Source organism: Anomalospiza imberbis, chromosome 5 (assembly GCF_031753505.1).
Source record: "Anomalospiza imberbis isolate Cuckoo-Finch-1a 21T00152 chromosome 5, ASM3175350v1, whole genome shotgun sequence".
In the NCBI taxonomy this organism is placed as follows: Eukaryota; Metazoa; Chordata; class Aves; order Passeriformes; family Viduidae; genus Anomalospiza; species Anomalospiza imberbis.
The window spans coordinates 55,307,886-55,584,900 of NC_089685.1; the positions used below are offsets into that span (position 1 = coordinate 55,307,886).

The window sequence follows — 277,015 nt, forward strand, 5'->3', positions numbered from 1 at the left end:
AAAACACCTCTGAGGCTCAAACTTTGCTTACTTCTTAAGTGCTAAGATTAACCTTTTGTGAAATCTTCATGTTAAACCTACCTGCAGTTTGGCAGAAGTTTAGGGAGGAGAGAATGAAATGGTCTGGAAAGATGATCATGATGTAAGATAATGTTCTCAAACAAAACAGCCTCATTCTTTTATTTCTATTTATCTATCCTGTCTTCCAGAGAGCAATTTTTGGCTATCAAATCATATTTATTTAGATCTTTCTTTTGTGTGACCAAGACATTATCAGCCAGTTCCTGGCTTTTAGCTGCTAGATTCTGCAACCTTAGTATTTTTTAACATTGATTTGTGTATAAATCCATACACTTTGTTTTAGGAGCAAATTGAAAAAAACAGCTTTCCCAGCATATGGAACCATATGTACCCTCACAGGGGCCAGCAAAATGGCTGAGCTATTTAGACTATCTAGCAGAGACCTCCACTTGAGTTAAGAGTGTGCAGCCAGAGCACTGAAAAGTTGTTTTCTCTGGCAGGGTGGTCTGCAGTCCATGTCTGTCAGTGGCTATAGTGAGTGGTCAACAGCTCATCTGCAAGAGACGTGTTAAACATCAAATTAAATGTATGTTAAAGGTGGAATATCCTCTTTGAAGAAGAGAGGGTGTGCTGTGGGTTTGCTGTGAACCTCTGGGCTGCAAGGTTTGGGAACTGCTGGTTTTTGTGGTCAACTGATTGAAGAAGGTGGGTCACTTTCTTTGCTAGGGATTTCTTCTGATCAATTCTCCAAGAGCTCTTCTGGAGAACAAGAGCTTTGATTTGATTCCAGTTGCTGTGGAAGAGTGGATCCACAGACATCCCTCCTGTCTCAGCTCCTGTCCATCACTCTCTTTCTGATGAAGGTAGTCACCTCCCTCTACCTGCACTGTCTAGGTGCTGTCACCAAGAGAGAGGTGCCAACCTGTGCGTGCTGCTGGTTTATCTTATGCCACAGTGACCCCCAGAAACAAAGAATTACAGAAAATCCTTGCTTGGTCCTTGGTTCTGCTTTAAATTGGTGGTGGGCTGTTAGAGCTTGTAACTCCAGAGGTCTGATCCAGCCTAAATTTTACTATTTCTTTGTTGTCTAAATATTGCTCATGTACCAAGTTCTGCAGGATTGTCTGTATTTCCTTAGAGACGAGCAGCGGAAATTAATGTAGCTCTTCCTAATCAAAGACAATAGAAGGGATTTTTGGGCAGTGCTAACCAGGGCATTGCTGGTAGTTATTTATTAAAAAAAAATACCAGAACAACAAAACCAAAAAAAAAAAACAAAAAACCAAACAAAACCCACAGGCAAACAAAAAACCACACAACCTTAACTTAGAGTAGTTTTCTCACTCCCCTCTTCTGTCCTTCTCCAAAGTCTGCTGGTTGTCCATACGGCCCAGCTTCCAGCTCTGGCCTCCTGAGCTCAGCAGCCTCTGTTCACTGCAGCCTGCAGACCAAACACGAGTGCTTGTGTCCCAGAATGCTTTCAGCACTGATCACTACTAGTAAATGGTGTTATAAACACCCTCTGGGGGTTTGCTGTGCGATGATGCCTGATGTGAGCACAGAGATCTCCTCTCCACACGTGGGTAACTGAGGTCCTGGTGTACAGAAACAGCTGAGTGTGAACTGCTGGGTTTGGGCACATCTCTTTTGGATTGTGGACAGATTTCCAAGGCAGCAGCACATCCACTCCTGGGATACAGCTCAGTGCTTCCTTTCAGTGTTTGAAAGCCTTGCTCTGGAGTTTCAGAACTTCTAAATAAGGCAGGCAGAGCCTTTCTTAATATTAGTGAAACACTGTGGTTTTCCCTAAATTCATCCTCCAAATGGCTGGGCTAATTTTGCTGGAACTCTCTGAAAAATATTTAGCCTTAGGCGAGCATATTACAGGGAATATTTCTGCCTGAACACTGAATGTATGACAGTTGCAAGCAACTGAAATCAGGGTCTTGTGAAAGGGAGTAGGAGGCAGATTCAACTGTTTCATCTGTGCCAGGTGTCTGCCTATACTAACATTTCTGGTTGGATGCATAAGTAATATGTGCAAGTCCATAATATATCCTTTCATTTTAGGAACCAGATTTATTCTGGTAAAACTCAACTAAGTCTATGGAATTACAAGATCATAAACCTAGTATAACATTGGAAAATCAGGCTCTATGGATGTGCTCTGTGTGTGGTATGAATCTATTTGCAATGTATATATAAATAAGATTTGTGGTGAAATGAGAAAAACAAGCTGCTTGTATATCAATAGGAATGAGCCCTATGTTATGCTTAATATTTTCCAGAGACAAATGTGGTGACAGACTTATCAGAAACACTGGCTGAAATGAAGCTGTTGGTCCAAACATCCTCATCATCCTTTATCCTAAAGCCAAAGCAAAAATTAGATGTCCCAGTGGGTGTGAGCCATGGTAACATTACTTTATATCATTATTATTATTATTATATTCAGATGTTGGTTGTGTTTACAATTACACTGCTGGCATATGGACTCTATTAGAACTGCCAAATCTGATCATCTAGCCCCAAATCTGATCATATTACTGAGAACACAATCTGGGATTTTACAGGGGCCAGAGACAAATTGGCTCCTTCTTCCTCGCCAACTCATCTTGCCATGTCTATTTCAGAGTGAGGCACATCTATTTTATTGAGCCTCTGCCACTTGCTCTGAATCCTTCTGGGTGGCTCTGGGGCAGAGACCAAGCAAAGTCAGTGGCTTTGCACTCTGGAGGGAAAAACACATGGGCATTCTTACGGATTTGGCAGGTAAGTGAGCTCAGGTTCACTGTCCACGAAAGATGAACAAGGGCTTGCTTTCCCATTTTGGCATTCCCTTTTTTGGTTTTTTTAACAAAAGGAGATGTGGAGCTGAGGAGAAGAAATGCCAATGTAGGTAATTTCTCTGTGGTCAGGCTGATTATTTTTCTGTCTCAGAAACAACAAGCCAACAGCACTTGCATGGTGTACTTTTCATCCAAAGAGTAAAGCAGCTGAACTGTGACCAAAAAAATCCTTCAGGCAGGTCTAGCTGCCAGCACTTCAGTGAGTTTCCACTACACAGACTCTGCTCCCTGGGTTTGATGGCCCACGGAGTGAAAATGGAGAAATGAAAAGGTTAGCTTGCCCTCTGGAGAGAAAGAAATGCTCTTTGGAAAGCAAGGTAGATGCTCTGATTATATGCAAATAAGGAAGAGTCAAGGAAGCAGGAACCCCAAGGAAATTGGGTGCTAAAGGATTATTCTGATGAAACACTGTAGGGTAAATAGTGGAGCAAAACTACTCAATCCTGACTCCAACAGAAGGCCTATTTTCTACTGAAGGAATGACTCCCTGCAACTGAATATTAAAGACTCTCAAAAGTCAGCAGAAACCTTCCAGTCCTGCTTATTAAATCTCAGGACAGGAGCTCACGGGGCTTTGTGACATCAGCCATTCTCCTGTCCCACAAAATAGAGATTCCAAAACCTCCCCATTTACCTGACAGGGTACTGCAAGGGCATTGGAGTCAGTCAGCCCAGCCCTAATTTAGGGAAGGGGATTTCTGATATCCCACCTGACTGCCAAAAACTTGGTCACTGAAGTGGTCTGTGGCAGCATCTCTTTTCTTTAGGCTGGCAAGGGCTGTTGCAAATGGAGGTCCTCTAAAGGAGAAGGTTCATTTTGATGAAGATGAAACTTATTGTCATGGTTTTCCTTGGAGAAAACTTCTTGCAGACAACCTGGGATTTCAAGGAAATTGAAATTGCTTTTTTATTAGCAAAATTATTCATTACACCCTACCCTGCATTGCACAGTGCTTCTGGTATGAGGAGACTTGGAGAGGGCTGCAGACTCAGCAGGCAACACTCTCAGGAGCAGGTAGCCAAAAGCAGCTTCTCCTCACAGCAGACAGATGCCATGGGAGGAAGGAATCTGCTGAATCCTGAAATTTGTGGGAGACAGATGTCAGGAGCCTGTTTCTTGCAGAGATGAGATCTACCTTGGGTGGGTGCAAAGGGTTTCTGACACACAGTTTGCAGGGTATCCCAGATTCCTGAACACCACAGCTGGTTGTCCCTGCCATTTGTAGAGGCCAGGTACCCAGTGGAGATGATGCAGTGCTGCCAGTTCTCTCACAGCAGCAAAACCCTGGATCCAAGGAGCCTTTTCTATTCTGAGCTCAGGAAAAACTGTGAACTTGCTTTGAAAGTGGTGGGATTTTCCTGATCTATTCAGCTCAACAGCTGTGAGAGCATGAAGGCTGGGCAGGTGGACAGAGGAGGGTGACCCACAGCTGCTGCCCCTCAAGGTGATTTCTGGCTGCTCAATAAAGCTGTCAACCTTCAGGTGGGTGAGTCCTCACAGTTGCTCTTCCTGCCATCCGGGTCTCAACACTGGAAGCTGCAGGGTTTCTCTTTGAGCTGGTAAGATTCTTCTAATTTTCTTTGGATTTTTCTAAGCCTGCGCTCAACTCTTTCTAATGGATTTAATAATTGATTTGTATTGATTTCCTGCATGGTGTTTCAACATAATGTGAGAGACAATCCAAATGGGCTGAGTCAAAACCACTGCTGTGTGTGCAAGGGGAAGGTGTAGATAGAGCTGTCAGCACAGCTCGTGCAGAGGAGCCACTTTCTCCTTTGCCCTAAGCAATAGGTATTCAGGTTTTGCATAACTAAGAATGCAGCACTATCTTCTCCTTAATTCTTGCTTGTTGTTACTTAGCTGTTTTCTTTTTATTTGCATGAATAAGCAGCCCTGAAGAGGAAATGTAGCTGTTTTGTGTTTTCATTTTTTTTTTTTTACCTGTGGACAAATGCAGGAAAGCCCTGCTTAGATGTTATTTTAAGCAACTAATTTTTGCTGCCTGACCTATATGACTTAGTTAAGGTCACAGGAACGCATGTCTTTTTTCCCCAGATTGCATGATGTGCTTCATGCTTTGGGTATGCTAATAATTTTGACTTCTGGGACAGAAGGTAGAGATAAAAAGGCACCTTAATTCTACTAGTCCTTGCTAAAGCTTCTCAGAAGAATTCTCTAAGCTTCCTCTGTAAACTGCATCATCCTTTGGTTTCGTCTTGAAAAGTAAGGGCATCAACTACCCCGTGAAGGACAGCAGCACAGGTTGTTTTCCAGCAGAAGGGTGAATATAACAGAGCTGTCAGTCCTGCTCTTTCTGAGTTTATACAGTACCATTAAGCTGCTATCATCTCTCCCATGACGTTGCTTCCAGTTATTTTGTATATTGGGAGTACTCTATGCTGGAGGGCAAGGCTGCTGTCATTCAGGGGGACACGAACAGACTGGCGAAATTGGATGACAGAGGCATGAAATTTAAGAAGGCAAAGTCCTGCAGCTGTGAAATAATAAACTCATGCAACAGTGCAAGCTGGGGACTGGTTGGCTGGCAATCAGCTTAAACTAAAAGCACTTGGAGGTCTTGATGGACATGAAACTGAACATGAGTGAAAAATGTGCCATTTCAGCAAGGAGAGACAACCACCCTAGACACGAGGTGCAACAATGCCAGCACAGCTGACAGGTCAGGGCAGGGCAGGGATTGTTCCCTGTTAAGAACTTGTGAGACCACACCTGGTGTAATGCATCTGGTTCTGGCTCCTAAAAAGTATTGATAAAAGCATTGATAAACTGGAGTAATGCTAGTGAGTGGCCACTAACATGGTCAGTAGGCAGGAGTTCCAATGTTCAAGGAAGGCTGAGAGAGATGGGTTTGTTCAGCTTTAAGAAGTGAAGAATGAGGTGGGACCTTATGGTTACCTTGAGCTACATAATGGGGATTGCAGAGACACCAGAGCTGTTGAGAGGTACCTGGAGAGAAAGGACAAAAGGCACCAGGCAAAACTTGTACCAGGGGAAATTCCTATTGTACCTGAGGAAAAAGTTTTTCACCTGGAAAGAGATGCAGAGGTGCCCAGAGAGGCTGGAGGCCCTGAATATTATCAAAAATTGACTCTGCAAGACCCTGAGAAAATGTTGAAGGTAGTCCTGCTTTTAATGGAATGGTTGGACTGTTTTGCCTATTATTCTATGTTGCCCTTTTTTTTTTAGTGCCCCTGTATTCTTCTTCTAGTATATGAGATTTCTCTATCAGACTGCTTAGTTGTTCAAGTTACAGCTGTTCATGGTCTCTCTTACAAAAGAAATGTGTGCCCTACAACTTTTGCAACCTAGATATAGACCTAAGCCTGTGAACACCTGGGTATGTCTTGGTGCTGTGCATTGTGTCTCACCCTGCCCTCACTGAATGCAAGTGCTGTGTTCAGAGAGGTTGGCTCTATCACTCTTAATATTTATATTTAATTAATGTCATTAGGGATTTCTTACAGATTAAAAAGTGAATTCTTCACAGAAATGAGTGATTTCAAACGTGACCTCTTGCTTTATATTGAATGGCTGCTTCTTAGATACACATTTCATAGGAGGTGTGCTAATTTTGCCTTGTAACCATAATTACCATTTGATTCCCAAAATGGATTTTGGGGGAAAAAATACCCTTGTGCAGTTCCAGTTCCCTCACTAGTGGTTCCCACTCCTTTACTTGTCTCCCAGTCCCTGGAACAGTAGGCAGGACTGTGGTACATGTCTACTGAGAAGATCAGAAGCAGCTGGAAAGGGGTGGGGCTGTGGAACTTCTCTGGCCGGTTCCCTGTGAGCCCCTGTGCCCCACCATGTGCCCCTGCCCCACTGCAGAGCCCTCTCATCACCTCACCCACCCCAAACATCAGATTATTCGCTTGTCTGGTGCTGGTACAAGCAAAAAGGCAAAGCCCTGTGGTGAGGGTTGGTGTAGATGGCTGGAGGAGAGGTGGGAGCACCTTCAAACTACTAGGAAAGGAGAAGCCGATGGATGCTTTCCCAGCTGGACATCAGCAGGTAGGTTACTGTTTCACAGCTCTCCTCGGTATTTGCAAAGGCAATTAAAAAGAGCACCACAAGAGCCTGCTGAGCTGAGCAGAGGGAGGAGAGCGCAGGCTCTGTGAGATGGTTGTGACCAGGAGCTGTCACAGGTGCTGGCATCGGTCCCGAGTGATGTCAGTGGAAGAGCTTCAAGGAACAACAGGCTGCTTATCTCATTTGCAGCCCATCCTTGCTGAGCTGTGAGAAAGGTCACACTCCTCACTGCTGCATTAGGCTTCCTTCAGACCCTGCCCAGTGGCTGCCAGTGGATATGGAAGGAAAAAAAAAACATGAAACCTAAAGCCAGCCTTGGAAAGAAGGGGAATGCAGGCACAGCATGTTACTGCACTGAGAATACAATGTTTGCCAAATACATCCTGTTCCTTTTCCACTAGCAGATAAACCACAGGGCAAATAAGCCTTTGCTGTTGCTGTCAGCTGATGAGGTTGTTCCTTTGGTTTCCTCTGAGAAGTCTGGGGCCGGAGTTCCTGGAGTCCCTTCTTGCTTGTATTACCTCGTGTTGCCAGGGCTGTTACAATGGCTGTAAGTTTCCTTCATTTGCATTTCCCCTTAAAAACAATAAGGCTAGCAACAAGGAAATGAAGGAGAGAGGGAAAAAGGTTTCAGCTTGTTCACTTCTGCTTCCTTAGTAATGGTGGGAAATGTTTTTGGGAGGAAGTCAAGCAACTTGGGGTTCTTGAGGGCGAAGCTTCATGAGGTCCTTCAGACTGATGGTATGCTCTGTTACTCTTTTGCAGAGCAAGGACATTTGAACACAAACGTCCTTTTCCCTGTGGAACAAAACTCGCCGCCGCAGGTTCCTGATGTCAGTTTGCAGGGTGCCCTTGGGACTGTCAGGACAGCAATAGTTTGAGGTGGTGGCAGCTTGGGTCTGGGACACATCCTTCACCGTTCGGATTTTTTGGAGGCGGCTGCCCACTCAGGGCCATAGGCTCCTGTTTTCACACTAACAACTCTATATTATCTCACTCCACTGCTTGGTGTATCTTGGATATGCCTCTTCTAATAAATGGGAAAAAAAAGAAATTAATTTTCTCTCAGAATCTAGATGATATATTGACCACTGCCTCCTTCAGCAAAGCCGCTCTTATGTGCAGATACTGAGATTTTTATTTCTCTGTAGTCTGATATAATACATTTTTACTTCACAATAATGCAGCACAGCAGTTGAATTTTCATTTCCAGTGTAAATAGTTCCTGCCTTATATTGCCAGATTACGTGACACTCTGTCACATCTCTAAAGCTCACCTCCTCTTTTGAGTATTTTGATGTTCCCTAATAAAGCCTGAGGAAGATCTCAATCTAATGGAAATTCATTCAGGGCAAAAGTGTTTTAGACATGTATTTGTTTCTTTGGGCTGCATTAGAGCACCAAGGGTAGAGTAAAGCTGGGAGCAGGATAGAGCCCCCACATCCTCAAGTCTCCGAAATGTTTGCAACCAAACTGCAGTACTGATCTGTATATTTTAACTGGGTCACTGAGTGAGAGCCGTTTGAATGCTTCATGCTCTGCATCTTCCAAGTAATTGCAGCTTAAGGATTCATTTTAATGTTAATTTTCCCACTCAGACGTTTGAAGCTGAGCTTGAAGTTATGCAAAAAAAGAGGCATATCTCGATCTGTTTTGAATCTGAAATTAACTGAGTGTCAATATAAAACCAACTCCACATTACAACTTTACACATTAAAACTCTTTACGTTGTCCTTTTGAGGTGGCAAATGACAAAGTTTTCACTTTTAAAAATTATTCTGTCTTATAAAAAGAAATAGATAAGTTCTTTTAAGAACCATAGGACAAGGCGTTCCCTCACACAGTCGTGTCTCAAGATCTGGTTGTTTCAAAGCAAAGACTGAATGTTTACACTGCTTCATCTGACCCACATCCCATCCAGCTTGACTGTTCTTTTTTTCTTTTGTAATTCTTTTTGCATCTTTTTCCAAAACATGGCTGAGTCCTGTCGCCCCCAGACATTAGAACTGACAGAACCTTTAGGAAAAGCAAAACCAAGAGAAGCTTTGTGATGATTGATTGAGATTTAAAGCTGAAGGATGGGGCTTCTGGCTACTTCTCCAGACTGCACCCCAAGCCAAAAGGAGCATGATTATCTGGCTCAGTGCATCCTCCCTGTGTTTTGGCTGTGTAAAAGGGGAATTACAGCCACGAGGAACTTCAGCAAACCAAACCTCTTCACTTCCTTCTCACAGCAACCAGCACAGATGTATCAGGGCCTCTGGTTCCCCTCCCTGCGCATCCCCGAGGGCAATGCAGCTCCAGATTGCACTTCCTTGTAGGGTCTGGCAAAGCTCTTCCACTTGGATGGGGGTGGTGATTACTCTGCTGGCTTCGCTGTAAGGCTGAGCTGATCATGTGTTAAACTCTTGAAGGGAGAACAGCCACTTCCCCAAAAGAAGAGACGCAAATTCCATTACAAAGGGGTTTGTTATGTAAGGAAGAGCTTTTGCCAGCTGGCCACTGGGAAGAGGCAGCTTCAGATGCACTTGGCATGCTGGTGGAATGGCTCTTGAGGCAGTGGGACAGCCTTAGTGTGCACAACTATCAGGAGTGAGTTTCAGTGGTCACTGATGGCAAAAAGGGGCTGGAGGCACAAGTGGGATTCTTGGGATGGACAGAATGAGGAGAAGCTCTGAAGATAAGGAAAAACAGCTGAATTAGATTAGGGCTTCAAAGCAAATGGCAGTCTTTGAATGACCAGAAAAAGAAAAGCAGCTTCAGAAGCAAGACAAAATGATAGCTGGACAGCAAAGAAGGCCAGTAAGTGAATGATACAGATTTTATTGCAGAAATATGCAGCAAAAGAATGTAATTATAGTCATGATTTATTAAAATGAGCTGGGAAGCGTCCCAGTTTAAAGAAGCTTTTTATAGAGGAGGCAGCCCACATATTGCTTATCCAATTAACAAGAGAGATTTGTGGACATAGGATGTGGGAACTGGCAGCCACAGGGTGAATGGAAGTGTCTGTAAATCACATTTTGACAAACGAGGGAGAAGGACTGGCTCATCACAAGCACTCTGCTGTCTCTGTCTCTTTTTTTTACCAATCCAGAACTGAAGTGTTTGTCCCTTCAAACAGCTGTCCTGCCTTTGCTTCTTTTGATGCTGTGAAGTTCATTAATATTCATCAGAGCTGGGGAGAGAGAGAGAGAGATAGAGGCAGGCTAATTTTCAGCAGAAGCAGCTGAATGACACGCTGGCAACAAGGCCAGATCCTTTGCCTTTTGGGGTCTCCCAACCTGGACACTTACTGTGCCACTACAGTGTTGCTGGCAGGAGGAGGTCTGCCAAGGATTCAGATGTGATGCCCACACTAATCCTACCAGCTCCCAGTGAGAGCACAGGAAAATCTAAGCAAGCTTGCTAGGTGATGGGCGAAGCTTGAAAGGATGTGCTGTTGTGTCTAGCCTGTTGGCCAAAGAAAGCCTTCACGATTCTTTAGAGAACTTGTCAACTAGTTAGTTAGGTTGATCTTTTTTTTTTTAATCAATTACTATAGTTATTTTGTTTTTAAGTAGAAATTAAGTTTTTAAACCTGTGAACTACTTCTCCGAAGTTCTGGTCTGAGCAGGCCAATTCATCTTTATCTTGCTCTATGAAGTGGCTTCCTAGCCATCAAAGAAGACAAAGCATCTGCACTTGTTTCAGGATTTGCCAATGTTGTTTACATGTTATGTGCACAGCTCTGTATTGGGATGAGAGTGTAAAAGGAGCTCAGAGCCTGTTTCAAAAGCATTACTGTCACTCAGGGCAGTGGCAGTTGTTACAGATCTGCAGAGATTCGTCTCCCTGGGAAGAGGAGCCGTGGGAAGTGTTGGGCAGAGACGCCTTGCGAGACAACTCTATCACAGCAGCAGAGACCAAACCAGCTCTGAAGCTGAGGCTGCACCATTCAGTGCCTTCACTAAGCAGCCATGGTGAGTTCAGGGGCAGCAGATGTGTTTAGCAATGTCAACCCAAGCCCACAAGGCTCCTCAGGATGTCTTTACTTGAAGTGGTTCCCTTCAGATTTGGGGCTTGGGACCCTGCCTAGACTCTGCTGGTGTCTATGGGTGCTACAGGTGGACATCTTCTTATTATTCCCTGGGCAATGACAAATAACTTGGCTTTTGCCAGTCTGGCTGATTTGTGCTGGTTGTGGCAGATCAGAAGTGATTCCAGACTTACCACATCTGTTCCTTCATGGGTTTACCACTGCTCCCTGCTGAGGAGAGTAAAATCTCACAGCTGAGCTTGAGAGCAAGATAAACAATTTTTTATTTCTTTACTACAAGTAACTTTTTTTTTTCAGGAGGCCCTCTATACCAACCAAATTAAGACATTTCTTCCATACAGTCATTGGCAGTCCAAAAACTGATTTGCTCTTGGAGTTTCTAGTGAAATTGCTCTGCCCTCAGGCTGTAGCTAAGTGAGCTCAGGTAGCTGCTATGGGTACTCCAAAGTCTGAAGTTTTACATTAGCAACATGTACATTAACAATATCTTAAAGGACTGGAACTATTCATGGAACAACAATATTCTTTTCCACTTGAAAATCTTTTTCAGATGGAGATTTCTATAATTCTGTGTCCATAAATACAGAGAAAGACAGAAAGGAAGCCTCAGATGGTTAGGTTCTGTCTGTAACTGATATTTAGGAATCTCATTTTGTGAAGGACATGCAAAGCTGCTGCTTTTTTTTTTTTTTTTTTTTTTTTTTTTTTTTTTTTGTCAGATCCATTTGCCACCAATCCAGATTTGCTATGGGTTTGGGATGTAAATGTGAAACTGGCCCAGCATCATTGAGATTTGCCTGGTTTCATGTCTGAGTTGGACGTGCCATTGGCAGACGGGCACTTGCAGCTGATCCGAACCCATTCAGAAGCTCAGCAGATGCTTCTCTGGGCCTCTTCTGGCTTTCTAAAATGGAAATTAAGCATAAAATCAGGTGCTTTCTGTGCTGTCCTGAATTATAGATTTAATTCTTCTTGTTAAAACACATCTGACACATCTTCTAGTTTATCATTTTCAAACGTGACAGAGTGTAAAACACCAAGTCCTACCTGACAAATGGTGTTTGGACTCCAGGAACTGCTCTTTTTTTCTGAGGCTCTGGTCCAGTTCCCTTGAACTCAATAGCAATTGAATTCAACTGAAGGAGACTCAATTCAATCAGCAGGGAGTGAGGGCTCTGTGTGCTGCAACACTGCAAATAAAACTGAAATTAGTCATGGACTTTGCAGAAACCCCGCACCCTGTGTTATGCAGGAGTTCCAATAAGAAGATCTTAAAAGTTGCTTTTAACGTAATACTTGAGGGAAAAGGAACCTACATTTTTGAGATTAACTATCAGAGGATGTTTTTGTAAAAAGTTTTTGGAGGAGGCAGACCCCTCCTTTAATTATCTGGTCTGAAAATATCAGCAGGGTTTTTTTGTCTTGTTTTGTTTCCTTTTAAAAAGAAACAAAGAAAAGGCACCTCGAAAATGTCAAAACCACTGCCACCCTGCCTGCAGGTGTGCAAAAATTAAGGGAAAATGGGCTGCCATATCCCAGATATTCCACAGGGCATTTGGACATAATAATGTAGTGATAGGTTTTGCATTTATCACAGTGATAGGTTTTGCATTTATCAAGACTGATCACCTTAATACTGAGCTAAAATGCTAAGTGGAGAAAAAACTGTTGTTGCCCCAACTGGCCTGAATCTGGCAGGATTCTTTGTTGTTTGTGGTTTATATAACTGAAATTGTTTTCCAGCTTCTACAACTATGGATTCTCTGCAAGCTGAGCTCAGACAAGGAAGGTCGATAGCAGGAAAGGAAAACCTGCTGCAAACCCATCTGAAGGCAAAAGGTTGGGACCTCTGGCTCACAGTAACTTACAGGAAAGCCACCATCGTTTTGTTTGCAGTGATTTAAGGTGAGCATCCTAGCCCTGTGTGGGATTTCTTGCCTTTGAAATGAATTTTGTTAATTATTACATCCTAATTTATTTTCTACTGTGGAATAAACCTTGCTGTGGGCAGCAGAGCATAGGAAGCACAAGATGGTGCTTTTCAGTGGCAAGGCTTCAACTCTGGCATCACTTTTTGCAGTGTTAAACCACAGAATCCACAAGGGAGGTGCCATAATAGCAAAATGCTGTTAAAAGTGATAATGTATTTTATAAGGGCTTCAAGCACTTCTCATAATGTTTGCCAATTTGTCAAGTCATCATTCTCCATTTGTGATACCCAGTGATAACTAAAGAAATTTTTAATCCATTTTTATCAACATTAGTGAGTTCATCACGAATATGTTGAAAAAACAAAATGCAAGCATTAAAATCAGTGTGAAGAAAATATATTCTTATTCTAGCATGGGCTCGAACCTGCACAACTGCAAATTAAAATGTTCAGGTCTTCACTTTAGAAACAAAGGGAAATGATCTGCCTTTGGACACTACTGTCTGCACATATGTTGGTATTTTCTTTCTATGGTTAGTGATCATGAGCATATTTTGTCTGGCATGAGACAATTTCACATAATCAGGTGCATAAATGAAAAGTCAGGGGTTCCAATTAGATGTTCGCTCATACCAAACAGGCTGCCTCAAACCAGTATGAGCACATGACTTCAGAGCCACAAATGGCAGGCTCTGTGCTGTCCCTGGAGAGGAGCAAACTAGAAGTTAAAACCTTTTTTCATGGCCTGGATGCAGACAGACTTCTACATGCATCCTCTCCCCACATACTGAGCAGGACCCACTTCAGCAGAGCAACAGAAGTTCCTTTAAGGAGCAGGCGGAGAAAGATAGGTGGGAATGAAGGAGACCTCTGTGCTGTGCCTTAGAACTTCTGGGTACTCTATTGGTTTGAACAACAGTGATGTTAAGTGGAATTTTTTGCCTTGCACATTAGCACCGGGGACCTAAAAGAGACCCCGGCCTTCTGCTGGCACATTTGTTGGATCAGGTTGTGTGCTCACAGCTTCCTCTTGCCGAGCTGCACTATTACAGCTGGACACTAGAGAGCTCCTTGTACCAAAAACAGCTCAGCAATGCGAGGGGAGGCTCCCTGAGAGGCGCCTTCCAAGCAGTCCCATCCTTTCTAGAGGAATTTTACTCGGGTTTTACAATTGTGTTAAAAATTAATATTCTCAAGGGAAAACTGTCTTTGCCAGAGCGATGGCTGCAGCTGTAACTCCACACCTCCTACCCCCACCAAGACAGATTTTGCAGTTGTAACTTGGAAACTAATTACACAGATAGCAAAAAGTAAATCAAATGCTGCCAGCTTGGAAATTATAATTAAGTTTTCCTTGCAATAACAAACACACTCAATATGTGATTTATTATGACTATTGCTGTATTAATGATAGTAATAGTCTATGTCATGCACCTATGCAGAGTGCATGTTTTCATTTAAATTGCCAGATTACAGCCCCAGATGCAGGATGAATTCTAAGTAGCTCTCTGCAGTCAGTCTGCTGATAACCTTAAGCCTTACAACACACAAGCTATTGCCAAACACTACTCTATTAGCAAGCAATAAAACAGGATGAAGACTGGGTCTACTTTTTTTCATTAGCTGTGTGTGACCTGTCCCCCACAGTTGCCTTTACCCTATCAATCTCTTATTAAAAACCAAAGCAAAATCCCCTATGCTGTCACTGTGAGGGCATGTGCATTCCTGCTTTGCAGACTCTGACACAAGCACAGGCTGCTGCAAGATGCTAGAGAGAAGTAACAGTCCTATTCTATTCCCATAGGGATTTTGCTCAGGGGTTGATTTGCTGTTAATCTTGTCCTGAGGTCAGCAGCAGGAGGGCACAGGATTTTAGTGGGAACGGTTCAGGATTTTCCCTCCCAAGCAAGACCTGTCTCACTTCCATCTCAAAATCCTGGAACACAAAGTCTGGAAAAGTCTGTATGAAAACTACAGAAAGGCTGGGGAAAGCCTTGTTCCAACCTCTGCTGTGCACTGTGGTTGTGCTTGGCCAGGGCAGAGAAATAGCTGGCACAGCTGGGACCTGTGACAACAGTCCTGTTGAGAGGTTGGTGTCTGTGCTGCTGCTGGCAGCTGGGAGACCAGGCTGGCACAGCTGGCAGGCTGGTGCCCGAAGTTGAAGGCTTGCTGTTGCGGTTGCTTAGTGACACTTTCAGCTAGAGGGACCAATTCATTATGAGTGATAATGTTCCAGATCCGATTAGGTTACTTGCAGGCAGCCTGACAGGGCAAAAATACTTATTGCTGCCTTTGCCTGGATGTTGAGGAGGACATTCTGCAGGAATGAGTCAGATCTGATTGGATTTCTGTAGAAAGCCAAGGAATCAGTTTTGAGTTCTGAGGAAGCTTCTCTTCCAGGACAACTTGACCATGCTAGTGACAGTGAACTGAATTGTGTCGTGATCATCTTGTCACTTGGTTTCCAAAACCAGCATGTGACAATGACTGCTGAAAGATGAAATCTAGTGTTTGCTTCTTTCTTCTTTTTAACCCACGGTCCTCTGAAAATGTATAGATGACTGCAAAAAAAAAAAAAAAAAAAAAAAAAGGAGAATGTTCAGAGTAGGGCAGCTCCCAAGAAGGTCAGTGTGGGAGGTGAGAGGCTGCCTTTTGATTCCTCTGAAATGCTCTCTGAGGAGCTGGGCTGTGTGAGCCTTGGCCATGCCGTTCCACACCCACACCCTGGCTCCCGTACCTGCCGGGCAAGTCCCTAGCACGGCACTTACCAGCTGTCTTCCCAAACGACCTTGAGCTACCTGGAGGATTCTCTCCTACGTTTTTGTGAACCGGAGGGCTCGTAATGATAGAAAATGTAACAAAATCCAGCAGCAACTCGCTGAACTGGAGCTGACAAAATGAAAGGGTGTGGTGAAGTCAGAGCCAGCAGTCTCTTGCAAAACCCCGGTTCAGAAAATTCTGTTATATTGTTTCCATCCCTGGGAGCTCACATTACACCCCAGCTAAACCTAGCACTGCCCTGTCATTCTTCAGGCAGTTTTATGGCATGACAGGAGTCTGGAAAATTAGAAGCCAGTTAAACAAATTTAAAAATTTAATGGAATCCTCTGTCTGCATCTTGAAAGAGAAAAAAGGAAATTCCTTGGGATATCTTTTACTCATAGGGAGGATCATATTGGCCTTCAAAAGGCAGCAACACCAAGGTGGCCACTGGAGTGAGAGAAAATCTTGCAAAATTTTATGAAGGAAATGAAAATGTGATTCCTGTAAAGTCACCCCTTTTCTCATCATCTCATACCATGTGATATTCAGAAAAAGTGAAAACACTAGCAGCAGCTGTGAACTACTTTTCCCCTCTAATTTTATTTTGCTTCAACTGTCCAGAGAGCAAACCTTTTGGGAGGTATCCAAGACCTCAACATCTAAGGAACCCTTTCTAAAATCTAAATATAATAACTCTGCCAACTTAGCTGACACATGTGGTTATTTCAGTGACAAAGAACTCTGGGACCATCTAATCCCTCTCTCAAAAAAACCCAAAACAAAACAAGCAAACAAACAGAAAGCCACCCCAGTATAGCTTTATTTATCTCCCCAAAATATTTTGATATGTGGTCTTTGGGAAAATGGCTCATTTAAAATTATTCTTATAAACTGTTAGTGAATGGATGGTGATGATCCATAGGCTATTGCTTTCATCAAGATGTCACCCACTGTCATGTCTGACTAATAAGAGTTTATAGACCAGCCATGAGTATAAGTGGTCTCAGTGACACAAATTCAAACTCAGCAGCTCAGCTTACTGCAGCTTAGCATGGATTAATTTCCCATGGCAGATGCCAGCACATGCCAAAAAAAGACTAACCCCCATCTTTATGATTTTTCTCTTCTTCACAATTGTCAGTCTATGTAAGTACAGAGATAACAAGAAATAGGCCCAAATTACAAAGCATGGATCTCTGCAGCACTTCTTTGAAGTTGGGTTGTGCCTGAGTTTTCCTTCAGGCTCCTCTCCAATCCTTTCCCTTATAAAAGTATTCATTTTCTTGTGGTTTTACCCTTTTTACCAATAGGTCTGTTTAAGCAGCAGTGATACAAATTAAATTGGCTCTCAGGTAATTAATTTCTTTCTCTCTGTGTTTTCCCAGGGAAGGACTAAAAGTACAGAGGTGTAGTGTGGTTTGGCAGAATGGTTTGTTTGCTATTATTATCTTTTTTGTTTACACTTGTTTGTTTATAATGGTTTGTTTGCTATTATCTTTTTTGTTTATACTTTTTTGTTTATAATGGTTTGTTTGCTATTATTATCTCTTTTTTGTTTATAAACTTTCTCTGCCCTGAGAAGGTGATATTGACGAGAGTCACAAAAATCCTTAGGTCTGGCAGGGAATCGCTCATTATTCCTGAAGCAGCTTCCAGAGAAGCCCTGTCTCAGTGTACATGACCTCTAATCTACAAAAGAAAAGGTTGCCCTGTGCCTGAGGAACAGAGCTGTGGCATGAACTTGGCAGTAGTTAAGACATGCTGAGCATCTCTGAAAGCCTCTGGACAGCACACAGGAAAAACTAAGAAGGATCTAGGATGTGTTAGGGAGGTCAGATGGGCCCCTGAGTTTGATGTGATGTCCCAAGGATGGAAGGAAGGGGCAGATGTAATGTGCTAGGAGTGGTCTACTAGAGGTGACAGAAAATCCTGCAGAGAGGTGTTGCCACGCAGGTTCAGTAACACTGAGTTTGCTAGATGTGCTCCCAAACTGAGACTTGTTTTGGTTTCTGTGCCTTCCAGGCTCCAAATGCTGTCCAGAAAGCTCCTATTGAGGGATCCTAGGACGGTTTCAGCTGAACTGCAGATGGCTTTGGGCTGAAGCCATGGGAATTTTTGTAAGCTCTAAACTAGGCAAAGCTCAGTACCTTGTTTTTTAAAATGTTTAGCAATAGAAATGCAAAGGTTAGAAGTTCTGGCTTAGAAGAAAACTGGAGTGGAATCAGGCAGAAGAAATTATCTGAAACATTGAAGGGAGTGTGAGTGGGCAGAAGAAAGCAAGTGAGACTCATCTCCTCGGAGAGACTGAAAGGAGGGAGTTCTTCAGTCCCCATCAGCAGGAGGAGCTGGAAACCCTGAGCTCATAAGTGTACACTTGTCTTAGGGAAAACTGGGGAAAGTCACACACGTCTCGCTAGAGCATTTCAGGAGAGCCAAGAGTTTGCATTCACTTGGGTAAAAGGTGTGTAAGTATTGTTAGAGCATATGGCTCATAATTCTTTCCATTGCCATATTTCTAGCCCCAGAACTGTGCAGTAACTATGTAACAAATCTCAATGTGAGCCGATGGAAGAGGGAAAGGTGATTTTAGCCAAAACAAAACAGGATTTGTACGTGCTCTCACACCCTCATCCTGTTCCATCCCGCTCTTTGTCCTGTTCCATCCATGGATTACGATTTATTTTTCTCTCCTTGTCTGGGTGTTTGATGGCTCTGAGCCTGCTTTTTTTCTGCCTCTCATCACTTCTTTAGGGCTTTGGTCTGTAGTCTGTCCTCTTTTTCACTCTGTTTGCAGTTTAGGGAGGTCCTGATAAACTGCACATAGATGTGCTGGCATCTTGATCCCCCAGGTGTCATCTGCACCTTCCATTCTCACAGCACTTCTACTGATCCTTCTGTTGCTTCCACATCTAAATAATCACTTCCATTCAGAATGGGCTTAATATTTTTATTAAAAATTCCTTGAATATTACAATATATTTTACCTGTCTGCAGCAGACTCACAAGAGTGCAGATGAGTGCTGAACAGCAGGGATTGCTGGGGAGTGATTCTTTTATCCTACTACCAATTTCAGGGTCACTTAGATGCATGGTCTGTGGAAACAGTGGAGAAGGAAAAGGGAACACAGGAAAGCTACTTCAATCATTCCCAGCTGCCTCCTTCTCCATCCTGCTTCCTCCTGATGCTGCCCCCCCTCAACCAGGTTTTCAAATTGTTTCCTCTGAGAAGCTGTAGGGGGTTTTACTGCTTTGATTTTTAACTGATTTATTGGTTGGCTGATAATTTCTCAAATGCCTTGGGGAAACCGCAAGGACAGAACCAGTCAAAAGTTAACTGGTGGGATAGCTCCCCAGCCAGCAGAGCTGGCTTAGGTTGCTGTGACTGTGCTTGAGCACCTACCTTTGCTTTAACACAGCCAGAGCTGTTCCCTACACCTCAGTGTAAGAGAACCAGCGAGCAGAAGCAGAACCCAGAGTGAATGCTTGGATGCATTGTTTTATCTGGAGTGTTTGTTCAACATAAACACTAGAAAGTTAAGCTTATTTGAAGTTAATTTTTTGCAAAATAAAATTGTAGCTGCTTGCGAAAATAAAATCCAAAGAAGTCACCTGAAAAAAGATAATGTCATATTTCTTTTGCAGTAGCTTTAATGGAAACTTTCTCCTTCCTCAAATTATAATGACTCCACGTGGCTTATTCTACAATATAGATTTTAATATTTGTGATAAAATTTATTCCAGCTGCTGCTAATAATAGAGATATGAATAATAATATTACAGAGCAGTCTTGACTGGACTTGGTGCAGATTTATTAATTTGTATTTTTTTCCATTCTAAACCCAAATACTAAAAAATGTATGAAAAGAAAGAAAGGTAATTGCAACCACTGGCTTCTACTTCACCATGATGAAATTGAGCTTGCCTGGTAATCAGAGAATAAATGTAGAGATTTCCTGATTTTATCCAACAGTCTGATTTTATCAGACCTTTTGCAGTGAATGCAATTCAATTGAATGTAGGGATGCCAGAAGATCTTTTGTATAAATCAGTTACTTTTAGGAGAGAACTGCTGCTGCATTCCAGCCCAGAGATTTACAGAAAACAAAACCAACTGAGTCTGAATAGGGAACAGACTCAGGGGCTTTAACCTCTGTTTTTATTTTGACATATGAACTTTTAAGAGACAATTGCACTGGGGAACCTACAGTCAACTCTGAAGACTGAGTGTAGGGTCAAATTAACTGTTTCAGTACAGTCCAAAATGCCTTCTTTAAAACCAGGTTTATCTTCCAAATCCAGTGTCTCCCTACAGGAGCAATATGAATCCCAACCACTAAATATTGATCAGAGTTTCCTACCCTGCACTTGACCTCAGCGACTCAGCATCCAACAGTACAACCACAGGACAATACACATGTGTCCTTGCACAGCCTCGTGGGAAGCATATGGTGTCTGAGTTACTAATGTCCATTTCTTGGGAAAGCTATCCTTTTAAAACAGCTTCTGTCTAGCAGGATTTTCTTTAAACAGCCTCACACACATTCTGCTTGTACTTGGAAACAATGTTCCAGGAGGAGTGAAAATGTCATCCACCGCTATGCAATGTAAGTGAAAAAAAATGTTGGGTCATATAAGAATCCCTCATTTGCTTATCCAGAGGGTGGCCTATCTTGGGTTTTCCTTTTTAATTTTTGTGGTTCTGAGTCATTAACTGATTTCCATGAAGTGCATAAAAATTCTTGTAATACTGTCTTGTAGTTAATCAGCAATAAATAGATGACTGTTACAAGTGATAACTCTTATGACTCAAACCCTCTTGCCTGTACTTTTCCCTTACTCTGCTGCAATAAAAAAGATCTGTCAGGCAAGGGCAAGGCTGAGGACTTTCTTTGGCTTTGGGAAACTTCTTCAATGCTTCCAGCAGAGGAAGAGTGCAGATCCATTCTCAGTAAGGAAAGAAAAATGCTTTTGCACCTCCATTCCCTGTTTCATGGAATTCTGAACACCCAAATCATGCACACAGAAATGGAAAGTACTGATCTCCTCAGCTGATGGGGGAAGCTGCTGGAGTGGGGAATCTCATCTGCCTATGCCATAGTCTGCCTCCTCTCAGTAGATGAAGAACCCCATTATTCTCATTATTGGGGCTTGTCCCACCTCTGTATTGTCCCTGATGTTTAAACTGATATTACATAACCCAAGTCACTCTACTATTTGCTGGTAGAGTGTCAAATCATGGATGCTCCCTCTGCTGTGGGTGTTCAAAGATTCTGAACAATCCTGCCCGTAGACTAAGGCTTAACTCGTGTCTCTTCAAAGGCAGAAAATGCATTCGTTGTATGAGCTGAAAAAGAGATTCCCTCTAATCCAGTAACAACTATGGCAAGCTTTTTTTGAGCTTGAAATCTCTCATTTTGCGTGAGCATATGAAACAGGTGACAAATGGATGTGAAAATGGGTCACAGAGGATTCTCTGTTACTTGCCATCTGCTTCGGGGTGGGGGGGGGAAATGAGAGTTTATGAGGATCCACCAAGCAGTGCTCACCATGTGATATCTTCTTGTTGATATCCCTTGATAAATACTGAGGGGTTGGAATTTTCAGGGCTAATATTTAGCACAGTCTGTGACTGCCATAGTGAGAAGGTTTACTAGGGGGTTGTGGGCTGAACTTGAAATACTATATCCCCTTTGAAAAGGATAGGTCATCCTGAGGATATTGCATTTCTTTGTCTCCTAAGGATGACAGGACCAAGGTACTAAGGTTTCCTCTCTTGCTTGCTCTGGCTCTTGGCCACAGCAGAAAGTGAAAGTAAAAACATTGGAACTTTCGCTGGGCTTTAGGAAGAATTCACCAAAGAGAAACTTTCTGTTGCCTGAATAGACTTAGAAGCAATTTGGTAACAAGGATCGTAATTAGTATTTTCCCAGCAAATCTCAGTGCAGCTTTTCACTGTTGCAGTGCTCCCAGTAACTCCAAAATGCAAATCCTACTTGACTAAACAGAATTATGCCTGCATTGAACTCCTTGGAGGGGTTCAGGTCCACATGGATTGCTCTCTGTCTCTCCACAGCTTTTCGAGCACAGGCAGCACACTGGATTTAAGATGCCAAACTTGGTTTGTTTTTAACAATATTAACACAATCTGTATCTGCTGAAGATTCTACGCATGGCAGATCCAGAGTTTCATCCTGGGGCAACTGAAATGAATTGCAGTAACTGACTACAAGCAGAAATCAATTGGACCAGTTACCAAATGACTTCATTTAAATGTAAAATTATTTGCTCAGACAGCAAGAAACTATTTACATGTGCTACTTTTGAAATTTACCTCTAGCTATGACCATATGGTAATTTAACTTTTAAATTGTATTTACTGCATTCCTATACTTTAATCAGTCAATGCAAAGCTTAACTCTTCAGAACTCTGTGTTTAAGCTTGAAACTCAAAACATTTGCAGTTTCTCTCTGCCTTTGAGCAGTTGCAATTGTCAGATAATAGCAGATCAATCAGTGCTCAGCCTTTGAAGTGTATCGCTCAAATGTGTCTCCTGCCTTGCATTGGTTGCCCTATGTTGTACTCCAAGTGGAGGCAAAACTTTCCTGCTTTGGGAGTAACGAGCTCTGCTCAATTACCAGAGCAAGGATTTTTTTGAGCATCACACATAATTAGTTTCAAGGTCTCTAGTTTTAACAGCCATTTGTTAATCTTTTTTATATAGCTGGCACAAAACTTGTGATTCAAATACAAGAAAGCAGGAAAATAGCTGGAGTACTTCAACTACACACAATTCCAGAACACAGCTCAGCTCTTCTGAGAAGCAATTTGGCTTCAGATTTCAGAAGCAATGACATGGCTACTTTAGGTAGAGAAAGAACCAAGGCTTGCAGAAGAAGGAAATACTTATTTTAGATAACATATTTTTGGAAGTGACAAAGCAACTTCGTGGCAAATAATCCCATCTCTGTATTCTCTTTTTTCTCTCTCGGTCTCTTTTGTCTCCCTCTGTGTCTATGACTGCATGCATCTGTACAGATCTGACATCCAGAACACAGCAGCGTTCAGTATTTCTTCTTCTGCTCTCTGAATTCTTTTTGCTGTTACTTTCTTTATAAGTGGACAGGACTTCTAGGAAGACAACATCTTGAATTCAATCTGTGATGGTGACTGCTGCATGAAGAGGTAATGTTTCCCTTTGTGGAGAAAGTAGAATATGATGTGTTAGTATTTCAGTGGGTCTTGGTGTGAAGAACAGGAGGTCTTCCTCACTGGCTGGCTGGAGCATTGCTTTGTCTCTTTCAGATGTTTGCTTGAAGGAAGAAAGGAAAGAACTGGTCTGTCTTGGAAAAGTAAGAATAGATTTTCTTGTCATACAAGGATTTGGCAAATCACCGTTAACTATATGTTATGCATAACATTTCAATAAGCACATAAGAAACAGTTTAAAAATAAATTGGGGTTTTCTCCATTGCAAAGTCTAGGTCTCTGTGCCAGATAAAAGCCAATGGTCTGTGTAGGTGCCCTCCTAAAGAGTGTTAGGGGAAGGAGTCCTGAGTGGGTCAGGACTGCCATCTCTCTCTTTGCAGTGTTAATGAAGCATGTTGGGTTATGGAAGAGAGCAGGATATTGTAGCTCTGCATGAGAAGCAACGTTATTTATTCCATAGAGTGTGCCTGTTGTACTATGTGGTGTTAGATGGCTGTGTATGATACTGTCAGAATATATTGTCAGGAAATTCCTTGATAGGAAAATTATTTTCTATCACCTCTTCATCATTTACTGGTTAGAACTCTGGATTTTTTGTGAGCTTTTTGTAAAGAACTAATTAAGCTGCAGGAGTGGACAGCAGGACTTGTGACACCGCAGGGACACGTCCCACAGCCCTGGATAACAAATGGAGAGACCTGTCCCTGCCCCTGTGCCAAGCTGCCTGATGTCCGCCCTGGGCCCTGTTCTGTGGCAGGAGCAGGCTGACAGTGGGCTCCCCCCAACCTGTGATGATGGAGGACAGAAGGCTGCAAGACATTGATGAGAAAGGCTGTGAGGACTCTGATCCCTGGAGGCGGGGACCAGAGGTATGGGGGTCTTGTTGGGAGGGTCAACATGCTAAGGCCCAGCTGGGCTAGAGGATTGCAGATTAATTTCAAATATGACCTGCAGTCTACTCTAAGGCAATTTCAGCCTTTAAAGTTTACACATTGTTTTTGCTTTCATCAACATTACAGTCCATTCCTCTCTACCCCCCCTCCCCACTATTTTAATTTATGTCAACAAAAAGTCCTGATGCCACCTCTTAGGCACGTGTGCAATAGTGAGGTTGTTTCCAGAGCTGCTGGGTCCTTGTTGGCTTTGATACTTGCGTGCCTCTGGATTCCAGGCTGTTTATCTTCCTGTGCCCATGCATTGACTTTGGAGTGGAACTTTACATGCCTAGGCTTTGAAACTTTGGTGAAAATGAAGACCAACACACTATTACAAGTGGTCTCCCACTGCTGATGAAAGCTCCATGCAGCCAACTGCCTAAATCTCATCAGCTGCTTAAACTGAGAGTTTGAATTAATGGCTCTGAATGTGGTGGAGTTTCCTTCTGTCCCGGATATAAACACACTGTCCTAGGCAGAGTTAACTGTTATTTTTAGCTATAACAAAAGTGCATTTGAAAAGCCTGTTCTTTTGCACTTGGAAAATACCAGATGACTCCCAGTGCCAAATTCGCTGGGGGGAAAAAGCATTCCTGAAGCAAGCTTGCCCTGGACAGGCTGCATGAACTTTCCAAGGCTTCCGCTCCCCTCTTTTTCCCACACATTCACAGGCACGCTCACACGCACACACAGGGAGCAGGCTGCTGCTGAGCCCTGCTCAGTGTATTTTTTCCTCAAGAACAAATTCAAAGTGTGTCCAGTTTGTTCATTCACCTAATTGAATTAAAGTTTCTTTGCTAAGCAGTGTTATTGCTTTGTTGGGTTATAAGCAGGTTTCCTTGAAAGGGTAAAACCCCATTATGAGAGTCTTTGTTTTTTTGTTTTTTGAAAAATTTATGACTATGTAGTTTTCATAAATGGGTGAATAGATGATCTGACCATGGCCTTTCCTTAAGTTATTGAGGCTTATCACTAACACAAGAAAGATTATCCGTGGGAGGGTATGGACGCATTGCAGCTCTCAAATGATTTTGGAATAAAGACAGGAAATGGACCAGAGTAGAGAAAACAAGTTCTGTGGCACCAAAAAGCCTTTTCCTCCAGCAGGACACAGCGGGGGACTGTTTGGCACAGCCGACGCTGCAGCGTAGAGGATGTGGCCCAGCACTGGTGCCGTGGAGCAGCGTGCGGTGCAGCAGCATCGATACCGGATAGCATGCACGCTGTGGATGCTGTGGAGCAGCCTGGGTGCCGTGGAGCCGGGATGCTGCCGCTGGCCAGGTGAGCACGGTCCACAGGGGAGCTGCGGAGGGGGCCGCCCGCGGGGGTCGGAGGAGGCGCTGGCCCCAGGCGGCAGGACAGCCCTGCACCCGTCTCCTGAGAGAGCAGGGACAGCGGCGACCCGACCGCCGCAGCGGGACTCCGCTCGCCGCCCCGCAGCGCTCCCCGCCCGCGGGCGGCACGGCTTCGCGTGGCTGCCGCCGTGCCGGGTCCCCTCCGCGCTGTGCGGCGGGGCCACGGCGGGCAGAGCCCACCGCGCCGACGGGCTGAGGAGGTGGCGGCGGGGTGACAGCGCGGCAAGGAGCATGCGTGCGGGCGGGGGCGCGGGGGGAGAGGAGGAGGAGGAAGAGGAGGAGAAGGGATGGCGCGGGGAGGCGGCCGCTGTTTATTTGCAGCCGGGCGGGCTGCGCCTCGGCAGAGCGCGAGTGGCCGGCGGCGGTCCCGCTGCCCGCCCCGCACCATGCGGGCGCCGCTGCCTCCCCGCGCCGCGGCGGCGGCGGAGCCGGGGCCGCCAGCGCGGCGCCCCGCGCCATGGTGACGGGCTCGGCGCGGGGCTCCCGCAGCCGGGACCGAGCCGCGCCGGCCCCCTGCCCGTCGGCGGGCGGGCGGCGCGGCGGGGCGGCGGCGGCGGCGGTGCTGGCGGGGCTGTGCGCCCTCTGCTACGGCAACTCCCTGCGGGGCGAGTTCGTGCACGACGACGTCTGGGCCATCGTGAACAACCCCGACGTGCGGGCGGCCGCCCCCGTGTCCGCCGCCTTCGCCAACGACTTCTGGGGCAAGCGCATGGCCGAGAACACCAGCCACAAGTCCTACCGGCCCCTCTGCGTCCTCACCTTCAAGTGAGTGTCGGCGGGGCGGGCGGGGGCTCCCCCTCCGCACGGATCCTCTCCCGGCTCCGTGTCCGGGCGGACCGGAGCGGACGGCCCCGGGTGGGGGTCAGGGGGAGTCCCCCGGTCCCGCGCCCTCGGCTTCGTGATTCAGCATTTCTGCCCGGAGTTTGCGGGACGGGGGGCGGGCGGGGGCTCAGCCGCCGGCGCGGTCCCGCGGCCCGGCCCGGGCAAGTTTGCTGGAGAAGGGGAGCGATGAGATGACGCTCCGGAGGAGTCCGCCGCTCTCCCGGCAAGTGCCTCTCTTTCCCGGCCGTTTGGGAGCAGGTGGCGCCTCTTCCCCGGGCTGCGGGAGGGATGAAAGGGAAAACGGAGCGTTTCAGAAAGCGCTTTTGGCTGGGGAAGGTGCTCACGTGAATTCCTCGTGAGTTCTTCCCGTGCTTTATCTCGGGTACCTTTCCTCCGCAATTGAGTGACCATGCCAGAAACTTACCGCGTTGTGTTTTGAAACAGACCCGTAGTTACCTCTCCCTTTGTTCGTAGCGCTAAGTGGAGGGGTCAGTCCCGCGGGTACCGCGCCGTTTCGTGCATCCCTCCTGCCAGCCTCCCTTGTCAGTCACGGAGTTGCAGCCTCCCTGCTTCAGATGTTCCTTCCCTGTGTACCGGGCAAAGTTGTTGAGGAGGAGTTTCCGTTTTACAGGAATAAAGGGAAGTTGAGCAGCAGTAAAGTGACAGCTACCTTTGCTAATCCTAGAAAGAAAACCTTCGCTGGCCTCTCTCCCCCAGGAGAAGAATTTGTGGCACACCAGCTCAGTTTCAATCCATACAGTTTGTCATTTTCTCCATTAGTTTGTTCTCTGTTTAATTAATTCTGATGGAACATTAACGATGATGAATACTTATCTCATTTTAGCATTTAGAAATGATACATGTGTTTTCAGAGAGCTGTGCTGAAGAGCTGGTGGTGTGGCTGAAAGATGTCTAGTGCTCGGTGATCGGTGATCGGTAGATGCTCATTGCAAACTACTGCAGGTGTTGGGAATAAAGGGTATGGGCATTGGCAAGTCTGCCAGGGGATGTGTTACCGGTTCCTGGTTCACTCTGTTGATTGAGTAACTCATTAGCACACAGGATATATAAATAGAATTTCATGAATATGTGGAAATTGAGTGTTTCTGTGAAGTAGGAGCAGTTTTGGGAAATGGAACGTCCCTTTGGCATTCCCACAGAGCACTTGCTGCTCTTTGGTTGTAAAGGTGGACTTGGAGCCAAGAGGCATCAGTATTGGCTGTCTGGGCACAGGCTGGCGTGCTCCTCATAAAGGAAAGCTGAGTAGCACAGACCCTTGTAAACTGGATTTTTAGAACAGGTTTGGTACCTTCTCCTTGAAGGGCATTTCATCACATTTCTGTAGAGAGCGAGGTGGGAGTAGGTAGTTGCAGGCAGTGCTGGCTTTGCGCACACAGAGTGCCTTCTCCATCGTGTGTCCAACTAAATTCTTGTAGTTTGGGGATCCATGTAATTAATCCATTCCTCCAGCAATACACCTAGGGGTAATGGGAGGGAAGAGTGAACATGCGTGTATCACCACCGACCTCATTGCATGCAATATTAGCACTGGAGTGCTGGACTTGGCCCCCTAGATCAGGTTGCAGGATTGAGATTGTGATGCTAATGACCAAAAGGAACTTAAACTTTAATAACAAAATGAAAACAAAATGTTCTAGTTCCCATTTGTATGTATTTGAACTGGTTTTGCCTTTGCTATTTAAAGGGGTGTGTGTCAAAAAAGGATGAAGTGCTGTCTCTGCCTAGTTTTTCCTGGAAGGGAAGTGACACTAATTTTGTGAACAAGATTTAATCCTCTATGCTTATAATAACCATATAGCCAAGACATTGGGTCAAAGGCAGAGTCATTTGTTCACCACTTGGCATTGCATTTGGAATAGGGAAGGAATCATTTATCTTCCCTGGCTGCAGAGGGAGATTATATCCACTGCATCCAAATTATCCTTCCAGCCTTCCAGTTTCCACGTTCTTCCCATTTCATTTCTACCAGTAGGATGTCAGAGGAAGATGTTGAGAACTGGGTGGAGTGAATCCTCAGTGAAATCCAGTGCTTCCAAGGAAGCCTTGGGCAGCTTTTGCCAAGCAGTGCTGAACCTGTGGCTGAGCTGTGCTCTGCCTGCCTGAGGCATCTGCCCCTGCCTTGCTCCAGCAGGAGGTTGCTGCTTGCTCTCTGTCTTCCTGCAGAAGAAAAAATGGATTTACGCTGATTCTTGTAAAAAGCTCAGCAGAAACTGATAGGTTACAGAATGGAAATTGATGTTGCTAATAGTTTTGTTAGAATTTACTCCACCCACTTAAGATACTTGAGAAAATTGTGTGATGTGTGCAGGAAGGAGGGAAGAGAGTACCAAAGTATTCTGGTATCTTTATTGTTTGTAGATTTGCTTGTTTTATTTATCTTGTGCTAATTTGGTCAAATCCAAGGCATTTCAATAGCAGCATGAATCTTTGTATCAGCCTAGTGGCTCTACTTCTCTTGCATGAAACTTTCATCTGTAAAGGCTTTTTTTCGCATCTTGCTGTATTAAGATTAAAGAATCTGGGAGATCTCCAAACTGCCTGTACAGAACAGATGTGAAGGGTGGGCTGAAATTTACATCTACAGATTCATAATCTACTGAAACTTTGTCTCAGTCTCTTCTGCCTTTTGTGGCTGTGAAAGTAAGAGGCAGGACTCAAAATGCCCTGTGGACTTCTCATTAGGCTGAACGTATCCTACATATAAGCTACGTATTCCTGAAATGATCTCAATTAAAAAAATTTATCACCCATCTGTCAGAAAAATCTGAAGCAGACATTGCTGAAATTGTGTAACAGTAGTTCAGTGTCCCTGATGAATTGGAAATCATAAGTGACAGTCCTCATTCCCATAGACTAATGCTCTGGAGCCAAACAGTGAAAAGAGCTCAAGTATTTGACATTATTCACACTGGATCTGACAGTATGAATGATCAGAGGAAGAAAACAGTGGCCCACTGGAACCATTAAGCAAAATTTAAAATAGTCACAGAATTGCTGCACTGTTTTCTGTGGATTATCATCAGAAGGGGAAAAAAAGCCTTCATATGGACTGTTGAATTAAATAATGTTTGCTTTGTGTCTTTGACCTTCTCTTACCTTTTCTCTTGACTTCTGTAAAATAAAGGAATGTTGAATGAGTTGGTTCAGAAGCATTCCTATTACACATGGATAGCTGTTAGGTGACAGGTCTAGCACAACTCCTCATCTGCACAGGAGTTGAGATGGTAGGCAGTGGTTTTTCTTAGTCCTTCAGAAAAACTTACTTCATGCTCTCTTCTCCAGTTGCTGTCACTTAGAGGTATTTACCTGCAGGTGTTTTCTTCTCTAAGAAGTGATTCAATATACTTATTTCTAAAGGAGGCAACTTTTTGGACTCAGAAGATACAATTTTTTGGTGTCTTCCCTATAAAATCTTAAGATGAAAGGTAGGAAAAAAGAGAACTGCCAGTTCTGTAATTCAGTCAGGATTTTATATTTAAACTGAGTGCTTTCTGTCTTACACCTTGCCTCCACTAACAGAAGTTCACTGAATCATTTATTCCCTCAGTAGCACTTCAGTTACTCCTTGTTTCCAGTGGTTTTGCAGAAATGTTTCTGAGCTGCTGAAGCAGAAGGTGCAATCCTCAATGCTGTCTCCCTTCCTCTTTCTCTTTCTGTCAAATCCCCATTTAGATAGATTCTCCAACCCAGAAACAAAGAGGTGATGGAAGATTAGGTGTAGTCAGCAGCACAGTGAAGGTACACAGTGATAGAAAATGGTGAGAATGAAGCCTTTCAAATCCCCTGTATGCCAAGATTTAAAGACATTTAATCAGATATGAGCCTCCTGGTTTGCAAGTGACTGAGAAATGAAGGCCCTGTGTGCTCAGCCTCATTGGTGGTGCCAAGGCAAGTGCTGGTGAGGGATGTCTCAAGGAACAGAAGAAAAAGGTGGTGACAAGTCTAGGGCACATGGCTGTGACAAAGACTTGGGAGGATGGCATGGCAGGGAAGCACAGCAGATACCTGGTCTTCCTCAAAGGAGGAGGGAGTGACTGTTCTCTGGGAATGTGCTTGGCTCTATGAGAAGGGTGTCAGAGTGTCCACTCCAGCTGCTGCTGGTGGCCTAGGAGAAGAGGAGCTGGAGGGGGAGTAAGCTGCAAAAGGGAATTTGAAAAGACAAGCAAAGACACAATTTGTGCAGAGAGCCATCCTACTGGTACTCTAGCTGGACAAAAAAATGGGGAAAAAGATAAATTGAAAAGTCTGGGCTGTGCTCAGGTGCTGACTGCAGAATGGTTAACCTTCCAGGTGTGCCCACCAAGGCTGCTAGTCAGTGATGGCTTGGGTATGTACCTGCCTGGGAAATAAATAGGGCCCTTCAACAGCAGCTCAGTATTCTGGGTTGGCATTGAGAGCCTCATGTGAGGCTCCAGTGGCTTTGGATCAAAGTCTTAAGTGAATATGAGCTTGGGTTTGATGTAAATACATAGCCAAAGAGAGAAGTGATTCTATAACTCATTGTCAGCCTTCTGATCTATTGGGTTGTTTACAGCTGATCCTTCTGTTTTTTCAGCTGTATCAGTGGCATAAGTTTCAAGGACAGGGAGCTTAAGAGAACCAAAACAACCTGGGGAAGGAAAAAAGACCTTACATTTTCTTTGTTATTGATTTAATGTTATATTACAGCTTGACAGTGCAGGGTAATATAGTGGAGCTATAATGTGTCAGGTTAAATACACAGTGCACAAGTATTTTCTTCACTCTGAACATCACAATGTTTAAGATTGTGTCAGAATTTCTCTTGTACAGCTTAGCCTACTATTTCTATTTATGCTGTGGCAGTCACTCTCCACACTGCTACTGTGATATCTGCCATGAAATGGATGTAGTTCTGGTGGAGCCACACTGGATGAGGTGGACTTGGTGAAGAAAAGCAGATGCTTTTTTAAGACTGCTTTTGTTATAGCTGAAATATACAGACATGTCTATAAGCACATAATCTTTTCTTTTGACCCAGAGCAGAATGCCTTGCTGTGATTTTAGGTGTCTTCCAAAGCTTGGTGCCTCAAAGCTTAGGTTTTTTCCCCCAGTTTCAGGTGCACAAGAAGTTTCCCTCACAAATGTAATTTCTGTAGCAGGTGTCTGATGTTTATGGTCGTAAGTTTGGGCTGTGTTTCTCTGGGGTTGGTTGCACTCCCTGGAAGGAGGACAGGACTCCTGTGGAGGGTGAGGGGAAGCTCCCTGCCCAGGGATGGGGGGTACAGACCTGCCTGGGGTCCATGCTGTCATGCTGCTTGCAGCCAAGCCCAGAGGTGAAGTTTTGTCCAGTAGGAAAAGTGTGTACAAAGTATGTAGGAGTCTACCTTCGCATTTTCTAAACCCTGAGTAAAATCTGCCTGTCTCTTGAATTTAAAGCCCTTTATGAGAGAAAGAGTTCTCTAATTGTCCTGAACAACTTGGCTAAGGTGAATGCAGTCACACTTATCTTTGCTGCTTGCTTCGGTGATGTCTTGTCTCTATTTAACACCTACCAATTCCTGGAGATTTTCTCTCATCAGGCATTCTGTTCTTCCTGCATCAGTGTCACCATTAATTTTCTTTGGCCATCTTTTACCTAAAATTCTCAGCTTTCGACCAGCCTTCTTACCGACAGGAGCATCCCTGTCAATACACTTTAGAGTCCATGAAAATAAAGTACTCTGGCTGCTGCTGGTTAGCTAAAGGCATTTCTCTGCATTTTCTTGCTCTTTTTCTGACTGCTTTCCTGGGCTTTCTCTTTTTTTGTCTCACATGCTTAAAGAAAGGGAAAAGAGAAAAAGCTGTTCTCTTTTCACTCACTATACCTTTTTTCCCCCTTTTTTTCTTGCTTCTTTGTAAGTTAGAATGGCATTTCCTTCACGGCCTTCAGCTTATTTCAATCTTACTTCATGTTTGGTGGAGAACTGTTACATCCAGTTTGAAATACTGTCTTTAGGACTAATAACTTTATACGAGATTTTGGTTACTATTGCTTTCTTTTCTTGAGTGACTGTCCTAGCTTGGTTTTTGATCACAGCTCATCTCTTTCTCTCTCCCCGCACTGATGGATGGCTGCTGAAGAGTTTCATGAGATGTTAATTTCCTCAGTTCTTGCTGAGGTGCTACATAAGAATATTTTTTAAGACAAACTGCATTTTGTTCACTATTTAGATAAAATGGCACCTGATTTGTAATTTTGTTGCTTGCCATCATCTGGATTTTCTTCTTCTCTAGTTTTCCAAGGCCACTACTGGAGGCAAACCTAAAGCCGTGTGAATGGTGCCCTTGTTATTCTTAACACAGGAATGATCATCAAACCACACTTGCTGTGGTTTTACCAGAAAATTCTGCCCTGGCACATTTGCCACCTTCAAGGTGCTGCTTTCTCCCAGTCTAATTGTGATTTGTTTTTTCTTTCCCTACCCCTGCTGGAAAGCAATAACCCGCTCTGAATGCCTGCACTTAACTAGTGCTCTTGTAAGTGATGACTTCTGTGCTCGGAGGCAATTGCTACAGCTTGGGAATTGATGCCGCCTCTGTCTTGTCGCCCATCGCAGTTATAGCAAGTCAAGGGCCAAACCATTTAAGCCCTATTGTCCATTTAATTCTTAGGTGTTGTACTGTACTGTGAAGATTAGCAGCACAAATCAGCACGAAGTGCTCTTACACTTTGTGGTGGAAACTGGCCATTGCAGGAGCACCACTGCAAAGGGACTTGTTTTCTGTTTACTGCTACAGGTTTTTCATTAATCTTTGAGCTGTTTCCACATACAGCCTTTACCAATATCGCCACTGATGCAGCTGCACCTCTTTTGGAGTGCAAATGCTCATTTTCCTGGCACGAAGTACATGCATCTGTGGAGTTTATAAGGAGATTCCACCATGCACTGAAAGGGGGTATTACTTTGCATAAAGTTTGCCATATTTAACACACAATTTGAACACGAAAAGATCTTCACAGGAAACTTAATCTATCCTTATGTATTAAATTAATTTATATAAATCTGCATGTGAGCCTTCCTTATAAAAACTGTGGGGGTTTTATGAGGTAGGGGATGCTCTGAGACTTTCCATTAAGTGTTACTTGCTATAACAAATTACCATTATTATCCTGTGTATTTCTATTTTATAACATGTTGTGTTTCATTCTTAGTCCTTTGAAAAGAATAAAACAGGTTAAACTAAACAAGAGCTGCCCAGGGATAATAACAAAGTCTATAAAAAGAGAAACTCTCCAGTTATGGTTTACAATATTATTAAATCATAAGAGGCCTTAAAAAAATTGAATGAGTCTTCATGCGTAAAAGTGGATGAAAAGCATTATATTTGAGCTGGGGTAGGGGTGCTGGTGATTATAAACCCTAACTGGGTATATATGGAATTTGTCTGTGAGCCTGAGCTCTTGCAGCATAGACCCCTCTGATTTTGAGTCTGTGAGGATGAAGCTACAGAGTCCCACTCCATTTCCAGGCCCTCTCTGTGGGGAATTGCTTACCCAGAATTGATGTGTCCCTGATAACTTCTCTGGAGGATGTCTGAGGGTACTGATGGAGGTTACTTTTAAGAGATAGAATAATTTGCTTTCTTCTGGAGGGCTGTTGTACAGCCTCTACTCGGTGAACCTTCAACAGTAGGTTGCTGCCTGTGGAAGTCTCTCTTTCGGAGACAGAAGTGGTGTAATTTCTTTCCCAAGAGTGGATGGTGGAAGAATGGTAGAAAAACTGCTGCATGTGGCAAAGCAAGCTATACTATTCCACTGTTCCTTGAAAACATCCATCAGCCTTAACAAAATCAATCTTATTTTGGTGTACCTTCTGCATGGGTGTGCATTTTGGGCAGTGTTCTGCCTTGGGTGTGACGTGCTGAGCCACACCTGGGCACAAATACAGTGTTGTCTTGAATACGTGTTTCAGTGCAGCCTGTCTGCCCTGGTGGGACATGTGATCAACGCTGAGATTTCTGTAATCAGTTTTTTGTTTTGGTGGTGGCTGAGAGACTGCTGGTCAGCCCTATTAGACCTGTCAGTGTCACCTAGTATTGAGAGACTGCACTTTGGTGTATGTGCTCTTCTCCTCCTTTCCCTGGGTCCTCTGAGGGCCTTTGCATTTGAACTACCATTTGCCATTTTGAAGGAGCTTTAGCAGAATCTTTGCTTCCAGGGACTCTTCCAGCAGAGATGTTAAAGCTGTAAAAACTCTTCTCCAAGTGTTTTGTGGGTGGCTCCTCTGAGGATCAACCTCCATGTCTGAGATGGTTGTATCTCCTCTTTCAAGGGTCTCTATTCCTAGCAGTGTTATCACTTGCTGTGTTCAGCCCCAAATCTTTAGGATGCTGTTTGCAAACGCGTCTCTGTTTTGAGGAGCAGCCTGTTCATACAGCCCAAAGCATCTCCTCTCCTCACTGTGTGCTCTACCAAGGCCATAAGATGTATCTTACAAGTTGTGCTTTAGCTCAGGCAGAAGTTATGATCTTCATGCAAAAATGGCTACATGATACAATTTTCCCCATTTGTGGGGCAGGGTAAGTACGGAAATACAAGGGCAACACCACCCTCACCTCACTTCAGTGTAGTGCAGTTTTTGCTTGCCAGAACTTCTGTTTATGAACATTATGTTGGAGAAAGACCACTTCTTCCTTAATTTTGAGATTCATATCTCTGTTTTACTTCCTTTGTTTGCTGAACGGTCTACTGTGTATAATTGCTGCATGCTGCTGCCAGTAAACAAGACTGACTCTCTCTGTTAGGGTATTAAAGATTAAGAGGAGAGAAGTAATTTTTTATTTACCCATCCTCTTCTTGGCTCCCTTGGCCAGAAGTTCCTGCACAGTTCCCCTGCAGTGGAGCAAATTTGGCATTGCATAGTAGGCTGCCTTTTTTCCCCCATGGCTGTGTGAGCTGGGCAGCTTTGCAGAGTTCTTCTGACTTGGATTAGAGCTGTTTGAAGACCCAGATTTGCTCACCCGTTTGGCATACAATAAATTTAACCACTGCTAACGTTTCAACATCATTCTACTGGGATTGTTTCAGGATGAAAGAATGTTTCCTTCATTGCCATGTGGCCTAATTTCTTATGACAAAGAGCTTTAGCAGCAAAAAGCACTGGTGTGAATATAGCACCTGCACACGCTCACGTTTAGTGCTCATGGACCACCAAAGATGGTATTTAAAACATACTTGCAGTCTGATTTTGCTGTTTAGTGGAAGAATTACCTCAATAGCATGGTATTATGTTTGTATTTTGTTTTGCTGTTTTTCATTTATATAAAGAACACACGGGGAACAGCCAAGCTGTGAGGCTGGTGCTTTTACAGAGCTGTTCTCAATAATTTACATCGGGTAACTCACAGCTTACAGGCCTCATTGACTTGATGTTCACCCCCAGAAGGGGTGTGAAGGACTCACTCCATCTTTGGGATAGGGGACCTGATGGGGGTAGGAGGATCCATTGCCTATAAAGTTCTGCCTCTCCTGCCAGCAGACCTGTTTTGCAGGATGGGAAGTGATCAGGCGTGATCCATGGAGACTGATGGTAGATTTTTCAAAAGTATTGTCAGATGTCATGGGTTTAGTGCTTGGTTCTCACAACTTGGCCAACTAAATGAGAATTTCTCCCCTTTCGGTGCATGAGTTCATATCACCTGATATCCTGAGCACTTGTCCTCACCTGCCTGCATCTGCTTTCTTCAGAAATCAGGTTCCCAGATGGCACTTCGGCATTTGAGGTGGAGCAGTGGACTCTGCTCCAGCTGATTTACAGCCAGAAATGATTCATTTGTTACAGGAATGTCTCCTGCAGAGAGTCCCTGTCATTGTGCACATCTGCAGGTGTCTTGGAGTGAACTGTGGCTCCATTAGGGGCAGGGTGGCCCCGTGCTGAAAACAGGATGCTGGCCTGGGGGTTCCCTCTGCTGCAGTGTATTTGCAGCTGAAGCTCTGCCTGGGTGTCTGTTACTGCCATTTGTTGTGGTTTGTCATTCAGTGCTGGTAGAAATAAGGGAAAGTGATGGATGTTGCTGCCCTGAAGTGGCTTGCAGGAGGAATGGGATAAAAAAAGAAAAACCTCCAAACTCTTTGTGTATTCTTGAATTACACAGACTGATGCCTTGTCAAAATGTAACTGCATCAACCCATACTTCAAAGGGAAAGGTCAAGTCATTCCAAAATCTCACTTTTTCACAAACTCTCTGGGTTTCATCTGTTGCCTCCACAAACACTCCAGTAGGAGCACAGCAGGAATGCACAAGTAAGACTCTTGGTCTGGTAAAATTGGATTGGCCTGGAAAATTCAACCCAGGACAGCTAGCACTTCATTGCTTATGAATAAGAAATGTAGAGAGTTATTTATTAAAAAAAAAAAAAAAGTCTGGCTCTCACAGACCTCTTCACACCTCCTCTGTCTCTCAAAAACACCTAAGGTGTTCTATTATAGTAGCAACAGCTCAGTGGCCTTGCTGTTGCATCATGCTTGTTATGGTAGACCTGGAATCTCTTAGTAACAGCAGGAAAGATTATTAATCCTATAGCATATTTACAACTGCATGTAAAATATTTAGATTGCGTCTTCTTTTTACTGGTTATCTTGTAGTTTGTTTAAAAAAAAATCCTTCAACATTAGTTAGATGTTTTTCCAGATTCCTTGTTCGTATATGGAGTCTTGCCTAGATAGGCACCAGGTGTATGTGTGTATATTTGTGCAGATACATATATAAATTTGTCCAAATGTACAGATGCTGTTAATACTTAAGAGAATTATCTTCAACTGTAGGTGAGACAAGGCTTGTCAGCAGCTGTTAAGCAAGCTGGCTGTAAAAAACTGTGACCAGAAGAATGTGTTAATACATGCTGTCAAACAAATGTCATAACAACTTGTTACGCTTTATTTTTTTTTTGTGATTGACACAAATAATGAAACCCTAATTGTCTCACTGAGTCTAGGGTGATGTTAGCTGACTTAGCTTTGCCATCAATGTCCTTGTAAAAATGATGCAAACTATTAGACAAGCTTCTTTATGACAGTAAAGCATTTAAATAAAGGCTTAACCTTCAGTGTGTGACACTGTTTTGAAAGTTAAATGGGAATAAATACCTCTGTTATGCTAAGCAGATGCTCCAGCACCTTACCAAGTCCTTGTCTTGGCTGTTCCTGGGCAAAAGAATCTATTCTAGAGCAGAAAATAACTATCCATATTGTAAAGCTGCCACATGGCCAACAGAACCACAGAAGGTGCCAACAGGGAAATAGGACAAGGGCTGTGATGTTGGCCAGGGTGATTTGCTGCTCAGGAAGCACAGGCGTGGTCTCACTGCAGTAAACTCTGTTGGGAGGGCACAGGACTCTCTGTCAAAAAGGTTGCCAAACACAACCACGTAATATAAAAATTGGGGAAATGGTTTCTCTTTAATCAAATAAGCCAGAAGTTTAGAGCGATATGCAGTAATTCGTTTAATAGCACTAACATTAGATGACTGCAAATGGGATAAAAGGCATAATTTAGAGTATTTGAACGATGTCTTCCTATTAGAAGATCTCTCAAATCTAGCAATGGTTTTGTTTTGTTTCCTTACAGGTTAAACATATTGCTGGCTGGCATGAACCCCTTCTATTTCCATGCAGTGAATGTAATTTTACACTGTCTGGTGACTCTTGTGCTGATGTACACTTGTGACAAAGCTGTGTTCAAGGACTGTCGACTTGCTTTTGTCACGGCGCTCTTCTTTGCTGTGCATCCCATTCACACCGAGGCTGTAAGTATATGCCACCAAACCTAAAAATAAATCAATTCTTCAAAATTTTAATATTTTTTTAGGGAAACCTCTGAGTCATACAGAATGTTGTACTTGTGATTTTTTTTTTTTTTTTTTGCTATGGGGGGAGTAAAAGTGAGAACGTGCTCTATTTAAAATAATTTGTCAGAGTCATTAAGAAAAAAGTGTATTCATACCACCAGTCTTTGTGCTCTGGAACTGAATTCTAAATGATGGTCTTAATCAGCCATGCTGGGAATAAATGGACAGTCAGGAGTTTTCTGAAACCAAAGACCTCAGTGAGGCTGTGCTCTCCTGCTGGGATATTGTTGCATGCCTTCAGTCATCTCCTATAGCCATCAATTTTAGGGAGGAAAAGTGAAGGTACCATTACTGTGTATTCAGGAGGAGCTCTCTCAGAGGTGATGTGACCCATGGATTAATTTATATTTACTTCAATTAAAAGCTAGGAGAATAGTCTTCAGAAAAAAAACTGTTCACAAACACCAGCATAAGTTTACAGAACAACAGCTCATATTGGAAATCTTTCTGGTCATTATAAGAAAACATTTAAAGACATAATCATTCCAAAACTTCAGTCTGTTAGCACTAGGAGACACCTCTATAGCTAAAAGGAGTCTTGCTGTCTTGAAGAGGGAAAGGTAATGTCCAGCTCTCCACACTGTAAAAAAGAAATGCTCTCATTAGCCGAGATACCACTGACATCACACTGCTCACATTCCAAGCCTTTGAAAATGGGGCAGGGAAACAGCTCCTGTGGCTGAGAACTTTTGAGGAGAGATTACCTTAATAACAAAAAGCCACAAGCTTTGGAGTTACTCCCTGTGCTGTGTTGTGTGAACTAATCAGCTGGGCTCCTTTTGATAATACAGCTTTATATTTTAAGGGAGGTTTTAGATGAGGCACTCTTGGAATTTATTTTTTGTCTGGATCAGAACTTTAAAAGGTTAAAATAAATGCCAGAGCTCTGAATATAACTTAATTATGTAATCTCAAAAGAGACAAAATTTCAAAGGGCCCTTTATTTGCTTTATGGGTGATTTTTAGATCCTTATGAAATAGGATATTGAAATAACTGTAAAAAGGAGTGTTTATCTGTTCTTCAGTATTCCCTTTTTTACAAAAAGATTTTGTTCATTAATCTGTAGGAAAAAAAGTCTTGCAAACTCAGGTTGTTCAGGAGGAATAAATTCTTTAAGTTCTATTCTATCCCTTTTTGGTGATAAAGTTCATTCAAATGTTACTTATATAGTAAGTAATTTTCTTTAACAAATTTCAGTATTGGGAGTTGGATGCATTTCTCATCTAAGCCTTATTATGCAAAATTAAAACAAATCCTTAAAATTGGCATTTTCTATATAACTTAATTAATATTTTATTAAGTAAGGAATGACTTTACTGTTGGCTTCTTCATTTGTTCTGCCAAGCTAGAAATGCAGCAGACAAAACTGAGCATGCCGTACACTGTCCAAGTAACATTTTGGTATGCTGAGGGAGGATAACACTGAAAGATCAAAAGCTTAAAATAGTAGCAGTGAGCATGGATTGTTGAGGCAGTCACTGAGTGTTTTTACATTTTTAGATGTGTTTTTACACCTGTGTGTCTCCTTTCCTTTCAGGTAACAGGTATAGTAGGCAGAGCAGATGTCCTTGCCTGTCTACTCTTTCTGTTGGCTTTTCTCTCCTATAATAGGTACGTGGTAACATCAAGAGATTCTTTAGTCTGAGGGAGGGGACCAGAGGCAGCTGTCAGTGTTTGATGGTTGTTGGCAGAAGTGCTTCCCACAGCTCTGCTGTATGGAAGTGTCCTGGCCCCTGCTTGCAGCCATGGTGATGCTTATGAGAACAAAAAAAAACCAAAACATTAAACCAGGAGTCAACATTGACAATCCCTCTTCCACTGGCATTACAGCTGACCACACAGCAGAAGAGGGCTTATAAAAATTGTAAAGAAATGTTTTCAATGGAAGGCAAATTGTCTGTATGTAGAGTGAAGAGCAGACAGACACATGCTTGCCTTCAGATGCATGCTGTGACTGTGGGACTCTGGAATGCCTGGTCTGAGAGAGTTAAGGAGTGTGTCTAGACCATTAGTCAGTCATCCTTTTCAGGTGAAAACTTGGCACTGCTTGCTGCTCTGTGTTCTAAAACTGCAACTGAACAAGTACAGATACAGAAATAGCTTACTTGGATGGGGTTTCTGCACCTTTTGCATTATTTACAGTTTGAAATAACATTGTTTGCATTCAGAAATAGCACCATGTCATCACAGCCACGGGGAAAAACTGCTGATACCCCTCCGGGGCTGTCTGCTACAAACCCACAATGCTGTTTTCGTCAGAAGGTTTCAAAGGTGTGAAACATAGTGACCCCACAGGAATCTGCCTGTTTGATTTCAGTTCTTTCCTGCCTTCTCCCCTGTGATAGGGGCTTGCTGCCCAGTCTGTTAATGATTAGGACACATCTCTGACTCAGGGGGAGTGTGGGAGGGATGGAGGAATTTTTGCTTGCCTAGTGCTTTTGGTCCCAGAAGGAGAATTAAGCATGTGTGTTCCACATGACAGAAAGCAGGTGTTTTCCTGCCTTCTCTGCACTTACTCTGCCTTCCTCTGTTTCAAATCTACTTTATTTTTCTGCTTGTCTTTGTTTCACCTCTTGTGCACCAAGATTTCGAGCAGCTCCGCAAATTTGCGTGTTCCCTTCCTGTCCCATGGCTAAGTCTTTTCTCATTTTAGATTGTTCATGTCTTGACATGTTCGTGTCGGCCATCTTAAGGCATTAAGGAAAAGTGTCTCAGTGTTTGTGTGTCTGTAGTAAACATGAAAATAACAGAGAAGTTAAGATACTTTATGTCAATTCTGTTTTTCAGGAGTGTGGATCAGCTTTATGTTGGGGAACATTTCCCTCCCACTGCCTCCCCATTCTTTTTGCTGCTTAGTTTATTCCTTGGGACGTGTGCAATGCTGGTGAAAGAAACTGGAGTCACTGTGTTTGGTGTGTGTTTGATTTATGACTTCTTTTCCCTCTCCTACAATGGACTCAAATTGTAAGTAACTTGTTATGCTCATGGTTTTCAGATGTTTTCACCTGTTAGTCTAAAATATGTATTATTGTGGTATACAGCACTGGGGGAAATGGACTTGCCCTGCTGAATTAGATGGATGGCGCACATCTGACAAATTTGGAGGGCACCCACAATTGCATTCTTTGTTTTGTGGTGGTGGATTGTTTAGGTTTTGTTTTTTTTTTTTTTTTAATTTTTTTCTTACTCTCTTGCTACCTGATTACTTTTGTTGGGTAACTCGACCAGATGTGATGAACTGATCCCTAAAATGTTGAATTCACCCTGGCAAGACTAACCAGCTCTGTAAACTGTCACACCCTACATGAGCTTGTGTGTATCTGTGTTATAAAAAGGACACTGGATTTGTGTTTCTGCAGTGAATTAAATGAACAGAGCTGGCACAAGGCAAGAGCAGCAACTGTGGGGAGGAGAAGGGGGGACTCTCAGGAGCATCCTGGCTTCCCTCCCTTTGTGGCCCTTGCCCTAATGGAGACACACCACGTTTCAGACCTGCCCTCTGGCAGCATTAGCAATCGGCAGGGGATTCCTCCTCTTTTCACTGGATAAGTAGCTCTTAATGGTGTGACTGGTGGGCAAGTAGCCAGGGAGATTTCTGGGGGCTGACAGCCAACTTGCTTGTTAACACTTGCATTTACACCCTGACAGGCGTGTTTCAGGAGCTGCCTGGCTAAAGGGAACACAACTGTTAATTAACTGGAGGAAAATCTGTACCTTCTTCCTCCCTCCTTTCCTCAGTCTCCCCCTTCCCATAGGCCCACATTCCAGGGGGCCTCTTCAAGATATTTTTTTTTGTTTCAGTGGCGGCCAGTTGCCCAGATGTGGCACTATTTAGCTTGTAGGAATGAAGCTCTTTAGTCCAGATGTGCTGTATTTTTGTATCTTCTTTGGTTGCATTTATTGTGCGTTTATCTCTTTATGATGCTCAAGATTTTATGGCTGCATTTGACTTGAAGGGGCAGCAGAAAACAAACAGCCTTCTATGTGCTGCTGAAAACTTATCTGCTCCTTCTTCCAACCTGTCCAGATTGGTTTTCTGTTTAAAAGTGATGGAACGTCATTTGTTTTCTGCAGCAAAAAATTAGGAGTGACACCACAGTGCTTCCCATCTTAACAGAGGTCCAGAGAACAGCTTGGTAGAGGAATGCTCATCTTCTGTTGCTGTCAAGTCTCTAGGTTTAGTTAGGAACTAATAAATACTATTCTCTCAGCACACAAAGGCTTTTTTTGTGGATTAAATCAATGTTGTCTGTTGTAGTTTGATACCCTGTTGTGCCGATTTCATAGCATTCAACCTTTTGATAAGTAAAAGTGCAAAGAACACAAGTCCTGACACCCTTTTCTGTCCCCTTTCCCTCCTTTTGCTCCCCTTTCTCAGGAGAAACGGGGGCATTCACCAGAGGCCCGCCCGGCCGCCCGTGTCCTCTCCGTGCGGCGCGCCGCAGGTGCCGCTGTCCAGCCGGGAGAACGGGAAGCAGCGCTTTGGCCACCGCGGCGCCTGGAGCTCCTGCCACCCGCCAGCGCCCGAGGAGCAGCCCAGCGGGGGCCTGCCCGTGCCCAGCAGGGCCATCTGGGCCATTCGCAGGTACTGCTGCCCACTCCTGCTCCATCCTGAAATTGCCACAGTTTTCCTTGTGCTGCTGGAGAGGGAAGACAGGAGAAGGTGGAAGGAGGGAGAAAGGAGGAGAATATCTGAGGACACGTTAGTGGTTTTGTTCTCTTTGATCCTTGTATTTGTCTCTGTTTTCTCTGATGGATAGTGTCATAGAATTGTTCAGGTTGGAAAAGACCTCTAAGATTATAAAATCCAACCATTAGCTCAGTGCTGCTAAGCCTGCTACTAAACCACGTCCCACATCTACACATATTTTAAATACCTTCAGTGATGGTGACACCACTGCTTCCCTGGGCAGTCTGTTGTTGACAACCTTTTCAGGGTTGTCAGGAAAATGTTCCCAATATCCAATTTAAAACTTCCCTGGCACATCTTGAGGCCATTTCCTCTTGACCCCTTGGTTGCTACTAGGGAGAGACTGATGCCCATAGCAGGGGCCGGGAGGTTATCAATATAAAAAACATCTGTCTCATTCCATCATCTTGTTCCTTGTTTTTTTACTCCTGTTTCTTCCTTTCTTCCTACTGCTCCTTTCTCCCCTCCTTTGCTTTGTACTTTTTCCAGACACCCTCCCTCTGCCCCTGCTTTTGGGAACATCCCTTTCTTACACAAAGGGAAAGCCTCTCGCTTCCCAGCCTCTTCAGGAGAGGCTGCAGAAGCTGTGTTGGAGAGCCCGTGCACGTGGGATGGCTTCAGAGTGAGCTCCTCCACGCTGCCAATTGGCATTTGCTTTTTGGCAGCTGCCTCTTCAACTGTTGTGAAGGATTTCTGCTCATGGCAAATCAAGCCCTGCATGTACATAGCTGCTTTCTGTTTGAAAAGGGGCTCTCATGCTGGTGTAAGCTGCTCAGCTGCTCTCTTCTCAAGTGACTGACTGTGTACAACACACTTGCAATGACTTGCTGTGTAAGAGTTAGCTGTGGGATGCCCAAAGTGGAGCTGGCTTGGTCCCAGTGGCTGAGAGGGAAGCATGACTGTGAGAGTTGTGCTGTTGACATATTATATGATATGAAGCAGGAAGAACTCAAGACAATTTCTCTATTAAAATATATTCTGTAGTAAAAAAAAAAGTAAATCCTTGCTGTAAAAGAAAAAAGAAAGAAAAGATAAAGCTGCTGTTGAATCTGTAAGATTAATTATGCAATTTTTCCTTGTAATTCACATTTGTCTGACTTGTGTAGGTCTTCTTGCATGGCAAAAGGATGGAGGGAAAAAGCTTTAAATATTTCAGAAGCTCCAAAATTGGTGGACAGATTTGGCACAGTGAGATAGCTTCAGGTATCTTATTTAGTCTACCAGATTACTAATTGTAAGGTTTTAAATAGAATGTAGTAGTGGTGCACTGATCTGTACTTTTTAGTACTTGTAATGTGATCAAATAGGTTTCTATTTAATAATAATTTATTATACCTCTTCTTACTAGAGCTAACTGAAAAATGCAGGAAGGGGTAATGGAGGAATTAAGGGAATTGGTCTAATTAGCAGTAACTGGCGCTAGTTATGTAAATTCTTGGTGCAGAGATATTTTTGTTCATTGTTGTCACTTGCTCTTATCTTCAGCTATCCAGTGAATATGTGGGTTGCAGTCCCAGTTGCCTTTAGGAGTAAGGAATGAGTTAGTCTGGAGGAAGTTGTAGGTTTTATCGCCACAATTTATTGCAATTTTGGGGAATGCTGGCATATGCTACTGAGATGAGGTAACTAGAATCTCTTGTGGGTTTTATCCATCTCCCTGAGTTTTAAAACCTGAACGAGGCTTCTGAGTGTATGTGCCTTTCCATATGATATAAATGGGGAAGGACAGACAGGAACTTTCATGTCAGGCTTGTACTTGTGTTTGGGGTAATGCCTCAGTGCTTTCACGCTGGTGTGGTATGTGTCCTGTTGAGAATCACTATGAATGGCAATCGTCACTTATTCTTTTTCATGGTTTGTTGAAGCCACTGAAAACTGGAATCTAATTTTTTACCTTTTTTCTTTTTTTAAATGGTTTTGGTTATGCCATGTCCTATGTGCCTCACACTCTGTGTTGCTAAATGTGGTCCAGCCCATGAACACCTCCAAGCCACCTAATCACTCTGAAGGTTTTGAGCTGTATAAATAGCTGGGGACTGCAGTATAAGCTTCTTGAAAAACAAGACTCCACAATAGGTTGCATACTTTTGAAACTGAAATTTCTGTTTCTTTTTGGTGTCCTAGAAGCTCATTTTTATTGTGTCTGCTGGTGGTGCGACTCCTTCCTTGGAGTGGACCATAGACTGGAATCAATGCTGCTATTTTCCATGTATATGAACGGTTGCATGAGGTTTTTTTGTGTGTTATTTTTGTTTGTGTATTTTATTTTGATTTTTTTGTCAGGTTGCAGAAGAAGCAGCAGGTGTACCTGGAGCTGTGCCCAACAGCATCACTTTAACTCTGTGTTGTGTGTGCAAAAGAGAGTGTGGGAGCTCTCTACTCATTAGCATTGTGGGAACCAGGCCCAAAACCTCATTGATCCAAAATCCAATGAAATCCTAAAGGCTGTAGCAGGGATAAATGTGATCTGATGACTAAACTGGTGCCACTGTTTCCTCTTACAGTGGCAAGAGAAGGAAGGTGGAAATGCTCTGCAGAATGTGGTGCATTCCAGGGATGTCTGCACTGGCCCTAAGTTTGATAGACTGTGAGGAAAAATATGTTGAGGTCATAACATTTCTTCCCTGAGTCCCTGTGCAGTGTGCGTGGTCAGGGTTGAGCTGAAACAGATGCTGTCCTTCAGCATGAAGGAAGAGCACAGAGAGAGGTGGAGGGAAGATGCTGGCACACACAGTGTGGGACTATGTAGCAATTGCTTGGATTTTCCTCTCCTATTTCCAATCTTTGTGTAGAAATGATTTTTAATTTTTTTTCCTTTTTGACTAATATAATAGTGTAGCACATTTCTGCTTAAACATGGAATTACTGTTCAAAAAGCAGAAGTCAACTGAATTTCTGTTCCTTCCCCATGCCACACAGTGCAATGCTACGTCCTAGATTTGTAACTGATACAGACAGAACAGTGTGACCACTTTCCCAGATGTGGGCTTTCATGTGTGCAAACGTCACCTTTTCTTGAATTGTTAGAGGGTGTTTGATAAGAAAGTGTGGATATGAAACTGCCTGGGTTATAGAAGTGTGAGGAAAACACTTTCTGTTAGATGGGGTACAACTTCCTTAAATTTTGGTAAGTTGTTCCTAGTTGCACTTACACACCCTGGAGGTCAGTGGTGGTCACTTTCATATGCAAAGCACAGCAGCAAAAAGCAATGTGTGTCTCTGAGAAAAGCAGCAGGGAGGTAACTATTATTTATGTTGTATGTTTGACTTAATTAAGGCAGGAAACCTGGATACTTGTCTCTGGCCTGAAAGTTCCTTACCGTGCAACAGCAAAATAGCAAGGAAATGTTAAAGGGCTTTGCAAACACCAGTGCAAAAGCTGGTGGAGAAATTCCAGGGCAGTTTGCGATTGTCTGTGGTGAAAAAGGTCTGGATATGGGAATAAATCACACAGACTCCATTTCCTTCAGGGTGGAAATTATTCACATAACTCCTTTTTATACAGCTTTACAGACCTTGTGTGTGACTCCATTTGCTTAGTAGTTTTCTTGCCAATTACTTATTGGTTAGTAACAAGTTGTCACCCTGTATTAATTGGTCACTCAAACCCTCCGTGTGTATGTGCAGAAAAAGTTGTTTGTGAGAGAGAGTTTTCCTTTTTCTATGTACCGGTGTAACAAGAGTTTATACAGGTGCAAGTTGTTTTTCACCCAGGAATAGATTGTTATGCTAACGAACTGCTCACACCGGGATTGCTTTCACAGGGGAACTTGCAAAATGTTAGCCTGACAAGGCCAGCCATTGATTTTAGGAGAGCAGGCTTACTTTTATGAAGCCTTTCTTTATGATTTTTCTACCTTACTGCAACATCTGGGAGTCTAGCAGTCAAAATGCTTTTCTTCTTTAGGAAAGCAAAATGAGTAATCTGGAACATTAAGCAACAGAGCCAGCCTAGTCTTTTTCCTTCCTCTCTCGCTGGTGATGTCCTCAGGGTTGCAAGATTTTACAAATAAGGGATAAAGCTCCAAGTCTGTGATGCTCTGAGTAAAGGTTGGTATGAATTACCTCTGTGTGAAAGCAGAGAAGAGGAAGTGCTGCACTGTCACTGGCTATAGGCTGATTTCTTTATTTTCCTTAATTGATATTTAAAATGGAATTGAGAATAGGACAACACAAGTTTGCTCCAAAAGGCAGGTAGGGTCCTGAGTCCCAAGGCCTGAGGAGGCACAGTGTGCTGAAAGATGGTAGATTAGGTAAGTGTCATTGCTATCCTGGGATCCGTGGGATGCTGCTTCTGTGGTGTTGCAAGTTTTTTTTAATTCTAACAAGTTTGCTAAGGCTCTGCCATTCTTGCTATTTAGTAAGCTGAAGTTATGAATGAAGTTTGACTGCCTCTGGGGAGGTGGATTGCAGAGGTGGATTTGGCCTGTGGTTTATTCTTCTCTGGACTAAGTTCTTAAGATGGTTTTTCCATTGTCAGTCTGAGCAATAGCTCTCTCTACTGCTGTGTCTGTACAGTCTGTGTAGGAAATGTTGAGTGAATCTTTCTGAAGGCCATGAATTCCCCTGCAGTCAGTGACAATATTTATTGTCATGCACAGATGATACCTGAGGCCACCAGAAGGCTCTGCTAATCTAGAAACATGTGAGATGTGGCTGCCCCCATGCTTACAGCCTTGGATGCAGCCAAGGATTTACATTCTCTGGCCTGCAACTGGATTCCAGAGAACCCTGGTGTAATCTTGGGAAAATAATTACATCTCTCTGTTCCCATGGCATGTGCTGGAAGATGAGGCACAGTAATGAATGCTGCTTTTCTACTTCCATTTGTGTGATATGCTGGTTGTCTTCCATCCCCCTCACAAATGAGAAACAAAGCCAAGGATTCTCTCTTAGGCATGCTTGTGCCATTATGTGTCTTAATTTTTGAAATCTTCGAGTGCTGTTTCAGTACAAGTAACTGACTTACTGCTGGCAGGGGGAGGTTTAGTTAAGAACATCACTGCTTTGATATGGTGATGACTAAGGTTGCACGCATGCAGAAAAAGACTTGTTTAGACCTCATTGTGCTGCAAAAATATGCACTAGCCAGATAAGAAAGATCTGCTTTAATTTTGGCCTCCTTGTGTGTTTTTAGTGTGACAGTCTTTAATTACACTGTCACATAGCTTTTTCTTTTTTGCACAATCCCTGCTCGATTCATTGCCCAGCATGGATGGTGCTCACATAATGAGTAACTATTCGATATTTTGTTTCTTCCTGGTCCAGAGCATTGCCCCATGCCCTATTTACTTCATGTTATTCAAGTTCTGCTCTGAGACAGATTTACACTTCTCAGTAATTCGTCTGTGTACAGACTCCCAAGTGCTGGTATTTCCTTGCAGTTTGTTACTTAGGTCTGTAATCTTCTAAAGTACTTTTGGCATAGTTTCTGGATGTGTAACTTCCTTACTATTCAGAACAAGTAAAGTGAATAGCCAGAAATTTTGTAGTGGGGAACCACATGGATGTTAAGAGTTGGATTCACCTTTGTATTTACGTCATGGACATCTGCTGGTGGAGCAAGCAGACTGTCTGGTGGCAGCAGTAGACTGTGCTCTATAGGAGTCAGTCTTGAGAGATGGGGGGACCTGTTCCTTTAGCTATTTGCAGACAGAGGCGGCATAATGGTATGATATTCCATTCCAGACTTGGAGAGGAGTGAACCCAGCCCAGCATGTGCAGCTTCTTTTGGCAGCCCTTTTCTTCCTCTCTCCCTGGTTAGTTGCCCTGCCTCGTCTGCTGCAGCCTGCTCATCTCTTCTCATTTGCTTTTCTTTAGTCATTTAATTGCTTCCAGTCTTTGCTTCTCAGGCTTTGCCTTTTGGATCTTGCTGCTTTCCTCAAGAGCTACTGTGTTAGTCTCACTCCCAAGGTCCCTCCTGTGCTCCTGTCCCCTAAGTCCTTGCCAAGCCAATTCAAGGGCCCGGGTCTGTGTCCTTGTGCTGCCTGTTGCATCCTCCACGTGCTCCCCACTCCTCCCATCTCTCCGGTTCAATCTTCTGCCATGGTAGCTCTGCCCAGCATGGGGGCAAGGTCCCTCTGGATTCTTTCAGCTTTCAGCACTCACTGTCTTTGCTTATCTCCACTTCCCCTCTGCATGGGTTTCTGCTCTATGAGCTGCAAACCCCAGTTTCTTTTTGACCTCGTCTCTCCAGCTTTGGGGGTCCAGCTCTCCTCTGCCCTATAGCTAACTTGGGAGTTTTCCCTGTGCTGCCTTCGAGGAGGAGGGAGCATGGAGAGCCAGGCAGAAGCCAGGAGCCGGCTCTGCTCTGCTCTGGTGCTTGGGGTGGCATGGAGCCACAGTTGATCTCACTCTTGGCTTCCCTGTGGCTGGAAAAGTAGGCACTTGTGCATGCAGTTATTTGAATAGAAGAGGGTTGGTTTTAAATTCGACAGCCTTTGTTGGATCCTGTTTCAGCCACTGTTCTGGATAGCACTTTTTTTGCAGTACAGAAAAACACCTCTTTCCCTCTTTTTAAGTACTTCCTAGAAGGAAGAGGAAAGTAAATAATTTCTCCTGGACTATTTATATGTGACAGTACCAAGAGGCCCTGTTTATTTCAGTAAGCAGCAAATAAATGGAAGTAGTTTGCCTTCATGTACATTGAATGTCAGAAAAAAGAGACGAGACTGAGTCTGATGTTACTATTGTTAGCCGATGATGACTTAACATGTTCTAGCTTGTTTGGTTTTTTTTTTTTTTTTCTTTTCTAGAGAAGACTATTTAGTCTTCTAAAGATTCTTTAGACTTTGATTTAGTTCATGAAAATCCATTTTTGTGGAAACTGTGCCTTGGACAAAGAATGGTGGTACGCAAAACAGAATCAGGAGGAAAAGTTAATGACTGGTTTTGGGTTTCTTTTTTCCCCATCTTCTGAAAGATGCTGATCACCCATTCATTCGTGTGCAGAGGGAGAAGGTTTTTCTCTCTCATTAATGGGAATTGCGTTTAAGCCCTGCAGTTGCAGTCACTTCATTGTATGTCAGCCTCTTCTGTTCCCTGTGTTGCTAATTGGAAATCCCCAATTTGTAGGTGCAGCCTGTGTGTCCCAGAGCTGACTCACAGGAGTCTCTGTTCATTCCCTTTGCTTCACAGGACTGCCTTTCTATTCACAGCTCATGGCAGTCTCATTAAACCAGTGTTTGAAGTAGCAGTGTGTCCGTGTCCATTGGCTTTCTCTGAAAGCCCTGTCAACCACTGTCAAAGAATTAACAGCGCTGAGAAACAGGAACAAACCCTAATGGCTTGCAAGGTCATTTTCCTTGCAGTAAATCTGGGTTAGTTTGGCACAAAACAGTATTTCAGTCACCCAGGGGAAAAAAAAAAAACCAACCACAACACCTGAAGATGGATGATACCGAGATTATTGCAGGTATTTCCCTGGATAGCAAACCTAATTGAGCAATTTCTCTCTTACACATTGACTTCTAGGCATGTTTTTTGTTATCTTTTTGGAAACTTTTAGGCTGTTCTCAGAAGTAAAGGACTCAGCTGTAACTACCTACCTCATTAATGACTGATGCTTTCCAAGCTGGTCCCTGTTTCCTCTGTGAACCTGGTAATCACAGCATGTATTAAGGGAGGGACAGCAGACTCTCAGAACCAAGTTGCTTGGCTTTAAGTGTTCACGGGCTGATACAAGCAATCATTTGCTCAAAACCACAAGGACGCCAATCTCATCAAGTGCGACTTCAGGTGGATGATTTTGGTTGTGTGATAAGGGTTACTTTGATTTTTTTTTTAATATGAAGTAGCTGTTGAGATTTAATATTTGGTTTAAAAAGTATAAAAAAAAATCTTCTGGCATGTGTAAAGCTTCTCCCATCCTCCCTGTATGCTTTCCAAGATGAACAGATTCTTCCCTGACTAGAAACTTAATCTTCAACTTAATCTAGAGTATTAAATCCTCTTTCACATTTCTAATGCAGTTATCCCAATATTCTTTTCCATCGAGTGCATTAAAAACCTTAATCTTCTACTTGGCTTGGAAATGCTGGAACACACTTTTCTCTCTTGATCTTTGAAATGCAGATTTTCTGTTTCTATTCTTTTAAGCAATTTCCAGAATGTGAATATCCAGGAAACTGCAGTGGAGAAGGGACTCTTGTAAAATGCATTCCACGTTCCAAACATCCATGTTAAAATTCAGATATTGGCCAAAGTAAGCCGTGAAAGGTGAGGTTTGTGCTTGGGCTGTTGGAATGCTGCTGTCGAGTGTGTGCTTTCCAGGTCTGATGGGTCTCACAGCATCTGGAGACACCCTGCTTTGCCTTATGAGTTCTCATTGCCTGCCACAGCTGATAATGGAGTGGTTTAAATTATAATCTTCTACTGGGATATGCTGTGGTGGTTGTTTTGAATTCTTTTTTTTTTTTCACCTCCTTTCAAAAAGTTAGGTTCTGTTTTCTTAAGAACGTATTATTCTTTTGCCATGTGGGTAATGCAGTTGTTCCCTTTGTTTAAAGTTTTGGTTGGCAGCATGTTTGCTGTAGATCCTCTGCTGGGGGCTGAAGTCTGCTCAAATCTCTCCTTTTGTGACCTGTGAAATCCCTTGGTTTTGCAAATCAGCTCTGGTGTAAGGAGATACTAAACATAAAGTTCTTACTTTGAAACTAACTATGGTTGCACTTTGGTTGTGCTAGTATAAAAAGTATGGAATAATGTACTGTTCCATTTAATCTGTGTAAGATGCCAGTAAACCCTCTGGGTGTTCTTCCTAAGAGGAAAATTAACAGGAAAATATTGACAAGAAACTTTTCCACTGATTGTTCACAGTAAAATTCAGGGAAAGAGTAATTATCAGTTAGAGGTGGAAGGGAGATGGAACATTACTTTTATATCCTTCTCATAAAACACAGCTTTATCCCCTCATACACCACTGTTACACATACAGTTCTTTCAAGACCATGCTAGGAATTTCTGCAGAGACCAAACTGGTGTAAAATGATGGCCTTGGGTTCTCTTGGGAATATTTTGGTATTAGCTGATTTAATTGCATTTACCATAATCTCTGCCTAATCTCATGACAGCACCTTCTATCACTGCAGCTGTAAATTATCTGTAAAAGTTGGAAGCAGAGATATATTTTTTTGTTTTGTTTTCTGGTAGCAAACTCAATTAATGTGTTGTTTTTCTCCCTCTTGTCTCCTGTTTTCTCCACTGTTAATTATATCAAACATTCATTTCAGCAGATGAGTTGCTTACAATACAAATGTTTTTGGTAAAAGCATCAGGAATTTTCATTTTAGAAAGCTGTCATCTGGTCTGTGGTCTAAATGGCTGCTAATGCTGGTCTTTCCAATCAGTCTGTTATGATCAGCATTCCTTTGCTGATCTTGGCTGGCATACTGTGGATTCACTGTCATGATCCTGCCTGTGGTCCTGAATGGTATCTCCATTGTGGAATTACTCACTATGGAAAATTGAATTCCTTCATTCATTGTCCATACAAGCTTTTGGAGATGATGGACAGCTTTCCACCCAGAAGGCATTTGTTTATGCATTTTGTCTAGTGCTATGCATTAATATAAATAGAGGAATTTTTGCACGATATTTCTTCAAGGGAAAAAAATAACCCAAAAAATAATTCCTTTTACTTTAAGTTAGGATTTGTCTGTTGAACTCCTATTAGTATATTTAACATAATAGAAGAACACACCATATCAAACCAGGGATCCATCTAGCTCAGTGTTCTGACTGTGGTCATTACTGGATGCTTACAGAGAAGACAAGAATGGGAATGGGGCCAGGACAGGGTCATCTTTCCTTACTGTGGCTGCTGAACATGTGCCAGGCATTGATTTAGAGTCCATGGATCTGGATGCTGTGTCTAGAGTACTGTGTTTAAGACTCTTCATGGACCTGTCCTCTGTAGAGTTGCCTAATTTCCTTTTTAGAACTCTTCTCTCCTCTGACTTTGAGGGCCTCTTTTCGCTGTGAGTTCTGTGATTTTAATTACACGCCATATAAAGGAATCTTTTTCTTTGCTTGAAACCTGATAATTTCATTGGGAGCCCTTTGACTTTGTGTGATAAGAAGTAGAAAGTAATTTTGCTGGTTCCCTTGCTCAGGCCCATCATAATTTTGTAGTATCTCTGTGTGTACTCCCTTCCCAGGGTGGAGAGCCCTGTTCTCTTGACTCTCTCCTCAATCAGACACCATTCCATGTGTCTGATGAGCCTTATTACCCTTTCCTGTACCTCTTTGATTTCTATTAGATCCTCTGGGAAATGGGCAGAGGAAGGGAAGGTCTCAGAATATCATGCAGTACTCCAGATGCTGGGACTTGGATTTTTATTCATTGTATTATTACTTCTGTTTTTCATAAGCTGCTTTTTTTTTTTTGGTGCTGATTTATGGCATCACTTCTTTCTTTATTGTTTATTATTTTGTTTTGATTGGAGTCTGTTTAGGTAATATGTACAGTAAAAATCAGAATGGAAAAATCTGAGTATATTTTATTACTGTGTTTTCTATTGTGTGTACTGGCTTTGGCTGTATCTGCCTGGCCTGTTCCCCATTACAAAGGAAAGGCTGGAGTGAGATGCTGAACTAAGCTGAGATGAGCCAGGCTGATTTTGGGGCCAGAGATTACACCATCAAAATTTGCAGTTGCTGTATCTGGGTCTCAGTTACCTAGATGTGGGTTTACAATATATCCTTCTTTGGGATATAACTCCTCTTTGGGGATCAGTTAATATCTCAAAGAAACCTTGGGCAAGGCTTGTGGGCTGAGCAGAAGGGCAGAATCCCCTCGAGTCTGTGCTCTATCACTCAGGGAGAAGCATTACCTCTCAAAACCAAAGGGCAGAAAGTTTGAGCATTTGCTCAAATTCACAAACATAAAATCTGACATAAAGCAGAGACTTAATCCAGGATTTCCCAAATCTTAAGCAGATCTACCTCAACAAAAGTCTTCCTCCCAGTAAATTGACAATTTCTTTCTTAAAATTTGCTGAAAGTATAGAGCCCCCCTATCATCCTCTTCTTTCCTGGAAGCTGAAAGCTTCAGCATTTGTTGCTTTTGAGTACTAAGATCTAGACAGTGTAAGCCATGAGAGCTGCTGACCCATGGCTTTCATGTCACTATTTGTTGCATTATTTACTTTGATCTGATGTAGCCTCTTGACTCCATCAAAAGCACCTTTCAATGTGAATTAATTAAAAGAACTGCATTTTCTTCTTTCAATTGCCTTTAAAAGAGAAATGCTCCTAGGTGGCATTAAGGTAGGAGAGAAGTGTTTTTTTTTGTCTTCACAAGCTGTGCTTTTGTCATGAACCAAAGGCTTTCTCTGCCTTCCCTTACACTTTGGGAATCTGGTGTTTTTATGGATTGAAGGTGCTTTTTCCTGGGAGTTTGGAAATGCCAGAACCAAATGAGACTCCCTCAGTGGCCAAAATTGTCCCTCACCAGCCCAAATGAACAGCTTTCTTATAGGGAAGATGACTTTAATATTGAAGCAGAACACTCAGTTAATTATAAGGTGTGAATAAGGAATATGTTTCACAGTGCCTTGGCAATTTTCTGAGTTCACTGATCCGTAAACAAGATTATTCCCTAATAGTCCTTCATCTCTGCCATTATTGCACAAGGATATTCAACTTGAAATTAAATTAAAAATTATCATCATTAAAGTTAGTTGAGCCATGGCTAATCTTTTGAGAATGTTTCCAGGATTAACTATTTTAGATTTGCTCAGTTACTTGGGGAAGAGAAAATTTTTTTGTCATTCTTCCTGTGCCATTTTTATAAAGACCACACTGTAGCAACCCTCTGCTGAGAAATACGTGAATTAGACCAGTTTTTCTTTCTATATTTCTTTTCAAATTCCTTGACACTTCAGGCAGCTGATGTTTTAGGGAGGAAGTGCTTCTTCAAGGTACATGGTGGTTTTTTTGCAGTTCTTTCAGCTTTTGCTAACCCAAGAGCAAGGGACTGAATTTGATTCCTGACTGCCAGCTGTCCAGCCCAGCTCTGTCTGTGGCCCTCAGCCTGTTTGTATGGGAAGGAAATGACACGGGCTATTGGTGCAGAAATGTCTCACAGTTTGTGATTCCTTGAAGTAATTTTTACCATTACTTGAGCATCATTGTAGATTTTTAAGGTCAAGAGGGACCATTTATGATCATCTAATCTGAAACAGAGCATGGTGCGAGAGACAGAGCTCCATGTAAGAATTACTGCAGGAAGCCTGTGCTTCTCTGTGAGCTGTGTCACACATCTGTCAACAGCCCTGACTTTAAAGACTCGATGTGAGGGAGTATTTGAAATAATCCTTAGGTGAATGATTGCAGCTGTTCTCACTGTTAAAAAAGTCCCTATTTCTGGTTTGATCCATCTAATTTCAGATGCCAAGTACTGCATCTCATTATGTTTTTTTCCAGTAGATCAAACAGGGCTCTCCTTGCTGAAAGTTTTGCAGTCTGTGATTGTTTTTTATTGTTCTTCCAGATAGAAGGCTGGGCTTCCTCTGGGTACATCTACTCAGCAGTTGCTGTTGTGATGCAGTTTATGTATTTGGGTTGGAACAAGTCTCACATTAGATAGTTAGGTCCTGCTAATAATATGTCTGCACTGGCATGGAGATCAGAGTGGGTAAAGCAAGCTTTCTAAGCATTTGCCAATCTTTGTTTTGTTTGTTTTTAATTTTTTTTTCCTTTGGATGTCATGCTAAACTGTTGGAAAGCAGTAAAGCACAGTTATGTTTTGCAGTGCAAAACTGACATATTGTAAAAGCTTTGCTGAGAAAAACCAACTAGATCAGAGTAAAATGAGCGTATCTTTGATACTCAATCCCTGTGGAGCAAGAACAAGCTCTTCCCGTGTGCTTGTTGTGTTTTTAGCACAAAAGTGTTTCAATCTTAATTGGAAAATTAGTCATATGAGGAGGTGCACTTATCTTGCATCTGCACACACAGATGACATTTGGATGGTGTGCTGCTCCTGATCTTGGCGCTGCCACGCATCAGCAAACGCAAGTGCTCCAAGTTTGGAACTGACATTTTGTCTGGAAGGGCTGTGAGCCAACACATGGTCTTTGAAAGGCTGCACTGAGCCCCTGCTCACAGTGGTATAGCTGGAGAAAAGGGAGTAGAGAAAATTTGGAATGATTGTCCCTTTTAACACAAGATTGTCCCTCACAATGTGGTTCCTAGCAGGTTTTATGTTGAATTTACTTTTAGAAACCAGAAAATAGATAGATTTGATTTATATATTTCATATCCAACATGTTTTATAAACAGGAAACATAATTTCAGAGGGGAAAAATGCCTTCTGCTGAGTTGCTGGCAGCCCTACCTAGAGTGTGTAGGAACCTGTCAAGAAAACAGGGCTGTCAGGTGTTGACCTACACAGATGATGCTTCATTTGTGAGATTCAGTTAGATTGAAGTGCAAAGTAATATGAATAACTTGGCTTCAGGTTCAGTGTTTAAGAATGCATAAGACCAGAATATTTGCATTGTGCCTTTATACCCACTGAGACTGTGACCCAGCTGTCAGACTACTCTGTGGTTACGATTATATTTTACATAACAACTTTTCATATTCTCATATTTGATTTTTTTTAAAGCATCTGTCATTACCTCTCCAGAAACCCCTTACAAATTAGAGGTGCACCTTGCATAACTGAAGAGCAATTACTGTTCCATTACTAAGTAATGAAGTGCACACTTGTACGAAAAGAAAGATGACTCAAGATTTGATAAAGTTCAGTAAGATTCTTAAGATAATTTCTGGAAGTGTTTTCTGCCATCAAAGCTTATATTTTAGTAGGTGGCAGATCTTATATCTAGTATCTTACTTAAAAAAATATTAAGGAAGAAAAAACATATGTGAGAGCTTGAAAAAGGAAGCTGTTTTCATATCAAACTCAAGGCAGATGTTTGGACAAAAGATGCCTCCCTGCCATGGGAGGACACGAGAGTTTGTGATTCTGATACTGACTTAGTGTGGTGAGTCAGTGTGTTCTTGTCCCCCTGGTAATCCTGTCAGGACATGAAGGAAGCTTCAGGGAAGGCAGGAGTCCTGGGAGCACAGTATGGTGTGGTCGTCCCCCAGTTTATGTTTGAAGACAACTTTGGCTTTCATAGAATCATTAAGGTTGAAAAGGACCCTCAAGGTCATGGAGTCCAGCCATTAATCCAGCACCACCATGTTCACCACTAAACTACAGCCCCAAAGTGTTTCTGAACACTTCCTGGGCAGCCTGTTCCAATGTCTGACCACACTTTCAGTGAAGAACTTTTTCCTAATACTCAATTTAAACCTTCTCTGGCACAACTTGAGGGCATTTCCTGTTGTTGTATCACTTGTTGCCTGGGAGAAGAGGCTGACCCCCAGCTCAATACAACCTGCTTTCAGCACTGCAGGGCTTCTTGTGACCCAAGAGCAGGACCCAGCACTTGGACTTGTTGCATCTCACACAGTTGGCCTCAGCCCATTGATCCAGCCTGTCCTGATCCTTCCTCTGTTGTGGTTCAACACTCCCACCTAGCTTGGTGTTGTCTGTAAACTGATGGAGGGAGCACTCAGTCCCCTTGTCCAGATCATTGATAAAGGTATTAAACAGAGCTGGCCCCAGTGCTGAGCCCTGGGAACACCACCAGTGACCAGTCCCCAGCTGGATGTAACTCCATTCACCACCACTCTCTGGGCCTGGCCATCAGCCAGATTTTTACCCACAAACACTGCACCTGTCCAGACCATAGGCTGCCAGTATCTCCAGAGAAATGCTCTGGGGAGACAGTGTCAAAGGATTTAGCAAAGCCTTTTCAGCTGGATAATGTTGCAAGGCTCTTGAGGGAGTCCAGATGGTGCCCCCAGGGCCAGCTTTTGAGATGTGGGATTCCCTGTGCAATCACTTGCAGGGTAATGCTCTCTTCCAGTTATGAATTTTCTTCTCTTGGGCACCCCAAACGCTGAGGTACTTAAGCAGGAAATTATTTTGAACGTTTAGGTCCTTACATTTAATGCTTTTTTGAGTAGAGCTTAGTGTGATGATCACAATCTGCTAATCCCTCTAGCACAGTCCCCCAGTAAGTGGGACACATAATCATGATGATTACTGGGTCAGTGCAGCAGAACAGCTGGTGTAGATTGCTGGCGTTCTGTTTGTGTTCAGCACAGATGAGGTTTCCACATCTCCAGTATCCTCATGATAAGGCTTGCAAGCTTAGGGAATGGGATGGTTGGCAGTGCAGATCTCACCAGCTCGCTGAACCTCCCTCTGGAGATTCTTCTTGCTTTCTTAAACTAGGCTTGGTGAATTTTAGATCATTGGTTTGTAAGGCCTTTCCCAGTCGGTTAATGCTAATTTTCTTGGACCGCTTCTCTGATGGGACTTGCTGTGGCTTTAGCAAGAAGGGAGATGCACTCTCTGATTCAGTAAAAGAAAAAAAGCCCCAAAGCTATGGAAACCAATACAGTCCAGAAAATAATCTGCAAACGATCGCTTTTGTCAAATGAACATCAGGTGGTAAGGGACTATTTGGCTTATCAGACATGGAACTTCTTATCATGCACAGCCAGTTATGTAATTCCTTTAACAGACTAGCTCAGTGCTGTGTGTGTGTCCAGTTGGATTGTCTCCAAGGCTCCCCTTGGAAGGCTGTTTGTCTGACAAGCTTGCCTGAAAAGCTTTCCTTTCCTTGCCTAAAGTTCTCAATAGCCAATTTTTGCCCACTTAATCCTTATGTTTGTGCATCTCTTATATCCTCCTTACTTTTCCTGCCTGCATGTTAATGTGTAGGCACACAGAACTAGAGAGACTGTCGAGGTACAAACCTGGGGTTAAAATCTGAGAATCCAGGAGTGACTCTTTATTTTGTAAGTGTTTCTGGAGAGGGGACACAGGATTGCCGTTTCTTGTTACTAAATAACATACTAACCTTCTCACTGGCTTTGTCTAGGCAGGTTTTGTGGAGTGATGATGGCTGATACTCTCCAGAGAACTTGGTTTTGCTTTTGCCAAAGAGAAGTGTATGTTTGGAGTGCATATTTTCATTTTTATTTATGTCCTTTGGTCAAGTGCCATGAGAATCTCAGCAGTTTCAGAAAGTTAAGCTTTTCATTCAGACTTGCAACCATTTTGAGAAAGCACAGAACAAAAAACATCAACTGCAAATATGAGGGATGAAAAAAATGCCATCAGGATCCCCACCAGATATGTTTCAGGTAATTTTATGGGCGAGTGAAGCACTAGAGAGAGCCTCCTCCTGCTTCATCTTGGTAACTGGCATGCAGGAAAAGTGAAGTTGAACTATTTTGTATAGTGGCTTGTGCTTATGCCTTGTTGTACACTAGTGTACAACACTAAAGAGATGAGAACTGAAACTTAAAACTGGACTAAAACGTAAACATCAACGCTTTCCCCACATGTTAGTGAAGGAACTTGCTGCTTCTTGTTTTTTTCTGGACTCCCAGAGGCTTTAGTTCTCATTGTGTCAGGCCTTTTGGAGACCCCAGTTACCTTTCCATGAGTGTGTTGGATAGGTTTCCGTTGCTATGCCAATGGCGTGCTGCTTGCCTGTTATGTCTGAAAAATTGTTAAAAAGATTTAGCCTGTAAGTCAATAACATAATCATGGTTTAGGAAAAGGATCATTGTCTTTCCCTGCCTGGTAGTGTACTTCTGGGTCCCACAGGGTTGTCTACCCAGGGGGAGACATCTGCCTGTTCTTCTGTCTTTGCCATGGGTTTCTATCCACAAAGTCCCATAGAAAGATTGCCTGTTACTGGACAAGAGTGATTTGATCCTTTTTGGGTGGACAGTCTGAAAGGGATGCAAAATCTCCAGGGGAAGCAAGGTGTGCTTCTTTCATCTCTGTCCCCCTTGGAAGATGTGTAGACACAGTCATGCTCAGGCTTGGTCCAGCCCCAGGGCTGACTGACTTTTCTTCAGCCATGGGGTGAAGCTCATGGGGTCTTTCCATGGCTGCAGCTGGCCTCCATGGACACATGAGACAATGCAGCAGCTGCTGTTGGATGGGCTGGAGTTCAGGCTGCTGCAGGGTGAGGGAAGTCTTCTGTGGGCTGGGTTATTCTGTCCCTCAGCTGCTGAGCATCAGCTTCAGGCTCTCCAGCTCTGACTAAGAGGCACCCATCACTCAGCAATGGTACCAGCTCCTTTCAAGCTAAAGGAAAAAAAACCAGAGAGGAAATAACTTGGAGCTGCATATATTAGTGGTCTGAAGTGTTTCTGGATCGGAGGAGACAAAATAAACTTTCTGCATGAGTTTGGATGTGTGGTGCTCAGCTCCCTCACCGTGCTCTGACAGCGGAGTGATATGAAGGCATTTGGCACCTTCCAGTATTGGCATCAGGAAGAGACTTGGTCGTCTTAACACCTCCCAGCAGTTGGGTAAGTAATTTCCTGAGAGCAGAGGAAGGAATGTTGTCCTTCCCTCTCCCTGGCAGGCTTTGGGAGGTGAATTCCTTTGTTTTAGAAACAAATTTGATCAGAAAACATTCTTTTCTGTAACAAAAATAGAATTGTGGTACAGTCTCTCAACCTGATGTGAAGACTGAACACTTCTGTTGCAAGGAGGAGCCTTTGGTGTCAGGCAGTAGATGACTTCATGCATGGATGCCACACTATCTGCTCTGAGTAACAGCCATGGTGTCAGATATGTACTGAGGTCCAAAGAGATGAAAATGCACAAGTGTGAGGGGTTACAGATTTCTTCTTTACTCTTCTGGTGTTGTCGTTCGGTAAAATGTATTATATGGAGCTATTTATGTTAAACAGAACCCAAGCAGCTCTGCTCCCCAGTTTCACCTGCTTTATTGCTCCTTCCTGCCCACATGCTGTGCTTGCTCTGGGTGGCTGAAGTGGATAGAACCTTTGCTTAGGATGTGTGCCAGCCTCCTAGATAATCACAGTGTTCCCCGACCTGCTGCCTTCGGGAAAGCATTTGTGTTCTGCTGAACTCACAGCTTTGCGGATTGTCTTTTCTGCCTGCAGCAGTATTGAGCCGTCACCAAGAACCTGCTTTTTGGGGTTTTCTTTAAGGGAAATAAGAATTACAAATGCAGCAAGTTATGTGAATGAGCCCCTTTATTTTCCTTTCTATCCCTGCCATGGTGGTAAGGATGTATTAAGGGCTTTCCTAACCTTAGTTCACTTTGATGGAATGGTGCTGGTGAATTATGAAGTAATGAGTGTGTAAAATTCGGTAGAAATGAAATTGTCCCTTTAGTTCTACTTTTCTTTTGTAGACAAATTTGTTAAGCAAGTGGATGTGTATTTATGGATTAGGTACCATCTTCCCAGAAGACACAAAGAAATTAATACACACAGACCATGTTGCAAATTGCATTTAAATAGCTATTGCCTTATTTTGCCACACTTGAGTGGGAAATCATGCTGCACAGAGGAATAATGGCTGTGTGATAAATCTCAAAAAAAGTGCAGAAGAGACGTCCTTGTAATGAGAGATGATATTTAGCAACTGCTTTGTTTGGCATGGTGTGGATGCTGTATTTGGATGCAGCAATTTTGTAGGTGTGGTGAGAAAGCAGAGGAGGGCCAGGAGAAAGGAAACTGACTCTTGAATCACTATTTTCAATCTCAGCCAACTTAATGTTGCGTAATAGGAGCACAGTCTAGCAAAAGCACTGCCAAGAGATAAACTGCTGGGGTTTACTCTTCTTCCTGCACTTCTCTGGCCTCCCAGCATCCCCTCTGCTGTTCTCTGCAGCACAACTTTCTATCTGAGGCAGTTGGTATGTTGTCAAATATTTTTGTCTCCTTTTTTTTGGTGGTGAAGTTTTCCTTGCTGTGAAATAAAAGATCCTGCCTTACTCCCTTCTTCTTGCTCTGTGAGTTTTAATTAATGTTTTTGCAAAGCGTGTTAAGATCCTTGAATAGCAGTGTGGTTTTGGCACTGCTTCAGTCTCCTGGAGAAAAGTGTATGCCTTGGAGTCTAGGAAAAAAAAAAAATCTAACAGGTTTTTAGGTTTAGAAAAAGACAGGTAAAAAGCCCAAACTTGGTGGTATAAAAACACCTGCTTTTCTTTAACTCACATAATCTTAAACTTTAGTCTGATAAAAGCATATGTTTGTTTTTTTTTAGTAAGTGGAGTTGGGTGTCTTTCTTCCCGAAGGTGGGAGTCATCCCTATTGAAATCTTAGGAACAATGTTCATTTTGCACTAGTTTATTTCTAGAATGCTGTTTCTTTACACAGCCTTCCATTCTCTATTCTCATGATAGAAATTAAAAGGAAACTTTGAAATGTGTCAGCTGTTCTCTTAAACGATAGAGCACATCCCTTTTTTAAGCAGTTGAAGGAATGGAAACCACAAAACCTTCTGGATTGAAATTGCTTTCAGTCCAGAGTAGGGTAAATAAAGATGTTGAGTGTGTCCTATATAAACTATGCCAGATCAGGCTGACTGGGAAAGCCCTTTTTCCCAGTCTCCGTTAGGAATGCTTTGAAGCAGGTCTCTGTTTCAGGTTGTTACCGCAGTGCTGAGATGTAAACTGGCAGCAGGACAAAACTGGTGAAGAGGTCACCCACTTCTCAGTGTTGACCCAAATGTAAGAAAGGTGTTCGCAGTGTTTGGGGATTTTTTTGGCATGGTTGACTTGCTTACAAAATACTCTTAGGGATTCCAGTGTTAGGAATGTTAGGAGTCACATCTGTGGTTCCTCTAAAGCGGTTAGCTTCATCATGGGAACAGTTCTGCATTTTCCACATGCTTGCTTTTAAAAGTGTCCATGAAGCAGCTTGAGGACATCTGGGAGGATGGATAAACTGGTGCTTCTGGAAATTGAAGGTGAGCCATTTGCGATGAAAAGCTGCTTGTTACAAAATGTTTACTTGCTAGTGAAGGTGTGTTGTAGCAAGCACAAACACTAGCTCCTTCTTTAGAGAGTGCAAGGAATTTTGTGTCCTGTATCCTCCCATTTAATTTCCAGTGATGGTGATGTTGCCATTTTTTTGTGCCAGGCACTGCTATGGATTGTTTGATTTAATCCACTCTGCCATTCTGGAGGTGAAATCCTTGAAATTTCTGATGGGAAGTGTGACCATGGTCTATATGTTCCTGGAGAACCCTTGGATAGGTAGTGTGGTAGACTGTGTGCTGGACAGTTTGCCTACATACACAGAGACAGAGGTGACAGTTACCAAAATTTGTGTCTGAGGAAAAGCCCAGCAGTGCAGCTCATGCTGAACTTGGCAGTGATTGAGGGGGGGGATGCTCCTTAGGGGTTCAGCAGCTGTGGGGCAGCCATGTGCTCCCCCTCAGACCTGAGGTGTGTGGTCCCCAGTAGCCTGCCCGAGTTCTGCATCTCGGGAACTGTTTGGTCCCTGGGTTTTGGCTGAAGCAGATGGCTGAGGTGGGATTGACACAGACAAGCTGCAGGCCATAAAGCAAGTATCTCCACCTTGTTTTTCCAGAGCTGCCTCTGCCAAAGTTCTGTAAGACAGGCTGGCACTTAGGATTCTGGATAAGCTCTCTTCTGGCCTTCTCATTATTGATTTTAAACATGTGTTGCCATATCAACGTTATTTGTAGTCATCTTATTTTTTTCCCTGCTAAAAAGCAGTCTGTCCATGTGCTGGTATTGTGAGATGATAGAAGCTTTTTCCTTTTATGAATCTGTCTCTTTGACTGACCCACAGAGCAGCAAAGGGAAAGCTAACCTTGTGCTTTTTGAGGCTCAGCAAGATATTTTTCCATCAAAGCTGGCATCAGTTGCTGTGAACTCAAAGGCAGGTGTGCCAAAAAGGTGAAAGTATCTTGGACTCTTGTGCACAAGAAATACCAGATCCAAAAGGTATTTTCTCCATTAGTTGCTCTAATTATTTTTGTGAAGCCTGAGCTGCATCTGGACAGTGTGAGTTTGGAGGAACTGAGTCCACAGGAGATGAACTCTCTGTTGCTGACTGGGAGAAAGAGGGTCCCCAGAAGATGACTCAGAGGGGAGGATGGCTCTGCATCCTCCCCATGCACTGATTGAAAAGGGTGCATGGGGTGCCCATTTCCATTGACTAAAGTCAGCCTTTCTGAATACCCCCTCTGCTGCCACTGTTCTTGCTGGGGTTTCAAACAGCTTTCACCAGGATTTTAGGTGAAAGCTAAAACAAAGCTTGGGGTGCTTTGTTTTGTGAGAGTAGATCGGTCTGTCAGATTCCCACTGAGCGCTGTCTGAGGCAGAGCAGAGAGGGCAGGAGAGGGAGCATCCCCTCCTGGGTGGGGTTGATGATCCTGAGCAGTGATGTGCTCACACGAGTGCTGTAAATCATGACTGCTGGGTTGGTCAGTGCCAGGAATGCTGGCAGGACACGGATGGATAGCACCCGGTGGGATTGTCTCATTCTTCATCAAGTGCTGGCTCTCTACCAAGAGTTGTTCTGAAAAATAATCATAAAGAAGGGGAAAGAAGTTATGGTTCCTGCTGTGAAGTCAGCAAGAGCTAGCTGTTGACAGAAGTGAGAGTGGAATGGGGTCTGTAGGGTTTTGACTTCCTGTACTGTAACTTGCTGGATGCTGATATTATTTTTATCAGATCTGGCCTTGCAGAGTCAGGAAGACAGATCAGCAAGAGAGAAGGAGAAATTGAAATAAATGAGGTGTCTGGCAGGTTTGATTTTTAAAGTGAGCTTGTGTGCAACTGGGAGGTGGTTGGTGGAGGTGAGGGGTGTGATATGGCACAGCACAGTCCCTGTCCTGCAGATGTTACTGAGGGGCAGACACGGGATCCTGATCACGTTTGCATCAGGTCCAACCCCACAGTTGGCCATCAGCCTCACTCTCTGCGCAGGGACAGGCACAGGTACAGAGGACAAGAAACCAAAGCAGAGGGTAGCCTGCTGACCCTGGAGGAGGGAGGGAACATGAACGAGCTCCTGCTGACTGCCAGCAGGGTGAGTAATTTATTAGATTCATCCCAATGAAAAAAAACCAACCTGGACATCCTAGAAGTCTTTGCTTAAATGATGCTGGTTTTTAGCCCTAACCATCTGCAACATGCCACCACCATCCCTGCCCCATAATGGAAAAGGAATACAAATAATTTCTTAGTGAAAAACATGTTTTGTTTCTATTTTGGACATTGTCTAAATAAGCAATGTGGAAAAATAGCTAGATTCAGTAACAGTCACACTTCTCCCAGGGGTGGAATAGAAAAAGGAAGGTGTTAAGATGTTCCTTCTTGTTCCCACCAGCCTGGGTTGCTGAAGGCTGGTCAATGCAATTCCATGTATTTTTCTTGTGGAGCTTACAGAAGTGCAGTGTGAGGCTGGCAAAAGTATTTGCAAATCTGGCTTGAAATAACCAAAATGTTTCAACTGAAGCAAACACTTCTTTCCTCTCCAGACATTTTAGGTATGTTACTGCTACCCTGCAAAACTATCAGTATGGCACATGTGATACACAAGCACGCTATATACAAGCTGTGTGTATATATGCTATACACAAGCATGCTAAGCTTGTGTAATAAAACAGGAAAACCAAGTGAAGGAGGCAAAGAATCAGCTCCTGTTCTCTTTGGAAATTTCTGGGAATTGCTGGTATTTCCCTCAGCAGCAAAAGTTACCTTTTGAGCTGGGGCAGAGTGGGGTCAGTTCGGCACTTTCCTGTGGGAATACAAATTTATACCTGAGCACTTGCCTGCTGTGGTCACGGAGCTGTGTTGCTCTCTGGTCCCCTCTTTATTTTGCTCATTTGTGTAAGGTATTCCTTAATCCATATTTTCAAATGGATGCAGTAATCTCCTTTCTCCCTCTGTATTCTTCTTCGTTCCTCCCCCTTTCCATCTCTACCTTAAATACTTGAGAATAAATTGGTAACTCTGCTTCATGGGGTACCTACAGCACTCATGGCTGACCCTCAGAAGTTTTCCTTTTTTTTTCCCCTTTCAATATGCTTGTAAGGAATCCAAATAATTTAAACCAGCTGGAAGATCCCTGAACTGCTACAGTTCTATAATGTTCTATAATCATTTCCCTCCCAGCCTATAAAACTGGCTCTCTGTAGTTTACTGCCAAGCCCTTTCATTGCAGAGTGAAATAATAAAGGTCTCTGAGGACTGTGTGCTTCTCAACTCTCTGAGAGATCGATGGGATCAATTTGCCTCTGTGTGTTTCGATGTCTCTGTCCTAATTCTGGAGGCAGCTGCTCTGCTGTGCTGTCAGGTGGCTGTTTGCATAGGGAGGGGCTCCGGGATCTGCTCAGGGCTCTAAAACAAGATCATTAGAGTTTAAAAACCTCCAATAACCAAAAAAAGGGAGCAGGGCTTTATTGCTCTGTAAGAGGTACTGCTGAGTTGGGCAGAGCTGTTCTTTGTCCCTGAGGTGAGCAGCCCATGGGCTAATGCAGCACGTATGGTTTGGGCAAGAGTTTAAACTCAAGCAGACGATTTATAGTGATTTTTGTAATGTGAGTTTTATTAAATTGCCTGAAGCACAATATGTTCACCAAGGCTTTGCCTTGTTTCACTCCATCCATCTTGTAAAACCCGTTTCTTTCTGGCCCTTGTGAGAAGTGCCCTTTTGTGTTCTCCATCGTAGCCCTGAGCTATCAATTGGAGGAAAGGAAACAGAAGCAGGCAAAATCGCTCTGCTCAAGCAGAGTGCACTTGGGTGAGCTGGTGCTTTCTGGAGTAAGCTTTGACAGGCAGCAGCCACTTAGGTAAACTCCACTCCACTCCACTCCACTCCACTCCACTCCACTCCTCCTCTGTTCCTCAGAAAACACTGCAGCAACCTCCTGCCCTGAGACATGTTTTGTAAAAGTGCCCTTTTGCCTGAGCATAAATAATACATATATGTGTAACCTGAAAGCTTTTTCAATGACTTACAAACAACAGTATTGACACTTCCCAAATTTTAATTATGTTTTAAAAACCTTACCTTTGTTTTTACTCCCCAGTTCAGCTTCCCATGATTTGCTTTTGTCTGGCTTGTAGGTATATTGGATCCTTTACTTGTTTAATTGCATTTTAACCACAGGAGTGTATGTGATTGGCACTAGGAATAAGTCTTTATTTCTCTAGGAATGTTTGTGGAATAGCAACTCTGATGGCTGTGTTATGGATGTTATATTTAATCAATAACTCAAAAACAGAAATAACAGCAGCTCTCTGTCTTTCTTGGTTGGCAATTTTATCCATGCTGGCTGGTACTTTTCACTTAGTTATTCAGAAAGGGCTATTTTTTGTGTTTAATGATAGGATCAAACACATGCAGTGCAAATATTAAAGGAGAACAAGAAGAGAAAAATAATCTCTTAGTTTCATGTAAATTCCTGTTTCCTGTGAGTAAATCAAACAAGAGTCTCTGGAGTGGTTTTGTTGCAGCATTGGAAGGTAACAAGCCTTGAACAGAGTTCCAATGTGTTTTCCCTCTAGCCAGGTGGATGATGTGCTTCTGCCAAGGGGGTGCCTGGAGCAGAGGCTCTCAGCCAGGTGGGAAGGTGTTCTTACTCACTGTCAGCTCCAGCCCATCCTGCAAAAGGTTGAGGGTGTGTTACAGGCTCTGACCAAATCCCCAAGGCAGAAGCTGCTTGGATTTTTGGCTGAGTGCTATATTCCATAAACTTTCGTGAGAAACTGTGCAGCATCTTTCAGGCTTGCCAGGCTTTTAAATATCAGAATTTAAGCCCACTTCTGTGGAAATGGAGACTACAAAATCATGTTGTTTTCTTGCTACTGCTTATTTTTTGGAACTTGCCAATGCAGTTCAAAGTGAATATATCTTAGTGACTTAAAGAAGACTGGAACGTTTGTGGTTTTATTTTACTGGCAATAGATGAGACTGAATCGTGGTCAAAATAGGATAAAATGTAATTATTTTTTATAATTCTGCCAAGTTTCAGAATTATTTTTTATGGATGTGCTTTTTGGCTTTTACCATTTATTATCTGTTTAGACAAGATATAAAGAATAGCTTTGCAGAGGAAATCCATTTAAAGTAAGCCACTAATCTTTACCGGCTATTGCAGATTTTAATTTTTATTTTTCACAGATGAGCCCTATCATAACTGAACCACAAATGTATGTGATGAAAGAACCAGTCCATTTTTAATTTGGAGAATTTAAGGATTTGTAGATGTTTGTATGGAAAAGCAACAGAGATAAAAGTCCTTGGAAGTACAGTGTTTGGTATTTCATGCCAACAGTAATAGCACAGGCACCATTTACTTACAGGGCTGCTGACAAAAAGAAGTAATTGGCTGCCAATGTTTGAATTGTTTTCTTTCAGATTCTCTCTGCGTTGCAGAATAACTTTGGCATTGAGTTGCATTTGATTGCAAACATCAAAAAGTTTCTCTGAAGGGATATCAGCTCTGAAGAATGTTATTTGGATTCTTCACTATATTGCTAACAGACTCGTGTCATTCGTGTTTAAAAAGAACAAGCTATTTTGGAGGATGTTAAAAATACCAGACTTTTTCCTAAGAGAAAAGAGTGAGGAAGGTTGGAGTTTTTTACCATTTATTTTGTATTTAGAGATGGCTTTGGTATATTTACAGATTGCTTTATTTAATCTGACAGAAGCAAAGGGACAGTGTAGAGAAAATGTCAGATTAGGAGTTTTCTGAAAAGGAAATACCTTCCTCCTGAAGTATTTAGTACTGACATGCAGTAAGCTATGTTTAAAGTAGCTGAAGGATGGGAAAAGTTTTTGGAAAAGGGACCAATCTCCCCATACACATTTGTTTTGCTGTCCTGAGGGTCCACAGTCCTCTTCCCCCATCAAAGCAGTCTGATGATTGCTTCTCTTTTCATCCTGATATCTCAAAGTCAGGGATTCAAATTGTGAATACTTGATTTTTCCCCCCTCCTCAATTAAGTGCAAAATATGGATTTAAATTGCATTTTATATGTAGTTTCAGGTTACAAGTAAATTATGTAGGAATTAAAAAAAATCCAAACAAGTAGGTTTTGAAGTAAAGCAATGCTCTTCAGGTTCCATTTCCCAGTGGTTCGGGTGATCTTCTCCCTGCATTTCTTTGCAAATTGTGCCCATATTCCCTTCTGAAACCAGACTTTCACTTGCCCCTTCTACTTGATTTACCAGAAGTGCTCACAGCTAAAACATGATGCGCCTTTCCAAGCATTTCCAAAAGGTTTCTTTTGGGTATGACCTGGCCCTAAATGATGACTTATAAAATGTAATTCAGTTGAGCAAAGATATTTAAGAAAAAAACCCAACAACCCACAACTGAGCATTTGCCTTGATTGAGAGCAGCTTTGCCTGTAAAAGTTTTCTTTCTTCCCCTCCTTCCTCAAGTCAAACTCTGTACCAGTAAAATGTTTTAAATTCCTTAAAAAGTTGTTTCAGGTTTGGGATTGGGACCAGCTGACTTTTTACCTACCCCTTGCTTCTCATCAGTGCCTATCCCATTTTTAGGGATGATGCATGGAGTAGAAAGGAGATCACCAAAACCAGTGACAGTCTCACAGACATTGATTTCTGTGCCCTTTCTCTGCCTTTTTTTTTTTTGTGTTTGTTTGTTAGTTGTTTTTCTTTTTAAAGTTTGCTTTTTGGCATCCTTGTCAAAGACAACGACAAAAAGTTAACTCCTTAGTTCCCTAACTGGACATATTTAATGTTAAAGCTACCATGGTTCCTGCTGTAAATTAACAACTAGCTGGACCAGTGTGTGTTTAGTGACATGAAACCCTTTACAGAGAGCACCAAAGCAAGGCAGCAGGCTTCCTCATCTTTTATGGCTTGTTTGTAAATTTTTACTGGGACACTTGATTCCCAGGGGCACCTCAATAATTTACACTCAGGATAACTGAGCTTTGTGGTTGAGAAGAGGATAACCTCCTCCTTTCTTCCCATAAAAGCTGTCAGTTGAGATAGTTTTTTGTGATTAGGGAGTGTTTTAGATACTGTGCAGACCTTGTGCTCCCTGCCTGTGCCAGCAGCCCCTTTCCCAAGCCTGGGCATGCAGAGTGAGTGTGGTGCATGGATGTGGTGCTGTAGTTTGGGGGTGGCTGTATTCCAGTGCTGCCAGACTTTCCCTGTGCAGCCACAAAGGCAGCAGTCAGTCTCTTGGAGTCCTCTGTGGTTTTGGGTTCATCTGCTCCTGCTAGGCTGGTTCAGGGAAAGCACAGCTGCTTTTGCAAGTGGAGCTGCTCTGGGGAAAGCAGGGGTTTTCCTGCTTCCTGTGCTTCAGTGCAGCTCCTGAGTGCTCACTGGGGACACCAGTGAATGGAGCTCCAGTGGTAGCAGATTTTTTGGATACTGCCACTGGATCTCTGACAGCAGCAAAGGTCTGAATATTGCCATATATATTTTCCTGACTCATCTTTTTTCATCTTCATTTCCTCTTTGTGCCTGCCTTCCTTTCTTGTCCTTTTTTCTCCTCTCTTCCTTATAACACGTATTCACATAGCCTCTTCTTCAGACACGTGTTTTCAGCCCTCTGCAGTCCAAGCAAATGGTCTCCAGGCCAGATACAGGCATTGCAGGAGAGTCTCCTACCTCAGTGGCTCTGCAGGAGCAATGCCAGGAGAGTCTGATGCTGCTCCTTCTAGAAGGCGTTTGGTAGGGCTGGAGAGCCTGGGGAATTGCTACATGTCTCTAGTGAGCATTGCAAATAGAGATATTTTCCCATGGCTTGTCACATGCCCAGAAACAGTCAGTTGTGACTGAAATCAAAACCAGCAGCATCTCTGCAGTCCCTCTACTGAACAACAAATCCTTGCTCCAAACTGGAACCACTGAGTTTTCCCAATAAAGCGGTTTCAGAACTTTGTCAACATGGGCAAATCTCTCCAGTTGTTTTTTTTTTTTTTTTTTCGGAAAAGACAAACTGTTTTACCTCATACTTTCAAGGAAGAAAACAGTTTCAGCTTAACATAAACCACTGGAAGAGAAAACTTTCAGCCTGAATACATAAAGCTTGTCAGAAGCACAAGCAGCTGTAAATAGGGATTTGTAGCTCAATGTGAGGAGCACCAAAGCTGCTATCAGTGCTGCTTATAGTGCAGTTACTTGAAATATGTCTATAGGAGCCCTTCACTGGGCTAGGACAGGGAAAAATGAACCTATGCCTTAGGTGTGTGTAATGCAGAGGAAATAAAATGGCTGAAAATAAAAGCTTGAAATTGCAGGCTTGGTGCTTTGGTTTCCTGAGATCTGGCAGATCTGGTGGCCATACTTTGATGAGGTTTTATTTTTCCTGCTAGCCCTCCTCCACTGTGTCTCCTCCTTACATGGGTGGAATGTCTGGTATGAGGAGAAACCCTTTTTCATGTTCTCGGTCACATCTTTGATCTGTTAAGTGCATTTTGCTACTTTCCTTTTTTCTCTTTCTATTCCTGATCCCTTACTGTGCCTCTCTCTCTTCCTCTCCTTGTTCCTCCCAGTTTTCTTCCTCTACTTTCATCCCACACAGAATGATGTACTGCCTAAGAGAATAAGGAAAAGCCATGAGTAGGATCAACTTCTCTGCTGTGTATGCCCTGGCCTTGCTTTCCCCAAAAAACCAATAAACAGCGAGAATTCAAAATACGGTCACAATTGAAAATGTACACAAAGAATACATGATTTTATCAGTGAAAATGAGTTAAAACACTTGTGACTTTGATAAAACCCCTCCATAGCTCCCAAAAGAGCCTGTAAAACTGCTCCTGTTTATGCGTGTTTATGCATCTAGGTCTGCGTGGGTAGTGGTAGCTGGCGTTTAAGGCTCTCCAGGGAGATAAGGAGCAAGGATGCCACACACATGCTGTGGGCAAGGTCAAGACTACTCATGAAGAAGGAAGCAGGAGGGCTTTTCTTCTCCCTTGCAAAACCTGCAGCCATGACTGGTATTTTATTTCCCTGAATTGACAAGTACTTTAAGCAAGTTAAATATCCAGATGTGGTAGAATGTATTGTTTTTTTTTTTTTTTTCATTGAGTTCTTTTAACTCCGTGATGGATTTTTTATTCTTGTTTTCTCCCTTGGATATTGCATACACACACTTTCTCTTCAAGGGCTGTCCTCAAGGAGGACTGTAGGCTGAGCTAGGTGGAAAAGATACTTCTCCAATGCAGCTATCTGGACAGATGATAAGGAAGTCCTGTTTAAGTAGGAAAGGTAAGGTGGTCTCTATAGACAAGAATGTGGCTCCTGTAAAACTTGCTCATTCTCAGCAGGGGAGTCTGTCAAACAGATTTAGGATTAGGTGTGCATCTATCAATGACCTAAAGCTTTGACGTGCACTTAAAATAGCCCCTTCTAAGGGCTACTTAAAAATGTTCTTGATTAGAGGTGTCTTACTGTTATCAATAGTTAGGAATAAGAAAACAGCCTTGCTTTTTTATTCATACTTCCAATATCTTCCTGTAGTATTAGGGGTTTGAAAGTGCTAGTTCAAAACTCTGGCGGTTGCTGGGAGCTGGATCTGTTTCCTAAGAAGAATATAAATAAGAGCAATGATCCTCTTAGAGTGAAGTGACCTGGCCAAAACAATCTCTTGATATACCAACACTTGTTCTGCTGCATACTTACATTGGTCTTTTAGACATTACTGATGGAGAGTCCATCACAGATCTTAATTGTTTATTTGCTTCCTTTGAGAAAGCCTTCAAAGAGAGCACAGAGCAAGTTTATGTTTTATGCCAAAGCTGAGTCAGCTGCAGTGTGGGATAAACCTGTTTCCAATAGTGGTCTGCAATAGCTCACAGAGCCACGGCAATGAACAGCAGCTGAGGAGCTGCCTCACACTGTTGTGTAAGCTTGAGGTGCCTCCAATGGCACAGGCAAATTAAAAAAGCTGCCTGCTTCTTAGAGAAGTTTGTTTTGATTAACCCAGAGTCCATCTGGTACCAGCAAAGTGTATGTTCCTATAAACCGCACCATATTGAATTTTACTGGGCCACCTACCCTGCTGTCTTCAATTATAAAACCTTGGAGTGCCCTGATGATGTAACTGATTCCAGGATGAGCTGTGCTTTTCAGGAAGCTGGGGCTGCCAAATATCTGTCTTGGCCTCTGCTCGAACCGTACGAGAGAAGTCCCTGCATTATTAATCTTTTCTTGGATTTATTGTTTGTTGTGATTCTGGTTGCTTTGGGAAGTATTCCTGAAAGGCTTTTAAAAGAGAGCAAGCAGGCAATTACATGCTGGGTTGTTTTGTAGGAAAGCTGGCACAAAGTGGAACCTCTGCCCAAATGGGCTTTTTTTGCACCTTTTTAGGGAACCTGATGATCTGGGTTTTCTCCTCTAATTTTGTAATTTTTTTTAGGAAGATCTGGAAGACCCACACCTTGAAATGTTCACATACTTGGGAGGTAGCATATTGCTGTGTGGTGCTGCCATCAGCATGCTTTCCCTATGTCCCACACCCGCTCTCATGTGGGAGTGAATGCATGTGTGTGTTTTGGCATGGTTTTGGCACACAATTGTGCTGGTTGGGGTGGAGCAGGTGATAGGGTGTGGTTCTCATGAACAGAGGGATGTTTGGCAGCCTGAAGAGGTTGGCAAATGAGTGGAAATGTGACCTGTAAATGACTTTAACAATACAGCTGTTAAAAAGGGGTATAAAGCAGTTTAACTGTTAGAATAGTAATTTCTTTGCTTCTTCTAGCTAAAGACAAAATGAAGAGCTTTGGCTGGTCTTAAGGTTGCCTGAGTGTGAAGTTCAATGTAACCTTAGATATGTTTGCAATCGGAGATTTTACGTGGAAAAAGCTGCTGCGATTTTACATGTAGAAAGCTACTGCATTTTCCATGCTGTGTGTCACTGACTTTTAGCAAACTTCCTCATCCAGGTCCCGTTTACAGTTCATTTGGTTTTAATATACAAACTGTGTGGTATTCTTCCACCTGCACCAGATGTGAGATGTTTTACTAACTACCTTCCCTGACACAAGTGGTAGCCCAGTAGGGTGCTCTGGAAAGCCACGTGGTTCTTCTAAAGCTTTGAGGCATTGAGTGTGACCTGTCCATTTATGCCACTCCCACGGGTCAATCTGGTGGGTGGAGAGGAGGCTTGCTGAACATTGCACCATGTTACCTTTTGTGGTTTCCAGATAGCCTTCAGGACAGCAGCTTTCTCAAAATGGAAAAGTTTCACTTTTTAATTGAATTGTTTACCTGACCACAGGTGGCTTCTCTGGAGGAGAGCATTACACGGCCTGGAGATGATGGCCACATCACAAGTTTTGGGTCACTGGGGCAAGGTGATGGCTGCTTCTCAAGCATAAAGTTGGCAGACTTCTTGACACTGATAAAAGTGCTCCTCTGTCTGTAGCTGAAGCCTTGGAGAAAGAGCTGAACTCTTCTAGTTGATCTTTTCCCAGAATAATTCTACCTAAAGCAAATGTTTGTAATGGAAAATTCCTGCTTAACTATTGCAGAGAGTTAAAAGTGAGTGAAAACAGGCTCTTGAAAAGAGTCAGTGTGATGAATAGAGGACTTTCCTCTCTCTACACATAAAAATGTAAACAAAGTGCAACCAAACACTTCCTGCTGCAAATCACAAGGGGGTTGAGTTTCATAAAGGGTTCCAGTAGGGGAGAAAAGCCTGGGGTTTGGTCCAAATGCTGTTAAAGTCAGTGAGAGGCTTTCCCTTTGGTTCCAGTGGGCTTTGGAGCCGGGCCATGGTGAGCACTTGAAGGCCAACTTGACCTTTCATGGGGAGACAAAGCTGAAAACTTAGTTTCATCTCCCTTGTACTTGCTGCAGCCTGATTAAAATCAGTGGGAACTCCAGAAACTTTGCACTTTGAGGCGTTCAGCCCGTGTAGACTAGTCTGACATTTAAGTCAGGTTTGGTGCATAAATGTCAACGTTTCACAGTAAGTAGACTCCAAAGACTGAAAGTTGTCTGGCTTGCTTTATGCTGTGTGGTTTAGTTCCTTAGTTTTAGGCATGGCACTTAGGGGAAGTTTTCTGAAGTGCAGTTCTTTTGTACAGAGCATCCAGATGTACTTCTTTCATCTTGGTAAATGCTGCCTCTGTTTCTTGCTGGCTTTGCCCTGGTGCTTTTTTTCTGCAGTGTAATCTTTTCTTCATCTCGCCATGGTGACCAGGCTTGCAAACTTCTTACTATAGAAAATTTGAACAAAACCTCAGGTATTAAAGACTCTTGGCTGCATTAGGGAGTGCTTCAATCTTGTTTTTTCAAAGACTTGAAGGGTGGAAGGAATCAGGTGATAGACTGTCTTAAAGAATTTGGAGAGGAAATAAGATGTGTTTTATGAGCTCCATGTTTACAGGAAAAACATATGAGGATTTCATGCTTGGAAAGGTAGCTTGCTTGAAGGTGTTGCAATTCAAACTGCAGTTTTTGTAAATCATTTAAATAGAGTATCCTGATACTGACTGTGTGTTATAGAGAAGAACCTGCAAAGGTTTTCCTTCAGAATTTATTTTGTTGACTTGATTTATAATTTCTTAGAGTAATTTGTCATCTTTTTCAATAGTTTTTTACCTACTATATGCTTAAAATATTCCTGTTGTCTCTTCTGTATTTCTTTTTGTCATTGCTTTATTACAGTGATGGAGCATCTGTAGGGTTCAATAGAAACAGATTTATCATGAAATTAATGCCATGGATATGGCACTATTTGTTATATTAAGAAAGTTCCTTAGACTTTGGCAAGTGCTTCTACTTTATATTAAAATAAATACGTAGTTTTGGCTCCAAATACAGTTTCATTTTACCCATTGAGAAACAGGAATGTTATGAACATTCCTACAACAGTATGCCACATGTGTGTTTGTCTCTGTGCAGTTAATTATCATAGCACTTCGTCAGCAGACTTGTGATGAAACTTAAGTGTGCAGAATATGCTCCCAAAAAATGCTTAGAATCAGTTCTGCTAGATAGTTATTCTCCTCTCTAGACACTGAGCAGAGAGCTGAGAACAAGGAGTTTTTGCATTTTAATAATGGTCTAAAATTGAATCGCTCTGTTTGGGTGACCTTTAAAAAATATGTCTCCTTGTAGTCTTCTGGGAGTCTGAAGACAGCAATCTCACTGAGACACACCTGGGATTTTTCTGAGGATTAAGAGGTTAATTGGAGACTTAAAAACAAACAAAAAATAAACCAACAAACACACCAAAAACAGATTTTGGTGACAAAAATGCAATGTATTATAGTGTGTATTACTTGAACTAACCTCAATATTTTACTTATGCGGAAAGACCTTTGAAGAGTAGGAGTGATGTCATTATTACTGCATGTAGGGTGGTTAAATCAATGTACACATTTTTCTCCATTTGAAAAATGAGTTAGTGTTCCAACGTACTTCAACAAACATTTGTTTCCTTGTATTTCAGCTACCTGACTGCAAATAACAACCAGAATTTCTTGTACACTGCAAGGCCTTTTTTGAAGAGAGCTGCTTTGGTGATAAGCTACGTAAGTATGAATGGACTTGACCATGTATTTTTGTGTATTTGATGAGAATAACAATGCATAGTAGTATCCCAAAAGACTCAGCAAGCTCAGGTGATAGATCTTAATACAAAGTTAGGCTTGGGAATTAGTGTAGAAAACTTCAACTGTGCAGAAACAAGAATATTACAGTGTTTCCACTTCAAACCTTTTGATTGATAGTGGTTGCCCTTGCAACCATGTAATCATCCTCAGGTATTTCCTGCCCTAAATACATGGGACTCTGTGGCACTGGGCTGCCTTGTCAATGACATGCTGTTAATGCCAGTGCAGGTAAGAGTCGTAAGAAAAACTGCTGCTTGATGTGCTCCACACAGGACTCAACATGTTGCAGAGGAGAAAACAAGCACTTCCATGGGAATATTCTGGGTGTGCAGCTCCCTGTGCTGCTCCAGGAGCCAGATCCCCTTGCTTGTCCTTTGACAGAAAGGTGAAGAAGTGGCAGCTTGCAGAATTCCTTCCAGGAATTAGGATTGCGCAGCATGAGAAGCACCGATGGAGCTTGTCCTTGCACCTACGCCAGCATGGATAAATGATAAGGACTTCGAAGACATCACCCATGATTTTCCCCTCTGCATTTAGGTAGAGGTCAATAACAAAATCCTGCAGTCTACACTGCAGTAGAGTGACAGATTTGTCCTTGAGAATGCTGCCCTTGTGGTGGGTATTGAGATGTGTCAGTAATGCAGACACGGAAGAGGGACACACAAAGTCACAGTGTGCTCTGTGCTGAGGGTTGGCAGGTTTGTCACCCTGTGTAATGTGGCAAACTTGAATTTTACCTAAACTGCTGAGCTGACTCCCTTTGCACAGCACGGAGAGCTATCCCAGCAAAACTTTTGCTGGAGGCCTTAGCTGTTCTTAGTAGTGCATTGCTAACTGAGGTGTTCTTCTTTGAAGGTGATCCTCGTGTTGTATTTCCGCCTCTGGATAATGGGAGGTTCCATGCCAATGTTTTCAGAGCAGGACAATCCAGCCTCATTCTCACCGTATTTACTGACAAGGTATGATGACAGCAGTCAAGCAAAAGTTTTCAAAAGTGTGGTCTTGATGTTACATTTTCCTACACCAAAATGGCTTGCAGATGACAATGAAAAAAATTGTTGCGTTGCCTTAACTTAATTCTTGGTATTGTTCTGTCTGGAATAGAAAGCAACCAGAACTGTTTGAATCCCAAAGCACATTGCAGGTGCTATAGGGTTGTATTACAGGTGCTTTCTTACTGAAAAAGGTGTGCTTACTTTTATGCAAAGCCCAAAGAATATAGTTTAGTTGCCTGAGCACAGGACTGGAAAGCCCCGTAACTAAGGCATAGTCCTAAATCTTAAAACTGGCTGCTCCTGAGATGTAGCATGGAAGCATGCAGAGTTTTGGCTTCAGCTGAAGTTTGTATAAAAAGGGAGTGACCATGCTTCTTGGTGTAATATCAGTGACTGAGCAGTGAATGTGGATGGGCCACAAGTCTTTGCTCTGTTTAGCTGCTGCAAGACACTTTGGAGCCTTCTGGAGGAATTTCCTGATGTCTCAAAAGAAAATGGGAGCAGTCTTCCTATGTGTCAGTACCGGCCTTGCTGGCTCCTCATTCCACCAGTGAAATTGCAGCTGAGACAGGTTAAGATCAAGCAATCTTTATTCAACATCTGCTGCAGAATTAGACTGGATCTCATTTGGAGAACCTTTATGATAACGCGGCAACAGCTCCTATTACCATCAAGGCTAAAAGTGCTTCCAGGAAGCACATTGTCTTGTTTGGAAAGCTCTGACGTGTTTGTTTCTAGTGAAGTTATTAATACCAGGCTCAGTGCAGCACAGCAGAAGGATTTGCTGCTGTCCCTTTTTGATATGTTTATGCTGAGATGGGGGTCACCAGGTCACAAATGATCCTGGCCTAATTTCAGTTACCTCTTCTGTGCTGCATGTGTTCTTTTGCGTGTTTGTCTCTTTGCCTCTTGTAATGACAGAGGAGCGTTTTCTAAACCCAAAAGCCAAGACATTCTCAGGGTATGAAACAGTGACTATTTTTACCACCGGCACTGCGGATTTTATTAACAGCCTTAGGAAAAACAAGTCAGAGTGCTGCTGGCTGAGGTCCTCCCTTGGCCCCAGCAGCAGACCCGGCTTCACCTGCAGTTCAGCAGCAACACCTACCTACTTCAAAGCTAATTAAGGAAATCCATTCCAATAAAAAGCAGTATTACTGTTCTGAAGGGATTCTAAAACCCTTTAATTATCCCTGTTCTTCCATTTCTACTGAGCTTGATCTTAATCCTCATTTTAGCCAATTTACCCAGAAGGCTTTATCCTCCATTAAGGAAACCCATGCCTTCAAACAGGTCTCAGTGTCAGTCCTGCAGGTACACTGAGACCCAGGGACCATCTCTGGACTGACAGCCCACGATGCACCCTCTGACCCTTGTATTAGCAACAAACCTTTTCCTTCTTCCTCTGTCAGACTCAAACTATAACTCTCATCTAAGGCTGTATCTTGCTGTGGCCAAAGCTGAAACTCTTGCTGCCCAACTGGCATTGTGCCAGTCATCCCAAGTGCAGGACCGGGATGTCAGGTGGAGCTGGCAAGGTTCAAGTGGCATAAGGTGTGGTTTCCAGGAAGGACGAGGAAAATGGTTTTGCCCTTCTACTCTGCTCTTGTGAGGCCCCTCCTGGCACACTGCATCCAACTCTGGGGTACTTAGCACAGGAAATACATGGACCTGTTGGAATGAGTCCAGAGAAGGGCTGCAGTTTGTGTTGATGGTCCAACTTCAGAGAAGCTCCTAAGCAGGGTGTATTCCTCAGCTGTGGACAGCTACAGTACTAGCAGCATGTGAAGAGCTGGTGTGGGAAGCTTTTAACGAGGTTTTGAAGGCAGGCGTTAGGATACAGCAGTGAAGCCAAGATGTTAACTGCAAGTTGGGTTGAGTTGGGAAGAAGGCAGTGGAAGAGCTAAGTTTGGTGTCCAGACCAGAAACTAAAAGAAAGATCAATTTTGGGTAGTGCTCTCCAAGTGATTAGTAACATTGTTACTGTAGTTGAAGCAAGGATTAGTCTCAGGCAGTGGGCAAGTTGTTTTGTAACTCTGAAGGTTATTTAGGTCACAAATGGGAGTTTTCTGTTTTCAGAGAGCTGTCTTTATTTGAGCTGGAAATGTGGTTTCTGTGCATGTCTCACCAGGGTAAATGTTATGCTTTTCAACAGAGTTAAAAATTATTCTAAGACCTGGCCAGCTCTGTGGGACTAGAAGGAAGGCTGATAACAGTGGAATAAAAAAGAAAAACAGAGTTTGGAAATGCGTGGCAGCCTTTGTGAAATTCATGAAGTTAGATGTGGAGCTGGGGTCTGGGCTGACACAGGATGAACCCAACGGAGCACTGTAACTTCGGCAGGGTTTATTGGGGCCACCATTCGGGGTCGGTGTCAGTTAGGGGGTTGAAAAAGCAGTGACTTGTGAGGTCAGAATCTGTGATCCCTTAGAGCTGGTACAGCATACAGCACAGGACTGGGGGTGTGAGGGGTCTGTGCATCCATGACTGTGGGGAGGAGAGGGGCATGTAGAACTTTGGGTGTATCAAAGGGATCTAAGAGGTGGCAGGTTCCAAACAAGCCAAGGAAGTGACACGCAACAGGTAGCTGAGCTGGGAGCTTCTTCCTGCAGGACGCCAGGAGTGTCCTGCAGGAAGAGTGTTTATGCAGGCTCAAAGAGAGATTTGCCAAGTTGAAATAAGAAATCAAGATATGCAGAGACCACATCCAACTCAGAAACTCCAACTCATCCAACTCCCCAGCTAGGAACTGGGGGAAAATTATCATCTTATATGCTTTACTTGGCATGGATTTCTGGTCTCTGCTGGATGGACCTTTGATGTAGCTCAGTTTGGCCCTAGAAAATGCTGATGTGTTCTATGTAACTTGTCTCCAATCTTGGACAACACAAATGTATAAATTAAAGTAGACAGATAATGATTTATTTAACAATTGAAGGGCATAATATGCTGAAATAATGACAGTTTTTCAGTCTTTAAAAAGACTGGAAAGTTCAGCATGCTCACGAAATTGCTATTGTTAAAATTACAAGCGATATTCCCAAATACCTCAAAGCTTAGTGGCATAAACGAGAGCCACATTTCCATGGCCTTCAATGTGTTGCTTGGCAAAGGTGGTCTGAGAAGATGAAATGTGTCTATCATTGCCTTTCTGAGTGGAGCCAGAAGTGAAGGTGTTGGGAATCCTGCTATTCCTAAGCCCTGCCATGAAAGCCTTTCCATCCAGGCTGTTGTGCACTGCAGGATGTACTGTCTCCAGTGGCCTTACCTTAAAGACCTCAGTCTTTGATCTCAAAATCTGCTATGAGTAGGCAATATTTGAGATAGAAAAACCAATCCCAAACCTCTGTTTGAACATTCTTGCTTGTATCAGATAGAATTTGAGGGAGAATGCAGCTAGAAAGGTTTTGAGGGCTACCCAGCTTTATATAAACAATGTACCAAAAGTGCAGCTCCAGAGTTAGGAGGGTGTTGAGTGGAGGACTGACATGCTTGAGAGGTTTTGCACAATGTTTTTTTCTTCTACCCTTCTTCAGGGAAAAGAAATAGGAGGCCTCTGGATAAACAGATTTTATTACCAGTACTGTGGCAAGACAAGGGAAAAATTCACTGTGCAGCACATCTCAAGCTGTGTGAAACAGATTATATCTTACCTGTAATTTCTAATTAGAAGTCTGTTTTTTAAAAAACTATGTCTTTGGGAGTCAAGTTATATTAATTTCTGTTGGCATTTGCCTTGTGATCTCTGGTGGCTGATCACCCGGGGCATGAAGCAGGTTATTTGTGGTGCTTCCTTAAATAGTTAATGCATTTCTACTTGGACTGCCTTGAGATAACATTGTCCTGTGGTTGAACTGCTCTCTCTGTAAGCTGGCTTTCTGTATTGCTTTGCTGTTTCAATCAGGTAAATGAGAATTCAGTGCTGCAGAAAGCTGAAGAAGTGCTTATACATAAAAACTGGCACATAATCCTTTTCACAGAGATTTATTACTGTTTTCTGAGCAATGCATTTAATCATCCCAGTTGTAACTTCAAAGGGAGTGAACTACCAAGAGGGAAACCATGGACCTGTGCTGGGAAAATGGGTCCCTGTGCCAGCCAGTTCTGCCAAGGAAATAGAAGTCAAGTCTAGCAACTACTTTGACATGGTGTTTTCCTGGACCTTAGGCTAGAAAATAGCGTTAAAATAGACCCCTGTGACATATCAGCTCTTAATCAGCCAGGCTTGCACATTCTGCCTGGGTGGTGAGGTTCTGCCTGGTTTGTCAGTGCTTTCTGTTGTGTGCTCAAAGGTGTTTAAGTTCAGCCCTGCATGTAATATCTGCAGGCATCCAGCAGTCAGGGATCACTTCTAACAAAAGGGAGAACAGCAATGTTGGTAAAAATTGCTCTTGTGCCTATCCTGGGGCCACACAGCCCATACATTAAGTGTAAACTGTTGTTTTTATTCCACTGGGTGTTGGGGGAAGGCCTGGCTGGAAGATGGTGCTCCAAAGGAAAGGCCACCCTGCAGAGAAGGTGGTGCTCCCAGAGCCACAGGAAGGATTTCAGCATCTCTCTCATCCAAGTATTCTTGGTGTGATAAGCAGACCCTGGTAGTGCTGCTCTGGGATTTGGTAGGCATTTCAAAGGGCTGTGGTGCTCGCTGCAAGTGCTGGTTACACAACAAGCCTTCCCTGCCAGAGTCTGCATCTGGAGTAGAGAGGCTGCAGCCAAAGCAGAGGCCACTGAGTCCTACAGGACATGTATTTTGCTTTCCAAAATACTTCCACACAGAAGGGGTAGAAAGTGGCCAGTCTCTGAGACAAAGCAGCGTGCCCAGTACATCCCTTTGGCTCCCACCAGCGTTGGGTGGGTAATGCTCTGGGATACAATGAGCCATTTTCAGGGACATTGTCCCAGCGGGTTTATGAGGTCTGGTTTTTAATTTCTTGAGGATCTCAGTGGCTGTCCACAGAACCCTCCATCTGCTGCTGCCTCAGTGATCCTCTTCTTAAGCAGTTGCCCACTGCTGGGCACTGCTGGTGAATTTGGGCTGCACTACTCTGGAACGTGCTGCTGTCAGTGAGGAGCTGAGGGTCAGATGTGATCACAAGGGATGTCCTCACCCACAGCACACGGGGGTTTGCAGAGGGAAAACACTGCGAGGTCAATCCCAGGTTTTCCAGCACTGAGATTCTGACAGGAGGCTTGGGTTTCACTGGGAACTCACAGGCTCTTTCAAAGTCTTCTCCTAGAGAATTCAGTATTTTTCAGATTCTTAGCCACAGAGTTGTAACAACTGAGAGAGAGCCATTAACCAGAGTAAAGCTCTTCAGGCTTTGTAGCCATAGAAGACAACATGTCTGCTTTTCCCCATGTCCCTGGTGCACACAAGCCCACCTTCCAGAGGAGTTACCTTGCTATTCATCAAGCTACAGCTCTCTGTTTTTCCCTATCTGTCTTTCCTACTCCTGTCCTCTACTGATTGGCAGCTCTTTTACTAAATGCAAAAGGTTTGATGAAAGGGAATACACAGATACTTTTCTAGTTACAAGTATTTTCTGTCTAATACTCGCATTTGGACGTTAAATGGAATTTGTCTGTCTGCTGCTTGTGTAGTTTACTCCACTATCTCTGAACGAGCTGGATAGACAGAGTGGGAATTTTTTTCTTCTAAGGCTCTGAAACGAAAATGTTTAGGCTGAGAATATACAGAGCAGAAAAATAAACTTGTGTGGGAAGGTATGACTGGACTGGGAGTTCCCTAGGGGGAGCGTAAATATTACAGTTTGAAGACAATATCCGAAATACCACCACCTGGTTATAATTGCAGCCACATGTGTCCTAGGAGGGCATTATTGTGAACTGACATGTCAAACACACTTGGGTTTAGGGCTTTGTAAGAGGATGAAGAGAGCCTTGAGCCGAAATCAGTTCAGCTGTTAATACAAATGAGAAGCTCTTTTCCCTAATAAAAAAGCTCTTCTTACCGTTATAGTGAACTGAAACCTCCCTGAGTGCCTGGCAGTGTGCAGGTAGTGTCAGAAGAGCATAACGACACGTTCTGTGACTTCTGAAAGGGCAAAATGGTATTCCTGCTTCTGTTTAAGATCCCCACTTTTTTTCCCCCCAAAAAGAAAGATCCTCCCCTTCTTTTTTCCCCAAGTACTAGTTAAGTGCACTTACTACCTGCCTTCTAGACAGGTCCATTTTTCCCCAGCCAGGAGAATGGTTTGCCTTTGCTTTGCTAAAATCCCCAGTGCTGGGAGATGTTTCACTTGCAGGTGGGTACCCTGGTGGGTCTTTGTGGGGAGGGCTGTCTGCCAGGAATGGGATGGGTTTGCCAAGAGCTGGGTGGCTGGTAAGTTGCAGCACAGTATGCTGAAAAACCAGAAAAATTAGGGTCACTGGCCCCCACTTTTCCATGCAGCTTTGGTGGGATAGAGCTTTGTGGTAAGAGCTTTGTGATCACTCTTATAGCACAGTTTTAGAAAGAAATCTATAATCTCAGTCCCTGGGTACTGTGGGGAGAAAGCTTAAACTGCTCTGAAATCAGAAAAGACTGGAAACGCCTCATAAATTTCCATAAATCTTGTAATTTTTTTTAACCTAGTCTCTCATTCCTTGTGCTCTGATTGCCTGGGTTTGGCAGAGCTGAGATGAGGGCTTTTCCAAGCTCGTTGATCTCTATTACAGCAATGGGTAACACACAATTCCTCAAGTATTTTCCTGTCATATTGTTATGGCTTTGAGCGGTACCCTTTGCATTCATTTTTGCAGCAGAAACAATCAGTTCAGATAGTTGTTTTCTGCAACAAGTTCTAGATATGAGTCATCCTCTATTTATCTCAAAGCATGCAACAGAACATTGAAACTAAAAAAAATTAAAACTAAACAAAGTGGATTGCCATGACAACGCTGGCTACCTACAGGAGGAACTGTGTTTTTCTGAGCATGCCAGAGATGATCAGAATTGAAAAGAACACTTGATACCCACTGAAACGTGGATTTCCATGTTCAATTTGCAAATAAAAAATTTGCTGTGATGCAAATGCTGTTACCTGGCCTGGGGGAAAACTGTTTGCTAGTTAAGAGGCAGAATCTTTCAGTCACCTCACCAGTAATACTGTGATTTTCATAGGATTAACTGAGAGAGTGGGAGATGCTACAGGCAGGAATTTTTCTCCCTTGGAATTCCAGCAGACACCAGAAGCAATATCAAGAAGATCATTAATTTAAAATGTAATTCACTCAGTCAACTCATTATAAGAAAATACTCTTGTTGCCATTTGCAGGTAGGCTACTGAAATGTAATTAGCTCCTGGAGTGATTTCAGACTCTTCAAGTCTGTTTAAAATTTGCAAGTTAGTTCCTTGAGGTGCCAGCTTTGGTAAGAGGTTTCTTCCAAACTTTCTCCTGTGTTCAGCTTTTTCCTTGGGCTTGTGATACGACAGCCACATAGATGTGAAGGAATATCATATGCTTTTGAGAGCCATAAATAAAAAGCAGCACTGGATTGTCAGTAACTATTATTAGCATCTTGTTATTTTTCTGTTCCTAGTACACAGAATAGCGATAGTTTATAAGTACTTTATTTTATGCAGCCATCCATCATGTTTAAGGACAGGTTACCAATGTTGAAGGCATATCCAAACTTTTGCTTGACTCAGAGCCTGTTGAAAGCTTTGTTGCTGCTTACAAATGCCTCCAAAAGTCAGGCAGTGCCTCCATGGCTCTCGGGTACAGTGACTGCTAATGTCACATGCACGTTCAGAGAGGGAGCTCGGGCTCAGCTGGGAGATGTGGCCAAGGGTTCTCCAGGAGGGTGTCTGCAGAGGCCAACCAACTGTACACAGGTGGTGATGGTTGTCACAGGCTTTAAAATGTTTCACTGCTGTTGGAAGAGAGTATTTAAAGATTAATTATTGCCATAGTGGAATGGAGCAATTGTTTTCCTTTGGGAGCTGCCTCTGGCAGCAAGCTGTGCACGTGGCTCCCAAGGAAGATTGAAACCTCACAAGCACTTAGAAATAGACACTTGTTTACAAACCTGTCCTGATCAGTCAGTGGCTTGCAGTTGTCTTCCCACCTTCAACAGCAGCTTGTCCTACCTTTCCAGCAGAAATGCATTAACTCACACGGATCTGGCTACTCGGAATACCTCTGAAATTGGGTGGACTCAATTTGTTATGGCAGCAAACTGTTTATTTATTCTGTGCTAGGTAAGGATCTATCAGCTCCTGCCTTATCAGTGAAGATGCAGAAAAGCAACTAGTGTGTCCTTAACTGCAGTGCTGCAGTTTGCAAAGATCCCAAATGTCATCTTGCTCCTTCCTACCCAGCAGCCCAGTCTGAGTAAGCAGGGGAGAGTTTTCTGGTGTGTGTTGTGGTTTACATACAAACTTCTATGGATATTGTGATGCTTATTGAAAATATTAATATGCCAGGGGATAAAAGGACACTCCCTCCAAAAACTGGACTCTCCTTAAAGCATCAAGTGCAAAACCAACTCAGTGCTTCTGGAAATCCTGTCAAATATACATACTTGTAGTAACAATATCATATGCCATGACATTATTCAGATTAATCTAAATAAACATTCTTTTGTTTCAACAACAAAGCCAGAAATGGATCTCAGTTTGGCTGCGAAGTAAGTAGCTGTAAATAAATACTGGCAGCCTTCTCTGAGCTGATGTGTTGAGGGTGATGGAGAAGTCTGTTTTATTGTGGCTGAGCAGAGGTGGGTCAGGCCACGCATAATGTCACAAGTGAGTGCCTCAGTGTGATTAAGTCTCACAAGATTTTGTGTTGCTGTGTTTCTCTGTAATGTGTGCCAGAAGAGTTGGTGACTAGAAAACAGATTTGTTTCTTTAGAAAGAATGAACAATCAAAATTTTAAGAATTGTTTGAGCAAAATTAGGTTGTATTTTTGAGGGGTGCTCTCTTAAATAGGGACTGGCTTTTTAATCGCTGCCTCTGTTAAGAGAAGATGGATTGTCTTTCTTTCCCTTTTCTTTAGTACCTCAGGGTGGGGAAGGTGAGGGAAGTGCAGGGGATGGAAGAGAAGTGTATCAAATGGCTGAAAACCTTAAAAACGTTGGAATATTCCGCTTCTCAGAACTGGGAGTTTGGAAAGATGTGTGGGAAAATAAGGATGTGCCTCTGTGACTGTTTACAATGAAACATTCCAGCTCAGTAAGCCTCCTTGCTTTTGGGTCACTGTGCTGCTGGAGATGTTTGTTTTTTGGATGAGAAGAGAAACTGATATCCCCACTTTGTAGTTATTTAAATATGTTTTCACAGGAATTTAGGGCCCAACACCCATCTGGGAACTTCCTGCCCAGAGTCGCACTTAGCTTCAGTGTCTTATCATTCTGCCACAAATCTAATGTTGTCAGTGCTGTTTTAAGGGGGTGCATTTTGACCACAGAGGGCCATGTTTGTAAGTGGCAAGTGAGACAATCCTCTGTCTACATGCCTTGACATTTCTGCTGTCCTTTGTTACCATTTTAATAAACCTGCAAGGTACCATGGCAACTGGGTGTGATAACAGCTGCCAAAGCAGCTCAGATGGAAGAAATCCTATGCAGGATAGAATGCATTTATTTTTCCTTTTTTGAGTATTTGCCATTTTCGGTGCTGTGTACAATGTGGACTGTTCCATTTGCAAGCAAAGGATGGGTTTGTCTCTTTGAAGGCTGTCACAATTTTACTTGGTTGACTTCATGATTACTGGAATAGTCAATCTGCAGTCTCTTAAAACTATTTCAACTTTAGATGCACTTTTTGGCAAGTCGATGCCAAGAAGCAAAAGCCTGGGGCAGAGAGAGATGTTAGTTTGATTTGTTTTTTTTCTTGTTTTCTTTAACCCAGTAGCACACATACTGTTCTTTTTCAGTCCTTTGAAAGCCCTGCATACTTTCTCAGAGGACAGCACGCTCCCCATTTCCATTCCCTATTAATTTCCTCTCTGTTGAGAATAACAATTATTGAGGATTACAACAATTTGAAATCCGTACTTCCCCATCACTTCTGAGGCACATCTCATGCAATCTGGCCCCAGCCCTAAGAAACTGCAATGTGTTCAGCTAAGAATTACTCTGCCACTCCTTTCTTCTGTATTTTCTCCCTGTTCCTTGATTTGCAAAGAGAAAAGAGAGAAGGGTCTGACTTTAATTTCTCCATGTTGTGCAGGTAGAAGAAATCCTAAATTGTAAGTTAAACCCAGCTAAAGGGATATTTTGTATTGCAGCAGTGATGCAGTGAAGCGTGTAAAAGTTCAATATATATGTATGTACCTGTGTACTTATTAATTTATTGTTTAAACTGGCAGAAAGTCACTTCAAAAATCTAACATTCAAATGGGACTTGAAGTTTTGTTAGTTTTCCAAAGGCTGGTGCAGAGAAACCATGTAAATATTACTGGTTTTGTGTTATTTCTTCAAATGACCTTTAAAGTGCCCCTCATCTATGGTAGCATCTCTATTGACAGAGTGGTGTGGTGCTGCCTGTTGGTGCAGTGTTGTTGATTAGTTGTTTTTTTGTTGCTTCTTCCTCCCGTGTGGTATGTGGTAAATGCCAAAGGAAGATGTTTCCTGTGCTGGCAGTCATTCCATGTATTGCATTACTTGTTTTCATTTGCAGGTTTTTAACTTATTCCTACCTTCTGGCCTTCAATGCGTGGCTGCTGCTGGCACCGATCACGCTGTGCTACGACTGGCAGGTCGGCAGCATCCCTTTGGTCGAGTCCATCTGGGATGTGAGGAACTTAGCCACGGTGTTCCTGGTGCTGGTGATGACATTACTCAGCCTACACTGCATTTCTGCATTCAAGGTAACATCAAGAGCCGTGCAACACAACATAGAAAGAAAATAAATTAAAAAAAAAAAAAATCTTTTGTTTCGTAGTCTTCAGATGAAACGGTTGGTAAGCGCATATTTTCCTCTGGAATGCATTGGAGTGAGGTGGAAAATCATTCCAGTAATAACTAATGCAGGCAAGCTCAACTGATGAAAATGTCTCTCTAGTTGAATGTCTCAGTCTTTAATTGGTCTGATTTGAGGGCAGAACTTGGACTGGACTCCCGCATTCAATTATTGTTAATGATCCAAACCCCACTGAAGTTGTTAAGCATCTCTGCCTCTCCCATAGTCATTAAGCTTTTTGTCACTTACTTCAAACAGGACTGGGAACTGTCATCTGCTGAGCCTTTTGAAAACAAAATCGATTCCTCTATTTGCACTTTTGCTATGCTTCTAAAACCTAAACATTGGATACATCTTGATGAGGGGATTTTTTTTCAGCAGAGTAATGGAATGTGGGAAATCGGAAATGACCTGGAAATTGTTCTTTAGTGTAAATGATACAGTTGGTAAGCCATACTTCCCAATTCAGCATTTCAGAGGTACCATTAATCATATTGCAGAAATGAAAGTGAGGTTGTATAAGCCTTGTCAGAAGTCAGATATTCACTTCCATGGAAGGGGTTTTTTTTGTGGATCATAGGGAGTTACAAGCTGTTTGTCTTTCAGTTGAGTTGTGGAAGGAGAGGTGTCAGTAGTCACTTTGGAAATAGTACAGAAGTTTCTCTTCCTTAAATGTATGTATGACTGAAAAGCATAGTTGAAGGGTGTCAGGTTTTTAATACCTTTGTTATGCTAAAATGTGCAGGTCATGTACATTTTCAGTCTACCCTGGCAGTCTTCCCTGTGCTCCTGATAAGAGACAGAAAATGAACCAAAACAGTTTGAGACTGCAGGGTTACTAATTTAGATGATACATTCACGGATGCTGTATAGGAAATATGGGAAAACACCCTATTAGGTATTCACCAGTTCTACCTGCAGGTTGTACATCATCTCATATTCATCCTGCCTTCATTACTCACTGCTAGAGATGTTCAGAACTGTTTGTATTAGACATAATCCTGTTCTCAGGAAAGTTAATGATAAAATTCTCATTAGCCCAGTACTGAAGACTTCTGAAAAATCTTATTCCATATTCATTGAAGTCTTGTTTGCTTTTTATTTCTTCTCCTGCTGTCAGAACTATATGTAGGATTAATATTGTTGGTTTTCTTTAAAAAGATTTTATCATATTTTTATTACTTTTTTAAAAAAACAATTCAGTTTGGATTTATGAATACCACCATTTGATTTGAAACTTCAAGTTGTAATTTTTTTGTGAGAAATTCAGTTTTGCTCTTGACCACTGTTAATGTTAAATAAGATGCATTTTGCTCTTTGGGCACTTACTTACTAGATGCTTTGAAATTCATCATAAATATTCCTTTGTGTTTATCCTTGAAAACATCAAACACTGAATGAATTGGATCTGTAGTGATCTGCTTTTGTACCCAATCCAGTACAACTAGAAACATCTTGACAAAGTGCTCTCATGAGCACTTGCAACTTCCAACAAACCTACTGTGAGCATGGGACTGGTGATGGTTCCCGTGGATCAACTTGGACATGTTTCCCTCAGCCCTTGGTATAGAATGACAGAAGGGTTTGGGTGGAAGGGGCCTTAAAGACCATCCAGTTCCAACCTCCCTGCCATGGCCAGGGACACCTTGCACTAGACCAGGTGGCTCAGAACCCCATCCAATCTGGCCTTGAACACTTTAAGGGATGGCGCAAATGTATGTATATAGTTAGAAGTATAATTGGAAATATTTTGCTTTTCAAGAAATTCTACATTTCTGAAGCTATTTTCTGTTTTAACAACTCCCACAATCTCTGAATTGTGATACTGCCATTCAGTGGTATGAAGATGGTTGTATTGGGCTGAGTGGTATGAATTATCGAGGAAAGCAAACAGGAAGCAGCACTTTTCCTGGAAATAAATGATGCCAGATGACTTCAAATTATCCCTTTTTATAACAGGAAGAGGGAAGTTCAGGGCACAAGAATTGCAGGCACAATTCATTGTATTAGGGTCTTAGGAAAGCATCTTCCCAAATGCAGCAGCAGTGGCCTTTTATTGGCCATTACTTCCCCCAGGAAGGACCATCCTTCACTCAAGGCCCAGACAAGCTATTACTCAGTGTTTTACTGCTTAGAGGCAGCACGAGATATATCAGTTGATTTCTCACATTTTGTAAAGTGTAAAATGTTCTGCTTTCTTTTTGAAGCAAACAGAACAGTCTTAGCAGCCATTTTTCTCTCCTTTTTCATTGCAAGGTCTAACCTGGAAGAGGTAGCTTGCAATTTCCTGAGGAATGATTGTAGAGTGAACAGACATGCAGTCTGTGTGCCTCTCTCTTTAGAGTGTAGGTGTGCAAGGGTAAGAGAGAACAAAACCTCATACTCATTCTCAGTGGCACCATTGCGTTCCTTTCCACAGCATGAAGAATGGAAAAGCTAGAAATTGTTTTGGCAGCAGTGAAGATATTGGCCCAGTGAACACTGAACTGATTTTCAGTGGCAAGAGGTGATGTGTGTGCATCCACAACACAAACTCACAGGAGACTCACAGAATGTTTTGTGTGGACTGTAATTGCAGAATGCATGGATTGGATTTCTGCCTTTGTTGTCGTTGAATTTTAAACAGGGATAATTTGTTGACGTTTGTGATTAGGGTAATAACTCTGTTGGGCATGTATGTGTGGTGCTGATAAAAGACATCTAAGACATGAAACTTTCTTGTTTCATTTTGTGAATGTTGTTATACCTCAAAAAGGGAAGAAACAGTGGAAGATTTCTACCCATGGGTGCTTTCCTTGGAATTGTCTGTTACTAGATGGGGATTTAGTGATGAAAACTGCAGAAACAAGAGAAGGCAGCTCTCCAGTTTATTTGGAGAGAGAAGCCTCCCTTCTCATCCCGCTTGTACATCTTCACTGTTGTCCGCCTCTTTACTTAATGAGGAGGTCACTTAAAAAAATGGCTTTGTTAACTGTGTATAGTGTCCATTCTCTGGGTTGTTTCTCCTGTGTAGTGTGAATCCCTCTCCCTGACCAGCTGGAGAGCTCCCTGTGAACAGCTCCCCAAGTAGTACTTGTTCTGCTCAACTCTTTGCAGTGCACGTCCTCACACAGGCTTCAAGCGGTGTGCCGGGGACGTGACAAAGGCTGGGGGTTCTATGGAAAATGCCTGCATCCTGGAGGAATTTTAATAGTTGGGAAAAGAGGATGACATTTATTTATTGTTCATTGTCAAAGATAGCCTTGGCCATGAGGAATGGATGTGGTGTGACTTCTGGATGGATTACAAAGGTACGAGGAAATGGATGAGGCATTCTCTCAGTGGATGTCAAGCATGCCAGTCACAAGGTCAGAAGAATAATCTGGTGCTTCAGAAGGCCACTGGGGTACCCAAGGGCCCATGGCACTGCCTTTCTTTGCTGGAAGATACAGGGAGCACCTGGTGAATTGGAGGGAGGACAGTTCTTGGCATTATCATCAGGATGACAGTTATTTCTTTGACATGTCATAATAATTCAGTGAGCATGAAAGGAAGACCCTTCAGATGTTGGAAGCGCCACTCTGCATGGCATTTTTAGGTCGCTGCCTAATTATCAGCTTGCCCTGTAGTTTTAGCTGTGAGTGTATGTGTACAGAGCACATGATGGATAGGATTCCATTTTCTCTGTGGTACCTGACATATGGAGGGCTGGTAGTGGGAAAACTCATGTGTGTAATGGGCTAATTCAGCGGGGTGACCTGGAAAACTAACTTGAAGCAGTGGCTTTTGCACCTAGGCAATCTGGGGGAGTGTATTGCACCTCATACTGACGGCCCTCACGCATTTGTACTCGTGACCAGCATTGTAAAGGTATCTTCTGGTGGTTCACTGCACCTTCTGCTCATTCAGCTGGAGCACATAATGATGTGCAGCTGTTTGCTCATGTCCGAGGAGGGAATGCTACTAACATTTCACATCAATTAAAAAAAGAATACATCTAGTGTGCTGTATAACTTTTTTAAAGAACGTGCTTGGCTGTTCTGTGTGAGATGGCTACATATGGTACAGGGAATTGTGATGGTTTTCACATTATATTCATGGCATGTGACTGACATATGTATTATCCTGATCTTTCATATGCTACAGTTGGTTTTCTTTTTAATTTCAGATCTAATTTTAAAGGTGATGCTGCCTCTTTGAATTTCCCTGCATGGTGCTTCTTAACCAAGACAGGGCATTTTATACCATATTGTGATTACTTTATTTCGTGCTGTAATTGGCATCATATTGCCCTTTATCTGGTGGATTATATGTATGGATAGCATCTGAGCATATTCTTCAGTGACTTTCAGACTAAATTTCTTGGCTGACAATGTTCAGTACCATCCAGGAGAGGAATGCATTTGCATCTTCTCTTTGTGTGCATGTTTCTGTTGTTTTTGCTAGCACTCATTATGTGTATTTTGTCATGCTATTTACTTTACCCTGCACTCATGAGACCTTTGCCTCGTTTCCCAGGTTTGGCATTTCATTAATAAATCACAGCTTATGGACCTTCCTGGGGAACAATTGCCTTTTATAATATTCTACAGCAGTACCAGCATAGTTAGAAAGTATGCCTAGCAAAATTTATATGCCACAACACTTCCAGAACAATACCTGCTTCAAAGGCACAGCAAGGTGAATAAGGCTATTTATTGATGGAGTCTATCTGACGAGCTGGAAACCACAGTCATTTCCATAAAAGGTCCATTTAAAATAAATCCTGCTTTCATTTTCCTGAGGGCCACTTGAATTCCTTCCACATAGAGAGAAGGTCAGGACTGATGTTCTTAATCCTTTGCAGCGAGTTTTTTCTGTGCTGCTTCTGTTGTGAATATTTGCTGCAGGGAGAGAGCAATAAGCCAGAAAGACTCTGTTCAGTGAAATCTGGAGGAAGAGGGGAGCCCCTTGCAGGCACCCTGGGCTCGCCGGCCGCATTTCTGCTCTGTCGAGTGCTGCAACTGCATCAGCTGCGTGCGGTCCCTGGTGGGACTGGGAGGAGCAGGGAAGCCTTCCCAGGGAGCTCGCTGTGCCAGCTGACAGACTCAAGCTAAAGGGAAAAGCTGCCTTAGTCTTTGACTGCTGCTTTGGATTAAAAAAGCAACCACAATAAATGTCAAAATACCTTGTGCATCGGATTTTCTTTTGCTCGGTAGATGTTTGAAAATAACAGGTTTGGAGTGTGGTACTCTGAGTATATATAACCACAGCTTGAAGTAGTTCTCATTTGGCTCACTATGAATATATTCAGCATCTCACCAAATGGGCTCTTACTGCCTGCATCGTGGTGTAGGTAATTATCACGGGGGCAGGTAGGTCTGCCATTTTCAGCATATTGAGGCTGAATTACTCCTTTTATTCTGCCATTTTCTTCTTCTGATTTGAGTTAGTATCTCAAGGCCTACTCAGGGATGAAAGGTTTTGAAATGGCACAGTAGTAGGGGTGAGCAGGAGAGTGCAGGTGAAATGAGGAGCAAGAAATTTACAGCTGGGAGAGGTAATGATTGTTCATCGTGGCTACTTGGCCTTAGTTAAACATTGGGGTGCTAAGCTATTGTGTGGGGTTTTTTGTGTTAGGCTCTTCTTGTTCCATGTTACCTTCTCAAGAGCAAATTCACCATGAACCGAGTTGCTTTTCCAAAGATTGTGCTTTTATGTACTGCAAATTTGTGCATTGAATTTTATCTGTTTTGGTTTTTTTGTTTTCCCCCCCTAGTCAGGCAGCCTGAAATCACAGAATGAAAGGGAAGAGGGAAAAGCAACCACAAGGTGAAAAGGATTATTCTAATTCCTGGAGCAATTTGTTGATTTTCCTATTTCCTTTTGGAATGTTCCACTTCTCTTTCAAAGATTTGTGTGCTTCTTCATCCTGCTCAAATTGGCTTGTCAAGTGGAATTAGAGGTTGTAGAGATTAAGGACTGGGAAAATGAACTTGTATTTTAAGGGAATTTCAGAAACCTGGGTGAGAAAGACCATAAACACACAGCTGAATGGATGGGTAGCTGACTTCTACAGGGAAAAAGAAAACAGCAGATATCAAAATTTTACTCTAAGATGCTAATATAAAATATGAAATATTATGGGATATATTTCTGTGGCCTGTTATGGGAGTGGGAAAGGACTGCTTTCTGCTTTAATTCCATAACTGAAAGTCAGATTTCCAGAGGTGTTGGGCACCTGCAATTCTCATGCAGGTTAAGTTTTTAGGCATTTTCAGCATTTCTGAAAACCATGCTTTTTTACCTGGTACAGACCAGGACTTCCTTCCTTCTGGAAACAGAGAGGGAATGATCTTGTTAGGGTGGTCTGAGACATGTGCTGAGGACTTCTCTTCAGATAATCCTGGGTGAGGAAGCCAGTGCTCTTTTCTAGGGTTTTGGTTTCAGATTCTGACTGTATGTTTCAGTTTCTGGTTATATTTGCCTGTGCATTAGTTCCTGAAGAGGTGCTGCTGCTGGTGAACTGGAAAGTAGTTTCTGTTGCTGCCAAATACTTGAAATAGTATTAGTGTGTCAGGTAGTTAATAAACAGTCAGCAGTGATTATCAAAATAGCATTAGAAATCCATGGCTATTTCTATCAAAACTAGATGATCACTAAGAAAAATTTAGTTATTTTAGGAAATGAGTGAGTTACTAACCCTGGCATTCAAGTAGCTGGTGCTACTGAAGATGCTGATTTTTAATTTTTTTTTAATGAGATGAGAAAATAAAACTCCTTATAAAGTGTAGTGATTGTAGAATTTGTGGCTCTTTTTGTAGGAGCAAGCTGATTAAGACAGGTGTCTGAGCCAGTTTTGAAGGTGGTAAGTTACCTTTTGCTTACCAAATGCTTGAGTTTTTCGGACCATCTGTTGACACCTGACTGTTGGCATCATTCACTTGGAAGCAGTGGCACAAGCAGCAGAGTGAAATAACCACAGCTCCACAGTGCCCTCCTGTTTGGTCACAATAGATAAAGATGTGTGTGTCCCTTCCAGATTTCTGCTGGTGACCTGAAGGAGAGCATGCTGATGGTGCATGGAGCATGGTACAGCTCTGCCATGGCACATACGTGTGCACCAGGTGGGACTTGGAAACACCCAGAGCTCCTGTGAGCTTTAGAACCAGAGAGAATTTTTTTTTTCCTTTGAAGGAATCAATCCCTAGGGTTAATTCCTGATTAGCTTAATGCTTTCTTTTTATCACCTTATGCATGACTGGAGAGTGAAATTGACATGCTTCTACACCACCCCTTTTATCTTTTATGCTGTGTGTGTGGAAAGTGCAAGAGTGGGTGTTTGCAGATGCTGACCTCTTGCCAGGTGAGGTGCTGCCAGTGGTTTGATGGAGGCTGGTGAGGAGTCACATTGCTGAGCCTCTTGTAGCTTCATGAGAGAGTGGTACAGCAGGAATATATGAAGCAGGGTTGTGTGCAAATGGTTGTTAGGAATAAACTGAAGGGTTTAAGCAAGGGTTTGTACAAACTGATGGTAGGAATAAACTGAAGGGTTTAATCAAGGGTTTGTACAAATGGACGTTAGGAATAAACTGAAGAAATGTCATCCTCTGTCTGTGGTCTGCAGAGAGTCATGCAGCTTCTCTGAGTCTCTGTGTCTCTTTTGATGGATAATGCACTTACCTCCTAGACCTGGAAGCATTTGAAAATGTGTAGTAGCAATCATTGCTTTTATGCAGCCATGCACTACCAACTTTCCTGGATGCAGCTTTTCTGCACATGCGGTCAGGTGTTCCAAGCAGAACATCTCACTGCCTGCAATGGGCCATCCAGAGCTCCCTGTCACAGGGATTGAAGCCTTTGGTAGGATGGAGGTCTTTATGGAGCTGTTGGATCTAAAGGGTGGAGAGGTGACACTTGTCTCATTCTCAAAAAATACTGTTAGAGGAAGGAATTAAACCCATTTGATTGCCCTTCCATCAAACAGGCAAGCACGTATAAACACCTTCAGAAACATTCTGAGGTAGAGCAGAATGGAATTTACTTGGATTTGTTTGCCCAGCTGCTGTCTTCCCTGAGGTGCAGCTTAGTCCATCCAGGAGAAATGCTGGCCTCACAGCTCTGCTTTCCAGAGCCTCAGCCCTTGGAGGTGCCAGGTGATGTGAACATCAGTCCTGTCAGCACAGTGCAGACTTCATGGATCTGGCACCTCAGACCATGCTTCCTCCAGGGGAAAAGTAAGGAATTGGTGGTGGGCTTATGCAAGCCCATAGTTATGGCAGTTATGTTGAAGTGATCTGTGCACCTCCTGCACTCACACTTAGAGGGCTCTGCCTTGTAGAAGACTTGTGCTTTAGTGGTAGGCAGCAAATACTTATTTATGGCTCAGGAATATGTGTTACATGTAAAATGGAAAGACCTCTTCAGTTGTAAATTCTAGAGTTTCTTCTTTTTCCCCCAAATTGCTAAGGAAGCAGTTTTTGAGATTTATTGCTGTACTGATCATGTTTGACCTTGGAGTGATTCTTTGATATTCTGTTTGAGACAGTGGGACACTTTTTTTGCATTGCCCTTTAGTACTTTGGTAAGTATGTGAAAAGAAAGTTACAAAGCTCTTTTTTAAAATCAGTTTTTGGTTTGGTTTTTGTTTTATTGGTGGGTTTTTTTTTTGTTACAGTATAATGAAGGCCTAATTGTAATGAGTTAGATGTGAATTTCAAAACTCCTCCCTCCCACCAAGCTATTTACTATAAAAATGCTATTTTGATTTGAAATTGGTTTGTCTTTGACAAGATAAATCATTCTAAAGTTAATTCAAACGTGTTTGTTGTTGATGCCCTCCCCACCCAACCAGAGACTACAGTGACAGAAAGACAAGCTTTGTATTTCCAAAAGAAAGCACTGTCTTTAAGAGGAAAAGAATTGTCTCTCTGAATGCAGTGATCTATAATTTCTAGTCCTAGCTATTTTATTTTAAGAAGAAAGGAAGACAAACAAAATTGCCTATTACTCTTTAAAAGCTTTTACTACTGCTCTGGGCACCTGGAAAATTCTGATTCTGACACCTTTACCTCAGCTATCTCAAGTGGATCATATGACCCAAGTAGCTAAACCAAATAAATGGTCCTAATATTTCTTTTATTTCTTTGCCAGGAAAATGGAACAGCTTTTGTATAGGTTGGATTTATTTTATTTAGAAAAACACATGGAGGGAATTTCCTATGGCTTGTGTTGCATGGGAGATGCTGTTGCCCTCTGTTCCTGCAGCCCCATGAGTGGCTTTCAGGTATGACCACATGTAGCACAAAACCTGCTGAAGCCTGGCCTTCGAGGACCAGCTCTTCCCAAAAGCCTCTGCCTTAATGGAATGCTTAAAAAAGGGCACTGCCAGCTATTTTTTGTTTCAGAAATAAGGAGCACCATGGAGGGTTCTGCTGCTCTGTGAGGCTGGTTTGTGTGTGCTGGGTTCCAGTCTCTGAGCCCTGCCCAAGGGACTGAGCTGGCAGCCCTCAGTGGCATTAGCATGGAGTTGTGACTTTTTCTGGGGAGAAAAAGGGCATGCAGAACCATTTGATCCTTTAGCTGAGCAAATTCACACATTTTCCTCTTTGCTATTTGATGTACAAGTTTTATTTGTCTTTCTCTAGCATTCAGTTTCCTTTGCTTATCTGCAATGCTGCAGCCTTGAATAACACCATGTCCTTCCTAGAGATGTTTAACTAGAGTTTTTTTTCCCAATTATTGATTTAATGATCAACAGCTGGAGAAATATTTGATAGCTGGTTTGTTTGAAAGCAGGTGTGTATTTTGGGGACAGAGAACATTGTATTTGCTACCAGTACACTCCCTTAGGCCCAACATACCTTGTTGTGCCTCCTGGACCTTAGGGTCGAACCCCTGGGGTAGAGTGGTAGCAGAAGATGGGCACCATAATCAGGTCAGACAAAGTGGGAAGGGAGAGTCAAATGGCAGGAGAAAAATGGAGTACATTTCCAGATCTGGGTGGGAAGGGAAGTTGAAGTTGAGCTAGAACTGGTAGTTTTGATTCAGAGTTGAGAAGAAATTTTTAATCCTTTTTTTTTTTTTCCTATTCAATTTTCTGTTGTAATTACCAGGCACCTCTGCTCATCATCTTTATGGATTGATGTCTCCTTCAGCTCTGAGAATAATGTGCTTTAGATGCTGTTGTGACTGCATGTAGGCACTAGTAACTGAATCCAAGATACTGAAAAAGTGGATAATAGGAGTACTATAGATAACTGTGGTGCTATTTAAAACACATATTGATAAAGAAGTTTGGAGACGTGAGTTCTACTCCTCTCTCTGCCTCATGATTCCTCTTTGAGCCAGGAGAAATCCTTGCACTTTCTTGTGATCCTGTGGTTCAGCTCCTCTAAAGTGACATCAGAGCCTCCTGACTTGCACCCTTGCTTTTGGTACCCACAGAAAAGACCTGTTGTCTTTCCCATAGAATGGGATGAATATATTTCAGTAGTAGGACTCCAGAATTTCAGCCACAGTCTAGACCAGTGGTAACTGCTGTTGCAGTCTGTGCAAAAGCAAGGCAGTTTGTACTGCTTGGCCCCTCATCATTGATTGGGCTCCATTTCTCTACTCAAAAATTTGTTCAACATTTCTAAATGTAGCTCCCTCTGGCAAAGAGAAGTCAATTTGTTCTCCAAAACCGAGAACTTGCCCACAACAATTAGAAAGTGCTGCAACCATTAAGTGATTCTTGTTGCATCTGTTTCTGAGTATGACAAAGCTTCTCGGGATGTCTGCAGTGAGAAGCAGTATCTGAGCCAGGAGAGCACAGGTGTCTGCCTGGGTGATTGAACAGGCCTAAAGCTACACTTCTATCCTGGTGTCATTCTTTGAGAAGCAAGAGCTGCTTTACCCTCTTGGGGTGGAGCTAAACCTGAAACTCAGCTTGCTCAGGAGACTTGGGTCTCTCCATGGCAGGATGAGTGGCCACTGCATCCCCGGCACTTGTGTTGGCCCCACGAATCACAGTTGGTTTGAATTGCATGTGGTAATTCCATTCCTCCTCAAAGAGTCAGCTAACATTAAAGTGAGTACAAGTGGAGGGCATTAACTGAGCTCAAGTGAAAAACATTAATTTTAGCATACAGCACGTCTCAGATTTCTGACTCTATATGAGTGTGGAGACCTTGTGTGCGAAAGTATCATTTCAAGTGCAGATATTTTCCTTGAAAGAGATAAAATGACTGCATTAATGTGTCACTTGGGGCTAGTTTTCTTTACACAAAATGTGACTGATTGAACAGCTTTCTCTCTGTTATAAACATTTAGGATTGAACGCAGCAGTCTGTGTGTATGTGATATGCATTTGTGTATTTACATACAGTCACACTGTCACAGACATGCTAATGTATACATTCACACTGCTCTATACTTACATATTACCAATATGGGTTATATCTTAGGTGATAGCTGTGCCATGCATATGGTAGAGCTGACCTTGGAAAAGATACCAAGGGTAATAATACACACAGTGGGTAGTGTTTGTACACTTTCTGGGCATATTAGATGCAGCAGGAGTGCATAAATATCAAAGATTAGTGTCTTGTAAAAATTTCTTTTAAATGCAAAAACATGCCGAATGTTAATCTAAGGTGCTTTTTTTATGACCCTCAAAAAAGTTAGAGGTGAATAAAGTTGGATTTTTTTAGTTGATATTGTTTAATTTTGTATTATTGCAGAAACTGGAACACAAAGAAGTTTTGGTTGGCTTGTTGTTCCTGGTTTTCCCATTCATCCCAGCCAGCAACCTCTTCTTCAGGGTGGGATTTGTGGTTGCAGAGCGAGTCCTTTACATGCCGAGGTAACTATTACAATTGAAGTTTTTTTTGCTAATGAGACCACCATCTCATTTTCTGAAAGCAGGCATGATTTCTTCTTCCCTTTTAAGTACTTCAAACATTATATTGTGAGTTAGTGTGTTCTCTGCCTGGGAGTTTTGGCATTACAGCATGAGAGATTTTATAGTCAGCTGAGAGCAGATTGCTTGGCAGGAGCAAAGCTACTCAGAATCCTTGCTTTTCTTTTTAAACACAGGTTTTTCTGTGTGCTTGACACAGCTTAATACAGAGATGAGGTATTGTTTCTTGAGGATTGTCCTCCAAGACCCTTTTTTTTGGTAGCATTATCAAATTAAATTCCTCAATGATTTTATCTTAAAGACAGCAGCTGGAAAGTTAGTCTGTCATGTTTTTATTGGGTTCTTGTTCAGCTTTTCCACTCCATTAGGTGGTCAGTAAATAAAAAGAAGACTTTTGGTGTCTCAAAAGGCTCCTGGATTCAGTTGTGGGATATGCACACGGGCTCCTGCCGGTGAGCTATTGATTGCATACACATCTAAGAGTGGAGATTTGCAGTTGTTGCACAGGAGGAGGAAAATCCAGCCACTTCTCCATCCCCAGCCAGTGCTCTCAAATTCCCCTCAGCTTCCAGCCTCTAACAATTGTCACTTCAGCTGTCTGGGTGCTTCCAATTGCATTTATGCAGGGACAGCTTTGAGGTGTTACTTGTGACATTTCCACAGTGTCCACACCAGAGGCTGCAGTGGCAGTCAGAGGCCATTCATCCAGGATGCACCAGACCATTGCCCATTTGACAGAAACACAGGGTGGTTGAGGCTGGAAAGGACCCTGGGAGGTTGTCTGGTCCTAATCCCCTGGGCAAGCAGAGCCAGTTGCCTGAGACCAGGTACAAACAGCTTTTGAATATGTCCAGAGAGGGAGATTCCACAACATCTCTGGGAAACCTGTGCCAGTACAGTTTGTTCCACGCATGAGCATAAGTGAATGCTGTGTCTTGGATGCTGCAAGTTAGAAATCCCAATTCTTCCCTTGGTGCAGGGGGCCAGCCTCTGTTACATCTCATGGGAACTTCCTTCCATTGCAGAGCTGATGACAAAAGAGAAGTCCTCAGTTTCACCCTGGGTTACTTTGTGGCAACTGAAACAGAAGCTTTATTCCACAAAACATTTAAATTCTATTCCTCAGGAATTGTGCATCCAAACTCTATTCCTCAGGAATTGTGCATCCAAACATCCTAAGAAAAATGCTTACAGATAGTCTTTTGAAAATCTGTATATATTCTGATTGTCATCGGTGTAGGCACTGTCACAAAAAGGCTGCTCATCGGTGTAAACCTCAGGCTGTGGAGGAGCTATTGCATGTGTTATGAGGCCCTTATGCAGTTGGGCTGTATCCCTGTGCCTCTGTACACAGATATGCTTTTTAGGTCAAATTCTGCTGACTTTGTTCACATCACTAGCCCTGCCTTTGTTAGCTGAGGGTACACCTGAAAGTGGAGGGAGTGAAAGTTGTCTCTCAGAGTTATTTTGCAAATGATACCCTCAACTAATGGATCCTGCATCATTTCAAATTAACTTGGAAATCAGATTGCTTTAAATTCATGTAACAGAAAATGAGGAAACACATGAAAGAGCAAAGCTATTAAGGAAACAGTCAGCTGAACGCAGGGCTGTGTTGAGTGGTTGCATTTCTGAATCTCAAAAGAACAACTGCGGAAAATACTTCAGCTGTCAGCAGTTCCTCGTCCTCCTCCAGATGAGACTGCTGATATAATGAGAGGAGGGGCAATGAAGAAGAAAAAGGGGTATGTTTGCGCTGGGAAAATTAATCAGCGTTAACATGTGTGCATATAGTTTGTATAATGCTTTTCATCTCCCTGAGGGCTTTGCAAATATATGACCTACAAAGTAGGTGATTGATAGTTGGTACTTTTTTTTTTTTTTTTTTTCCTTTCCAATTAGAGAGACTGAGGTAGAAGGATTAAATGGTTACTCTGGAGTAAGTCTGTCAGAGTCCCTGGATCTCATATTTGGCTCAGATCACTCCTATCCTGCTTTGCAACATTTGGTTTTTGCTCTTAGCCCAGGCTGGCAGGTACCTGGCATGAAAAGGGAAGGCAAACCCTGGCAGTGCATGGTAAAGGTGGGGACTTCCTTGCCAGATGATCTGGAGAGAGCTGAGCATCTCTTGCATCCTCCAGGTCCAAAATTGCAGGGGTGGTGAGGGGGACTGCTGCTAACATTCATGACTATGGCAACACAAAAACAATGTGATTTTGTTTTGTTTTGCTTTTTCTCTTGGGAGAATGGCAGCTTAGTAAGGATGGCTTTAGGAAGTGCTCATGTTCTTTATTTAGAACAGCCTGTAGCAGTTTTCTCAAGTTGCATATTGAAAAGGGATTTTCCTGTCCTTTGCCCTTTGGTCTCTAAAACTCAGTTAGCAGTCAGAGGTTGCCATGCAGTTTTATTTAGACAAAAGTCCTCAAAGAGATTCAGTGGATTTGGTGATCTATGTTTTTGGGCTTTTGCTGGAAGGCACTTTTCTCTCTCTGTTTCAAGCAATAGCATTTTATTGATACTTATGGCACTTGCATATTTACAGATGGGACAGTGGTGTGTGTGTGTGTGTCACAGCCTGAAGTCCTAATTCAGTCGTGCTCAGTAGGTACCTGGGGAAAATGTCAAGCATTTTCTTTTCAATAAAAGTTAAGTAAGGACCCAAGGATTTATGTAAAAGATATTATAAATAGAAAGAAGAAAGAAATAAGTCTTTTGCTCAATGTCTAATTATATGGCTGGGCCTTGCTTTTTGGGGATTGATGGGTATTTGGAACAATTCCTCTTCTGTCTGCAGCCCTGCCTCAGGGGAGAAGCATACAAACTATGTCAAAATGGTTTTCTTTAGTTGTGTTCAGCTAAACAGAAATATTTGGAGAAAATATTTCTTGTATTTATTTTTCATTTGAAGGTTACAAGCACTTACTTGTTTAAATTAGGATATTCTAATAATAATATTACTTTAGCTTGAAAAATTTCATTGGAAAACAATTTGTTGTCTTTTAACTTTTAATTTTGCTTGTTTGTTTGTTTTTTCTTGTGTGTAAGATGGGAAAACTTGTTTTCAGAAGGGCAAAGGGTGTGAAATATCTAGGGAGTGATGAACAGGATACACCTCTCTAGGCCAGTTTTCCAAAGTGGCATCACTTAAAAAGCTGAATCAGTGAAAGACTTAAATGACCTTTTTTTCCTCTTCAAAATGTCAATGTGAATGCTGCTCAGAACCCCACAGACAGTATAATTGTTTGGAAATGCAGAACAACTGAGTGCAGGCAGTTGTTCTGAGTCTTGAGCAATTCGTAGTCCTGAAGAAGCAGCAGCTCTTCATCTGCGTAACCCTTTAGTGTGCAGAAACAGGAGCAGCAATGCAAACTCTTGGGCTATCCAGGAGCTACCTGCTCTACTGACATTCCCACAGAGCTGGGCTTGCCTTCACCTCATGGGATCAGACCTCTCCTACCAGAGCAATTTCTGTGCTTTCCTCATCTTTCACTGCTACCCTGATACCTCTGGCTCCTGGCTGAGCTGTTGTTTTGTAGCTGGACAACTTCAGCTGTTTTCACAGCCCCATATGAACCAACAAATCAACCAAAACATCACTCTGTGGGTTATTTCCAATTTGCTGAAAGCAATAGGCAATCCAGTGGTACCTGCCCCATTTTTATGGCCACTCGTTCGTGCTGGATATTGCAGTGAGTGGGTTGCAGGGTGCACAGTTATTCTTTCCCAGCATGGCCAATTACATGTTGCTGTCAGGTTTTTTTGCCAGCTCCTCGCTATACCAGGACTTGATGTTGCAACCCTAATTGACAATACTAGGAGAGGAGTCACTGCTGTATACAGGATGGCATATGCTTCACCATCTATCTTAAAATATGCAAGAAAGCCAGCATCCAGGAAAAAGCACACTTGTATTTTTCAAGAATTTAACACATCATGGTAAAGTTTTCCTCATGCCGTAGCAAAGCAGGGACTGTATGAATTTTTGCCTTTGCATAGAGCATGTTTTTAATCCTTTGTGCTAATGCATTTTTTCCAGTTAGTGTAATCCCAAACATTACTAACTTATGCAATTAGAGGGGGGAAAAAGGAACGTGGTACGTGGTGGAATCATCTGTAACTTTTATGAACCTGATAATGTCTGAGCAGAAGTGCCCAGTGCTTACAAGGCAGCCACTTGGAGATGGGACTTACTGGTGCTTCTCTCCTGGGAGCATGTTATGTACTCCACATTATCTTCATTTTCCTAAGGACCAGTTGTGCAATGGGGTTTCAGTTTCCTGTGCCACTCCTTTCCTTTTTGTCATTTGAATCTACAGGTTCACCAGGAACTGAATTTCTGTTTGTCTTTCCAAATTCTTTCAGTATTACATCAGATCCTGTAAAGGATCTTCTGATTTACAGAAGAAGCTTCTCTTTTCATTGAGAGTCAAACACTGACCCAGCAAAGCCAGCAGTGAAAGTCTCATTGGCTCTGTGGAGCCAGTTTATCTTCTCCCTGATCTCAATTCAGTGACACAATTAAGCATTTTGCCAGTTTTCAAGTTAAGTCCACAAGTCATTTGGGATTTGTATATGGAATCCAAATTACACCTGTTCCATTTACTTGAAGCAGACATGATTTCATTGCCTGCTCTGTTGCTGCCATTCTTGCAGGGGCCACGGGGCAGCCAAAGTTCAAAAGAAGTGAACTGGATTATATTCCCTGTAATTCAGATGCAGACCTGAGGACACTGGGAGTGAAATGGGAGACCATTATGTGATGGCAGTAGGCCAGAGTGCAGCCCCAGCTGAGTCCCTCTTTTCTGTGAGGGGTGCCTGTCCCTGCTGCGGGGTGTCAGTTTGAGCAGCACTCTGTAAAAATGGCTCGTGGCTGGAGGCGAGGTGGTTGGGACTTCAGCTGAGGCAAGTGACCCCAGTGCTGCTTCCCCATCTGTGAAATAGGGATAACTCCACTCTACCCTTCAAAAGGGGGCAGAGAGAGTTCTCATTAATAAATGAGAAATAACTCCTTGGAGGAAGGCTAAATGCTGTGAGCAGCTACCTTGCAGATGCATGTCCGAACTTCAGCTCCTACCTTTGGAGGCTTGCCCTGTCCCTGTCAAATACTTCAAGGAGAAATCGAAGCAGCCAACCTCTGTTAATGCAGGCAAGACATGCTGAGATGCCAGTGCTATATATTTTGGTAAAAGGCAGTAAAGATGTCGGAATAAAAACTGAAATGATTCTGCAAAGCTGAAAAAGATGAGCTCATGGCATGTTTGGTCTAGGCTGCTGTATTGAGTTATTTTAACTAAATTTAAAACATGCTTTTGAGAAATGTGTTGTGTTTTGGGCATGTACAGGAAAAAGCTATATTTTTGTGGAGTTATGGGCATTAATGGCTATAGTGGAAAGATTTCTGGTTTTGTAGTGATAGATTAACGTAAAGGGAAAACCTTCAAATGCATTTATTCTGCTCTTGAAAATAATAGAGATAGCTAAAGACATCGGTTTTAAAAATAATTAGTTAATGTCAACTTGTGAAAATAATCTACTTAGCCATGTTGATTAAAAGTGGAATTCTTATTTACAAGGTAATACATTGGCTTTGAGATGATGCCTTGTGAAATTTAATAGACAGTATTCTTAAATGGAGTTTTTGGAGACTTGTGATGGAACTGTATGGGAAATTATTTCCTATTATGGTATTTCAGATGTTGTGACAGTATTTAAATTAAACTGCATACAGACCCATCTCCACTGAAGTATATAAGATCTAGGGAAATTTCTGTGGAATCCTCATGGAATTATATCAGATTTTTAATTTATAAAATGTTTTCTTTCCATAATTCATATAGTAATTAGAAACCTGGAAAGATTCTGTATTACCTGAAAATATTTCAGGTAGAAATCTGTTGGATGTGAAATCTTGGACTCAAACACTCTAATGAAGGGGGTTTGTTTATCATGTGACTTTTTGGAAGGAAGGGGAACTGTGTCCGAATGTTGAATAGCTATTCAAGGGTTAGTGAAATCATTAATTCCTAGTCCATATTTTTTCTCTAATAAGGAAAAATTCTGCATTTTCTCTAATTACATCACATTCTGCCTAGAGGATCACATTGCTAGTGGAGGTAAATAATTTTGATTACTTAGCTGATCATGTCTAAGTATCTTTAACACAGGCCTACATAGTTTTTAATTTAGAGCCAGTGACAAAGTCATAGCACTAACTCATAAGGTACCTTTCCAAGTTAGATATATTCTTCCAGTGTTTATAGTTTGCTATGTCTTTGTATTATGACCTGCAGACTTTATTCCAGGAAAACCCTTCTTAATTCCAGTGAAAATTTGGTGTTTTATTCAGCAGGCTCAGTATAAGTTAAGTATGTTGCTGCTTCTTGGTTGCCACACTGATACTTCCAAACTGTAGAGATTTTTTTTTTCCAGTGGGATTTTTTTTTTTTTTTTGTTTGTTAAATATTATATCTTGATGGTCTTCCTGAAGTCTTTCAAAACCTCTAGTGACCAAGAAAATGTATATCAATTCCATGTCAGCCTTGCTGAGAGACAGTCTTACTGAGGCAGTTTAAACAACGCTTTTCCCATTTTTTCCCAAAACACAGTACCAGTGAATGCTGCTGGCTTACTCTGTGGCACAGGGACACACCCCACATCCTCCTTGTCTTTGGACATTTAGTCCAAAACATGACTGTTACACAGATTTTTCCCTTCTAGTACCATCTGGTTGAGCAAGTTTTGGTACTTTGGTACTCACATCATCCTGTGAAAAACACCTTGTTGTAGTTCACCCAAAACTTTTTGCCAAGGTGTGCTGACTGTAGTGAAACTTTAGACAAAAATATTAGAAACAAAAGACTTCTCCAACCCAAGATGAAGTTTACAGTCAGAGGAGATGGACAACAAAAAGGTTGGAGAGAGCAGCCCAGAACTGCCCCTTTAGTTTCTGGATCTTTTGGGTGACCCAGAAAATGGGGCTTTTTTTGATCTAAGATAGAGCTTGAAGGTCTTTTCCAACCTTAATGTTCCTATGATTTTATGACCCAAGCATGACCTAGCATGCACATACAAGTGCACTCTATTTCCAGATGGAAACATTCTTTTTCAAAGGCTGGATTTCATTCTGGTCCAAACAGCTCCAACCTTGAAAAACTTGACATTTTTCATAAAGCAGCATCTTTGCTACTCTGCCAGCATAGCTCATCACTGGAGCTGTGTGCCTGAGAGTGCTTTTTGGGGCAGAAAGAACCACCGTGGCTATGCTTATTTTTGCCAGTGCTCCTTTCCACGTGTGACTGCTGCAGTGAGGCAGGAGCAGCCCCTGGGGCATGCCAAGCGTGCTTTTTGCAATCAATTACTCTCCATTAGGGAAGTGTGAGCAGAGCCGATGAGTTTAGCAGGGATGAACTGTCTTTTCCCCTGCAGCAACAGCCCTGCCTGCAAGCTGCATTTCAGCTGGCTTGGCCTCTTCCTCTCAGTGCCTTTTCTCTGCTCAGGCTGCAGAGCCGGAGTAGCTAGGACTAGGAGCATGTAAAGTGTGTTGTGCCAGGTAATATATGTGTGGTGCTGAGGCTCAAAAGCTTGTGGGGAGCTATAAAAGTGACAGAATCTGAATGTTTGTGTTCAGCATTTGGACCTGGCAGCAGACACAGTCTTTCTGAAGGGCTGTGCTCGCTGCTTTCTGAAGGGCAGCAGCGGAGCATCATACATTTAGTCATGAACACAAGGGTTAAACTTGCCTCAGAGCAGCTTGGAAGAGAGGGTTGATTTTTATGGAGGGTAAGGGAGTCATCTTAAATAAGTGCTGGAAATCAAGGAGGAGATTTGCAGCCCAGAAAGAGCCTCCTGGGTGAAATGTAGAAGCCAAGTGCATTTTCTGGTCTCAGTATACTTTTGATATAATCCCTTTTGTTGCATTAGCAGCCCCTGAATACGGCAGTGGTTCTCCCATGCTTCCACAGACTGCTTATAGGCAACTCTTTCCCAAACTGATATGTATGCATGGATGCATCTGGATTCTTATCTAGGCTGAGCTATGAAATCTGGAGTAACTGCTTTGATGAAATCGGTAGATTTACTCCAAGTTTACATTCGTGTAGTTGAGATTAAATCAGTTTTTAAAAAAACCCAAACAGCTAGTTCACAAGATCTGGCATCCACAAAATTACCATTAAAAAGTGTGAGGAAAGCATCTTTTCTGCATGGTTTCTCCCACCCTTTTAAAATTCCTTTTTTACAGCCCTACCTGGGTGAGTTAGAAGAGGCTGGAACTGCAGCTGCTGGTGTCCAGGCTGGTTCTCTCAGAACTTAGGTTCTCAGCCTGCTCTGACCATGCACTGTGCAAAGCCACAACTTGGAAAATGCAGTAGAAAGCATGACTATAACATGCCTTGCTCTTCAGGAGTTTTCCACAGCAGCAGGTCTCCAAGCAATTTCTGAAGGAGGTAAAATGGTTTCTGATGCAGGCAGATTCCTATAGCAGAGCATCCTGATAATCCAGGGCATGTGGCTTTGATTAAATGCCATCACCACAAGAGCCAAATGCAGTGAAACTGTTCCTGACTTTTACTAAAATGGGAGAAACCTGATCCACAGAGAGCAGAGCTGTGTGCAAGCATCATCAGTAACAGCCTAACCGTAATGGCCAAAGGAAAGGTTGAATTTGCAATCTAATTACCCAAAATGTGTTTGCAAATATTAAATATATGCTGTTTTGGCTCTAGCTTTAATAGGGCAATACATATAGAGCACAGTGGGAAATAAGATCTATATGCCACCGCATTCCCATCTGCTTGTGCCTCCTATCACTTTGCTTCCTTACAGGTGGAACAATATTAACAAACCACAGAAATGATAGACAAAAATGTGTCATTACCCAGCTCTCTGTGTGCAGTCTGCCAGAATCACATGGCAGTGGCACAGAGGGTTTCCCTGCCAGGCTGCCTGGCCCTCGGCTATGATTCAGGGCATGCCTAAAGTGCCACTTTAATACTGCAGGAGTCTGAAACCATGAGGAATCATGAAACCATTGGCTTGTTGGTCCATTTGCCCAGCTTTTCTGCTGTGTCATGGAATTCCTGAAGTTACAGGTTCCCCTGTAATGCATTCTCATTGTGAGCCCACATGAAATCTACTACCATGTGGACTTGATGGGCTGTTTCTCAGAACCCCAGGGACCAAGGTGGCATGGACTTCTCACTGCTGTAGTAGGCTGTTGCTTATCCTACAAAAGCCAAAAAAAAAAAAAAAAAAAAAAAAAAAAAAAGAAATAAAGCCTAGCAGTTTTACAATAATCCAGTGGAAAAGTGGAAAATGGTCTTAGAAAAGTGGTTTGGGGATTTTGCTTGTTTCCCATTGTTTTGGTTTTGCTACAAAGTATTTCAGAAAAGTGCTCGTGTAGCAATGCTGAGAGAAAAGCCCTTCAGGAGAAATGGTTCCCTCCCTAGGAAATGCTAGAGTTAACTAAGAAACCAAATAACCCCCAAACCTGAAACCCTGCAGCCTCAATGCATATGCAGTTACTACTGAGATGTCTGGAATGTAGTACTTAAGGGTAAGTTTTTCAAGTGGCCAACAAGTCTTTGATGAAAGGTCATTTTGAGACATGTTCTTTTTTTTTTTTTTCCTTTGTGTGTGAGTAAAACCTGATTTCCTGTGGAGCCAGTGTTAAGATTTGATATGGAGTCAACTCCTCCATCACTCTGAGAAGAAAAGTAAATCTATTTGAAATGTTCTCTGTGTTTGTAGGCAGTGGTGGCAGGGTCACAGCAGAATTAACCACATAGGAGGCATTGCCTGGCAAGTTACCTTCATCATCACCTGCACAGGCTCTTTCCACCAGGGTACAACTGCTTGGGCTGCTGCTGACTTGATGAAAAGAGCAGCTTCAAAGAGCTCCTCTGAAGCCTGGTGAGGTCGGGATCAAGGGAAGAGGGATGAACATGCATCTGGGGATGAATCTGTGGTGGGGAGAAGGGGGCTCTCCAGGTCTAGTGACCATCAGGGCAGGTTGCTAGTGCAGCAGCTCCATCTTTGAGAGTTTGGTGCTTCACTGGTTCAAAATGTCATGGTCACTGTGATAAAGTTAATTTCTCTACTGGGACTGTTGAGTCTAGTGTGAAACAAGTGAAGTAAGGTATGACAGATTATGTGGTTTTGGAGCTGGGAAACAATAGTAATATAATTATGTTTTTTTGCTTTTATATGTTGGTGTGGATGCTCTGTTCTGTTTAGATCAGATCACGGGATCTGGAGGAGGTGTAGTGTGATGCTGGCTGTGCCTCAGACTCAGTACTGCTGCTAAGGCAGAAATTCCCAACAGCTGGGACAGGATTTGACATAAATACCAAGACACTGACGTTTGCATTTTTTGTTTTCTGGATGCATTCACGATTCTGTAGGAAGGGTCTGTTCTGAATATGCGAAGGTATAGGGAAATTACTTTGAAAATGGCCTTGTGCTAAAGCAATTAAATAATATTTATTTCAGATAATTAATTCCAAGGGAAGGATAAAATTGAGGAAAGGCAAAATAACAGTGAAAACAGTCTGCAGACTTTGGAGGCATTTCTTGTTGGAAAGGGAGGGATTATTACTGAGATTAACTTTTCAGAGGTTCTAAAGTAGGGTTCAATAACTGCAAAGTCTGGATTGTTTGTTATCAGTATCTCTATAGTTCTAAATGTTTGCATGCAGTTAATGTAGGTGCAATAAATATATATCTGCAAAACATTTAATGAAAAAACAGCACAACAAGAAATGTGTTACAGCAAAGTGCAAGCATAATTGAGAGACATAAATATATAAGTAAACATAAATATAACACGTAACCACTTCTGAAGAATAGGAGAACTCAAAAACAGCAGTGAAGGAGTTCTGAATGCTCAGCAGATCTGATGCTGTCTCTGGGTTTTCCCCATATGTCTATGCTTCTTTCAATGTTCTATAGGGCACCTGTACTGTGCCAGAGACAATGCAGCGGTGCTAATCAGTACGTGCAACAAAGGCAGGGTTATTCCTCAGTGACAGGAAGAATTCTCGTCCTTCTCCATCCTTGGGAAGCCTAAGCCATAGCGATGTTTCCAGCTCTCCAGTAGGGCAGAGAAACCATGCCAAGAAGCACACACAGATCTCCTCAAGTATGGAGCATTTTCCTTTTTCCAGTTTCTACATTGATGTTTACCATATTGTGTGCCTGCCTGCAAGGTCACCTCTGACAGGGGAATTTTGTTCTTAGATTTTCTTACTTCGTAGCATTCTCGCTGGGAAGTTGCTCAAACATCTCTGTACAGACCAGGAAAGCCTGTAAATCTCTGTCCAGAGTGTGGGCAGGTGCAATGATCACTCTGCCTCCAGCCTGCCTGCTTTTGAATGTGGATTCAGCTGGTGTTCAAGGTGTGCCAGTGTTTGGGAAAGGCTATGCTTTTGTCCCTGTTTATTGATCATCCCTAATTCAAGAGCCTTCTGCTCCCTTATTTCATCAAGGAGAGCTGCCTGGACTAAAATAGGTCTTAAGTCTAACACTAAATCAGGTGCTAAGTAGCCTGAAGAGTTCTAGCTAAGCTAATGAAATTTGTTGAGCAATAGAAATTTAAATTCCTTGTAAAAAATTACAAGTAGAATTAGCGATTACCAAGTACAGCAACCAAACACATTGAATTTCCAGCTCAGATGGACATCATTGGAAGAATTAACATAACCCTTGAATTAAGGTAAATAATTAATGAATTGATGTAAATTTATTCAGGAGTAAGACTTCAGTTCAAATTTGGCTTGTGAAAATGCCACAGGTTATTCATGGAGGGCCATGGAAGTGCTGGGGGCTGGAGATGACTGTGTGCCAGTTCATGGGAGGGCAGCAAGGAAGATCTGCCAGCACATCTCACCTCTTCTGGGCTGGCCTTTATGTACAAGTGCAAGACCCAGACAGGCACTTCTGCCTTTTGGTGGTCTCTGTCACCTACTCCTGTGGCAACATTGACTACAGCATTCGCTCTCCTGCCTCAGCTTCACGATTTGTAAACTGGAATTAATAGCAGCCACCACTGGGATTGTTTGGAGACTTCCCCCTGTTAAAATGTCTGTCATTTCCACACTGCTCCAGTAGTGCTCAGTATTACTGTTATTACGTGGTGCTTTCCTAGCTTGCTGCTCAGAAAAGCAGCTGCCTTCTGTGGCTGGTGTAAGCTACCATTATGCTGGGTTATATTATGTATTCGACTGTACTTTTGGCATCTGGGTCTATCATTTAGGTTAATTTGGAAATTGTGTAGTGACTTGAGGAAAACTGCTGTTGAATTGAAGTTTGTTAGCCCAGAAAATATCATTAGTCCAAAAATCCCCTGTAATTGTATAATAAATGCAATAGTGGATGGTCTTGCATATAAACCAGACACTTGAAATATAACTTTAGGTACATTTTGCCTTTCCTTTTTTTCCCACAGCATGGGGTACTGCATCCTTTTTGTCCATGGTCTAAAAAAGCTGTCTACATGGCTAAATAAATGGAGAATTACTGTTCCGACCCTCTTTGCTTTGCTGCTGCTGCTCTTCTCTTGGAAGACTGTGAAACAGAATGAAATCTGGCTGTCACGAGAATCCCTTTTCAGGTAGGAGTGACCACAGGAGTGTACTTGCATTTTTTATATTGTTTAAAGTAGGTTTGTTACATGGAACAAACTTTTCCTTAGAAAAAGTTGTGCTCTTGATGCGTTGATCTAATTAACATTTTTATTATCATAAAATAACACTTTCTGATAATAAAATAACACTGTCTGATAACTGTGCAAAAACTGGTGTCAGCAGTTTATATGCTGATGGACAAACTTTGGTTCTGACAATCACATTTTTAAGACGTGCTGTTTTTAAATAACTTTGATTCTGTAAATTTAATGATAGCATTATGATTTCATTTCTAAAGACATAGCAAAAGTTTTTTGCAACACTCCAGAATGCCATAGTAACGCTACTGAATATATTGAAATTTCTTCAGCAATGTTCTAATGACAAAAATAAAATGCCACAAAGTGCCAAACTTAATGTACCATATTTCATTTTATTTGATTACTCTTTGCCAAACAGCTCTGTTAACAACCTCATTTATGTATTTTCTTGCATTGAAACAGACTGTTTCATTTTGTGTTTTGTTAGAAAATGTATTGCATTTGCCTCCAGCTGCTTTCAGCAGTTGTCTAATTGTGAAGTAATTGCAGAAACGCAGGTGATCCGCACACGGGTTGAGCTTTATTTCCTAACTTATTGGCCAGAGCAAAGTTTAATTTATGCAGCACTAAAAGTATGAAATTTGTTTTTTATGTGTACCCTTTGGTCTTCAGCAAACACTACTGAAGTCGTTGGAGCTCTCTTAGTGGGGCTGTTTTTTAAAAAATCTGGAACTGGGATTTCTTCCCTCTGCATGATTCACAGAATATTCTGAGTTGGAAGGGACCCACAAGGACCATCGAGTCCAGCTCTTAAGTGAATGGCCCATAGAGGGATGGGATCAAACCCACAACCTTGGCACTATTAACAGCACGCTCTGACCCACTGAGCCAATCTCAGCTCCCTCAAACACTGTTTGCTGTTCAAGCAATGGTGACTGGCCTGGACTCACACAGCAATCCCCGTGGGACACACCTCCAGTCCAAACCTGGCCACTTGGAGGAAAGTAGGAGGGTTTCCAAGTTGGACCACTCTCTTACTGAAGGGGAGGTGGGAATGTGACAATTTCATATGCAGATTTTCAGGCATCATATGGTGTTGTGCACAGCTGTGGTCACCCATGTTTAAGAACGATGAAGTCAGACTGTAGCAAGTGACAGGAGGGTGTTTCCTTCTTCTAAGGAGCATTCTAGGGACAACACGGAGTGCTACAGGGTCTGTGGCAGAAGAGAGGGATACGGTAATGTCTGCTTAGTTGGATACACATGGAGTTCTGTCCTTCCAGCCTCCATTCAAAGCAGGGTGACTATTTACTGCCAGTTCCAGTTCCGAGGTCGTGCCATTGCTGCAGTGCAGCTCTGAGCTGGAGCTAACACACCTTTACCTCTAGGGAAGGACTTGGGGTAGCCCAGGGCAGTACTCAGGGCTCAGTGCCTTAGCTTGAGCTGTTTCCCTCTTCAGCTTAGGAGTTTTGGGGACAGTACCAGGAGAGAGGTCTGTCCCAGGCATTTGAAGGGATAGCAGAACTTTTAAATTCCTGCTGGGTCACCTCATATTGTGGCCTGCCCCTGAGAGCAATCAGCAGCAGCTGCTGAAAAAAAGCACTGTAAGAACAGGGCCAGCAACAATAATGCTTCTCTCCAGTTCTTTCCCAGCTTGCAGTAATCTGCAGTTTAACGACTTCCTGAGTCAGGAGTTACTTGCTATTTTTGCTTTTAACAGCCACTGATGGACTTTTCTTCCATAATGTCTTTGACTGCTTTTTCAAATCTATTTATAGTTTTGGCTTCTACAGCATCCTGTGCGCTGGGCTCCGTTGTTAAATTACAGAGCGTGCACACTAAGTTATCCCTCTGTGTGCTGGGAGCCTTCTGCCTGATTATCTGGTTTGGTGTTCCCTAGTTCTGGTGTGCTGAATGAGTTGTGAGTAGCTACAGCTTGTCACTTAGGATATAGGCACTTCCATGCCTTGAACCCCCATGCCTTCACCTGTCTCCTTTTCATGCTGAAGTCAGCTGGTCTTATACTCCTCTCACATGGAAGCTGTTGTGCATTTCTGATTCCTCTTGTCCGTCTTCTCTGGATACCTTCATACTCCAAACCATCCTTTTGAGAAAGAGGTCAGAATCACCTTTCAAGAGGTATGTGCAGCACAGTAACATAGGGCTGCTTTCTGGCTTTTGTTCTCTTCTCCTACTAATTCCCAATTTTCTGCTTGCCTTTTATGACCTCTCCTAAGCAGTGATTGATAATTTCACAGCATTCTCAATGCAAATTCCATGACACCTACTGTGACTGGAAGTACCAGGTTTTTAGACATGAATCTGTGTGCAGATTTATGCTGAATTAGAGTGTGTGTGTATGCACTCTCTGATGCTTGTGTCTGTACCAACACTGCGTTTCTTGTGCCATCTTTTTTACCAGTCTTCAATACTTGTGAGATCCTTCTGCAACAAAGTGTAGTTAATTCTTCCAGTATGATTCACTGGTGTCATCAGCAAACTTGTCCCCTCCCTGTTTGCTCCTCTTTCAAGATCCTTTGTGAACACCTGAAATAGCTCAGGTGCCATTGCAGGTCTCCTGGAAACCCTGCTTGTACTCTTCTCCAGCTGTAAAAACTGTTCACATATTCATGCTCTTTGCTTGCATTTTTTCAGCTAGGTATTGATTCATGAGAGGATCTTCTTCTCTTACTCCATGGTGCCTTGAAGAAATTGGAAGTCTTTAGTGAGGGATTTTATATTAAAAAAACCCTTTTGAGCATTTAAGTGCTCAACATTGGTGTATGTGATTTTGATTGACTGGGCTATATTTGGGTGTTTATAAAGGCTTTCCATAGTTTCAATAGCATGTATGTACCTGTTGAGTCTATAAAACACCAACAGAGCTTCCCAACTAACTTCTTTCTGCAGTATGCAAGGCTAATCATTTGTTGGACTGTAGTTATCCAGAAATGTGCTAGAATTACAATTTATTATGGTTTTTCCCAAATTGCCTGAAGTGAAAATTACACTTTCTGGTCTGTTTCCCCCTCAAGATCCTTTCCCTGGAGCCAAATGAAGTCACGTTCATCAACTTCCATTCCTGTAGTGCCAGTCTCATTTAAATTATAGGTTACCTACCGCAGCTAATTGCTGCCTGTTTGATTTCCTTTGGATGCATTCTCCCAGGCCCAACGGATTCATAACTGTTCTGGGTGTTGATTTGTTTTAAAGCCTCTTTTACTGCCACTTCAGTCAGAGACAGTGCTTGGGTCTTGCCCTGTGAGGAAAGAGGAAAGGCTCCTGTGTGGCAACTCCTTTGGTTTCCCTGTAGCGAGCACTGGTGCAGAGGATCCATTTAGCTTTTCTGCTGTGGTATTCTCTTCTTAAAGCACTACTTTTAGACCACCATCATCTATTTGCCTTAGGGGATCTTTGGCAGGTTTCCTCTATCTGATGTATTCCATTATTAGCTTTGATAGCTTTAGCAAGTTTCTCTTTAAATCTCTTTTGGTCTGCCTAATTATGGTTTATGTTTAACTGGCTGACGTTTATGCTATTTTCCTTTTTCCTTCTGTAGCTGTTCCTTTTTAAATAATGGTTTTCATTTCTCATAGCTGTCTTCACTGTGCTGTTTACCTTTATTGGCCTTTTTGTTGTCCTTTTAAGATCTTCTTTGATAGGTGTTACACATCTCTCACAAGTCTGTAATGTGGTAGGACCCTCCTTGTTGATGGGAAGGAAATGCAAAAGAAGAATAGTATAGCAAGAAGATAATGTCATTCCAGGAGTGAGAGATCTCCCCTGTAGGGAAGAAGGAGGCTGATGAGGAGAGGAGGGAGAAGTGGATGGAAGTATGTGAAACAACAATAAATTTTAATGGACAGAACTGGAGGAGGATACGGAGCAAATCTATAGATGTGGGAAAGGAGACATAATCAACCTACTTGGTATTCTCTGTGTGTTGAATTTTTTTTAGGAAGTGTGTGCTGGGAGAATCTTTATTCACGATCCTGGTTCCTCATTCTTCCTTCTCCAGTTGCTGCTTTAATTAATTACTACATCTTCCCTCCTCTTAGTAGTTTTTTTCTTTCACCTCTACTTGTTTTTCCTCTGTTTGCTTGTTTCTGCAGGATTGATCTGTCTTGATTCCCTTGGCTTTAACAGGCCTGTTCTGTTAAATACACTTACTCTATGCTTGTCCAGGAGATGTTTGTATACTGAGTGTGTTCCTAGCTTTGTGCTTGTATCCCATTCCATCCCTTTCTTAAAACTTACACCATTTTTACATTGTGTGACACTGTTGCCATCTCTGGGCCATTGTGGCCACTCAGTCTTCAGCCCAGGCAACAAGTTTTCTGGGTGCAGAAATCCTGCTGGGTGCTGGCTGAAAGCAGCAGTGTGGGGGAGGATGCTGCTGTCTGAGGAAATGATGCATCTCCACATAGCTGCACAAGCATGTGTGCAAGGACTAAATGAGAAGCAAATAAACCACAAGTATAAGACATGGCCAAATATATAGCGAGGTATTTGAGGCATATTATTCCAACACATCTCTAGAAGCCCCAGGTAATTTGTCTTACTGTGTTGGCAGGTGGTCAGGGAGGACTTACCTGTTAATTATTTAAGGAACTACCCTCTAGAATGAATGCACAGGCCAGAAGGTCAGACTCCAGCTGTGGTCAGCGTTAATGTCCAAAGCCAGGGAGAGGAGAGCTGTGGGCTGATCTCTGCATCCTCTGTACTGACCTTTCCAAGACTTGTCAAGCTGCCATGTTTCCTGTTGCTCCTGGAAAGCATCCGCACACGCTGTCCGCATTTGTGACAGTGCCTGGAAACCCAGTTGCAACCAGCAAAGGAACTGTACAGAAATGATGCTTTCTTAGTCAGCAGCTCTCCTTCCCAAGACAGGTCTGCTGACTTCAGGAATTTGCAAAAATTGCTCCAGTCCCAAAAGTGGCATTTACTGCTGTGTTATTTTGTTAATTCTGAAAGCTGGCTCAGATGAAGAGAGTAAGTCCCATTGCATTTTGGGCATCTTCTCTAGGACAGTTTTATATGGCCCAACACAGATATCTGTGAAATCAGTACTAGGGTAGGAGGCCAAGGAAGAAGGTTGTTTGTGTCATCCAGAGAATAATTTGCTGTAGAGAATCTTTGTTGATGATAATGATTCCCAAAGCAGAAGAGACACCATCGGTTTCTCAGGGTTCCTGCTGAGGTAGAGGTGGTCTCATGTTCTTCTAAACTGAGTACTTTTCTTATGAATATCACAGAAAATCAATGAAGCCTCAGCCCTGCACCCAGTCACCTTGTAGAGCAGAACACACACTTAGGAACACAAGAGAGAGGATCACAGGGCTTTTTTCCCAGCTAAGTGGAATTTGGATGATGCTGGTATTTGAGGTTGGAAAATACCAGTGGCATTTAATTTCTCTGATTTATGGCTAATAGGCCTTTTGTTTTTCCCCGGGGAGGAAGTGTTACGTAAAAAGGTTTGCCTGTTGTTTATTTTCCATTTATGTTGCTTACTGCTGTCGTAGAAATCAAAAGGGAAGGAAATCCTCTGGAGAAGTGACGTCCAATGTCAGTGAGCTCGTTTCTGGCTGGAGCCAGATTGGTGCCATAGGGTTTCAGAAGGGCATGTGTGTGACAGGCTGGGGAACAGGGAAATAGGAGAGTTTGGAAAAGCACATTGGAAAATTACATTGAAATTGTGAGAGGGAGCTTGTGGGAAGCAGAAATGGAAAAACATTGTGTTCTGCTTTGTTATTTTTACTCCACCCTTTCCTTCTTGGCTTTCACTGTGGACATCATTGTTTCCTCTGTCAATGAGCAAACAGCATTCTCGACTGGTCAGGAGTCAGTTGGCAGGAGTGTTAACTCCTAAACTCTCCTGAAAATTCCCCTCTGCATCCAGTGCCATGTTTGCTGCCTCCCCCAGCGCAGAGGCTCCAAGCAGCTTCAGTCATTGCGTTTGCAGAATGAAACGTTCCCCCTCCCCGCCCCTGTGAGGAGAATAAATAGGTCAGTGTGATGCAGAAGAGAGCATCTGAAAAACCCAAATCCACTTCTGCCTTTTCTGTGTCACCCCTGCCACCAGCAGAAGCACATAGATGCAAGAAGCTTTATTAGTGATATTCTAATAAATGGGACCAGTGGAATTAGTGATAAATTCTACTTAAAGGAAAACACTCCAGAATTAAAATATTTAAATGTATGTATCTTGCTGTTAAAACTGTATCTCATTAGAACTGAAGTGCTGGTGCATGTGTAATGTACTCCTCGCTGTTAGCTCAGTCTGCTCTGTTTCGGCAGAGGCTGTAGCAGAGCAGCTCCTTGCACGTCGCTCTGAGAGAGCAGCGCTTCTGAGTGCCATGTCTCTGCCTGTAACACTGATGCTAGTGTAATGAAACCCTCTCTGTATAAGAATTAATATTCCAGTAATGCCCAGAGGTTGTAAGTGTGTAGTTAATAGCTCCCAAGGCCAATGGAAATTAACACAGCCATAGCAGTCACACATTACTTGCTGCTGGTGCAGTATATCTTTGTGAAAACTAATATAGAAAATCATTCTCTTAAGAATAGCATCAATTAACTGATTTAATTCAGCGATTAGTCACAAAATGTCTTATTCCTGTAGTGCTCCCAGTAAGTAATCTGGAAATACCTGATGATTAGGAAGCCAAATGCATGGTGTACTTTTAATTTTAGAAGGCAAACCGTGGCTGTATTGAGCTGAACTCTGCAAGGCAGTTGTGGGCGAAGCTTTGGAAGCTCTCACAAGTAGGTGTTAGTGATGCTGGATGCCACTGGCTGCAGATAACCAAAAGGATACCATATTTGCCACTGCAATTCCTCAGTGCTGTTCTGCAGTGAAATCCCCCTCAAAGGGTTTCTGCAGCTCTGGGGGCATTTTCCCATGCAAGAAGGTGTGAACCCCACAGCAGGGGCTGCCTGAGTCCCTGTCTCATTATGATGAACTTCCATGCTAACCAAAGTTAAACGGGAGAGGCAGACAAAGCAAAGCAACAAGACTTGGGAATTTTCTAGTCTTTGCTTTTCCTACCTGAGGTAGCAGGGTTGGAGATGCTGGGAGTAGAAAAGAGAGCAGCTGGCAGGAATCTGCTTGTGAGCAAGAAACAGCACTTTGTCTGCTTTTACATGAACAGATTCATCCATCCTTATTTCCCGTTACCTCAGAGAGCCCCTATTTATGTGCTGGAAAGGATTCCCCCATTAAACGGAGCATTGACTTCTCTGGATTCTTGCAGGGGAAATGTTTCCGTGGTGTACGTGCTCCTGTGATTTCTTTCTCTGTTTAACCTTGAAACGGCATTTCCTCTGGCTGTGCAAGGTGTACCTTGCTTTCTGTGCTCTCAATTAAGTGAATAAGCATATGCTTGCTTTTGTCTTTGTGCCCTCATTATTAATTCCAAATGTTGAGTTCAGTCTACACATGGCAGGGGAGAGGGATGGGGTGGCTGTGCAGCCAGATATCCTCAGTCATGTATTATAATGGCAAAGTGTTATTTTGCCACCTGAGGGTGAGAGTCCCCATCAGCCCTCACCTCCTGGGCACACTCTGCTCAGCCTTTAGCAGTGAACATGTGCTGGTGCTTGGAGTATGCCATGCATTCCATCTAGTGGCTGATGCACATGGGAAAGATACCCTCTTTCTGGTATCTGCCAGGTTTAAATCAAGATTTTCATAACATGCTTCATGACACTCAGGTTTAATCAGGGACCCTGTTTTTAGAAATTACTATGTGCTTTCCCTCTAAATAGTAACTAGGTTTTGGTCTTTCAATGTAGCAATTCAGATTTTAGAATACAGCAGCGTCTGGCCACAGGGAGCGTTGCAGTGTCGCTGCTGGAAGTGCCTGCAGTGACAGCGACCAGGACGAGCTGAATTGCTGCCACACGTTGATGTCTGCCCGGGGCGCTTGGTGCGTGGGACGGGCTGGGAGTTACAACATGAGCTGTGTTGGCACAAATGCACAGGAGGTGACGAGGTGCTCGGATTATGAGCAAGCTTCTCAGGAGAAGGGAGGGCCTGTGAGAGGAAGGTGCACCCAGGGGAAGGTGGGGTAACTTGGCTGCTAACAGTGTCCTGCTTCTGTTCCTCTTCACAGCTCAGGAGTGAAGACCCTGCCCCACAACGCCAAGGTGCACTACAACTATGCCAATTTTCTGAAAGACCAGGGCCGTAACATTGAAGCAATCTACCACTACAAAACTGCTCTCAAGTAAGTCCCTCAGGGGCCTGGTGGGGCTCCTGCTGTTAACCTGTCTCTTTCCTGACAGGCATGGGGCGAGTTGGCCGCTCCTCGTCCCTGGCTCCTTGGGAGAAGCTTGGCTTCGGGAGCCTGGGAAAGTTCCCTAGCTCGGTGTTTGTGTGTCATGAAATGAGGTAGCCTGGCTCCCATCCAGCTCCACACGTGTGTGTGTGTGTGTGTGCACACTTCATTATATGAGATGGAAATGTTACCATAGCTACACGTTGAGCGATGAGGTGTCATTTACGCAGCTGAATGTATGCTGGTAAGCAGGAGGTAGTTGTCCTAAATGCATTTTCAGGTTCCTGGCCCATTTATCTTTGTAAATTGTTAATGGTGCATGCCTGGAAAATGTCAGTGCTGTAGCCATCTGAAGTGCAGTAACAATAATGGTACTTACTACTTGTGTTGAGGCTTCTGTCCACAGAGCTTTGCATGAATGCTAAACTAATTGATCCTGAAAATGCTCCTGTGCAGTAACAGGGCAAATATCATTGCTGAGGTTCTGTGCAGGGGGAAGCTGAAGCAGCAGGATGAATTGCCTTGCTTGAATGAATGGTAAATCAGGGCACAGGGCTGGGCTATAATATGGGACACATCCTGTGGTATCTGTGGAGGACCCTCCCTCCCACGCAGCTGGGATCATTCCCTGTGAGCAGCTTCCCTCCACTTGCTGCTCCTGCCACTGCTGTTCATGCAGCTCAGCTGCTCCCCAGGCAGTTCTCAGTGCACCAAGCAGCTTACCCTAGATCCCCAAACCTCTCCCGTCTGGTTCTTGTGACCTGGGAGAAAGGAAAAACCCCTTTGGGGAATGAATGCAAAGAAAAGGGCTGGGGGGATGGTGTGGTGGCAAGGGAAGGCAAGCATGGAGTTCACAGATAGTGTTTTCAGGAATAGAAGCATGTTTGGGAAGGACAGGCAAGGTGAAGAGTAGCTCTGATGGACAGCAAGGGCCGAGCTCAGCTCAATAGGGCATGCCAGGAGGTGGAAAAAATGTTCTTTCCCGACTTGTGATATGACAGAAAACTCCAGAAATTACATGTATGTTTTGTCTTTTGGCCAGCTGACAGGGTTATGTTAAAAGCTCTCCAAGGCTCCTAACCCACCCAGGCTGACCTGTGAGGACTGGAGTTCATTGTCACTGAGGAGGGACTGAACCTGGGTGAAGGTGATTTTTAGCTTTTTTGAGCAACATCCTGTTCTGTTTTGCCATGCTGGGCATTTAGGAAGTAATTTAGAAAAACCTTCTATTTTTTTTAAAGTTTCCAGCAATGGAAAATCCAGCATAATCACCATTAAACTGTACTGAAGGTTAATTACATTGGCTGTTGAAAATGTCCTCCCTTATTTTTAGACCGATTCATTTAATGCCAGCTTCCAGTCATTGAATTTGTTTACACCTTTCAATGCCACACTGAAGATCCCATTACCAAATGTCTGTTTTCCACGGAGTGATCAACTCCTCCCTTAACCTGCTGCTTGATAGGTGCTGATTTTTTCAGCATCACAAGGTTTTGCAGTCCTTCAGTTGTTCCTGTATCTAGTCTCTGAACTTCTTCCAAGTTACCAGTAAAGCCCATTTCAAGTTAAAAAGAAGAGGGACTGACAATAATTATCCAAGCCCTGTGGTGGAGTGCACAGAGTAATGTAACTGCTTCTACCAACATTGCCTCTGATTGTGTAAATGGGATTTGCAGACAAAAGATCTTCTCTAACTCAGCAGCACCCATTTATTGTAATTATAATGCTGTTTTCTGCTCTGCAGTATTTCAATTATGAAAGATTCTGTTTTGAAAACTGATTGTAAACATTTTCTCAACTGTATTACAGAGCACTGTTTATGCTGATAGTGTTTATAGAGCATCTGAAGCCTTGCTGGGGCTTGGAGCCCCACAGAGCCAGCCGTGCTCTTCTCTAGGTGCTTGGTGTCTCAAGGCACTGGTGCTAGCACTCAACTTGCTTCAGTAATTCCAGCATTAGCTGGCAGTTTGGAAAAGTGAAATTCACCTTGCACATTTTCTTTTTGACCCAAAAGTGCAGGCCAGGAGTTGGCAGTCTCCATCCTTGGGAAGCTGCACTACTTGTTCTTGTCACATTGTATCTCTGCACTTACATTTTCCTTATATTTACTCCTTCTTCCCACCTCTGGCACAGGGAAATTATCTGGGGTCTGTGTAATAAGCAGTAGAACAGTGTAAGTAAAAAAGTGCACTATGTTCTTCTGTTGAGAATTTCATTCTGTAATGTCTGTGTTTTCCCCTCAGACAGTCAGACCCTTTCTGCAGTGCCTCTGTTAGCAGGGTGCCTGCAGTGATGGCTGTGTTGAAGCAGTGGAGGAGCTGCTGGGTGTGGGACAGGCAGCCTCAGGTGGATATGGTGGCAGAACATACCCAGGTATCACAGAAAACAGCTGCTATGTCTGAGCTGTTTACCCATCCTCACAGACACCAGCTCCTCACAGACTGCTCTGATTGTAGACCAATCTCCATAATTAGAGAGAAGGAAGTAGTAGCTGTAATATCCTGAGCAGACTTTGATGGTTCAGGGTATTTTTGGCCACTGGCTTGACCTGGAAAGATGAATTACCACTCTGTAAATTTCCATGTCAGGGAGTAGGCAGACCAGCAGCTGAGGTATTTGCACAGCAAGCTTTCATGATTTTCCACAGGTGCCCCTCACTGAGTGCCTGCTCTCCCAGTGAGTGTGGGTGGATCCATCCTCCCCAGGTTACAGAAAACCTAAGCTACTCAGGAGGCTTCACAATCCAATGGCAGCACAGCCAAGAGTACAGAAGATAAAAATATTATTTCTGCCTAGTGCTCAGTGAGCAGATCAATAGGGAATTAATAAGGAAATGGAGTCGATAGGGACACGGCTTGCTGCCTGGGAGCTCCTGGGAGATAGGAAAGGAGAGCTGCACTGCCTCACTGGGTGATGGCTCATCCACTATTCCAGCTTTGTGCCAAATGACAGTGCAGTTCTGCTTGATTGCTGGTGAATGAGTTTAATTGTTTAGTAAACAAAACGTGATCTTGTCAGTCTGCACGCTGGTGCTTGAACTGCGAGCAATTTGCCATTCCACCAACTCCACCAACAGAAGGAGGCGCTTCCATGCACTCCTGCTCTGCCAGAAGTGCTGGTTGCCACGTGTCTGCCCAGCAGAGCAACACGCTGCTCCTGGGAAGTTGTAACTGTGGGAAAGGATGCTGAAGTGCACACAAGTCACCTAGTAAAATACTAGTAATTGATTCTAAATCTTGGGAAAGTTGATCCCCAATGCTTTAACTGCTCCCTTTCCTGCTTTCAGTGGCAGGTGGAATTCTCTGCTGGCAAATGTTGGTGTACCTGAATTAGCTTCAGGGCAGAAAAATGGTGGAGGAGAATAACGTGTTTTCTCTGACAGTGGAACTGCTGGGCAGGTTTCCAAGGCAAACTTGGCAATCAGTCCAAAAAACCACCATTGCAGGTGGCCCATCAGAAAACTCATTCCTCAGCCCAGCCCAGAGATCACTGACACAACACCCTCACCTAGCCAGACTTGGGTAATTAGTGCAATCTAATTGTGTTCTTCAAAAGTGGGGGAAATGAACACTTGAAATGCAATGCAAAAAATGGAGAATGACATTTGAATTGGAGATGGGGAGAATGAAAATAACAAAAATTCTTTATATGAAGGAAAAGCTCTTCCTATATGTAGTTCCTAAAAGGGGAATGGAAATGGAGCTCTTCAGAGAAGAGTTACCCTTAAAACAGCCCCGACAAACAGCTGGTGTTCAGCAATTGTGGCATGGGTTATAAACCTTTCAGCTTACCTACAGTCAAACAAGAAAAACACACTGCTGGATTAAACTGCTTCACTGGTTTGCCTGACATATGGTAGTGACCCCAGGAGATCCTTGGGGTTTTTCCTTCAGAAAGTAAATGTTGGAAATAGTCCATCTGAGATGTGAGTCGACCGCAGCTATTCTGAAAGCTGGCCTTACTTTCTTGCTGCTGCTTCTGCTGCAGATTTGTGGCTGTTGTTAGGAATTCTGGAGAACCTCTGCTCCTGGAGATCAAACAGTGCTGATCTTATCTCAAATTTATCTCACCACTTGTCTCCTATTTGTGAGTGAGAATATGAGGTCGAACAACCTCACTCAAATATGAAGAGCAACTCTGATGTGCTAATGAAGATGTTTTTGCTGTTGTTTGTAGTTACCAAGATTTTGTCCTGCTTCTCCCCAGCCCTGTGTTCTTGATGTTACTGTTTGAGAGTGTTATATTGCTCTTCAGCAATGCACATGGGCTGACATGCAGAGAAAAACAGCAGAGCCTTAATACCCAATCGGTGAACATTCATTATCAATTAAATCAATCTCCTTTTAACAATGGAGGGGAGAAAAATAATTCACCTTATCTCCTACAATTGCACTCATTCAACATTTTAATTCCCAAAGCAGTTCTTACCATCCCTCTCTGTGTTTGTTTCCAGGGCAGTGCTTCCCATGGAGGGCAGATCAATGTGAGCATCAGCGGGTGGGGCTGAAGGAGGTTGCTGAGTTCCTTGCTGGAGTTGGGTGGATACACATAAGTAGTTCTTTGCTACCCAAGCTGCATTTCTGTGTCTGGAAAAAGGTCATCATCTAAAAATTCATGTTTGCCTTCTGGATGTTGAAACATACCTGACAGTACAGGGTCCTGCAGGAGGTGTCCACCTCGTGTAATGTGATACTGTGGATTTATTTACACAAATGCCCTGGTGTGTGTACCTGAGATTGCACACACTTCTGCAGCGTTACCTCTGTGTGTGTGCACATCCATCAACAGGTTCCTAGCCACAAGTTCCCCTTGGATTTCCCCTGCCAAAGGCTGCTGACCAAATAGAGTGGGAAGGGGACCAGCCTGCCATGCAGGAACCCTCATTCCCCCTTGTGGCATCTTCTGGAGGAAGGAGCCCTTGGACTGGTTTTCTTTGCAGTTCAGGGAGCTGTTCTGCTGTTTAGCTGTGAGAGAGAGCAGAGAGTGGGCCAGGAGGCAGGGAAACCAGTATGGAAACACTTGGTGCTGCAACTTGTGTGGTCTGGCTCTTGCACGGCTTGCAAGTAATGCATCTTAGGGCATTGCTTACAGCCTGGAAATGGGGAATGCTGGTTTGTGGCATCAGTAAGGATCATGAAATCATGGTTACTACTCAAACACAGGCTAGATGGAGAAGCGAAAACAGTGTAAGCAGCTTATCTGTATTCCTCATTTGAGGGAACAAAATTGGTTCATAGCATCACTGGAATGGGTAGAAAAGAAAAAAAGCAAGGCTGTTCTTTCACCTCACTTCATTTTCGAAATAAAGCCCTAATGCTGTAAGGGAGACTCAGGTTTCTTCCTAAGATTTCCCACATACCTTCCTGCTGGGTTTTTATATATCTTAAATCAACGGTATCTGGGGTTGTTTAAATTCAGTTAAATTGCACTCTCCATGCAGTAAAAAAATAGTGTTCTTACAGCCCTTTATGTGCGTGTGTCAATGTATTTGCCTTGAAAATGCCTCTCAGTGTGGACTGCAGGTGGCCTTGGATACCATCTGTGATTTATTTCTGGGAAGAATTAAAATACCAGCACCATTTGTTAGCCTGTTTTTACAGTGAGTAAAAATGTGCAGTGCTGCTTTGCCGTGGCTGCTTTTGCTCCCGAAACCGTAAGTGCCCTTCTGACATTCTGATATTACTTAGGTCAGGCCCTTGGAGCAAGCCTGGAACATCTTCATAGAGATTTCATGTAATGCTCTGTGTTAGTGGATGTTATGGGCTGGAGGTGGAGCATGTCCAGGCAGTTGGGAATATCTTTGTGTGGTGTTCTGATCAGAGCTTTGACAGTGGCCTAAAGGAGTAGTATGTGTAGCTATGTGGTGACTGTCCTGAAGCTGGACAGAATTGTTGAGTGTTTTAATGGTAATTGATGGCTGAAAGGGCTGCCTTATAATTTGAATCAGAGACTTAATGGCCTTTACAACACATTGCATGGGACAATGGCCAAATTACTTCAGCCAGTGTCATTTATTTTTGAACCTGTTCTGTGTAAAGCAGTAATCCCTGCCTCTTTTGAGGGCTGCTCCAGCTCTGTTCAGTTTTTCTGCTTTTTAGTGACAAAATAGCAGTCAATGCACAGGCTTTTATGTACTTCAAAACAGAACTGGTATAAATGAAACCACGAGCCCTGATGCAGAGACAGTGTGTGTGCATTTAGAGCCATAGGAGCTGGGTGTGCCTGCTGGGATGGACAGATGGATATGCCAGCCCTAGACACTGATGGTTACAGGTGGTGGGGTCCCTTCCTACACCGTGGTGTCATCTTGTGGGTTCAGGTCCTTCTATGCTGCCCTTCAAAGACTTGCTGGCGTTTCAAACACATTATCTTAGAGAAAAGCCCCCATCATCTCTGAGGATGACAACTCCATAGCCTTCCTCAGAACTGCATCAAAGCTCTGCCTTCTTCTGTATTGGGGGCTGATAAAAAAATATCTGGAGAGTGAAAAATGCTCCCCTAATGAAAACTGTTTTCTTATTATTGGGACAAGGCATCTATTTTGCTTTTCCTGTGGGGTACACAGAGAGAAACTTATGGTGTATTTTGCACTTTTTCAAGTCTACCTTTCACTTTTGGCTAATGATAACCTCAGATCCAAGGGCTGGTTGCTCATTCCCACAGGCACTGCTTTTTCCTTAGGCTGCTGTCCTTGTTTTGATGAAAACTGTGCAGTTTGAGGTTGTACAGCTTCCCCTGGCACCTGGGAGCCTCAGGAGATGACAGGCATGGTTTCACCCCCATCTGCTTCAGTGAGAGTATGTTGTTATTGTATCCCCTCATGCCACCTTTGATTGAAGGGCTCACTTGATGGTCTCTTGTTTTCTGTGGGATCCCTCAAGATTCTGTGGGCTCTATGGAGGTGCCTGCATTGTTCACACTGTCTTTAAGTCAGGCAAGTTGTGAATTATTAGTCTTTTCCTGGGCTTTGGGAGTGTTAAAATTTCTAGTATTTTCAGGACTTGCGTGGATCCTGCATAAATTCTTTATGTGAGAGAATAAGCAGACAGCCCTGTGTGATAACCTTGTGTTGCCTCGTCACTCCAGGGAACATGCAAGTTTAGCAGGAAAGATTTTATTTATTTCTATTTAGCGGTGATATTGTTTGACTTAAAATCCTGTTTTTTCTCCTCAACTGTAACTCTCAGGCTTCTACCCCTACCCGAGTTTGAAAATCTAATGAAAATTTATAAACTGTAATATTGTTTAGTGTGCTACTGGTTGGTTATTTGAATGGCATGCTTTTGGATCTTGCTGTAGGTTGGGGGTATTTTTTCCTTAATGGATATCAAGCTCAAAGAATTCACGAGGCTTTTGTCAATGTACAGATTAAATCTATTCAGCTTCTCTATGTTTTTTTTTTTTTTTTTTTCTTCCCCATTTCTGTCCTGGAGAGGTTTCTCTTAATATCAGGGCACTCTGTAATTCAGCCTGGGAGGCTCACCCTGCTAAGAGGGTTTCCTGGTGGCAGGGCACCTGTGGGCTGCTCTTCCTGGCTGATGGGCAGCGGGAGAAGCTGATGCCTCAGGTTTTAGCTTTTATATTTTTCAGATTCTGCACTGCTTTAATGTGAGCTTCATATTAGGGAATAGTGAGCTCTCTTCACAGAGTAGGTAGACAAAACAATTCCTTCTCTAGCTGGGGATCAAGGACAAACGATCCAAATTTCAGGCCCAAGAGCATAAACAAAGATGGACTGAAGAGAGGAAAACAAGAAGGATGGGACCTCATAAGCTAAGGCTATAATCGGACAATTAACTCCAATATGCAAATGGACCAGAACTTATAAAAGTGTGAGACCCTGTGACTGGTTGTCCATTTTGTGACCATTTTGGTTCATCTTGGGTGTAGCCCTGGCTGGGCTCTTGTGCTGCCCAAGCTGTATCCATTGAGGCCTCCTAATAAACACCTACTTTATTCTTTAACTCCATCTAGTCTCTGTTCTAGGTCAGCCTTCACAAGGCATCAAAGCCATAAAGCCAAGACCTTACTTCCTTCTACAAATCCCTGGCTGTGATTCAGCACTTGCTATATATACCAAGTCAGCCTCTGGAGATCCCAGGGTAGATCAAGATCCTGCTGTAGGCACTGCTGATAGGGCATGACCCCACACTGACTTCTTGAGCAGAACCTCCCTCAGGAGCTGAGCTGGCCCATGCAACCAGACCCACAGCTCTGCTCAGGGATGTCCTTTGAGCCCCCAGCACCAGGCTGGAATGGGATCACTCCTTGTCTTATCCCTGGCATTGTGTCAGGACCCCCTGGCAGCTGAGTGCGTGGAAATGGGCGTGATGTAATACCCAGCTCCGGGCTGTGCTGTGTACAGCCGGGAGTCTCGCTGCTCTGTCACGCTTTCACTGAAGAAGATTATGCCTGAGGCTTTCAAAGGAACCTAAAAGCATTAGATCTCTCACTTGCCTGACTTTCAACAGGATTTCCAGGTGCTTTTTTAAATACAAAAAATACCAGCCTGCCACAAACTTTCTGCCAAGCTGAAGGGTGTTACCTTTGAGGAAATACTGATGCAACTACTAGAACTCTTCAAGAAAAAAAATGGCTGCTGCTTGATATTGCAGGATCACCTCTCCTTCCTTGAAAGAAATTAAAATGTTGCAAATTGAAAACTTTTTTGAGGAAGACACAGGATCTGCCATCCACATCTCCACATCATGTAGAGCAGCTCTTGAAAACGGGTGCCACACCATCATGAGGCCATGACCTGAGTTGTAGCCAGTGCAAAATTGTTCCCAGAAGGATGACTGGTCTCAGAATTACATCAAATCGTGTTTTAATTCAACCTGACATAGAGCTTTATTGAGAACTTGCATAAATACATGAAAATGAGTGTGATGTAATATTAAAATTGGAAAATTGGCTTGAAATAGTATGCTGGAGTAAAAATGGGCAGTATTAAAGCTTGGCACAGATAGAAATGTTATTCATGTAACATTCTTACTTTAGTTGGCAAAACAATGCCAATAATTACAGTATATATTGGAATGGGCAAAATGTGCCTTAGAAGCAAGTTGCCATGCTGCCAGCAAGTAATTGGGCCTGGGTAATTAAGGCCTGAGTCCCTGTGCTTAATGTGGCTGCAGGGAGCCCCATGAATGCTTTGTGGTAGGGCTGGACAGGCACCAGGAGAGCCAAGAGTGGCTGTCAGGGACGTGTCCTCTTGTATGGAGGGGGAGTGGTGGAGAGCTCTGGCCCAGGGCTCTTCAGGCTCTCCTCTCCTCTTGCCACAGAGAGGTAACGCAGCCTGTTTTGTCAGGGCAGCACAGGGGGGTGACTTATCACAGCTGCCTCAATGGTGGCATGGTCCCTGTGAGTGCTAAGTTTAGATAAATTATTTCATCAAAAGATGCATTAACAAAACCCAGGCATGCTAGTTCTCTCCAACTGAATAATTTATGTTTTTATTCTTTTTCACATATTATTTTAATTTATAGAAGAAGTTAATATGCTTGGACTCCCTTTGAATATTATGCAGGATGATGCAGGCAGGTTTTTTTCTTTCTGCTGCTGCTGCCATGGCATGGCTGTTGGGTTAATGATGACCAGAGTTGCTTACAAGTTTTATAATGGTTATAGGAACTCATGTTGAAAGTCGCTGGCAATGTGCTTTCAACAGGCTTATTGTCAGCCTTTGGAGAGTGATGAAGGGCTGGGGGCATCAGGAAGAGTCACCCCCATGTGACATCTCAGGGGTGTCCCAGCTCTGAGAAGTGTCTCTGGGCTGCTTTCAATAACCTCTTTTATCATGCAGTGGTTGTGGGGGGCTTCCCAGACCCCTGAAAGATGACTTTAAAACTTCTTCCATGCTGTCCATGCTAGTTTTTCAGGCTAATTTCATGCTAGTCTGGCTGCTTCCCCCGCTGCTTGCTATCCACACAGCAGTGGCTGTACAAAAACCACATAATGGTCTTAAGAGCAAGTGGATAGTTGTCACACTAATGCCTTCCTCCCCCTGAGTACCCCTGGCACCAGACCAGGCAGGACTGTGAGCAGAGCTTGCCAGTTGTTTAAGTGGTCACTCTTGATCTGAATTAAAAGAATTAAAATTCCTGGTGGATCATAGGTTGCAGTCATGACAACAAATTTCATCCCTTTCTCTTCTTTCTGTAATTGTCTTGTAATTCATGTTTGGCTTCATATGGAGCCAAACAAAGCCCTTCAAATTGTTTTCTTTAAAAACCCTAATGTTTCAGGTAATAGCGGCATTAAATGAAAAAGCAGAATAAATGGTCATCAGCGTTCTGATGACTGTATATGTTTTATACCTGGTTTTGTCTTGGGAAACTGGAAATCTCTTGACTCTGCAAGTCAGTAAGGCTTTTGTTCAGTGGTATTAGAGGGAATTTTGCTAACCTAAAAGAAGTGGGGATAATTACTAACAGGAGTTCTTGTGCAGTCTATACCTGTAATAGTTAAAGGGAAGGCTGCTGAAATTTCTTCTGACAATTGCAGATACAGCTTTGGAGAAACCATTTGAATTATTCATTCTACAACAAGGAAGCAACCCACTTGTCTTCTCTTTAGAAATGAAATCTCCATCTGCTTTAAAATATATTTTTATGGGTTGCTTTCCCATAATTTTGCTATTTCAAGACCTCTATTATAATTACCCTTGAATGTAGATTTTTAAAGAAAATTATTCTGATTTAGAAAGGAAATTATAAACTGATTTCTTACATGAACTGCTACTTGTAGAATAAGTTTAATGAAATTCAGCTTTCTTTCATAAATAATGCAGCGCTTGCATTTGATTAGGTGAAGCCTAGAGGAATTTCTACCTAATCAGATGCATAGCAAGAAGGATATTGCCTGCAGACTGTTACCATTATCAGTGGTGGTGGCAAGGAAAATACAGCCCTATATATGTCCAGATAGAAAGCTTTGTTTCTTGAGAGAAGTTGAAAAACAAGCTAGATATGTTCCAACAGTTGATCTCTTGCATCTCAGTGTCTTCAGAGTGATGGTTTATAAAACAAAGTCTGGATTCTGAGTGTTGTCATTATTGTGGCTCGAAGAGATTTCAGGTTAATTGGCGACCTACCTGCCTTGGTGCGTGTTTCTAACCCTTCTAAGAAGTAAATACTAAGAAGTTCATACTTCCTATGAATGAAGAATGAGGAAGAGACAATGTTTGTGTTAGAGAACTTACAATCAATTAAGTTAAAGCTGAACATCAGGATTCATTGAGATCAATTCCAGGAGTCTTGATAAACAGCACAAATCTCCTGATAACTTCAAAACAGGAGAAGTACATGTGTCTCCCTCCATTACAACAGCAAATCACCTGCAGCGAAAGCAAACAAGTTGGGTGTATCTGCAAGTCTTGCAGAACCATTTTTAAAGTTCTTGAGTAAGTGTTGCTTCGTTTGGTAACTTATGGTCAAGTTTTATGCTCCTACATAAATTCTGCCACAAGACTCTTCTGCTGCGTTTTTTTTCCCAGGGAACTGTTGTTAACAGCAGTGGGTGTGCCTGAACAAAGGGTAGTTTAAATAGGACTGCTAGTCCTTTATTCAACATCCATATTAATAAATAAAAAAAACGATCTGGTCACATTCTCTAGCCCTGAGGTCAGCTCGCATAAATGAACCTGGAAGTATTCAGTAAATGTTTGTATCCTCTGAGAGACAGTGGCCAAGTCCAAGTTGGCTTTTGGGACCAAACCCTGATCTGGGCTCAGGCCTGGACCACCCCTGGGAACTATTTAAGGGTGGTGTGAAAGCACCATAAACAGAAAGAGGACAGGCTTAGATGGGATTTTAGGAAGAAATTCTTTACTGCGAAAATGTTGAGGCACTGGAACACATTGTTCATAGAAGCTGTGGATGCCCCATTCCTGAAAGTGTTCAAGGCCTCATTGGATGGGGCTTTGAATAACTTGGACTAGTAGAAGGATGGGCATTGCCCATAGTGGATGGGCATTGGAACAGATGATCTTTAAGGTCCTTCACATCCCAAAACATTCAGTGATTCAATGATTCTGTAACAGCATGGATGGTCATGAGCTCAGACTCTGGCTCTGGTTACCTTACCAGAGGTAATAATGCTCTCTTAGGCTTGGTTGTTCTGCTGAACTCAGTTGAGTGGCAGCTTGCTCTACCACCATAACAAGGTAATATTCCAAATAAAATATCTGAAGAGAAATAAAAGAGCTGAACCTTAGCAGCAAAGCCCAACACCACCACCTTATCTTACTGTGGTCAGAATTCCTCATAACGTTTGTTCAGACATGTAAAATTGCAGATCTCATAAGTTCTTCAGGCCAGATGCTAAGCAGGTAATTTTTGCTTGTTGAGGTTCTGGGTTTTCACTTAGATTTCTTGGAAAGGGCAATGAGATGTAATGAATAAATGCAAAACACAAGAAATAGAGCCCAGGATACATGGGAGATATGTTTGCATCCTGTGATTTGCTGTTGAGAGGTTTTAGCACTGAGCTCAGAAGTGTATTTATGGAGCTGCTGGTCAGAACTATGCAATTTAAAGGTGAAATCCATTCCCTTTTTTAATCTTGAGTTTTCATTCCACTCCACATTGGTGCAAGCAAATCTTCTGGGCCTAAAATGCCATAGGAGCACTAAAGGCCAAGAACAGAATTAATTTCTGAAAGTTTGACAGAAAACCCATCAGGTTTAGGGCTGTAAGATGTTAATATGTTTCTGAGTTTACAAAGAATTGTCTGAAATCCTTTTGCCCACTCATAACTCAAGTGACTTCATGTCAAATATTGGAGCTGTTTTATGTGTGAGTACTGACAGAAGTAGTGCACACCTTTATCATAGTCATCTGATAAACAAGGCTGAAAAATTTAACTCCCAGACCTTTTTCTTGGTCCAAAACAATGTCAAAATCTCTTGGAGGAAATAGGATACACGACTGAGCCCGTGGTCATTTGCCCTAAGGTGTTTATTGTTTAAGATTCTGGTCAAGGTATCACAGAGCTTCATCCCAAGTGCTGAAGAGCAAGCCAGCTTGGCCCTTCCCATTCCTCCCCTGCTGTTGCTCTGGAAAGCATTTCTCCCAGCCTGCTTCACCTGGGGACACATAGACTAGATGACAAATGGATTTGAGTGCCAAGGTCAAGACTCCACACCACACCCTGATCATCATCTTTTCTTTTACTGGTGCTTCTCCAAGCACAGGAAGCCTCTCACACCTCAGAATGCATCAGGCTCACTGGGGGGCTTCAGTGATGGAAAGTGATGCTGTTTCTGTGTTAACTGCAGCTCTCACCACAAATTCCCTACTCTTTGCTCCTCTGTGACAAGTTCAGCTAGGGGTCTCTTCACAAGTCACTTGAGCAGTGAATGCAGGTGGTGGGGGTGAGTGTGGACACTGGGAAGTGCCCCCTGAGGGCTTGCAGCAGAAGTGGTGACCTCTGAGAGACAGGATGCTCACCTGTGTGGGAGGGATGTTGGCACTCCATAGTCGTCATTTGCTATGAGTGACGGTCACTACATTTGTCTTTTGTTTTTATAACAGGCCAGTTTTTAAAAAACACATGGCTACATCCCTGAACAATTTCTCCTCAAATGTGGGGCTTTGCAGTCCTTGTTTGCTAGGCGAGAAAAGGACTTTGGGCTTTTCTCTTACTTAATGGTAGGAAACATCCTGATTTTGTTAGTGGTGCATGCCCATTTATCCCAGAGTTCCCTTGAATGCTTCCAGTTTCACCCCCAAATAAGACCTTGCCAAAATAATTTATGAGCTGTAGAGTGAAAATGTGACTGATACAAATGTTGCAGCAGTGTATAAAATGCTAAATTATTCATGGTACTTAAGCACAGAAAATCCTAGGGCTGAACTGACATAGTGAAAAATTCCAGGCAAAAAAAAAAACCAAAAAAAACAAAAACCCCACCATGGAAAGTCTTGGATTAAAAACAATTGCAAACTTTAGTCAGGCTATACTATAGAGTCTTAATCCCTTCTACCTTTAAATGCCCCTTCTCATGCTATACCCTGTGCTTTCATAGGCAACTACTTTTAATGTCATTTTCCACATCCCTTTCCCATGATCAGGGACCTGAGGCAAAGAACTGTCAGATGACTTGGCCTCAGAGCTTCTCACACAGCTGGTCTCCAGGGACCTCTGTGGGCATCTGTCAAAAATTTATTTCCTTATCATAATGACCCTCAGTTTTCACCTACCTATCACACAAAGGGCCCTGGATACTTATATCGAGCCCTGGATCATTTCCACCTCTGGAATTTTGTGGTGAAAGACCTACAAACTGAAATATTAATGTAGGAGCACAACTCTGAGAATTTAAACTGCTGAATGGACCATGACCTGCTGCCTAATTCGCGGAGAATTTTAACAGAGATGCATTGGGCTCAATAATGTAATCTTGTAACTGAAACAGGCAAATGTGAAGATCAACAGGTCAGATAAAAGGAGAGCTGTACTGCATCAAATGTTACAAGAAGCTTAGAGAATTCATACTGTTAAGCAGTCTGGTTCCAGATTATTTTACCATTTTGCTTGGTCCTGAAAGCATTAGTCAACAGCTGATTCCATGTTTCCTTTTGCACTTTATCAATTTTATTGTGAAAAAAAAATCAAGAACCCAACAAATAATTTTAAACATTGTATTCTGTGTATATCAAAATATATTTCCATTGGAAACATTTTTTGACAAGGCAGTTCTTGCTTGTTGCAAAAGCATTTTGAATAAAAACATTAAGGCTGCTTTAGTCACTATGCCTTTTGCTTGAAGGGCACGATAAGTTTTCAATTTGTTTCATTTTGAACATTTGTTTCCAAATGTTTCATTTTGCCCTGGAGATATATAGGAGCCATAGGAGAAGATCTGATTTGCAATCTCTTTGTGAGTTGAAAGGGGTCCTCAGGATCCCACCTGACCTTCAGCAAATTAAGGGAAAACAGGGTTTTTTGGCTGACATCCTTCCCTTTACTGAGTGCCGAACAGCATTGGTGGCAGTCAGTGATATCAGCTTTATTTATCAATTAATGAGCATCTATAACTTGATATTTCATTTTTGCCAGGCTGTACCCTCGTCATGCAAGTGCTCTCAACAACCTGGGGACATTGACCAAAGATGTGGTGGAGGCCAAGGACTACTACAGACGGGCCCTTCAGCTCAACCCTCAGCACAATCGAGCTCTCTTCAACCTTGGCAACCTGCTCAAGTAAGTTGAGTGCAGGTGTGGCACCAAGAAAATTCACATTGCCCCTACACACATCACCAAAGTAGTTGTTTTCTGCCAGCTAGTGAAGTTATGGTATCATTTCTTGGTGCTATCCGAAAGTGCTGGCACGAAGGTGAGGCTTACTTTGGATATCCCTGTGCATTGTGCCACATCACTCCAGGTGCTGTTTACGAGTGCGTTCCAGTTGTAGGAAATTAATTTGTTCCGAAACAGGCATCAGAAATGAGTTGCCTATACCCAGCTAGGCACCTGAGATCCCCATCCTGGTGGAGATGTGTGAACCTTTCCAGGAGAGGAAGCTGTATTGTTCGAATCAAAGGTAGGCATCAGATGCCGAGCTAATAAATAACACATATCAAAAAAATCTCTCTCTTCAAGTTCCCACTTCTCCTCATTAGCTGTATGGGAAGTTGTTGTGTAGTTTAGGCATAAGCACCTTGTGCTGAGATGCTCAGAGCAGCAGAGTTCATTCCCTTGCAGAGCAGGTAGGTCTGGATTTGAGGGGAAGGCTGGTTTACATCCCTGGATGGTTAAAAGCAAGTTGATGAGCTCATTATTTCACTTGTTGTTTAGAGTGTCAGCCTTTAGCAAGGAGAATAGCAGACAATCATAATCATGCAAATTAATTTGACTAACCACATCTAAAGACTAAACTTAGATCTGTACAAGAAGCCAGTATGATAAGATCTGCAAAAGATTCAATTAAAAAAAGGAAAATATCTGTTTAGCACCAGCACAAAGGTCCTTGGTTTTGTGAGGCTATTGTGGTGTATTTGCTGACAGAACTGCATAAACTACAGCAGTAAAAGTACATTTTTTCTGATATAAACTGCCCTTATTTTGCTGATAATAGGTCTTGGTAAATCTTTTAGAACAGACAGTGCTGGTTAAATTGTGACAGGCTTAGTGTGGGACCGGTTTTAAAGTGGCACTGTGTCATTAAAATTTGGTCTTTCTGGTCCTGAAATGTAACTTTGTGAGAGTGGATTTCTATAAAGGATGTTAAGTGGGCTGCTGAAGTTCTACCTGGTCTGTTTAGAAGCAGAGAAATTATCAGAATAATGTTACAAGTAAACCTATTGGTTTGAGGTTAGAATATGGGAAATGAATAATCTTAAATACAAAGTAGGGAAGTGCTTTACTGGAAATACAAGGAAGGAAAGTGTTACAGTCTTGTTACAAGAGAAAAGAAAGGTCTTTGTATTATTCATCAAATCTGGTTGATTGAAATTATTTTAGGTGGCAATGTTGTTTAAAAAGACATTGTCTTTTAAATCCATCATATGTACCTTAGTTATTATTCTCTGTTACATTTTGGTTTTTTTTTTTTAAATATAAAATATTAGTATAAAAGGATCTATGCCAGAAGAAGCACTGGGACATTCCATGTCAATTATACTTAAATCTGGCCTGTCAAAGGGCTTTTATGACCCAGCAGATGGATAAAAACTGGACTTGTTGTGCTGGAAAAGCACAAAGGAAACATGGAGAAATGTCTTAGAAATGCTGTTTGTTTTCTGTGCAATATGTCATGTTTTTCACATTGTGGTACTTAAGATATTGTGTGTCCTGTTGGATTGTATGTGCTCTGCATCCTTCTGTGGTGCCACATTTTGCAGTATGTTAAATGTGTGTGGTGCTTGTGCTAAACTTGTCAAAAGCAAGCACTAAGGATCCTCCTGCCCTTTTCCCACATCCATTTGCTCCCATTTTCTAAACTTCCTTTAGGCTTCCAAAACAATGTAGTACATCTGGATACAGCAGTAGTATTAATTTTATTGGAAGCTTTAAAAAACCTACCAAAATAGTTGGAGTTCACAGTGCAGGAATTAGCACATATGTAAAGCAGGTGCTGTGTGGGCAGATCCTATATGAATGTCTCCCCTAAAACAGGATCCCAAGCCCTCTGGCCAGCACCTTTTCTAGATGATCCAGCAGCTTAGCAAAGAGCATCAGCCATGCTGGAGCATGAGGTAACTTGTGAGATGACCAGACAGGTACAAGGCAGAGATTTCATGTTTCCCCTTCCTACAACCATGTCTTTATTTGTATTTTCTACCTATATCTACAATTATCCTTTCATATATATATATATATAAATGTGCATAAATATGGCAGCCAGTATTCTGCAGACACTAAATGCTAGTATAATATGGGTAATAAATGAAATAAAATAGAAATCTGCAGAATATGACAGATAGACATTACTTTCTGGCTGTGTTATGAGACATTATGAAGAGTGTTTTGATTTTTAAACGTATGTCAGAGAGAAGATAAATGGTCAAGCAATAAAAGCATTTTCTGTCCTCTTTACAAAGGCTTCAGAGCATGAAGCAGATCAGGAAGGGACAGATGTGCAATGCTTAAGGCATGTCCAGTAACAGCACTACTTGTACTGGGACATGGAATGAAATTGTCTGGCATGGGGAACTCCCAGTTGAATTCTGCTGAGTTCCTTGTACCCATCCCTGCTCGCAGTGTGCAAATCTGATGGCAGATACTAGATTTCATCTCCTCTGCAGTACTGAGAGAAGGGAAGTCCGGGGTTTTGGAAGGATGGGTTTGTCATTCCCATGTGGGAATCTGCCTTTCATTATTCCATGCAAATAAGCTATTTAAGCATCCATTGCTTGTGATTTAAACTTGAGTAAAAACAGTTTTGAGGACACAGGGTGGAAATTTATAAGTTATTTTCTGTGGAAGTTGTAGATGAAAAATGATGTTTCCATTTTCTGTTTGCACATAAAGAAGACAGCTATGTGCCAGAAGATGAATGTTCTCAGGAAGTATTGCAGGGTAATGGCTGGTTTTGTTTACATATGCTAAAATAAAGTTGTATGTCATCATTTTCGTGCCTAATATAAATACTGGAGAGCAGATAATTAAACAATACTGACAGATATCTTACTTAAAATAGACCTAAAAGATGGTCTACCTAAAAGTAAGAAATCTCTCTGCTTTCATGGTCTGTATGATCAGTGACACAGAGCAGCCTGATGCTGCTTTCTTGTATTTTGAGTATTTGACCACTCTGTATGAATTCAGGTTCGTTGAGATACAGATAAATATTGTTCCGAATGCCTCATGAATTTATAGGCTGTGGCTATATCTGTAAAGAGACAAGAAATAATATATTATGAACATTTGAAAGAAATATCAATCTCAGCTTTCTGTTGCAGCAAGAATGGACAAGACCTTCTTATTTGTGGTACTGTATCAATCCACACCTAAAGCCCTGCAATATCAGTACACTGTTCCTTATGAAGAAAGGCCTCACATGCTTTGAGAGTGTTTATGGCTTCATTTTCAAGGGGAAAATGAAATGCCTAGAAACAATCTCCACTGAATCTTGAGTTCATTCAAAGGACTGATTTTTCTTCTGGATGTGGAGAAATGTACAACGTGTCACGAGCGTTTGTTGTTGTGATTTAGTCCCAGTTGAGCAAACCCATTTATTCAGAAGAGGAAGGACTCTCTGCCCTCTCTGATACAGGCTTCTGGATGTGACTGTGGTGACCCAGGCTTGTGGAACTGTCTGGAGATGCTGAAAAACATCAGATAGAAATTACATGTATTGAGATTTAAGACCTTTTAGCTAGTGAAACATTCCTTCTTTTCATTCAGAAGCAAACTGGGTGGTGATGTTCAGTGATACTGCATCCTGGAGGGTCTCTGCAGGATACTCTGTGTCTCATGAAGTGGTGCAATTATCCCTCAGTATCACAATGCACATTGGACACTCTGGTTAAAAACCCCCACAAATTCTGGCAGTCTAATTTTTGCAGTTAATTGAAAAAATAACTTAGGTTATTATTATAACCTAGCGTCTCTAGAGATAATTTGGAGATCAAGCTAGCTGCTCAGAGCAAGTCTGAGTGGATCAGATTGTTCAGGGCTGTGTGCAGCTGAATCTTGGATCCCTCCAAGGACAGAGATGCTACAATCTCTCTGTGTGGCCTGTTCCAGTGTTTGACCACCCTTGTAGTGAAAAATGCTTTTCCTGATATCTAATCAGGGTGTCCCATGTTCCTACTCTGGCATCTGTTGCCTCTTGTCCTGTTGTTGTGTACCTCTACAAGAGTTTGGCTCTGGCTTTTCTGTATCCTTGTAAAAATTAGTTCAGAACAGTTGTGGAGCCTTTGTTGATTTCTGTGTTTCTGGCTTTAACACAGTCTAAATAACTTCACAAAATAAAAGATGAAAGTTACCAAGTCGTTTAGAGCACTAATTCCCAGGTTGCTCTTTGTTGCATGTGAAATTTGCTCCAGTGCTAACAGCCCTGTGCATTGCCAGACTTTGGCAGGGTGGTTTAACTTGGTGCTTCTCCAACTTGCAAAAATATGGGAGAGATGCTCTCAGTGGAAAGAACTGTCTCAGCTTGAGCATGCTGATTGTAGAGGCAAGGCTGTGAGCTCAGGTGGGAGAGAGAGTCAAGAAAGGGCATTATAAAACAGGGTGATTTGGGTAAAAAGTTAGAATAAGTGGTCACAGATTGCTCCTGTCAGTTGAATTTGTTATTCTCTCTATCACAGTGAAGACATACATTACCTAACTCTTCCTGCTCCAGATCCCCAGTTTATGATAAATTAGTGTATTGGACTGCTCTTTCAATGCTTTGTGCTCTCCCAAATTGCAGGAGATTTTTATATGAGATGGCCTTGATCTTGCAAAGTGTGGGCCTTGAGCCAGGAAAGCACTTCAACCAGTAATTAATTTTCAACTTGCATGCATAAAAGTTAAGTACATGTTTAAGTGCTTGGCCAGAGCACTTGGTATCTTGAAGGCATAAGCCCTCTGAGAAACTACTGGATCTGCTTTTTTTTAACGTAATCCAGTCTGTCACATAAAAAGATGCTATAATCTTTCCCTCTTTACCCCCACTTTCAGGAGACAAACATTGTTCTTGGATCAAATGGAGAAAAAAAGAGGCCATTTTGGAATAAATGAGTAGTTAAAGAGGACTGCCCCATGTTCAGAGTGAATGCTTGTGGTTAATGGGAACTTTTACTGCTGTTGAGTGGATCACTTAATTCTTTTATTTCTGTAGCGGGCATTTCCTACATTTTCTGCCAAACATCAATACCTTTATTAAGCAGTCATCTGGTTTTGATTTATAAAAATGTGTCATGAAACTCCAGCCAAGGGATCCCAAAGTTTTATAAATTGACAAGCTAGCTAGACTTTAATTAGTGTAGGAGAAAAGTGGTTCTTTATTTGTTTTTGCTTCATTTGTGTAATTTATGTGGAACACCACTGGAAGAAGAAAAAGACTAGCACAACTGGTTTTACTTAGCTTAATGCACAGGCAAAATATTCTTCCAGTTACACAACTAGAAAGGGAAAAAAATCTGCAAAGCCACATATATTATCAGCTGAAATTTGCACCTTATAAACAAGATCTGGTTACTTGACCATGCCACTCAGATGAAATCTAAGGCCAAAGCAGCAAGGTGTTCACATATTTTCTGTTTCCCCAGAGCCCTTTGTTTCTTTTTCTAAGCCCTCCTATTTGTATTCTTTGTACACCCAGCACAAGGAAAATGTTGTTTCAGCCCAGCTAAACATCCTTAGATGTTTGTTCAGGAAACCTTCTCATTTTTCAAAAGGGGAGAAATTGTAGCTCAAATAAATAAACATCCCAAGATTTTTGTTAGGGAAGCCTTTTCCATTTTCTATAGCAATAAATGCAGAGCAATGCTGGGGGAAAAAAAACAAACTAGCTCATCAGCACAGCCACCTCTCAGCTATCTCTGTTCATAATCCTTAGGATCTGAAGGACAGAACTCCTCCAGCCTAATGATTGACTTGCTAAGGAATTATTTAGAGATCTCAGGCAGATTTGACTTGGAGATATTTTAATTTCAAAATAATGGAGTTGCAAATAGATCTGTAAGAGAACTTGTCTAGGAACATGCAGAGACTCTTCAAGGTTTTTGTTAAGGAAATGAAGGGTTACAGTGTCTCCAGCCTACTGAAGTGAGAGGGAACATCCTGTTCCCAGATCACAGTGCCTCCATCCTCTCGGTGCCCTCCCTTCAGATACTTAACTGTATTCATGCATTAAAACCACTGTCCTCCCAGCTGCTGGAGACTGAGGAAATGCTGGGTGCTCACAATGTGGAGAGGAGGCGTGAATGAATCATTTAGTCTTTGTTGAAAAGGGCAGGCTGGGCACTTCCACGTCTCTTTAAAGTAGTTAATCAGTGGGATAACCTAAACACGTGCTTACAGGAATATTCCTTTCTGGCTTTTTTCCCTCCTTCCTGCAGGTCCCAAGGGAAGAAGGAGGAAGCTGTAATCTTGCTGCGGGACTCCATTAAGTACGGCCCAGAGTTTGCAGATGCTTACTCAAGCCTCGCCTCGCTGTTGGCTGAACAGGTAACAGGGAGAGCTTGGGTCCTCTGCCTTGGTGTGCATGCCCTGCTGCCACAGCCCCAGCACCTCCTGCACCTCCCACCCTTGCCTCACTCACACCTGCTGGCAGGCGTGGGTCCGCGCTGTCTGCACACAGCTCCCAGGCTGCTCTACAGATGGCTTTTCCAGGATGGGAGGCAACTCATACACAGTGAATAATTACACCCACATGGTGTGGCTCTGAATTTAATCACTGCTGAAGTTGTGAGTAAACCCCCTCCCTGCCTCTGTGGAGAAGTCTTAATCCATCGCACCTTGGATGTTGTGACAGCAGGAGAGGCGAGCGCTTCCCCTCATGCACACGCCTACACAGATAACCTTGAGATTGCATAATAATTCATTCCAGAGCTGGGGATTGTCAGACACCAGGCGGCCTCTGCAGCCCAGATTCTGCCCCTTGCACACACACACACACACACACACACACACACAGGGTACAGCCCCTGGTTACCGTGGTAGATGATCACGAGCCGGGAAGTGGGAAGGGTCCCTGGCTTTATGTTGCTCTTAATGAGCGGCTGTTCAATATTTTATTTAGTCATGTTGTTCAGGTGCCTCCAGGCCTTATTTGCTGTACGTGGCCCAGGCTGTGCTCTGGAGGCAGGATTACTCATTTCCTCTCAGGCCCGTTCCCCAGCTTATTACTCAGGCTCTCCCTACTCGCTGTAATTAGATAATTTATTTCTACAATGTCCCTGGGAGGTGAAATATTGTCCCCACAGAGGAAAAGAGAACTTGAGGCACAAAATCCTTGGGTTCAGAAGGAGCCATGAGGTGTGAGTGCCCACGCCGGGACACCGAGCTCTCCTTCCCTCCACACCTGCAGCAGCAGATGAGAGATGCTGTGCTTTGTGCTGTGGTCCCTCTCTGGGGCTGTGGGGGTGGATGGCAAGGTCCCTGTAACTGCACAGCTCCAGCACACCTCTGCAAATCTTTTAAAAACTGATTTTTTTTTTCTCCTTCAGTTTTCAGATCTAATTGTTCCATAGCATGGGGTGCTGAAGCTTTCTTAAAAGGTGGCTGAGTATAAATACAGACAAAGCAAAATGGTATCTTTTGCTGTTCTCCATTATTCTGGTTAGTGAAATCTTCTCTATGTAAGGGAAGAGGATGAATTTCAGCAAAACTATAGGCAGAGGTCTTGTTTAATCTTCTTTAAGGATGTAACCACTCTGCAAAACTCACCTGTGATGTATATGAATTACTGAAAGATGTTCTATTTTTTTTTCCCTTTTAAGAGAATTTCAAATATTATCAATATTATCTGCAGAGATCTCAAAATATAGTATATGAATTTAAAGATGAGCCTTGTTGAATGGTAGCTCTGCTTTGAATAAGCCCATCAATGAAGAGTCTTCTGCAAGTATAGGAAACGAGTCCTCTGCAGTATTACCTGGTTTTAATATTAATTGAAATTATTAATTAGAGCGATCGATTGCAAGGTCAGCAGAGCAATAAAACCACTATAGAGTCCTGAGACCTTCTGCCCAAAGCAAATGCCATTAGGCAGTCCAGCTATAATTCATCTCTCTTATATATGGATTGTTCATCCTCTTGTGACTTGAGTAAGTGGTAGGCAAAAAAGATAATACAATTTTCTCAGAAAACAGTGATTTTTCTGCAGACTTTTAACGCTTTCTCATGTTCAGCCACAGCAGATACCTGCTTGATTGTGCACCTCCTGCCTCACACATTCATCCTAGTGACCACGGCAGGGTCTGTCCTACAATACCTGCTGCCGCTTGTGGCTGGGAGCTGTAGAATCACACCCTCCAGGGGTAGAGGCAGAAGTTTTGGCATCTTCAGCCCAAAGGATGATGACAGGAGCTCATTTTTTCAGTTTTGGGTTTTCCTCTTTGTCTGAGCAATAGAAGTATTTTTGTGTTTCCTTGTGGCCCAGAGCCTGTGTGACAGCTGTAGGGGGATCTGTGAGGCCAGGCAGTTACAGGATGGCATCACAGTGGAGCTCTGGGGAAGGCGCCATTGGGGCCCTCTTGCTGGGATGTGATAGGAAGGCATGTGGTAAAGTGCCATGTTAAAATAACTTGCATGAGGTGACTGTGCCCATGACAATTTCTGCTTCTCCAACTTTGCTCCAAGGCTAAAAGGGAAATGTATGGACACAGTGAAATAGTGCCAGGATTGCCTTGGTCAGTCCTGCACAATGTGTCCCCCCATATTAAAGAGGATGAATCTGAAATAGGTTCCTTCCCTTCTATGCCTGTAAAAAGTGCTGCTAAGAGGAATGTTTCAGATGCGAGGGAATTAACCTGTAACTTGATGTAATTGCCCTTTTCTCTCCTTGATAGTTGATTCTGAAGCCAGAGCTGACAAAAAACCACTGCTGTATTGTACGAAACAGTTTGGCTTGTTTGTGCCTTTTATAAATGCTTGCCCTTCTGGCTGCTTTTTCTGCTTGGAATTGTAACTCAGTTGCAATGTATTGCAGTTTTCCTTGATTTCTGTGATCACTGCAGTGGTGCTGGTAACAGAAATCAAACATTTTTGCTGCCTGTTTTCACAACATTCTAACACTGGTTCCTCACAGTTTCCCATCTTCCCAGCTTCAGTTTCAACCATCATTTCGTGCTACTTGGTGGCTCTTTTCAGGCCCTAGCTTCAGCTGATTCTGTGTTTGTGTTTTTCTTAGAAAAAGAATTTTTTTAACCCACTTAGCTGCAGAGGAGAGCCTACTCAGGCATAACCAAACTGAAAAATTGACCCTTATGAAAAACAGACCTAAAACCCTGGAGTTCAACAGAAAGATTCTCATATGCATAATTTTTTTAATATCAGAAAAATCTCATACATTTTTTATGCCAGTCTTCTGAGTTTTGTGAGGTTGATGAATGTTTCATGAAGGTCTGGGAGTGGCATTATTAAGTGTTAATGAGAAGCCTTGATGAACTTGGAGCTCTATTTCTGCTAAGAAGAGGAGAGGCTGTGAGGAGGGAAAGCTCTGGCAGGAATAGCAGGTTCCACCCTTGCCACTTTCTGACTGTGCTTAATGCAAACACTTTGTTAGACTGGGCAATGAGCCTGAGGCCTGCAGGGTCAGGATGATAGGTGCCAAAAAAGCAATGCAACCACCATAAAAGTGCTAGAAGTGCTCAGTATTGGTGAATGTTTTGACATGGAACACTCTAATCCAGTTCAACACAGCCCTTCCTTGCCTTAAAAATTTGGGTTATGATCAGAAAATAAAATAAGCTGACATACGTGCATACAAAGCTGCATTCATTGGCTGAAAATTAAAAGCAGAGGAAAAGAAAGTAAGACATAAATCTTGGAAAATATGCACAAAAAATTGCTCTTCAATTTAGTCAGTTCTGATGATCACTACACTTTTCCTGACTCTGCAGGATAATGTTGTCAAATTCGCATCAATTTATCCAAAACTTCCAAAGTTAAGCACTTCTTAAAAACGTGTTTCTGTGCTTTATTGCACACTTATCTTTTTTGCTGGCTGACCTTTATCATGTAAATGTGAAGGGACTTAACTGTGGCAAGCTGTGTGATTCTGCGATCAAGTCATCCTCTTTCAGTGCAATTTATTCCAGCTCTCCGGTTCTGAAATAGGAGGTGAGAAAAGAGTCCTCACATTAAGCAGCTGTGGAGCAGAAGCTGCTGTCAGGTACAGATTTTAAATCCAGGGAAAGCCCAGGGGGCTCAGCCATTTGCAGGTTTTGAGGAGAGTCCATAGCTGGGAGTGGACCAACCTCTTACTTCAGTGTGGATTCAGTCCCGAGCGTGCGAGCTCCCGGCCTTCCTCAGTGAAGAGCCACTTGGCTGATTTTGCTTTCTTGTGAGGCTGTGGAGTTTGTTGCTGTAGGGCTGTGCTGCTCAGTGGAAGGGCTAGAATTGAGAGAAGCATCCTTGGTGCTGGAGGCTTGCCTGACACCCCTCTGCTCTGTGCTTGTCTCTTCTGTTCACAGCCTCCTTCCACAAACACAGCCCACAGCCAGGCTCTGGGAGTAGGGGGGAAGGAAGGCACCCATGCTGGTGAGCATGCAGGCAGTGGGCACACATGGTCTGACTGGAGGGAAGTGGAAACCTTTTTAAGTTGCTCTTTGATCCAAAGGAGAAACCTGCTTGTTATTTCAGGACCAGGTTGCCCATAGGTCAAGCTAGACAGAACCCAGACAGTAGGACAGGGTGTTCCCAAGAAAAAGATCTATATTTTCTAGAAATGTTCAGCATCAGCAAACCTCCCTGAAATCTCTGCAAAATGAGAGCTCAGTGCATGTGGGGAATCAGCATGGTGGCATGTCCCATCAGTCCCAGTGAACTCCACCTCACACACTGACAGCTCCTGGTTTTTATCCGAATCTGTCAGATTTCCCTGCTCTTTCACCACCCTCTGTCTTTCTCCAGCTTCCTTTATCCCCCTGCACTTGCTCCCTAGCTATCACACACAGCAGGCTTTCATTCCTTGTATTTTCCTCACTACTTAAGGAAAGAACAGCAGAGCTCCAGAGGGGAAAAGTTAGCCATTGAGATGCTCATTAAACAAATAAGTAAGAACATATCCACTCCCAGATGACAGATATTTCTCAACAGAACCGACCCAATCCCTGTTGCTGTGTTTTTCCTGGCTGGGCATGTGCCCAGCTGGGGGCTCACTGGCATTGCACAGGCACCACTTTTTCCAGGTGTTCCACAGGTAGCATAGGCATGGGGGAAATCTGTCTGAACTGCGCTGGGATACCACATGGCAGCTATAGCACATCCATGCCATGGGGTTAAATTTTGGCCTCTTGGAAGGTGGGGTGGGTGTGGACTCCCCAAGCTTCCTGTGCAGCGAGGGAGCTGTCACAGAGTGCAGGTGTGCAGCAAATGGTGCTGACAACCTTTCTGCCATGGCTAAGAAATCTCCTTCTCTTTCAAGGAACGGCTTAAGGAAGCTGAGGAGGTCTATAAGGCTGGCATAGAGAATTGTCCAGAGAGCTCCGATCTGCACAACAACTACGGTGTTTTCCTGGTTGATACCGGTAAGCGAGAGGGAGCACGGGATTTTTCCCTCTCTGCCTTCTTTGCTTTGATTGATTTTATTCAGCAGTACACATCTGAAAGGGTGTCAAAAGCTTCCAAGGCAATAGATGTGCCTCCATGGTAGCTTGGAAATAAATATCCCTGTGCTGCTGAGAGGGCACAGCACACTGGAATTCATAATCAGTGCAGGCACTGTGCAGCAGGAGCATTCAGCCCCGCTGCTCCCTTCAGTGTTTCTCACCATCTTCACACAGGCAGTTGCCCTCTTCAGTGTGTGCTGGGCAGCACCCTGACAGTACTGCCTTTTTTCCAGCAGGGTATGGCCACATCAAAGCAAATCACAGGCACACAAATGGATCATTATGATCTCTGGAGCACATGCAGGCCTACTTTGTGACAAAGCAACTCTTTGACTGTAAGGCTTGAGTGCCACGACTTTACAAAGGAACATGGCTTTTAAACCACAATCATCTGTGAAAACAAAACCTTATACACTGTGGGGTGAATTGATTTTTGAAGAGCTTTGTAATGGCATCCTTTATTTTCTGGGCTCCTGGTTCCCATCCAACTTCCTTGGCACTTTCTGGCATTCACATAACAACAACAGAAATGTCACTTTAATTGCCACCTTTTGTTGACAGCTTTATAAGCAAGGCTAAGTTTGACAAATGACTAATGGAAAAGAACTGTTGTCTCACTGTGGTTCCTCCAGAATAGGGCCAAGACTCAGTGATGAAATAGTGTAGGCTTGAAGTGTGTGGTTGCCACCCCTTCTTTCCCCATCACATGTGCCCAGCTCCAGTGGTGCTTGGGAAGAAGGGATGACGGGTCTGTCAGTCTGCAACTGGCTTTTCTGCCTCTGAGCTGACACTTGGCCATCACCCCTCTGTAGCACCAGTGTGAAACAAATACAAAACCAGAATCATATTCATAATCAAAAGAGCCATTGTGACATTAGCAAAAGAGGTTCAGGTTCTGAATTTGGGCCCTGGCAAAATTCAAGTTTGCGAATAATAAAAATTCCTGAGTAATTTCCCTCTGATGTTGTATTCATCTTTGCTTGCCAGCCCAGATAAACTGTACTATTCCTGCCAAAATTTGTGGTTCAAATGTAGTGCAGAGCACTTTCTGGTTTTTGCACTTTTGTACTCTGCCAAAGTCAAAACTATCATTTCCTGGTTTACTCCTACGCTTCCCTACAGACAAACAACTGGAAAAAATCCCACTGACTCTTGATACTTGGGGCATGATGTGTCAATAACCCTCCTAGAGACATGACAAGGCGTGAAGGAAGTGGCTGCTGGTGAGCCTGTCACCGGCTGCGCTCTGCGCCGGCGGCACAGGGAGATGCTGTGAAGCACCACGCCAATTAACCTGCAGAGTTCTGTGCAGCAAGCCTCCAGCAAGTGTTGGCTCTGGGGAGCTGCAACTCCAGACAGCTCTGCAGTGGTCACAGATACTGAGTGTGTCTCCCTTAACGATGCACATTACCCCTGTGTGCTGAGCCAGGGAGGCGCTGCCTGGTTGAGGGACCTGAGTGCGTGCCCAGCTGCTTCCCAGGATGTTTTGTAGATATAATTTTCGAAAACATCTGCCTGCTCAGTGGTGGGGAAAGATCGAGGCTGCTGCTGGATGTTTTGAAAAAGTCATACCTTGAACAACATGTCCTCAGCCTTAGGTGAATCTTCAACACTTCTAAACCTCTCCACAGATGTTCCTCTTCACTCCTATAAAGGAGCTGCTGAGATGTGTCTGTGTATATTTTAAGTTGCATAGATGGTCTCAGAAAAACCAAACTTGATCTGTGAAGCTATGAAAACAAAATTCCCACAGCAGCATGTTCAGTGCCCTAACATGCACTGGCTGTTTTTGAAATCTGTTTTCCAACTCGAAATGGAATTAAGTACATTGTGAAGTGAATAGGTTTAAAAAATGCCAACAGTGAAAAGCTTTGTTGGTGGACAAAGCTCTTTGAGTATTGGTTTTCATCAGGAGATTATCTGGTCTGGAGTTTGCAAACCAATTAAACGAGCCCTGGGATTAAAAATGCAGTATTTGCATTGCTGAAATGCTGGAACTTTATACTTTTACCATTATTTAGCTAAATAAAAATATATTATTAAAAGTAGAACCTTATGCATTGGGGTAGTTCTCTTGCACCTCTCTTTTTGCTTGTATTTTGTTGTGGTGCTCGGTGATGTCATGGGCTGCAGGACCTTGCACATTTTCACACAGCGAAGCAGTGCCACCCAATGGCTCCTGTGCAGCACAGAGATGCTGCCTCCATGCTCCAGAATAACCACCTGGCCACCTCTGCTCTGGGATTTATTGCCCAGAGTGGGAATTAGCTGGTCCCTGGCAGCTACTCCCAGTCCTGTTGAGCAGTACACAGAGACTGAGCAGGAGCTCAGAGCATCACAGCAGAGGAGGAGGGGATAATCTCTGTTTGGAGAGGGCTGAAACTATTTGCAGTTCTGGTGGTGTTGTGGGGAATATTGGGGGGCTTGTTCTTCATTCCTTATTGCCCATTTCTCCAGTGGGCCAGGGTGAAAGGATGCTCCACCAGGAGATGGCACATGTGCCCCAGCCCCTTCTCTGAGGTGGGCTGTGTCCTTAGCACAGGGGTTGTGTCCCCACTGCTGCATGATGAAGAGGGTGCTTTCAGTCAGGAGTCATCTTGTTGTGACTGTATCCTTAGCTTGCAAAAAACCCATCTCTAGAAAATCTATTTCTCAGGACTGTCTCTGAATATTGTGGACTAAATCTTAGTTTGGACAGCAATTTCTCTTACACTTAGATTCAAAATGCTGAGGCAGGGTTTCTTTCTCAAAATGTTTCCATGGTGTCCTGGTTTAGGGCAAATTTGGGAGAAAACCTCCAAACGGGTTCCTCTAGAAAACAGATTTAAGTGGCCACTCTGCCAATTGGTTCAAGAAAAGATTTCCTTGGTGAAAAGTGGAAAAAACTGTTTATTTAACAGGAAAAGCACTCACCAGCACAAAAAATGAACAATATTAAACGATAAAACCTCTTGCTGCTCCAAGAGATGACAAACTCAGCAAGTCCCCTTTGTGGGCTGTAGCTTGGCTCACCCAGTCTGTTATCAGTCCCTCCGGTGCTGGAAATGCCACGGCCCAGGCCTGGCCTGGTGGCCACAGGTGTGAGCTGCTGCTGCTCTTCTGGGTGTTCAGTCCAGAGCAGGTTTGAACAGGTCCAAGAAAAAGAAAAACCACAGTCCAGGGAAGTTCTCTGCCTCAGATAGCTAAAAACTAACTAAAAAATGAAGGACAGCTCTGTCCTGCCATCTGCAGACAACACAGTCTGCGAGAGGGATGCGGGTGAGCAAGTGCAACTTCTGATAACAAACTCTGTGCTTCTTCTCTCCCCTCTTCACTCCTGGAAGGTCTTAAAGGTGCAAAATGTATTTCTGGGCTAAACAGATGAATGGGGAAAATAGAAACATCATAAAGTCACCCCAGGACACAGGTGTAGAGCAATAGAAGAAAGAAAGCTAGAACGTTACCATGTGCTGAGTTTGAGACAGGTTTTTTCTGATGCACAGGGTTGTTTTTTTTTTTTTTGTTTAATGGCTGTTTGCCTCTCCAGGGTCTCCCGAGAGAGCCATGTCCCACTACAGGCAGGCCATCCTCCTGAGCCCCACTCACCACGTGGCCATGGTGAACCTGGGCAGGCTTCACCGCTCCCTGGGGCAGAACAAAGAGGCTGAAGTATGGTACAAGAGGTGAGGATTTGGGGTGGGAGACAGAGGGTTTACTCCTGCCCCTGAATGGCTTGTTGCTGCTCAAGAGTTTCTGTTCTGCGGATCTGTCGGTGCATGCGTGGGGTTTCCTCCCTTCACCCTCCATCTCTTTGAAACTAGTTTTGGCTGTTTTTGGGGAGTGCTTGGAAAGGCAGCATGGGCTCAGGCAGTGTTGATTTCCCTGGACTATTTCCAACCCCCAGGATGGACACTGCTGCTTTTGGCTGGGGGACGCTCTGATGATAAATTTGGAGGTTTCTCAGTGGCAGGAGCAGACTCTATTACCACAACTCCCACCCTGCTTGAAGGGGGTCTGTGGTTGCTGCACCAGGAACAGCCATAAGTGCTACACAGCTCAGTACCAAACCGTTGGCACCGTTAGGAACTCTGGCCCTTCCCAGCAATGTTCCAGCAGTCGGGCTCTGACTCCTGGTATGCAGCAGGATGGATTGGGAATACTTTTGCCTTTTTTTTGGCATATAGATTTGTGCTTGCATTCCCCAGGTTCCATCACTGTCAACCATCCCCACCCCTGCTGCAGGCTCATGAGCACTTTGGAGGTGGCTCCTGCTCCTTCTCAGGTGGCTAGTGGGATTACTGCTGTGGGCACATTTATCCCTCCCCAGGACTTAAAATTTGTGCTTCCCAGGCTGGGATGGTGCAGAGCTTTGGTTCTCCATCCCCGCACAAGCCCATCTCGCTCTTCCCCTTTGCTCCTCCCACGACCTTGAAGCTTGCCTTTTTCCTAACCTCCAGGGCACTGAAGGTATCGCGGAAGGCTGAGATCCTGTCCCCGCTGGGGGCTCTGTATTACAACACGGGGCGATACGAGGAGGCCCTGCAGGTTTACAGAGAAGCGGCAGCGCTGCAGCCTTCGAACAAGGACATCAGACTGGCGCTGGTGAGCGAGGGCCAGGGCAGGGCCACCGCAGGGCAGCAGCAGCCACTGGGTGCAGCCCAGCGTGTGCCAGAGGGCTGAGCTGCTCGAGAGCACTTGGTAATGTGGCTCTGTTACAGGCTCAGGTTTTGGCAATGATGGGGCGGACGAAGGAAGCCGAGAAGATGACAAACCATATCCTTAATGAGGATGCGGCGTGCCTGGAGTGCTACCGCCTCCTGTCAGCCATCTACAGCAAGCAGGAGCTCTATGCCAAGGTATCGTGGTGTGGGATACCCTTGTCCCAAGGGCTCACACACAGAACTCAGGTTGAATTTTACACTCCGTCTCTCTGGGGACATGTCATGTGCCTCAGCACACATTCATTAGATTATTTCTTCACTAAAACCTTCAGTTTATCTACATACTAAGAGTGAAGCTAAGCAGGGTGGTTTTCTTATCACTTACACCTCCTGCTGCTGTCAGCCCCAGTGCCAATCAGCCCCAGGCAATTAAAAATATCATTTACCTGTGTGTTAATGATGTGGCGCAAACGAGGGATGGAGGAAGCTGGTTCTTGTGCTGGTAGTCCATAGTGGTGAGGAAAGAATGAGAAGTGGGAAGGCACTGAATGGAAGGTACACAATGTCCTCTTGCTTTTTCACAGGCACTTGAAGCTATAGAAAAAGCGCTTCAGCTAAAACCAAAGGATCCAAAAGTCATATCAGAGCTCTTTTTCACTAAAGGAAACCAGCTAAGAGAACAGAATCTCCTTGACAAGGCTTTTGAGGTACGACTGCTCCAAGACCTACTGGTTGTTTTATAGGCTAAAAGATAGTTTGCTCATTATGTGTGATACACTCTGGCTGTTTGCCCTAGGAGCTCAGAATCCATCACTGGTACAGAGAAAGCTAGGAGGCAGCTAACTTTACCAGACTTAATTGCAACTTTTTCCCTCATTCCTGTATGGAAATAGCGCTCCCTGCTCTGAGAGGTTAAGTACAGAATTGTGGTGGGATTCACCTTTGCTCCATCCAGCCCCTCTTGCTGTCAGTGACCAGCTCCAGGTGGCTCAGCTGGAAGCTTGGGGGACCTATGTGAGTTCACCATGTTGTTATATCTCACCTCAGATGCCAGTAACTGAGAGGTTGGCTTATCCTGTGAAGAAGGATGATTGATAGCTCAGAAATTATGTTAGCATTAATAATAGTACAGAAGCAACCTGGTCTAGTGGAAGGTGTCACTGCCTGTAGGAGGGGAGCAGCAAGTAGATAATATTTAAAGTCACTCCCAACCCAAACCATTCCATTATTTTCTGATTCAGAAAATATTATTTGGATTGTTCTGCATATTCTCAATATCCCTATGGATAAGGATGCTTAATCCTGATTTGAAAATCCTTTCCTATTGTGACAATGTAAAAACAGTGCTGTTTGACAGACTCCAGAAGGTCCTAATTGCTTCTTCTCCCACACTCAGCATCAGTGGGGAAGGAAAGCATTGCCCTCAGGTCCTTGTGATACCACGCAAGTGGCTGTACCAGAGTCTGCCACCAGCTCCAAATTAAAGCCTTGCAGACAAAGAGCAATGCCTTGTAGCTGACAGGCATTGTACTTGGCACTGCCTAAGGAAATGACCTTGATGTGAAGGAGACCCCAGTGGTGCAGGGGGCAGGGACAGGGTTGCAAGTGTGGCTCTTCTCAGAGAACAGGAAAAGCACACATTGGCAGGGAAAACCTGTGAGATGAACTGAGCCATGGAGCAGTACATTCTATGCCTCTTCTGCAAAGAAACTGAAATTCACTTTGTGTGTTGTATATGAGAGGAATTTGAATTACATTCTGAATGGCTTCAGGAGAAGAACCTGTGTTTCTCTTTCCCCTTCAGTACTGGTTTTATTTGAAGAGTCAGACTTGTAACCTAGAAATGTTTCATGTTTCTGTAGAGCTATAAACGGGCTGTGGAGCTCAACCCAGACCAAGCACAGGCCTGGATGAATATGGGAGGCATCGAGCACATAAAGGTATGACAGTTTTGGTTTTCCTTAAGCTGCCAGGTGCAGACATTACTACACAGGACGAAAAACCTAAATTGCTTTCAGACTGCCAAGAGTTGCACATTTGTGAACAGCAAGCCCCTTGACATATTTTATCCAAAAAGGAGGGAGGAGGGTCTCTTCACCCCAGCTAGAGTTCCCAACCAGGTTGCTTGGTAAAGCAAATCTCATATTTTTAGAGTGCAGGCTGCAAGGAGCAACCTGCTCCTCTCAAAAGCTTTCCTGCTTCAGTTGTTGACCTACCTTAGAAAAATGTCACCGTGAGTTGACTTTTAAGGTTCTTCTCTACCTAATTAATTTAATAAAGATGTCTAATGCAGAATACTGGCATGAAATTATGGAAATAGCCTACCCTGTGGTTGCTTATTCTTTTGAATACTTTAGCATATCATTACAATTTGGGTCTTAAGGAGTCTTATTGTGTGATGTCCTTAAGCTATCCTGTTGCTGAGTAAAATTAACTCTTCTGGTGCAACATAACAGAAAAATGTAAATCTATTTCTTGCTGTGTGAGTTTCATCAAATTTAGGTTAACAGCACTTGGTGATCTATTTCATAAAGAAGAAGTACTTTTGTAACCCAACAATGTCAGGGTTTTTAAACTCTTGTTTCCCCTGTATCTTGTTTTTCACTTTGTCCGAACTTTCTGTGTGGAATGTGAATGAGACCTACCGCTCATTTTCTTTGCAGGGGAGCTACATCACTGCCCGTGACTATTATGAGAAAGCCTTACAGCTGGTTCCAAACAGCAAGCTGCTGAAGGAGAATCTGGCCAAACTGGATCGCTTGGAGAAACGGTTTCAAGAAGTCCAGGAGAAAGACCAAACATAGCAATCAGTCACCAGCAGAAGGACACATGCCCCTTGGAGAAGAGTGTGGTGGAAGCCTGTTGCTCAAAGTGATGCTGAGAGAACTTTGATAGGACTCAGAATTATGGAAGGCAAACTTCGAATGCATGTTTAGGTTCGATTAAAGTTACAGGAGACACTCAGGTCCTGTGGGACATGCTGGAGCATGAATGAAAACCTTCCTTTAATCAAGATTTATGTCTAGGCTGAACCCGTTTTAGTCACACCGGGAGTGTGGGTGGGACATGTACCTTCAATATCTTGGTTGTCACCAGGGAAACCATGGAGACAAAGCACTCATCCATTGCAGCAGGGGTGAAGTAGCACCTCCTGTTCCTCCACACAGGCTCACCTCACCCATGTAGAGCACCACTGATGGGCTTCATTGCAAGTGCTGCAGACAGGAAAGATGGTCATAATGGTCACATAAAAAAGGTTCCAAGGGGTTAATGCTGAGGAAATGATGGTCACTTTTACAGCTCTAAATGGGACTTGAAAATTATTCTAAAGAAAGGGGAAACTATTTAAATATCACCCTGAAAGGATGATTCTACAAGTAGGGCAGGTGATCCTTTGAGGGAAAACCTAGCCTGAATGTTTTACTCATTCAACAATAATTTTGTAGTAATTCAGGTTCATGATGTCACTTTTGTCAAATATCATATGGCTTTACCCTTTGCCCTCTCCCTCCAGGCCAAATAAGTATTACTCTGAAAAAAATTGAAGCATCCAAAAGCAACGGGAAGCTCTAGGATTACTTGTCCTCCTGCTCAGTCCCCAGTATGGAAAACAAACAACCTATCTAATCAATATAGGAGGTAAAGCAAAGCCACAGGGAGATTAGGGAACATTTCCTAGCCTGGAAAGGTACGAAGGAGTTTCTTTTATGGGTGTGCAGGGACAAAGCCCATTTATCATGGTGACAACATTGACAAAATTCTTGGTCAAAGTGTTCTCACCACTCCCCTAAGAGATACAGAAAATAACCTATAGCTGATCAGTCAAAAATCTATATTTTTAAATACTGATGTGGGAAAACAAATTCTCTTCAGAACTGGGGCTTTTATTTTTGAGCTTTATTTATTTAACTTATAATAATCAAATAATTAATATATTTTCTCTGTTGTATATGAATTGGGCAATATCCTTCACAGCTGGCCACATGGTTGGGCATTGTGACTCATATTGTCTGAAGTTAGAAAAAGTGAATACCAATGAGGTGTGCTGGAATAATTCCCTCTCATGATTCTAAGGCAAATGGCTGCAGAGCACATTGGACCACACTGGCCCTGCAATAGCAGCACTTCTGCTGCTTCCACCGGGGTTTGCACCAGTTCCCAGGGAGCGTTAGTGGGATCTGCTTCCTGCCTTTGGGTTTGGACATCAGGGTCGGTCATCATTTTGCTCTTCTTGCAGCACTAAACTGCTAAAAAAGTTGTTTTGTTTGAGCTTGAGTGTGGCCAGCACAGGGTTTGGCATTATTAGTACAGTTCAGTGTACAATGCCCTAAAACACATCTGTCAGGAAAAGCCTGTGTGGCAGGCATCCCTGTGCTGTCAATTTAGCTGGCCTTGGCACCTCAACACGCTCCAGATTCCCTCAGTGGGATGATTCAGCCATGTGCTGGAGGTTTTGCTGGTTCCATCTGAAAAGCCTGGTGTCTTGCTGCAGGTGGTGGTCAGGTTACTGACAAATTATTGATGTGACTCCAACTGTGTTTGGAGCTCACAGGGAGTCCAGGCACAGTTGTCTGCCCTGCGAGGGTTTATGGACCTGCCAGAGCCATGGCTGTGCACCCACTGAGACCAGGCTGGACTGGTCCCCACTGGCCACGGAGACCAGCTGCAGCTGGGCAGAAGTGAAAGACTGCTGGGGGGAAGAGGTGGCACTACAAGTGTTTGGGCTCTCTCCCTCCAAACCAGCTTCCAGGGGAGCACTGGGATCAGAATAAGCAAGTTTCTTCACTGTTGGGTTTTCTGTTCCCAGCCCAAGCAGCCTACTTTACTTCATGGGGCCAGGGGCAGGTTTGAGCTCCTGGGGCTGGGTCAGCACCCGTCTCTTGTTTCTCCACATGTCTGTTGTGGCTGTGGACTGGCTGAACTGACATTTCTGCAGGTCCCCAGTGCAGGTGCTCTGCTGGCTGCCATGCACATAGAAGATCTGCACACCTCTGGGCTGCCAGGATGGCCTGGAGGAGGTGACATCATGCCAGCACAGTCCCATGGGATGGGGACACCAAAGCTTACATGGCCTCTGACAGCAATCAACTCCCCAGCATGCATGGCAAGGTCATAGATGGTTCCTTGTTAGGGTATTCAGAGGTACCTGGAACAGAAAGCTCTCTGCCTGTCCCCAAGGTGAGCTCTTGGGGACAGCTTCCCAAAGGCCCTTGTGCCCAGGCTGGCTGTGATGCAGTGAAATTTGGGGGCTGACAGAACAGTGTTTGGTGCAGCCCTGACAGTGGTACTGTGCAAAGCCCCCCAGAGAGGAGGCATCTGCAGAGTGCTCCAGCAGCCAGCTGAAGGTCGGGGGGTAGCGTGGGGGCACATATGCCTCCTTTAAAAATGTGTATCAACTATAAATTTTGCCTCAAAAGATGTATTAAATAAATACTATATATTATACAGGCCTCACTGCAGTTTGTGGCTTTAAATAGTGGCCAGTGAAACATATTTTTTCAAATACAGAAGTTGTATTTTTTATAGCAATGCTTTGTGAGGGGGAAGACTTAGTTATATGTTTTTAACTTCAGCATAAATCTTAGTTTGTCTTTCCTGAGAGACCTGGTAGAAATTACTGTCTTCTGCTTGTCCTAAAACCTGATCAAAGTAATCCTGACCTCCTAAAACTCGTCTATGTGTGGAAGTGTAATACAGCTTTGGATGCCCCCCTCCCAGATACTGGAGAAGGATTGATTACCATTTGTACAACACTGTCTTACTTGCAGAAAATGGAGAAAGATGAGACCATGCCCCTGTAAGGGAGGTGGTCTGGTTGGAAGGCAAGGCTATCCACTTTCCTGAATTAGGCTGATAACATATGCAGGGATTTTAATGCCAGTTGAAGCAGTTTACATTTCTGTGCCGAGAGGCTGGCTCTCCACGTTTTGGAGCTGGGTTTATGGTAGCTCTGGAGAGAGGAGAGATCAATAATGAGCCCCACGTCCCGAACCAGCACTTTATACCCCATCTATGCAGGATGACAGTCTGCAAACTGGCAGCAGATTTGGAGAATGGCTCAGACCATGGGCTACCAAAGCAATTAAACCCCTGTGAAGTTCTGAGCTGACTCTCTGTCCTGTTGGCACCCATGCTGAATCCCTGTGTTTGTTCAGGGCATCAATCATGTCAAAGGTTTATTGCAGGCAAAGAAGAACAGAGTATGATATGAGATGGGTTACCTCCACCAAAATGGAATGCTATTGTGCAAGATAAATTGAGCAACTTACCTTTTGGTAACTTTATATTATTTTAATTAATAATAGGAAATGTTCTCTTCCTCTAGCATCGCACAGCTTCTAAAATAAAGAGTTATAAATACATTGTTTTCTGCCAGTTCCAGTGCTCAGCATGGTTAGTAGAGATTGCAGATTAATAAATGGCTGAAGATCTGCCTGGTGGGGGAGAGTTCATGCTCTCTGCAAGTTGCATTGGCTAAACCTCAGTGCTCACTAATTTTAAAGCAGAGAATTAATGGGAAGCTGGTTTGACAGGACTCTTGTGTACTCACTGTGCATTTTAATCCTAAATGAGAAACATAATAATTGTGTTGCTTTTTCCTTTCCCCATGGATAATATTTGCAGCTGATGGATTTTACTTTATTGCTTATTTAAATTCCAGCATTCTTTGCTTCCATCCCTTTTCTGTCCTACAGGGTAAATGATGCAGTGGGGGGTATTTTCTTTCTCTCATGGACTCCTTGGACTAGATTTTCCTACAGATGTGCAGGCAATTTGTTTTGGCCAAACCGTAAGTGAATGCAGCAGTGCAAATTGCCTTCATTCCAGAGATCTCGAGGAGGACAGGGGGCTGGGCATGCATGCGTGCATGGAGGTAGAAAGAAGTATAAGTCAAAAAAATTCAAAATAAAGAGCCTAACTTGCAGGGAGGGCTGGATGCCCCTAAAATGATCTAAAACTATGAAAGCTTCTCCACAGTTACAGAAACCAGGCCAGATATGGTGTACAATGTTTGGTGAAAGAAGACAATTGTCAGTCTAATTTATTAATTAAGCAATTTAGAATATTATTGTATGGTCTTTTGCCCCACTTGTCCTCCAGCTCATTGAACCAGCTGGTGTATGCTTAAGTCTCTTCAATCTTTATGTGATTAAGTTGACCAAGTGCTCAATTTCTATCTTTCATATATGCAATTATGCACAATCTTAGGAAAAAAATTAGCCCTTAGAGGGCTTTTTCCCCCAACCTTCAGTCTATTGCAGCAATTTCAAAATGCACCATTTTGCTTTCATGTACATTTAAGCCCAGCAGCAAAAGAGAAAAAAAGAAAAAGAAAAAAAACAGCGCTTGGCATTCACTGGTGTTTTAATGTGGCAAAGTTGCTTCAGGTAACCTTGATAACTTTGTGCAAAAGTTCATTGCCATGTTTGTACTGACTTGCTAAGAATTTTTTCTTCTGGAAAATATTGCCAGTGGTATCCTCTGTAAAAGTTACAACTGTAACACAACTGTATTACTGTAGAAATCTCTGCCTGAAGTGGATGTCACGCTGCGTGTTCCTCTCATGCAGAAGTTGTTTGCATTGCCTGTTGTTCATATGGTTCTTATTTCTGTATCTAATTTTTTTAAATTAGCTGTGCATATCTTTTTAAGAAAGAAAAAAACAACCAAACAAAAACAAAACCACAAGAAAACAGCCCATGGATTAGAAATATTTTAAAAATAAAGTCACTCTTAGCAGCAGCTGGATGTATGTCAGTGATGCAGGAATTTGCAAAGTCTTTGCTTTTTTCACGGTGGGATTTATGGCTAGATTTCACATCAAGGAGTTATGCTCGAAGTCTTTGCAGAAGAAAATGTATGTAAATGTCTATTTTATATAAAAAGTAAGAAAAGTAGGTGCTGTGCCTGGTTTTGTTCTTTTTCTTTAGGACCAGCCATGAACAAGTTCTTCTGGAGGTGGAAGGGCTGAAGTTTCTTAGTCCACTTGACTTATATTTTGTTTTACGTCCCCTGATTTCCAGGTTATTGGTCCTGTAGGAGCAACTATACAGCATATGTGTTTGAATCTGGGCATATGAAAATACTGGAGCAGGCATTTTTTGGAGCCTGAGCATGAGAAAAGATGTGGGCTGGTGCTCACACAGTCTTGATGATTGGACATGTTATACTGACATAAGCTCTTCATATCAGGCTTTATGCCTCTGTCAGGAATGTGTCAAAAAAATCCACAGAGTGCAAAGAGAAAAAAACTGAGATTAAAAAGAAACTAATTTTGTTGTACATCCATTCTTCCTGGCACACATTCCTAGATGCTCCTGCGTGCTTCCAGGGTTTGAGTTCACATGGGATAGCAATGATGATAAACACCTACTGAAAATGGACTGAAAGAGAATCAGAAGCTCTGAACACATGCCATGCTGTTTCCTGCCATCCTGGTGAGTCCAAAATGCTCTGTAGCATGAAGGGGAATTACATGCTTTGAAGTCAGGCTGCACACCTTGAAGTTCTCCCAGGTCCCAAGAACAAAGCTTCTACCCAGTGCCCACCTAGGTCCTCTGCAAGGCCTGAGGCACCTCAGGTCTGGTGGCAATGATAGGGGGGGACATTAGATCCTGCTGCTGCCCATGGAAACAGGCACTAAACTACAAACAGGTGAGACACGGTGTGAGAGCCTCCAAACCCAGCTGTGCTGCAGCCCTGCAGCCTCAGCTGCTCCCCTGATTGACACCATAGCCATTAAAAGGGCTTATTAGCTGAGTTGTTCCTCCTGTGAGAGGTGGAACATAGCCTGGGCTCCAGCACTGGTTGCTTTTCCTGAGCTGTGGTGGGAGCAGGACTCCTCTCTGCTCATGTGCTGCCTTCTTCTATGTGGTGAGTCCTGTGCATGGTCTGTGGGAGGTGTGCCTCAGTGTGTGGCTATGGCGGTGAGCATTGGTGTCACCTGCTCTTTTGAGGTACAAAAAAGGTGAAAGTAGCCAGTCAGTATCACAGGATATGCCAGGGCTTGGTGTATTTGCCTTGGTGAGTGATTTTTAGGCTGCCTTTGTTGTAGCTGTGTAGGGACTGGGAGCCTCTCGTACCCTCTCTGTGTAGGTGCTGCTCACCACAGCCCTCCTTGGCTGCTGACGTGAGTGACCCATTCCCTGTGCAGGCTGCCCAGCTGCCATGTGGTCCCTTGGATGTGCAAGAAAGACAAATAGCTTGGTCCTGCTGAGTCTGAGAACTGCTCTCTCTGGGGCACCAGGTCAAACCCTTCTTGCACATCGCCCTGCAGTGGCTAAAGTATTCATAACCCCCTGTCTGGCCTGTTCTACACCCATGGGAAAATTTATGTCTTTTAGGTAAGAGAGGGCAATAAGCACTCGATAGGTTGTGAGGTGGTTGAAGCCAGGCAGGAGAATGATGATCAGAGTAACTTGCTCCTGGTAATGAAGCCAGTGCTAAAAACAGATGTCCTGCTGAGGCAAGTGATGGGCTAATCAGCTAATTGCAGTTCCTCCCACCCTGCTCCAGTATGGTGCTGGTCCTTCTGCTGCTGCTAAAGTTATTTCTCTCACCACCTAAGGGAATGGTATTTTCTCCATCATTGACCACCTTCATAAGTTTTGTTTTATTTTCTGCTTCACTAGTGGACTTGCTGCTATAGCAGTAATCACCACACTCTCTTGTTGGAAAAGCCAGTCAGCACCAAGGACTAGGGAGAGTTTGGTTCAGGTCAGTGGCCTAGAAAATTGTGCCTGGGCTTTGCAGTGGTCGAGTGCTTTGAGACCAGAGAGAGAGGTTGGTCCGAACAGGGCAGCAGGTAGCTGAGCCCCTCTACAGCCTGGAATGCTGCAGGAGTTGTGCAAGGATCCCCACAACCTTGTGGGGTGAGTCCCTCTGGTTACTGCTGAGGTCAAAGTGTGCTTGATGGTCTGGCTAGTAGAGGAAGATGTGGGCTCCTGGGTGCTCTGGTGCTCTCATAAGGTGGTGTGAGAAACTGGTGAGGTTTCTAATGCCTGCCAACCCTCATCAAACAGCATCACCTCCAAGCCTACACAGAGAGCATCAGCTCCAAAGTTGGGGAGGGCTGGAGTGGTGTCACTTTGGATCCAAGTGAATTATTCCAGCTTCTCACGCAAGCAAACAGAGTGTGAGTACCTCGTAAATCATGAGCATTGCATTTCTTATGTTTGTGTGGCTGGGAGCAGACTTCTTATCCCAGCCTTGGCTTGGGAGAGGCAGGGGACCCCTCCTCTAGACATGAGAAACACATCAGACAGGAGTGAATAAGGAGTGATTTTCAGCTGGTGCAGACACAGGCCAGCTGAAATGACTTGAGGAAGAGCTGCTGTCCTCTTCTCAGCAGGGGAGCCAGAGGCCCGATACAACCCCTGAACCCCAGCCTGGAGAAGCAGACCTCCAGCTGGTGGGAGAAATTGCAGTTCTTTTTTTCCTTTGTGTCCCAAGTGTTGGAGATCGCTTCTGCTGTGTGGTCCTGGTGGTGATGGTTGTGTCCTGGGCTGGCTCAGGGGAGCAGCATCCCTTGCTCCCCCACCCAGCACGGGGTCTGCCAGGCCTGTCACTGTGTGCATCACTCCCTGCTGGGTGAGGACTGGAGGCATTTTCCCTAGAAAACATAGATGGGATTGCCACAGATTTATCTCCAACTGCACAGTTCAGTGAAGCCTCAAAGCCTTCATCAGAGCCAGCTGTCCCCAAGTCAAACTGTCCCCATGCTCCCTGCCCACGTTGCTAAGGGACAGCTGGTGCCAAAAGCGACGGAAGAAAGCTGCGTCTCCTTGGGGGGTGGTCTAGAGCAAAGCCCAGCCTGAGGGCTGGGCCAGCTCCATTCAGGGACATCTTTGATGGTGACTTCACTGGCACAAGTTAAGTACTCCAGGGCACTTCAGGCATGAAAGCTTTTAAAAATAAACTTGGAGCAGTCTGGTAATGCAATATGTCATTACAACCTGCTGCACTTCTTACTTAATTTTGTTAGTCCCAGGTGCAGTGCATTAAGAATAATTAGGCTACTAATTATGAAATCTAATCTAAATCTAAATCTAATCCTAGGCTACTAGGATGAAATCTAAATTTATTTTTTTTTTTATTTTTTTTTCCTGGCTCTGCATGCACATGATAAAAGTACCTGTCAGGAGAGCTCAGCTTTGCACATGTTGGCTTCTTCTACAGAATTGCAATTTCTCTGCATTTTCATTGATCTCTATGGAATTGCCTTCAGCTTGGAGCACAGGCTGGAGTGTCTTGGTTGAGGTAAATTTGGGAGAAAGCTTCTGAAAAGTTCCTCTAGAAAGCAGAGTCAAGGGGCCTCTCTCTTGATTGCTTTGGGAAAAGACTTCCTTGGAGAAAAGTGGAAAAATCTGTTTTTTTAATAGACAAAGCATTCACCTGGTGCTCTGAAAGAGATGTCAAACTCGGAAAGTCTCCTTTGTGGACATTCTGCTTTTTGTCTCTATATTGTTAGTTTCCTGCTAAAACAAATAGATATTTGAACTGTATAAACACATTTATTACATGTACATATATATAGAGTATATAGTTATATATAGATAATGCTAGTCATATTTAGTAAATAGTGATATTCATATATGTTTTTTATGTAATAATTAGATGTTTGCAGGTACATATTGTGTTGGGCTTTTTTTGAATCATATGTTATGTGTAACTTGGTTTTTGAGTAAAGATAACTTTATGAATGGGTTTGTGTGTGAGGTAGAACTGATTTAAATTGTTTTTTTAATACATTTTTGATACATATTAATGGGATTTAGGTTTTGTTTATTGTATGTAGGGGTTTAGATTGGGTAGGGTTTGTTTGGTTGATGGAACTTCGGGTGTTAATTAACACCCAAAAAGGTGGCTTTTGTTAGATGCTGTTTTTAATTTTTGAAAGATTTTTTAATTGAATACTTTACGGTGGTTTTGAATAGTTGATTGTATTTTTTATTTTGTTTACAGTTGGTGTATGGTAGGGGATATGGCACACTTACTTAAAGTTATGTTTTTAGTTTAGGTGTTGATAAGGGTGTTTTTGAAATTAGTTTTATTGTTTGATTGAAATTTTAAGGCCATTGTGTTTTTAAAGGATTTGTTTTTCAGGTTCAGGATGGTGGTATGGGGTGTAGTGTGAGGTCCAGGGGAGGTTTTGAATTATTTGTGGTGGTTTTTATTCTTGTAAGCATGGAATGTTTGTTTTGTTGTGATTGGGGTGATGCAATGGAATTAATTAGTCAGGCTTTTTAATATTTCTATTTAGATTATTGTTTATTATATTATAGGGGTTTGAATTGTTGGGTTTGTTTGATGGCAGTATATGTTTGATAGTTACGGGTAATTTGGGAAATATTGTTTAGGGTTAGATTTATCTTTTGGTCTTGTGCTTAGTTATATGGAGCATTTTGATTTTGGTGATTTGAGGTATCATGGGCCTACTGTGCTAGGAATATTTTTTTTTTTGTGTTCTTATTTAAGTTTATTGTTTATGCTTTTTTTGTAGTTTGAATTATTTGTTTGTTATTTAGGTGTTTTTTATTGGTTTTATTTTTGGGGGTATGGGTTTTTATGTGGTGGATTTTTATAGGTTATTTTTTTGTTATGGTAGTAATATTTCTTTGCTTTTTAGTAATTTAATTTTTTTAATGTTAATTAGCTTTTTAAGCTATTTTTATAGAGGATTGGTTATTATTTATGAATTAGTGTAGAGGTAGAGTTTTGGCATTTTTTAGTTATGTTTAGGGTTATTTGAATGGTTTTTAATTTAGTAAGTTGGCTTAATTTTTCTTTCAGTAGTTTTTGTAGCTTGTGTTGGAATTTATATGGCTGTTTTTTACTTTTATTTTTATAATGTGACAAGAAGTCTTAATAGAAAGAGTGTAATGGGTTTTTTTTGTTGGTAGTTGTTTGTATGGTGGAGATTTTTTTAGCATATGTTATTTGCTTTTGGGGTTTTTTTGTTTATGAGAGTGAATTTTTTTATTTTTAGACTAATTTTTAATTATTTTTAAAATTTTCGGTTTATTTAGTTTTTAATATGGGTGTGGGGGTGATTGATTTATTTTATGTGATATTAGTGGTGTGGTGGGCAGAGGGAATTTTGGTTTTGAATATTTCCTTTACTATAGGCAGTTGGGCTGTCAGGAGGAGTTGTGTTTTAGTGCTGATTATTTTTGAGGTGGTTTGGATTTTCTTATAGGTTCTTAAATTCTTTTTGTTGGAGTGTAGTTGGTTTTAGATATTTTGTAATTTTGATTTTAAAATTTTAGCGGCTGATTTTGAGGTTTTTTAGGTGTTTTTTGTTAAAGGTTTTAGGCTAGATGATGGTTTTTGGTTGTAGAATGAGTTTTTGCTGTTTGGCTTGGGTTTGATTGGGTCCAGGGTTATTGTAGGAGGGATTTTTTGTTTGATTTGGGCGAAGGTTTGTTGTTGTTTAGGGATTTATTGGAAAGTGGTTTTTTGTGGGTGATTAGGTAGAGAGAGTGTATAATGTGGTTATATTTAGGAATGTGTCTTTTTTAAAAGTTTATGGTGTTTTGGAAAGTTTGTGTTTTTCTTTGTTGCTTTTTGGAGATACTGTGATTTTGTTGATGATATTGATGGTATGGATATCGAAGGTTGACAATATTTAATGCTGTTTATTTTGTCATTTACTTTTGGGAACTGTGTTTTTGAGTATGTTTTTCAATTTTCTTTTTTTTGATGGTGAAATTGGCTTTTAGGAGATTTTGGCTGATTTTGTGTAAACCCTTTTCTTGGTTTTTTTAATATAATGATGCTATTAATGTATTGTAGATGTTTTGGAGCTTTATTTTTTTTTTTAGTGTAGTTTGGATTAGTTTATGGTAGATGGTAGGATTGTGTTTTTATTTTTGGAATAGTTGGTTTTAGGTGCATTGCAACTTTTTTATGTGAAGGTAAATTGAGGTTTGCATTTTGTTGTTAAAGGAATGGAGAAAAATATATTGGCAATGTTAATAGAGGTGTATTATTTTGTTGTTTTGGACTTTATTTTGTATTGGAGTTTTAATGTGTTTGGTATAGTAGTATTCAACAGTGGTGTTATTTTATTTAAGGTATGATAGTTTATGGTTCATTTTATTTTTTTTTTTTAATTTGTGTTTAAATGGGGTTGTTGAAGGTGAGTGAGTTTTGTTGATTATTTTTTGGTTTTTCAGTTTATGGATTATTTTGTGGATGGGGATTATGGTATTATGGCCTTATTGAGTTAGGAACACTGGTGTTTTTTTGTTAAAGTTTATTGTAGCTGATATTGTAGATACAATTATGGTATTTTGAGTTGTATTGGTGGTGGCGTACTGTTGAGGTGGTAATTGGTATTTGTTGTGTTTTTATTTTTAGGAGTTTTATTGTAGATGGGTTTTTTGATAGTTTAGGTAAGCTGTTTATTGTTTGATTTTTTTAGTTTTAGAGTTGTTATTTTAAATGTCTATTTGAGTTTCTCTGGCTTTTTGAAATACTTCTTTTGGAGGAAGTTCATGTTTAAAACATACGGAGTTTTGGGTTAGTTATAAGAGGGTGTTTTTTCTACTTGGGTAGATTTGGTAGTGCTTTGGCACGATTTGGGTGCCAAAAATTTTACTTGTCTTGGTTTAGGGTGAATTTGGAGTAGTCTGGTGATGTCATTACAATCTGCTGGGGATACAGGCATCATAAAATCACCCCAGGACATGGAGTCAGGAAAGCTGTGGCACCTGGGATTTGTCTCATTAATTCCCTACCTGCCAGAAGAGCCTGAGGTGTAATGCATTTTGAGCATGTGGGGTCTTGTCTCACTGAAAAACCTTATTTTTCCATGTCTTCTTCGTAGCCTGAAGAGTTGTCTGTGTGTGGAGTTTGTCCCCCTGACTGGGAGAGCCCAGAGGATCCGCTGCAGCTGAGATTTGTTTTTGGCAGGGTTGGAGCCTGGAGGGAGGGCAGCCCTGGCAGGTCTGTGCTGCTGTATGCTGCCCTCCTCTCTGGGAAAGGGGAGGAGAAGCAGACCCCATGTCTTTTTAATCCTCGAGTCATTGACTGCTGGTCACTCAGAAGGGGAAAGTCCTTTTTGCACAGCTTTCCAAGTCTGGTCCAGGCTGTGGAAATCTCCATGCTGCCGTGGCTCTTCTAAGTGTCTCAGCCACTCATTGTAAATGGATTTGTGTTTAAAAGACCCTGCTCACTAAGCAGGCATGCAGAGAAGCATTTCTGAGGCCGGAGGAGACACAGTGCTGCTTCCTGGCAACTGTCCCATCACTTTTAGGAGTCACGTTGGCTTCTGTACTTTAAATGCAAGACCAGCCTCACAAGCCTTGCTAAAGACTTCTTAATGGGCAGGGACAATGATATAAGGAGCCTCTTTGCCAGCCCTTTTATAACCCATTATATTGTAATTGCAGACCAGTCATCTTCCCTCTGTTGCTTGCTCAACTTGAGCGTCCTTTTTGAGGACTAATGTTAAATATTGAGAAAGTAGCTATGGTATAAACATTCCAATGTGCAAGAATAGCCTTCATAATGAGGCACCTCCTTGTTTCTCTGTTCCATGCAAAACTAGTCAGTGCTTTTACTCTTCACTGTTCTGCTGTCAGTGCTGCTGCTGTGTTCCTGTTACTGCAGCATTTGCATTGCCAGGCAGGCCTGGTGTCAGACTTTGCTGGGAAGCATGGCAACTTTCCATTTCCAGTAAACAGCCTCCTGGGATTAAGGCTGAGCTGTGCCATTACTGGGTCTGTTACTTATGGCTGGAAGTGATTAGAAAATGAGAGGAAGGTTTTCCCTGAATGGGAAAAAGAAAAATCTTAATTTACTCAAAAGCATTGAGGCAAAGGCTTATGCTGAGCCCTTGATACCTTGATTCAAAACGCTTGAGGCCACACTTCAGGGGCCGACAGCCACAGGAAAGTGTGTGCCTGCCAGGCTGCCTGGACTGGCCATCTCCAGAGGCTGCAGGGGTGAAATAGCATGGTGGTAATTCAATAATTCAACAATAATTCAGCAGCTGGACTCTTGTCCCACCCTGCACTAGAGCACTTGCTGCATCCCTAGAGGATGGTAAATGCCTTTGCTAAAGATGGGATCTACTGTTCATTGGGTAACTGCCCTGATAGTGGGTCTGTCTACTAAATTGCTAAAAGAAATGCTGAATGGAAACCCTGCTGGAGCTGATTGCACTGAGTTTAACTGTGACATTATATTGTTTGTAAAATATGCAGAAAAACTGTAACGGCCATATGCTTGTCTAGTGTTAATTTAAATTGCGTGTAGCTGCCTAAAATCACCATAAAGCTTGTGGATGTAGGCCTCTGCTTATCTCCTTAAATGCACCAGTAACAAAACTAGGAGGATTTATGGGGCCAAAACCACTTGGCAATCAGTTCCCATTGCTTTTAAGGCTTCTCACATGTCTTTTAGAATCCCAGACTGCAGGTAACCAAAGCTGAGCTTGATGTTTCAAGGTCAAAAAATGTCATGGAGGCTCTGGAAGTGCCAAGGTGAGGCATAAACTGTCCTTTCCTCTCAGCTGAGCTGGCAGCAATGCAATCTGCTGGCACCTCTCCTGATAGCTCTGTGCTTCCCAGGTACAAACAGTGGCTTGATGGATAGCAGATGAAACAAGAAATATATTTATCCATTTGAAAGGACATCCAGCTTTTGCAGCTGGAGGTCAGGGAATCCTCTGCATTGCTGCTAATGTGAAACCAGCCTGGCTGAAAGCCCTGTTACTAAAAGTCAGCCCCAGATCCCAGGGCAAGACCACACTGCAGGGTCGCAAACTCGTTGTCCCCTCAGTCATGCCTTTAATTCTTATTGAGGTAGCACAGTGGGTTTAATTATTGTCCTAGGTTTTCATTAATTGTCCCAGAGGTTTATCCCTCGGGGTCTGTGCTTTGGCTCTGCCTGTTGCTCTGTGACATTCCTGTGTGTCCTTGTTCCCCCCCTCTTGCAAGGGTGCTGATTCCTTCTCAGGGAGCTGCTGGAAGGCCACTGGTTTCCCCATGGCCATAGCCCCAGGCTGTTAGCTAGCCCTGGCTACAAGAGTGTTGCCCACCAAGAAGCAAACTGAATTATCTCCTGCTTCCAGTACTTCTGCAGGCAAAGGCAGAGCCTACAGAGCCAACTTCAGGTTGTCAGAGTTAAGGAGGTGGCACAAGTCTCTAACTGCCTAATCTTTTAAAAGGCATTCCTGTGTCTCCTAGAGATAGGAAGGGTTACAGCCAACTGGCCATGACTGCCTGTGGCCATCAGATGGCAGATCAGCCAACACAGAATAACAGTCTGTCACTGCCATGTCCCAAAACACTGGCTGAGATGGTGATAGCCTTACACTTTGGCCATAATGGCAGGAGCAAGCGAAGTAGGACCAGAGAAGTGTTCACTTCAGGGCTCAGACATCCTGGTGGGCAGTGTGAGGAGGGCTGCCTGAGGGCTGTGCTCTGTGGTTAAATAGGGTTCTGTCTCTAGGCATGGATTGGGCCGGGCAGCTTCTGTGGAAGTTACAGGGATCCCTGCTTTGCTCCCCTGGAGGCTGGGCACTGCCAGTGCCCCATCAAAGCTCCCAGGGGGAACTGTGATCCATTTTTCTCTCGATATCAAGGAAAAGCAAACCAATATGACTCTGGATTGAACTGAGCTGAATCTTGAGTTTTGCATGACCTGCACAAGTCCTTTGACATGATCAATGCTGGTCTTTGGGGGAGAAACATATAAAGAGTTTCTCACAAGCACTGAGTCATTCCAAGGAGAGTGATAGAGGCAGTCCAGTCTCCTTGTCTCTGCTAGGCTCTTCCATCTCTTTTGTCCTCTTCCCAAGTATCCTTCTGCTTACATTAACATTCAATTTTCCTAATCTCTGCCTCTCAATTTGGCATGTATACAGTCTCAATTTGGCACATATATATTCAACTACATGTGACTAACTTCAGTTTGTATTCTCCTTATATAAATGCCCACATGTAACTGTGATGTTTGGGAAGGAAATTATTGGAATAGTATGACTTGAAGGAAGATGATGCCTGTAAATCAGACACGTCCCTGCAAGTGTGTTATTCATGCATTCATTTGTGCACCCTTTCCTCTGCAGGGGATGAGGTGCAGCCCATCTGCCTTCCCCAGAGGGATGAAAACTTCTTGGCTGGGACACTGTGTGTGGCCAGTGGCTGGGGCAAGGTATCTGAGGGTGAATCAGATGGCAGGGACACCTGGTCACAGCCACAGGAACAGAGTAATTGATGCAGCAAAGGAGATTTTCACAAACAGAAATGCAAGAGAAGGTGACTACCACCAAATGCAATATTCAAGCACCCCTTGGCTCATCAGGTCTCCTCCGCTTGTCAGAGGACCAGCTCCTGCAGGGATGTGCAGATCAGCATTTTGCTGCAGCTGGGGACCTTGGAGCGCATCAGGGACGCTTGGGCTTTGCTGCTGTGAATATTCATGTGTGCTTATTGGAGCCTGTCACGAGCAGAGCCATCCTTACAGGGTGGGGCACTGCTCCTGTCCTGCAGGAGGTGGAGCTGCCTCTCATCCCCAACCAGATCTGAGTGGCAGGGACCTGCTCCCGGTGCAGTACTCTGTGGTGTGCAGTGACAGCTCTCCTGCCCCGGCTCCTCTGGGCATCACGCTTGTCCTGTCCACCTGCAAACCTCCTCCTCTCCTGGGGAGAGGGGAGCAAATGCACTGAGAATACTGTCAGCACTTTGCTGAGCTAGGGCCTTACAAGGAGCTTCAGGATAATGAAGGCAGGAGCAGCCTTTACAGGTAGGAATGTGGATGTAAGCAGGACACTGGTGCGTGGTTGGCTCTTTCCAGAGCTGCCCTGGGCATTCCTAACAGCAGCACCTCCATCTCTGCAGGTGCCACCACCTTTGCTGAAACTAGGGAGGACCTTCACTGGTCTGACTCCAGGCAGTGAGCAAGGGAACCTGGCACGGGCAATGCTACCAGGAGGCTGGAAAGAAGGCAGTTCTCACCTCCTCCTTGATGTTCCCTTGCACACATTCAAGCCTTTTGGTACCTTTTCTCAGACAGTCCCACTAGGCAATGGGCTGCAGTAGAGGAGTTTGCTCAGTGCCAAACTCTTCTCTGCTGGTCCTAACAACATGAGCAGGTCCAGACTTGCCCTGCCCTAGGGTAGGCTGCTGGTCAGGATGTCACTTGTCTCCTAGGATGTACTCGCATGAATGGTTTTTCTCAACCAAGCAATAGCTTGAGAACGTCCCTGCTCTCTGGTATATTCATACCTTGAGTGAATATTCTCAAATCAGAGCTGCAGGTTATGTTGGCAACATGGCTTTCAATTTTACATTCTTCATGGAAAAAAAGGGGTTTGTGTATGGGGAAGGGCAGGCTGCCAAACTACAAGTCAGATCTGTGGGGTTTAGGTAAAATAGTAACAGCTGAATGAACGGGGATGGTACCAGGTTCCCATGACAGGGAGAAGCAAGCAAGGTTGTGTTGGCTTCTGTGGAAAAGCTGGCATGTCGTGGAACAACATCAAAGTTGGGGCTGCTGGAGCAGGAATAGATGTCACCTTTCCAACCCAGAGGCATTTGGACAGGGTAACTCTGGAGGCCCCTTTGTGTATCAGAGGACTGGTGGCACCTGAGCACTGGTGCGGTGTCGTTGGTGTCAGTTGTGCCAGGGGATGGGATACTTTTGTGAGAGGCACCATGGCCCAGAGCTCACCAGGCATCTTCTCACAGGTGGCTGCATTTGTGACTTCCTTGCCCAGCACATGGCAGGTATGTGTACTGGGAGGTTTTTTCCTCTGTTTAGCACTACAGGGATCCAAATTGCCCTGCTATTGCTGCCTCCCTCTTCTCCACCCACAGCTGTTCTGTTCAATTTCCAGACACTGAATCAGCAGGAAGGTATATTACATTTTAATCTGGGGTGGAAAACCCAAAGGTTTAAAAATATAAGTCTCTCTTTAGAAGCCATGTTATAATAGCAAATCTGACCCTTGCATCTCCTGAAGGAGAAGCAGAAGATGCCTTAAGCTGCCCTTTTTCTGTCTGAATGCAGCCCTTCCAGTTTGGTGAGGTGCCCCTTGAGTGCTGCATATCAGCCCTGCTCTCTTAAAAGTCTGCTTTGAAAGCTTGCCAGCTAGAAATCTGAGCTGCTGTTGTGCTCCCGAAGCAGCATGCAGGACTGATCAGGGGTTATCTCCTCATCAAATACAACTTTGAACATGAAAGGGAAGAGGGGCATGATATTAAGTGCTGCAGCTCTCGTGGCTTATTGGAAGAGCCTTTTATAGCTGGGCACAGGTTTAGTGACTCCCCACTGGCCACTTGTATTTTTCTGTACAGATAAATACAAGTTATTAAAGGGATGGTGTTGTTTCTGTCATAGCCATCAAAGCTGAGGTGTTGGTATTAACTAATAGCCAACCTATTATGACTTTCCTAGGGATCCTTAATGATTATGCTTTCAAAGGGGCACTATCTGCAGCAAGGAGAGTGCCTCTTAATTGGGAGCAGTGACTGCAAGGAGCAGAGGCCATGTAGCTATGAAGTGGGTGTTATCCTTTGCAAAGCAGAACTATTGGGATCTGCCTACACCGAATGCCCATAGGAGAGGGAGGGAAGGCTGACATACAAGTGGTACTTCATTAAAAATGAGCTTGGAGTAGCCATGTCATATATTAGGAGGCTGAATGAATATCAGCCCATTGTGGGACAGCTGGTGGGACAACTCCTGAAAGTTTTGGGATTTTTAAGTAAGGCTTTGAGAAGGAAATTCCATATTCTCCTCTGAGGTGTCTCTCAGCTGTGTGTTAAGCCCTTTGTGTTTGAAATAGCTGCAGTATCTTAGCCTGTGCCTTGGCCAGTTGTGCCTGTACTGCAATACCCCACATGACCTTTTTTCCCTCCCTGGCTGCTGTGCCAAGCCCTCTCCCTGCACCAGCAGAGTGAGGTTCCCAAGGCATTCTGCTCTTTGGAGAAGGCGGGCTCATTCTGTACCTCCTGGCTGTGGAGCATAATGTCCCTCACAGCAGATGGCTGCAATTTGGCTGTAATAGCCAAACACTGAATTTTCCTCATGGGACCCCCAAAGTGTTTCCCAGGGCTCGGAAGCTCCAGTCAGCACCAGACCTGGCACCACTCTCAGCAGTGCCTGGGTGACAGTGGCTGTATGTTCCTGCAGTGCAGATGCCCAATTCTGCTTGCTGGGCAGGATGATGCTCTGTGGGAAGGCAGTAAGACACAAAGTCTGTTTGTAATACAGATTCTGTACAAGCCATGCTGCGGCTGGAGGTCTATTGTACCGTTTATCCTTTGGTCTGGGTGTATCAGTGTCAGCTCACACAAAGCTGTGTGAGCTTCAGCTCCTACAGGACAAAGGGGAATGAGATGGACAGGGCTGGAGGTGTCAGTCACACAGCCCAGAGTTATTGCTGCTGGAAGGAAGCATAAAGTTCCCACTAGTGCTGAGCAAACTCATGACAGCCCTCTGCTGCTGGCAGCTTCCTCCCCAGCTGGCTGATGCCGAGGGGGAAGATGATAAAATTTACCAGGAGGAGCCAGTGCTATCAGTTATCAGCTTCTGTTGTGTGACATTCCCAATCTGTGGTGGGACTGACAGGGCCAAGCTCAGCCATGCAGAAACCTGCCTTTACCATTGCTTGCTTCTAGCCTGTGCACCTGTACTGTGCTAGGGGACAAAATCACCTCAAGACTCTTCACTGAATTATGCGTAGAGTACCAGCTGGGATGTGATCCTGAATACATGTCCCTCTATTTGAATAGAAGAGAGCTAATCAGTAAGTCTGGGTGCCTTGGAGGTGTGAGGGCTTCTCTGTATGATTTCATGTAATTCCTTATAATGAAAAAAAGTAAATCTGTCTGCCCCTTGAAAGCATTTTGTGTTTTCCAGTGTGAATCTAAAGAGCTAGAGAAACACCCAAATGGAGCAGAGCAGCTGGAACTGAGTGTCATGTTCATATTTGTGGTGGCATTTAGTCCAGTGTGATGGGTGTCTCAAAAATGACTTTCAAATGTGCATAATTATGTGCCCTTGTCTGCCTTGTCTCCAATGTATGTTGTACTCCTACAGACCCTGGGTAACAGCAGAAATGGAGGGCTTAGCCTTGCTTAGCTGGCTGTGTCCAGAGCAGCTTATCAGGTGTTAGCATAGCCAGATATGTGCTGGAGACACAGCTCAAAGGCTGGCTCTGGGTTCAAAATTGGTCGTATGGCACAACAAGCACACAGGTTCCTGAGTAACTGCAGATGAGACAAGGAAATGTGGCCTGTTGTCCCTCTGAAGTGGTAATAAATGTTTCCTGTGCATACCACTTGTCCCTGCACTTTAACTCAGTAATGCTGATATGTTGGTAATAATGTTGATTCTTAGTCATGCAATTCATCCTTTGGGAATATTTCGTTGTTCATGTGGTTGGACTTTTGGATGAAGTCCCGTCTCCTCAATTTCTTTGTACTGCCTCTAAATATTTTACAGGTAATGAAAGTCAAATAGTCTCTCCTCTTGATCTGAGACAAGAGTTTCCCTATAGGATCTAGCCTGGTGAACCCCTGGGAGGAGATCTGTCTAGATAAATGTATGTTTAGCCCACCCTGAAACTCACTCCTTGTCCCCCTTGGGTAAATCTTGCAGGGATGTCTTCCCAGCCCCTCTGCCAGCAGAGTTGGACCAGAACAATTTGTTTCTGATGGAAGAAATGCTGGATGTGGCTGTAGCTCACCTTCACGGCCATCCATAAGGACTCTGAAGCAAGTGACCCTGTGTCATGATTCGCTAGTACAAGCGGGACTCGTGATGGTTCGTTTTACCGATCTCAGAGTGCAAAAACAACACAGAGGGGATTTTCAATATCAATCAAAACAAATGCACCTTTGAGTGCCCACAGCAAATGTGATAGAAGGATTAGAAAGGAGATAAAGGATAGGGAAAGAAAGAGGGAAAGGGGGATATAGCTACTAACAGAGAGACGAAATCCTCGTGGTCCAGCCAATAGATCCGTCTTGACATGTCGGGGAGAATCTCAAAGTCTCTGGTTAACTCAGGGATCTTTTATAGTATGTCAAGGGAGCAGGTACAGGACAGTGGAGAATAAATCTGTTGAGAACAAGTACAGACAGTCCTGTTCCAAATGGGACAAACCAGTCCCAGCAGTGAGCAGGACCCATTGTTTCAGGACTGGCAAGCATGGGAAACCAGTCTTGGTCCAGCGAACACATCTGCAGGTAACACTTGGCAGATATCCCGCTTCAGTCAGGCCAGAGCCCCTGGGTTAGAATTTTAAAGGTCTCAGTCCTCGGTGGGGGCTTCAATCTCTGCCCTTGATGGCGGTCGTGAGGCAGATGAGGGATCTTCTGCGGGGGATCACCAAAGTTCTCTAAAGCGAGTGGTATCTGGCCAAGAAGGGGGAAATTCATGGGCTGTTGTGATGAGCAGGGATCGTGGAGCAGGTGTAAGTGTACAGAGCAAGCAGCTGATTGCCAGGCCCTGCTCGAAGCAGTGTACTGTGGCGTGGCGCCACAGCAAACACACCTGCAAACAATCCCTTGGCAAGCATCCACCTCAGCCAGGCCAGAACTCCAGTCAGGGTCTTCAAGGGTCTTAGTCTCTGTCCTTGCAATGGTCGTGAGGCAGATGAGGGAAACTTCAGACTCTTACACTCTGTTGATGCTGTAGAAACTCTCTTCCTCTCCTTCCTGACTCTCTTAAAATAACAACTGTCCTTAGTGTGCCTGGCTTCCTTAAAAATCAAGTTGTTGATTTGTGTTTATTGCAAGTACCGCAAGTACCATGTGTTATATTGTCTTCTGTGCTGAGTTTTTCGGGCTCAGGCTGTGGCAGTGTCACAGTGTTAGTGGAAGAGGGGAAGATTGAAATTGCTAATTAGTCTGGCTTGTATCCCAGGGACATGAATTGCCACTGGCTCATTGAAGGTCCAGCAGAGTATGTCGTAAAGATAATAAAAGGAGAAGCAGCACTTAAACCTCTGCGCTAAGAGCTGTTCAGGGGTGCAATTCAATAAAATCCTGCCAGAAGCATCTGTGATGCACAAGACTGAAATATGTAAAGTTTCCAGGTCACTGATTCTTCGCAGGGCATATTTTGTCAATTAGACATCACCTTCGAACTCATGTTTGGAGGGGCTGTGACGGTTGTAAGTGCTTGAACCCTGTATGCACCAGGCTCATCTCAGGACAGCTTTTCCTGGAAGTCCAGCACAGGTCTGAGGGTAAAAGGAAGGTGGAGAGCATGTTGCAAACAATAGAATCAGCCTTTTTCTCACGGCAGTGTCAACCCTCCCACAAACTGCTGCTTATCCCGTACCAAAGTGCCTGCTTCTCACTGTGCATGGGTTCTCTGATACCATTCCCCACTCCTAGTAGCAGCATCTCTTCATTCTTATTGCCTGTTGCATCAAGCAATGTATCCTGTGTACAGCAAGAACCCACCAAGCTCAGGGTGAGTCCTGTTGCTATTTACGTTATTCCAAGCAGGAACATGTTTCCTGCCCTGCTGGGAGAAAACGGGGTGGAAAACAGTGTGTCTTGGTTTCATCTAGAGTTAATTTGCTTCCTAATACAGGGCTGTGTTTTGGATTTAGGATGAGAATAGCATTGATAACACAATGATGCTTTAGTTGTTGCTAAGTAGTGTTTACCCTGAGTCAAGAACTTTTCAGTGCTCTTCCAGTGAGGAGAGGCACCAGAAACTGGGAGGGAGAATGGCCAGGGCAGCTGACCTGAGCTGGCCAAAGGGATATTCCATACCGTGGAATATTGAGCCCAGTAGATAAACTGGGGAGAACTGGCTGGGAGCTGCTGATCACTGCTGAGGGATGGAATGAGCATTGGTCAGTGGTGGTGATAATTGCATTGTGCACCATGTGTCTGTCTTGGGGTTTATTCCTCTCTCTTTTTACTGTCTCCACTTCAATTACAATTATTATTATAATTTTTTATTTCAACTGTTCTTATCCCAGACCCATAGATTTTTCTATTATTTTTCCCCAGTTCCCTCCCCCATTTGGGGAGAGGTGGCGGTGTGTGACTGTGTGCTGCTTAATTGCCTACTTTGGTTAAACTAGGACACCGTGTTAAACCTAGGGATGCTTGAGGATATGGAGACCTTTGGTTTGCTGCTGCTGTCTTGCTGTAAGAACCTGCAGTCAGGATTAAAACGAAAATCAAGGAATGAAAAATCACACACTTCCCATGCCTGGAGGAAAAGCTCTTGCAAGGGCAGTCCGTAGGGGGCACGGACCTTTCAGAAGTACAAGCCATTGAGTGCTGCAGTGAAGATGACAGCTAAAATGCCTTAGGACAAAGTTTAGGCCAGCATCATCCCCTGCAGACCTGTCTGTAGCCCTGCACAGGAAGGAGCAGTCAGACCAAGACTGCCAACAGACTGTTTTGATGAAAAATATGACACATTCACCAAAGGAAGCCTTGCCAAATTCTTCCAAAATCTAGCTTTTCCCAGGCCACATTTAAGAAGTTTAAGTGTTTCAGTCTTGAGAGTCCCTTCTTTCTTGTCCACTTTGCAGCTGCAGTTTGAAGACTTTGCTGTGGGACTTAGCCTGGGCTGCATTTATGATGCAGTTACTATTTCTTGTGAGGAAGAAGCAAACCAGCTGTGTGAGCACTAATTGTTTCAGACTTTAATTAGAAATCCTGTGGAAACAGGCATGTTTTATCAACAAAATATGCTGTGTGGTACCATGGTACTCTGTACCCCTGGAAGGATTTCTGCAGCAGCCTTGGGGCTTTGTCCTTTTGTCTTGCCCTTCATGATGGCTGGGTGTACCATGGGCACAGGAGATCCCACATCCTGATCCAAGGTCTTGCCTTCCCATAGAGACCCTGCTGCCATTGCAGGTCTGGGTGTGGGACCATGGCTCACGTTCTGCTGCAGAGCCAGTGAGTGCACAAGTGTGTGCTGCTGGATCTGGCTTTTGGCTTTGCTCTCTCCCAGGAGACTGCCAGAGAACCTTGCTCTATGTGCCACTGAAACAGACAAATGTTCAAAGAAAGGCAGAGTGAAAGGATGGTTGGTGGTGGGTGTTTAATCCTACTGAAATGGATTCTTAATAAATTAAAGTAGTTCTGTTGAAAATTCATTAATGAAAAAATTGCTGATCTGAGGCATCTTTTCCCCACACTTTCAGAAGGAAATATTTTTTAATTTCTCACTTTAAATCTGCTTCAGTTCTATCAATATGAAAATCTTCAGTGAAAGAAATGTTGCTCACTTTCCGTTTTTTAATTTTTTTCTTTTCTGTTTCCAGATTTTCTTCCTAGTTGGATGAAAAGAAAGCACATCGTAATAGCCTGTCTTTTTTCAAAAAACAGATTCCAGGCACCACACTCACTTTAACAGAGCTTGGTATTTATTCTTGAGGTGAAAAGCAATCTTATGCTCAGAAGTGAAGATATTTGGTTTGAATTCTGGTTACCTCTTTACAGACCTGTATGTTAACCAGAAACCAGAGCAGAGTGATCAGGGGCTGGTGCTCTTTCCTTTATACCAAATAGGATGGATAAGAGGCTTGAACTGTCTTGGGTCTGCCGTTGACAAATGATCTTTGGCAAAGGGTTCTATTTTTTCCCTTTTTCTATTTTTCATTTGGTCCATGTGAATCTGCTTTGTGGTGGTAATTTAGTTGCATGTGTTTACCAAGTGCTGCATAAGTATTAGCACTACAGTTGCAAAAAGAAATCTGGTTTCCATTGGAAAGGACTATTTAAGTGGGGGGAACAAGGCTGATATTTTTGGATCTGGAATCTTTCATGGGAGAGCTTTCAGCATCCTGGAACATTTCCCTTGATGCTTTCCAGCACAGTTTTGCCATCAGAAATCCAGATTCCTACAGGAAAGCTTCTCTGGAATAAAGTGCAATCTTCCTATCCAGCTGCAGTTACAGGACTTTCAGATATTATGCAAGCTGAATGCTCTCACTAGGGAGGAAAGTCTGGCAGCTGCTCTCTGGGTCCTTAACCTGGACACGCAGTCTGTTCCAGAGAGATTTTGCTTGTGATGGTGGCAAATTCAATTCTCAAGTGTGGTTTGTTGGGCTGGAGTTCTGTTTTGTGCAGTGAGGGGCATTCACACTGTGTGTTGAAGAATACTTGTAATGACTCTTTTAAAAAATTAGGGTTGATTTTATGTGCATGGGGCATAGCCATGGTAGATTAATCCTGGCTGCTCTTGCTTTCTAATCAGAAGGTTGCCAAGTCTTTATGGTTTGGGACATTTTAGAAACCTAAAGCTAAAGCCACAGGTGTTTACAGGATGGCATTTCTCATCTTAAAAATACAGTTTCTTGTGCATTCCTGCAGGTAATCTCTGTAGATCCTCGGCTCCCAAACCAGTGCTGAATTCAGGGACTAGCATGCTGGTAACACTTTCAAAGTGAAAGGGAGAACAGCTTCAGAGAATTTAGAGCCTGGCTCTCTTTTGTTCATTTGTTAGTAGAGAGATGCTTGCTGTGTCTGACAATTTCCACATCATCTGCAGCTATTCTTCGAAATCGGAGCATCTTTTTCTGCATTATGTCAAGGTAACTTTAAAACAGAATAGAAACTTGTAGCAGAGCTCCCTTTGCTGAATAAGGGAGGTGAATCAAGTGCTTTTTTTCTTATTCTCGCTGAGAAATGAGATGACTAACATCTGCTACCTGAAACAAATAGTCTTGTTAATTCTGTCAGTCTGGTATGTCCTTTGAAAAACGTCACAACAGAAGACAGCCTGGATCCTGGGGACCAGTTTGCTATTGTTGCTTCCTACTTTTATGAGTGTGTGCCAGCTGCTGCTGGAGATGAGTAACTTTTGCCTTCCAGAGAGGGGACTTTGTTTGAGGGGACAAGCCAGAGCTATAGACCCAAGTCAGAGCTAACTCTTATTTCCTTCCTCTTACAGAGGAGCAGGAAGGGAAGGATCAGGATTAACTGCACCAATGTTGCATCTGCAGGATGTCCTCTTAGGTAAAGAAATTAAATTCGGCTCAGTTGATTCGGTCTGAGTCTCTCTAACTTTTAAGAGGATTATGCACTGAGGCGTTTGTTTTCTGACCTCAAGTCCCCTCTTGTGCACTTGTGTGAATCAATAGTGATTCATAGGTGCTCCATCACTCAAATCCATACTTGTGGTACATCCTCTCCATTCTGGTTGCCTGTGCTTCCTACTAGGAGCTGGGACACAGGGTGGAATGTGGGAGAGATCCTCTTTCAGTACCTGAGCCTCACTAGCCCCCTGAAGGAGGGGATTCAAGTTTTTATTCACTGATTTTTTTCCTACCCCCACTATTTCCAGACAGAGCAGACAAATTTTCTCTCTCCTACATGTTTGGCCTTGCTGATCCATGGTGTGAGGTTATCCAGGAAAACAAGAAATTTGCCTGTGAAGGTATGGAGAGATGTCTGGCTCTTTTGCAGACACCCATGTTTTTTTCCCCAGTTATTCCTCAGTGACTGTTCAGGCACGTTAGTGAGACTGAGGAGGCTGTCCTCAGTGCTGCCCTGAAGCTGCTTGGAGGTTGCCAGTGTGACAGGGCTGTCATCAGCCTGCCCCCTGTGTGTGGCTATTGGTGTGCTCTCCCCCCACATGCTGTGCTCTCCCCTGGTCCTCCAGGCTGGGGCTACAGCTATAAATTGTATTCACACCTTTTTGTCATCTGCAAAAGCTTTCTTCTGCCCTTTCTCCAAGAACACTGATTTTCGAGATGGAAGAGTTTGGTTTTCCTTGTAGGAGATCCATTAAAGTTAATTGGACTCTCTGCTATCAGAGCCAGAACTGATGCAACACAATTGTCACCGTGAGAAGCTCCTGCTCCTGGGAGTGAGTGATCAATCAGAGAAGAGCCAGAAGGGATGTGTGGCTGCTGAATTAGGAAGCTCTGTGGCTGACTGTAAGTAACTCCAATATGTTTGATTTCATCATACATCAATATCATCATATCAATATGTTTGATTTCATCATACAGGTCCAATAAACCCTTGCCCTGGACTGTGACAGCCCAAGACCATTGTAGAGCTCTAAAAGAGTCAACAGAACTGGTTAAACCCAAGCAATACGATCAAAAATGCTGACTTTGGTGTATTTGACACTGTAATATTTCTCAAAACAGATCGATATGTGCAGATAAAAGTGTTGGTAGCAAGGCAAAATGACTGGCAAGTAGCCAGGGTGAAGAATGAGAACTGAAATCCAGTAACTCTGGCTTCATTCAGCTAACTTGCAGTGTAAGGAAGTATGCTTTATACCTGGTCCTTACTACTGGCAGTAAAAAGTCTTAAAATCTAGTAGAGATGGCTGTGTACCCTCAACATCTTACTCCCTTAGTGCCAAGCAGTACACCTGTCTATAAAAACGTTGCTGACTCTTTCTTCCTAAGGGGGAAGAGGAAGAAATGCATGTGGGAAAGAAGCTCGAGTGGCTCACACTAGGCTTCTGTAAAACCTTAGTGGTTTGTGTTTGCACAGTGAAGCCTTCACTTTAGTCTCAGGAGGTCCGTGTTATCTGTCCCAGTAGTCTTCTCAACTGACTGAAGAGGTAGGGAATTTGTTTTTCCAGGTCCTTGCACCTTTTTTAAATTTCTTTTCATGACCTCTTTGGAGGTTGGTCACAATACGTGGGGTTGTTTTCCCCTCTTCCTTTACAAGTATCTGTTCAGGCAGCTTGTTCCTCTCTGCCCTGGTCAGATGAGACAGGTGAAGACCACTGGGGTGCATCCCCACTTAGGCATGCTGAGCTCTGACTTCAACATTTCCCTTGATGCTTCTGAAATTACATTTCTCTCAGAAGTATTTTATTCTTCTGCCCAGACTTAACCTCAAATTTATTTCCCAGCCAGATGCGAGCAGGGCTAGGTAGTTGCAGCAGACATGAGCACCTGTACTTGAGAATGAAGTCTGTGAGATGATAAATCACTGCTTCAGTTATCCTGGGGGGATCGCAGCCAGGATCCTTTGTGCTGGCTTTGTTTCTGTGGGAGACCAGGACTCCTGTCAGGGGAAGAAATATTAGAGGTGAGTGCTCTTGAAAATGTCTGCGTATGGATGTCTGTGGGTCACTTAGGGGAAAGGACTGGAAAGGACTTGCACTTCCCAGGGCCCATCTATGATCCCAATGGAACATTTCCCATTGTCACGTGCTTGGAACTCTTTTTCATGTCACTCTTTTGTCAAGGTGAACTATGACTTGTATTGTTTTTATAAAATTCTTGTAGCACTGTTGAAGAACTGACTGATCTTCCCAAAATCACAAGGCAAGTGGGTAAGAACAGCTGAGTAAATAAAAGGCCAAGTAATTCTGACTGAGGCATTGCCAAGCTAAAATGCAAGTTCTGCTCAATATTGCAACCTTATGGTGGACTAATAAATTATGTGTAACACTAAAGAGCACACTTCAGTCATATTTTGTTTCAGTCTTCTGTGCTCAGTCCTCATTCAATGATAACCAAGCCTTTAAATAGTCTCTTCGTTGAATGTGGGAAATTAATTTGTAGAGAATTTTTAAAGTTTTATAGAAAGTTTATATAGTATGTATTTGTGTGTAAATTTTGAGATAAGAAATATTATAAAATAAGATAGATATTGTTAAGAGAGAAATAGGATTAAAAATAAAAGATGGTTTTGTAAATAAGATTAAATATTTTAAAGAATTAGAATTATGAAAGATATAGTGTAGTAAGACTTATGAGGGCTAATTTTAGATAATTAATTTTAAAGTATTTATAGTATAATATAGTTATAGAAATACAAATATTTCTAGGGTGAGTTTTCTTGTATTTTTGATGTTGAAATTTTTAGTCTAGTATTTTGAACTTCAGCGACGACGCTGTCTTGAGTCTGTTCTATTTTTTTTTGAGTTGGTGTTGCAATGAGTAAGTCATCTATGTAGTGTAAAATTCTTGACTGGGTGTTTTTGTTGGGTTGGAGACAAAGCTTTTGTTACAGAATTTTGATAAATAGTAGGTGAGTTTTTAATCTCGTGTGTTAAAATTGTCTAGTGATATCTTTGTAGTGGTTCTCTTTAATTGAAGGTTGGAATCGAGGTGTGTCCTCGATTGTAATGCTCCATGTCATGGCATAATCCCACAGTTCAGGCTGCTGCTGAGTGGCACCAGCAGCTCTAGTCCCAGTTCCTGCAGGAGGGCTTTTCTGGGGAAATAGGATTCCAACAGTTCTCTTCTTACCTGCAGCAGTGCGGAGGCCAAATGAGATGACTGACTCCTCTCTCGGTTACTAGAATGGTTCTGGTGGCCCTTTGGTTTGCAGCATTGGAGATGGACCACTTACCCTTGACAGCATTGTCAGATGGGGTGGGGGTGGTGCCAGCCCCAAGAAACCAGGGGTCTGTTCAAGGGTGAGGATTTTCCTGGACTGGATGGGACTGCTGAAGAAAGTTGAGTTGTCTTTGTCTGGGATGAGTCCTGAATATAATGCCTGTGTATAAAATATCCCAAGTGCATTGGGATTTTGTCTGGTAGGCTTCTTAAGGCAACTTAAGATGAAGGAAAAGAAAATCCAGGTGATTTCCTCCAGCAAATCTCCGCTTCCTCCTTTTCCTCATAACTTCTCCCTAAACAAAGCTTAATTGAAATTAGAATGGGAGTTTCAGAAGCATCAGACTTGTGTTTTACACTTCTGACTCTCAAATTGAGTATAATCTTTGGACAGATACTTTTCTCAGTAAAAGGCTGCTGCTTGTGGAAATGCCTACCAGCCCCACGCTTTGATGGGCAGAAGAGTTTGGGAAAATGCTCTAAGCTGAACTTGTGCATTTATGTATCTAGATATTATTAGCACCACATTCAGAATTCTGCAGGATAAATTTTGCCAGAGAAAGAGTAGCATTTGCTAGTGAATAAGCACTGATTGCACAAAAGTGATGGCATCTTACAAAAAGAAGAGGCCCCTGTTCTTAAACTGGAGGGCTCTCATACAGGGAACTGGGGGGAAAAAACCTGTTTAAAGTATTCCACGTGAACCCAGCATTGGCATACTGCTTCCCTGCACCAGCTCTCTCTCTTCTTCCCTAAAGGTTTCTTTCCTTCTGAGCCTACTCAGGTCAGGGGGAATTTGGCTTTATGGTTTCATTGGCAATTGGAAAAATCCACCACTTTATCTTGTGTAATCCGATGGGATTTGAGAGATTTCAGAAATGTTCTAGATGTAACTCCAAGTATATTTTTTTACGTGCTAAATAAATTAATTAGTCATTCTAGAGAAATGTTTCTCTTTGGCTTGAAGCAGATGCACTAAGAAACTGCTGATGCAAAACCTTTTTATTCCAGAGCTTGATCCCTCTTCCTCTCCTGCATGTGCACACATACAGCCAGCTATGTTAATGAATAGGTGTGATTGTCCCTTGTCATTTCTTAAGAGGAAAAACCTAATCCTGGACAGAGTGTTTGTATTTCTGCCCATCCTACATTTTATCCTATTGCTGCCAGCAGAAAATGGAAGATTTCTGCTGATATAAATGAATTTTTTCTTTTTTTCCCTGCATGCTGAATAAAATATGGTGCAGTTAGGAGCAGGAAATTAAAGTATATATTAAAGAAAATAGCATGCTGTGGATCCACTCTCAGATCAGATGAACACTTGAACTCTCCTGCTTTGTGCTGCAGTTGCCTTTCTCCCTTGTGGCATCTTCCTCAGTCCCACACTGACCTAACAGAAATGTTAGAAAGATGCTGACTGAGGGAGAACGTTCTCCTAAGCTAAAACCAATCATCAAAACAAGTCATCATTTGTGTGGTAGCCAGGTCATCCCCACAGATAAGATGGGAGCTGGCTGGCCATCCCCTTGGATCTGACACAACTGGCTGCTGGCCACTGGCTCTGAAGGCAGTACTGGCTCTCTGGCCAGGTGCTCAATGGATGCAGGGAGTTGCTCAGCTCTGTAGTGTAAATCTTTCCCAAAGGTGGAGGCTGTGGCAGTGCACACAGCTCTCACATAGGCCTTCATACAAAAGGTTCAAAGCCCTGAGGGTTCTTTGAGTGAGATACCGACTCAGAATTTCAATATACAGGTAGTTGGCTCCTTTATCTGACCTTTATAGGATTGTCTTCCTATTGTGGGAAGTAGAGGAGCAGGGATCCATTACCACTGGTGCTGCAGATTTCTTGTGCACTTGGTGTGTTGCTTAATCTTCTCTCTCTCTCTCCCCCTTGCCATCCTTGAAATAAGGCATTGCTTTTTTATCTTCCATGGTTTGGACTGAATCTCTTATACATATATTTTGCTTAAACAGAGCTGTGGTTTGGATGAGACACTGTCAGCTTGCTGCTGCATCTAAAACCCAGCAAACAGCCCTGTCCTACTAATGTGCCTCCTCCTGCCTGTTAAGCATCTAAATGTTTCCCCACATCCTATACTGTGTATGAGGAAGGATGATGAAAAGGCTGAAGTAGCCCTGGGTTGCTGGCTGACATGAGCTTTGGCAACAAACTGGCGACTGCAGTTGCTCAGGATTTAAAAAGCAATCTGTTCAGGAGGGACGTGCTATCGGTGCTGCTCACAGCCTCGTGCAGCAGCCAGCTGGTTAGCAGGCAGCCTGTGCTTTCCTCCTCTTCCCACTGGCATCCATGCTGGTGCTCCACAACATCACACCACCAGGATAAAAATAGGCCCCCCAAAGTGGTAAGCAAGAGGAGGCGGGGATAATTTCTCTCCTCAGGGAAGTGCAGCACAGCCACCAGCTGTGGGGACATCATTGGCAGCTTGGGGGCTGGTTAGCAAAGGCTGGAACCATGCAAAAGGCTCTTGCTCACCCTGAAGCAGGCTTGTTTCAGCTGAGCTGCTCCTCTCTGGACAAGCTCAAAGCCATGTCAAGCTCAGTAACCTGAATGCAAAAACAGCTATTAAAATGAACCTAGAGACAAGCCCTGTGGCTCAGCCTGTTGGGCTTTATCATCTTCCAGACTGCATCACACACACTACACTGGTGTTCCCTGCTGTCCCCTGATGCCAGCACAGGGACCACCTCCTCCAGAAGTGCTGGGTGTGTGCAGAAGCCCTTGTGCAAAACTGTGTGATTGACTCATTGCTTTTAACCTAGAATGTGGTGGAAGAGCTTTGGATTTTTTTGAAGCCAGCCTGAGTCACAGGCACCTTCCCTGTGACTCAGCTGGGCTGAGCTCTCTTCCACAGAAGGTTTAGGCTCGTGCCTCTTCTCTGTGTGCTCCCTCTCACACGCGCTGCTGTGCAGAGCTGTTCACACCACAGCCCCTTCCTCAGGAGGCAAATGTTCTTCACCTTCCTTCTGCACTGGAAGGGTTTCTGCCCAGCAGGAGGGCTCAGCTCTTCCCTCCCTGCAGGTATCCCATGCAGGTGCCCAGAGACACAGCACGGTGTCAGCATCCCATCTGAGCAGAGAGCTCATAAAACCTTGGTGTGGGAGGGAGCACACGCACACACAGAATTTCAGTTGCTCTGTGGAGGGTATGACTTAAAAAATTGCTGCCTTGGGAGGCAAACAACCCTATTATGCTTGGTACTAAAGGGACACACAGTTCTCATTAGTGATCTTGTTTTCTCTCCTCCTGCTCTGTTATGACCACTCAGATGCTTCCAAATATTTCCCTGTTGATTTGGTCTCTTATTTAACGAGTGCTGAATCTGGATGCACTGTGTGTACATGAAACCGTAGGCTAGACCTGCTCTCCTGTGTTTCTGGAGAATCAGGGGCTTAATAGACAAAAGTATAATATTTCATAACTCTTCTCAAGGGCTGGTCACAAGGCTAATTAAAAAAAAAACACAACAAAAAAACAACAAACCAACATTTCTTCCTCAGTAGTGAGTGAGTATTTGAGACTGGTAGGTCTTTTAGCTCAGGTATGTGATCAGCCTGGTACCTGTTTATCTCTTTTCCAGGCATTGATTTAAAACACAGCTCGGAGAAAATTTGCAAGCACATCTGCTTTTCTCTAAGGCCCAGCAGCTCACCCCTTTGTGCTCCTAGCCTGTGTCTCTGCCTGTGTCTCCAAGGTTAAGGCAGCAGGGCTGCTGTTTGATCATGTACTCTTCAGGAGCTCCTGCAGGCTGGTACCAGCTTGAATGCTGAACCTAAGAAATGATCCAGCTGTTCAGAGGGAGTTTTAAATATTTTTATATATATATATAGAGAGAGAGATGCCACATGTAGGTTAAGCTTTCTATCATTTTTGCCTTTCCAGTAAATAACTGTGCTCTTGCTATTGATATCAGGATCTTCAGGCTTCCACCAAGTCCAGTAATACTGGGGCAGGGGAGGAATAGGTTTAAAAAATAAGAAAAGAAAACTAAATATTGGAAACCCATTTCTCAGTAACTTTATTGACCTGCTAGGCTCTCTTCAATCATGGGCAGGACTGCCAGGTTTTGTTGGAAAGCTCTTACTGTCTTGTCTTAATGCTTTTATCACTGAAGTGCACATTTATCTACAAAATAGGCATCAGAAGTGAAGCTGGAAGAGCCCCAGGGATTTATATCTGCTCCTTCCTCATCACATTATGAGGGAAGCACAGAGTGCTCTTGGATATTCTGACTGTCTCTGAAGGGCATGGCAAAGATTATTGTAAAGTATCCCTCAGTAACATCATCGCTGAACTGCCAAGAGGAGTTTCTTGGGATTTATAAAAAGAGTCAGAGAGGAAGAAAAGTTCCAGGTAACAACAAACAATCCAGCTGAGGACATTCAGTCCTAGAAATGTCCCACTTTCACTTGGGCCAGTTTCAGAAAGCTCCAGTTGCAGGGCTCTGATGAGTTGGCAGCCTGAAGTTAAGCTGCAGAGCCCAGGCTGTAAACTTGGCTGAAGACCTTAATCCCTGTGTCAGTGTGCTGCATTGATCCAGCAGGAGAACAGCCCTCTTGGGGCCTCAGAGAACAGTGGAAGGGACTACAGAGAAGTGAGCTGTGATGCTTGGGCATCCCCTTAGGGACACTTGTCCACATAAGTGACCTGTGACTTGCTGTATTGTCAGCTTCATGTTCAAAGGTGAGCCCCCGTCCTCCATATCCTCTGAGACGGTGATGGTATGTGATTTGCCTCTTGGAGGTGGAATGGATGACACTGAGGGCTCTGGGTGTGACTCTTCATGCCAAAAAATGTATCAGCTTCCATGCAGAAGGCTTTATTTTCCTCAACTTGACCCTGCTGAGGTGCAGTCCCATCACTGAGACAGTAGTCCAGATAAACACAATTCACAAATTAAAAGAAAGCTAAATTAAAAAGAAAATGGGAACTTTAACGCTGTTTACTAGCAAGTTAAATTTTCTGGAGGCCCCTCTATCTGCATGTGTACAGGATGCTGTGCAGTTAAATGAAATCTCTTTTGGAAATGCAGTGAGGCAGGGAGTAGAAGCACATTGAGGTAATTCCATTTTAAAATACGTTGAGGAAATGTTTTTTTTCCCTATTTTAAAGGGTCTGTACACGGTGAAGGGGAAAAAGTGTTGTATCAAGCAGCAACTTGGAAGCAAAAGAAATTAACTGGAACTTGTTGGCACGAAAGGTAAATGGGGAAGGAGGAAGTAATAGGAAAGGAGTGGGAAAAATTCAGACTTGATCTTGCAGAGATTTTATTTGGTATGGTGAAGGTGTTCCTTCTCCCAGCATCTCCTCACACCATTTCACTGCGGGTTTTTTCCTTCCCTTCCCTCATCCCCCTTTATTCTGCCTCTGTGTGGGTTCAGTATATTGTGTTTGCAGATGTTATGCAGAAGAACTTCATCTCTGTAGGTATCCACACTGATCTGCTGGAGAAATCCATCACCAGCCTTTTGGGGTACTGCAGGTGAATTTTAGTTTACATGTTTCTCCAAATATTTCCAAAATTAAGTGATGCCTCTGGAGAGAGTTTTTGGATAGCATCTATTTGGTGTAGACCCTCATCCTGTTAACATCACAGCAGTGGTGATGGCTACTGCTCTAGAGAAGAGGCCCTATTTCACTTCTGAATGGATATGGTGGAGGGCTATGTGCATGTTCATCGTAGCTCTCCGACATAGGGAAGAAGCTGTTTTCTCCCTGGCACTTGGACCAGAATACTCTTTTGTTACCAAACACAGCAGCAATGCTTCCTGCTGAAGACTATTAGGGTAATGGAACATGCTAGGAATATTATTTTCATCAAGAAAACACCCACCACCCACCAAATCTACAGTATAGCATGTCAGTTCACTCCAAATTGGGAGTGAAAGGATAGGAGAGGGGGAAGGATAGAGGAGATGCTAAGGAGCTCTTGGAGCACTCTACAATTCTCTTCTTCCAATAGCTTATTTGTGAAGGCACACAAAAAATTCCAAAAGTATATCTATTACAGCTGAGAATAGCAGTTGAGCTATCATAACTATTTACATGCAGTACAGAGGAAAATACTATCAGGAATGGGGCCATCAGTCAAAGTTTTGCCTGAATAGGAGTCTCACAGACAGCTCCCTGGAGCATGCTCCAGCACACAGACTCGCTGCTATGTAATAGCATTTGTTATGGCTGGCAGTTTTTCAAGACTGGTTATATTAAAGTAGATTTCAATGCCTATTTATGTGCCAACATATTGAAACAGCCTGTTTTCTCCTTCCCCCCCCCCGCCCCCCCTCCTTCTCTAGAGCTGGTGAATAACAGAAGTTTGTGGGTGCCTGTCTAAACTAAATTACTTTTACCCAGGAGCTAAAACATAGAATTAGGCTTTATTGTCAGAATGAGCTAGAGCTTTGGGATGATGTTATGACAGGGGAGAAAGAGGCTGGGAAATTCCAAGAGTCAGAAAGTAACCAGAAAACAATTTAGTGTGCATAACAAGGGAAGTACCTACCAGTGGAGGTGCAGTAAGGGCAAAATGCTGAAGCTTAAAACAAGGCTAAAGTGAATTTGAGTTTTGTAGGATTATAATGAAAAAGGCCTAGCAACATAGGAATGTGGGAGTTTTCCTAATTGGTTTGACATCTAGTTGAACACATTTTTTTTCCAGATAAACTTTTAAAATTAGTTTTTTAAGGCTTTGCTCTTCAGATTCTATTCAGCCATGATCCATGTGTTTCAATGAGGATCATATTATTCTAGTACCTGGTGAAGGTCCTTTTAAAACTTAATATTAAAGATTAATTTAATGCTCTACATTCTTATTCTTCCCAGGGCAAAACCTATCAATGCTCCAAAAATTCCTGAGGAGATGAGCTTGACATGGATGTCATCCTTCCAGATTGGGAAGGAATCATGCAGTCACTGGGATACCCCTGTGAGACACAAATGTCACCAGGTGAGCCTCCAAAATCTTCTGGCTTTTGTAACTCCCCTGTGAAAATCTGCAAACATCTGTGCTGTGGCTTCTAATGAATCCATGAGGGCTTCAGTGCAGAGTAGGAGACTGGGCATGTTCCTCAGAATTAGGAAAGCTGGTGGGTGCCAGTGTCCTGCTTCCAGCAAACAGCAGACCAGCCTGGCACCTCTGGGCAAAGCTCTCACCACAGGGCACGTCAGAGGCCTGAACGTGGCAGAACTGAGGGGCTAACAACAGCAATGCTAAACTATGGTACTAAAAATCTTCTGGCACTTTCATCCATGTCCCTTTCTTCCTCCCTTATTGTGCCTAGTTAGGTTAAGAGATAATTTTTTATTCGTGTGGCAATACCATAGACTTCTAAACCATATGAAAGGTTAACTTCAGAAGTAATGAATAATGTGACCAAAATAGATTTGGACCAGTATCCTGTCTTTGATTTTTTTTCTTTTCTCTTTTTAAAGGGCATTACAATCCCTTTTGCCTTTGCTCACATTTTGATAGCTATCCCTAGGAAATAAGAGCCAACTGTTAAATATGCAGCATTGTGACTTTGTTCTTTGCTTTGTGCTGCAGCTGCCACAGGAGACTTGTAGCCCCACTAAAATCTGTTACTCCCCCTGAAGTCCTGAGCTTTCTGGACTGAAGGAAATCTGTCTAATTGTCATGGCCAACTGATGGTGTGCAAAGGATTTGGACTAACCAAAGAGTTACTAGGTGAGAGAAAGCTCACATTAATGCCGTGGTGAGAGTAATGGGGGAGCTTAACCAAGATTTTTTTTTGCTGACAGACAAGGGATTTTTACATGGCACACTTCCATGCTCCTGGAGGGATTTCTGCTAACACTTGGAGTCATGTCAGCTAGCCTTTCCCTTCCTAGAAATACTTTTGCAATCCAACTTGCTGGGTATGAAGTCCTAGTCATGGCATGGCTGTGCCCTGGCACTGTGTGAGTCCGTGTAGGATACTCTTTCCCAGACTTTAACTTGCAGGAGGACAAATTGCAGTGTGTGTCCAAAGCTGTTTGCCAAAGACCAGGCAGCAGGTCAGAGAGAGGGGCCAAGAGAGGCAGGGCTTTTCCTACAGCTCTGCTGAGTGTGAGGAGGTACCTACCTGACCGAAGAACTGTTGATTTGGTTATGTAGGACATTGTGGGGAAAGTGAAGCTGTGCATGTATCCTCCAGACATAGGAGAAAAAGCACAGACTGAAATTTAAACTGTTAAAACACTTAGGAATACAAGGTTCTTCAGTGCCAGCTATGTGAGACACTCCAAGTGCTTTATTCCCCAGAGGATATGGATGTCCTGCAGGCTTGTGAGCATTGCATGGTGCCTTGTAAAAGGAGCCTGAGGGAGGGGCTGCCTGTCAGGGCAGGGATTTCTTCTGGCCAGAATGGTCCAGGCAGTGGGCATTTGCCACTGGTGATTTGTAGTGATTACAGTGGGTGTCTCTAACTATTTCTCTGTTTGAGGGAGGCCACCATTCTGGTTACAAGTATAGCCAGTTCTCTTCTGGCCATGTCTGCAGCCTGAGCTCAAAGCTGAATGACATGAGGATTTTGTGTTAAGGGGGTTTTTAAGAGGGAAATATTTTCTGACACTGCATTTTGAGACTATGCCTTACAGCCCTCAAGAGAAAAAGGTTCACATTCCATTCTGGTCTTTTTTACAGGCAGCTTCTGGGCATGATATTCCTGTCTGGCCCATAAAATCTTGAGGTTCAGCAGTGACAATGACCTTCCTTCTAAGGGCTGTGGCAGCCATGAAAGGCTTTCTCTGAACTTGCTTTACTCAGAGAACATCATCTGGTAAGTCTGTTACGATTTTGGGGTAAGGATGGAAAAGTAAACTTAAAGTGTGGCTGTTTTATTTTAAAAAAATTAATCTGTCTGTTCTGAAGAGAAATGGCCATTAATAAGAAGAGATCTATTTGAGATCTTGCGTGTTGATGATTGAATACATAAGTAGTGATCTAATGACTGTACTCATTTCCCAGTGTAAACCTGTAAAAATGAGATACCTGTCTTAGCTCTTGCTCTCTATCTGCCCCTTTGCATTCTGCTCTACAAAACCAGAACCCCCTGTCCCCCTGCTCAGTCTGTCAATGCTTCTAGGATCTCTCTTCTGCTTCTTCCCCTGCTTAGGTACTAATACTGCTAGGTGCTGCTGTTACCACTGCTCACCTCCCCAGCCTCTACTCTGCCACGTGCCCAGGGACCCACACAGTTAATTGGGCTCTGAGCTTAAAGAAAAAAGGAAACCTCTGTCACCCTCTTGTTTCCCAGGCAAGGGCACAGCTGGTGACATGGGTGGACAGTTTTCTCTCTGAAAAGCAGAGCTGCCTTGGCACCATTAAGCAAATTAGTACTTTGAACCCTCAGATCAGAGAAACTTGGACTGGACACATCTTTCCAAGCTCCGTCTCTTCTGTTTTGTGGAAGCAAACTCTTTTGCCTTTCTAGCTATTTGAGCCATGTCTAATGTTCCCCATCCCCCTTTCTTCTGTCTTACCTGTGTTCCTCACTGCTCTGTGAATGAGCACATCTGCCTGGGCAACTGTCTCGGGCTTCAGAAGTAAAGCACAGCAATTAAATTTCTCATATTAAAATGCATCAGACTTCCAGCAATATCAGCATAGCTCTGTTTGCTTTTTCGTGTGCACAGGCCCATTTCCAAGGTGAATTTCAAACTCTAGCTCTGAAATTGAGGTACCTTCTCTATTCACATTTGCCACTGTGTTTCTTTTGGCTGGGGTAGAGTTAATTTTCTTCACTAGAAAGGAGCTAATAAGGGCATGTGTTCTGGATTTATGCTGAAGAGGTATAGAGATGGTTTTGGTACTGCTGAGCAGGGCTTGCCCAGAGTCAAGGTCTTTTCTGCTTCTCACACCTCCCTGCCCGTGGGGAGGCTGGGGCTGCACAAGGGGTTGTGAGGGGACACAGCCAGGACATCTGATCCTGACTGACCCAAGGGATATCCCATACCTTGTGGCATCAAGCATAGTATATAAAGCTGTGGGATGAAGGAGGAAGTGGAGGAAATATTTGGAGTGGTGATGTTTGTCTTCCCAACTAGCTCTTACCCATGATGGAGTCCTGCTGTCCTGGGATGTCTGAACACCTGCTTGCTCATGAGAAATAGTGAATTAATTCCATGTCCTACTTTGCATGCATGGCAGTTGTTTTACTCATCAAACTTCCCTTATCTCAACCCACAAGTTTTCTCATTTTTACTCTTCCAATTCTGTCCCTGATGGTGCTGGTGGGGAAGCAAGCAAGTGGCTGCGTGGAGCTTGGTTGCCAGCTGGGGTTACGCCATGGCAGCCGCAAAGCAGTGCTGCTGTTATAAAAATGTTTATTTGCTGACTGTGCTTTGCCTTAAGCTGCTGTCTGAGATCATTCCAAGATACTCTTCCATGCTCTGATGTATCCAAAACTGCAGAAATGTAATTCGGTGCTCACCCCAGGCATTCCCATGTAGGTGATAGTCCTCATATCTCTGCAGTTTGCACTGCCACCAAATCAAGCACAGAAACATCCCTGAGGAATGAGTGATTATTTAAACTCGTTTTTGGGTTGGATTGTGTTTGTTTAAGAAAGGTGCTTATTGGGAGGGACAATTGGTCTCAGCATGGAACTGACCTCTGATTAATTAATAACCACTGTCTGCAACCTGACGCTCTAAATGGGAAGTAAAAAAATAAACAGCTTAAACCATCTGCACTAACTTTTGCTTGAGAGCTTGGCTGCTCTTATGAAATGGTTGTGCCTTTTCCTGGGGCACACAGGAAGGGGTAGAGGGAGCCCATTGTAAAAGGTTACCATGACATGACCCAGAGTGCCACCAAAAGAGGGGAAGCAGAGCCACGTGTTGTACCTTAATACTCTCAGAAGATTTCTCTGAACCAGCTCTACCAATAACAAGATATTAGTGGATTTATTTTGTTAAACTTTATTTCCCCCCCAGGTACATCCTCTGCTTTACTAGTTTCTGAGGAAGGTAAATATTCTTCACTTCCAGTTTTGTTCCTTTCCTTTCTCATGCCTCTTGTGATCAGTGGAAGCTGGTGGGTGTGTGATACAGGTTATTTATGTACTGTTTAATTGCTGTTGTTACTTGAGATAGTTGGAAACACTTTGGCAAACTAATTTTAGAAAATGAAGACTTACTGTAATGGAAACGCTTTATAAATACTACTTTGACTGAAAGAGTGAGGAAATTATTCATACCTGCAGAGCGTGGCTCCCTGAAAAATCTGTGAAGAGCTCTTTACCCAGGACGTTGCCAGCCTGTATACATCCTGCTAGCCTCCAGGCAAGGGACATTTCTAAACCATCTTGCCAATCCTGGCAAACAGATGGGCTTGCTGTTCCTCACGGGTCTGCATACATCCAGAGCTGCCCTCCAGCAGCTTAAACCTTCCTGTGCAGTGTCCTGTACTGCTGGCAGTGGTGGCAGCAGAGATGGAGTATGCACTTTGTGGTGGACCTGGTAAATCATATCATACCCCAGTGATGGTGACATAGGTCTAGAATGGTTCTTCAGGACCTGTGGATTTGATATGGGCTCCATCTGTGTTGGGGTCTGGTGGCTGAGAAGGTGAGTGACTGATTCGCCTCTGGACTCCCTGTGTTGATCATAATAGCAGCAAAACTCTGGAGTACAAGTTAAGGTTCTCTGTCAGCACAGCACAAAGAGCACTAGGACCTCATTGGTATTCCCAGAAGTATCCACATGATGTCAGGTTGAAGGTGTTGAAGCATGAGTGTTGTTTGGCAGCAGATGCTAAAAGTGAAATTTTGACTCTTCCTGTTGTCTGAATTTTGGGGGGTAGGGGTGGAGGGGGGGTTAGACAGAAAAAATATATTTGTTTTCCTTCTTCCTTGCCCAATGTCAGAACAATTCTGAGGGGAAAAAAAACCAACTTGTGTTCAAATGTGAAGGGTGTCAACCCCCTGCTTGTGAAAGCTATGTGGGCTTACATAGCTGGTTTGGGTGGGTGTCCTCCTGGAAGTGGCCTGGCAGCCCTGGAGCTGCAGAAACCCATTGCATCAGGTACCATTTGGAGTCCCACCACATTCAGCTGTGCCAGGGTTAATGATTGCAGTAACACTCTGACAAGGGGCCCGATGCTTGTGTGTGATGCTAAGAGTGAAATGAGCAGCAAGCTTTTGGGCAGGCTTGCTACTTATTATCTAGTTAAAACACAGTGTGAGGGTCAGGAACGTGACTTTAAGGTATAAGTGTAGGCTAGACATAATCTAGAGAATAGCAAAGATCACCTTATTCTACCTGTCCTCCCAACCTGTCAGAGCTGTATATGACATTAAAGTTAATGAGCCAGAAATGAGCAGGCATGTCCCTAGAGAGCTGTTATTTCTTTTTTTTTTCCCCTCCATAAAGACTGGTATGAACAGCATTAACATAATATGCACCTCCGTTCTGGTAGTAAATTAGTGTCTGAGATGGCAGGTGCTGAAATTTAAAAGAAAGCTTTTAAGTTATTGGTACCCATTGTCTAAACCCAGGATATCCTTGTTAGAGGAATATTTTGCTGGGGCAGATAATTTAGATTTTATATATATGTATACATAAAGTGCAAAGGTTGGACAGAGCTGAGGGAAGTTACCCCTTTCAGTTTGCTGTGCACAACTTGGGGCAGGACTTGGGGGAAGAGAAGGAGAAGAACTGAGCATTAAGCATGGGGAAATATGATCTAAACAGAGTCAGTGCATGAGCACAGAGCGTGTGAATAAGGAGGCTGTAAATCCCATGGATTTCACCATATCCACTTGGAAAATTCCACAGTTCTTCTAAGAACTATCTATGTGCAGTGATGATGGGAGGCTTCTGCACCAAAGGAGTGATGTCCTGGGTCAAACTTGACTGAGGAAAGTGTCTTCCCTCAAGTCCCCAGACCTGCGTCTCTTTGGAGGGTCTCATCTCTCATCTTCTTAGAAACAGACTTCAAAATATGTTCAGTTTGACTGTGCTGTGGCCCCAAACAATGGTATTAGGAGAGAGCCTGTTGTGATTCATTAAAACAGTGCTCTCAGGCATCCAGCAAGTACAGCAAAGGAAGGAATACATTATCAAAGCTCTGTCTCATCTGCTCTGCAGTGTTGATGTGGGATATTTGGTGAGATGGAGAGATGAGGCAGTGAGCTAAGAAGAAAGAAAAGCAGTGGGCTGATAGAAGAGCAGGAAAGCTGCACCTGAGGTTGGTGGGAATTTGCTTTCCAACATCAGCAGATCTGTGACAGCAACCCGCTTGCAGGTGGTGGGGAGGAAGCAAACACTGCTGTGAGATGCTTAGCAGGATGGGGAGAGACAGGAGCTGGCAGTAAGTATGGGTTACTCTGACACGAAGAGCACCTGTGACTGATGGAGGGCAGTGACAGCTCAGACTGGGAGCGCTGCCAAGAGAGATTTCTCCTGCTCCCTAAATGTTGCCTGCAGTGTGTGAAATATTTCTCACCTGGGAGCCAGGCTGTCTCTTGTCTTGGGAAGCTGGGGAACTTTGGTAAAGGCAAAGCCAAGGTAGAAGCTAAGCAAAGGGCAATGAGCTCGAGGGAGATGAGATCACTCTCATGGTATCTCAATGCCCAGGGCCTCTAGCCCATGTCATCCCTGCTGCTGCTCAGCAGCGTGGTCAGATACCTCGTGGTGCCAGTGCCTCCTTGGGGCACACCAGTGTCTGGAGAGGAGAAACCTGTCCCCTCATCTACAAACTGAAGAGGAATGTACCACCCCCTCCTTCAGACCCTCTGCCAGGAGATGTTTGAGTGCAGCTGGCACTGAGCTGGTCTCTGCCCTGTCTGACAAACTCTGGCCATCTCCTATTCCTTTTTCAGGGAGACTCTTGGTGGCCACACATCTGTTTGTTTGACAGGCATGACAAGCTGGCCAGTATTGTAATGTGGGGCTTTTGTGTGTTTTTCCTCAATAAAGAGGTTGTCACATGTACTGGGTAAATGTTTGTGAATCAGGTCACTTCCCTCCAAACCCTCCCTCTTTGGAAGTCCAGACTTGAGCACCCTGTTTCAGAAATCATCTTTATACTACAGTAAACCTTGTGGTGCTGTCGTGCTCATATCTATTCAGTTCCTGAAAGGTGCCCAGGAAATATTATCCTTCAGCATCTGGGTGCATGGCTAGTGTCAAGTCCTGTACACAAATAGCGCTCATCTGTCAAAATAGAATTGGTAGCCCTGTTCCTCTGGGATAACCTGATTTACCAGAGGGAAGTAGCTGCTGCAGGGGCACAGGGAGCTAAGATGGACTGCTCTGGCTGCAGTGTTATCTTGCTGGAAAGGAAGTGATCTGGAACTTAGTGTGCTGGCTTATCCATTGTAAATATGCCTTGAGGTTTCAGAGAGATTTATCTATGCCGAGCTCTTAGTCTTGTCTCTGACGTTAGGGAGGCCATAGTGACACAATTCTGGTTGCCAAACAGTTGTTTTTTCTCTGTTTTAAGTGGAGGGGTTTAGATTTACCTTCTTAGGGGAGGGAAGGGTGGTGTCAGATGCAAAGTTTCCTGTGAACTGGTAGCTAAAAACTAGACTTGGAAGTGAAGTGTATTTGAGAGGAAGGATTTTAATGCTCAGCCCTATCATCAGGTATCAATGAGTTACAAACCAGGAAACGTCTGCCTGCCTCTGTCTCCTCTGGTTTCAGCACTACGGTGCACTACATACACGTCCATGTTTTAAACAGAAGAGAACAAGCTCTTTTCCATCTCTGTGTTGCTTATCATAGTCCATGTAAATATTGAATTACAAGCATAGAAGTGTATGTGATGAAGCAATGTGCTGCCATGTAACCAACAGAACCTGGCAGCCATCTGCTGCTAAATGGCTGAAGAACTTCAGCCTGCCTTTACACCAGGTCGTTCTGGTGCAACAGTTAAAAGATCATGTGGGTAACTTTTGATTTATTAGATGTACCAAATACTAGTGTCTTTGTTGTTTAAAAGAAGCCCTTCTTTCTCCTCTCCTCATCTCATGCTGCTTTTGGAAAGAAAACCTCATATTTTAGCACAGTTCAGAAAACATCAGTCAATTCTTACAAAAATAATAGTTCCCCTGAACTAGCAGAGCTGTAAATTGCAGTATTTTGTCAGGCTGCTGTTGCTGATGACTGACTTGTCGTGTTCTAAGCAACTTTTAAAAAACTGCTCTGCCATCATGACAACAAATATGTTGGGGTTTTGGCTTAAAGATGTGATTTCCCCAATGTGTCTTCAGCTGTGCAAATAGAGCAGCTCAGTGTTTGTAATTTAGTGCTGTATCACAGAGCAGGGAGGCTTCCTGTTGTGCAAAAGTGTGTGGCATTAGGGGAATAACATCCTGACTGAAACCTTCCAAGAAGTGGGGGCAGAATGGGTTTCCATGCCTGCTCCTGGTGGCAAGGAGCTAGGTGGAAGGAAACCTGTTCTCAGGGCTCCTGATCTGCCAGTCACCACTTCTCACATCTGGAAAGAGGATGTTCTGCCCAGTGAAGTGACAGCCTCATCCTAGCCATGGTGCTCCCCATGCCTTGGGAGATGGACAGAGCTGCAGGGTGAAACCAGGCTCTTAGGCATGCTTGTGGTGGTAACAGAACCCCCTGGCCTTCCACAGGGCACTTTATACCTTAAATTTTACTGGAGGAAGAGTGTTAGGAAAGCTTCTGGCAAAGCTGAAGGACAGCAATTAATGCTCCTCTGAACATTTTTTAATTTCTGACCTAGGAATGGGCAGCTGGGTGCAAAGAGTGTAACTACTGGCCTGCTAAGGAAAGTGTCATCACATAAAATAATTTGGACTTCCAGTGCAGAGCTAGTGTTGAAATGCATGTAGGGTATCTGGTGTTTATTTTGTCCCTGAAGATCTGTTGCATGGTCTCCTTTTGGACCATCGGTTTGGTACAGAGGCATTTGGTAAGAGAAAAGTAGCACAAAATCCAGGGTGAGGTGCAGCGCTTTGTGCAGAGGAGTTTTCCCTCTCCACCTTCTACAAGTGAGTCTGGCTCTTATATTCTAAATATACCCCTTAGGGAAAGGGAGCAGCAGAACCAAGAATTATTTACATCTTTTGAAGGATGAGGCACTGCAATACTGAGGAAGGAGGCCTAGAAGCTGGGGAAAAGAAGAGTTGCATAATTTAAGTGTGACAAGTAATTCCCATTAGTGTGGACTCTAATGAGATCTTTTCTCTAGTTCTAGACTTGTTTGAAGCAAGGGTAAATCATAAATTAATCTACACAGCATTGCTGCCTTCTTCTTTACTTTTTATTTCTTTTTAAGATTAGCTCTTCACTGCAGGACAGCAGCTTTACCACACTGCAAATGTTGCTCCCAATTCCTCCCTTCAGAAATAACTCATGCACAAGTCCCACAGCACTGATGTTTTTTGGCTTGAAGAGGGCACAGTAAGTGTTTATTGCACCAGCTGTAACTCTTGCATGCCATGTGACTGTAGTGTCAACACAGGAATTCAAAACAGGAGAAGGTTCTCCTGACCACCAGATCCTCCACCAGCCCAAGCTGCAGCTCAGGCTTGCCTGGCTTTCTGTGTCCATGGGCTCTGGAGGTTGTATGCTAAGGTTGTGAGAGAAGAAGGGCTTCTGCCTGGCAATAGTTACATTTGCTTGAATGCTGCACATGACTCTTTTATGGCACAAGAAATGGGACTGTGAAATCCCAAATAGACTTCTCATCACAATTTCTCAAGTAGCCATCCTGATGCTGCCAGAAATGTCCTTCTCTTTGCAGTTACTGTACCAAGTTGGTCGTCCTGTCAAAGAGGGAAGTTCTGCTTAATTGCAATGGAGGCGTTCTCCTGATTAGTTTTTCTCTCTTTGTGGATTTCTTTCTCTTTCCTTAAAAGTAGCTTAGTGAGAAGCTACAAGCTACTGGTTTTATAAGCAGGGGTTTTTAAAATTTTAGCTAGTGCTGGTTTAAGATGAGTGCCGTGAAATTTTGATTATGTTTTTCCCTAGAATATCTTGTGTTTAATGTTGGGGCTCAGATTTCTTCCTTTTTATGCTCCAAGTAGCCTGTCACATTTGTATGTGGACTGAGAGGCCTCCAAGAAGAATCTGTAACATTGGTATAACTAAAACCTTACAAACTCAAAACCAGAACAGTATATCCTTGAAGTAGGACAGCCTGTGCTGGCTGGAAGCTGTGTTTTAGCATCTACATTTCCTTGCAAGAGCAAATTCTTTGTATGGTGTTTTTTTGGTTTTTTTTTTTTTTTTTTCCTTTTTTTTTTTTCTTTTTTTTTCTTTTGGATGCAGAATGAATGCTCTTACACACCAACAAGGATCAGTTGATATTTTCTTCTCAAGACCCGTACAGGGTTTGATCTACGCTGGCTGCACTCTCTGCTCTCCCTTAATTTAGTGGCACTGTTTATGTAATTGCTGCTTTTCTGATTAAAGTGCATCAGTACAAGCTGAAGGTTTGACACAGGCAGCCAAACTTTTTAATTGCCTTTAGCTCATTTCTATCTGTGGCACATCTCTTTGAATGCAGCTGACTCATGAGAAAGTCTGGGCGAGAAACTATGCCCTTTTTATTTATGCTTTTTCTCTTGCAAAATTGCTCTGTGAATTTTTATCAACTAATGGTTTCTCTGACACCTTTTAAAACTGTTCAGCTTCTCACCAAGAGACTATTTTATATGAGACTTGGGCCAGTAAACCATTTCTGTGATCTGGGAAGTGCTATGCTTCCTTCACAGAGCAATCCATTTCGAAATTAGCTGGGCCTGCCTGCTCAAGAGAGCTCACAGTTGCTTGGCTGCTAGTCCTGAATGGACCTATTAAATGCCATATTTATGTAAAAAAACCCAGCAAAAATCTGTTGCTGACTAGCAGGTCCTGAAATTCATGCATGTCAAGGGTAGCATAAATAATTTCAGTGTGCAGTTTTGGAGACAATAGTGGTTTCTGGCTTCGTAAATACTAACTTACATCCAGTCTATTGGAAAAGGTGATTAAATAGGGTAGAAATCAGCTGGGGCTTCAGCAGGGCTGGGAGATATAGGCTTCTCTTCCATTCAAAATGCCTTTTAAAATTCAAAGCACTTAGTGATGTGGATGTTAATTGACTTATCCTGTCCTAAGCTATGTCCAGCCTTGCTTTGCTTCTCTCAGGTGGTTCCAAGACACAGATAGATTGAAGCTCCAACTCTTTTCACTTCCTTGTCTAATGCATCTTACAGAAATGCTCTCACCCTGTATTGTCCCCTTTGTGTACAAAGGTGATGGGTCATTGCTGCTGCCTCTGACCAGCCAGGTGGAATTGTGCCAGCTTTAAGGACTTTGAATTTGAGTCTGGAAATCAGTGTGTTATGGATAGGTGTCTGCTCACTACAGCAAATTATAATGGCAGGCTCCTGGCCCGAATTCCTTTGTAAATGTCCCTCTCCTCTCCCAGCAGTTCCTCTCAGGAAATACAGCTCCTGTGAAAAGCCTGAGGAGCTCTTTAGTCTGTCACTCTCTTCTCTAGCTCAGGTGGAATTCAGTACATTCTTTTTCTCCAAGGTAAAACCACGACAGTTAGCAAAAGTATATGCTGCATCCTGCTCCTCCCTTCTAACTCCCTGGGAGATCTGCTCACAGGTGACCTGGCTGGAAATATCCACCTGGCCCACTACCAGTTAGAAATCTGGGGACTGCTGGAGGCCTGGTTTGTCTGTAGGAGCCTTTCTGAATGGTGAGGCAGAAGGAAGAATGCACTCACCCAGATTGCAAGAGGGAAAGCAGAGGTGATAACTTCTAAAAAGATACAACAGACTCAGTTATATCACATATTTCTCAGACTAGAAAACCACTATTTACTTGCTTGAGGGTTTTTCTTGTCCATCTCTGTTTTTACTAAGCTTGTCTTTCTTTATTCCTGACCTGTGACAGCTGAAGGAGTTTTCCTGGGAGAGAGAAGATGAGTGTGGTCATGCATGTGGTGAGGGGCTGGGGAATAGCTGTTGTGCCAGCTTGTTGTGTGGAGGATGCTGGACAGTTTAGGTTCAATCTGGACCACTCTTGTCTTGTGGTGTCCACATAAGGCTGTGAAGCCAAGCAGGTCCTGGCACATTTCTTTTTTATTTTTTTTTTTTCCATCAGCTCTTCCATCCCACTTGACCAAAGGCAAGTGAGCTGCAGGTTTCCCTAAAGCTGAGATTTTTATTTCCCAGAGTTACAAGCAATAGCAGAAACTCTTAGGGGCAAATCCACATTGCTGATATATGTGGCAGGCTGCACGCCTCACTGTGTTTGTACCTCTGGGTACAGAGGGAAACCTTGGCAGACCTTGCTGCCCTTTGCCTGCTCTTGCTGCTCACTTTCCAGCTGAAATCTGTGCCTGGCTTCCAGGTGCTGCTGGGTGCTGGGAGAATCTGTGAGGTGTAGGAAGGAAAATCGGTCATAGAATGGTTTGGAAACATTGAAGCTTCACTTTGTTCCACCCCCTCTGCCATGGACAGGGACAGCTTCCATTAGACCAGGTTGCTCAAAGCCCCATCCAACCTGGCCTTGAACACTTCCAGAGATGGGGCATCCACAGCTTCCCTGGGCAGCCTCTGCCAGTGCCTCACCTCCCTCTCCATAAACGTGCTTTCATGGCTGGTGGCGTGGTGTTCTGCAAACTTGGACATCTGCTGTCCCTCTTTGCTCCTAAGCAGTGCCAGGTGAGGATGTGCTTGTTTATTGCAGTGGTGTTTAGACCTCAGTCTTCCGGCTGGGTTTGGGCAGTCACAGGTGCTCGGCACATTGTATCACCTAATTTTTAGGTGTGCCCTTAACTAAGAAATTCTTCAGCTCAGGTTACTAATGCTTGGCTTCGGGCTTCCCGTAGCTGTTTGCTCACTTTCCTCTGCTGCCACCGCGTGGACACGTCTCGGTGTTCATTTAAGGTTTGTATTAATCTCAGAAGAATACCCTCCTCCATCCTTGATTGTGCTGCACTTTTCAACTGTGCCCAACATGCTTCTTCATTTGCCATGGAATTCAGCAGAGGGGGAATCAGTCACGTTAAAATGACAAAATAAGGAGAGAGAATCTCCATCATGTTTTTCTTTCCCTTTCTTGTCCAAAAGACTTGCAGAAGGTGTACATTTTTCACCTCTAGAAAAGGCTGTGTAGAAGTAACTAAATGTGCATGGCAAGTTACAAACCTCAGACAGAAGTTTCACAGGTATCTCAATCAAAAACCAGGCTCAAACCTTAGCAAAACTTTTCCAAAGGGCTGTTCCTGAGGCAGTTATATGTAGAAGACTCCATATCACTGCGGGCTGATTGAGTGGTTTTTATGTGCCATACATTCAGCTCTGAAAATTGCACTTGGGACTTAACACCATTTATGCTCTTCTGGAAATATTGTTTTGAGAGCAAAACTCTATTAAAACTACCAAAATGGAGTTCTGGAGTGGAAGAGGGACTGTTGGAGATGTCTGGTGCAGCTTGTGCAGTTTCATGACAGAACAGTTTGGAGCAGCAGTGTGACCTGGATCCTCCTCACCTTGGGGCTTAATCAGGCCAGAGCCAAGTGGATAACTGTATTTGAAACTGGACATAGACAAGGATGATCTAATTTTAGATTTAACTACAACTTATTCTCCTATATTTGTCCATCAAAAACTTTTAATTTACTGTTTCATCAATAAATGAAACATTTATAGCCTGCTGCTATATAAAAAAGCAGCATACAGATGCAACTCTGTTAGAAGGGATGCATTATGCTGGAGCAGGCCCTGCAAATTTAGCTGTTGTGAGGTTAATTTCTATCAGTATTGCACATGAACAAACCACTCATGAGGTCCTCAGTTTGCCAAGTGGCTGGTCTTCAGAACAGTACTCTTTTCCTCTGCCATCAAATGTTGCAAGCAATGAGAATCTGGGGTGAGGGGCTGATCTTCTCATCTGTCCCCTTTCAGTCCAGGGATAGTTGCTGGAAGTAGACACCCGAGAGTGCTTTCTTTCTCTTTGTATCAGAGAAAATCCCTGTGAATGGCTGGTGCACATTTGAGTCATTTTAGTCTTGTTGCGGGGGAAAGGTTTAAATGAAACACAGACTTTAATGCAACAAACGCAGCTCTAGGTGTATGGTGAGTCTAGTTTTCTGGAGTCATAGGTCAGCTGCCAGGGCAAATTACAGCTGGATTCAGTCCTTGACTGTAGCTACATAGCAGGATGTTCAGTGTGGTTACAATATCTAAACCAATAGCTAAATATCGTGTGGTTCTACCTGTTACAATAGCTCTGACAGAAGAAGTCTGGCCCCAGGGCTGTGATGTCCTGGTGCCTGTATGATAGAGAACTGCTGTTCAGCCTCAGAGAATCAAGAATGACTTTCCATTTCCTCTCTCTTTTCTCCCTCTACTGGCCAACAGAATAAGATCATAAAACATTCAGAACTTTCTTTTGGTTTTCAGAGGCATCCTAATCTAGAATTCATCCAAACTTCCAGCTTTGACTCATCTTGAAGGTAGAATTAAATGAGCCAACACAGCTGCATTAAAGACCTACACAAGGTGGAACACAACGTGCTGTTCTGGGGCTAACTTTGGTTTCAACCCTTGTCTAGCAACTGTCACAGGAATATTTTGAAAAGCTCAATGTCCATCAGTGCCTTCAAAAATTCCCTGAGAGTGAGTTTGGGACATCTGGCTGCTGGGGCCAGGCTGACCATTGTCACTCCAGCACTGCAGGATCACCAGGGTGCGAAGGTCCCTCTGGAAGTCTCCAGTCCAACCCCTGCTCAGGGCAGGGTCACCTGAAGCAGGTTGTAAAGGGATGATTCTAGTGAGGTTTGAGTATCTCCAAGGATGGAGACTCCACAACTCTGGGCATCTTTTTCCAGTGTCTGGCCTCTATTGTGGTAAAAAAAAGCTTTTTCTTATGTTTCATTGGAATTTCTTATGTTTGTGCCCATTGTTTCTCATCCTTCAGCTGAGCATGCCAAAGGGAAACCTCACAAACATTGGTGTGAAATGCTTTTGTACCTAGGAGTTTTAGCCTTTTCCTTCTAGATTGCCTACTGCTTTATATTTTCTGAGAAGCAATCTCTGATTATAAAATGAGATGATATAGCAGCAAACACTTTTTCAAGTCTGCTTCTGCTGAAAGAAAGCCTGTCCAGCTGCATTAAGAGAAATATGAGCCTCTTAAATCTGCTCACCCCGCAGACAGAAGGAAGCTATATTCTGTTCCGCCTTAGACAATTTAGAGCAACCATTTCAAAAGCAGCCTTTAGCATCTTCAAAGCAAACATGCTCTCAACAAGGCTTCTTAAGAAAAAAAAAGTATCCCCATAAAAAGCATGAGTAATAAAAGGTATTCTCTTAAAACAGCTGGTGAATTAATGGGAGGTGTCCTGGACTAGAGTTAATTTTTGCTATCTTTTTGACTACTGACACCTCAGTGCATGGGGTTTATCTTTCTCTCCTGGACTGTGGGGGAATAATTTGGAACAGTCCTGCTTTAGATTTAGTACACTTTTTATACTGACACTGAGAAAAGCAGTCTTTAACCATCTCTTTCACCCTCAGGAAGGCATTTTGTCTTTCTTTGCAGCTTCTTGGAAGGTTTTAGTCTGTGGCAGACAAAATGTTTCACAGCTTTTCTTCTGGAAGACTTCTTCTGGAAGAAGTATCCTGTGTATTGTGCTAAGATGGAATCCTCTGTCTTGCAGGTTCACCCCTCTACTGAAAGCAGTTTTGGGGTTGTAACCTACAACACCTTTGGCAATGTTTTATATGGTGGTTCTAATATAGCACCTAGCAGTCTCTAGCTCTCCTTCTCACCCAACTGCAATTTTCACAGGACAAGAGCCCTGCCTCCGTAGATCACAGGAAATCCTGTGTATGGAGTAGGAATATCCCATCCAGGCTACACAACTGTTTGGGACTGCCATAATTTTCACCATCATAATTGTTGCTTGGAGGTAATTTTTAAATTTCTGCTGAGGTCTGTGGGGGGACAGTTCAATCATCCCTTTGCCAAGAGAAAAATTAAATCTCTTGGTTCTGATCTGAAATGTTTGCAGTGAGGTGCTGCCAGTAGATAATGAGTCAGAAGAATATAATATGGGTATTCATAAGCAGTGATAAATAATTTTGTTGGTCTTTTTCCTTGTCAAGTATGAAATGTAACTGCAATGTTAACAGCAAGGCAGAGGGCTCCTGAAACACTGGCTATTCTGCAGTGCCTGTTATGGCTTCAGAAAGTTGAATCGTTTGGAAATTTTTGCAGAAAAAGTAATACAAAGGATTTTAAGATGCAGCAGTGTCTGTGAGATGACATGAGATGAAAAATGCCAAAGTCCTATACAAAGCTTTCAGATTTATTTCTCTCCAAGTGCATCATCCATCAGATTATGAGCGCAGAAGTTATGGACTGCCATGTTTAACACTGGAGAAGGAATCCTTGGAGAACTAAACAAAATCCATGACTGTTTCTTACCTCTACGAGAGAATATGAAATACTGTGTCTTCCACTCATAGGGCTGGTGTGTTTCTCTTGCACTGGCTTCCCAAGAGATGCAAGGGTATAATGAATTGTACTGGAAAAGCAGATTTGCCATTTTGTTGGAATACCCAGGTTCAAAGTCTGGAATATCAGATTTTGCTGGGAAGAGTGATGAAAATCCCACTGTTTCTGGAAAGCACTGCACGAGGGTGTTGCAGCCATGGGAAATACTCACTTTCCCATGTGTGGGACTTAGGAAGTCATTCCAATCAGCTTAGCAATAACCACTGCCTTCTTTTCTTTCTGTTTCTAGAGGTGTGGCCCTCTGAGTCAAGCAAACCTGATTTGTGCTTCTCCAGGGTAAAAACTCTTTGCTTTCCCAGTCCCCATCCTGCTGTCCATCCACTTGAGAACTGTGGGAAGAGAGGCTGTCATTGAAGACAGGTAAAAACGCTGCTCAGGACCTCAGCCTTCTCCTGATCTATTTTTACCAGTTTTCCAGCATTTTGTTTGGGGGAGAGAGCTTGATATCAGTGAACAATTGTCCATAGTCTTACTCAATGTATTGTTCCTTTGAATTTAGAGGACTTAATTTGTTTTCAGATGGTCCCTTTTCCTAAGAAGAGCTGCCTTAGACTTAGAAATAAGTCCCTCTTTTAGAAGCTTTCAGCAAATTACTGAAGTTCTGCTGAGATCCAGCGTGTCAGTAGCAGCTCCCCATCCATCCTGGGAAACTGGGCACAGTTTTTTTCCCTGGAGAGATGCTCCAGCAGCACTTGGAAGTGAATGTTAGGGATTAATCCATAGGAAAGGTTATATCTGTGATCACTGCCAGGCTCTTGACAGCACTGAATTCCCAGCTAAGGGGAGAGGAGCCACCAAAATTGCCCCTTCCAGTGCAGCAGCTGCTTTGTGCCAGTACCGATAACCTGGGATTTATCCTGATTGTCTGATTCTGGAGTCATTGAAGCACTGGAGTATGGAAAACAGACCAGATCAACCACTTGTGTCATCTGGTGATTTTTGGGCAGGGCACAGCAACTGCTGTTTAGGGAGAAGAGCCACTGCTTCCCGGTGAGGTGTGGGAAAGGCAGCCCAAAGGACGTGGCTTGGGAACTGCAAGCTGAGGAGTGGCTCAAATCCACCTTAAACTCCTGAAATAATCCTGTTCCAACCCCCTGCCATGGCCAGGGACACCATCATGGGATGTCCAATGGAATATGCTCTGCGCCAGACTGGTGAAACAGGTAGGGTTTTCTCCCTGAGCCCAGTCCCAGGCAAGATTGGGGTTTCCACGGGAAGAAGGCTGCAAGCTGCATTTCCAGAGCTGGGAGGCTCCACGCCTGGAAATGTTTCCAGTACTGCTCTTTGGTTCTTTCCAGAACTGGGCATGATGTTTCTCCCCAGAGTGAGGTGGTTTTCCCTGGATTGTTGTAATTACACACTGGGTGTTTAAAGGGCTCTGTTGCCTCTTTCTGCTGAATGAGTGAGGAAATGGGGATAATTCTGACTGTCACAGAGATGTGGGAACACCCCATTTCCGGTGAGGAATGTGATACCCAGCTCATGGTGTGTGCCCTGAGATGGTCTTGCATGTGGTTTATTCTTTAGAGCCCATTGGAGTGCTGGCCTGGATTTGGGATGAGCCAATTAGCCTGGAGCTGTGAGATTTTTCCTGTCAGAAATCCATGATGAGGATGTTCTTCCTCCCTGTCCCAAAGGGAAGGAACAGCTCTGAAGTTGTTGCAGCCACATGCTGTGGATGCATCCCCTGAAGACATGTTCAGGATTGTTTGTCTGACTCTGCCCCTGACCCATGGCTTTCAGGGAGTCTCCTGGTGTTCCGGATATATACAGAAGATATTCCAACATGTGCTTTTTAAGACAGGAGTTCCAAACCCAGTAAGTCAATCACCTTCTGTGTGAGCTGTCCCAATGGTGGGAGGGGAGAGGGAACACCTCCACACTGCTGTTTGAGACATTACTGCCTGGGAATTGGGGCCAGCTGGGCATTTTAGAGCAGTGAGGCCACAAGGTCAGCCATGAACTGCATCCCCAGGGAATGTTGAGGCATCCCATGCCTGTGGCACTCGGTAACACAACCCTGATGTGGAGCAAAAAGAGGAGGGGGAAAATCTTGGGTTAATGGGAGGAATGGAATTGGGATTTCTGGAATGCAATTGGGATAGATGCTGATGATATGGAACCATGGGGTAGTTTGGCTTGGAAGGGACCAAAAAGACCCTGTGGACTCTATTATCCCATCCTATGGCAAAGAACACATCAAAAACTGCCTCCTCACCTTCATGGAATAGCAATGGCTTTTGGGAGCTCTAGCAGGAGTACCTGGAAACCAGGTAAGAATAGAAATGAGATTGTTTTAGCTGCTGTTGGATGTTGTTTTCTCTTTTCAAGATGTTTCTCTGATTGATGTTTTCACTGTAGTTTTCTAGGCCTCATTTGAGGGTAATTCCAAGAATTTGGAAGTAGTTGGAGAAGAGTGAGGGGAAAAAAAGGTTACCCTGATCCATTTCTAGTAATTCCAAACCTCTCCCACAACACCAGTCTGGGAGAAACATGGTTAAAGGATAAAGATGCAGAGGAACAAGTGTGAACAGAGCCTCCTGGCTCTCTGACAGAGCAAAGCTTCCAATAATCCTAGTAAAAACTGTGGGATCATAAGGTTTTTCAGGAAATGAAAACCAGGACAGAAATGAGGAAATAGGCTTCCAATTAATAATTATTTGATGGGCATAGGAATGGTTCCTGTATGCTTGATGGCCCCCCTTCATATTCCTGGAATAATTTTAAAGTATTCCTTTAAAAAAATAATTTAAATTTGGGAATTCAAATTTGAAAGGAAATGATTCAAACAAATACAGGGAGAGATCATGGAATCATCCTGGAATTCAGGAACGGTTTGAGTGGGAAGGGACCTTTAAGGATCACTTAATTTCATCCCCTGCCATTCCATCCACTAGCCCAGGATGCCTCAAGCCCCATCTGGCCTGGCTTTGAACATTTCCAGGGATGGGGCAGCCATGATTTCTCTGGGTTTATGGGCACAAGGGGAAAATTTTTACTGCCTCAGAGTAGTCTCTGATGGCCACAAATCTCAAATTCACGAAAGTCAAGGCTTAAGTTGCTGTGGGAGGGGAATTCCTGGAATTCCTTTAATTCAGTTTACCGCAGTCAAACATAAATCACCATACTGTAGTTTTTCTGTATAAAATGCTACACTTGTAAACAAAATCCTAAAATCTCCACAAACATAACCATACAGTCCTGAGAATCAAATTACCACAATGTGGGGGAAGAACTACACAAACCTCCTGAATCTTAAATTTACGAGAGTCAACTATAAGAAGCTGTCTCTCTTACAGCTCTAACAGAGTAACTTCACAAACTACGAGGAGAAGGATCACGAAGGTATTGTGTTACAGCGTCCGTCCCTTGTCTCCTAAGTCTCACAGGTAAAGGATTGATTAATACCTGAAAACAAAGCGTTGATGAGAGACTGGTTATACTCAAACACCAGGTGTCACAGGGAATACTGTTCCCTGCAACTAGAAAGTTCACACACAAACTCACTGGGAAAGGGGGTGTCTCTTAAAGTGTCTTTTCTCAGCACAACACAGCATACAACACTTCAGCATCCACCCACATCAGCTTCCTGTGGCCTTCACACACTGTGGATACAATCAAAATAACAGCACACAGTAAAGTTACTAACTGGATCCAGTGATTTACTGGATTCACAAACTCCCAGCAGTCAAGCCCGAACCACTGAGGCAGGGGAATGCCCTCAGTTCATCTAGCCATGGTTAAAACATGCACGATCTACACAAACACACAACATGCTAGGTGTCCTCACCTACACTTCTCCACTTGCTCTGCTTCTCCTCAGCCGCCTCAGACACAGGTAGAGCCTCCCACCCTGCACCATGGGTACAGTCACTCGCTTGCTTCCCCTTTCATATAGCTGAGTCCACCAAGCCACTCACTCACACAATTACAAACCACACTAACAATATCTGGGCACCACAAGAACACAACAGTAGCAATAAGGTCTGGATGTACTCGGTTCACCCCCAGAGCTGCTAGCGGTCAAGCAGTGAACCCCTCCCCAGTGGCCCTATTGACCAGGGGACCCCTCTGCTGCCAGCCGCACTTGGCCGATGGCTGCTGGCAAAACCTCAAACTTTTACTCACACAGGGACACAGGGATGAGGTTGTGCACTCAGGCATCTCTGAAGAGCCCTATTTCTTTCCCCCACAGGGCCCTTCTAAGGATACATACTGTTTTATCCACACACCAGCAGGTAGTTGTCTGTCTCTGCAGGGGGCAAGCTGAGGCACAGAGCTCCTCGAGGGAAGATCCCGGGGCATGCCTAGGAGATTCGCCCCCTGCCCTGCTTCTGCGGGGACAGAGACGCTCCTGGCTGGCTCGCCACAAATTATTTGTGGAAAAATCTCCACAACTTGCAAAAGTTGTAAAGCCGGTATGATTTATTTCAGTGCTGGATGCATGCTCCCCAAGGACATGTGTACCCCTGAAAATTCTCAAGTCTACTTTATCCCCTAACCTGTTGCATATGCATAAAAGAGATATGCATATGTATTAAACTGTCTTATTAATTTTTATGAGCCTGTGCACTTCTTCAGTGACATAGTTGTAATGTAGTGTTTGTAACCCACATTCAGTTTTTCCCTCTGCTTCAGCCTCAAGGTTGGTGGGGCCTTTTCTTATTTCTCTTCAGCTTGGATGCTTGCATTCCTTTTTAAGTAGCCTTGAGTCTCCTTTGTTCTCTCTGCAGGCCTTTTTGTGAGCACACAAGTTAACAGACCAAACAAACAGATTCCAGCTAAATCAAAAATTGATTTCTACCCCAAGTTAATTTTCCAACACCCTGTTTCAGTGCCCTGCATAGGGGTGACCATCCAGAGGGTCCCACCAGTCTGTCTGGGCTGCCCAGGTTTGGGATGAGCAGGTTTGTGACTGTCCCTGTGTTTGCTCCACAGGATGAAGAAGCCAACCCTGCTGAGGAGGAATTTGAGCATGTGTGGGAGGATGGAGACAGCGGTCACCAAAAGCTGGGGAAGGCAGTGGTTGCCTTCCAAGGAGAGGGACGTGTCTATCCTGTTGGAATTCAGGCTGTGAGACCAAAGGAAAAAAGGTTAGATTCTAATTTCTTACTTGGGTTCTAATGTGCCATTGAAGAGATTTCTAAAAAGCTAATTATCCATGATGGGACCTTGAAAAACAGGAACTGAAGCTTTCTAAAGTGGCCTGAACCTGCCTGCAAGTATCCACATGCAGATGCCAATTCATGTTTTTGAGCAGAGCTGCGATAAGGCCACATGGAACTGGACCGTAATGGTGGCCACTTTTCATGGGAAAAAAACCTCATATCCCCAGTGTCTCAGGGTCAGGTGAGAGGTGTCTTTGAAGCTCCAAGGGCGGTGAGAGTTCTTGTTGCTGGCAGCTTTGGCTTCAGAGCAATCCTGCGAAATAGGAAAATTTAGGAGGTGGCAGCCCACTGTCAGCCAGTGAGACTCGATGAGAACAGTGGGTATTTTCCATGGGAAAAAAAACCTCATTCCCCTAGTGTCTCAGGGTCCACTCAGAGAAGGTGTCCAAGGGCAAGCAGCATCTTAATTGCTGGCAGCTTTGTTTTAGGAGAAATCCTGCAACAATTGTGAATTTACGGGGCAGCACCCCACATTAGGCCAGAGTGACTGGATTTGAATGGTGGATATTTTCCGTGGGAAAAAAAACTTCGTTCCCCCAGTGTCTCAGAGTCAGCTCAGAGATGGAGTTTGGGGCTCCAAGGGCAGTCAGAGTCCTTGTTGCTAGCAGCTTTTGTCGTGGAGAAATCCTGCAATGTTAGTGATTTTAGGAAGTGGCACCCCTCTGTTCCAAGACACCACTGGACGTGAATAATTGCCATTTTCCATAGGGAAAAAGACTTGTTCCCCCAGTGTCCTCGGGTCAAGTTAGAGGTGGCATTTCAGGCTCCAAGACTAATCAGTCTGCCAGTTGGAAGCACCTTTTGTCTTGGAGAACTTGTGCGAGATTTGCGATTTTAGGAGGCTGTACCCCAATGTCGTCCAGGATGCGAACAATGGCCATTCTCCATAGGAAAAAGAACTCTGTTCCCCCAGTGTTCTGGGGTCAGGTCAGCGGTGGCATGTGAGGCTCCAAGGGCAGCCGGAGTCCTAGTTGCTAGGAGCTTTTGTCTTTGAGAAATCCTGCCATGTTTGCAATTTTAGGAGGTGGCCCCCCACTACTGCCAAGGTGCAACTGGACATGATTAGTGGCCATTTTCCGTAGGAAAAACAGCTTGTTCCCCCAGCGTCCTGGCGTCATGTAAGAGGCGGCATTTGGGGCTTCAATGGCAGCCAGAGTCCTATTTGCTGGCAGCTTTGTTCTGGGAGATGTCCTGCGAAGTGTGTGAATTTAGGAGTGTTTTAAAGACGTGTGGATGTAGTCCTTGGGGACATGGGACAGTGGTGGCCTTGGCACCGCTGGGCACCGTGATCTCAGAAGGTTCCTCAAACCTGAATGATTCTGTGATTCCAAGGACACTCTGTACAGGGCCAGCACAGACACACCTGTGCCTGCTTCAAACATAATTTCACTTCCTCTCCTTCACTTGGCTGCCAAGTATTACTTGGTGACAGGGAGCATGGAAGCAGTCCTTGCTGCTGGAGAAGCCAGCAGGATTAGACCAAATTTCCTTCAGAAAAAGCTGACAGGATCTGGCCAGTCCTGTCCCCAGCTGCTTGGGAAGCTCACAGTCCTTTCCAATGGCAAAAGAGAGGGAAATCACCTCGTGCAGGGGGACAATGACTTGAGAGCTGTGGGAGACAGTGGCAGAGACTGGAGAGGAAGTGTAACACCAGAGCTTTCCAAAGGAACACCCGCCAGATCAACCTCCAGGACCTGTGGAAAACATTTTCCAGCTGAGTTGTGAGTCCATCTATTCCTGTCTTCCACTCACAGACCTTTCAGTCATGGTCAGGAGCTGCTCTGGACAGAAGGTCCCCTCTTTTTTAAGGGATAAATAGATAATGAAGACCTTTCCATGATTTGGAATAATTTTTAAATATGAGAGACTTTGATTTTTAAAAATCCATTAAAAATTTACCAAATATTACCTAAGTCTGTTGATTTTGCATATTTTTTTTTGTTGTATCAAGCAGAGCCTTCAGCAAGTGGTTTATTTAAATTTAGAGCACTTTTCCAGCAAGACTAAGTTGACAATCAGAATTACAGAATTAGGCACTGGTGTGGTGCTGTGCATAGACTCTCATTGAAGAGACTCTGTACCTCTTTGCTGTGTACATGTGCAATGACAAAAAAGCCCGCTTTTGCCTCTCACCTGCTGATATCCTGCCTACCTGTCTTTGTCATAGGGTGGCACTGCACACTAAAATATAGTGGACACTCCCAAAAAATACTCGGTTGTGTTTGAAGCAGGCCTTTGACATAACTTCTGATCATGTGGTGGATTTTTAGGCTGCCCAGAGTCTTTTTTGTTTGCTTGCTTTTTTATATTGGTGCTGTTGTTGTTTGGTTTGGTTTGGTTTCTTACAGAAAGTTTTAACTGCCTGAAGAGAGTTGCTTGTAAGTGATACCATCCCAGAGTACCAGAAAACAGTAAAGAGAAATTTAAGGAGCAGAACAAAATGGTGAGGGAGACCATTCTAGCAACAGAAATGTGATCAGTGCATACTACAGTAGCAGAATTAAAAAAATAAAGAGGCGCTGCCATCACAACTTGAAGTCCTAAAGATCCACCTTCACACTCAAGTTGTTCTCCTAGTGGAAAATGCTGAGGAGAGAAGAATGAATGTACTCTGCATCCAGTTACTTACCTGTCTGCTGTAAACTGCTTGAGAATCTGTGTCTTCAAATAATCCACTTGAAAAAATCTGACTCACCTTTCATTTTTTGGTCATAAATATCACCCTAAAAATGATCAGCAATCATCACTGCAGTGTGGTTTGAGATCCAAGTTTTACTACTTCCATGCAGATGATATTTGCACAAAAAGTTGAGGGAAGTACTATATCCTTTCAAGCTGCTATAGCAGAGACTATATCTACCTTGTATCTTTTCCCCCCTTTTCCTCAATTCACTTAATGATTTTCCTCTTTTTTTAAATATTATGTAGGCAGTGTCACTATTGATAGCATTGGAAGTAAAGAATTTTCATCTTACTTCCCAGAAAGGGTAGAAAACATCTATTTATTGAATCATAAGAAAGGAAAGGTCCTTGAGAAATTTACTTTTTGTCTACACAAATCATAGCTCTTTACACTGTTCGGTTGCATTTTTTTATAATGGAAACGGTATGGAGAAGCAATCATCATCAAATGCAGCTCACAGGATGTGACAGGAGTTTCTTTTTCTTCCCTACCCAATCCAGCATCAAACATTCGCTCTCATTTTACTTGCTAAAAAGTGGGAAATAAAAAAAAAACCCATTAAATTAATAAAATGCACATAAACCCCAACAGGAATGGATATGGAAAATAACATGTTTGGCTCTGTCCAAAAGGTCTCACTTCTGACAGGCAATCCCTGTGTTTGAAGGGATGGGTTTTTTGAAGTCTGGTTTGGAAGCCCTCATAAACTAGTTTGATCAAACATCTGCCATGCTTTAAAGAATATGGATTATTAAGAATATGGATTATTCTTAGCCTATGGTTTTGCATTCTATATAAGTCAGACTACAGAGTGACACAGAGCAGTGTGGCCATGCTGCTGCATGCCATGAAAATCTCCATGCTGGTATAGATGAATTTATTGGAATCACAGGACTGCTCACCACCTCCTCTAATTAAACTGGTGTGACTTGCACATGGGAGACTGCTAAATTTAAACTTTCCCCCTTAATCTTTAGGGCTTAGTGTTTTGGCTAATTGCTTTATAGAAAACACTGACCGCAAGGATTTAGCTGATGGACCAATGAAGAGGCCTTGAATTTGATTAAGAAATTACTTTGGTAGTTTAGGTGCCCTGTGCATCTGCAGCATGTGCCTGGGAAGCTGCACCTTCAGGTCAGGATTGGAGAGAGATGTAAAGAGGAGCTTGCACAAGCTAAAGCTCACATACTTACATGAGGTGGCTGGGGCTGGCAGCCTGGCTTGTTCTTTCACAAGAAACAAGCTTTGGGCAACTGGGATAACAGTGTTTGAAGCTGCTGCTGCAGCACATTCCTGTGGGTGCCTATCAGGCTTGAGAAACCTCAGGAGAGCTGGGTTTGGATTCTGGCTGCATTATCACCTACAAGTCCCTAAGAGCATTTAGAGCTATGGGAGCTCCTGGAGTGGTGGTACCCACCTGCAGGGCCCTGCCCTTGGTCTCGATGGGCAGTGTGACTGCAGAGATGGCACAGATGATGCACACAGAGGAGAAGAGACACAGGGCCCCCAAGAAAGAAGCACTCATAAGAACCTGCAGGTCAAAAAACATCAAACAGGAGCTTGCTAGTGTGGGGGACTGGCACTTAATTAGCAATTAAGAGTGGACAGAGGGTCACAAGTGCCTGAGAGACTCCACAATAGAAAAAACAGTATCTTGTGAACCTTAAGAGCTTTCAGAAAGTATCTAATAGTAGTATCCACAGTTGAACTCTGTGATGAGAGTTACTCAAAGCTACATCTGGCAAAGACCTGCCAAGTACTCTGTATATGAGGTTGGGAGGGAACTGATTACATCCTCCCTTTTTTGGATCAATTTCAGGGACATCTCTCTGTATTTGGTGGCAGTGTTCAGCACAATGTTTACCAACCTTATCAAGCATGCTCTTACTTGTGATATAAACGGAGCCACCATTGCTCCCACACGGCACAATGCCCCACTTGTCCCCATCCCCAGCGCTCGCATTGTGGTGGGATAAACCTAAAACAGGACAGAAATAAACTGGATCAGTGCAACAGCAATCTGCAATATCTGTACTTTTCTTTTTTAATTTTTTTATTAGAGAGACCCATTGTTTTATCAATGGCAGCTAGTGGGATAAGATATGAAAAGAAATAAAAGCTCCCTTGGGCCTCACTTGAGCCATTACAAATCTCTCATTTTTTTCCCCCAAGTAAAGCTTTAAGGCAAATCAAAGCTGGATGTGATTCTCCTTTGTTTAGCACCACTACCACCACTTTATTTCCTGGATCTATGATCAAAATCACAGAGTTTAGGTTGGGTACTAAAGGAAAAATTCTGTTTATACTGCTGGGCCCTGTGTCTGGGAAGCAGGAAGAAAAGATATTGTCTGCAGAATTCAAGTTTGCCTATTCATTTTTATCAACAACACGTTTGTTTAGAAGGAAGAAAAAGAAAAACAGATCCCAGTAAGAAATATTTAGACTTAGAAGAATGTGCTTTGTGTCATTTTTCTTTCACACCTCCCAAACACCTATGCCAATGAAACACTTAAATATGAATTTTACTCAACTTTTAGTCCTCTTAATATCAACAGATTTTAGCAAGTATACTCATATAAGCCTTTGTTTAAATACATTACTGGGCCAATCAAATTAAGTAAGTTAATTAATGAAGAGTCCAGGCACTTGGCTCAAAAGATTTTGATCGTTGATTAAATTGTGAGTAGAATTGATTTATGATATGGCTGTTACAACAATGGTCTTTACATCAACAGCAACTTATTCAACACTACTAAAATTGTGGTATTAAAGGCAGGTGCAAATTTAAATATTACAGTGCACTATTAAAAGTGCAAGGGAGTTACTTCTATTTGCTTTGGATCACTTTAGTCAATTAACAAGCAAATCCATTTAATGCTATACAATTGTTTTTTAAAAAAAAAAGAACAACAAAAAACCCCAACAATTTATGCTTAACTCACAGAACTCACTGCTCCAAAGTTGTATGAAGGAAAAGCTCTTTAAAGGATTAAAACCTTTTTCAGACAGAACAAAGCAATTTCCATCAAATGAAAAGAATCATGCATATAACCCCATATACTACCTCATACAGCCCCTTAAGTGCTGGAAAATGTTCCTTTTAGTGGTAGTCTGTTCTCTCACTATGGGGTTAAAGAGGGGAAAGATTGTGGGTGTTGGAAGATAATGGTACCCAACATCCTCAAAAATAATGTTTTATAAGAGCTGAAAAACAGCTGGCTTAGTAGGGCACTCCTCTTCCATCTACTCCTGTCATCTCCAAGCTGGTTTTCTGCTTCCTCCTTATATTTTGCATATGAAAACACTGTGGCTAAGATGCCAAAAATACACAGTTCTAGGAAGGTGACTAGTCCATAAGCTAGCAGGCAGAATTCCTGAGTATACACAAATGGAATTTGAAGCCTGCAAGCAGCTCAACATACCTCAAGGAGAACCCACCTCTGCCGTGTAAATGTAGATGGTGTTGAAGTTGGCTGAAACCAAGGCACGCAGCATGAAGAGAAAGCCAACCATGCCTGCACTGGAGAGAAAGCCATGTGGAGCAGAGTTAATGTCACTGAGCAGCATCAGCAGAGATACCAGAAAGAAAGAAATGGGGAAAAAAGCGAATGAAAAATAGAACTTATTTCCAGTGCATGTTGTTTAAACATTTTTAAAATTTTCTGGACTGTGCTAGAAAGCAGCTTGTTGGATGCTTAGGGGAAGCCACGTGGGCTCAGTAGTACAAGTGAGCCCTTCTGCACACCACTGCACCACAGAATCTGCTGCCACAGCTTTCCCAGGAAAAGGAGAGCCAGTCAGAGGCTTTTCTCAGACCTACAAAAATTACTGGCCTGACAGACTGGTGAACTGAGAATACCAGAGGTCCTCCCCTCAGAATTGCACACCCTCGAACAAGACCCATAGTCTGAGCCAGAGTACCTTGAGGTGCAGATATTAAGAAGAAGAAAGAATAGAGCTGTACATCCCATGGTGATACACAGGCTTAGACGCCTTCCGAGGACATTGATGCTGAGAACGTTCACAGGATTTACTGGAAATAAAAAGGAAAACCATAAAACATTTGATAATCTAACTGCAATGATTATCTGCCTTGACAGACCTTACACAGTGTGACTCAAAGATACCTGTCTGCGTGCCCAGTGCCTACCAAACATCCTGTAAAATGCACAAACCCTATCATTCTCTTCCTGCACCCAAAGCTTGTGATTTGCCCCCATGCCCATTTGTTTCCCCCTTCCCCTCAGATGATGAAGCCTGTGCTTCTCTGAAATTGGCTGTGCTGAGGCAGGACACCTATGTCTGTCCTGAGCCATGCAAGGAAGGCATGTCTGGGTGAGCAGCACAGGCCTGGGTGGTTTTGCTCCCTCTGCCCACAACCCAGCGAAACACCAGGGCCTGAGGTGTGTCCCGCTGAGTGCCCTGCTGAGCCAGGAGCCACAGGCTCATGGCCTGTGTCCCAGAAGCTGCCGCCAGCAGTGCCCAGTTCGTGTTGGCCCCTGTCACCAAGAGCATGCACAGCTCAAACCTTTGCAGCGAGCACTGTGAAAGGGGAATGGCAGGGCAAGGATGGGGGAAGAGGTTACGTGCGATCTCCCCGACTGTGCTGATGATCATGGTCTGGTAGGCAGCGGGCCCAAACAAGTGGCAGTGGCAGGGGCTGTGGCTCTCCTCAGAGTCATCGCTGGAGTCCTGCAGCGGTGGGGCTGCAGAACCACAGACAAGGTCCCGCTCCAGCAACTCAGCACTGGCCAAGATGACGCCGTAATAAGCGAAAGCTATGCCAAGCCTGTGGGGAGAAATGCTGCAGTGAGGTGCAGCTATGATGGGGAAGGTGAAGAAACTCAAATGCAGCAGGTTTTGGATGCTCTGGAATCTCTGCTGCTGCTTGCACCAGCTCTGCATGCTGGAACCCCTTAGCCTGAGCAGCGAAGTGGCTCAGGCATCCACCAGACCACTGGTCACCTGTCCTGTGGTACTCCCCTCCTACCTATGTGTAGGCACTGCTCTTTCTCAGTAAACCTCACCCCAGCTCATAGCTCAGCTTTGTATTGGGTTTGCATGGCCAGGTTTTGGTAGTGGGTTGGGACTACAGGGGTGGCTTCTGTGGGAAGCTTCTGGAAGCAGCCTCCATGCCAGATGCCAGCTGACTCCAGCTGATGACCAAGGCTGAACCCAGCAGCAATACTGGTAGTGCCTCGGGGATAACATTTGCTAGAACCAGAAAAAACTGTGCAAGAGCAACAGCAGCCAGAGAAAGAAATGAGAACCTGTGTGAGAAACATGACTGCAAACACCAAAGTCGGTAAAGAATGAAAGGCAGGAGGTGCTCCAGGTGCCAGAACAGAGATTCCCCTGCTTCCCATGGTGCAGACCAGGGTGAGGCAGCTGTTTCCCTGCAGCTCATGGAAGTCCACAGTGGAGCAGTGATCCACAGTGGAGCAGAGATTCACCTACAGCCTTTGGAGGTTCTCATGCCAAAACAGGTGGATGCCTGAAGGAAGCTGTGACCCCCATGGGAAGCCCATGCTGGAGCAGGCTCCTGACAGGACCTGTGGGTTCATGGAGAGAGAAGCCCATGCTGGAGCAGGTTTGCTGTCAGGGCTTTTGACCCCCTGGGTGAGGTGAGGGAAGCCTTGCTTTGTCATTATCAAGTAATTCAGAATACACCTGATCATAAGCAGGCTGAAAAGTAATTTTCACTTTTTTATGCCCCCTGGCAGTTTCAGAAATGAGCAGCAGAATTTGGGCCACCTGGGAAGGCAGGGAATGCTGGGGGGCATGGGAATGCAGACCTGAGAACAGACTAGGAAACAAAGAAAGATAAAAACCAAAAAGATATTTCATAACACTCATAGAAGTCAAGGGGAAAAAAACCATAAAAAATTCAAGGCCTAACTTCACAACATTTAGGGTCAATGGTTTCCCACAGACCTATTATTTATACATTTCCATTCCAGACACCAAAGCCAATGAAACATGTATTACCCTTGCATACAGCTGCTGGAAACACTGCATCTGAAACCTGTCTCCTCAATCTCAATTTCCCCAGCGAGTAGCACTGGTAATGGTGAATGCGTTTCTGTCAGAGTCCTGTCTCACCGGTCCTTTGGCTATCCTTTGGGAGAACAAGTTTTCCCCAAGCAGGGAAGGAGAGCTGCAGGCATACAGCTGGTCCTGCTGCAGTCAGGCGTGGGCTCTGTCCTGTAGCTCTCCCCTGGCTCCCAGGAGCCGCTCTGTCCTGAGGAAAGACTCATAGTATCATCCCAGAAGTCCAGCCCTTTTCTGCCTAAGTTAACAGCAACCAGTCAGGGTGTCTGAGGTGTGGTCTGAAACACAAACCTATCCATGTCCCTTCAGCTGCCAAGGATCTGCAGCCACCACTGGAGGCAGAGTGGTGTCCTGTTAAAGGCAGAGTCAATGGGAGCCTTCTGCTCCCTGCACACTGTCAACCAAGAGAATGAGCTGATAAGCAAGAGAAAAAAAATTACCATATGATCCATATCTGCAAAGTGGTTCTGAGGTATTTGGGGTGGATGAGGTCCTTGAATCTTCCCCTTCTTTCCTGAAAATCATACAATAGAAATAGAAGTTTCTATAAAGGCATCTTTTGTACGGGAGCAAGTGTTCTGTGAGAGCAGTTGGCATGCCAGGCCCTCCTGTGCTCCCCCTGTCCCCAGGGTGCCTGTGGCACAGACAGAGTCACAGATGGTGCAACACAGCACCTATCAGACCTCCAGAGAGTAAAGGCCCGTTTCCCAAAAGATACCCACAGGAAGCTGCACTGCAAAGGATGGAGGAGGGGAGAAAAGAACATTCTGAGCTCTCCTGGCCTCAAAGGACCCCCAGATCTGAGCAGTCTAGTCCCATTGTGACTGTGATGGTGCCAGAGGGGGCCCTGGTTGCTGTTGGGGGGCCAGCACTGCTGGGGCTTCTGTCAGCTCCCACTGCCCTGCATGCTGCTCTGCCTGTGAAGCAAGCTTTTGGACACATACATCTTTCTGGGAGGCCTGAAGTGCCAGTAAGCAGAGACTGGCAGGCACTGGGGACCCTGCCTGGCCTGCTGCCCACAAGGTCCCACCACCAAGGGGAGACAAGTTCACAGGGATGGTGTGGATTGACTTAATTTTTATTTTCCTCATCATTGGTTAAGCCCGAGAGAGGGCAAAACTAATAAAAGCCCTTCCCACATCCAATGTGGATCCATTACATAAATTCAATTAAATTTCAGGGAAGCTTTAATCCTAACTAATTCCAATACAATAGCACCATCTTGCTTGAATTGCTAAGGACAATACTTGGTGCCTCTGGGATTCAATATGCAGGAAAAAGATCCAGGAAGGGGATTTAAAATAACTGAATAATTTTGAGGCCCTGAACAATGGATTTGTCTTATCTTCCTGTCTTGGGGGTCAAAGGAGCCACCTAAGTCCCACCCACCAGTCAGCAGGGCCCAGACTGGGTGAGAGAGGGAGAAGTCTTGGGGGAAACTGCCCCATCCCTGCAGCACCCACACATGTTTTTGGGCATTTCAGTCCAGCAGCAATCCACTCCTGAGCTGCTCAGCTGCTTACAGGTACAGGTGGTGGTATCTGTGAAATGGTCTCTCCTGCTTTGACCCTCTTCTGCTGGTCTGTGGCTCCACACTCAGGGATCTGGGGTCCTGGGACACAGTGGACAAGCCAGGCCAGGGGCTGGGAGAAGCCTCTGGGAGCACTGGGTGGACCTCACGGCAGGGATCCTTGCAGCCTACCCACTCACAGCCCTGAGAGAGACCCCAAGGGACAGTTCCCAGATCTCATGGCAGAGGGAACACCCCTGCAGGACGGGCAGGCAATAAGGAATGGCATGCTTTGCCAGTAGCCTTTTTTGTGGCAAAGGAAGCAAGTATTTTCTTAGCCCAATATTTTTCTGAGCAAACACAAATGGAGAAAGAAAAAATCCCCAGAAAATTCCATTCCATTTTGAAGGCCAAGGTTACTGTTTCTCCAAAAGAAAACTGACATCATCATTGCTTTCAGCAGCTGTTTGGAAAAGAATCAGGCAAGGAGGACGAGAGAGGCAGAGGAAGATGTGGCTGGCATTCTCAATCCCTCCCTGAAGCCTGGATGCCAGCAACCCTGCCTGGGCTGGACAGCCTGGACTTACCTTGGCAGACTCCCTCAGCTGCCCCTCTGGCATGGCCGCCCCATTCATCCTGGCAATCCTCTGCAGTGTGGCCAGCGCAGCCCCCGTGTTTCCCGTCGACACGTTATACCGTGCAGACTCTGGGATGAACTGGAAGCAGAGTAGGAAGCCTTTCTGCACCTCTCTTGTCCTACTCACAGCTTCACATCACGCCCAGGAGCCTGCTCAGGTTGGCACAGGGCACTCCATGAGCTGGAGCAGCCCTTTGCCTGCCCTTCCCCCCAGCCATGCCCTGGGGTACTCTCTGTGCCCCAGCCCCCCATTGCTCCCAGGGAGCTCACCCTGCCCAACAAACCCATTTGTTGATCATGTCACTGAGCCATCTGGGTCAAGCACTTATGAAAGGTGAAAGCCAAAGACACAGGTTTAACAAAACCAACCCTTGACATTCTAAAATGAGATGTTACTTCTAACATCTCATAACAAGTAATATGTTCAGCATATTACTTGCTGAAGCAAAAGTCTTGGAAGGCACAACAAGGCCATTTTAATAAAAAGGAAGAAGTGGTTGAAATGTAACTTGTTACTAGCATTTGGTGCTCTTTCCAAAATAAAATACATTTTTTTTATTAAATGGCTCTATTAAATTATAAACAATTCCATCTATTTCACTCAAATATGAACTAAAGACCCTTTTTTTAAAGGTATGTATACTAACTCTGTCTTTTCTTTTCCCCCAGATTACAAACTTCAGCAATCCAATTTTGCTGGCAAAAATAATCAGGGAAACAAAACATGCAGGTTATAGGAGTGTATACTCACAGCAACCTTAAATTTGTCTGTCCAGGTAGCACCCCAGACGGACTTGTGCATTCACCCAGCTGCAGGATGTATTTTACATCTGTATAGCCTCCAGCAGCCACAGTTCAGCACTGAAGTGCCCATGAGCACTGTAAGCAGGGATTTTCCACATCACCCCCACAAATCAGATGGTTCTCTTGACCAAGACCACGATGGTTCTCATGGGTTTTCTGAAGCAGAGGGACACCTGGGGAAACTGTGGTTTACCTTGGCACTCTGTGAACACTTTACTGAGGCTACTTTCCTCAGCCCTAGAAAATGTTCAGACTGAAGAGAGTGTGCTGTGTCCAGCATTAGACTGAATAGACTGACTTGTCATTTTTTTCATACACTATTCTAGCCTGTCTTCCTCTTGGTGCCTGACCCATCACTGCAATGCCTGGGTACTGCTGGCAGTCTGGACACTGGAACCTGGGCTGCTGGAGGGCTACAGCAGACCAGTAAAGCCAGACCATCACCAGCAAGGTAGCATCTCCCCTGAAGCTGGTCTGCAGCCCCGCCAGGACTTCAGGACCTTACCAAGCCGCTATGTGAGAGGACAGAAGAGGAGAAAGGAGGACACAAGAAGAGCCTACGATGAAGGGGGTGGAGGGCAATGGTGCCTGGGGAGACATCAGGGTGGTGGCAGTGCAACAGGGAGTGGAGAGTGGAGATCTTCCTACCTTGAACACCAGGATGAGAAGGATGCCAGGGATGGAGGCAATTCTGATCAACCACCGCCAGCCGATGGTTGGGTTCACCACTGATGCCAGGCCAATGATTAACAAGGATCCGGCCAACCAAAACACCTTTCCAAGGGAAAGAAAGGGGTTAGAATGTGAACACATGACAATGATCTGTTCATTTTCTTCCCTTCTACTCCAGTTCTGTGGATAGATGGGGAACTGTGCTAGGGAATGCCGAGGTTCAACTGAGCCGTCCCATGGCTGTCTGAGAAGCTGGGCTTGGGTGGGAGGAAAAAGGGAAAGACAAGAGTTTGGGGAGGGACAGTGAAGACAGTCTTAATTAGCTCCAGGTAAAACCTGCTAATTTGCTGTGGATACAATCGTACATAAAGCCACTGCTTTTGTCCTTTTAGTCACTTCTCTGCTAATGCTCATGCTCATGAGTTTTCCTGTTGTCTAGGTTTCTTCAGGAAAGCAGGAGATTTACAAGCTCAGAAGACAAAACCAGGCCAGATTTCCACTGCTGAAAGTTGGTGGCTCTCCAGTAGACTCAATGCCCAGCTATACCAACAGTGAATCTGGCCTCTGATCTGCAAGTACATTCCTTTCTGAAGTTCACTTGTTACCATTAGGAGACACATCCCTTTCGAGGGGACCACCCAAGGGAGCTCAGCCAACAGAAATCACAAAAGCTGCAGCAAGTCCATGAATAGCCTGTGGGCAAAATTAACAAATTTCTGGGGAGAAATACAAGATTGATCTTCTATAAATCTTTGTGTTTCTGATGACACTTCAGTAATGATACCCTGGGATCAAGGAGGCTGCAGTGAAAAGTAAATTATCCCTGACAAGAAGAGTTTGGTTCAGCAGTGGGATGAATTTGTGCACTCAGAGGTGTCACCACTGATCATCTGCACATGCAGCAACTGTCCACTGCAGAAGTCTGCAGTAAGCAATGACCCAGCAAGTGGGCACAACCCTCCCAGCATGTATCAGGCCAAATTTGGGACTGTCTGTGCTAAGCCTCCTGTGCAAAGCCCCTGGCAGAACCTGAGCACGGAGAGGAGCAGATTAGGACCTTACCTGGAAGTCACTATATAAACCACTTGTTATCTCTGGGGGTCCAAAGAGGGGGGAGGAGGGATGCACCTCAGCTTGGAGTGGGCTGGGAATGCCACCAGCTCCAGTGCCTGCCAGTCCATCAGCGCTGGCCCCATCAGACCAGCCACATTGTCAATAGGAGAACAAAGAGGCTGGGTGTCAGCCATCACTCAAAGTCCCTATAAAAATGTTTGGAGCATTAAATCATTTGAGGAGATACTGCCTCTCTCCTGTGTACATCTTTAATAACACAGATGCCACACTCTGAGGTGCAGGAGGCATTGGAGACTTGCTCAGACCTAGGCAAGAGGGTTTAGTCTGGAAGAAGTGCTGTGCTGGAGACGTGGCTTCCAAACTGTGGTGGGACAAATCTCCTGGGACTTGGAGCTAAAAGAAGCAGTGATGTTCTCACTTTTTCACGTTCTCACCTGGGATAAGGGCAACATGTATCCCCGATATTTGGTGGGCAAAAATTCAGTTTTTATGATAAGTCTAGCAAAAAAGGAAAGAAAAGCAGAAATACAGTTGCAATGAGAATTTCCATGCAAATCAAGTAACAGTTCAGCTCAACTCATACAATGAATACCATCCCTCTTCCACCTTGAGCACCCAGAGACAAGGAATCCCTGTCACATGTGCCTCCTACTCCAGCACCAAATTACATGCAAGGGAAACATAAGGCACAAATCCTTCCCAGCCTGTGGCTGTGGGATACAAGCAGGTAAACACTGCAGTCTATACATCAGGAAACCTATGGGTGATTGAGGTGTCAGCACAGGCATAGATATGTTCATAGAAATGAACATTTTAGCAAAGTTTTTTTTTTTTCATGAAATAAGGAAATATCTGTTCCACTTTTTAAATGGTTGGAGTGCCCTTGGCACAGGGGGCTTGTGGCACAGACATTTCTCAAGGTCCCCAGTGTGAATTGAGTTTCCTTAGCTGGACAGAGAGAGAGAGAGAGGTGGGAAGAGACCCTCAGTGGCTCCTTCTGTCTCAGCCAGTGAAGTGTTTTGTAAAATGTTCAATTTTCTTCCATTCTCATGAGTCTTATGAGCAGCCTCCATGGCCAGAGAATAGGGGCATTCCTGGGAGAGAGGCTGTGCCAGCAGCTTAGCAGATGCATGACTCAGGCGCAGATGCCTTCTCTCAACAGCACCTCTCTCCCCTATGTCCTTTCCTTCAGCAAAAGGTTTTTGGGTCAATGTGACCAGTTTAGGGCTTTCCTTTGTGGGCAGCAACCAGGCTTTAAGTAACCATGGATGGTGCTGAAATGTTTCATTTGTTTCCATAAGAAAGTAAACAAAAAACACCCTATTTTTCCAGGCCCCTAGTGAAGTGGTTGCTAATATTGTGAATTTTTCTTCCCCAAATCCTCCTTTCTGTTGCAATAGGACAAAAACTTAATTTCAGTGGGAACGTTTTCTATAATTAAAAAATAATTTTCTACTTAAGAAGAATTGTTATAACTTTTTTTTTTTAAGGAGGAAGCAGCCTTTACTTATCTGTTACCTGTCTAAATGTTTTTATATGTTCTTAATAATCCCTCTGTCACCAGTTTAATGTAAACCAGCTGTGCCCTTTATTCCAGGCCTCAGAAGTCCTTGGGAACTGCAAGTTATGTCAATTGACTGGGATTTAGTGAAATTACAGAATGGCTTTTTGTTTCAAGGTGATGTGGGAATTTGATCCCCTTCCCCTTCTAGACACTCCATTACCTTCTCTGGGAAGGCGGCTCGCACAGCCTTACCCTTGCGCGTGGCCTGACACGCCACCTCCTACCATGGCCCGCAGGAACACAAACCAGATGTAGGATGGGGCAAACGAGGTCAGCAGGGAGAAATAGGCTGCCCAGAGGAACGAGAGCAGCAGGATCTGCAAAAGGGCAAGAATTAGGGTTATTAAAGCACAGGCTCAGCCAGGTGCATGGCTCCTGTGGAGCGCAGAAAAAGGACACGCAGCCCCCTGCAGTCACTCACCTTCCAGCGGCCGTACCTGTCGGCCAGGAGCCCGAGCACTATGCTGAACACCATGTAGCCAAAAAACACCATCTGAGGGGAATTGGAACACAGCTGTGGAGGGCCCATTCCCAGCTACATGGGACAGCTCTGCTCTTTGAGCTGCAGGTGAGCTGTGTGTTCTCAGGGCAGCAGGATGAACTGTGGCACACAGAACCACAAGGGAGAGGTTTTCAGGGGATGGCTTCCTTTGTGTAGGCACTCACTGCTGCCACCCTCAAAGCTGAGGGTGGGTGGCAGGGTTTTCAAAATAAGAATGTGGAAATGGGGATTTTCTTTGTCCACTTGCTCTGGGCATGGACATCTGCTCTCATCAGCTTCATTTCTGATGTCTACAGTTGTGGCACTGTTCTTGTCCCTGTAAAGAGGCCCTAGGAATTTGTTTGGTTTGCTGGGAAATGCACTTTCAGAAACCCATGGTGGTACCCATGACTATGACCACATAGTGGATGACCTTTCTGGGAGGAACATGAGACACTCACTGTTGTCACTAAAGCCACCTGCCAGTCTTGGAGCTGCCACTCACATCGGATGAGAGGGGACACAACAGCTATCAGCATGATCTCCATGGCTTCAGCCACCTTTGGGAACAAGTGTGTGTTAGCAAGAAGGGAAACCACAAGAAGCCCACAGGGAAATATTTCTCAGTCCCTCAAAGCCTGCAGCCATGGCAGTTCCATCATGTCAGAACAGTCCTGTGAAGCCATGGTGCCTCCACAGTGGTGTGAGCCCTGTGCCTGGCCTGGAAGATCTTGGTGACAGGGAGAGGAGGAGAGAAAGGCACACTTAGAAAGCAGGTACAGGTATACTGTATATCTGGGAAGTTTGGAAATAGTCATCCTTGGCAGAGAAGATTCTTGCCCTGCTGGGTTATTAGAAGCTCTTCAGCTATCTTTGGAAATCAAGCTGCTTCGTTGGGTATCTAGCTGTGGATTCAGGCATCTGACATGAACTCTTAAAACTGTTTTTAAGAGTTCCATTGCTCCACTGGCTGTGTGCCCCAGCACTGGCTTCAGTTAGGAATGAGCTGACTGTTTACACACAGCTTCTGACTTTTTCACCTCAGCTGCAGCAATCCTCATGGATAGACCCTCATTATATTTTTTGCCCAGTCTGGCCTCCAGCTTTTGCCCAAGTTCCCAAAACAGATACACAATTAACCCAAGACCATGAAAGTTAGGAAATTTTTCAAGTAGCCAGGGGTGAGAAGATGCCAGGCCTTCTGAGCCAGATTGCAGAGGATTTGCGTGCCATGGGGATGACATGAAAAACGCAACAGTGAAGCTGAACCTAACCTTCAGGCCCTAACTGAAGATGTGCCCTGACAGTGCTCCAGAACAGGGGCCAAGCCATGATGCTGTGGGCCAACCTGCTCAGCTTTGCCCTGAAATGGGTCTGATATCAATGGGACTAAAATGTACTTTCACCAATGATGAAAATAGCAGAAATCCTGCCTGAGAAGGTATGTATGGAAGACATGGGCTGGCAGCAGTATGTGCTTATGGTCGTTATTGCACGGCAATGAGAAAAATGAGAAGAAAGCTTTTTCCAGGCCACCACAGATGGCTGCAGATACCTACCCCAGTGCTGCCCATGATGAGGAAAAGCATGATATGGAACCTCCCAAACCCAATGGTTTCCACAGCTTCTTCCACTGTAAATGTCTTTTGTCCTAAACGTGAAAAGAAAATTAAGACAGAAAACCTGTCAGCAGTCAAATTGTACCTCCTCTTCATAAAAAAATATTTCTCATGCTTCTGTGGGACTGCACCAGGAAAAAGCCTGGAAACATCTACCAGCTTTATGTCCACTGACCAGCCCCTGGATGTCCTGGTGGCAGGGCTCAACAGGGGGTTGCTGAAACAGCAGCCAGCACAAAATGAGGAAGGACAGCCTTGTACTATTTAAAATGCTTTTGAAACAGAGTCACATTTTAAAAATTATTCCAAGTAAATGAATCCTCAAATTACCAATATAATACAATAATTACACAAAGCAGAGGCCTGAGAAAAGCCAAGCCAGCCAGCTCTTCCCATTGCCATAGGCAGCAGCCAGCAGCCTGCTAAGTGTGGTGGGAGGGGAGTATAGGATGCTGATGTTGTGGCTTCATGTACAGAGGTTTTAAGTGGCTGAAGTGGCACAACTGAGGACCCTCCCTCTACCCCAGATAAACAGGGAGCCAAATTTCTAGTCCTGTCAATACAAACCCACCTTTTGGTGGTTCTTTTCTCTCTGCATGGATTTCCTCCAAGCCAATAGCATTTTCTGCCTCTTTTGGTGCAGTGGCCATCTCAGCTCCTGCAGGGATCCACTGTCACTGCAGGCAAGACTAGGATTTACCTGTGAAATCTCACAACAGTCACAAAGTCACCTGAGCAAGAAAATAGCAAGCCAGTTTCTCACAATGGAGTGGAAACTTTCAGATACAGTCAAATATGAGTTTGTTTCATGCAACTACTAGAACATGTCCCTTCCCACTAGGGTTTTACTGAAAAACACAAAGAAACATCACAGGGTGAGTTAGTTCAACTGAGAAACATCAGTCATCACATCACACTGGCTGTTTTTCTGGAAAGTTCAGGGATTGCTTTAGGGAAGACTGGAGACCTGCTAAGACAAGCGATCATGTGACAACTTCCCCAGCCCAGAGGTCAGTGAAATACAGTGCCAGTCTAACAGATGTTTCATCTCCAGAGCCAAGACATGATAGAACCAGTAGTGGTTGCCCCTTTTGGAGGGTCCCAGTGGAGCTGGGTTTGAGTGGGCAGTAGAGGTGCTGCACTCAGCCTGATGGGAGCCCCCACTGAGGCAGAGCCAGGTGACCCAGCCAGCTTCGTAACCCCAGGACACTGAGGGTGGCAGGGTAGCACTTAGCTCCTCACCCAAGCAGCACACAGCTTCCTGCTGCAAACCAACCCCTCTACCTCATCCCTTGCCACACTAATCCCCATCCTCTCAGGGCATCCATAAACACAGCCATGCATTTTGGATTGCAACTGGAAGCTGGATTCCTCTGTCAGTGTTTCTGGCTTTCAGCACTAGATCTTTTGGCCTCACCACTGTTGCTTTTCCTCATCAGAAAACCTCATTGTAATCCCAGGGCAGGGATTAAGCACGCTGATTGCTTAAACTCACAACCTTTCCTGCTGAATGCATGCTCAGGCACTGCAGAGTGGGGCTCAACACATCTGCACTTTGCTGACCCTCTCTCCTTTGATTACCTCCCTTCAGGAGTGCTGGGCTTGGCTCAGACTGCATTCACAGCCAGCCAGCAGAGACTGGGGAGGCTGCAGAAGGGCGAGAACTAGGGAGAATTAATGGCTGAGAGCATCTAATGAAAGATAAAAAATTCCATTTGAGATAGAGGGCAGTGTGAACAAAGAAAGCATAGAATTACAGTACTCCAGGATGGATACCTTGATCCTATACTGAGGCACAGTTAGAAGGAGGTCATTAAGGACTAATGGCAGATTAGTCAGTTGGGTCACATACATTGACCTTGCTGTCACAGATCATTACAGTCCAGCACCCAAGAAGGTGCAAAAGATATTGGTTACATCTGTCTCTCAGCAATGTCCTCAGAGGCAGCAATAGCTGCCAGCAGCACGCAGTGCCACCAGCTGATTATGATGGCCAACAGCTAGGGACTATTTCCAAGTGGAACCAGCTCAACAGAAACAAATCAAGGTGCTTGGGAGAGCCCACGGGAAGAGGTAGAGATTTACTGCACATCTGAATCACCAGAGGCTTTGCAATAATAAAATCTGGGCACCTGTTCTTCTCCTTTTCTGTTCCTTTATGACTAGGGACCTGCAAACACATTCTGCCCTAAGCTGCCACACCACACCTCTGTCAGTTTAAACAGACACTCTCCTCCAAAACGTCTGTGGCAGGCACAGCCCACAGTGCTGGCAGGACACCATCAAGCCCTGGGCATTTGCCCACCCATTGTGATGCTGGGATACCCTGCTACTGTTTGATGAGGGGTGTGGGAGCATTTCACCCATACCTGCTCTGGGCTACATGCCTTCCTTCTGGAAAGTGCCACAACTCTTCCACAAAGGGGGAGGGAACCCTGATCCCTGGTGCTGCTGTGCAGAACTCACAGTGAGGGTCAGGTGCTCAAACAGAAGGCTGCAGTGCTACCTCCAGCACCCTACAGTAGCCAGACACCTCCAGAGGCAGCAGGATGGTGGATAGTACCTAATGTAAGAACCACATTAATCTCATATAGAAGCTGGTAAGCAGCACTCTCCAGCACCTCAAATAACACCAGAAATCTGTGCAGGCACAGATAAACCTCCTAAGAGTTCCTACCAAACCTGAGTTTTGCTCATCCCAAACCTTTGCAGCTGTTTGCCTTGATGGAGCAGCTAGTGTCTATCTTCAGGGAGTCACAAATTTCCCTCTATTTGTAAATCCAACTAAACACCAATTACACAAGCCAAAAGAACAGCAGTGACAAAGCTGTTGCTGTCAGAGAAAATAAAAATCCTCCAGCTGAGGGGAACAACCAAGAGTACAGTGAAACTGCTGCTGGGACCCATTGGAATGATGTTGTGACCCCCCCAGAGGGCACAAAGGCCATACCACATGCACTGCTGCCTGTTACACCACCTGGGAACTCTGTCAGTAAGGTCAGAGACCTTCTCTGGCTGAGAATTTTCCTTGCAGGTGAGAATGGGGCTATCTGATCATACAAATGATCAGATGCCCCCAATATTAAGCAAGATTTTACTAAATATTTTTTTTATTTAGTGAAACTTTCTTACCTCTGTGGTGTCTCAGGCTCGGAGGAGAAGACCTTTTCTCTTTTTGCCTCTGTTTCTCCTCTGCTATTTACTTTTTAGAGTTCTGGCAGTGCTGTTTGTTTGGGATCCAGCTCCCAGGAGTCAGGTTTCCTCCTTGCTGGGCACAGGCGGGTCCCTCTCCGCCCACCTCCACCACCCAGGGGTAGGTGCCGCAGGCAGGGTACCCAAGTGCTGACCTGTGCTTGTCTCACTGCATCTGCAGGTGCTTCGCAGGCACTGCTCACCACAGGTGTTGGTGGTTACTCATCCCTTCTTGTGAGGGTGACTCCAAGCAGGTGGAAGGAGGGTGCTGGGACACATCATTATTGAAACACCAGCAAGATCTTAGCTCATAGGTTTCAGAGGTAGGTCTGGCAGCAGTCAGTGCCCACGTAAGGCACCTTTGCTATCCCCTGCGTGGGCACTGCAGCCACCGGCTCTTCTTAGGCCAGATGAAGCCAACTCAGGCACCAGCACCATGAGGAAAATAAGGTCTGCTTCATCCTTCTAAATTTCTTGATGAGGTAGAAAAATGAAGGGAGCATTCGTGGCTTTAAACTGCTACAGGGATCCCAGCCTTGTTGAGCAGCAAGTTTCAGTGCAGCGATAGGTGTGGACTCTTGACTAAGAACATATGTGCTGACCTTTACTACTCAGTGTTGGTACTGGTCTCACAAGGGTTTCCAAAATCCTTCTGTTTTGAATACATACACTGAGCTGGCAGCAATGGTGCAATAGTTTTATCAAAGTAACTCCCACGCTGAATCTCATCCTTCCAAGCATCTGGAAGATATTTGCTACCAACCAACATATGCTATCTCACAGCTTTATTTTATATCTTCCTCTTAATAATATCTAATATTCAGCTGTTATTGGCATCTGCTGCCAATCCAAGCTGCCAGAGCCATACCATTATGTTTTTATTGCAAAAACTCTGACAGTGTGTGTGCAATGACAGGAGGGCACAGATGTTCCAGCATTCCAGCTCCCCAGCAAAGAAGGGGAAAAAATGACCAAAATTCCAGTGAAGTTCTAAACCACAAAGATGAGCTTTCAGGCCCAGGTGTTTAGGATTGCACAAAGGGACACTATGTCTATAACATTTATCCAGCCACCTCATGGTATTTTACTTATTTGCCATGGAAAGGCAAAGGCTGGTCAGAGTGAAGAACAAATGGAAATGCCTACATGCATGAAAGGCCTAGGAGAAAAAAAAATGTGGGAGAGAAAAAAGAAAGGTCTCTATGCTGGCCAAGAACATGATGGAGAGCTATGGTATAGGTAAAGACTGAGGAAAGTGCTGTTTGCTGGAGGAGCCAGAGGCTGAACCCCAAGAAAATGTTGACTCCTGGAGTTTCTGAAGCTTCAGTCCAAAAGCTAGTTCATTATCACTAGAACAGAGGACCTAAGAGACTGGACAAGAACTCGATACCCGGCTTTCTTCATGTTCCACATCACAAAGATGTCCTGGTGGGAGGACGTAGACAAACACAGTAATGGCTCTCACAAGAAGGAATAAAAAAATTCAGGAAAGAATGGCTGTAAGTGACTACAAACAGTTTGCTTGACTTCCTTTCTTTGTTTGCCTTTCCTTTCTACATAGTCATTCACCAAGTTTTGTTTAATGTTCTTTCCTTACAAAATGACTAAACTCATGCCACCAGTTCACAGAAACAAACTACTCCCTAGCAATGGGATGAGCTTTGAGTCCAGAAGCACTCATTCACCCCTAGGCACAGATGCTGAGTCTGCTGCCAAGGGGCATGATGAGGTCCTGGCTTGGGTCAAGTCACAGATCTTCCAGCACTGGGTACAGTTCAGTTAAAGACACTGGGCCAAGTGTCTTTTATATATTTATATAGTATTTTTTAATAGACAAGGTCTGTTAGTCTGTAACAGTGGTCTCTGGTGGACCTGACCACACCTGGTGGCCACATTCACAGAACTAGCTGAACCACATGTTCTACTCAGCAGCTGTGCAAGGAACAGGCAGTCACTGCTTTACTCCAAAATCCTCCTCATCTTCTGCAGGAAAACCTTTTAAAAGCAAAGCACTCTCTAGAACATTTCTATGTTTTTAAAGAATTCTTAAAAAGAACCCATATGAAATCCAGGGCTCTTTTCAAAGTGTATCAGTGCAACCCTGCCTCTCAGCAATCTGAATGCTTCCTGAATATTAGTGGGCTTGGTCCTCTTGTGGAGTGGGGAAGCACCATTCCCATATCACAAATGCTCAAGTGGGACACAGGCTGTACTGGTTTTTTTTTGGTTGCACACAGAAAGACAGAGAACTGAATACAGAATCAAGCCCAGTGTTTGAGTTGCTGTTCGGTACAGTAAACAACAGACCATCTTCTCAGCTGAGGTATTCACAGGATAACTTGTTTTTCTTGCTTAAAATGTAAGCCTTAGACAAAGAGCAAAACACCAAGAAGCTCTGAAAGGAACGGATTATCTGTTTCTGGTAATCATCTTCTCAGTTACATTGCAATCACATGGAAGGCTGCAATTAAGATAAAATATGTGTTTGTGCAGAAAATTCACCCACTGTTTCATAAAGCAAATTCTTTTCTCTGCATTTGATAATGCATCAAACTACTTTGGCCTTTCTTTCTGCAAGACAGCTTTTCTCCTGAGTAGGAATAGACAAAACAGCCTGGAAGGAAGAAACAAAGGTGATGTGCATATGCTGAGCAACTGTGACACCATCTGCAGTCATGTCTGTGTGGCTTTTTCCTGTACAGAGGTTACATAATTATGCCCAAAGAACTGGTGGCCCGGGACCACGCATGGGTCATGGACACACGCCTGTGCCCACCTCTTCTCAGCTCCAGCTGCTGCTCCGAGCCCAAGCTGTTGAAAAAGCCTCCTTGTAACTGCTACCCAAGGTTAGCATGCCTTCTTGAGGCCCCAGGGGAAAAATTGGGACTACTGCTTGGCTTGGGGCTGTATTTTCTCCCCTGGCACTGTAGCTGGAGGCAACTGTCAAGCCTGACTACTGCAGAAACATAACCTGTGATGACTATAACACTGTGTATCCTGCTGGGAACACTCCCATGTGGGTTTTTTGGTGGAGCTGGATATCAAGGCAGTTGAGTTCTGAAAATAAGGGCTTGTTCGGTCACACCCCTTGGAAGGGAGCACTGTCCACTCCAAATCCCTTGGTGTACTCTGTTTTCTTTACGTAGTTTAGGGTTAAAAAAACACAGCCTCTTATGATTAACACTATTCAGTTTGAAGGATTAGTAATTCATGAATATTTCAGAAGATCGCAGTACATCAGTACTTCAAATTCATGCCAACTGTTTTGATTCCACTTTTCTTTCTGTTCATTAGATATTAGCATTTCTGCACAATCTGCTTTAGCAACCCATCTTGAAAAATACAGCACATCTTGAGTCTTCAGTGACAAACAAGTCAATAGAGATAAATAAAATGGCTGCCAATATGGAAACTTTTGTTTACACAGCTCAAAACTAACACTTTTGTTAAGTGATGATGTGTGTACATTTCTATAATCCAGTGCTGTCAAGCCCTGGAGCAAATCAGATAAAAAGGGGGTTATTCTAGTAAAGCATGTAGAAAATTGCAAATCTGCAATACGATCTGTCTTTGAAATGCTTTACATTGTGTGCTAAATGAAGGGCTGAAATCTTATATGGGACTTAATCATGTCATATGATCAACCACAGACAAAACACATTTTCCTTGGAAAGAAATATACCACAACGACAAGGCAGCAAGTGGAGCAGAACGCATGTGAATCGATTGTTAATAACCAATTTAATTTCAAAGCTGCATCTCCTCTTTTCAACCATGCAGTAGGCAGCTAACCCCATCAAATGCTGAAGACCAGGTACTTGCAGACATCAATGGAGTCTCAGCCAAAGGTCCAGCCAGCCCAGCTGATACAGGTCAGCTCTTAGCTGATACAGCAGTACACTGGAATTTAGCTAGGACATACTCATCTACAGCTCTTCTTTCAAGGGCCACGTCCCATTCTGCTTCATCCCATGTATCCTACTCCATGGGTGAGTCACCACAAGGAAACAGAGCCTGGTCTGAGGAGGGAAGCAGTGATGCACTGGTTTTACTCTTCTGCAGTGCCATTGATGATGTGATTGAAGGAGAACGGAGAAAATTTGTACCCAGCTCCCACGTAGAACTTGTTCTGAAATTCCACCCTAGGGAGGAGCAGAGGGAGGCATCAGTGTTGCCTGTAGGCAGGACCTACAGCCAGCCAAGGGGCTGAAATATGGCACCCATGGGAAAAGGGAGGCTACAAGATGTTGCACTCTCAGCTGCGAATGTAGGCCCGTTATGGGACCAGCAATGAGACACAGGCAGCCCAGGGAGCAATGTGGCACACATCAGCTCTGACTTTCAATCCAGCCAGACTGGAAATGCTCACTATGAGGCCAATCAGCAGAACCTTGCGGGGTAACCTGCTTCTAGAAGCTCTGAGAGCTGGGATAACCACGTTCAGGTTGCACTCTGGAGGGAGACAGACACCTCCTCCTCCCTGCACAATGATAAGCACCTGCACCATGGTTTGGCAGTGTTTATGACTTGTGCTGGGACATTACTCGGTGAAAAACACCACAGCCTGGGGCTCAGGTAGAATACCGAGTTACGGTGGTGGTGAAGGGTGTTTTGTCACCTTGGTCTTGCTCACATGCTGATGGCATGTCCACACTGCACTGTCCTTGCCTGCACCAATGATCACTTAAGGCTGACACGGGCTAACTTGGAGCTGGTTTGGCACAAAGCCTAAGAAGCCTGAAGCTCAACTTAGGCTGTTGACACAAGCATGGACACAGGTTTTCATCAGGTTTTGCACTCCCAGCTGAACTCTTGCTGCCCTTGGCAACTGTCTTGTTGGATCCTTGGGTGGGATACACAGCCAGTGGTGTGGCTGTGCTGCCTTTGGGCTTTGTTGTGCAGGTCAAAGAGGCCTCAGTGGCTCTGCATGTTTACCAGGACAGAACTGCAGGTTGCCATTTGCCTCACATGCCGACAACCACCACAGGTGCAGGAGGACAAGCAGGTTGCTCCAGGGAGCAGGTCAGAGCAGAGATCTCTCAGCTCCCTTTGGAAGAGTCTCCCTCACTTCATTTGCCAAAAGCAACTAATGGTTCAATGCACTGGCACAGCATGTCTAACACTGTGCTCACCTGCTCCCATAGCCTGTTCCCTCCCAAAGACTGATCTGGGAAAGGCTCCAGAGGACCACTCCACGTACCAGTGCAGACGCAAGGCATGCAGGAAGGCCGAGAGCCCCTCCATGACCAGCAGGATGGCTACCGTCAGCACTGCAAATGCCGCGAAAATGATGAAGATGGCGACGAGACCTGCCCAGCCGCTGCTGCTGAGCCCATTGTGCATCACCATGGTCCAAAGGACCTCTGACAACTCTGCAGAAGGAAATAAAAGGAAAACAGTGCTGAGCAGCAGCTATGGACAGATGCAGCATGCAGTCTGCCAGCTCATCCATTTTCCCAGTTTGTAGAATAAGTATGCCCTTAGCTAAGCTTTTTAGTTGCTTTATTTTATTTAGGTATCTGTTCTCCATGTAAAGCTGACGTGTATCAGCTTCCACTCCACTCCTACTAAGCTGTGCCAAGAAGTACAGCTCAACCCTGTCAATCCATGGCACACCACACCATAGCCCTCCTCCTTGCTCCCACCCCTTTCTGTTTTGCTTTTTTTGTGTGCACAGTTCTTTAGGGCAGCTGCAACTCCTAGCCAGAGGCATTACAGCAATATTAATAAAAAGCATTTCAGAAAAATTAGAAACATTGAAAATCTAAGTTCCAGCCTGAGGCAATTTCTAGTATTTGAGCATCTGTTTTTATCACAAATCAAGACAAAAGACATTGAAATGCTGTACATTTCTCATGGAATGTGATGTTCTGCTGAATGTTTCTGGGAAAAATCTCAGTGAAAATGACAAATTCCGGAAGCTCTTGAGCCAGACCTTTTCTGTCTTGTTAACTGAACAAAATCAAAATGACGGTTTCAAGTAATTTTGGCATTCATCTGCATACCCTAAGGCTATAGCAAGTGCTTGTTGGGAAAAGCAGCTATGGCTCCCATACTGCCTTCACCTCCATGGACTGGACTACACAAGTGGACTGCACCTCCCACCATGCCACACATCATGAGGACTATTCCAGATGCATGGTTAACAGCAGCGCACAAAAGGGGCCCCAGCCAGTGAATGCAATCAGAGCTGCCAGGGATCACCTCTGAAAACTGAGATGCCCACCATGAAACACTTGGAGAAGCAAAACATCCTGACACATAAATGTCCACAAGGAGAAACCTGGATTTCCTGAAGAAATTTGCAGGAATAGTCAAACACCAGCAGAAGCCATGACCAGCATGGTGAGGAGACTAAAGGAGGACAATCACTCACGTGCATGGGCCAAGCTCAGCGCCCAGAGTCGCAGGTAGGAAGCTGTGTTGGAAATGCAGCCAAGGCAGTATTCAATGGTGTGGATAGCTTGGTGGACAAATATGTCTCCAAAATTGAACTGAAACAACATATAAAACCGGAAAAGCTTTATTAGTTCTCACTTCAGGGCTTCCTGGTTAACAGAGCAACACTCCACCAAAGGCTCTTCATACTCCTTTCCTTGCTACATCCTGAGCAATACAAAGGTATTTCCCAGGAAAAGAGACTGCTCTGAAAAGTGTCACTTCTGAATGATCTTCCCATACATTCCCCCTGGAGAAATACAATTCCAATGAAAACTAAATGTGCAGGGAACAGCTCGTGTTCCACTCTTACGATTTCAAATCCTTAAACGTCAATCCAGTTGCTGCCAATCTCTGTGACTTCTTATAGAGACAGAAATTCTTATGTAAAATAGGGGCTTTCAGACTATCTGTCTATGGGCATACACATTTTGGGAGATAGCACTGAACAACTGTATCTCATAATATTAATATATTTTATTCATAATAATGAATAAGCAAATCAGTGAAGATTCCCTGTGACTGGGAACAGCCAGCCATGTCCACACTCAATATTGTTGATACTCCCAACTGCTACAAATATTTTTGCCACTTTTTCCTGTGTTGCATCCTACTGTAGAAGCTCTTGACAATAACTGCCAAAGGAAGGATTCTCTCCCTAGTCAACAATTCTGGCTGCCAACTTTAAATGCTCCTTTGCAATTTAGAGGAAGCAAAGGTCATTGACTCTTGGGAAAGGGTTGACCTTCTCTGGGTGCAATGTGGAAGTGAACAACCACCCATGAGGAAACAAAAGCTTGAGGTTTATAAAAGCTTGAGGTTTGCAAGAATGCCTACCACCACCAGGCAAAACCAAAGGAAAAATTTAGAGGAATTAATTCAATGAAAGTTCAAACCCTATTCTGTTTGGAAACACAAATTGTTACAACAGTCTGTATTGATATCTTGTTAGAAAGAAGGGCTGGCAACTCTGCAGAAGTCTTCTGCTTGACTTTGTGTCTTCTATTATTGTGTTTGTCTGAACAATTTTCTGTCCAGATTTTCTTACCTCTTCATCATCACCCTCATGGCCACCGCTGTGGTCTCCCTGGGAAGCTTTCTTGGAGTGATCGGTCTCCAGGACATCCACCTCATTTTCACCTCCTGAGTTTCCTGAGATGGCTTGAGAATGGATCTTTTAGAAACAAAATGCAGTATGTTTGGTTGCTACTAAAATAAAGAAGTCCATGGCACAGAACTCCCTCAATAACTTTGTGATAGGTAACAAGTGAAGGATTATATAATGGACACAAAGACAGTTACAACAATAGTCATCATGGACCACAGAAACTGAATATTCCAAATTGAATTAAATAATACCTAAATGCTTTCCATCCTAGAGCATTTTCCAGTGATTCCAACTATTTTGTAGCTAGTTTCTAGTGTCACAATGCACTCTTTGATCCCACCATGAGAAGACCCATCACTTTCAGCAAATGAGAAAACTGAGGTACTTTTAAAGCTGATGATCCCAATTAGATGGGTGCAAATCAAAGGAAAGAGCAACGAAGCCTGAGAGGATCACATGACTTGATGAAGGTCACACAGTTCTTGGATACAGGCAGAAATAAAATTCAAAGCTCTTGATTCACTTTAAATTGACAAAAACCTCTTGGCAACCTCTCTGCAATTATTATTTACAGGACTTTCCTAGAGGCCTGAACAACCTGATCTAATAGTCCTATTATACAGCATAACCAAATAGAGACCTCATGGCTTCTGTCAGGCTCTGCCTTGTCACCCTTTATAGCCTCCAGCAGGTTTCATGGGAAAGGTCTCCTGACAATATATTGTCTCCTATTGCAGCAGTAATGATTGTCACACCAGCTTTATCTTTGCTTTACCTGAATGTCAGCATAGAAAACAGACTTTGCTGCAAACATATAAATCTAGGGGAATGGAAGATGTGATTAGACAGCTAACATATGAAAATTAGGAATAGAAATATGGGGGCACAATAGGAGATGGGTAAAATCTGTCAGATGTTCCTGGCATAAAAGCAGGAGATGGAGTCAGCCATGTCAAGCCTTCATTCAAATCCCAGAAGAATGACAAAATAAGAAATTACAGTGCAGAGGCAGGTCTCCTAGGGACCTGGCTTTCAATTATGGGTCAGAAGTGACTGGGTTGGAAAAGGTCAAGCAGCAAAACCAGCATCTCTTTCTTCAAATGGAAACATCTGTGCCCTATAAAAGGTACTCCAGCCACTAACTCTGACTATAAAGAGAAGTAAATCTTGACTGACAAGTAAAGTCCTGTTAGTGTAGTAATGGAGAGAATTAATGATCAACTGGGAAATGGCAGCTGCTGCAGTTATGTGTTGAGCTGTGGGCAAACCACAGAGCCCATGGGAAGGAGGGCTCTGTTAATGCGAAGGCAATCACTTAAGGAAGAAGGAACTACTAGAAAGCAGACAACAGCTTTTAAATCAAACCTCTCCTTCAAGCACTGTTGCTCTCTCCAAGTCCTCTTCAAGGACTTTCACAGATGCCCCATTTCTACAGAGAGCAAACTAATGGTTAGTGGAGATTGTGGATTGACAGCTGAGGTCTTTTCCCTGTCTTAACTTTACCAGCACTTCAATCTTTCTGAATCTTCTTTGGTTTTGGATAAAACAGATGAAAGAACTTGGTGTCAGCTTAACAAATAGGCTATGTCCTTGCCAGAAAAGCTCCTTCTTCCAGGGAAATGTTTCCTTCACTGGAGATATTCAAAAGCTGTCTGGACACAAACCTGAGTAATGAGCCCTAAGGGAACCCTGTTTCAGCAGGGAGTTTGGACCAGGTGACCTCCAGTGATCCCTTCCAAATTTAGCCATTCTCTGATTCTAGTTTAGATAGTTTAGACGTACACATGTCCTGGGCATATGTGATGTAAAGCACACTTTGAAATTGTCAGAGAAAGCCTGAGGTCAGAGAAATGTAGAATTACGCTACTGCAAAGAGTTTTTGGGGTCTGTCTCCCTAGCTTTGTCTTTGCTGTACTGAATCCCCCCCAGCTGATCCACATCCCTTACCATGTGCTGCGCTTTCAGGTGGTTGGCTCGGAGGATGAAAGGTTTAATTAGGAGCATCCAGGGAACAGCAATCAGAGCAAATATGACCAAGAAACTCTGCACTTCTTTCTGAAAGACAAAGCAACAAGAGCAAAAATTTGCTTTACTTAATTTAACCAACTATGTTTATGGTTAGAAACCTGAGTCTATATAAAGGTAATTTTTTTAAATACAACAAATGCAACTCAACTCCCTATTGTATTTGTTGTATTTGGCTGTGTATCCTCTGCTTGCGAGAACATGAAAATAAATGTATAGTGCTTAAGGCTCCAGTAAGCACATTCAGCTAGAGATAGCTGGACACCTGGAGATGAAAGGCTTTCATGCTGAAAAGGGTTAATTTACCAAAACCCCATGCTACTGACCTGAACCTGGCTACTCAGTGTCCCAAGTCAATGTCCTAACTCTGTGTGAGTCAGTCAGGCTGCCTTGCTTTGATCAGTGTAGAAAGGCTGCAGTAAGAGCCAAGTCATTCAAGTCTTGCCATGGATTTACTCCACATCTGCAATTCCAGAAGGAATTAAACCCCCATAGCTTAGGCTTGGTAACAGATTGTCCCCACAACGTAAAGTATTCTTACATTGCAGTATGGCACCGCTATTGCTGTCCTGACATAACTGTCTGTACTTTCAGAAAACAACAAAACAAACAAAGAAAACCTTAAACCACAACTTCTGCATTTCTTTAAAGCTGGCTCAGATGTATGATCATCTTATGATTGGCCTCATACAATATTTTCACTAAGACTACCCAGGCAGATGGCACATTCTGTTCCTGGTGGGGCAGGGGGACAGGAATATAAGAAAAAAAACTCCCACCTTGGGAAAGCTTTGGTTTGTTATAACAACCCAACAGTGTTGGTTGGTGACATGTTAACAGTGTTATCAAAAGCCTTTTAAAAGGCTGGGAAGACTGTGTTTTTCCAAACTCCCCTGAATGCTTAACACAGTTACCTGGAGCTGATCAGGGCTCTCTACTAATTCTGACTCACCAGCTGTCCCTAAAATTGAGTTCATGTTGGAGTGCCCAGTGTGCAACTGTATAGATGTGGGTGCACACATGTGGCTGGATGCAGCACTTCCTTGCAGATTCTTCATTGATGCTGCTGATGTAAAATCAATTTAAAAAAAAAAATCCATGTCCTGAGAATATAAATAGAGATGACTTTAAAACAAGTTTTCTCTTAGAGGATATTTTTTTGCTTGCTTGTTTTTTTTTTTTTTTTTTTTTGTTTTTGTTTTTGTTTTTGTTTTTGTTTTTGTTTTTTTTTTTTTTTTTTTTTTTTTTAAGTGAACTCCCAAGAGGAGTTATTTCTGACAAAAATCTGCCAGAAAAACCTCTAGCTACTTCTACTTTTTTAGGTGAAAATGTCAAGTATTAAAGCTTTCCAAAGAAGAAATAGGAACTTGTCTTATAGGAAGAAAGGGAGATGTCTCTAGCATTGTGACCAGACCGCAGGACAGCATGCCTGCAATATGCAGCTTTGTATCTCTAGTCACACTTTGATTTTTTTCCCCCCAATAGTATCTTCAACTGCATCATTCTTCTTGTCAGAATTACACTAAGAAAGAGATTTCCTCTGCATCATTGATTGATAGCTGCTTTCTCCTCCCAGTTGACAAGACCAACACAAATACCAGAAGAATAAACTTTACTTCTGTGACTGACACTTGTGATTGAGCTTCTGAGCCTGTATCTTTATGCCCCCTTTCCACAACACCCACTGCAAATACAAAACTACAGCAGATTCAGGCTGCTTGATCCATACCTGATGCTGATACAATGGAGCATTTGAAGTGTCACTATAGTTGAACAGAAACATGTTGATAAAGTGGATGAGGATGCTTGGTGCACTCTGTGATGAATGGACATCAAAATGACACCACTTGAAAATAATCATGAAGACCAGGTAGCCAAAAAGAGAGATAATAAAAATCATCTCTGGAATGAACTGAAGGATAATGTTTACGTATTTCCTGAAGTAGCTGGAAAGAATCAGGAAAGAAAACTAGAGTTAATACCATAAATAGTAATACAAGTTTGCACCCAAGTCTGGCAGTACTTAGTTTCTGGAAAATAACCTAACAAATTTACAACTATCATTAGCCAAGAAATAAGTCCATAATTACAGGCTTTATCAGTGAAAGCCATTGTTTAAATACAAAAGCTCTGTTATATTGATTATCTTCAGATATTTGCATTTGACCCACTAGTATCTCAGCACCTCAAAAGATTATTACACTGAAAAAATAGACAATTAAAAGACAATTTAAAAAAAAATGTCTTATTCACAAAGTGGAGCATTATATGCTGAGAAAAGTCAGAACCAGGTGTAGTATCAATCCTGTAGGGATCATCTGTCCTCTCAAATACTTTCTGTCCTTGAAGGTGACTACACACATTGCAGCTTTGGAGAGTCTCTCAACACAATAGTGTCAGCCCCTGCACTCTATCACCATTTTTTATTTGATGTTGGAAAACATAGAGGCAGAGATATAGACAAGTACACCCACAAATCCTGACCAAGAGCTGTTAAGCTAGGTGAAATGCACACACTCTGCAAGATTTCAGTGTGTTTTTGTTTAGGCCAAAAGACCTTGTCTTTCAAGAGAAAAGTTGTCAATAATGGGAGGTGCTACATCTTTTTAATTTGGTGTGCTTCCATATTTCTGCAGAATTGAGAACATAAGAAAGTAAGTTAAAAAGAGAGTTTATTGAAGAAAATACCTGCAATGTTCTGGCTGTCCTTTGGACTTAGCATTGTATATTAACCATTGTGTGAGTCAGCCACTGTATGGGACATTTCTACTCACACCAGGGAAAGGTCAAAGTCCAAATTATGACTTTCTTTCAGTGAAGGACACCAGTTCAGTGATTAGGACTTGTGTGCTGTTGCAGCAACAGGCTTGCTGAAATGAACTTACATGTGGTTGAAGAGACTGAGTATCACTCCAAAAATCATGTGCACAATCCCTATGACAACCGACATCTTCATTTTGTAGGAGTTCAGGAAAGTCAGCTTGTTTGATGCAACATTCCAGATCTTTGGGTAAAGGAACAGGGAGAGAGAGAGAAGAACAAGATTTTCAGGTGTTTGATCAATAAAAGGTGTGTGGAAGTAGTTGCTTTGGCACCATCAATTTACTCCTACCAGTTCTAGTAAGAGGGTAGCAATGCACAGAAATCTAGATGTTCCTTTTATTACTTTTCACTCTGCCAAGGTATTAATCTAAAATGTATAAAGTATTAGACTTGCTTAACTAAGGAAATAACAAGGATTTAAAATTATCCTATGACTTTGCTTCAGTCCTCCAGAAACCACTGCAAAGGCTGGTAGCAGAACCTAGATCTTTTCTGTGTCATCTCCTGTCCTTAGGCTGAGCCATCTTTAGCAAAAGTGGAAAGGCATGAGAAAATCCCTCTTGCTGCAACCAAAATTAGTTCCACCCTCACCAGAGAAGTACTGAGGACAGAGCATTTTCAAACTTTTTGTTTGAACAGAAAAAACTCTTTTCAGTTATTTGGCCATAGAAATCCACTTATTGCCTGCCTCTCTGCACTAAATTTTAAATTACGTTAGGACATACATCCCTTCTCAGTTCTGCCTTTTGTATGCTACAAAGCTTCAGGGCTGCTTCTCCTTCCTTCTCAAACTTCCTAGACCACAAAGTCTTCTGTCCTCAGAGACAGTAAGTAGACACCACTTTTCAGACACTAAGTATAGTACCTGAAGAGAAAGGAGGAAGACAGGATTATTTGGAGGGCAAAACATTAGATTTGCATGTTTGTTTGACTTGCTTTGCCTCTTCTCTGGATACCAAAGATACTGCCTAGCTTCCTCATCTCAGGGTGACTTTTTTTCCAAGATACACTTCAGTCATCCCAGCAGGATTTGCAAAATGAAAAGAGCCATCCATCCTTCAGGGCAAATGACACTGATAGTCTCCTCAGAGATTATCTGGAAGCTGGTGCTGCCCGTCCACCCCTTCCCTGCCAACACTTGTTCAGCCATTCTTCCCTCCCAGCCAGGACTTTTAGACTCTTGAACAGGGAGAAGCCAGGCTGGAAGAGGTAGTCTAGGTTAGACTACCTAAATTAAATTAGACATGTATCAGGGCAACATGCAGAAAACTCAGCTGCTTCTGATGTGATTTTCTAAACCACACTGCCCATATCCTGGGCAAAGCTTTAGAGCTGAGTTTATAAAAAAAATTACTACAAGGTCAATATCTCTGAAAACCACAGGAGGACAATGATCCTTTGGGTGACCATTTGAAATGAGAGTACAACCAGCAGGGATGGGGGTTGACTAATATGAAGATTGAAACAGGAAAGCTTGATGTGAAAAAGTACATTCCAATATATGATAAAGATAGAATAGCGAGAAAAATGGAAATAGGACACAGAGAAGAAAATATGGCTAAGTTAAATAATACTGACATTTATTTCACATACCATGCAGCAAATAGACTGCATGATATTTGGAAGTTTGCCTTCAAACTGGTGAGGTATCTCTGGAATGGGTTAAGTACTCAAGTAAGGAAACAGAGTCCAGCAGATGTGTGGTAGAAAAGAGACTTTAGCACAAGATCACTCTCGAGGAAAATCGAACTTCTTTCCTGCTTACCATTTTGCTGCTGCCCGTGCAGAGCTGTTAGCAATATATTAATTGCTAATTGCTAAAGGAAAGCATCAGAAGGACTGATGAATGGGAGGGCAGGTGGTGGTTAATGAAGTTGTATTGAATCGTGTGGTACCTCAGCACGATGTAAATAGTACAGAATAAGGGGTGGAATGGGCTGATTTTGCCTGGGTTAGAGGTATTTTTCTTCATAGTGGCTGGTGTTGGGGTGTATTTTGGATTTGTAAACACAGGGTAGATAGTATGGAGATGTTTTTGTTGTTGCTGAGCAGGGTTTACACAGAGCCAAGGCCTTTGCTGCTTTTCATGAGGCTGGTGAGGAACTGGAGGGTGCACGGAGGTTGGGAGCAGACAGAGCCAGAGCAGGTGACCCAAACTGACCAAAGGAATATTCCAGACCGTATGACATCATGCTCAGTGTATAAAGCGGAGGGAAGAGAGAGCAAAAGGGGATGTTTGGAGTGATGGTGTTTGTCCTCCCAAGTCACCATCGCGTGTGATGGGACCCTGCTCTTCTGGAGATGGCTCAACTCCTGCCTGCCCATGGAAGAGATTACTTAATTCCTTACTGTGTGCACAGCTTTTGCTTTCCCTGTTAAACTGTCTTTATCTCCACCCATGGGTTTTCCAGCTTTCACTCAATTCTCTCCCTGATCCCACTGGTGGGGGAGTGATTGAGGGGCTGTGCGGGGCTTGGCTGCTGGCTGGGGTTAAACCACAACACCAATGTAAGGAACAAAGAGCAAGAAGTGAAAAGCACAGCTTCAGGAGAGAGTGCAGGGAGCTACTGATGTACCTGATATGTTGAAACAGGATTGAAATACAAATTATCTTAGAGCAATTTAATTTAATTACCGGATCTATTCCAAATGGATATGGATTTCCAGAGTAGACTCCTGGGACTGCTGGATCCAACTGTAGCACTGTATTGTCTAGAAGCACATCCTTACTACAAGAGAAAAGGGAAATGACCTTTGCAGCTTAATCTCTCCATCGAAGCCCACAGTATATTTATGTGAGGTGTGCTGAGGACTACCACAGGATATCTGTAGCTGACTCCAGCCTTTCTGTGACCTGTTATTCTGCACTTGTGTGCATGTAAATGGGTCCCACACAATGGCAGCCTCCCTCACACTGATAATTCTCTATGCATCAGTCCTGGACACCTGCAGATTTTTATGCACATCAGTGCCTGAACAAACAGGCGTGTTCCCAGGGACTCTACATTTCCATTTCAATAGTGAGTTCATCTGTGTGTGTCAGACAAAACCTCTGATTCATTCATGGCTGCATCCACAGCAGGGAGTCTTTCCCTTCCCCACACAGGCAGTCTCTCTTTCCAAGTCTACATGCTCCATTTGGTGTGTTTTTACCTCCTTCCTACATTTAGCACTTACTTCCAAGTGTTATTTTTAAACATGGGGATGATATGCCAGGAAGAACCAAAGAAGTTGAATGATTTGGAGAAGCAGTCATTGTAGATGAAGCCAGTGTACATGGAGAATATGCCCATGAGCAGGATCAGGTAGCGCCCGCTGAAAAAGGTGTTCCAGATCTGCAGGGGGAGAAGGCAGTGCCAGTGACCAGAGTACCTGCAGGTCCATCAATTGGTGGGCCTCAACCAACAGTAGACATGATTGTACTAGTCTGTGTATATACAATTATTCATAGAAAATTTTGGGTCCCTTAGGCCCTCTGTGTATGAGTAGGTAGAAGTGCCAAAACCTCTGCCTCACAGGTGTCTTTGAACCATCTCCACACAGCCTTTGAGAGGCTGGATGTCCCCTGTATCCAATGGGGCTGATGAGCCTCTCTCTGTGCTGATAGGGTGCACCCCTGGTACTCACCTCATTAGTGCTTTTCTGGGCCAGAAGGCTCTTCTCATTAATGACCATCCAGAGTGCGAAGCCCAGCATGACAGCGCCGTGGCCACAGTCCCCAAACATCACCGCAAACAAGAAGGGGAAAGTAATGATGGTGTAGGGAGCTGCAGGAGGGAAAGGTCAAGAAGCTCAGCTCCCTCTAAACAAAAAGGCTTCATCAAAGAAGCAGTCTACACCATCAGGCCATTCCTTACAGGTACTGCCCTAAAAGGCCTTCTCAATTCTTTCCCTACACACCAGGCAGTCAGATCTCATGCAGAACTAGCTTTATCATAACAAAGAATGTCAGAATGTCCAATTGTATGACCTGTACCTTCCTTGCAGTTTTATCCTTTGTTTCTTGCCTCACCATAATAAACACCATGTGTAGACAACTGCATTCTGTTTTGCAACACAAAAATATATTTGAAGGTTACTATCATGTTTCTCAACCTGCTCAGCTTCAACAACTTGAGTTAATCTCACCCTTTCACATTGGTCCCCATTTCTAGGTTTCTATTAATTCTCAGTGGTCTGAAATTCTCTACCATTGTTTCAGACTTTTGTCAGGTCCTTTTGGCCTTCTTTGTCTCAACACAGTGAGCTCAACTTACATTTCCCTTATGACCTTAGTTCTTTTTCTCAGAACAGCTACCTCACCATTTGTTCTCCATCCTGTATTTGTATAGTTCCTTATTTCCATCACAATCATTCATTGAAGACCAACAGCCAAATTCTTTGCCTGAGAATATCCATGCCTATACACCAAACAGCTCCAATATGGTTCAGATTTCTCAGTCAGCAGCGAGTACATTTTTGAGGATAGTGAGAGAACTCAAAGGCTTTACTTCGGCTCATGCAAACCAGATGCATACAGTTGAGTGTTTCTCACCTGGGTTCATCTCCCTGTAGTTGCCCACACCATATGCATCCACGATGTTCTGAAATCCAGCTGTGAACTTGTTGGTCCTGTTGAAGGTGGGTGGTGCCATCCTGGTGTGTATGGCAGTGAGGATGGGGGCAATCGTGGAGCCACTGCGTTCCTGAAACCCAGTGACAAGGACAGACATTGAGCGGATAGAAGAATTGGCCCCACACATCACTTCTGGCTCAAGGGTCTGTCACAAACCTGCTAACATTTAATGCTGACCTTAAGCTCTGTCAAAAGATGAAAGGTCAAATGACAACGGGACAAACTCAACTTAAAACAGAAAAGGGAGCCCCACATTACAGTAACAGACCTGTCTGAACATATGCTCAACATATAAACAATTCAGTGCAGGTGAGACCCTCAAGGACCCAAAATGTTGCTCTCTTACCATTCCTTGATGGAGAGCTCTTTTTATCCGGTCAGCATCAGCCACTGGAAACCAGATCTCTGCAATGACACACTGCTGGGTGACATCGATGTTACAGCAATTCAGGATGTGGTAGATGGCCTTGATTTTCTTCACCTTGATCCCCCAGGACCACAAGTTGGCTGCTGCCTCATGCAGCAGTCGTTGGCGGTGGGACTCGGTTTGTGTTATCACCTGTAAGCACAACACAGGGCAACGCTCAAGATAGAGAAGCACAGGGGGCATGATCTACTCAGTTAATTGGAGAGGGCAGGTGGAAGAGGGTTGATGAAAAGGAACTGTTTGTATGAATGTGTGGGGTATCCCAGAGAGCAGCATCTGCAGGTGTGGACACAGGTGCACAGTGCTGCTCACCAAGAATTCTCCCTGCATGGTCCTGAGTCACTGTAAGTGTAGAGGGAACCACTGGAAGTTACTGAGATGTGGGATTGGCTTCCTACTCAGTTGCTTACAGACTGGCCACATCCCAACACATGCTCCCAAGCTGCTGTCTCTGGCAGGCAGGTCTGTGCCACAAACTTGGGGCGTACCACACCCATGAGTAGAACTACAGTTCATGGTCTTGGGACCTCCATGCATCATGTGGCCACCACAGTGCTGCTGCGTAAGTAAACGATGGAGATAATGAGGTAATGTGTCAAGAAGACAATCTGTGTAGTCTGCAACATGGTTTCAGACAGGACAAATATTTGGGCAGGTCCCACTTGTAGGGTTCAGTCCTCAGTAAAGCCACGGCCACTTACTGTGTTTAAATCCTCGATTCTTGTGTTGACCCCATCAAGCATTTCTCGGCGCTCGGTGGCAGACTCTGGACAAGGATAGACTGTGGCACGAAATCTAGCCTCATTAAGAGAGAGTTGAAAAACACCGGTTATTTGACTGAGTTTTCTTCCTCTGTACTCCTCCCAGCTCAAAGGCAGGGAAACTGGACTTCATTCCTGACCCAGCAGTATACTCACATACCACAAAGTTGCACTTGGTCTCACAGAAAGGTGCAAACCGTTATCCTTTGATGGGAATAAGGATCTCTTTGCCTGCTGTAGCTGAAAAACCCTCCTTTTCTGAGGTGATACAAGGACCTGATGTCATACAGAGGTCAGCACTAACATGTAGGCACCCCTCTTCTGTCCACAAGCTGCTTGAATTGCGAGGAGACTCAAGAAAAACACACCCTGGCAAAGGCAGCCTCACTAACATAGTAGCCAACAGATGTCCCTCTTGCACCGAGGTTGGAAAAATACCATGTCTGTCTGCACTACCCTCCTGCAGGCACTGGGAGAAGGCATCAGCTGAGCTAATGCTGCACTGCAAGAAAACGCCCTTTGTGTGGGCAGGCTGATTAAGTAAATAACCCTGTAAAAACAAACAAGCAAGCAAGCAAACAAAAAGACTGTATTTCCAGGATAAAATAGGAGAAGAGAAGAATGGGTACAGGGTTTTAAACACCTGAGAGCGGTATCTGTTACATCCGTTTAGGTAACCAGTATGAAAGTTTTTATAAGCTTACCCCCAAGGTTCTGTTTGGAAGATTCAGCGGGTTTAGTGTGGTATAAGAAGGACTAAAGTGGATTTCTATCGTGAGTGAAGGTCTTAGCTCCATGCAGGTACTGCTTCAGCTGTAGCATGGAACTCGACCTTCTCTAGCACAGCTGCAGGTCACTGGTGTAAAGGTGCTTCCATCTGCACAGCACACTGCACTGTTGTACACTCTATGATACCAGCACAGACAATTAGAAATGAGTTGTATGTCTCTCTGAGAAGTGTGCAGCTACCTGTCCTGCCTGCAAAGCAAGTCCCAGAGTACTCTTCATGCACAACAGCAGGCACAAGGAATTCCCCCAGGACTGTACAGGCCACAGGGTGCACTGCTGCTGCTCTCTGCCTGCAAGCCTGAGCTGAGCTGAGGTGCTGCCGTAACTAAAATAGCAGACATCCCTCCTTTTTTTTTACTGCTTGGCTTGTTCAGTGATATCTAGTGCATGTGCCATCCCTGCCACTTTGATACTGCCCATCAGATCTGCAAGAAGAGATCCTTCCTCTTTGCAGAGCAGAGATCTCCTGCCCCTGACCTAAGGCAACACATTTCCACCATCCTGCGGTGGATATGCTGAGTTAGGGTTGCTGAAGGGCTGTCTTTCTGCACGTGAGATGAATTAAAAGATGTAACAGGGTCATAGGGGTCTATCCCTGCTTAAGAGACAAAAATGTACAGGCTCTGTGTACAGAGAAGCATCATACTCTGGCTTTGTCTGGACGCAGGATATTTCACCACCTGCTCTACAAAACCAGTTCCAGCACATATACAAGTAAGTACAGTTGCAAATTGAACAAACATGCTGCAGTTTCCTAGAGATCAGTCCAGAGCTGTGTGTAATGACAGCACGTGCTCTTCAGCTAAACTTCCCTTTCCAGAATTGAATTTCTCCTCACTCAACACCTGGTATTCATTTCCAAAGGTTATTCACCCTACCTAATTATTTCCATCTTCTTATTCTTCACAGCTCTTAGTTCATCTTCAATAAGGATTTTTAATCAAACTTGAAAGCTCATTCCTCCATGCTGTACAGTTCCCCCATCCCCAATAACGTTATTGCAGCAGTGCTGCTTTGATCTTTTAACAGCCATTTTGCATACTGAGTATCAGCTTTGCCCTAATGGCACAGACATCTCTGAAAGCTCCAGGAGAATTCAGCAGGGAATCCTTACATTGATAAACTCAGCTTAGTATTCACATTAGTACTGAGGCAGCTGCAAGAAAAGAGGAAAAGAAAAATTCTTACGTTTTCCTCCTTCCTGCTCCCTCTACACCTTTCACTAATAAATGTGTGCATGGACTTAATGCTCATGAAATTGGCAGACTAATGTTACCAATTAGAGTCAAGCAGGGACTACGAGTGTAACCTGAGGCACACAGCTCTGCAAACAAATCTTAGCCTGCCTTGCAGGAGGCTGGCTTAGACCAGTCCCATGATTTTTGCAGGATATTTACTTGTCATGAATGATGACTTAGTGCTAAGCAGAAATATCCTGCTGGGGCTAGAATGACACTGCCATCTGCTTTAGGTATAGTCAACCTTGCCTTAAAGGTGGACCAGACTAAAATGTCTTGGCCTGGGTACCAGGGCCGGCTGATGGCCCACAGAGCACAAAAGGAGTGTCAGAGGATTAATACATTTAGAAATCTGCCACACAGGAAAACATCTATATAGATGGGCATATTAGCAACCAAAAAATTTGAAAAGAAGAAGGAACAGAAAAGATTACTTCATTAGCACTGCAAAGAGTGTTCAGTGGATTTGTCTTTGGTAGGTGTAGTTTCCTTCAGTTACAAAGGCCTGAGAGAAACCAGTCTAAGTTCCTTCCTACAAACCTACAACCACCTACATCTGCAATACTAGCTCCTAGAAACTTTGCAAACCACAACCTCCCCGTAGGGATCTGCTCACATTTCCAGCACTGCCTGATCCCTAGCTGCAGAAGGTTATGCCTATGGTGTGGGTGATTTTCGTGTCAATCAACAATGAATATGTTGACAGGCATACAAGCATTGCGTTGCTTGTTTTTTTACTCCCACCCCAGAAAAAAAAAAGACTTTGGCTTTTGACTGCAGGGAATTTTAAATGTTGCAGAGGAAAAAAAAAAAAAAAGACATCCAAAACGAAGAGCTTTCAGCACTCTGTGGGCAACCCCAGCCAGTTCTGAATATATGACCTGGTGACTTCTTGCAAGGCCATTGGCACAGGGGAAAATCCAATGGGAAGCATTCCCCACCAGTAACTGCCCATGCAGAAGGGGAGAAGGAGTCTGAACAGCATATAAAAAGCAGGCAAAGAAATGAGACATAAGAGGGACGTGGGCCTCATGAAGTGAGTCCAAAGGCCAAGAAGATGCTCAGAGGGATAAAGCACTTCTGCTATGAGGAGAAGTTGAGAAAATTGGGGTTGTTCAGCCTGGAGAAGGAAAGGCTTCAGGGAGGAGCCTTCCAGTACCTAAAGAGGCCTACAAGAAAGCTGGAGAGGGACCTTTTACAAGGGCATGTAGTGACAGGACACAGGGAGAATAGCTTTAAACTGAGAGTAGGTTTAGGTTGAATATTAGGAAAAATTCTTTACTGTGAGGGTGGTGAGACACTGGCACAGGGTGCCACAGAGAAGCTGGGAATGCCCCATCCTTGGCAGTGTTCAAGGCCAGGCTGGATGGGGTTTTGATCAACCTGGTCTACTGAAAGGTGTCCCTGCCTATGGCAGGGGAGCTGGAATGAAATGATCTTTAAAATTCCTTCCAACCCACATTGTTCTATGATTCTATTATATGCAGGAAATTGAAATCCAGAAAGAGAACGAGGCTTGCTGAAAAGTCAAAGACCACTGGCAGCAGCAGACTGATCCTGCAAAACGGCTATGGCAGAACTCCCTGTATGTCTGAGCTTCAGGATCAGAAATCAGTGACTGAGAGCTGGGAGTCTTCCCTCATGTCCATGACTGCTTCATAGACAGATGCTCACCTCAGGAGGGCTGAATTTCCCTCTGGATGGGCATTGCCCTCCACTGCTCACAGAAGGTACCTTGGAGGGCCCCATTTGCAATGCAGGAATTGCTAACAGACCCCAGGGTTCTGTCACTTCTTGGGACTGAAGTCAGTCATGCCAGCTGGATGAAAGATCTACCTGCTTTTATTCTGATTAAAGGTGGGATGTAAGGAAAGACCTGCCCTGAGTGCAGATGTCAGGGAAGAGCAATTGCTCAGCCTCTCCCTCCAGGCTCTTGGCTGGCCTTGCCTGGCTGAGGGGCTATACCTGAAATGGGTTTGGTGACAGCAGACAGATCCTCTCATCAAATCTGATTTACACTGCAACAAAGCTCATTGGTCATCAGCGTTATGAAAGAGTAACAAAATATTCAACCTGAATTATCTTTTCAAGATGCTTAACAGGGTGGAAACAAGTCAGGTTGTATGAAGCTTTCATTTCTCTCCTGGGCTCTGTCTCTGATTACACAGATATTGCTCAAAGGCCTTGGGAAAGGGTTGAATAAACTACAGCACCATCTTTTATGAAGAAATGCAGAATGGCTTGAGAGCAAGTTGAGGATTACCATGTTTCCAGTCCTCAAGTTAGGGCCCCTGATTTTCAGGGGAAGCATGCTGAGTATTTTTTAAACAGTCCCCTTTTAGATGTCCCAAGTAAAAAACCTAGCAGCTGAAGCTCTCAAGAGCTGTATGCCACTTTGGAAAATGTAGGATCTGGAGTTCCAAGTGCCAAGGTGATGGATGTCTTTCATGATTAGGAGCAGCAGAGCTGAGGAGGGGAAGGGAGGTTGGTTGCAGAGCTGACAGCTGGAGATCTGATATTTAGCTCCAAATTCAGCCAGCCCAGACTGCCAATAACCACCTTTAAGGGAGTCATTGTGGCTTGCCCACAGGCCTGCCTTACCCATCACAAATCTTCTTGATTTTTTGTTTAAGCTGCTCTCCTTGATAGAAGATAATGAACACATTCTTCTTCACCTCTTCTCTCTGCAACACACAATTCAAGCAGAATTTAACTCACCCAGAGTCCAGTGCGGAAAGGTTGGTATCTTTTTTTTTTGGCAGCCTCTCCACTGGTTGTTTTATCCCCCATCCCCAGTTTCTCATCAGCAGTGTTTTCCCCAGATGCTCTTTCAGGAAACAGGCATGGGAAGCAGCTCTGGGTTATGGAGGAAGGAGCAATGTGGAGCAGAGGGCCCAGAGTTCGAACTCACTGAGGCACAGGGCTCACCCCAGAGACACCAAGGGGAATTGACCCTCCATGGCTAATTCCAGGTGGGGACAGCCACAGTCCACTTCCATGGTGGTCCCTGTAATACAGCTGCCCTGTGAGGCCTCATGTGCATCTTGACAGGCAGGAAAAGGAAACCACCTCAACAGTAGCCAAAGGGGAAAGCAATGTCAGAGAAACTTCTGCCATCCTCAAACTGTCCCACACTTGCCCTACAGGCTGCCCTCAGACACCAAGCTCTGGAGAGGCAGCCAGTGCTGCAGCACAGTCCAGGTCACCAGTTTTGTGTCTGCAGGTCACAAGCATCCACACAGGGCAGAGGAAGGCACAATCAGGTTGGTACCTACTGTCACAGGGTCCTCCATGGGGGTGTCCATTTCTGTGTACCTCAGGTAGATGTTTCCCCTGCAGGCTCGCCACAGTAAACGCTCAAAGGGGATCATCCTTTCCCTCTTTATTACCCCTGCTGTGAATCTGAGCAGAGTTACAAGATAAATTAATTACAAGCTCATTCCATGCCTTCTAGGACCTGTAGCATACACGATTTCACAAGCCCTTGTTTTCTAGTCTGTGCTAGCCAGGGCTAGCTGCAGGTGCTTCTAGGAAAACCTTCCCTGCTCAAGCCTGGCTTTTATCTCAATCTACTGACTTTATCCTAGGGTTCTTTCTTTTAAAAAATAACTTTCCTAGAACAACAGGTGATGGTGAAGAGAAAATTCTGGCTAGAAATGGAAGAATGGAGAGATGCCTAAAGTCACACAAGAAGAGTGTTAGAATGGCAGAGGGAGGAGGTAGAAACTTTGAAGTGTTGGTTTATCTTTACTCTCCTGTCTTCCTTTTCTGAGAAAGCATCAATCTGCAGCCCAGTGCAGTACCATGGCTTTTTCTGTGGTTAGACATCCATCCATGAGGACCAGGCTGGTAGCCAGATGCCTGAGTCCAGAAGCCATGGGTGAGATGCCTTGAGATAGCAATTTTCAGTCAATATCTACTAAGGGAGCACTGGAATTGGTGGCCTGGAAGCCAAAGTCCATTTGTCCCACTGATCCATAACCTGACCATAGTTCTGATGATAGTTTCTGAGGACAGTCACTCTCTTATCTTCATGAAACAGCTGTGCATTAGGTGAGCACCCTCTGCTAAGAAGCTGAAGGAAGCTGTGCCAGTGTCACAGCGATGCAGCACAGGTGGGAAGTCTGGCCAAGCTGGAGGCCATCACCAATACACACCCCAGCTTGGCAGCTGCAGCAGCAGGAGTGCTTCTCAGCTCCAGCAGCCCAGATGTGTCTTCACTGAAGAAATCATCTGGCAGATTGGTTTCTGCCTGGAAAACATTAGTTTTAAAAAACACTCTTCAGCATTGCCAGTTTGAAAACTGTTTTCACATTTTTCTCTTACAAATTTTCCCCAAAGGTAGCTTTCCATGGAGATTTATAAGACTGAAGGAAAACCAATAAAAATAAGCTATATCTTAGCAATGGAAAAGCATAAATGCTATTTTCAAAGAGATCTGTGAGCTAAGTTTTTAAGCCCCACTGACTCACAGAGCTATGCAGGCTCCAAAGTGACTGAGATGTTTTTGCAAACCTCATCATGGCTTGTGGTAAAGACCTCTAAAAGCAACATACATCAAATGAAAGTGCATGTATTTTTAAGAACCCTCCAACTCTCTGTTGGAAGAGCCTCTCACCTCGAAGAAGTCCTGGGTTTTCTTCAGCAGATGTTTCAGCTCTGTCAGCTCAAGGAAGTTCTGCTTCAGTGTTTGCTGGTTCTGGTTGGCCTCCAGCAGCTCGGCTTCAAGTTTCTCCAGCACTGTCTGTTTAGGGTCCAAGCACACACAGAAAAACTTAAGTAGATCAGTGGCTCTTTCCCAAGCTGATACCAAATCTCAAACAATAGTTTTTGTTTTGTTTTTAGTTTTTTTTTTTCCCAAGGGAGAATACAGAAATATTCAACAAACACTTTGATAAACTCTTTTTATGGGAAGATATTCATCAATGCCAATGCATCATTTTTCCATTGCAAACATTCCCTGATGGGTGTGTTGTCCTCTTCTGGCATGGAAGTTCTGATGCCTCTGACCCAAGCACAGGCAGGTAGGTGTGTGGTGTAGGTGTCTCAGCCTGGCTGGGTATCTCTGTGGTTCCTCACAGACATCTCACACCCCAGAATGACTGGCTGTCATTTTACTGACTACAAAACAACCTACATTCGTTTAGGTTCATTAGCTATAGGCCAAAAATTAGGTGATGACATGGGGCTGGGAATACACCAGGAAACCAAATTGCTTGTGAAGCTGAAGCCCTTGGAAAGCTTGATTTTCCTTTCTAGTCACCTACATATGCAGTATTTTAAAATTACCATGTCAGTAAACTTTGCTACCAGCTGGGCTAGAATAAAGCATCCCTTGCACATCCAAAAGAGAGGCCCAAGTATTTGTGCCAGGCCCCAGTATCACAACCATACTCCCATCAGAACAGGCAGTCCTGGGATTTTTATGCAGTGAAGCGGGTTCTAACATCAGGTCTCTTGATAAAACACCAAACCCTTTTTATTCTCTTTTATAGGATGATGGGGGGATTCTGTGAAACTAATACTTTTTCATTAATATGTGGGACCAGAGGGATGTTTCACAGGGCATGGTAAGAAGACTGGGCTCCTTTAGGAACCGGCAGCAGGACCAGTCTCAACCTAAGTGCTGAGGCAGCAACTTGGGGAGCACCTCCCTTGGGCAGGGAGAGTTGTGCCAGCCTCAGGTACCAGACTCTTCTTTTCAGGGAGGCCTTTATTGAGCACATTACACAGACAACCTGGTGCACAACCCTCTCCTGAGTCCACTCCAAATTCTGTACCTCCATATCAATCATTTCCCGAGGCAGGGGTGTCTCTGGGTACTTTTCTCCTTTGACTATCTCAACATTATCTTCCATCTCATTTTCCAGAAAACCTGCAAGGAAAGGGCACAGAAGTCTCAACACAGAATCATCTCTGGTGCATCATCCTGGTCAGGACCAAGGCATCCCATGGAGCTGTGACAAGATTAAGTGATAAATGAGGGCCATCATCCCAGTTCATATACACAGCCACCAAGGAATGAACACCACCAGCCTCCTTTCTCAGTGGAGGTGCTGTTTCTTCTGAAGTCACGGTGCCCACTCCCATGTGGACAGCCCTCAGCCCTGGCATAAGTGGTCACCATGGCCCCCTTTATTTGGGGCAGTGAGTAAGGCATGTAGAAAGCTCAGGTTCAACTGCTTTGCCCAACAATGCCAAGTGCTGCCACCATGGGTACAGTGGGCACCAGCATTATATATGATATGATATGATGATATGATATGATATGATATGATATTATATTATATTATATTATAATTATATTATATTATATCGTATTATATTGTATTATATCATATATCATATATCATATCATATATCATATCAATTATTGTGGTGGAGAGAGTGCAGAGCTCCCAGGACATCCAGAGGACATATCCACAGGACAGTGGGAATCACGAGCTCTGCTGCTTGGGTTTTAAGGACTTATCCCAAGGCTGAAGCCCTTGGCCAGAAGAAGTGTGTGCCAACACCTGGTGCACTGGTGTAAGAGTTAGGTTATCTGGACCAGCTTCCTGCCCAGCCCTGTGATTTTATGAATGCTAATTAACAGTTTTAAGTTCAGTTAACCATTTTCAAAACAAGGGCAACAAATTATTGCCCATATGGGGTGAAGTGGTAATTAGCTGACGCATGGAAAACATTTCCAGGGGCTCAGATGAAAACATCACCATTTTGCCACTAATTCTGCTCCCCAGTGTGAGAGCACTTAAAGAAATAAATCCCACACCACCAGTTGGCAGGAAGCCGATTGCATTTGACAAGCGTTTACTTACGCAGGATTCTCTCCAAGGATTCGCACCTTCTCACTTCATTCACAAACTTTCTCTGGAAGCTGTTGACATTCACATTCAGCTAAAAACAGGAGGGAAAACAAGCCTGGGGCTGAAGGCTGCACACTGCTGTGCTCATTTCTTGACATCAGCAGAGAACGAGTGCCTTTGGCGTGGATGGCAAGCACCACTGTTTCTAAGAGGGTCCTACTGGCAGGGCAGTACCGTGCGCTTCCTCATGGCCCAGGACCTGGTGGCCTCCCCCACAACCTTGCTGTGACAGCAGGAGTCACAGAGAGGCCTTCATGGAGACACTTCTGTGTCCTGATGATGCAAAGGATTGCTCTAAGATTGTGCAGAGGGCATGCAGAGCACTGGGTGGGGACTCAGGGATGGGTGGGGTTTTGGTGTGATGTTTGAATTTCAGATCAGCCTTGGTGAAATCCCGCTCTCACCATGGATTTTTGGCATCCCTACAGGTGCATCTTTCCCAAGTGCTTTGAGGAAAGGAGAAGCACACCCTGGGGCACATCTCCAACTGCTCAGCATGCCAGCCAGGCACTACTCACATCTCTGAACTGGACCAGCCCCAGCTCCCCGAGCTCAGCCACGCAGCAGTAGGCAGCCTCCACCTGCAGGAAGAGCTGCCTCAGGCTCATCTCCTCACTCCGGAAGATGGAGGCCATCCCGCCCGCTCTCCTCTGGCCTGGAAGGCCCTGGGAGTCCTCGTGGTAGCAGCACGGTCTTCCTTGCCCAAGGAGGTGCAGGAAGGTGCCAAGCTCTGCAGGAACATTGGGGTCACTGAGTCAAAGTGCTGGGAGATAACCCAGTGCTGCTCACCACATTCTCCAAAAGGGTTTCTTCCCCTTCTAAGAGCCTCCTGGAACCCACATGAGGCTTCATCCCACCCGAGCAGTGATAGATGCTAAGGTGTGTGTGTGCCGCAGGGAAAGGGGAGAGTCACCAGGCTCCTGAGACAAATGATGAACAAATACCCTGCCCTGTCCTCTGCTGGACCGAAGCACTTCAGACCACTGCATTCACGCTCTGTAATTTGGTTTTGGATGCTGTGATTGGAAAGAACTCGAATTCTCTTTGCCTTAAACACACAGACAAAAAAGAGAAATCCAAAAGCAACAAACCCCAATAATTTTACCTTGCAATTAGACAAGTGAAAGTGGCCTGACTGTTTTTTTATCATTGTCATTGATAGTGTGAACATTGCAAATCCATCTGGAACATGTTATATGGGCGTGGGGAGAAGAGCAGACTATTTTCTTTATATTAAAACAATATTTAGGATTTCAAAAGAATTTTCTCCCCATAAAGGACTGTTTTCAAAAAGAGATACATGAAATAACATGCATGGCACAAAATTTCCTCTCATCTCTATGCTTATTATTATTTACTTTGAATAACCTGAAATTGTCTTTAGTTGTTCTCACACAAAATTAACTGATCAGCATGCACAAACACAGTAATTATCTTTTTCCAGAGAAAAACATGCAAGTAGATACACTTCTTGCATGCATTTAATTTTGTAGCAAGCGTATGTTTTATAAATAGCAAAACAAAATCCCTTCGTAACCTCACTTCTACTTGTTGACAAGGGTAGCAAGTCAATTGTCTTTAACCCCTTCTGTCTCTATGAGCCTTATCTTTCAGCCTTTTTTTTAAATAAATTGTGGATTCTATGAATTCTCTTTATAACATACAAAAAGATTCTTCTTCAATATAAGAGAAGCATTTCAAGATATTAAAGGCTTATTTAACAGGAGCATGACAGTCCCAGGTCTGTATTTGCTCAAATGTCCTGGGAATTTTCCTTCTCCTACTCTCTGTACCCATTCACTCAAAAATTTAGGATGCTGAAAATACAATATATGATAACTAATAGCTTGTTAAAAGAAAACATCATGTGCCAGCTTAAATGGATTGAGTATATACATTTTTAATTTGGTTGGACATTTTTGAGCGAACCGTATTTTTCACAGAAGAAAAAGACAAAAGCTGTAAGAGACTCACTACTCATGCAAAGTAAATCTGCGGTAAGTAAATAAAAAAAGTGTCCAATCCTAATTTTTTTAGACTGAAAAGCATGAAGAAACTATAATCTAAAGCAGTTTGTATTTCTAAACCTGCAGTTAGCTTCCGTTAAAAAAAAAAAGTGCTAAATCCTTAGAAATAATATAACAAAACTCAAAATATTTAGAAAGACCTTAATTAAGCTGCTTCAAACCATCCAAAGCCAGGGTTCTATTCTTCCTTGGTTATCTGTCAGGGAAAATTCCAAAAGCTCACTTTCATGTTGATATGGAATGAGAGAAATACCTACTCCAAGGAAAGCAGAGCTCTCACCCCTCAGTTATTCCTACAGATGCAGGAGGCTTGCCCAAAAGCACCCGGTGGCCAGCAATACTTCTGTCAAAATCACCTCCCCCCTTCCCTACTCTCCCTCGCCCCCAGTTTTTCCTCTGGCAGAGAAGCAGTTAATTGAGCAATCCCTCACTTTTCCCCCCGCCGCTCTTGCCATTAAAATGCATCCAAAGGCGCCGGGTTTGGGCAGGGCAGCTCGCAGCGCTGGGAGCTGCTGGCCAGAGGGTGCAGGAGGTGCAGGAGGTGTCACCGGGCTTTACCTGTCAGCCACGCTCCTTTCCGGCAGCCCCGCTCCCCTGGGCAGGCCCGAGCTGGCCCCTGGCTCGGCCGGGGTCCGTCCGCAGGTGATAATGACAGCAGGGCTCTGCAGTGGCGCCGGGAGGGGAGGGCAGCCCTGGCCAAATGTCCCGTCCCACCCAGGGCACGGCAAACCTTTGCTTTTAAGGTCAGAACCGGTCTGGACCAGAGAAGGGAAACCCTTTGTGTCCCAAAACAGCCCCCAGGTGGACGGCACCGAGCGCTGTCTGGCTCGGTCGCCAGGGCTGTGCCAGGGCTGTGCCAGGCGTGTTGTGGCAGCACGGGGCTTGTTGGGACCGACAACAGAAGGGACAACCTGGCTGTCACCGCCCCGGCCACCCGAAGGCAGCCAGAGCCTCGGGAGCCCGCTGGGCGCGGAGCGCTGACACCTGGTTTGCGAGCCCCGGATGGAGGCTCAGGGGCCAGCGAGGTGGAAAAAACTTGTGCGCTGTTGCTCGCTGGTTTTTCCTCGCTGAAGGCAGTCTGGGAAAGGCCAGAGAAGCAATGGGAGATTAATGATTTTCCTGGCGCAGCGGGACGGGCAGAGCGACAGAGCAGGGAGAGGGCTGGGAGCGCAGGGGCTCTGTCAACCGGGGACAGTGCTGACAGGGAACTTGATTCCCACCCCTTGACATAACAAATGCTGGGGGGGGAAAGGGGTTTTATAGATTCTCTGCCACTTCAGCCTCTAAAACAAGGGCTTCAGAGACAAATTTGGCTCCTCCTAAAATCAATGGCTTATCTCCTACTGATGAGGCAGGGTTTCACCCTAATGAAAAAGGCAAGGTTTCACCCTACTGAAAAAGGCTGGCTAGGACACTACTAAATGTAGCACCCAGAAGAACAATTTCTTCTCAAAAGAAGAATTAATGAAAATGCATGGCTATATGCAAATTGTAAAGTATCCTTAAAGAAATGCTTTCTCAGACTTGTTCTTTTGGAGGTACCCAGCAGCCCTGGCCCAACAAGCTGAAGGGTTTAGTTAGCCCATGGGAACACTGCCAAAAAACAAGCAACAGCAGAGGGTTTCCCAGCACGGGGTTTTTCTATTCAAAAGCAACAGAGTTGCCCCGCTTCACAAGGTCAGCTTGGTGAGAAGGGTCCTGCCACATGCTCAAGTCCAGCTGTCTCAAGTTATGTAACCCTAAAAGGAGATATTATAAATTACAAGGTACTTTTGACAGGTGGGCCTAGAATGAGCATTTTGTTCAGCAAACCCCCCAGAAGAACTGGCTGTGGGGCTCCCTGGGCTCCCACCCCCTTTGGCTGCACTGTGCTTCTGGACCTGCCACTGCCCACAATCAGCTCTGCTTTCTCTATCACTGCTACCAAAGCAAGGGATTAAAGGCTAATGAAAGTCAGCACCTTCTGCCAGGAAACTGGAAATTTCTTTGATAAGGCAGATGTGAAGTTTCTGCCATTGGCCATGTGAATGCCATGCAGGGCTGTGGAGAAGCTGGTGTGGCAAAGGAAGGACTTTACCTTCCAGCCCATGCGGTGATACTAAACAACAGGAGTCATCATTCATTACCAAACTGGTGCATATTGACACAACAAAATGAAACAGCCCCTCAGGCTACTCCCCTCACCTCTGAACCACAGCACATTCTTCCCCCTGTGTTCATCTGATGACACCAGGCTTTGTTTCCTCTTTGCTCCTTTGCTGCTCTTACTCAGCCCCCCAGCTACAGTCAGCTACTCCCCAAAAAGCTTTTGGGGCTGGGGGAGCAAAAAGGACCCCCAAAGCACTCTTCATCACCAAAGCAAGCTGCACCAAGCTGGCTGCTCCATCCTGCTAGCCAAGCAGTGAGCAGAAATAAAGCTGTCTCTGCTGCCCTTCCCCCACCCTTCCCGGGTGAGAAGCAGAGAGGAGAGAAGAAGAAAGCATATCTTATTTCATGCCTCTGGCATGTGGAAGTAAGAACATTATTTTATAATAATCCTATTAATGCAGATGAGATGATGATGGCTGGCCATGAGGCACCATTTGGAGAAGCCCCATCAGTGGGCTCTTTGTTGGTGCAGGCAGCTCTGCCCAGGCGAGCTGAAGGCAGCCTTTCTCCGAGCCCTTCACTGCCTGGCTGGTCTTGAGCCCTCTCACTGGGGTCTCCAGATGAACAGCATGGGGTCACAGTAGGGCCACAGGCTCAACATTTGTCTAATACCAGCCCCAGCCTGGACTGGAGAACACAAAGGGCAGGGTTGTGCAGTTTTCCAAAAAGCTAGACTTGCTTTCCTCTGTGTGACAGAAAGCACATCCCCTCTCCCCTTCTTTCTTTAAAGAGTAAAACCTTTGTGGTTTTGACATTTTTTTTGTCCGAGTTTTAAAAATCAACCCCCCTGTTCACAGGTAGCTTTATCTTAGATGGCCTTTTTTTTCACATCAATGAAGACAGCAAACAAATTTGCCCCCTCCCTGATGGACACATTATTGGCAGCAGGTTTAAGATTTTGAGCTTTTTCTTTGCAGCAGCAGCAATCAGATTTCATTTGGAATGAAAAATATAAAACAGTTGCCCATGTAAACACAATATGTATACACACACACACAGAGTGAGTGTGTATGTGTGTGATAAAGGTAATAACTTTCTGAGAGCCACACCTGGTGATGTGTCAAGGGCAATATTTCAGGCACCAGAGAATCTTAGCCATGAAGCTCTCTGTGGCACAAAATCTCCTGAACAGTAGATATTGCCTCCTCCATAACCATCAGGGAAAGCTGCCCAGCAGCCCTACACGCTGGGGAAGACTCTCCAAGAGGAGAGCTGGGAAGTACCTAATTTTGAAGTAAACAGTCTTGTCTTGAGAACGGCATGAAAATGGGAGCCCGAGGAAAGGAAGCACCATCACTTCAGGGCTTGGAGTTGTGTCTCACATGCCAGGGCATCCTCGTGGAGGGAGACAGGAGTAAAAATTAGGGGAAGGCTCTGGAGTGTCTTATTGCTCTTCGGGCAGTCACAGCCCTGAAATATAAACGTGTTACAAAGAAGAAATGAAACAAATCCAAATCTGTGTCAGGAAATTATTTTGCAGGGCTCCTATTGTGTCTGAACTTATCAAGCAAAGCCTTCATTTCCAACATGATCCAAAAATCACTGAAGCCAAGCGCAGACTGTTCTCTACTTCAGGAGACTTTGGAGCAGCCCTTTCTGAGCCACAGAAGGAACACATTTTGGAAAAGAAAAGAAGCACATTATGTTAATTGTGCAAATGCATTTTCAGCATCCCTTAGAAATGGGGACGTTTGCCTACAAGCTGACAAAGAGTATTTAGTTAATAGTTAAAATTCAAAAGAGGTTTCATTAAAAATTGAATCATTCATGCACTAGCAGGGCAGTTTTTACTTCTTGTTTCCCCTCAAGCATTTTGTACTGTACAGAACACTTTTGAATTCATTTACTTTTGCAAAATTAATTGCCAGGTCAATATTCAGTGGGAATAGAAGGTGAGAAATTCAGACGGGAAAGGTGAATCTGGCAGACAGCAGAGGACCTTTCCCACTTCAAGAGCTGAGGTTTGCTTTTGATGCAACAGGTAGCTCAGAAAAATATACAAATTAAAGGCAACCTCCACAAAAGGACTGAGACACTGAAACTGAGATGACACTGAGCCAGAGATGAAAACTATCCCAGAGGTGAATTTCAAGCAGCTCTGAGCATTTTACAGTATCTCTCCTGCTGTGACTCTTGTCTACCGAGGCCAAGAGCGGTGGCTGCTGGGGCCACACCTCAGGTGTCAGCTGAAGGACAGGAGGACAAGGCTGTGCATCCCAGCATTAGCAGGAGGTGGCTGTCACAGACCAGCCAGCACAGCTCCAACTCTGCCAGCACTGGTGGCATGTTGACATGAAAACAAGGTGGGTAAACAGACCCATCTCAGCTGACCTGCCTTCACCTGTGGCTCAGTGTGCCCTCTCTCTGAGGGAACATCTGGCTGCCTTGTCCTGATGCATCCTGGAAATATTCACAGCCAGGTGGGAGCAGAACATTTTTGGTGGTGAGGACAAGTAGGTTCACCCCACAGAAACACTGGGCAGGGCTAAACCCATGTGGGTTTTGCTTTCAAGGTTTTTCTTAAATGAAGGGAGACCAAACCAACCTCATAGCTTTGCAGAGCTGTACCCTGGTGTGTACAGTATTCATGTGGTATTCATGTGGGAAGCTTGTTATGTCCTTCCCTGTGGGTTTCAGACATGTGGAAGGGAAAAGAAAGAAAATTGTTAAATGCTCTCCATGCTACAAGTACTGGTGCCTCTCATGCCTTGCCCCATGCCTCCCCTAAGATATCTGCTAAAACACAGCAGGCCCCAGACAGGTCCCTTCCAACATGAGCACCCAAAGCCATGAGTGACCACTGCAGAAGAGCACCAGCAACATGCTCCCCACAGAGCTCACCTCTTCCAGTGCATTCCTGCCTGATTTCATGCCTGATGTTTTCTCTAACAAGGACATCATCACATCAAAGATAGGAGCAAGCACAGCCAACAGCCTGGGGAAGAACAGCAAAGTGTGCTGCTCATCAGACCAGGACAACACCACATGCACTTTACAGTGTGGCTTTTCCAGCCAGGATTGCAGAAAAATTCCTGCTCTCCAGCAAGCATATTTTTTCTGTCAACCCTCCTGGTCTGCAGACAGAGCTATGCTCGCAGGAGGGCTCAGCTTCTGCTTTGTACACCTCAAGGAGGAGGTGCAATAGCCACCAGAGAAGAAAGAATAGCTTTTCCAGAATCACTTTGCAGAGGGTGATGGAGGCAGGGACAGAGCTGTGCTCACAGGGAAAGAACAGCAGCAGACCTAAGGCTGCTGTTTTTTGGGATTCCACAGAGCTATTCCAAAAAAGCATCACTGCAGAAGTCAAGCCAGTGAACATGCAGAAGAAAATAGCCAAACTGATAGACAAAGTCTCTGCTTCAATCCTCTGCTCCTTTCCAGCTCTATTAAACCATCTTCACAGGACCAAAAAGAGAGTCAAAAGACAGAAGCTGCCTGGGACCCTGTTGGGAAGGGCTGGCTCTGGAAGCCTGTCCTCCTTTCAGCTGCAGCATATCCTGGGGACAAACCTTCAGGCTTAACCTTCAGGAGCCACCTCCTGGTATCCACCTCCCACTGAAGCTGTTTTGGTCAGAGCCCTGCTCTTTCCTCACCTGGTTGTGGCAGGAAAGTTCAAGGTGTCCTGGCTGCAGGAAGCTCCCTTGCTCCACCCTCTGCTCAGCACAGCGTCTCCCTGAGCTCGTCGAGGGTTTGCTGCACCAGATCTGCCACCGACAGCGACCTGCTCTGCGTGGACACTCGAGTGGGAGAGGGACCCTCGGCATGAAACACTTCTCCTGTGAGCCCTGGGCAGCCCTTGCTGTGCTTTTCCTCACCGCTGCCCTCTGGGATTCCTGCTCAGCAGGTATTAATCTTCTCTTATGCTCCAGTTTTGATACCCTGCCATTTTCCCCCCGCTTCTCTCAATACCTACATGTATTGCCCACCGACAGTAATTTGTTCTTTAAAAATAAGGGGGCACTCCCTTGCTTCAACTAAAAGGTATAAAGAGCTGGAATTAATGAATGCTGATGAGAATTATTAGACATGACTTATCACAGCATCACTGTAAAGGGATGTTCTTATGCCAGTTATTTACAGAGCCACTGTAAATGTGACTGAGTTGCAGGTTGCTACGCTGAATGGCAAGGAGACAGGAGCCACAGTTACTTGGCCTGCTCCTGCTTGTTGAGGCAAAGGACCACCTGCAATATCACCCATTAGGATCACATTAGTCTGATTTAACTTTCATTACAAGCTTTTTGCAGAAAATGTGGCTTTGGTGCCACCTTAATTGTCGAAGTTGCTTGAAACCAAAATTAAATGTAAATGAGACCTGTGAGCTGCTCCTTTCCCACCAGGTTATTGTATATCAGCAGCAAATGAGACTTGCCAGCTGTTTAAAGATGGGCTGGCTTTGACAGCCTGTTCTTTGGGCTGCAAGATCTAAAAACACAAACCAGCACTCAGCATTCTGCAGTACTTCCTTCCACAGGTCATATGCAGGTTTTAATGATTCTTCCCAGTGCTTCTGCAAGGTACTTATTAACTGAGAAAACAAATTATGGGCTTGGCCAAGGTCATTCTGCAAATCCTATGAGAGTCAGACAGAAGAATGGGGAATACTCAGACCTTTCCCTGAAGCAGGTTGCCCAGTGGCCCACTCTGAGCATGGCAGAGGCCATAGGGAAAGCTCTGGTATTGCCTATGATGGGTCAGCTCAAAACTCAGAGCTAGGCACCAGCAGGTAACCCCAAGGGGAACGTGTCTCACAGGACAACCTCAGTTTACTTGCTGTTACTTGGAAAACACCAAACTCAAAGCAAATCTTTGGTCAAATGTGTCTCATTCTGTTCTGTTTTCCTCAGTGTTTGGTGAAATCAAGCTGGAGCTGATTTTCTCCATTACATTCCAAATTACCAGCTCAGAGTGATGGCTTGACTGGAAATAATTCTCTCATAGCTTCTGCCTGGTCTGTGGACAAGCAGCACATTAGGGCTTCTCCATGCAGCAGGAGTCCTCACTGCTGGAGCCTCCCCAGGCCACTTTTCATCTGTCTGTGCAGGACATACTCTACCTGGCTGAACTTGAACTGTGCTGCTCATGGCAGCACAGGAAGGTGTTTCTCTGACTTCCTTCTGCAGCAGGGGACAGACAGGTGCTGATGCACAGGGACCAGTGCAGCTTGTGTTTTTACCCCTGCAGGCATCCTGCAGCTGTCCTGGTTTGATTGGCAGTGCTGCAGGGAGCACGCAGAGGCTCAGGGGCAAGGTGGTATTAGGAAGACTGAGGAGGATTTGGCCTGTGACACCATGTGCACATTTGGAGAGCTGGACACCAGCTACAGAGCTGTATCAGAGTGTGTTTGTGTGTGCTGATTCTGGGTAGAAAGCAGGATAAGGAGGCAAAACCTACATCAAAGCTCCAGACCTCTCTCCCTCATGACTTATTTCTGGATGGTGTATTTTCCAAGCTGGTTACCATGCTGGTATGAACCGGAGTCCAGCCAGAGCTGTGTCAGATGCTCCAACCTACAGCAAAGCCAAAGCTCCCCACTAGGGCCTTGGTAAACCTGCTGAGGCTTCCCAAAGGTGGGCTCAGCCCTCAGCTCTGCCAGACTCCTGTGCACCCTGGGATTTTTCTAAGGGCAAAAGGAGGCAGAGGTACAGCCTGCTGGCCATGGATCTCTCCATGCCATTGAATGGTGTCTCCCCTTTCCGTGCTTGCTCATTCTGCCCCTGCAGCCTGGGCAAGGACAGTGGTTAATTTGAGCTCTGAGAGAATGGCTCAGCCAGGGTCACACCAAGGCAGAGGTGCAGTGATTCACCTGCTCCTGAGGGATGCTGCTAGAGCAGGTCTCTGGAGCTGGTGTTTAAAGTGGTGGGATAAGGAAGCATATCCTAATGCAGCAATGTTTAGGGGCAGGAACTTACTTTCTTCAAGTTGTTTCCATCCCAGAGACCTCTACAAAGCCAATGGCTTTCCAATCTTCCTGCTCGATGCCAAACATTGCTTTTCTAATCCAACTTCTCTTTTCTCCTGTGCTTTCCTTCTGGCAGCAGCTGAAGACATCTCCAATATTTCAACAACTGAGTACGAACCACCATGTCTTAGTAAGTCTTCATAAATCATTACTACCTGTTAAAGTTAGGTGATGAGTCTACACAGTGACTGAGGGGCTGTCCTGGAAAGGGATTTATCTCTTCTCAAGCTTTCCATTGTGGATCAACCTCTAGGATGCATTTCTAAGACTCCTCCACTGTCATGGTGTGATATCTTAGGTACATTGTCACAGACTCATAGCTTTGAACAGACTAATTGATAGCTAATTTGTGTCCTAAAGCTCCCTGCCATACTGCCTATAGGCATTATACGGGTTCCCAAGAATGCCTCTTTCCCCTGCCCTACCAGGACCTTCCCAAATAGCCAGTCCCAAACACCCCAAGATCCCACCACTACTCCAAAGTCATCCACCAGATAAAGAGCCAGGTTTAGGGGAGGAAAGATGCCAAGGCAGAGTGATAGGGCAGAAGTCATCTGCCTTCTCTAGTAAAGGAAACCTGTCACGTGAGCTCACTTCATTTCTCCTCCACCAGACGTGAACTTCTGCAGGCAAGCGGCCATGTGCTGCCCTTCGGGCATGGATGACTACGGGTGGATCGCAGCAGCCGTCGGCTGGAGCCTCTGGTTTCTGACCCTCATCCTGCTCTGCATGGACAAGATCCTGAAACTCCGGCCTGATGAACCCAAATACTTGGCCTGAAGCAGAGCAAGTCAGCAAACAGCAGCACTGGGGAGCAGTGAGGCACAGGCAGACTGACAAAGCATTTCAAACACTTGCTAAGAAACAAAAAAGAAATGGAAAACACCTTCAGCCAAAAAAGGCCAGATCTAAGTGGGGCAGCTGCTGAGGCTTCACCCTCTCTGGCAGGCTGGAGCTGCCAGCCAAGGTGTGGAGCAGACAAGTCCCTGCAAGCCACCACATATGTGCCATGGTGCAAAAACCCCCACTTCTCCCTGAGCCCTCCTGTGCTTGCTGTGAGCACAGCAGCAGCAGGAGAGGCTGAGGGACCAGTTACCAGCCTATAGCACATTGCCTCGAGACAACCTGGTGCATGACCTTTGGGTTCGACACAGAAAGTGGGCAAATAAAGCTATTTTCTGGAGCATCAACATTACCAGAGCCTTTACTAACCTATAGGCCAGGTTACATCACTAAGTGAAAGAATTAAGTTACTTTACTGAGTCTTTCTCACTCACTAATCTACGATATTTAAAAGTCTATTAACTGATTCATGGGAAGACTTTCTTATGGAAACTTAGGGGTTGTTTGGGCTGGTTTGAAAGTAAAACTAATTTTTCCAGAGCCATTTAGATATGAACTGTGTTGCAGGAATTGAATGTTGGTTGTATTTATTCAGCTTCCACCTGCCTGAGAAACTAAGCCAAGCTGAACTGTGGCAAGCAGGTTTAAACCAGCATATCCAATTCATGCACAAAACTGTTCCTATTTATCTGAGATGATAATAAACACTCTTATTGATTGAAAGACTCTCACTGACTGGTTTATATGGATAAAGCTTATGAATTTTTAGAAACAGGATTCCCAAAAGACATTCATGCAAGAGGGTTTGCCTCACTGCAAACTCTGATTTGGTGCAGTTGCACCAGTTTTATTTCTATCTGTTATTAAAACAATAAATCAGAATTAAACCTACCTAGACCTACACAAGGTTAGCAAACCTGCTAGAGATCAACTGAAATGAAATGTAAAAAGTTACTTTTAAATTTAAAAAGCACCATTGGAGATCTTTATCTGCTAGAAATAATTATACTCTCCCATCAGCTCATCAGTATGTAACTTTATGAGTGAGAAATTACAGACATCAGTTTAAGACTCTTCCAACTGATTCTGGCACAATTAACACTTTGATCAGGAAAATTTGGCCACTTCAAAGTGATGGGCAGTTGTCCCTCATCAAATAGCTCCCATCAAGAGGAACAGGGACAAGTTAGACACTGAGGAAAGAAAATACAACCTTTCCTATCACTACTATCACTTCGGACAAAAATTCTTTCAGGGAGAAATACTGAACAGAGATGTCCGTATCAGGAAAGTAAGTTTTGAAAGGAAGGGCTTAATTCTCAACATTTCAATATACAGCAATTAAAACTGTTTTCCTGTTCTATTAGTTCTAATAACAGAAAATGTTCATTGGTCTGAAAGCAACGTGAAAGATACTGTGAAAAAAATCTCCACTTACAGCCTTTATGTCTGCCCTCTGCAGATCTCTTCTGATGGGCATTTCTCTCTCAGTTGGGAACACAGAAGTGCCTGCTGGATATGGCACTGCTCTTCATCTTTGAGGTGATGGGTTTCATAGCTTTTTCATGTCTTTGAGTTTTCAGCATGTGATGCAAGTTCTAGATGTCCTACGAGAGCAACAGCCACAAAGAGCTGCACAACAACTGGGCAACTGTGGGGCTTCCTAAAGTCTGCCTTTACAAGCACAGTTTGTTCATTCTTCACACTCCCCAGAATAATGCAGCTACCCTCAAGGATTGTAGTAGACTTAAACCTCAGGTTTTGCTTCTTGCAGTTTCCTTTCAGGATTCCCAGCTCAACCAAATGGGGGAGAAAAGGAAAAAACCCTGTATTTTGTCATATAATGTAGCGCCCTCAAGGATTTTGTGTGCCTGTGTTCAGAGGTGATACCCAAGTCACCACAAAATCAGGTATAAAAATGGAGTACACCTCACAGATAAATTTCTGCTGTAAAATGTATACTTTTTCTAGATCAGTGACCTGTAAACCTCTGATCTGATATGACAGGGTTGTTTCTTCCTGCATCACCTACTCCGACATCTGACATTGTCAGGTTTGATCTACAGCTGCTTCTTTTCAAGTCATTTGATGGAGTCACTCAGAAAAACTCAGTCCTGTAATGAATCTCATGAAGGTACTGCTGTTCACTCTTGTGTCTGGGATCCCTAAACAAGGTGGCAGTGTTCCACAGGCTCCAAGGCTATCAATGTAAACATCTTATCTGTTTCTACATAATACAGGGCAAACCCCCAAAGCAGTATTTTAAAGGGACTCTCTGAGGTACACACTATGTGCTGTACTGATCCTATGGGCAATCACAAGTACAGTGAAAGACAACCCACTCAGCAAAAGGAGGAAAAAAGCCCTAATGGTGTTGCCAGTGCTCCAGGGGCTTGGCCAGTTACAGAAAATGCTGATTTAAAAATTTGCATCTGAAAGACTTCAGAAATTAATATAAGGACAGAAATTAGTAGGCAGAAATGGATTTTACGTACTTGACTTCTAAAATGTAAAGATTATCTGTAGTCTGCTGTTACATTTCCTGGAATAATTTTAGCCAGGGAACACACAGGAACACTGGCTGTGGGTTACAGCCCCTCATTTAAGAGCAGTTGAGTAACAGTTGAAGGCTGTGGTCTGGTTTTGATGCACAAATTAAACATACAAATGCACAAGTTAAATAAGCATGACTGTATAGTACAATGCCTTATAAAAGTAGCCCACGAGCAGAGCTGCAGACTGATGTTCTCATTTATTGTGTATTATTTCACGCTTTTAATAATATCACTCACATTTTAGTACCTCTCATTGTAGAGCCCAACCAATGCAATGCTGTCCAACCCCTGCTGACTTCAAGGGAGCTACACAAACATCAAGCACATGCCTTGTTTTGTTTTTCGGGCTTTTTTCACTGTAATTCAGGAAGCCTGTCATTTTTGTTCCCACAGGAAACCGTGGAGGCAAAGCATAACCACTGATTTATCAGCATGCATAAATCCTTTTTGTGTTAAACCTGGGTGCCATCAGACTGCTACATACAACCTCATGGCACTGAGCTGGTGTAGGAACTTAAAAATCTCCAAATATCTAAAAAGTAAGGTAGTATCTCCAGATGATGATGAAAATGTTAATGCTCCAGTCATTCATAGGTATTGTCTGTCCACGACCAAAATCTTCCTCACTGGAATGAGATGGAGAAAAAAAAATCTATTCCAGCTCTTATGATTTAGTACAAAGAAAACCAAGAAAATTGTTGAAACCTGGATGGCTGGGGAAAAAAAAAAGTGTGAATAAAATTCACAAATTTGAACCACAGCATTTCTGACCGTATCAGCAGAGTTCTTCCTTTTTTCTGCACCAAGTTTCTGAATCTCAGGCATTAAGATATGTAGTGCCTGGAAAGGGAAGGGAGATGCAGATGGCACCTGGGAAAGCTGCTGGTCTGCAAGTGTTTCAGACAGACAAACAGAGCACTGGGGACATGTAGCAGCACTTTTAATAACAAAGGAGAAAAGCAGCAGCACAGCATTGCAGGTAATGGCTTTAATTTGCCTGGAGATAATATCAATCACATCCAACTAGTAACTTTTAAACAATTCTGAATTTGAGACTAAATGGATTGGAACTTGATGCATGACTCTTCCTCTTTTCAGATACCACTGCTCTGGTAATGACTCACATTACTCACTGCCTTGATCCTTGGGGTTTTGGTGAATGAGCTACATATTAAGCAATTGCACTTTACAATGACTACACTTTGCCAAATCACTAGAGGAATGAAGCTGGCAAGCATCTGGGCTCCCTACTCACATGACACACACAGACAAGACAGAGGTTAAATTCATAAGAAAAGGTGCTCTGTGCTGGGACTCTAGGAATTTTGATAAAAGTCATTACAAAACCTAGGATTTCAAAAGCTTGTTTTCATTAAATACTGCTAAGGAATGGAGCATAGGCATTCTTGTGAAGCAACCACCCTCTCTTATCCTTACATTCCAGTTTCTGCTTATTGTGTGGCATCTGTGGTAGAATTCAAAGCTCACTGCAGGTTTCTGTCCCAGAATCAAACATGCTCATTGAGCTAATTTCCAACTCCTAGTTTGCAACAACCATCCAGAGATAAACCACAACATAAACAATGCTCTATTGTCTCCCAAGTCTGCAAACTGCTTGGAAAAAACCAAAAAAACAGCTGTAAGAGACTTGTGACTTTTCCTGTCCAATTTGACATTATGACCTTGACAGCGTGACTTCTGGAGCAAAAATTAAAGTACTTCTTCAGGTTTTCCACAGCTCGGTCTGCTTTGTCTAAATGGGAGAAGGGTGACACCTGCAAAGCCCCACCTCTACTAGACTGCTCCCCCTTCATGGCGTTCCACCACATCGTGTATGTAAGTCAGATCAGTTCAAAAATATGCAAGTTCCAATGTAGCAACCCTCTGGGCTCAAATGCATGAAGAAAGCACTGTGCTTTAGCTGAGCAACGCTAACATCCCATACAGACATGACAATGTTAGCTAGGGGAGATCAGCTCCTCCCTGAGAAGACTAAATAATGCCCATTGGCACTAGTGTTGAGTGCTCTTTCAGCTGCAGGAAAGGGCACTCCCTGGCAGAGCAAGATTATTGTAGGCAGTGTTATATCAGTGATGCTGTCTGCTGGAAGCAACAAAAAAAATTATTGTAACTTCACCAGTTCTACTCTGCAAAAACAAGAGCATCGTTCCCAGCACCCCAGCAAATTTTCTTCCACACAGCAGTGGAGTGCAGGAAAATGTAGCAGTAATGTAAATACATGGCTGCACAGCTACAAATCTTCAAAACAGGAGACTCCTGTGCAATCATCTAGCCCAAAGACAGAAATAATTGTCAGGATCAAAATCATCCATGGAAATTGTCTGGGAGTGTTCCATGCAAAATACAAAGCAACTTACCTGAAACCCTTTTATCCAGGACTGCATGGACACAAATCCAGCAATCAGTCCAAAAGCTTGTGGATGCTCAGATCACCTGTACTGCACTGAATTGGAAATATTTCATATTTGGTGCCTATTCTGAATCACTACTGACAGTGGTAAATCCACAGCTCTTTCTCCTATTTCCTTAAGTCAATGGATAAAAGCTTTCTGCTTTTTTATCATCACATATTTTTAAAATTTTTATTTCTTTAGTCAAGTTTCTTTCAGATGTGTGTTTTATTAGTGCAAAAGAGCACTGTGCATTGCCAAATATAACACAGCATTAATTCTCCTTGAATACAAAAGAGCTGTTCCTGAAACACAAACAATATGCAGCTACTGCTTTTAAATCATGCACAGCACAGCACTAAAACCTTCCAACAGTCTGGATGAGGAAACCAACTTCCAAGAAGCCTTGGGATGGAAATATTTGAGAAGTCTTCCTGGGAAAACTACAGAGCTCTTAAGAATTGTGTACATTTGAATATATCTGGAAATGTAAACCAATAATTTTCATCTTTCAGCTCTTTAGTTCTCATTTCATTTCACCTGCTCTACATGTAGCAATAAGAGGATTTCTGCAAGTGAACCTGAAAACCACCATGTCAGGGATCCAAGGAGGTTTAGCGTTAGTTTCAAAAGATTTTTCAGAGCATTTGTTCAAATGTGCCAATACTTTATTCCAGTTTGGATGTAACAGCCTAAACACAAACTTCCAGTTATGGAGTAAGAACTACTCAAAACTAAACAGGAGTGGCCATTACAAATGAAAAAACTAATATGTAAAAGGTACCAAGAAAAAGTAACATAAAATCAAGACAAAGCATTCCATCTCTAAAAACTACGAAGTGCAAAGAAATGTGTATATTTCCTAATACTAATGTAATTTCTTTTTTTAATCTATCAGTCTTCAGTGGCATTCATGGGACTGCAGCTCTACTCCAGAAAAGTCTCTTTTAAAAGGCAGCGCAACTCAATGGGATTGTTGCTTCTCAAGTTTCTTACACTGTGTGAGTAAACTCACCCTGGGACTTGTACAGCAAAGCTAGAACATCTTCCCAAATGCATCCCAAACTGCACCAAAGAATCTGTAGGACGAATTTTTCCAAAGCATAAATGTGACTACATGGTTTCCAGTGGAAGCCATGCAGGTGCAGCATGCAGAGCAATGCTTGGATCTCACTTGCCAATCCTATGTCACAGGTTGAGCGTGCTCTGCCCCCACTGAAGCATGTCTACTGGGACAGCAGAATACATCCCCTCCTGTCTCCTCCATTTCTAAATAAAATCTAACAGGAAGAGAAAACCATACCCTCCACAAAAGGGAACAGGATTTTGATTTCCACATTTAAGTGATTCAAAGCTGCTGCTTGTCTTTAGGCACATCTAAACAGTCCTGGAGAAACTCCAAAGCCATGGTGAACTGTTTTTGGGAGTCCCACTGCCGAAAGACATTCCTCACCCATACAAACCAGTACTGCAAGCGGTGAAGGACTGCAAAGAGGGGCTGTCATGGACTCTGCTTGAGTGGGGCCAGGGGGAATCCCTAAGATTTCATCTCGCTTTACAGAACATTGTCACAGGTGGTCCTGGTTGCTGCCCTCTGCCTTCTGACAATCAGATGTCATCCTTTTTAATCAATTTCCAGCTTTCTGTCCATATTCAGAACACACCAAACTGGTGCTATTTTTTTAAATCCATTTATTTCTTTGC

General features: G+C 43.8%; 4 protein-coding genes and 5 long non-coding RNA genes across 20 annotated transcripts; 4 read left to right on the top strand and 5 right to left on the bottom strand.

Moving 5' to 3' along the window:
* Window positions 1–19,792: 19,792 nt before the first annotated feature.
* On the bottom strand, window positions 19,793–26,888 carry LOC137474387 (uncharacterized). Its single transcript, XR_010999329.1, has 2 exons — window positions 25,910–26,888; window positions 19,793–22,963 (listed from the first exon to the last, which is right to left on the bottom strand). It is a non-coding gene; the product is annotated as an uncharacterized lncRNA (long non-coding RNA).
* Window positions 22,814–155,868, top strand: TMTC1 (transmembrane O-mannosyltransferase targeting cadherins 1). 5 transcript variants are annotated; one of them, XM_068190916.1, is made up of 21 exons: window positions 22,814–22,836; window positions 24,900–25,076; window positions 37,562–37,739; window positions 39,380–39,453; window positions 40,630–40,806; window positions 42,221–42,427; window positions 75,813–75,894; window positions 76,831–76,934; window positions 87,597–87,786; window positions 99,560–99,681; window positions 112,181–112,345; window positions 120,514–120,627; window positions 135,742–135,885; window positions 142,176–142,284; window positions 147,209–147,311; window positions 150,919–151,054; window positions 151,829–151,973; window positions 152,090–152,227; window positions 152,617–152,739; window positions 153,895–153,972; window positions 154,696–155,868. In XM_068190916.1, the coding sequence occupies exons 1-21, from the start codon at window positions 22,829–22,831 to the stop codon at window positions 154,834–154,836; spliced, it is 2,715 nt and encodes a 904-aa protein (XP_068047017.1). In that variant the 5' UTR covers window positions 22,814–22,828; the 3' UTR covers window positions 154,837–155,868. The 5 variants fall into 5 exon arrangements, with proteins under 5 accessions (XP_068047017.1, XP_068047019.1, XP_068047020.1 ...); XM_068190918.1 differs by having other exon boundaries at window positions 24,903–25,076; XM_068190915.1 differs by lacking the exons at window positions 22,814–22,836; window positions 24,900–25,076 and adding an exon at window positions 25,492–25,915.
* On the bottom strand, window positions 92,780–95,109 carry LOC137475021 (uncharacterized). 4 transcript variants are annotated; one of them, XR_010999640.1, is made up of 4 exons: window positions 94,714–95,109; window positions 94,144–94,362; window positions 93,025–93,134; window positions 92,780–92,949 (listed from the first exon to the last, which is right to left on the bottom strand). It is a non-coding gene; the product is annotated as an uncharacterized lncRNA (long non-coding RNA). The 4 variants fall into 4 exon arrangements; XR_010999642.1 differs by having other exon boundaries at window positions 94,725–94,782; XR_010999641.1 differs by lacking the exon at window positions 94,144–94,362 and having other exon boundaries at window positions 94,725–95,095.
* Window positions 155,869–176,054: 20,186 nt separating the features above from the next.
* On the bottom strand, window positions 176,055–177,612 carry LOC137475022 (uncharacterized). The gene is made up of 3 exons (XR_010999643.1): window positions 177,449–177,612; window positions 177,275–177,378; window positions 176,055–176,237 (listed from the first exon to the last, which is right to left on the bottom strand). It is a non-coding gene; the product is annotated as an uncharacterized lncRNA (long non-coding RNA).
* Window positions 177,613–181,767: 4,155 nt separating this feature from the next.
* LOC137475023 (uncharacterized) lies at window positions 181,768–191,026 on the top strand. Its single transcript, XR_010999644.1, has 3 exons — window positions 181,768–182,037; window positions 190,138–190,261; window positions 190,859–191,026. It is a non-coding gene; the product is annotated as an uncharacterized lncRNA (long non-coding RNA).
* Window positions 191,027–214,971: 23,945 nt separating this feature from the next.
* Window positions 214,972–233,952, bottom strand: SVOPL (SVOP like). 5 transcript variants are annotated; one of them, XM_068190927.1, is made up of 16 exons: window positions 232,216–233,952; window positions 229,655–229,783; window positions 229,024–229,115; window positions 227,926–228,024; window positions 227,405–227,476; window positions 227,176–227,300; window positions 225,854–225,917; window positions 224,322–224,447; window positions 222,820–222,948; window positions 221,163–221,236; window positions 219,258–219,460; window positions 218,593–218,704; window positions 218,110–218,191; window positions 216,560–216,649; window positions 216,089–216,202; window positions 214,972–215,199 (listed from the first exon to the last, which is right to left on the bottom strand). In XM_068190927.1, the coding sequence occupies exons 2-16, from the start codon at window positions 229,731–229,733 to the stop codon at window positions 215,188–215,190; spliced, it is 1,473 nt and encodes a 490-aa protein (XP_068047028.1). In that variant the 5' UTR covers window positions 229,734–229,783; window positions 232,216–233,952; the 3' UTR covers window positions 214,972–215,187. The 5 variants fall into 5 exon arrangements, 4 of the variants coding, with proteins under 4 accessions (XP_068047028.1, XP_068047026.1, XP_068047029.1 ...); XM_068190925.1 differs by lacking the exon at window positions 214,972–215,199 and having other exon boundaries at window positions 215,783–216,202; XR_010999330.1 differs by lacking the exon at window positions 214,972–215,199 and having other exon boundaries at window positions 216,169–216,202; window positions 218,094–218,191.
* Window positions 233,953–236,010: 2,058 nt separating this feature from the next.
* ATP6V0A4 (ATPase H+ transporting V0 subunit a4) lies at window positions 236,011–261,081 on the bottom strand. Its single transcript, XM_068190929.1, has 20 exons — window positions 259,884–261,081; window positions 259,318–259,396; window positions 258,280–258,374; window positions 257,118–257,243; window positions 256,657–256,751; window positions 255,775–255,901; window positions 255,101–255,183; window positions 250,413–250,506; window positions 249,631–249,843; window positions 249,204–249,354; window positions 248,297–248,436; window positions 247,847–248,004; window positions 247,305–247,398; window positions 244,732–244,850; window positions 243,576–243,792; window positions 241,769–241,876; window positions 239,762–239,887; window positions 238,652–238,769; window positions 237,476–237,647; window positions 236,011–236,417 (listed from the first exon to the last, which is right to left on the bottom strand). The coding sequence occupies exons 1-20, from the start codon at window positions 259,998–260,000 to the stop codon at window positions 236,324–236,326; spliced, it is 2,526 nt and encodes an 841-aa protein (XP_068047030.1). The 5' UTR covers window positions 260,001–261,081; the 3' UTR covers window positions 236,011–236,323.
* Window positions 244,797–256,109, top strand: LOC137474390 (uncharacterized). The gene is made up of 3 exons (XR_010999331.1): window positions 244,797–244,915; window positions 245,437–245,496; window positions 253,987–256,109. It is a non-coding gene; the product is annotated as an uncharacterized lncRNA (long non-coding RNA).
* A 5,819-nt stretch (window positions 261,082–266,900) lies between the features above and the next one.
* TMEM213 (transmembrane protein 213) lies at window positions 266,901–270,519 on the top strand. The gene is made up of 3 exons (XM_068190930.1): window positions 266,901–267,384; window positions 269,579–269,632; window positions 270,116–270,519. The coding sequence occupies exons 1-3, from the start codon at window positions 267,303–267,305 to the stop codon at window positions 270,280–270,282; spliced, it is 303 nt and encodes a 100-aa protein (XP_068047031.1). The 5' UTR covers window positions 266,901–267,302; the 3' UTR covers window positions 270,283–270,519.
* The last annotated feature ends 6,496 nt before the right edge of the window (window positions 270,520–277,015 follow it).

Bases quoted from the DNA above. Each gene is read 5' to 3' on its own strand.
- TMTC1 (XM_068190915.1), top strand. From the start codon at position 25,608: ATGGTGACGGGCTCGGCGCGGGGCTCCCGCAGCCGGGACCGAGCCGCG. The intron at 142,285-147,208 runs GTAACAGGGAGA...TTCTCTTTCAAG, and splicing joins CCTCGCTGTTGGCTGAACAG to GAACGGCTTAAGGAAGCTGA. The intron at 152,740-153,894 runs GTACGACTGCTC...ATGTTTCTGTAG, and splicing joins TCCTTGACAAGGCTTTTGAG to AGCTATAAACGGGCTGTGGA.
- SVOPL (XM_068190925.1), bottom strand. From the start codon at position 229,733: ATGGCCACTGCACCAAAAGAGGCAGAAAATGCTATTGGCTTGGAGGAA. The intron at 221,237-222,819 runs GTAAGTCCAGGC...TATGATTTTCAG, and splicing joins AGCTGAGGGAGTCTGCCAAG to GAAAGAAGGGGAAGATTCAA. The intron at 218,705-219,257 runs GTAACCTCTTCC...TTTTATTTCCAG, and splicing joins CACAGTCGGGGAGATCGCAC to TAAATCCTGTGAACGTTCTC.
- ATP6V0A4 (XM_068190929.1), bottom strand. From the start codon at position 260,000: ATGGCCTCCATCTTCCGGAGTGAGGAGATGAGCCTGAGGCAGCTCTTC. The intron at 249,355-249,630 runs GTAAGAGAGCAA...ACTGGGTTTCAG, and splicing joins GAGCTCTCCATCAAGGAATG to GAACGCAGTGGCTCCACGAT. The intron at 238,770-239,761 runs GTAAGAAAATCT...ATGTTGTTTCAG, and splicing joins ATGAGGGTGATGATGAAGAG to TTCAATTTTGGAGACATATT.
- TMEM213 (XM_068190930.1), top strand. From the start codon at position 267,303: ATGAAACACTTCTCCTGTGAGCCCTGGGCAGCCCTTGCTGTGCTTTTC. The intron at 267,385-269,578 runs GTATTAATCTTC...TCCTTCTGGCAG, and splicing joins CTGGGATTCCTGCTCAGCAG to CAGCTGAAGACATCTCCAAT. The intron at 269,633-270,115 runs GTAAGTCTTCAT...CTCCTCCACCAG, and splicing joins GTACGAACCACCATGTCTTA to ACGTGAACTTCTGCAGGCAA.